This window comes from Xenopus tropicalis, chromosome 1 (assembly GCF_000004195.4).
Source record: "Xenopus tropicalis strain Nigerian chromosome 1, UCB_Xtro_10.0, whole genome shotgun sequence".
Classification (NCBI taxonomy): domain Eukaryota; kingdom Metazoa; phylum Chordata; class Amphibia; order Anura; family Pipidae; genus Xenopus; species Xenopus tropicalis.
Window position 1 is genome coordinate 103964204 of NC_030677.2, and position 288358 is coordinate 104252561.

The following is a 288358-nucleotide window of genomic DNA, read 5'->3' on the forward strand; positions in this document are numbered from 1 at the left end:
CTAGCACTGGCGAATAAGATCATTTCTGTCCACAGATGCAGTGGGGAACAGGTCCAGACTGCGAGTGAAAATAAGCCCTAGCATTTCAAGTACACCCAAGGGGCCCAAGCCCCCTCTCCATCAGCCCCTAAATACTGACTATGGCAATTTACAGCTGCCCCTCTGGCATTTGCCAGAATCCATAGATTGCCAGTTGGGCCTGTGGGGAACCACTTTCGTTAAAGTAACTAAAATATATTTGAATATACTCCCGTGTAGCTTAAATCTGCCCCATATGGCCACCCATGTCTCCCTGCTTCTTCTAGATGGCCCTTACAGAACTACATTTAGCACAAGCCAGCTGCAAGCTGCAACAGCTTGGAGGCCACCTGCTTATATGGAGATTATTTTTCAATATATTCAATGGCATATATCAGACAGTGGCCCTCCAACTGGGGGCAACCAATTTCATGGAGGAACATGTATGTATGTATGTATGTATAACATTATTTATAAAGCACCACAAGGGTACGCAGCGCTGTACAATCTTACAGAATACAAAATTACACACAGGGAGGACAAGGGATATAATAAATACAGTATATATATATATATATATATATATATATATATATATATATTTATATATTAAGTGCCATGAGACACAGTGGGAAGGAGGTCCCTGCCCCGTAGAGCTTACAATCTAACATGGTAATTATCCAGTGGTACATTTGAGAAATTGGACCTCCAGTTGTCTCTGTACTGTCCAACTCAGGGTGAATTTCTTGTTCTGTAATAGTTGAGAAACTGCCTCAGCAGTTAGTGTATCACCTTGAACATCTGACCTGCAGATCTGCACCATTTACTAGGTGCTCCTTGTCAAAAAAACATTTGGCCCCTAGATAAGGATAATGGTTTATGGATGAAATAGATACATTTAGAAAATAGATACATGCCCTTTGTGGGCAGAGCAAAGTGAAATAACTTGTGGCACATAGATCTCTTCCTGAAGACCTATAACATTCTGTGACTTACTCTAACACAACTAGAAACATAGTATATGTAGGCCATTCTATATAATGGTTAACGAGTGACATCTTATGGTCATTTTCTTACTTACAATAATACCCTGCAGTTATAATGCAGTTTTACTCATGGATAACTGCATTGTTCAGTGCTGTTCTACACAGACCATGGCACAGAACCAAGCAAACAAATACAAAATGAGAAAAACAAGTTTATGTAAATAGCTTATTAGATTTCAGGCTTTGCACGTTAAGTTTGTTGGTGTCTCTATGGGAAGCATGGTTGCAAAGATAAGCTGGTAGTATGTATTTATGTGCCATACAGCACTACGCACACCACCCTAGAGCACCAAAACACAAACTAGGGAACATAAATATTATATATATTATATACTACATTTTTCAACAAGCAAAATATAGAACTTATGTTGAAAATACATTCTGTGGTTTCTGCTTATACTTTTCTTGTAAAAAAGGCAAATGTATTAGTTATATTTATTATAAAGAGTAAAGAGTTTTTTTTTTGCTTTTTTTGGAGTTACTGATCTCTGTATAAACAACATCCTTTTTTGTTTTAGCTTACAGGTAGATTCATTATGCAGGGGGAATTATCTGTGTACTAGCAATCTAATATCTACCTTTATACACACACACAAACAAAAAAAAGCCACACATAGAGACAATCGCTTACCCAAATTATTAAGTCTAGTCCTGCCCCATCTCACACATACTTCAATTTACTATGCTTATTACTTTTTTAAGAGGTAATGTATTAATGCCCCTTAGTAAGGGGAGGGAAAAAGTGAGGGGCAGAGTGTGAACTTTGCACCCCTTGCCTTGTACTTCTTTACATAAGGCCTTCAAAAAAATACATGACTATCAAGTTCAACTCTCGTCAAATTACGAGTGTTATTGACCAAAAGGAAGGCAAAAAATCCCACTCTAAAGATGCTGCCAATTTGCCTCTAAAAGACAAAACTAAAACCTTCCCTGGCTGCTGATTTGTGCACATAACTTGCAAAACATGTGCACAGTGGAAAAAAAAAAAAACCTTGATTATGCATTAGACGTCATTTGTCAGAAATGGAGATCTCCACCCCAAAAAATGTAACTTATGTTAAAGGAGAAGCAAAGGCTAAGTCACTTGGGGGTGCCAAAATGTTAGGCACCCCCAAGTGACTTTAATCGCTTACCTTTTACCCCGGACTGGTGCCCATTAGGAGAAAACAGTACCAGCCGAACTGTAACAAGAATGTCAACCTTTTCAACTACTGCGCAAGTGCCGGCCCAGGGATTTTGCCGGCAGAAGAAAGAAGAAGGAGGAAGCGCTCACTACAAGTACCCCGGGCTGTTGCTGTTTTCTCCTAACAGGGGCACCAGCCCAGGGTACAAGGTAAGCGATTTTTGGCACCCCCAAGTGACCCTAGCCTTTCGTTCTCCTTTAACTTACTCAGATAGCTTCAGATATTCATTATTTCATTCTACCATTCAGTGTTAGAAATTTGGGATTAAAAATATCCAGCACTGGATCATAATTACCCTCATGACATGGGGCTGGTTAACATCTCTATTCAAATTGGATTGCCCTTTGTTGTCTATTTATGTGGTTAGATGGTGACTAAACGGTCACTCCACAGAGGAAACTGTGATATGACTCTTGGTCCAAATGAAATAAAAAAATATCTCTGTAGTCCAGCAGACTGTTCACAGCCAGAGTAGCCAGAACTGAACAATGTGTACGACATAGAAGGATCAATTGAAGATAAAGGGCAGTTACTTCCAGATAAAGCTTGACCTTCAGTGAATATAGAGCAGTCTTATTTTGCATTTAGTGCAATGGACCATGGGGCAGTCTGACTGGCAAGTACCACAATTGGAACAACCATGTGACCTGCAACTTTTGTCCAAAAAGGTACCCATGTCTTTTTGGGTTATCAGCCATGCCCCTTTCTCCTTGCAGAAATGATCAAACACTTTGGAAAAATGAACACTGACAAATTTGCATTCCCCATCTAATTACTACAATTACCAATTTTACCCAGGGCTGCTGTCTTGTGCCTCGCACTTGCAAAGCCAGTATGCATGAAGGCCACAAGTGATGCCGGGGAAAATATTTGTGAATGAAAAGGCAAGCCAACGCAGGTTAAAACATCTGCAATGGTAATCTTGATGGGCAATTTTATCAACCACAAAGTAACTATGTATTGTTTTAATACTGGTGAATACCTAAAAAATTAGTAACCCCAGTGATTTTAACTTGCATTGTAAAATTTTGTATCTTGTATACATTTATATAGCTTGTACAGTACCTCCACCACCAAATGTAAATTATTCCATTATTATAATCCAGATTTCTGCTCTTCTAATACATGGTTACATATATGCACCGAAGAGGAGGCACTTTATTTTCCTGTAGGCAGATGCTATCACACACTCACAGGCCTGCGTTATAGTAAATACAAAGAGACTTTTTTTTTTCAAATACTTTTAATTTGTTTAAGTACCATACAAAAAATGTAGATTTAGAGTACCAGTTTTGGAAACAAATACTGGGTTTACATTAGTAAACTGTTTTTCTTTTTAAACAGAATGAGCATAAAACATTCAAAGCAATTCTAATGCAAAAATAAGCAACACAGGACGTTAATGCGTAAAGAAGAGGAAGGTTACAAAACATTGAGCCAAGTACAGTTCTTTCAGGTAAAAGCTTTCTGTGGCAAAGAAAATAGCAAAATAAAGTGTGCATGTAACACAGTGAAACCAGCTTATTTCATAGGACGTTAGGGAATAAAGAACTAGGTTAAAGAGAGCATCTGGGGTCTTTCAGCCAACCCGTGTCCTACTAGCAACTCAGCAGAATCAAGATTTGGACTGACCTATAACAAAGTAAGGCAAATTCTCTGCAAGATAAGTCTTTTCACAGTTAGCTTAAATTCAAAAGACAAAAGGTAAGTATTAAAATACAATTAGGAATAGGCTGAGATATACAATTTATAAATGTAGTTTAGTGTAGTACTAGTGCAGATATTAACTGGGGGCGGTCTCCAGCAGCATAGGGCTAAATTATTTATGAATAGATGTTTTCCAAAATAGTGGCACAAAAAGACACTACGCATCTACATTAGGATTCATGCTAAATGCTTATCATCAGAACTGGGTGCCCTACAGCTTATTGTGTGGGGGAAGAGGAGAGCAAGAAGCATGGTCATATTTTTACTGATAGGCATGGTTAAAAAGACAGAGTGGTGGTCACTGATCAACACTAGGCAAATTTGCCCATGGGCAGTAACCCATGGCAACCAATCAAATTGTTGCACTTATTGTTCTACCTGCAGCTGGCTGAAAAAAACCACTCGCTGGTTGGGTGCTATGGGTTACCACCCACAGCCAAATTTGCCCATTGTTGGTAAATGAGCCCATCTGCCTTTTTACGCACATGTTGAAACGATATGGGTGAATAAAACAAAACTGCTTCTTCTTTTTAGGGCTGTGCTAGTGCAGCATGATGTCTAATATACAATACATCTGTCTCTTTACTTTTCTACACAGTGGTATACCACACTAAGTGGTGAGTGACTCTCTCAAAGGATGAGACTGGCTTGTAGGGATTTAGAGAGAGCTCCTTTCTAAAACATGTAACACACTGTAAACATTGTCCTATTGTGTCTTGCTCTTGGAAATAGCTTTAGTGCAATTATACCTTATGCTGCAGGAGATACCCAGAAATAGTTGCTGCAAAAACACTTTTAAATGCAAAAGAATTAAAATAGCTTATACATAAAGATATGTTAATAAGTACTTTGGAGAAACAAAGGTGAGATACACTTTAAAATAAAAAACAAGTTATTAAAGAGACATGAAATGCAATGGCATCATGAATAGGTAGGTAGGAGGCAGGCTAAGTGATGGTTGCACTGACAGATTACCCAGACAATACCCTAGCACTTGTCAGAAACAACCAGAATGCATAGAATCTACAGAAGGGACATTCATTTTAGAAGGTGAAACAAAGGCAAAAATGTGGTGTCTAGAAGTAACTAGAAAGAATTATCCTAGTAAAAGAATAATCAATCCAGGTCAGCACATAGTAAAATGGCTGCTAGTAATATGGCTGGCTAATTTTCCTAATCTGGAACTATTTTTATTAAAAAAAAAATCCATGCAACAAAAATGCAGCATGTATCTTTACCTAAAAAGGGATTCAGTATTACACCAGGGAGATAATATGAATTAGCTACAGAAGCACCCTAAACTATTAGTCAACTAACTTGTGTGCTCTCCAGAAGCCACCTTAAAATGAAAGAGAGAAGAAAACACTAACCTTGGCAGCCCAAGGACAAGCTGCCACATTAGTCTAGACTTTAGCCCTGTGGCTGTCCTACTCTTCGCCAAGGGACAAGTGCACCTCCATGAGAACTCAGCTGATTGAGTGAACACAAAATGAAACTAAATACTGAAAGTCGTATGTCCAAACAGCAAAATGCTCTTATGATGACTGATGGATGCTGTAAAAATGACCATTCATGTATGCTGAGCTGCAAGCCCCAATGGCCAGCCAAGATTCCATTTTCTGTCACTCTCCTTTCTTACCAACTAATCTCAAAAAAAGGTAACAGTGAATAGCTATAATCCGTGACCATGACCACAGATTCCACAACAAGCTAATAAATTGTCAGCACTGTGCTCACTTGTGTTTTCAGTTCAGAATCTTAGGGGTTATGATCAGAAGTATGCTTCCATTTTGGCAGTCAGTAAAAACAAGGCACTCGAGGAGGCCTAGAATAATGGGACATAATAAAGAAAAAGATGCTTATTTGTTGCCCAAGATGATAGGAAGATCTTGGGTGGTATAAAACAAACACTGCAGGCATACATAAATGGTCCTCAGGAATTGTTTTAACTTTATGTAGCTGTCAGAGAGGGATTTCATTAATGTTATTAGAATTTAAGCGGCAAACAGCATTAAAAAAACATGTAGTGGTCGTTTACCTTAAATTGAACTTTTAGGGGCAGATTATGAATATGTGAGATTATAGATGATAGTTTACCACAGAAAAAAATCACCTGCTTTCTATTCATTTCCATGGGATTTTTATGGGATTCATTTATAAATGAATTAAAGTTAGAGTTCACCATATGCTTTTAAAAATCGCACAGGAATGAATAGAAAGTTTTTTTTGTGGTAAACCCTCTCACATTTTCATACGTTTGCCTCTTAGTATTATGTTGACAGAAGTATTCTAATATATATTGTAGTTAGTCTTTGTTGCAATATTTAATTTTTTTTGTTCTGTAGATGGGGGCTTGGAATTCTTACTTCTGTCTGCTTGCTGGGGCTTAAAGAAGAAAGAAAGGCTAAATCACTGTGTTCCCCTTCCTTCCTGTCTAATTTCTTCAGAATCCCAGGGCCGATGCATGCGTAGTTGAGCAAAAAAGTCAGCTTCTTTTTGTTAAAGTTGCCTTTTCATTCTACTGTGTATGCGCAAAGATTGAAGGAGGAAGAGGACCCGCATACACCTCAGCCGGTGAAGTTTTCACCTAACGGGCACCAGCCAGGGTAGCAGGCATGCGATTAAAGTCACCAGGGGGCTGCATAACATTTTGTCACCCCCCAGCGATGTAGCCATTCCTTCTCCTTTATTTGCCAGTACTTTTCGTGAGTTACAGGCTAGAGATAAGCAAAATAGTAATGTTTGTAATTCAGAAAATATACAAATTCAATAAACAAGACCACTGACAGGTGCTAAGAGCAGTTCCCATTACAGCATACTAAAGTCTAATTTAAGGCTAATGGCACATGAGGTTGTAGAAACACTGTTAGAGAAAAATCTGTTCTGAGTAGATCCAAAGCTATTTGCTACTTGTGTCAGCCTGCATGCACACAGAACAGTTAGCTCTAGTATCTGGCTGATAAGTGAAATTCCAGGTAGCCATATTAAAAAAAAAAAAAAAAAAAAAATTGTGTATGGATATGACCACTAAACAATACGTGTTCCCCTCCCCCACCCAAAACTCTTCTAGGTGGGAAAGGAGCAGTCTGGGCCATACAGGCTGCCATTCCACTAATTTGAGCAAGCTTAAACACTCTGAAGACTAAGGGGTTGCTGTGTGTCAGTGGGTATTGTGCCACCTTCATATATCAACAAGACTCAACCAGTTGGACAGTCAGAGTCTGAGTTCAAATCAGTGGATTTGGTACAAATATCACACCATCAGTGGTATCTTTGCTCAATACAGGTATAGGACCCATTATCCAGAATGCTCGGGACCAAGGGTATTCCGGATAAGGGGTCTTTCCGTAATTTGGATCTTCATATCTTAAGTCTACTAAGAAATCAATAAAACATTAATTTCACCCAATAGGATTATTTTACATCCAGTAAGGATTAATTATATCTTAGTTGGGATCAAGTACAAGGTACTGTTTTATTTTTACAGAGAAAAAGGAAATCATTTTTAAAAATCTGAATTATTTGATTAAAATGGAGTCTATGGGAGACAGGCTTTCTGTAATTCGGAGCTTTCTGGATATCGGGTTTCCGGATAAGGGATCCCATACCTGTACTATAAGCATTTGTTAATAAAGCCATATGTAATACCCTAGTGACAGAATACATAAAGAAAAAAAAATAGGGCTCCTCAGGTAACATCCATGAAAATGCCAGGGAAACAGCTTGCCTCTTAAAAATGTACAGAAAATGTAGAAATATGCCAAAAAGAGCATAACGAATGTAAAATTCATAAATGCAATAATGCATTGTGGTAACCTAACTCTTGTAGTGCAAACACAGTGGTTTGGGAGGGGATTTTAGACCAGCATAAAGCAAGTCTTTCTTTTGGATTACATTTTTTACAGTTTAGAAAGGGCCTGTGCAAATATTCACCAAGGTCACTTTTGTTCATTTTACCAAAATAATATAATGCCTTCCCCTCATTTTCCAAGGCCAAGCAACTTCACCATTAGTTTTGAAGACAAAGTTGATATTCTAGTGGGGGGACTGGAATTAATTTAGATGACAGTAGTGTTAATGGTTTATCCACTTTAACTAATGACATTATACATGATGGGCCCAGCACATGTTATAATCGTAGTTATAAACCACAGATTAAAATGATTATAACTACATTTAGATTAGATTCCAAAACAGGTCCTTAATCATTAGAAGACTGAATCTTACTTTCTTTAATCAAATATATATATATAAAAAAAAGAATGCTTTGACCTCTGTTGGGAAAAACCACCGTCATTAGATTAATGTGCTCTGTCACTTTAAAGATGTGTATTTAGAACCCATATCTGTAAACAAAATGCAGAGGTAAAGATCCAGTTGGCAGGAGGAAATCAGTCTGTGCTTGGAATGAAGGAGAAATTTTGGGTGGACAGAAAGACCAAAATCTAACACTAGTTTGGTTACATAATAAACAGTCATAAAGTGTGATTACTAAATTGCAGAGGCAATAAAACTTTGAACTTTAATCATCTTTCTGTTTTAAAGGGGATGTCCAAAGCTGATAATCTTGTGACTACTTTAACAATAACATTTAAACAATCAATCTCTGCTAACCGTTTTTATTTAGAAAAAAAACATTTTTTTTTTTTTTTTTGCAAAATCCTACCACTTTGGTAGGGCTTTGTAAAAGTTGAACATCCCCTTTAAGTAAGAACAGTAGAAGGAATCATCCTAGAATAACATAGGTACCCAACACGGAGTTAGATGGAAATCTCCACTTCCCTCTTCACATTTGCTGCAGAACTCCTTATTTAACCACTTCGCATCTCCTGCCCTGTGAAGGCACTCTGTGTAAGCAGTCAGCAGGATGCGTAATAATGGGCCAACTGTGCTATCTTCATATTTCACTTTTCCCTCCTCAGAAACATCAGGAAATTATTCTCTTCAGAATGGAATGGCCGTCATCTCACAGTAAGTTCCACACGTCTCATACCATAAGGGAGACATGAGTGCTTTCTATGGTATATGTCTTCAGACTATGAAGGGAATCAGTTTGTCTGGTTTTATCCCTCCCTTGTCATCTCAAGCATATCAGAAATTCAAGCAGTGCCCAGTTCCTTCAAAAGATGCAGTCAGCTGCGCTTGTTTATTCAACTGCAGGAAAATCTATGCTGCTTATCAAACTGCTGCAGTTGCCACATCCATTTTGTAAGCATATGTAACGAGTCAGATGGTCACTAACCATATGGTGAATATTCTTCAAACTACAGAGATGGTATGTCAAAGACAGAGCTCTGGGATTATTTAATAAAGAGGGCAATGTCGAACCAATAAGGGTCACGTGGAGGTGCAAGGTTGTGGAAAGGTCACAGTGCAAAATGTGAGGTATATAACAGGACAGGCACCCACGTGCCTAAAAAGTACAATGTCTATGGACAAGAAGCACAGGGTACACTTTTGCCAGTCACGGTAGATGTAATATATGTGAATTAATGGGTTTTTTTGAGTCAAAGATCTAAAGGTCAAAAAAGGCTTGACACATGGCTGAAGAAAATGACAGAGACTGGCTTTATGGGTGATTACTGATCCCTTTCATGCAGTCTGTTAGCCAACTTTGTGTAGCTCTAATAAAGTTGTTGAGACATTTTTAAGTCTATCATGCTCTATTTCATAGTTATTTATTAACAAAGAGGGCGTTGAAGGCAACCGTGTTACACCTTTTGTTTGGTTGATTTTTATCAAAGAACACCAAAGTAGACAATCTCAGATTACAAGTGGCTAGGCATCCACTAGTAACAAACTACATGCCAGAGGTTCACAGAGGGCTAGCTGCTTATCAGAATCAGTTGGTATCCTTTTGGGCATCCTACCTCCAGCAGTACCAAAGGCCTCCATTCTTGAAAGCCCTTACTCTAGTGGGTGAAGGTGATTGAAAACTAAAAATAAGAGGCTCACCGAGGTGGGGGAGCCAATACTGGGTAGGACAACGTGACATTTAGGGCATCATTGTGTTGTACCAAAGACGTGTGTTGGTAATGCAGAACCAGTTCCTTCAGAGAGGAGTAAAGGTTATAGGGCTCAGCGAAGCCATATCCAGTAGCGGCCTTATAGATCATACAGTGTTTAGTGTCACTGTCCACCCTGCAGAGAATAAGAAAAAGGGAAATTAAGTGGGATCAGGATATAGTTCAATTTCTTAGTTAGGGAAAACAGGTAGCAAACCCCATCTATTGATTATCAAGATAATACAAAACAGCAAGCAAGTTAGGGCAAAAAAAAAGAATGACAAAATGGGAGCTTGGAACAAAAATAGAATTTAACAGAATTAACTGAAGTTAAACAATGTTTAAATAGATATAATTACATTAAACTAAAAACTAATTGGGGTAATCAACAATTTGTTACTAAAAATAAAATATGCGTATCTAAACAGCAAAATTTGCATAAGTAATGCGATAACACTTTAGGACACATTTAGCAAACATCACATTTGTTATTAGAATATTTAGCTTTCACCACCAATCATTTTTTCTATGAAACTTTGCACAACTCTTGACTGAAAATTGTAAAAATTAATTTCCTAACTTATCCCACTAGATTTTTCACTAGAACGTGTTCAACTTTAACTATGTAAATAACAATGCACTGCCGTCTATAACTGCATGATGACAATATGCTGTTTTAAACACATTTATATAGAAATCACATAACATAGCTATAAATAAGTGAAAAGCCACACTTGTTTACGTTGCTCAGGAGCAGTATGTACCTAACAATGTGCTTAGCTATATAGTAGTAGGCATGTCTAGAGGTAGGTATGACCTTTTGTTAAATTACAGAAGTGTACATGTTCTGCTGTTGTGCTGAAAAGCTCAGCCATGGCCAGCAAACTCAAATGAATGTCTTAGTGACAGTAGGTTGTAGACAAAAGGTGGCCAAGCATGGGCAGATTTTAGCTGCCGATTCAGGCCCTTTACACCGATGCCCATGTATGGGCACCTCCAAGGGGCCTACGCTAAAATTGGCCAGATCTTGATTGGGCAGGTTTGATTTTCCGTCGGATCAGGGACCGCATCGGCTTGTTCATGCGGTTCTTGGTCTGACTACACCTATGCCCTGCCATAACTCGATCATTTGGCCCTAGGGTTTGGCAATCAATGGATTCTAACTAATACCAGAGCGGCTGCTGTCAGATGCCATAGACAGTCACTATTTAGTTAGCTGGTGGGGGGCTGTTTGGGCCTCTGTGTACATAAAATGCCAAGGCCTATTTTGAAATCAATCATGGGCCTGGGCAGGCAGTACTGTGATGGCTGCGATAAACTGCAGCACAATTTATTTAAGGTATAAAAAAAAGCATCTTTAAAAGCACTAGATTTAGACATCTTTCTGACATCTAAATAAGTATATATTTGCTGCACACATGTCATTTTCCAGTATAAGCCCAAACTGATCATATAGCAGTGGATCAGGCAGGCAGTACATTAATCTGCTTAGCTAATAACTACACAAATGCAGCAATGTGTCCAGTGGAAATATGCACAATTTCATCTTATTTACACCAAAATCAAAAGTGCATCAGGGAGCTCTAGGCACAGGTACAATATTGTCATATATAGCTTTTGGTGTACACTAGTTGTGATATGGACAAAGGTTGGTCTATCCTTTCAGGTGGCTATGGGTGTCAGATGATCTACTAATGAAATGAGCATAAGACAAAAGGGTAAAGAGGCATGAGATGTGCAATTTCTTTTTCTACACTGTAAGTCCTAATAATACTTACACTACTGAGCAGGCATAGCAACCTTTCTGACGGCTTACTCGGATAAGGAATGTCCCATCTGGCTTACCAGCCAGCATCTCTTCAGCTTGTTCACGTTTCATCTTCCCCATGTACCAGGTGTGTTCCTCATGGTGTGGGAGGTCTTCATCATCCATCATGGAGTAGGGACTGTAGAAAAGAAAAAAAGGAAGCCATCTGTTCATCATCAAGTAAAAAGTAGAACCATGACTGCTTCTTTTCTAACAACTAGATTGACTGAAACAGATTCTATATATATATTCATAATATACAAAAGCATATATAGTGTGTATCTTAAAACCAAATGTTACTAATATATAAAGCATTTATAAAAAAAAGAAAAAAAAAAAACTTTGTGATTTTACACCAGATAGACCACTCCTCTACCTCACTCTGCTTCAAAAAACACAGAGATTTTAGCCTATGTATGGTGGCATTTCCTTATGTCACAGAAATACTGGGAACTCATACATAACATACTTAATACTCAGTTTGTTTAAAACCTGAAAACCATTTGTTATTTTGAATGCTTTATTAGAAAATACCTGTAAAAAACTTGGCTTCCTGTCATTTGAACAAAGGCGATATGGCGATGCCGGGAAAGTATCGGGAGATGCATCAACTATCGGCGATTGATTGATTGAGCCTAGCCTGACTTCTGTATAGGAGTCAGGCTAGGCTCGATCAATCGATCCCCGCATAGTTGATGCATCTCCCGATCGCCTTTGTTCAAATGACAGGAAGCCAAGTTTAACAGGTATTTTCTTCTAAAGCATTCAAAATAACAAATGGTTTTCAGGATAGGGCAATTATTGGGAGAGGGTAGAATAGATTTTTTAGTTAAAAACTTTTAGTGTTACTTTTCCTTTAACAATCCACTAAAAATGCACTGCCAAAGTGAAGAATCTTTTGGAAAATCTCCAAAACATTAAGCCACCATACATGCAATATAGAGAGGGTTATATCTTTTAAATTCTTTTCAAAATATTTAAAAATGTTGTTTCCCTGTGCTTAATCATTCTGTTACACTAATTTTTACAAAGAAAAAAGAAAAGGAAACTGCATCACTTATGCATACATTGATACATGCCTAAGAGAATGAAAAAGGCACCCTCAAGGAAATTATCAACTGAATTTACATTTCAAAGTTCAGTTAATAGTTTGCTCTCAGAAGACTTCTTAAAAAAATTGTATGTGCTCCTGGATATTTTTAAGCTAAGCCGCACCTTCAAGTATTTATTTGTAGCAAATTGTGTCAATATCCATTATACACATATGTATATATTCACACACAACTGAAAGCAAAAATGTGGGCACTCCTGGCTAAATGGCATATTCAGTAAATTTTGTAAGTGAAAAGTAGTAAACAACAACTGGAATAATCATTGTTTATTACTTTGGCTGGGGGTGGCCAAACTTTATTATTATTATTATTATTATTATTAATAATAATAATAGATCTTTTCAATAAGTATAGCAGTAAAATATAAGACAAACAAACGCTGGTGAATATTATATAGTACCTCTGTAGAACAAGTAAGTGGCAGAGTGAGGACCTAATCTTACACAGAGGGAGCAAAACATTTACTTTATTTAATTAAATGACTAACTGGTTTACAAAAGAAAATATATTTTGAGATCATGGAAAGCTTTGAAGCAGGCCCCTGAATTAGTAGAGAAACTTACTCTTCAGGCTCATTCTTCATGTCCAGCCACTCACTAACATCTTTCTGGCGAGCACCCTTTTCCAGCAACCACCTAGAGAATGAGGAATGAGAGATTAGTTTTGTACTATGAACTGTACCACTAGGCGTCACTATGCAAAATCACTGCAAGAAAAACGTATATGTTACAAAGACAAGATGTGGACTGCTTTGTAAAAGATATTTGAAAAATATTACTGATGCAACAAAGTTGCATTGGCAGTTTTAATATTACAAGAGTTCATGGCTAGGAGTGTGAAAATATAAGCATATTTCATTGACCAGTCCCCTGTTCTGTTAAGATGTAAAAAGCCCATTGGAGCCCATCACCTATACTATTTTCTGATGGACAGTGATAAAAATCTGTACACCTTCCACTGTTTAGCCGGTTGGCTTATGTACATAATGCACATTGTTGCACCCCAACTACTTTACTCCTTTACTCTTTCTTGCCTAGCACCTTTACAACTATAATAAAAAAACATACCATATTTTCCAAAGGTGCAGAAAGTAAAACAAAACTGATACATTTAAAAGACTCTGTCAAATGGTATGTCACAAGTTGCATTTACTTCATAATGTAAATTATTCTGGACAAACTGGTTAAATTACTTTGAAATTTGAAGTTATACATACAAGAGGTACTGATCTCTGAGTTTGCGTAGCTGCATCAAGTCAGGCTTCAGACTGTTCATCTTCTTGTCAATCTCACGATTTTCAGAGGCCTGTTTCTTCAAGTCTTGCTCTAATTTCATTTTACTGTCATGTATCTCTGTCACCCTTGACTTCAGTTTCTCAGAATTCATCATGATTCTAAACATGGTAATGCAGACATAAAAGTTTAAATAGAGCGGTCTAACCCCTTTCTGTTACTTTCAGAGTTAACCTGAATTTCCTCAATATCAGACATAATTACCTTGGATGCAAGGCAGGTTATCTGGGCTTTAAGGGCTACTAAACCTCAATTAACAGTTAAATCTAATCGTAATTCTTGCTAGACAAAGAAAGGCTTAATGCTATTATTACCATGTTTATTTAACAAAATGTCCACATGACCAATGCATGACCTATACTAGGTAGCTAGTCATGCTAGTAGCAATAGCAAGTAACTTTAGAAACCCATTCAGTAATGTATAGAACAGAAAGAACTTTTACAGTTTTTGCCATTTCCCATTCTGCTCCTATAAAATTATTTTTGTTTCACGCTCTCTTCTATTGTCAAATTCTCTTTTTTTCACCATTCTGTTCTCTTTTTTTCTAATATTTTCTACTAATGTCACATGTTACTGTTACTTAATAGATGCCTGTTTACCACCATCCTCCTTACAGCAGTTCACACAGTACACCAGCAGGGGATAACAAGCGCCAACACAATAGGTAAAAATAGTTATAAAACATAGACTTCTTCTCACCTCTCAATCTCTTTATTATTACCCTCCCTGCGACATTTCTCCATGTAATCCTTGCTGCACCGTTCCTGTGTGAGACACTGCTCCTCAAAAATTTTAATGGTCTCTTTAAAGGCTTCAATTGCAGTACGTTTCATCTGCAGCTCCTGGTAAAGAGAAAGATAAGGCCAGAAATAAGCTGCTTTACACAAAAAAGTTAAATAAAGTAAATGTACAATATATTCACAGAAATTACCTGTGTTGTTCTTGTGTATTCTTCATATAGTGTATCAAACTCTACTGTCTTATCTCTGAACTGTTTGTTATATACTTTCAGCTGTTCCACAACCGCCTCAACACTGTCCTCCTTGACAATCTGGTCCTAAAATAAAATAAAGTTTTGATGCAGGTTTAAGGCAAGAAAACAGTGAATCTCTAGAAAAAGGCCAGACTGGATTATGGTGGGTCAGAGGCCTTAGGAAGATGCATATAAGAAAAAAGAGCTATGGTTCCTTAACGGAAAGAAGCCTGGGTTCATAATATGTTAATAGGACTGAACACTAAGGGGCTGATTTACTTACCCACGAACGGGTCGAATGGAGTCTGATTGCGTTTTTTTCGTAATGATCGGTATTTTGCGATTTTTTCGTATGTTTTGCGATTTTTTCGGATTCTGTACGAATTTTTCGTTACCAATACGATTTTTGCGTAAAAACGCGAGTTTTTCGTATCCATTACGAAAGTTGCGCATTTTTCGTAGCGTTAAAACTTAATGCTACGAAAAATGCGCAACTTTTCGCGTAAGTTTTAACGCTACGAAAAATGCGCAACTTTCGTAATGGATACGAAAAACTCGCGTTTTTACGCAAAAATCGTATTGGTAACGAAAAATTCGTACAGAATCCGAAAAAATCGCAAAACATACGAAAAAGTCGCAAAATGTTCGTTTTCAAGTCGGAACTTTTCCAATTCGGGTCGGATTCGTGGGTTAGTAAATCAGCCCAAGTCTAGAGCAGCAATTCCCGAACTGCAGTGCTCGCTCCCTGGGTAGGGGGTGTCATTGAAGCAGAGGCAGTGGGACTAAAGGTCAGTTTGAGTTAGAATTCAGGTGTGTGATAATTTGCTTTCCTTGACATACCTGAAATCTAAAAATTCGGGGAGTATATTTATTTGCGGTCTTAAATTTTTTTGGAACTATGGCTGAAATGCTCATATTTTTCTATTTCTTAACGATTTCATGACCTTGGTGGAGCCCTGAGCAAAGGTTGGACCTGCAAGGGGTGTCTGAACTGTTCTCTGATCTCTTCTCTGGTCTAAAGAACTTGGGATAAGAGTAAACAGCGAGAATCACAGATGAAATCTGTAGGCTGTCAGGAGAAACTGGGAGGTAGTTGATGTACAGGAGCTTTAATATACCTTGGAAAAAGGTCTGGGACAACAAATAGACCATGTAATGAAATCAAAGAAAGGTCAGTAAAATGATCATTTGTATATTAGAAGAGAAGTGAATATGAAGTTCTGCTCACCTGCTGATACTTTGACATGGGATACAGTAGTCTCGTATCCAGCTTAGCATTATACTGGGCTAGAGACTCATGCCGGTAGTGATTGATTAGAGCAACTACAGAAGTGAAGGTGAGAGGCTCAGAAAAACCATACATGTCATCACGGTGGAATATCTTGATAAGTCTGTTGTTTCCACCCTTCCTGAAGGGGAAAAAAAAGGGATGAAACTGATCACCCTAAGGTAAAAATCATGTGTGGCAATACAGAAAATTTACTCCTCAGAACACAAAGACACAGTCCACTGACTTACTAAATACACAAAGTGATGCCATTTTTATTACAATACTTTTAAACTCCATCCTATTACAAATGTATTTTTTACGCTGCCCTAAAATTACCCAAACATTTTAGCTAGTATTTTCTTAAAGTACATGCTATAAAAAAAAACAGCACTTCAGAGGCTTGCCATCGTCATATCAGAGATGTGAATTTGCTAAAGCAACCATTGCAGCCTTAACTAAAGTAGGGCATACATGTAAAGGATCTTCTGCCTATTTGGCAACCCGCATGGTAGGCCAGATTAGGGAATCCAGAACATAAACAACCAGAACATCATGAAGGTTTATGCAGACCTTTTGGGAGAAGACTGTATGAAAGAAAAATGCAGTCCTCATCCAACTTTTTTTCTAATCTGCAATATTTGCCCAGATATCGGATGGGCATGCTCATACTCTTATAGAACGGCAGAAAGGCAAGCTGAACAGTTTGTCATATAGACTTTATTGTATAGGCAGAGCATTCATTCAAAAGGTTAAAACGTTAAGGTAATAAATGGTGGTCATTTCATGCCCTATTACTAAAACCAAAATGGTATAGCTTCAAATCCTTCTCCTTAAATGACATGCTGGGCATGTTGGTGCATCTGGCATTACATATTGATTTAACATTTCTATTTCCTGTGTGCCACAATTATTATATTGTATATTGTCATATACAAATAACAATGAAGCATCATTACCGTAATGAAATTTTTTTTTGACCAGTGTTCCACTCAACTTTACATAGACAAAAAAACAAAATACAAATATTAAATATAATAAAAAGTGTGCAATAAAGTATTTACAATAAAAAAATGCAATGAAATATTTGGAATTGTGCAGTGAGGATTTAAAGTGGCTTTGCTTAAAGTGACACTGCGAAGAGTCCAGTAGTTATGGGGAATGTGTGTTGGTGTGTGCAGAATGTCAGCAGTTCAGAAGCCTGATGGCTTGTGGGTAGAAACTGTCTCTGTATCTGCTGGTTCGGGACTGGATGCTCCTGTACCGTCTGCCTGATGGTAGGAGTGTGAAAAGACTGTGGCTGGGGTCCTCCTACAGCGCTGCCTGTACAGGTCCTGCATGGCCAGCAGCTCAGTCCTGGTGATGCGCTGTGCTGATCTCACCACCCTCTGCAGAGGTTTGCGGTCCAAAGCATTACAACTGCCATACCAGGTGGTGATACAGCCGGACAGAATACTCTCAATGGTGCATCGATAGAAGTTTGTGAGTATTCTGGAGTCCATGCCGAACCTCCTCAGGCTCCGCAGAGAGAAGAGCCGCTGTCTTGCAGCTTTTGTGATCACACCCACGTGGTGAGACCAACTCAGATCCTCACTGATATTGATGCCAAGGAATCTGATGCAGCTGACTCTCTCCACCTCTGCTCCCTCAATGTGAATGGGGGTATGGCCTCCTCCCTGCAGTCTCCTGTAATCCACAATGAGCTCCTTAGTTTTGCCGACGTTGAGCAGCAGGTGGTTGTCACGGCACCATGATGTCAGGGCTCTCACCTCTGCTCATCTCCATTAGAAATGCAGCCGATGATGGTGGTGTCGTCTGCAAATTTGATGATAGTATTGGAGCTGTGTGTTGCTGTACAGTCGTGGGTGAACAGGGTGTACAGCAGGGGGCTGAGCACACATCCCTGGGGGGCACCGGTGTCAGTGTGGATGAGGTGATGTTGCCGATCCAAACCACCTGAGGTCTGTTTGTCAGGAATTCCAGGATCCGGATGCACAGGGAGGAACCGATGTTCAGGTCACGGAGTTTCACGACAAGTCTGGATGGTACGATGGTGTTGAAAGCGGAGCTGTAGTCAATGAACAGCATCCGCACATATCTGTTTCTCTGGTCCAGGTGGGAGAGGGCAGTGTGAAGTGCAATTGCCATTGCATCGTCAGTTTTGTCTGGGTGCTCTCCTGATCTTGAACATCTTATGATCAGATGCAGACCTTTTTATCTGCCCAGGGAGTTTACAGCGATATTTTGTACCGCTGTTTATATTCCCCCCACCCCAACACCACACAGGCACCGGATGAACTGTTTGATGCTATCAACCGGCAGGAAACATTACACCGGGAGGATGCTTTTATCATGGCTGGCGATTTTAATAAAGCCAACATGAAGAAAGTTCTGCCAAAGTTTTACCAGCATGTAAACTTTCCAACGCATTGTGAGAACATCTTGGACCATGTTTACACTCTGTACACACATGCCTATAAAGCCCGCTCTCGACCAGCCTTCGGCAAATCAGATCACTCCTCAGTCCTGCTGCTGCCAGCCTATAGGCAGAAGCTGAAACAAGAGCAGCCTATGACACGTTCGGTTCAGCGCTGGACCGACCAGTCAGACAGCCGCTGACAACATCATCAACTACGCCGAGTATGTAATGGACTTCATTCACAAATGCATCAATGAATTAAAGTGCATGCTCTGTAATGATATCCACAATACAAAATGATTGTAAAAGATAGATCAGAGAGAGAGAACTAAAGGAAGCATCTGCTTTTCCATATGGCTTTATTTCTTCCCACAAGTGGCTGACTGACATGAGATTTCCATACCATAAATTGGCAGGAAATGACCTTTTCACAAACAGCAGTTGGAACAGGCCATAATTATCCACAATGCCACTACAATACCAAACCATTTGTTGCACAGTGCATTATTATGTTTTCTCTCTCTGTCTGTATTGGTTTCCCATGGAAACATTATTTCCTCCCTTCCAAACATATAATTGGCTCCTGGTGAAATTGACCCTAGGGAGTGTGTGCAATAGGGAACACAGATTGTAAGCTCTGGGACAGAGCCATGTGAATAAAAAAGGAAAATAATATTACAATTACAGATAAGCCAGATCTAGGAATTAGTTTAAAAGTATGCCAAAACCCAACACTTTTTGCAAGGTTTGGATTCAGTTACTGTATATATACTCGAGTATAAGCCGATCCGAATATAAGCTGAGGTACCTAATTTTACCTAAGAAAACTGGAAAAACTTATTGACTCGAGTATAAGCCTAGGGTGTTTTTTTTTTAACTGTCAGGCAAGTTTGGGAAGGCTAAGGAAGCTGCCATACTAAGTATCAAGTACTTGCCATCCTGCTGTGTGCGCTCCCATGCACTGCCAATCGGTTGTAGGGTGCAGTGGATTATGTTTCACCAACCAAAGTTTGAGCACAAAAACATAAAAAGCTGACTTCTATTTAACCGCCAACCAAATGAAGCAGCAAAATCTGCAGTGGGAAGCAGGCATCACCATGTAGGGGCTATATAACAACATATAACAGGGCTATAACAGTTAACTTATACCTTGTACTTCAGCCTGCTGTAAAGTCCAAAGGAGCTCTTCACATATGAGCTTCCTTAACAAGCCGTGCTGTTACTGTGAGCGCTCCTTACATATGCGGTGCCATAACAAGTTCCCCGTAAAAATGTTTGCCTGCACCCTTCCCCAGAGCTCTTTGCACCTAGTGATAACATTTCAGGACGTGCAACCATCAATTGAGTAACCAGAAAGTTCTCCATGCTCCTCACATACAAGGCGTGTAAACTATATACTACTACTAGTAGTATATACTAGTACTCACATATAGGTGCCACAAGTTCCCCGTGCTCCTCATGTTCCCCAGCGCCAAGCACTTGTATTTCCACCATCATCAGTCTAATTCTGCGGCAGGTAAACCAAGGCTGAATGCAAAACTCTGAAAGCCTGCGTCAGCTGCTCTGAAGACAGCGCCCTCTAGGTTATAGTCTCCTTTCTCTCATGACATGTGGCGTGGCTTCAGTTTCGCATTAGAGTTTGGTCACTCGCAGACTCCGTAGCGTCGGCGGTTGCCAGGCAGCTGCCAAAGGGGGTGGTGTCTGGTGCGCGAGTGCGCCCGCCGCCGGGACCCAGCCGGTCCAGGAGGGGTGGTGCTGCTGCCGTCGTATTTACTCGCCAGTGCGCCGGCCGGCGCAGGACCCGTCCGTCCACGGGGGGTTGTTCCTGCTGCCGTATGTACTCGTCCGTCCACGGGGGGGTGGGGCTGGTGCTGCTGCCGTATTTACTCGCGAGTATATACGGCAGCAGAAGGGGGGGGGGGGCTGCTGCTGCCGTATATACCCGTGAGTGCGCCCACTGGCGGGACCCGTCCGGTCACGGGGGGGGGGGGGCTTTGGTGCTGCCGTATACACTCGAGTATAAGCCGAGGCTGTCTTTTTCAGCACATTTTGGGGGCCGAAAAACTCGGCTTATACTCGAGTATATACGGTAAATCCAAAATATTCAACATTCAAGTTCAAACCTTTCTAAGATAATCCTCTGGAGCAGTGTTGTCCAACGCCTGTGCTACCGAGGGTCGATAATGGAAGCCAGTTTTTACCTACCACCTTTTTTAAACCACACCCATGTTATAACAGGAACTTTTAAGGCCATACCCACAATAATGTGGTAACACAGAAAAAAACCCAAACGGTTGGTGCTCACTGTAGGGTTATCACCCTTTATTCATATGTGAAAGAGTGATATTATGTCATATTAAGACTTTAATTAAGATATTAAATCCATATGGCTCCTCCTCCCCTGTGGATAGCACAGCAATCCCCAGCATATAATTACACACCTTACGGACCATATAATGACTATTTCCAAATGCTAACAAACTACCAGAACAAACCCCTGCCAGGTTCACCTCCCACAGGCAGCATAGGGCAGACAGAATATATCACACACAGGCAGCATAGGGCAGGCAGAGTATATCACACACAGGCAGCATAGGGCAGGCAGAGTATGTCACACACAGGCTATAGGTTAGAAATGGGTAGGGGGATTTATTGTCCCCTTTTAAAACAGTAAAACTTTGAAATTGTAGTTTCTTTGAGTTGTTCAGCTGCATTCTAATAGTGACAATGATACTGTCAGCTACTTGATGCAAGCATAACCATTGAAAATTTATAAAGATTCTCACCTGAGAGTGAGCGTGTACTCTCCACGGATTTTGCTTGAAGCGTCTCGCACCAGAAATGTCCCATCAGGAGTATCCCGTAGCTTGTCATTCACTTCCTCTCTACAACAGCAAATACAATTACATTGACTTCTATTTTTATTATGGAATGAATTGCTATTTTAGCATGCCATCCGTACACCTATAAATTTGATTATTTCAAGCTAAAACGGAGCCCTTGTAAAAAAAAAAAAACAAATAAAAAAAAAAAGAGAAATTGTTTTGTAACATTAACAGCATTGTTAAAAGTAAACATTCACTTTAGGGCAGATTTACTAAATATGAGTTTAGAGCTCATGGTTTTTAAGCCCATGGTTATTCATTCCTTTGGGATTTTTAGAAATGTATTTATCAATGGGTGAAAGTTAGAACTCATCATTTTATAAATACACTTCTAAAAATCCATAGGAATAAATCAAACGTGGGTGAGCTTTTTTTTGTCACATTTTAATAAATCTGCCCCTTACTGTTAATATCCTCAAAAATAAGGAGGGTAAAAAATATAACTAGGAAAAAAAATTCTGCACATAGCGTGCAATTATTGATCCTCAAGGTCTCACAGCAGACATAAATGCTATAAATGCAAAATGTTGCACCCACTGGTGCCACTGAACGCACTGCAAAATTTTGCACCCACTGCCAGTCGCATATGAGGCACCAATGTCAAAGCAAAACTTGAGTCTTTTTCAAGATTGTGTTCAGGTCAGTTCCCTTATAGCCACAGCACCTATTGAGTAGCACTCAAACACATTTAGTGGGTGCTAAGGTAAAGATGTGCTTGGTTATTTTGATAATGACACTAAATACTACAGTAGCATTCTGCAGATGATTTATTTTCATCAATTACAATTTTAATGGCCCTTAATATTTTTATTACAAATTCTGATCTGCTTAAAGCTGAAAATTTACATCAAGTGTAAGCTTGGCACATGGGTTCATTTTCAGTATATATTTAGATATCATGAAAAAAAAAACCAGACACACATCTGATCTGACCCACTAAGTCGACTAATGACATTAAATGCACTTTAATGCCTTCCACAGAAGTCAAAGATCATAAAAAGTTGTCAGAAGTGACTAAACTGAATATTGAAACTGACAGTGGGTATTTAATCTGCATTTAAGAAAAAGAAAATATGTCATTCATGTGGTCAGAAGCTGATTTCAAGAAAACAAACAAAGGCAACAGTGAACTCACCTAGAAATGTCTCCCCAGTACCACTCTGCCTCCTGCAAAGTGCCTCCTCCACCACTGGCTGTGACCATTGGAGGTTTTGGTTTTGTTGGTTTGGGAGGGAGGGCTGTAAAGGAAAGTCAGTGGAAAAGTCAATGTCTTAATATCCACTTTTGGTATTAGGAAGAGACTAAGACAATAAGCTGTAATACAGACCTGGTGGGGGTTGGTCATTCTGTAAACCTCTGTCTTGCAAAAGTAACTCCAGTAAAAGGACAGGAAAGTCAGGGAGAGCCTCAGCCCTGGCATAACAAGAACAATGGAATTCATCTTATATGGCAGTGCTTCTAGTGACTCGGATATGAAATTTCTAGCTTCTAAAAAATACAGTGGGGGGGTTATACTCAAGGTGAACCAAAACCCTGGTTACTGACAATTGCACTTGGAACTTGGATGCCTTTTCACTTCCAATGCAAGAGGAAGATCTTTATGATTTGCATCGATTGACCCCCTAACAGCTAGATCCAGTTCCCTTATGGGTGTGACTCCAAAAAGAATATTTTGATTTCAAAATTTAGCTCCTTCTAAAAGAAAACCAAAAGCAGGTATTGATAAATTAATTGATACTATTTATAAAGGGAGAGCCAATTAATACGTGGTAGCTTGTATAATTAAAAGAATTAATGTATCAAAAATACTGGAGTCATGCATATCACCCAGTGATTTTTATTTCAGGAACATACATTAAATTGTACAAGCATGTTGTATGCTAACAAAGATCTATTTTACTGCACACCTCCACACCAACCACCTTATTAAATGAGCACTTGGTATGGAAATGGTATAAACCACCAAACAACCATAACCCATAATCAAATTAAATAGATATAACGTGTATGATCAAATAGAAAGCTTAATTTCTATATAATGTGATCAGAGAAGACTACGGTGCCATGTATGTTTTTTTTCTTGCTAATATTTTATTGCAATAGCATAAATGACCTTAGACTAACTGTATTATTAGTTGACCAGTAAATAGAGAACAGCCGTCTATCCTTGCAAATGGAGTAAAGTACTCAGAATAAGGTTTTGGTTTGTTCAGGTTCAAAAGCATGAAATGAGCACAAACATACACACAAAACCAAAGTTAAACTACATAATACTTATGCTGGATATATGCTGGTTTGTTGTAAAAAATAGAAAATAAATGCATGAACACACCCTGTTATTACAGGCCTGAGAAGAAGTGGTCCAAATATCTCTGCTGCCATCTTGTGTGTTAGTCCACTGCTCTCACTGCACATATTTACAATATGTCTGAGAATGTGCTGGAATGTGAGGACATGATGCAAAGGGACTACTGGTGGTTGAATAATTAAGGAAATTTGCATTCTTTTCTGTTCTTCATCAGAGGTCTCTGCAAAGAAAAACTAAGGTGTTATTCATCACATGGATAGGCATCAATCACATGCAGACCACATTACTATAACCAAGATACACCCTCCTGCACTTGTTTAAATACATTTGAATATTTTGGACTTGGACAATTAAATGGATATACTTTGAATATATGAAAGCTTTGGGGTTATAATGCAATATTGCTGCATTTCACAAGGGGGCAGTATACATATATAAATAATTTATGTGTTTTGAGCTCATCTATTACTTGAGACAGGGAAGCATTTGGCCCAAAACAGGTTGATTATATGTGTCTACGTCATCGTCCAAAGCATGGCAGCAGCCACTGGTCACCCATTATCTCTTCAGAGCAAACTCCTTATTACCTCCCATAAGGCACTTATTGTCTTTATAATTCCATTGCAAGAGAGAAAGAGAGGGAGGGATATGACATTATTGGGAGTGAGAGCTGTTAATGGAACTATTTATTATAAGCTGTGTGCTTGCACACAAATTTTGAGGGGAAAAAATTCTGGTGTGCACAAAGAGTTTTGTGAAAACACATAATTTTGTATTTATTCTGATTGATGTACAGTCTTTTAAATGTGCATCCGTTTGGTTTAAAAATAAGCACACAGCCATCCTGGACGAATTTATAACTACCAACCATGCTAGAACCAGATATAGATCACTCTTATACTACGCAAGGAAAATTAATGCAATGGCTTGGATGGGACCTGAACCTCCTACAGTTCAAAACTGGATTACCCTGGTAAATCAAGTTTTGCCCCTTATTAAACTCACTTTGCTAGCCAAAGGTTCCAAAAAGAAAATTTGGAGTCCATGGTGGGAGGCAGGCTTAGGTGGACAAGGAACCTTGACATAAAATGCAATATCCCAATTTGCACATACAGATGACCTTAATTTCTTAACTAGACTCTTCATGTAACAGTCACCTTAAAAACGTCCACACTATATTCAAGACCTAGTATAATATGATTGAATGGACCAGCGCTGTACAATTGAGATTTTTGTCATACCTACCAAACCTATTTTATTATATTGCTATTGCCATATCAGAACTGAAACATGTTTAATATGTTACCGCAACGCTGTAACCAGTGATATATAACCTCCCTTCCTATTTTCTTTTTTTTCTTGTTGTTGCTTTGTTTTTGTGTTTATGTATATTATATAAAACAATAAAAGGATAAACTAAAAAAAAAAAAAAAAGCAAGCACACAGCCAAGAAGAAATTTAAAGGAACACTGCTTCATAGTAGTCTGTATGTAGAGATCCAACAAGTCCATAGCACAGACAAACTACCATACAATGCCTGATTCTGCAGGAATAGGGGCCCTTCAAGTTATATTACTACACAAGATAAAACTGCACAAACTTCAGCTGCTTCCTTTTTCCCTGTAACCTGGGAATGTGAAGATATGGGTCTACTTACCTAGAAGAGCCTGGATAATTTCTTGGTGGACCTGAACTGGTATTACAGGACTTGGTAACTCTTGTAGAAAGACCATCACTGCCTCTGCCAAGGAATGTACATCGGTAGCCTCCAGTTCTACTGAAGACAGATCTATATGGGGAAGGCATAAGCATATGTTATTCTTACTACTTTTAGTGCCACCTATAAGCAAGCAGTAAATTAAGGCAACACTGTATGTATACCTTAGTTAACACTACATAGACTATCCTCCCCCCCCACACACAAAAAAGTTCTTTATTACACTCCTATAAACAATTTTTGACCTACCAGAATGCAGCAAGCCCCGTGTAACAGTAAAGGGGGCATGGCTGGTAGATAAAAGGATGGCAAGATTAGAGATGGATAACTGAGCATGTTTTTAACACATTTTCAAATTCACAATTTTTTATTTTGAGAAAAAATTTTTAGTGAGTGTCCCACTGCACTTTACTAATATGTAACCTGTAACTGCAACTCTATTTAAGGGACACTGTGACAGTGGAGGTTCAGGCAATGCTTCCAGAAAGAAGGATTTTAAAAAGATACTGACACCATATGCTTTTACATAATATATCGGATCCCCCATGTTGCTCTATAAAGGGGCTTGCCCTATCTGTGCAGCAATACTCAGTTATAGTTTTAATGCTTAGACAGGTTGAGAAGGGTCAGTCAGGTTGGCAAAACAATCAGGTTAAGGTTCATGAAACAACAAAAACATCAACATGACCTATAGGTAACTTTAAATGGTCATTATTATTTTGAAGAGTAGATTTTTTTTAGAGCCAGTATCACTTTAAAGCAGCTCTCACAGCCAGGGGACGAGCTGCCCCCATCCTGCAGCTTTCAGAGTGCAATTAATTCTTTGAGAAAAGCACATTTTTGAGTGTCCTACAATTAATCTTAAAAAGTTGTGAAATGAAACAAAACCAGACAGCAGAAATTGAGCACAGACCTAAAGTTAAAAAGAAATTTACCAAGGAAAAAGTTGCCTTGATATTGAGGGGGGAAAAAAAAAAAAAAAAAGAGATTTAAGAACTGTTGGTTTAAAGCGAAAATAATTCACCATGAACAGATTTCTCTCCCTCCCCCATGTGCAATAAAGAGCATTCATTTCTTTTCTGTGTGTGCAAGAACTGGTTCTTACCAGTTTGTAGTGTGTGTCTGAACTCCGAGCCAGAGGTCCTGTACAGCATTTCACTGTCCACTCCTTGAGGAGAAAGAGGCACAAGCATACAGTCACATAGCAGCCTACTCCAAAGCCACTCATCACTTTTAAAAAACTCGAGCTTTATCAGCAACACTTATTTGCTATAAGCTTCTGTTCTTATTTATTTGCATTTTTCATGTATAAACACATAAATCAGAATAACATACAAAAGAAATATGAAGAAAACAAAAGCGTAAATGGTCTGTTACAGCCGACGCAGTGGATAAATTAACAGTGTTTGTCTCTGACACTTTTCTGTATTTAGAGCCATTTAACAAATACAATTGTATTTTAGGGTTACATTTAAAGGAAAGTCGAGAGGGAAAGGATAGGAGGATCAGAGCAACTTAGTGGAAATAAAATATTATGTACATGTTTAGTCATCATAATCTATTGAAAATGTTTACGTTACATTAGGGTTCAGGATAGCGTTCCTACTCTGTGATCTTCACATTTGTGGATCTTGGCTGGGACTGGATGGGGTTGCTACTTAAGAGGAGGATGTTATAATGTGGGGTATCTTTATAAAGAGTCCAGGTTGTCCAAACTTATGAACAGGCTAAAAATGAATTCTTAGATTAATATTTCCCTATCTAATAAACAACATTTGGAGGTTTTATTTCACCAGAGAATTTTGTGATAATTCGATTTTCAGATTTCCCACCATATATCCACTGGTTGAACTTGATTGACGTGATGGCCATACATGGGCAAAATGAAACTGCTGATTTGCTCCCCTCAGACCGATTTGGCAGCTTACCTGTCTGTGTATGGGGCCCTCTGATGGGCCTACCCGACAGATATCTGGCAGAAAATCAGGCAGATGTTGATTTGGCAGGTTTACTTTTGCCTGTCAAATCCAGGACTGCATTGGCCGTTTAAATTATATAAAATAATGTATTGCAAATCAATTGCTAGACTGATTCCCAAAAATAATATAGGTCCCAATAGAAAAATGTTAAAGGAACAGTAACACCAAAAAATAAAAGAGCTTTCAAGTAATAAAAATATAATGCACTGTTGCCCTGCACTGGTAAAACTGGTGTGTTTGCTACAGTAAAACTACCAATATAATAAGCTGCTGTGTAGCCACGGGGGCAGCCATTCAAGCTGGAAAAAAGGAGAAAAGGCACAGGTTACATAGCAGATAACAGATAAGTTCTGTAGAATACAATAGTGTTTTATCTGTTATCTGCTATGTGCCTTTTCTCCTTTGAATGGCTGCCCCCATGGCTACATTGCAGCTTATTTATATAAATTATAGTAGACTTTCTGAAGTAAACACACAACTTTTACCAGTGCAGGGCAGCAGCACATTATATTTTAGTTACTTTTATACACTTTCATTTTTTGGTGTTACTGTTCCTTTAAGAAACAAGGCTTTAAAGGGAGGTTTACCTTTCAGTTAAATTTTAGTATGTTAAAGAATGGCCTATTGTTAGCAACTTTTCAACTGGTCTTCATTTTTAATAAGTGCCTTCCTCTTCTGACTCTTTCCAGCTTTTCAATGGGGGGTCACTGACCCCAGCAGCCAAAACTATTGCTCTGTGAGGCTAAACTCTTATTGTTACTTTTTAGTACTTATTTTTCTATTTAGGTCCTCTTCTATTCCTGTTCCTGGATCTCTCTTAATCCACTGGTTGCTAGTTTAGTTTAAATTGGACCCTAAGGGCGAAGACACGCACAGCATTTAGTAGCCGCGACTTTTTAAAAAGTCACGGCAACTAATCCGTGCAGCGAAAACTGCTCGCAATTAGTTGCAGCAACTTCTACAGCACCCTATGGCTGCAATCGCCTTTTTAAAAAAGTTGCAGTGACTAATAGTCTACTACTAGTAGCAGCTACTTCGCACAGCTACGAAATTAGACAATGCTGATCATTTACTGACAATTGTCTCTATGTGTTTAAGCAGAGGCAATTCTCAGTACTGTCTATTGCTGGGTATTTTCTTGCATGTTATAGCCATAACAAGTAGCCCTGTATGTCTTTGCCCTAACAACCAGATAGCTGCTAAAGTTCCAAACTGATGAGCTTCTAAATAAAAAGCTAAAAAAAGCTAAATAATTTAAGAAATAAAAAATGAAGATCAATTGCAGAGTTACATAAAACTAAAAGTTAATTTAAAGGTGAAGTACTCAGCAGAATAATCAAATAAAAGGCAGTTGTGCATCAGGTTTCCTGGGGCTGGGGCTGTCGAGATACATACAGATACAGCAGTATACACGACAGCTAAGGCGAGACAAAAGTATAAAGCATAATGCCACTGCTGGGCCAGCTTAGCTACATCACATGCTACTACGGTGCATATTTAAATGGAAAATACATACAATGGGAGAGTCTGAGGCATATGAAACTTTTTATGATTGTTATAGGGAAAATGGGAATTAGATGTCAATGCATCTTACCTCTCTTTTCAATAGCTTCAAGCAATCTGGCAAGAACTGGAGGCGCAACATCTGGAGGGGAAAACTGATCAACCAGTTCAGGCAGAGGTGTACCTAAAACAAAATGGAATGAGTTTATTTCAGTAACATGGATATAATAAGCTTTCATATATAGAGAGATATTAAAAAGCAAATCTCATGACGTCAGTTTTAAAATACAAAACAAATAATGTTTATGGGCCGAGATGTGAAATCTCTGTATTAATTTTAATTCTTAAAAAAGATGCAAATCCACAACCTACAGCTGTCCATACATGGGTTATTAAAAGCCGCTGACTCTGCACCAACAAACATAGTTGACAGCTTATTGGTCTGGCTATTGGGGCCTTAGAAGGTCCTGTACAACTAATATCCAATCAAAAATCAGCTTGGTATCATTTGGGCAGGTTTGAATATCCCGACTGGTGAGGATTACATCGGTGGCCTGACAGGTCACTGTAGACCTTTGTTATGCTCTGATTCTTGCCCAAGGGGACAAATTGGTTTGGCTTTGTTTGTTGACCCCATGCTGTTAGTTCTCAAAAATGAAAGGAACAATGCAATAACGTACACCAGTGATTGTTGGTCATACGGTAACAAATATAGGAAAACATTGATGTATAAGTCATTCAGCCATAGTTCAAAGATTATCTAGGAAAGCAATTAAGTTTTTACCTAAACTCACACCTTATCTAGGAGAGCAAACACGTTTTCACATGGAATCATTCCTTTAATGACATTCAGGCTGTGCCCCCTCCTCCACTGCACCAAAGCCCACTACACTACACTACAGGCCTACAGGAAAACCCCTTTCTGTGACTTTTTCAGTAATAATGTATCCTATTGTTTCTTTACAGAAGTTCTCTCTGGTTCAGACCACTAACGTTGTGTTCCTGAATTCTAGTTTTCAAGATGTTAGTGAGGTACATAAATCACTAACCGCTCTTATCTTTTTTCACTCTTTTGTATTTTTGATTCACAATCTGTAATACTAGCACTTGTTAAAGCTTGCTGTGGTGCAGCTCCAGCCCTCCCTGGTATCTTACACTCTTAGCTTTTAACCAGCACAATATTGTCTTTCTTGCATTTGTCCAGTTAATACTCTTTGTGAGTATTTTTTTTTTTTTTTACACACAGAACATTCTGTAAACACACATAAATCAGTACATAATCTGACCATCTGAAAAACAGATATGGAGAGAAAGGTACCAGCAGCTCTCCAACTTCTGTGCAGACAGCTTTTTAAAAGTATGTACAAAAGATAATGTGTGTGCACACAGCCTGCTTGGCCAGGATTATAAACTTACATTGTTCATAAAACAAAACTAAAATCATACACATGGATGGTAAGTTGAAGACAGACAAGTGGAAATGGATGTTACTATGGTGACTTTTAAGTCAAATACCTGCCTTTGTTCAGTTCTTCTCAAGCACCAGCCCTCAACCCCCTCCCACCCCCACCCGAAATTTTCCTAGGCTGTCCATACAATGCTGAGTAAACCATGCTTCAGCATTTTGGAGAGCGAGGAAGGAGGGAGGGAAAAAAATCTGAATCAGAGTTGGTCCCCACTGCTCTTCTAACTCCCCCTCCCTCAGTTCTGGATCAGGAGCAGGCTTAATCCCTAGCCAGACTGAACAGCCTTGTCAGCAAATTCCAATCTCTCCAAAATGCTTAACCCTTTTAGGGATCAAGAGTGAAGAATGAGAAATGAAAGGATTTGAATCAGCTATGTGGTCTGAAAAATGTATTTTCTATTTATGAAAAAACTGATTACAGGGCCTTCCTTTATACCCATTTTCTAAACTATAAATACAAACTTTAAAAAAATCTTTTTACTCTAAGAATCCCCAATGATCACGAGGACATCTATCAGCTATGCACACAACGTCACTTCTGCAATCTGGGGGTGCAGTTAGGTCTAAATGGGTACATTTAAAAGGCACAAACAAATTCACTGTAAAAGTCACTTTGCACTCAAAGCAAGTTATATTTTTAATCATACCAAGGCACAAAGGAGCAAAAAGAACAGCAGAGAACAGTAATTCAGAATGCAAAAGCTGTCAATTCTTTTTAACCACCAGTATTAGGTTGAAGTTATATTTTACAAGGATGAGTGAATGCTGATATTCTGGTACAGAAAGCTATATAAAAATTGTGCATGGACTTATTCATCTTTATCCTGTTCTATGGAGATTCCCTAATTTTCACCATAGCTGGGGGAGAAGGGGCTAAATCCAACAAATTTAGCCTAAAGCTACCACTTGCCTAATAATTCCAATTTGTAACTGGACCAGTATACAATTAGAACTTTACTTTCTACAAATGATATTCACATATGGGATACATTAACAGAAACCTGTTATCCAGACAGGAAATTACCCACAACGTTATACTTAATTCTTCTCTGTTTAATCAAACTCTTCTCAGTAAGGCAATATTAAACAGGGCTGAAACTAGGGAAAGGTAGAATAGGTGGCTGCCAAGGGTGCAAGCTGGTGGGGGGGGCTCAAGTGGGAAGAGTGGCACAGGTCCTAGCAGGCCCAGGTGTGCAAGTAACAGGCTAGAGGATGTATGCTGCAGGAGCGGGGAAATGGTAGGAGGTGTTCCAGTGATCAGGGGTGGAGGAGGGAGCAGTGGGTGGGTTTATGAGCGACCAGCAGCAAGGGGCGGGATGGCTGAGTGCTAGGCCTTGGGCACCAAGAAAACCTGGCACAACACCATTAACTATGCCAGCACAAGTCAAAGCAATTCTATTAGACTCAAAAAAAAAATTTTTTTTTGAGGCAATTTTAACCCCCATGGATTGCATGATCTATGGCCTGAGGATAAAGGGACTTTAAGCTAGCCATAAACATACCAAGAATATAATTTCTTACAATTATTAGCACATGGGTGCCAACCTATCCCAGCCAATATCTATGTACTGCATCCGCATCAAATCTGTCCAACTCCTGAACCAACAGAAATACAGAGCACATGGACATCCGTTAAGATCGACAGGCCACCATACATGTACCAATAATGAAGAGGAGCTGCCATAGCGTACGGCCCTTTTACGGCCTCCATCCTTTCGGCCATGGGCTGATCAGACAAAAAGTTTACCGGTTGTGTATGGCCCTCTTTATTGCTATAGATTGTAGCTTGCACAATCTGAAGCAGCAGCCCAGGACTGAAATTTAAAATAGGCCCTGACATTTCAAGTACACAAAGGCCCAAACAGTCAACCACCAGTCCACTAAATAGTTACCATCTATGACATCTTACAGCCTTGGCAGAATCCAAAGATTGAAAGCAGTGTTAAAGAAGCTTTTACAGCCACTGATCTGCTTTGTACAACTGCCCCTAGGCACAGAGCGATGAATGCCTAAGGTGTCTGCTGGTGAAGATGGCACTAGGTGCTCATCATGCACCAAGTGGCAGCCATCTTGCTGTGGCCTTCTATTATCCACTGCCTTCACGCAGATCAGTGACATAAATAACAAATTAGTTGTTTCTTCCCACAAAACTGTGTGCAGTATTTTGAGTTGGGGTCCCCTTCATGCTACAGGGACTGATAAGAAGGCTCCTCCTATTCCATTAGGATGTTTTATGTTAGTATCTAAAGACATGTGGAAGACAAGATGCTGTAAAGTACAAATATGGTTTAACTGGGTAAATGTACTGTTAGGGACATCTTTGATCTTGCAATCTAATTTCTGGTGTTGTGCTTTAAAAATCCAGTATCTTACTGCTATAAGTTTTGGATCTATACAAATCTGAAACATCTACAAAACTATACATATTTAGTATGGGTGTGTTCAGGAGACATGAGACTTTCCAAACCAGCTGTCTTTTTGTGCATATAATACATTTGTTGCGACATATTTTAATATATTCTAGGGATTTAGTGTCCTATCCTGTTACAGAGCAGAATTATGCAAAAAATGTCAAAACTCATATGTGTTGAAAAAGAACAAAGAAAGAAATAATAGACCCCGCCAAGGGAAATGCCCATAAAGAGAAAGAGCATAAAATATTCAAAACCAGCTGGCATTTGATGTAAGTAAAAAACTCTGAAAAGTGGATGTGCCCTTTAGAAACTGTAGCAAAATTTTATTTCAAGCAACCTTGCAATATATGTAAAGGGAATATAAACTAGGACAGGGCTCCTATAGAACCCCTAAAAAGAATTTTGCAGATTAGATTTTTTTTTTTTGTCTTTCTTTTTACCATTTAGGTATTAAATTAATTTCCCCAAAATGCCTTGCTCAATGTTGTGATTTTACTTCCTAACTGTTCATTGCAGAACATGTAAAGCATTGGGGGAACTGGAGTCTTGGTAAAAGCAGTCTGCAAGGTAGAAACTCGGTCCATAAAAACCCTCATTAGTTTTTTTTTTTTTCTTTCTTTTTCCCTTTTTCTTTTTCATTGTTTTATATTTTCAATGACCTCCATGGCAATAGCCTGAAAGCACTCTTGCTAGCATGCAACTGCTGCTTGAAAATTTGGCAGTGTACATTTTCAAGCGATAAGCTTGACACATGTTTTCCCTCACCCAATGTATTATTATCCAGATTCTAAGTGAAGTTTAAAACACTGTTCACTCACATTCATTCTAAACCAAATGTAAACCAGTTCTGCACTTGAGTTTACCGTATGATTATATTCATCCTATAGATACCATTAGGGCAGCATGGTGGCACAGTGGTTGGCGTTGCTGTCTTGCACAGGCCACTAACTGCATGGAATTTGTATGATTTCCCTATTCCTGTGTGGATTTTCTTCATAACTCCTTATTTCCTTCTACCCTCCAAAAACTGAAACTTGCAAAGTGTTTTGTAACCGGCCTGTTGTATACAAAGCCCATAGGATACTAGTTAACGTTCTGGGTCTAGATGTTAAACACACTCCTGCAAAATCCTGGCAACTGCCCAATATCAGTATCTCTTCTTCAAACCCTATCATTCCCTCTTCCTGCTAAAGAATTCCCCTCCAAAAGTTTGAAAGGGGCCTTTTATGCTAAAAAGGAATATAGTATAAATTATATAAACCTGAGTTGCTCCTATAAACTTGAACTTTCCAACACATCAGAACATTTAAAAACATGTATACTGTAAAGTATTACACATGTTAAATAAACACTGTTTTATGTTTCTCTTTATTCAGTATGTGTGTGGGCATATAATAGCTACGATGGTAAGAATATCTACCTATCTCATAAAAAAAATCTGGATTTGTCACTTGCTTTTTTGTAGTTGTATAATGAAAATAGGAAATGCAGAATGTACCTTTCTTACCTTCATGTTATTTTTTAACCAAGAATTCTATGATGACAGACCTGACATGACTTTCAATTCCTGGTACTCAAGTGACTATGTAAAAAGAAAAAAAACCCCAAAGAAAAGCCTCGTCTTGTAAGACCAGACAGAAAATTTGCTTGACAAGACAGTGTAGGCTGAATTACCCATTTCTAAAAGCTTTACATTTACAACACTTTTGCTAGGGAAGGTCACGGTCTAATTTAACTGTGAGAGCATAAGTGATAACAGTTCTAACGTAGGCATTATTCATTTCAAAGGAATAGTGGAAAGGACTAGCATTATTTTTAACACAGGGTAACTTAAAAGTGCCCCCTTGAGCATTGTAATGACCCAGTTTTGAGAAAAGGCTTTAAAAAACCCCTAAAATATGCTGACAGATGTGGTCAACTCACTATGCAGGATGCCTCTTAAAGCCTTTTGTATCGGCTTCCACCATCTACCCAAGGTTGCCTCAGAGCCCCATGTTCCTATCAGGGTTAGTGACCTACTGACCAAGCCAGCTTATCCTCTGCTGTGACTGTTCATTTCTTATTAGCCTTATTCTTTTTTTAGAAGCAATTATTGGGGACATGGTTAAGATAACAAAAACAGTTTTCTGTACAGTTCTGGCACATCACATACGTATTTAAGGTCTCAATTGGCAATATAGGTTAAAATATACTCCTTGTATGTAAAAAGTTTCATGTGACAAGTTTAACTCTCTGCGTGCCATGATTGGCGTTATCTGTTCTGCCCAAAGTCATCAGTTCTAATCAGTGCTTAGTGATATAATTTGCATCACCAGTTGGGTAGTTGGAAAACATGGCTTGGGGGTGAAAATAGTAGACCTCTGAAAAAAAAAAGTACAGTTATGTGACCTGTTATCCAGAATGCTCAGGACCAAAGGTTTTCCGTATAAGGGGTCTCTCTATAATTTATCGTAAAACTGTTGTAAAACATTTTTTATTAGAGAAATTTTTTTAAATTATTAGATTAAAATGGAGTCTATGGAAGATGACCCTTCTGTAATTCAGAGCATTCTGGATAATGGGTTTCAGATAACAGATCCCATACTTGTGTCTGCAAAGCATTCCCCTTACTCCCATTTTCCTCTCTACTATTTACTGCTCCCCCAGAACTCTGTTCTTCCAGATGACACTTTATTCTGCAGATGCCTTTATCGCTACATATAGGATATTTGATTGCAGTAAAGTAATCTCCTGGCAGACTGCTGAGTTCTGGTACCTTCATGTTGCAGATGGCTGTAAGGTCTGCAAATGGATTCCTGGCTAACACTGCATGTTTAGGTATGCAAGGTACTGTACGTCAGTGAACAAAGGGTGGCACAATTTGCCTTTTGCTTATTTTGTGCAACTCTGCCCCAGCAACACTTTTAAAGACAAATATTTTTTCTGCTTAATGTTATGAAATTTGTGTGTTTACCGAGATCCCCTTAGGCTGATGGCATATGGAGAATTTTTTCCACAGGCACATTCCAGTGTCAAAAACATCCTTGGCACCTTTATTTCACATAAAGGGGAAATACCTTACACTGCCAATAGAGGTACTATTTTAGAGTATTTTTAAGATGAAAAAAAGCAATTTTTAGGAGAGCATCCTTATGCAAGAGTTAAATGAATTTGGCTAAAGCAGGACCTGTCTGTGACAAGAAGAGATATCGGAGCTGGCTTGGGGACCGTAGTGGAACAAAAGGGGAATTATGCTTCTGGCAAGCTCTCTGCCCTTTCTTTGACGGCAGCAGCTTGTGATCGAGTCACAGAGTGACCTAGCATATAATGCTGAATCAGCACCTAAATTAACAAGCATACTAACAGAACACTTGGGCAAAGTACTATTATATATGTTTCCATGAGTGCCTTCTGAATAGTTTTAAGAACCCACATCAAGACTCTAAAGACTATAACAAAAAAAAAAATAAAGTATCAACTGAAAAGCTGTTAAAAACAGGACATTCTATCAAACACTGAACTTTAGCTCAACAGGTGAACTACCCCTTAAACAAGATGTCTGGTTGATTCTAATGAAAATCACCCCCATAGCATTATACTAAAGTTAAGGTGTTAAATTTGAGAGCCTTGATTAAAATTTTAGCAAAGAATATTTGAATTTGATTTCATATTTATAATTAATCTTAAATAAGCGGTCAAGGAACTTAATATGGGTTTATAGTGTAGTCAACACAGAATCTTCGTTAAATTAAAAGATGGTAAATATGTCTATGAACTTCTCTGCTGGTGCCTAAACCTCCCATGCCAACTTTTCATTGTCTTTAATGGAAACTGCCTGACACTGTTACAGGCAGTTCTTGGAGCATTTTTTAAGGCTGAGGACCAGCAAGTGCTCATACACATTTTCACTTGCGGAAATATGCCAGTGAAGAAAACACCCTATGTATCATAGTCCTTTATGCTTAATTCTAATTTATTTTACAAATCATAAAAGTCAGTGACCCCAGCAGTGTATCATGGCAGCTTTCAGAGTTATTTTTGGCCGTTAATTATTATGATGAAGTTAAGTTCTGAGGTAAATACGCAATAAAGTTCAGGAGTTAATAAAAATAGAATTTGATAATTTAATATGCTTTTAAAAATAATATCTACTTATACAAGCTCTATGCATGGACTGTCATTGCATATTACATTACCACACTAGTTTTCTTACCTTGTAAATTGGATTGCTCTGTCCTGGGTAGAGTAGGAGTGGCTGGCAAAGGACGTTGCCCACGGGGGCGATGAACTGGTAGTGACATTCGAACTGGCCCAATAAACTCCACATAAGTTCCAGGAAAATCTCCCTTTTGTTTGGTCCTTTCATTGACTCCCAAAATCCAGCCAATTCGATCAGGGTTTTGCTCCTCTCCATCTTTGCACCCAAGGGCTTGCAATGCCGCTCTACTGACTGTCAGGACATCTCCTGGCAAGAGGTCGATGTCCTCCTCGCGCTCTTTTTCATAAGGATAGAGTGCTCGGTACTGAAACCCGTCTGTAGTCATTGGTACTTGCACCTACTAACTCCTGATGGGCATTAAAGTTTGTTTAATCTAATGCTCAAAAAAGTCTTAAGGCATTGCAGACAAAAGGACTTTGCAAGAATTATAATTGTATATAGCTCACTGTAGGTAAAACACACAAGGGAAAAGTTTACCAAAAGTTGTTAACATTATTGTTCAAAAGGAATGGTTTGGATCCCCTTAATGAAATGTTTATTGGGGGGGAAAAAAAATCAAAAAATGGAAATATAGTGTAAAAGGAGGAGCCCTCGGCTCTAAGTGCCTGTTATTCTGAGTTTGAAGCCACGATTCAGCCAGATTATGGAGCACAGAAAGAGTGAGACAAACATAATCCACGACTTTTCAGGGATCATGCGGCAAAATGGAAAAACACAAGAGGAGAAGCTGTAGGTGGATTTACTCAATGGTGGCTCCACGGTCTGGGTACGGCGTGCGGAAATTTACAGTATGTGTCTGAAATTAAATAAGAGATAAAAAAAAAAAAGTTCAATCACAATAATTGAAGACAAATAGTAAGTTATTACTCCGTATTACTGCAGATTCAAAGTAATGTGGTAGAAAAAGTATTTCACTATTTCTCCAATAGTTATTTTTGACAGGACCAAAATAAGCCTTATTAAAGAAAGCTATTTTTAACCCTCTATAAAACATTTATTTATAACTCCCTACATACGGACACGCCACTATGAGCATTGCTATACACATGCCCAGTACGGCCGTGAACAGCGAATTATCCTTCTGCATTGCATTTTAGGTTTCAATTGGAGTTAAATACAGCAGGGGGTTACTGTTTGTAGGTCACATCTGCTGGGGCAGAATTCCTGCTTATGCCCTTGGAGACAGAAAAAGTGAAGAAAACCCTGAAAATTATAGTGTACCAATAAATGAAAAATACTTAAGATTATTTAATCCTTGTAGACAGTTTGTAAAATCAATGTTGAAGCACAATGTCCTGTATTCATAAGAAGATAGAATTAGATTTTAACACACAAAAATTGTGAGGAGCCAGGCACTACCCTACCTGTAAACAAGGAAACCATAAAATAAACTGTAACTAATCTACAGAATAATCATGGTTTTAATAGTCTGTAGAGCCACGTTTTATAACAATATTAACTTTAGAAGAGTTGCAAACTCAAAAATGTTGAAAACAATGTAGCAGAAGCCAGTTCTCCTGCAGCCAAAATTCAGTTTCCTAAATACCTACTGTGATTTTTCAGATATACTATTTATTTGGATTCTGCTCCACTGTTTCAACTGTCCTAATTAGCAGGACACAGAATTGAAAAGGACAGGCAAATATCGACATAAAATAGAAACTACACTGACCAATAACTTTAAAATCACTGAAAATAAATCATTATGCAAAATGTTATCTTTTGGTTTATAACCATTTAAGGCTTTTGGGGGTAATAATGTATCACTTTTACACAGTGTTTTTTGTAGTGAATTTAGATGATTTATTTTTGTGAATTGTTTATATGTACATGTTAACTGTTCTGTCTTTTGTACCCCTCTATTCTGTAAAGCGCTGCGTAAATTGATTATGCTAAATAATAAATAATAATTTATTATTATAATAAATAATAATAATTTATAAGAGCAAAGTTACTTCAATTTGTTTCCCTTAATAGGGGAACAAGCTTCAATTTTTATAGGCAAATGAAACAGGTTCTCTTACAATATTTTGCAATTTTCCATCTTAATTTCATTATTATAAGGTTACACCAAAGCTGACCTAGTTATAGCTATTTCTCTATAAACTATAAGAAAAGCAAGGCATTGTCCATCCTCTTTGCAGCTTGCACATCTTTCTAGCTCTCTGGCATCTGTCCTACAGCTGGAAAATGCCAGACAGATTAGCATCGTGTTTAGCTATTTCCCTGTGTGGGATGAAGACAAAAACAAACAAACAAGCATAGAACAAAATTATAAAGAGCTAGAGCGTTGTATAAGGAAAAAAAAAACAGTTACAAAATATGAACCCACCATACATTGAAACATGATGTCACAGGGCCAGCCAATGAACATTATATTACATAATTAGTCAAATACCAGAGGGGGGAATAAAACAATCACATTTTGCTTGAAACCACAGGATAGTTTTAGACTGAAAAATGTAATATTTATATGAATGTAGCAAATTGCCCCACATGGAAACCATAGTATTCTGTGCTTCATAAGTGCATACAGTGTAAGTAGAGAAATTGCGAATGATGCATGTCATTATTCCTCTCAAAATGACCAGTCACTGCAGAGATAATTAGCAGTTTGCTAGGTCACAGGCATGTTATAGAAATTCAGTCTATTTAACACAGGTATATCTCTCAAAATGACTAGGTTACTAACACATTTACCTACAGACGTTAAAAAACAGATATCAATGCTAAAATATAAGAACCGGGATTCTATTTTAATTTATTTTCAGATAATTTGATATTGATTATCTTGATGGAACTGCTGAAAAAAATCTGGAGAAAGAGAAAAACAAAATAACTAAAAGAAAGACAAAAGCTCAAATTTACTCTTCTCATTCCAGCTGACAAAACATAGAATTGCTATGACACAAAGGAGGTAGATTTTTTAGGAACAAGAAATAAATACCCCTTGGAATATTCAAGACAGGACATGCAAATGATTAGATGGTTTACAGTGCCACTTCTATAATGAGGCAAGATGAATAATGGAAAGCTACGTTAAAACTGAAACTGTATGTTTTAATTGGACAAGTACAGAGGTCCTTGAAATTCTGTTCTTTTCAAAAATACCTTTTCTACAGCTTACATAACTTTATTGTAGTATGCTTACATTTAACAACAATTCTAAGACGAAGTATGGACAAACATTCTGAACACAACTGGTTACAACCTGCACCCAACTAGTTTACACTACCTTTAACAGAACACCTTCATTAATATAAAATATTAGTTTTGCCCTGAAAGCTGTGAGCTGATTAGGGAAAGTAGATAAAGTGTTGGAATAAATTAATAACTTTTAACCAATTTGTTCTTCAGTGGGGGGTGTATTACCTTTAGGCATGTGGGTGAGTTTAGAGTTTTTTCAGAAAGGAAAAGGCGGCAGTCAAATTATTAAAATGTTTAGGCTAGGGCCTGACACCTTTGTACAGGACGTGCCCAGTTGATTTGTCCAGCTGTAGAGAAGGGTAAACTAACATAGAGATCAGTGGTGTTCTGGCTGAAGGCCAGGGTTGGGTCAAGGGGCAAATCCCCAGGAAGTTACATGTGGCATCCCAGCAAGACTTGCTATAATATTTAACACCCAGATTCTTTCAGTGCAGATATTACCCAGCCTTAACATGATTCTCCTGGCCTAAGGCCACCAACAGAAAGTGGCATCTCGGTGATCCTTCTCGGTGAGTCTTCTTACTTTTGTGTAAATTGGATGATTAAATACATGGCACTATTTAACATGTATAACATGAGGTGATCAGGTGTCAAGTTGCAGGGCTATTTAGGCAACAACAATTAATGATATAAAGCAACAACAATAAATGATATTGAAAAGGACTGCTGATCATGCCTAGGTTCCTGCTATAAAGACAGCTGAAAGCAAGTAGGTAGGCACAGGAGTATGAAAACAGATATGAAGCTAAAAAAAAAAGCAAGAATATGAATTCTTCAAAACTGCTATCTTTTTTAAATAACAAAATTCACTGCTCTTAGGTGTATAGGTGTTTGGTTTACAGTTACATTGGAGGAGCACAAAAGGCTCAAAATTGCCCCTCAGTCTGCAGTACAGTATGTTTGCACTTGACAGAATGTGGACCTACAATTTACTTTGAATGCAGGGGGGTAAGGGGGGCAAATTTCAAGTCTATTGTCACTAGGTTTACCACCTGGCTGGCATTTTACTGGCCTGACTGGAAAAAATAATGCCTGACCAACGTTATTAACAGAGTAAAAAAATAAAAATATAAAAAAAAAACTGCAGCAATGGATGGAACCAAAGTGATACAACTGTATCTTGGAACCCCCAGTCTTGTCCCTATCCTGCCTTCTTGCCATGCTTCACTACTTAAGAAGACATCAGAGGACTTCCCCTGATGATTCTATGTATTTCAATGGAGTGGGTAAGTTGGATTTGGGGCGCAAATTACCAACAGTGGTTGAACAGGTGAGGGGACTTAAAAAACCAAACATGGGTGAGTTGACAAGTCTGTTAGTGCAGGTTAATGCATGCAGTCTTGTAGCTAGCCATTGTTTGCAAATATAAGAGATTTTCCAAATCCACTTTTTTTGGATTCGGACAAATCCTGAATCCATCACAAAATATTTTTTGCTGAATCCAGAACCCTAAAATTTCTGAAAACTTTGAAATTTAGCACCATCCATTGCCTTGTAGTCTAAGGTCACAGGACTATGCATCCCATTTATAAGTTTATGAAGTTTAAACCACTAGTCATCACTATGACTGCAGAATTGTCTCAAACATACAGAAAGTGCAGTTTGGCCAAACGGTCTCATTGAAGGTACAATCGAAAACAGAACTTGCTATGGAATCTTTTGAGCCCTACAGATGTCTTACTTCATGTACCATGACAACTCTGCAATAAAGTATATGGTCAGACAGAAGAGAAAAATAAGCATATTTAGGGAGAGAGCAGGGTATTAAATTGAATCTAAATTCATAGAAATAATAGGAAACAGATGTCTCCTCTGTCTAGCGAATAGAACAGCTGCCATTTTGCCAAGTGTATTAACTATTAAACTGCCCAAAAGATTTGTTCACACTAAATATTGCACAACATTAAAGTGCCCGATTCTATTAAAAAAAAAAAAAACAAAAAGAAAAACCACAAGCCTGGTTAACAAGTATTAATAACAATTTTGTGAAATGTTACATGCCAAAACAACATGTTCAAGCAGGATGAAATTTAAAATGCAAAAATTCTCAACTCCCCCTGCAGAAAAGTGGAACAAATGGGAGACTTCAACAAATATTCTCCTATAAATCTTACAAACACAGAGTCATGACAAAAAGTCATGTCTTCCACAGAACAATGGGAGCACATGGAAGGTCTGATCCTTCTCCAACTATCCCCAGCACATTTCCAAGCTTACATCAGGCTGTTTTTCAGCTGTCTTCCTAGCCATGATACTTAAAGCACTTATGCCATTCAACAGTTTTTTCAGCTATCAAGTTACATATATTTTTTTCTGGGGATTAAACTGCCAGCCTGAATTTTTATATTAGTAAACAACTGCAAATTCAACCTAAAATCAAGAGAGATTTTTTTTTTTAATATACTCCTCTCACCTATCCTTTTAAATATAACATTTTTTTTTAAGATTTACCTTTGTGGTATAATTTAGCCTTTGTGAACAATTTACTGTATCAACCAATTCATATGCATTTAGAGTGAGTTCAACAAGCAGAAAAAAGGCATCTCAAAAACAGGAATCTTATGTCACTGTGCATGATCCCTTGCATTTTGCCTGAAAATGAGCCCCCATCATATGTTTGAACCTTACACATATGGTTATAATAAACTTTGCTGAGAACTATATATGTACAATTTGTTGTCTTTTGATCAGCATTCCCATGGATGAGCCCATAGGTAAAAGTGGAGACCATTTTCAAGCATATAACAAGCCAAAGTAAACATTTTCTAAATGGGTGAAAACAATTCTGCAGTTACAACAGTGACTAGTGGTTTAACTGTCTTTATAAACAAAGTCTCATGACTTTAGTCCATGTTAAAATGAAAAGGGATTTGGTATTTGGCTGAAAAAGTAGATTCAGTGCATAGACAGACAAGATAAACAGATTTAGCTAACAAATGAGTGTGTTGACTGGAAACAGTTTGGGCAGATCAGGCAAGTTTGGGCCATAAAAAAAAATTCACCCTGGGTGTGGGTTCTAAGAATGACCCCTTCCTTTGGTGATTTAATAGTGCTGACCCCAACTCCATGGTAACCCACACCCATATATGATTCATGCTAAGTACAGGTCATAAAGTATCATAAAAGATTCAGGGTGATTTGGGTGCAGGTTAAAAAATAGCAAGTTAGGACTGAACATTTTTTGACCTGTTCATCAACAACTACAACAAACTCAAACAGAACCAAAAGATAATAAATGTTTTTTATTTTCATTATGCTTCTTAATACACTGTACTAAAAAGTCCACTGTGTGTTATACTTGCTTGCTTTAAAGCAATACCAAAACCTGCTGTATTTAAAAAAAAAACAAAAAAAAAAAAAAACAGGTCTAACTCATTAGAGAGACTGGTTGCTGCAAGTTATTAACTATGCTAGTGTACAGCATCCAGATTTCTTAAATGCTATATATTTAGAGCTTTTTTCTTGTAGCTATCTTTTTACACAGTTGCTACACAAAATCTTGGTTTCAGAAAATGATATTCTGGGGGAAGTAGTTAAGCCTGTGTAACAATGGATCAAGGGATGGAGTCATGATGGTGTTCATCTTCAGCTACAATGTGGCAAAAGGAATACACCAGGCATTTCAAAATTATGTCTTGAGGAGACACCCAGTCCCTTCTCATACGCTGAATTAAATGTTAACACAATTCCATATTTAGAAAGTAATAACAAGAGTAAAGAATTAATCCCCTTAGATTTTTTCTTATTTGCAGACCTCCATGTATTTTAAGCATGACATGCCTGTCATATAAATTGTGTAAATATGCACTCTGTCTGCAGCTCTTTCAAACGCCATTTACCATAGGTATGAATTCAACTGCTTCTAAGTAATAATGTGGCGAAACAGCCTTAGCATGAGCCTTTAGGGCTGTGACACACGGGGAGACTAGTCGCCCGCAACAAATCTCCCTTGTCGCGGGTGACTAATCTCCCCGAAATGCCATCCCACCGACGAAAATGTAAATCGCCGCAATTTCTCCAAACCGCAGAAGTTCTCTCTCAAGGCATGTTCCATGAAATTGCGGCGCTGCGTATGCCATCCCACCGGCGATATACATTTTTGCCGGTGGTATGGCATTTCGGGGAGATTAGCCGACCGTGACAAGGGAGATTTGTCGCGGCCGACTTATCTCCCCCATGTGCCACAGCCCTTATAGGTTAGGGATACCCATCATTTAGTGACATGGGATCTACTTTTAGTAGAAGGGCTGTGCTGCATTTAACCCTTTAAGTGCCAGCCGAATTCGTCATTTCGGTTCCCCCCAGTGCCAGACGTTTTTTAAGCATTTTGTACTCATTCGCTTTAACAATGTTTTTTGGTAGGAAAACCTCCATGAAACTAGGGAAATTATATATCGTTTTTTTCGTCACTAATTGGGCTTCGACATACATACCAAATTTTATAACTTTTCTGGAGATATGATGTGTATTTTGGGTGAATTATGTAAAAAAAAAAATAAAATTATGAAAAATTTCTGTATATTTTGAGTTTTTTTTCCATAGAAAAGTTAATTTTACACACTTTTTTTTGTTGTTTGTAAAAGCCCTGATACTCCCAAGTCCAACGATACCAAATATGTGGTGGTACCCCACAGTTCCTGTCCAGAAGTAACCCCCAAACGAAAGAAATACTTTGTACAATATCACACCAGAACAAAGCGGAAAAGCGCTTGTAACAGCATAACTTATATGTAAATCTAAAATATCCCCTCATGTTTGGTATCTTTAGAAACTACAGACCTTCAGGTTTCTAGGTGCAATGTAGTTTTCACTCAAAAGCCAAATACCTTTTGTCAGTGCATTGTGAAATTTGGAAGTTTTTTTGACTTTTTTTTTTTTCTAAAACGTAAACTTGGACGCATGATCAAATGTGGAAAATAACCCCCACAAACTATATATTTCTGAAAAGTGCACACCTTCAGCTATTCAGAGACACCACTCTCCTCTTTCTACATGGAAAATTGTGGCCGCAGTCCCTTGCAGAAGTCAGAGCATTGGTCAGAAATCAAGGAAAAAACAGACACAAACCTAGATTTCTCCCCAAAATCTCCATGGCAACTACCAAAAACTTACTAAACATCAATCTGCAAGTTCCCCTGAATAAAACGATACCCCATATGTATGGGTACACATAAAGACGTGGCCACCAAATGCCCCAAAACAGGGGCAATGCATAAGGGCAATTTCAGTTGAAATTTTGGGGGCTGCGCTCTATGTGCACTTCCTGCAGTTTTTCAGTGTTAACCCCCCCTACCTGTAAAATAACCCCCACAAACTATATATTTCCAAAAAGTGCACACCTTCAGCTATTCAGAGACACCACTCTTCTCTTTCTACATGGAAAATTGTGGCCACAGTCCCTTGCAGAAGTCAGCGCATTGGTCAGAAATCAAGGAAAAACCAGATACAAACCTAGATTTCTCCCCAAAATCTCCATGGCAACTACCAAAAACTTACTAAACATCAATCTGCAAGTTCCCCTGAATAAAACGATGCCCCATATGTATGGCTGCACATAAAGACATGGGCACCAAACACTCCAAAGCAGGGGCAATGCACAAGGGCAATTACAGCTAAAAATGTGGGTGCTGTGCTCTATGTGCACTACCTGCAGTTTTTCAGTGTTAACCCCCCCTACTTGTGAAATAACCCCCACAAACTATATATTTCTGAAAAGTGCACACCTTCAGCTATTCAGAGACACCACTCTTCTCTTTCTACATAGAAAATTGTGGCCGCAGTCCCTTGCAGAAGTAAGCGCATCGGTCAGAAATCAAGGAAAAACCAGATACAAACCTAGATTTCTCCCCAAAATCTCCATGGCAACTACCAAAAACTTACTAAACATCAATCTGCAAGTTCCCCTGAATAAAACGATACCCCATATGTATGGGTACACATAAAGACGTGGCCACCAAATGCCCCAAAACAGGGGCAATCCATAATAATGGGGCTGCAATTTATGTGCACATCTCAAAGCTTTTCAGACAAAATTGCCCCTTACCTGTGAAAAAAACCATATAAACTGTAAATTGATTAAAAAAAGACAACTTCAGCTATTCAGAGACACCACTCTTCTCTTTCTACATGGAAAATTGTGGCCGCAGTCCCTTGCAGAAGTCAGTGCTTTGGTCAGAAATTAAGGAAAAACCAGATACAAACCTAGATTTTGGTCAGAAATCAAGGAAAAACCAGATAAAAAACCTAGATTTCTCCCCAAAATCTCCATGGCAACTACCAAAAACTTACTAAACCTCAATTTGCAAGTTCCCCTGAATAAAACGATACCCCATATGTATGGGTGCACATAAAGACGTGTCCACCAAATGCCCCCAAACAGGGGCAATTCATAAGGGGGGGGCTGTGCTCTATGTGCTCTACCTGCAGTTATTTAGTCTAAACACCCCCATACCTGTGAAATAACCCCCACAAACTATATATTTCCAAAAAGTGCACACCTTCAGCTATTCAGAGACACCACTCTTCTCTTTCTACATGGAAAATTGTGGCCACAGTCCCTTGCAGAAGTCAGCGCTTTGGTCAGAAATCAAGGAAAAACCAGATACAAACCTAGATTTCTCCCCAAAATCTCCATGGCAACTACCAAAAACTTACTAACCATTAATCTGCAAGTTCCCCTGAATAAAACGATACCCCATATGTATGGGTGCACATAAAGACGTGGCCACCAAATGCCCCAAAACAGGGGCAATGCATAAGGGCAATTTCAGTTGAAATTTTGGGGGCTGCGCTCTATGTGCACTACCTGCAGTTTTTCAGTGTTAACCCCCCCTACCTGTGAAATAACCCCCACAATCTATATATTTACGAAAAGTGCACACCTTCAGCTATTCAGAGACACCACTCTTCTCTTTCTACATGGAAAATTGTGGCCGCAGTCCCTTGCAGAAGTCAGTGCTTTGGTCAGAAATCAAGGAAAAACCAGATACAAACCTAGATTTTGGTCAGAAATCAAGGAAAAACCAGATAAAAAACCTAGATTTCTCCCCAAAATCTCCATGGCAACTACCAAAAACTTACTAAACCTCAATTTGCAAGTTCCCCTGAATAAAACGATACCCCATATGTATGGGTGCACATAAAGACGTGGCCACCAAATGCCCCCTAACAGGGGCAATGCATAACGGGGGGCTTTGCTCTACCTGCAGTTATTTAGTCTAAACACCCCCATACCTGTGAAATAACCCCCGCAAACTATATATTTCCAAAAAGTGCACACCTTCAGCTATTCAGAGACACCACTCTTCTCTTTCTACATGGAAAATTGTGGCCGCAGTCCCTTGCAGAAGTCAGCGCTTTGGTCAGAAATCAAGGAAAAACCAGATACAAACCTAGATTTTGGTCAGAAATCAAGGAAAAACCAGATAAAAAAACCTAGATTTCTCCCCAAAATCTCCATGGCAACTACCAAAAACTTACTAAACCTCAATTTGCAAGTTCCCCTGAATAAAACGATACCCCATATGTATGGGTGCACATAAAGACGTGGCCACCAAATGCCCCCAAACAGGGGCAATGCATAAGGGGGGTCTGTGCTCTATGTGCTCTACCTGCAGTTATTTAGTCTAAACACCCCCCTACCTGTGAAATAACCCCCGCAAACTATATATTTATGAAAAGTGCACAGCTTCAGCTATTCAAAGACACCACTCTTCTCTTTCTACATGGAAAATTGTGGCCGCAGTCCCTTGCAGAAGTCACGCTTTGGTCAGAAATCAAGGAAAAACCAGATGCAAACCTAGATTTCTCCCCAAAATCTCCATGGCAACTACCAAAAACTTACTAACCATAAATCTGCAAGTTCCCCTGAATAAAACGATACCCCATATGTATGGGTGCACATAAGTACATGGCCGCCAAACCTGAAAATGCATAATATTGGGGCTGCACTCTATGCACCCCTTTTTTTTTTGCCTGCACCCGAATGAATGGAATACGCTCGGGTGCAGGCACATGTAGCCGATATACGCATGAAAACGCGTGAGAATGCAAAGTCTCGCGTTTTCATGCGTATATCGGCTACATGTGCCTGCACCCGAGCGTATTCCATTCATTCGGGTGCAGGCACAAGTAGCAGGCGTAGGGCTGAATTTTCGGCAAGCGTTTTTCCACTTGCTGAAAAAATCAGCCCTACGCCATGTGTGGCATCAGCCTAACCCTTGGCAATAGAAACTACCAGAACAATCTTAGCACCTCTGGACCTTTCTAGAACAACTGAAATCAAATGAAGTTAAAATGGAATAAAACCACTAAAAGCAATCAAAGAACAATAATTGCAATGAAATCGGTGGTCAGAGCCCTGGATCCACCAATGTCACTGCAAAAGCAACCTTTTTGGGGCACTAAATACACAATAAAGAACAATGCAAAGATAAAACACCATAAAATCAGTAAATTCAAATAAAAACCAACAGAAGAACAATTATTGCAATGAAATCGGTGGTCAGAGCCCTGGATCCACCAATGTCACTGCAAATTCAGCACCCAATAGCAATACAAAAGTTATAGTGCAATAGAATAATTCAAAAACAGAAATCAATTATGAAAATGCAAAAAAAACACTAAAATGCAACCAAATAAATCAGATAATTATAGAGCAAGATCAGAAATAAAGTTTTAGTAAAAAAAAAAAGACTGCCAGAGAAAGCAAAGAAAGAAAGAAAAGAAAAGAAAGAAAGAAAGAAAGAAAGAAAGAAAAAAAAAAAAAAAAAAAAAGTGTAAGTGTAAGTGTGTGTGTAAGTGTCTGTGTGTGCTTGGGAAAGTTGTAAATAAGTGTGTATGTGTGTAAAAGTGTAATAATGACAAAGATAGAAGAAGAAATGGAAAAAAAAAAAAAAAAAAATTTTAGACAGTTGAGATAGAAATAAGCAAAATAAACAGTGGTTAGAGAGTTGTAGTTCAGCTTACACAATGCAGGCAGGCGATCAGGGCGACCAATCTGGCAGGAAGGCAGCAGGAAGGCAGCAGGGGGGCTCCAGCAGTCTCACGTGGCAGCAGAGTGAAGAGGCGACGGCGGGGGCGGCGACAATTAAAGGGACAGCAGTGGACACGTCATCAATGCGTGTCCACTGCTGTCATTGGCTGAGGACCCGGATCGGCGGCACTGGGGGACCCGGATCGGGGAGTATGTCCTCTCTTGCTCGTTGCCTAGGGGGTTGTGCAGGCTTTACAAGCGCTGCGCTGCTTTAAAAGCAAGCGCAGCGCTTGTAAACCCATTAGTGCTGTAGGACGTAGATTCTACGTTCTATGGCACTTTGGTCCCTTGGTACCTAGGACGTAGAATCTACGTCCTATGGCACTAAAAAGGTTAATTAAAAAACACCCATGCCGCAAGTACAGGTATGGGACTTCATCTTCCAGAATGGAGTCTATGGGATATGGCATTCCCGAAATTAAGAGTTTTCTAGATTATGGATTTCTAAATATGAGATACCTACCTCAACTAAACATTTTAACTAAAAGTACACTGCACAGTGGAATGAGTTTGACCACAGAAATATACTGACAGTTTATTTGGGATTCTGAGTTTCCATGTGTATGGTGCAGGTGGGGATTATTACTACTATAAATTCATTCATGCCTATCAACACGTAGCAATGTTCAAAACAAAATTACTTTTTTGACGTTAGTGAGCGGTCTGCTGACAAAATACTCAAAACAAACAAGTTTTACGGATATGCAGTCTGTGTAAATATTGCATAAAAAGTTGCAGCGTAATTATGTCCAAACATGCACCAATATTTCATGCAGTACTTTTTTGTTACTGAATTGCATGGACCAAATGCACACATTTAGAAATCAATCTCTGGTGCGATTGCACTTAGATGCTAAAGTCACTTATGAGTTGAACTTTAAAAACAATAATAATCATCCCATCTGAATTTTCTAAAACTATTTGCAGATTCACTTTACATGTAGAAAACATCTCAATTTCAAAATCAGCTTTATCTTTTACTAAAGAAGCAATGGCTACTTGTTGCTCTATTTATGGTGTTAGATATGGGTACACACTAAATTAAAGGAAAAATGCAACTTCTAGACATATTTACATGGAGGCTAATGCTGATTTGCACAAGCATTGCCCAGTGTTCCTGCATGGTTCTACCAAAATGAGTTCAAAACATTGCCTTCAGCAACTTAAAAAATCTAATACTTGTCAGACACTTTTTTTTTAACATTAAAAAATTGCCCCCAACCACAGCAAAGCAGAAGTCTTTGCAGTACCAATACCATTAAGAGGCAGTACTGAATGGCATGAAACTAAAAAGGAGAAGGCATCAGACACTGAAGTAAATAGAGCACTGGGTCACTGCACAGTCCTACTAGTCCAGTATAGTTCCAGAAAACAGCTTCTACACAATCTCCCTTGAGGGCATGAGGGTGAAACTCACTTTTATTATAATATTATATAATACATGTTAATAATGTACCCCCTGCTGTAAAGTAGGATGATATCAGAAGTCACCTCAAAGTTCTATGACGCAACAAAGCAACAAATTTTGAAAAATCATTTGGACAATATTAACCCGTGAATATGGCAAAGCTATGATATACAATGTACTGGTTATTTGTACTTAAATATATCTGTCTTTACAAAGGTAAAAAGCAAAACCAGAAAAACAATCTGCATGCTTCACCGACCTCTGTATCATATAGCAGAAAAGGTGGTTTCCATCTACTGAGGAACAGGATTTGGTTGCTTTAAAAAGGACATTGTAATTTACTTTGTACTTCTTTCTTACTTTTTTTTTTTTATTATTTTTTTTTTTTTTAATGTGCTCTAAAATAAAATTGAATAAGGACAAACTATTTGAAAAATCATGCCTATTATTACTTACTGCCAGATAGTCTGACATTTAATAAAGAATGCTGCATTGCATAAAGGGGAATGAATAGCAAGCTTATATTATCACTATATTTAACTAAGGGCCCAGGTACACTTCGGTGCCATAACGATCCCTTCGGCAGAGGCTTTTTGCAAAGTCCACCTACCACCGATCCACGTGTGTCCAATTGGGAGCTTGCCATTCAGAAGTATTCAGAGAATGTAGTGCTGTACAGCAGAATATTTGCGCACTTTTTAAAACTGCATTTAAGCAGAATAAAGGTGGCCATACATGGGAAGATTTGCTCATTTGGCAAGGTCTCCTCATAAGCCTACCTAAAGGTGGGCAATAGCTGGCTAATGCAATCGCTTGACCCTAGGCCGGCATAGGCATCATCGGACAGAGGACCACATCAACAAACCGATATGGTCCCTGATCCGATGGAGAATCAAACCTGCCCAAATTAATATCTACCCAATTTTAGGCCAGATATCGGTCAGTCAGGGCAGTTGGGGGGTGGGGGGTGTCCATACATGGGCAGATAAGCTGCTGAATTGGTCTGAGGGACCAGAATCAGTACCTGAAATCTGACTGTGTATGGCCACCTTAACTTGGGTGCGCTGGGTCCCCCTGCAAAAAAAAAAATCTTCTGAGAGGGCCTTGTGGGAACAGTCCCTCCACCCCCGACTCCCCCTTTTGGCCTGTTCGCGTCACACATACAGGGCTGCACTGCTATATTACAGGTCAGAGAGGGGGGAACTCCATGTCTGCTGTATAGCTAGTTACCCCACTTCTGTGTTTTACAGCAATGAATGGGTCAAAGCTAATTCTAAATAATCAATTCAGCAGTCCGTGTGTCTGATGGGCAGAACACACACACACATATATATATATATATATAGGGATGCACCAAATCTTCCATGAAGGATTTGGCAAATCCCTAACTTAAACATACGGTAATATTACTAACTGCCATTTGCAATGGTAGAAAGAAATTGGTCATTTCAGTAGTCGTGTGGTCTAAAGCAACACGATTTTAAGGGATCAGATCAGTGACGTTACGACTCAAACCCCTGTCCCCCTTTCCACATCCCCTCTCTCACTGCACAATGACGCATCTGCCCAGATGCATTTGCATTTAAAATTCCTATTCCAGTCCACCCTCCTACCAGAGAGCTGGTGTTGAGCAGAGATTTAAATGCACCACTGGAGGAAGCAGAACCTGCAGTCCGGGCCCCCCTGCCCCGACCGCAACCACGGGGATTGCTTCCTCTATTATTGAACCACTGGATCCCTTGTTTAGCCATGCACTTGGATTTGTTCAATATGAATCCTGTAGAGGACAAATCCCAAAATAAATTAGAGATTGTGTTTATCCCTTATACATATATTGACTATATAGATGGCAATATCTCTTTCCTGTCAAAGCCATGCACTCCACAGAAGGTTTACAGAAAGGAATGAGACACCCATTGCTCATAACCTGCATGCATGATTGCTAAATAGCACTGAACCCTACAGCTGACCTACTTTTAAGGCCATTCACAAGTCACAGAATGGATATAAAAGAAAACCATTCAAATAGAGATATGGGATATCTTACTGTACCATTACTCAGAAAGCTCCAGAATTCCCATGTCCTATTTAAATTACTTTGTTACATATACTTAACTACACTAGCATGTGAGCAAAACACTTAATGATCTTTTAGGGCTATGGCAGGAAGAATGTTTTGTTACCAACACTTAGGGCAGATATATCAAAATGTGAGTTTAGAGCTTAATACATAAAAACAACCACAGATACCTTCCAACCAGGATCACTATAAATGGCTGGTGGTAAAAAATATGCATTGTGTAGTAGGGCTTCAGATAGTTTGTCAGCCAAGCTGGAGAAGGCTAAGCACAGGCAACAAAATCTTCTGTTTGCCAATACCCTAAATTTTAGCAGCCATAACAGATCCCATACTTTTCTGTCACAGAGACCTTGGGTTTGATTCTTGCTAATTAATCTTGTCTCAAACTCTACAGTACAAGGACTTGCTGTATCTTACATTGTGTATCATGGCTCTGTGCACAATTAGTAAAAGGTCCATGTCCCAAACAGCTATAAAACATAAACCAGCTGATCAAGTATATAATGAAACCTACCTAAATCAAAAAATGTTTGAATCTAATTGTGGTTGTGTGTATATTCTTGACAAAAACATTTACATGGTATAGGGAAAAAAATATCTACTGAGAAAGGGACCCCATTCTTTCCCTGCTACCCTCACCCAGATTTTATTATAGGTTTTCTTACCTATAGTATCAGTTCCCCCTCCCCTTTGTACCATGCTTGCTATTACTGGGGCTACCATCTAGCCAATACTTTCCCAGTGCAGACAGTAGAAATGATATATTTCTGGCTGATAATACATTCTCTAATAAGAAAGAAAGATATAGAGATAACAAGGCTGCTATTTCTTCCAGAAGAAAGGTTTCAGCAGGACTGTATGGCTAAAAGGGGCAATAACCATGTGTTCAAAAATTGCTGTAGTTAGAAAAAGTGCAAATTTAAATCACTTGGAGAAAGTGTCACGGCATCTGATTTTTGTAATAAAAAAAGGGAGGATTTGAACCTCCCTATATTAGACAGTTATCAGCTTGAGTTCACACTGCCATCAGGAATAAAAGCAGGGAGCCGATATGGCATCAGGTTGCACATGTAAGTGGGGGAGAGAGAGCTGGGTGCCAGCTGCCAGACAGCCTGAGGTTTAGCAGCTCATGAACCAAGGTCATTTGGAGAATGTTAGAGAGAAAGTATGTTTTTATCTGCATATATTTAACTAATACTTTCACATTTAACAGGTCTTCTGATGCATTACTAGCTAGATAGCCTTATATACACCTATGCAAACATACTCCATAAAGGGGCGTTTTATGGAGCAAACTGTTAAATAAAAAATTGTATAGCAGTTGTCAGCACATGTACAGCAACAGATGTGCCTTTATTCAAATGCAGAACTTGAATTAGACAACTTTTTAAAACACTATTGTCAGATGGTGTGATGGTCTGGCAAATATGAAGCATTCAACAGTTCTGGCCAAGCCTTGAGCAACTGCATTTATCACCTGCTGTACTGCAACAAAATGAATATGACTTGTATACTTAAGGGCGAAGATTAGTCGCAGTGACGTTTCAACCATAATGTCGAATATAATGGGCGCCGTTGCGACTAATCGCATGCGCATTTTCAAAAAGTCACGGCGACTAATTGCCCTGTGTGTCTTCGCCCTTATTAAGTTAGTCATACACCAGCCAATAAAAGCTCCTAACTTGGCCACTCCATACCAAGTCAGCAGTGCACTGTCCCTTTCCGATAGCTTGCCCAGCAGATTTCTACTGCATAGGTTAAAAAACCCTGTTGGACGCAAAGGGCATTGGCATGTAGATATGATCACTTATATAAGCCTGCAGTATGATTAGATGACCCAATCTGGCCCAGTTTATGTGTGGCCAAATTAAAGCACTAATAAAGAAAATTTGTTATACAGGTATGGGATTACCTTATCCGGAAACCTGTTATCCGGAAAGCTTCAAATTACAGGAAGGCCATCTCCCATAAGACTCCATTGTAAGCAAGTAATTCTAATTTAAAAAAAATGATTTCCTTTTTCTCTGTAATAATAAAACAGTAGCTTGTATTTGATGTTTAACAGACTTCAGATATGGTAATCTAAATTATGAAGAGATTCCTTACCGGAAACCACCCAATGTCACAAGCATTCAAGCTAAGACATTCTAAACCTGAATAACATCATACATATAAATAAAGTTATTTTCACCATTCCAAGAATATCTACATCAATACAACTTATTTGGCATAGCAAGTCCTTTGAACACACCGCCAGCATTTTAAAATGGTTTCTAGGCAAATTTGGTCATTAGTTCTTTGCGGTGTGAGAACTGTACTTAAAGCTGTACTAAGAAGATACAAGATCATCTCAGAAATTCATGGACAATTTAAAAAAATGCAAACTGTTGTGCAGCAATTCCAACTAAAGGAATTTTATAGGGTCTCTTACTTTTCAAATGATCTGATCACTTTACATTATACCCACTTTTATATACTGCAAACAACCAATGACAAAGTTTCCATATAACTATTTGCATGTTGTGCCACCACTATAGGATATGACAAGCATTATTTCTGTTTAAGGAAATCCAGGTTATAGGGAACAGACATCCATCATTTCCAATACAAATTTGTTGCAAATTTTCAGCGGTTATAAAATTATTCCTACATATAACTGCTATTGAAAGCAGTAAGCTGTCTGCCCATTTCTATTAATTTGTCCAGCTGGTTTTGAATTTTGAATTATTGAATGCTTGAATTGAAATAGCAAAAAGCAACTGATACACTGTTTCAAAAGGCGTAAAAGCAGCAGTGCAGGTAGGAACAGGGACATAAATGCTGCTTTCATTTGCAATCACGCATACAAATAACCTTTAAACCACTGAAAATGTTTGCTGAATGTATAACAAAAAGTTGCTTAGGACTTACAATTTCTTTCATTAGGCAAAATTGCATTTTTGAGTTCTAATCCCCTTTAGTTTTACAGATAATTGCAATATGATGTTCTCATTTTGAGGTTTGCTGCCTATTTAGTTATGTGTGCTTATGTGCCAGATGCACTTTTCCTTGTGCTGCAGCCTTCAGTAAGTGCGGGTTGCCATGATAGCCTTTACTCCTGCAAGACTTTTGTTTGCAGACGAATTCAAGCCAGGGCCAAGCGCCAAGGGTGTCCGTACCTGCACAAGCACGGCCGTACCGTGGGCAGGGGGTCCAACTCTGCAGGCACAGCATTCCCAACTTGCACGTGTAGCCAGGCCTTGGCTGAGCTGGCAGGCAAAGCCACTAGTTGCCCTCCTTTTCAGTCCTCCCCCCTCTCTAACTTTCTTTGCACAATCCCCCTCCTGTCCCCGCCACATTCCTGCCTACCCGTGCAGCTTCTAAGGGTAAATGGTATCTCACCTGTCTTTGATACCTCTTCATCCCATGTGTCCACAACTATTTCTCCACCTCTCTTCTCCTCTGCTCCAGTCTTTACACGCCGAAACTCCCGGGAACTGCCATGATGCAGCGAGGACAAAAAGCAGAACGGCGCCGGAAACAGCCGAGGCCTCGCTGTCAGGGGGGATCCGAAAGGAGCCGAAGCTTGCCGAAACCCAAGCCTTAGCGTCAAAGGAGACCCGACAGCTGACGGAAATAACCGAACGCCCTGCACCGCGACTACGAAGTGGAAAACCGAACAGCTTCCGAACTAAAAACTTGATGTCATGGAATAAGCCGAGCTTTGGCGACAACTACCGAGTACTCATAGCGACCAATTCCCAGGTTGCTGGCGTCACATAGTACAGTAGTTTTGTATGATTATGTGTTTGAGTGCGTGATTGAATTCCGCCCGAACAATAAAGTTGTATTTCTGAGAAACCGGACTTGTACAGAAGGGTGTTCTGTGAGCTGCTTGTCGTGCTGTATTATAGCGTATATAAAGCCTTTGGCTTTTAAAATGTAATTCTTAAAGGAGCACTGTCTTTAAAAATAATTAATTTTTTATATTATTTTTTATTCACAGTAGTTATATTCTGTAACAATAGAGCAGATCTAGGCCAAATACTACACTGCTGATTCTTGAAACAATGTAGCAGAAACCAGCTGATTAACACTCCTGTGTAGAGCCAGGCAAAGCATTGTGGGAACTGGAGTCTTGGTTTGAGGAGTGCTACATTTTTAGCAGAATCAGGACTAAAACTCACCATACACGGTAAGATCCGCTCGCTTGGCGAGATCGCCAAGCGAGCGGATCTTCCCCCGATATCCCCACCTACGGGTGAGTGATATTGGGGGGCTTGAAGTTAAAAAAAAAAATAATCCGATCGTTTGGCCCTGGGGGGCCCTGCCCTCGTTTCTGCCCCTACACGGGCAGATAAGCTGCCGAGTTGGTCCAAGGGACAGATATCGGCAGCTTCTATCGGCCCGTGTATGGGGACCTTAACAGTACAGGAAGTGACAGATACTGTGCACCACTAAAATTGCAATTATAAATGTCATTAAAAATTGTATTACATTTTTAGCAGGGGTTTGCTTTGAATTACATTTTCTTTACTTAGACATCATTTTATATTTGGATCACTATCTCTTTTCATTAATAGGCAGTGCCAGATTTCCAATATCTATGTCTCTATGTGGGGCTGAGAAGGCCAGCAAACATAAATAATTATTATGTCCACAGTATTCTTTTAGGCTATTTGTAGATTGTAAGCTCTTTTGGGCAGGGCTCTCTCTACCTCTTGTATCAGTTACTGATTGCTTTATATGTTACTCTGTATGTCCAATGAATGAAACCCACTTATTGTACAGCATTTTGAAATATGTTGGCGCTTTTTAAATAAATATTAATAATAATAAATGTGACACGGGCGCTGACCTCAGCCAAGAATCAGCCCCAACATTGACATTAGCTTTCTTCTTTGCCTGCACCCTAAGCCAATGTGTTGGCCTAGGTGCAGGCAGGGCCGGATTTCTTGTCTTGTCGCCCCGAGGCCGCTCCCGCAAGTTGCGCCCCACCTCCCTTCACAAGTGCGCATGCGCGAACAACGGGTCACTGCGCACATGCGCGGAAGGCCACACTTGCATACGGAACAGTGGGGAGAAGTCCCCATTGCTCCGTATGGGAGCAAAATTTAAGATTTTGGTGCGGCGGGGCGGCATGCCGCCCCCAAATTTGTGCCGCCCTAGGCCCGGGCCTTTGTGGCCTCTCCACAAATCCGGGCCTGGGTGCAGGCACACGTGGCAGATACTGGCACTTAAACGCAAGAGTTTGCATTGCAATGTTTCCAGCTGCAGGCAAAGAAGAAAGCTAGTGTGACAGTTAATAGGGTGGTCCCCCAAATACTCAGCGCTTCTTGGTGGAGTTCTTTGAAACCAAATCTTCAATATGGTATAAACTGTGTGATCGTGTGCTGCCTCCTCATAAGAACAACCCTCCCTAATTTAAGTACTGGGGCTAATTTTCATTCCTATTTTTTAATCTTTATCCATTTACTTCACCCACTGTAAAGCACATATGGTATAGTGTATCCTTTATAAACATATATACAGTATAAGGTGCCAACGTATTTCAAAGCACTATACAATAGATGGCTATATACACAAATACTGACTGAAACAGAAGATAAAGAGGGCACTGCTCGTTACAGCTTACAATCTAAAACGGGTCTGATTCATTAAAAAAAATATTTTGTAGTTGCTAAATTTCTTGTGGTTCTCAACCTTCCTAATGCCGTGACCCTTTTATATAGTTCCTCATGTTGTGGTGACCCCCAACCATAAAATGATTCCTAAGAGCATCGGAAATATGCGTTTTCCAATGGTCTTAGGCGACCCCCCAAAGGGGTCGTGACCCACAGGTTGAGAACTGCTGTTCTAGAAGTAAGCCGAATCAACAGTTTGGAACACCAACTGTTCCTTGTCTTTGGATAGGATGATCTTTGACAAAGTTAATTTTTAGGGAGAAGTTGGAATTTCTGGAGCTGGAAAAGCATCTAACAACATTTGTGGTTGCAGTAGGTTTCGAGAGTGCAAAGTTTCATTGTATATTAATGCTGCTGTATTTCCCATGTACCCTAGTTAATTATGCCTCTCTGTACGCCCAAGCGCACATTTTACATATGCCATGCTGTCTTCGAGGTAGGAGAGCGGGCAGGGAGTATGGATTTATATGGGAGTGGGGGGGATGTGTCAAGGTGAAAGGGGATGTGTTAGGGCAGGGGGCCTGGTAAGTTTGCTACTTTGCACCGGGCCCCTTTGAAGATTTTTTTTGCAGGAGGGGCATGGCACGTTACGCCACTGCCCATGCACCAACCATCTAAATGCCAGCCTCTGTAGGAGTGTATGTAACATGAGGATAGACAGGAAAGGGCAATTTAGTGCAGCCAGCCTGTTTAGCTTTACCAGTAGTATGGTCAGCACCAGATTAAACTCAAGCAAAAAAAGCAATTAACATATAAGGATGGTAGTTTATGCTCTAGTCTTACTGTACCAACAATAAAGTTTAACTATATGCCAACTATAAAGTTTGCTATAGGTCTAGCCATGTATATCAACCATCAGAAGGCAGCATTTACTAGTCACTGGTTTAAAAGCAAACACATCTTGCTATGGGATAGTGCACCTTGGAAAAATTTGTGCCTTTTTTTTTAACAAATTGTGGTATACCGCTGAAGTTGTGTTGTGTGGGTTAAAAGTTATACCACAGGGTTACTCACAGGTTATGGAAAGATCAGGTCGAACCAACACTTTGGCTGATCATGGGCGGGTGGTCCACCCACAATGCTAGTACACTCCAATTCTTCCTCATTCTGGTTTGTTGATCTTATTGATCTTATCTTATTGATATGTTCAAGTCTGCCCCGCCTTCTTCAGTGGAAATGGAAGGGGGTGGTGTGGGCTTATAAGTAACAACACTAGCCTGGTGGTTTTGGTTTCAGGTTGGGATAGGGTGAGTTAGAATCAGGTTTAGGCTGATGCCACACGAGGCGTTTTTACACTGCGTATTCTCTAATTTTCTCAGCGGCTGAAAAACGCCCGATATCATCATCCATAGAAATAACTTGAAAAGACTCGAAGCAAACCACACAATGCAGAAATACGCTAGAAAACGCCTTAGCACGGATTTTTCAAGCGTTGGCTGAAATACGCCAGTATTTGCACAGCAAGCTATTTGCTATTTCGCACTATTAGCACAATGGAAACGGGATTTGCTACGTCACCAGTACTAGGCTGAAAAACGCCATAGTCAGGGGCTGTGTGGCTTGTGCGGTGTTTTGAGGCTGAGAAAAAAGCTGGTTTGGCCCACTAGGGATGGGACCCTGGGTTATTTACAATCACAAAAAAAGCAAATGGCACTCAGGGCTACAAACAAGGGAAAACCCTTAAAAAGTTTATTGTGGAGGTGATAAACTTTTTAAGGGTTTTCCCTTGTTTGTAGCCCTGAGTGCCATTTGCTTTTTTTGTGGTTGTACTGGTTTTGGAGGGTGCCGATCCCTCCAGCAGTGTGCACCGGGCATATAATTTTGGAGTGCTAGGGTGTGCGGATAAGGTCTCTGTGGTACAACCCTGGGTTATTTCCCAGTGTCCTGTAGGCCCAGTCCAACCCTGCTGAAAAAACCACAATAAACCACGAATTAAATAAAGATGGTTTTAATTTGCTTAGGACAGCTCCCGTTAACTTCTACATGACCTTTCTGACTGTATTTTCAAATTTTACTTTTATTACCGTTTTGCTGGCCCCAGTAACTAAACTCACCTCATGGCAGCAGCGCCCCTGTCCATCAGCCTTAATGATTCCATTGTTTCTTTGGGAAGCAGTCTCCAGCACCATTTTTTCTGCCAAAATATCTGCCACGTGTGTCTGCACTCACAATGGTTTCAGGTGCAGGCAAAAGAAAGCTAATATCAAAGTTGGGGCTGATTACAACTAACGTACATACTGGGCATGTGCAGGGAGTCTGCATGTTCATCCTGTCTCTGTGTGGGTTTCCTCCTAAACTTCATTAAACAGACTGGTTAAATTGCTTATTGAAAAGGTGCTGTGTAAACATATGCCCACGGGTACACTTCCACTGATGGCCAGCCACCACCACTTACATCTGCTGCCTCGCCGATGATATCTGTCTTCCTCCGCCCTGGTAAGAAAAACTTGCCTGATGCACACACCCACTCCAAACTTTAGGGTTACAGGGCCTAGTGGGTGCATGCCACTAATTTACACATAGGGTAATACCAATGTGCATTGGTAGAAAAAATGCAGGCAGAAGTAAGCAGCCCTGATGCATGATTTTTGTTGGGCTTTACTTTCCCTTTAAATGTCTTTTACAACCATGCTTTTATGTGTGTGTGTGTGTGTGTGTGTGTGTGTGTGTGAATACAAGGAAATTTTATTTTAGCATTTTTCACATACTTTTCAATTTATTGATATACTGCTTGAGGGGCAGAGATCTAGTTTCTTCCAGTTTTCCCCTGTCTGTTACAAATGGACACAGATTAAATCTTAGAAATAACTGAACCTTTTACTTATATAATAGAACTCTGCAGAAGTCTAAACTTTCCTTTAAAGGGGAAATTTTGAGAAGTCATATAAAGCACTAGCACAGTCATTCTCTGATTAGTATATTCATGTTATCAGCTCTTTTCTGTCATCAGCATTAACTGGTTTTATAGAATTGTGTCCAAATCACAAATCTAGAAGTTGTAGAGCAAGAAGCAGCAGCTTCAGAGCACCAGTAGAAGAGAAGGAAAAGACTGTAAATAGTCACAGCTATAGGGGAACCGTAAGCTTCAGTGCCATTTATTATACTGCTCTAGATAATGCATTATAGAATCCCAAGAGCTGGTATTATACTGTCTTAGTTAGTCTTTGAACTATTGCAGTTTGTTACAAAATTCTGCCCCTTGCAGAGTGCCAATATACATTTTGTGGTTATTGCTCTGTGTGTTTTAAGCTGTGGGGAAATACTAATATTTTGCCAAGAAAATGATTAGAAAAAATGGTTGCTGAAGTAGAGTTGTACTGAGCCCTAGAGTTAAACATTTAGAATTGAAGCTTCTATAAGAGAATGAACATATGATTTAAAGGAGATGCCAACCCTAATTTTAATTTCAGTTTTACTGGATAGGGCGCCTTACCGCCACCTCAACCGCATAAGTGCCGCTCCCTCAATGTCCTCCTACAGCCTGCACCACCGCATTCTTTTCTTGTCCGATTCCCATGTCACCCGGCGGCCATTTTGCCAGGTGACGTCATCAAGTGCGCGTATATGTTCCATGCGTGCATAGCCCCTCCTGCCTGACCTCTTGAAGGATTTTAAAAAAAAAAAACAAAAAAACTTTATTAACAAAACACTGTTTAGAGAAGTGCGCATGTGCACCATGGCAGGCAGACAAGCAGAATTCTGAAGGGAGGGGGGAGAGGGAGTTACAGAGCTTTGCAGAGGGAGAAACATCAAGCTGTGAGGCTTTTCACTGCTAAAATTTTTGGTTGGGGGGTTGACATGTCCTTTATTAAGGGCCCTTACACATGGGTGTTTTACCTTGCGTTCCCCTGTGGCAAATTGATGCGTTCTACCTATGAGCTTGCTTGTGCCCAAATTTGTACGGTCCCAAATGGAAGAAATGGCTGTGTTTCTTCCTGCATTCCCTTGTGGTGGAATGCGCAAAGGATCAACCACAGGGTACGCAGAAAGAAATGTCTATGTGTAAGGGCCCTAGCAGTGTTTCTCTAGCTTGCTTTTCACAGTTGAAGGAGAACTATAACTATAGTAGGGCAGAAATGTTGCACATTATGTTTAGGGCTTTTGTACCAGCCCAAGGCAACCACAACCCTTTAGCAGGGAAGATCTGTGCCCCCAAAGATACCCCAGTAGCTCCCCATCTTTTCTGCTGATTCCCTGCACATGCTCGGTGCTGCTGTCAGTTACTGAGCTTAGGGACCGACTCAAAATATACTGTATATATAGAATATAAATGCCACAATATAAGGCTGATTAGTAAATAATACAGTTTATTAGTATGTGGCAGCTCTGAAAGAAGTGCAATTAGCACCAGAATTTAATAATCAGCCCTGTAGCAACAGCTTATATGGCAGACAAACCTCATTTGATTCTTGAATTATAACACTAATTATGTTGGTTTGAAAAACCCAACATACTGTTCTTTGACTTCAGCTTATTCTTCCACTTTTTCTTCTTCTTCTTAGGGCCCCCCATTTTCTAAACACTACTCCTCCTACAGTTTTAGGGGTACAACTCCGCACTTCACCCTATAGTAGAGCAGGTTGCTTGTGCTTTTTTAAGTGATCCTGCCCCCCCCCGTCTTTTTGTGGCGCCGCTCCGAACGCCCCAATTTTCCCATTGACTTTGGAAGATTTTCAAACTGCTGCCACTTTTACAGCTTTGAAGCTACACCCCCCAAACTTGAATAACATAATCATGGGGTCACTCCAAATGAAACACAACATTTGTTGGATGACCCAAAGTGGGTGGGGCCAACAACAGCCAATCAAATGTTACCCATTGACTTTAATGGGGAAATTGAAACTGCTCCCAATCTTACAGCTTTGAGGCTACACTCCCCAAACTTGAATCACATAGTCATGGGGTCAGCCTGAATAAAAAAATATGATATTTGTTGGATGCCCAAAAGTGAGTGGAGCTACGAACAGCTAATCAGATTTTACCTTTAGACTTTCAATGGGGAAATTTAACCTGCTGCCATTCTCACAGTGTTAACACAAGGGTTCCCAAACTCTACACAGTTGGTCACAAGGGGACTGCAGTTTTAGGTTTGAAAAGGAGGGAGGAACCACCAACAGCCAATCAGATTTCACCTATTTAATTTTATTGGTTTAATGCCAGAGTCCCAAAACTATGCACAGTTTGTCATTGGGTGACTACGTACTCGGTCTATCAAACTGAAGGTTGATAAAATGAGCTTTGGGAGAATAGCTGCATGCTCTTCATAGAACTTAACTTCTTTATAGAACTTAAATGTGAGTAAAGGTAAGATAAGGAGTAAACTGAAACCTTATGATAAAGTAAAGGGAGGCCATACCAAATTTTGAAACCAAAGAAAAAGAGAAGAGTCGTATGTTATATACCAATATGCCAACTGTTCAACTTGCCAATATGCTTAGCCATTCATATAAAGTCACCTTTAATTGTTGTTGCTGTAGTAACTACATGTAATGGTAAAACAAAAGGTTGGGCATTGATTTATTGAAATTCTGTAGTAAATAAATATATACTATTTATTTAGATAGATATTTAGTAGATTTTGAGTTATGGATTTATTGTAAAATCTCCTGTGAGGTTGACAGACATATTATAAAGGCTTACTTCTGCTTTATGCATATAAAGCTGCTGCAATATCTCTACTGTTTCACAGAGCTTGGTGCCATGTGAGTTTTGGCTGGTTATTCCCTAAATTACACAAGGCTATGTGCTCATGCTGCCTCCCAGAAGGGGCAAAATATGAGTGCCTCAGAGCAAGACTTTGGTATATGGGACCCCCTTAAGAAAAAAAAACTGGCATCATATATAAGGCACCCAAATATTTCATGACCCACGCAGTATCCAATTGATTGGCCAATAGGCCAAACTTACAGATTCCATACAAGCGGCCATGCATGGTATGAACACCTCTCTATTGCTCTGTTTGTTTGAGCTGACAAATTAATATCAGAAACTGAAGAGGAGCTGTGACTCCTATTTCTTAATCTCCCATCATATCTTACACTGACAGATATGGTACATCAGTAGATTAGGTTTTCACACAGGGATGACCAACAAACAGACCAATAACAATAGCACAGGATATCGGTTGTGATCATTAGCCCTTCATACACGTACTGAAAATTGTACAAAACAATCCCGTGTGTATGGTTCGCTTTAGAACCAAAGGGTCTCTTTTGTGTCCCATTATTTAGCAGTTCCACCAACTGTACCTACCGACAAATGTAAGACTAAGGGGCCCATTTACTAAACAATTTTGAGATAATTTCATATTTTTTCTAACTTATAGCACATTTTGGAATGTATGTGAAAAGTTTGGTAAAATTCCATGAGTGTTCTGTGATTATCGTTAAATTTCCACGAAAAAAAATGTACTTTGCGCAAAGAATACGAACATTTCGAAAATTTGTTAATGCTTTGGTTACACTTTCCTCGGGACTATTTTTTGCCAAGTTTGATCTGTCGAGTACCATTGAGTCCTATGGAAGGCTTCCAAAACCAGACATAGAAGGTATCAAAGCCAGAAAGGTTTTCGTGACATAACAAACTTTTCGGCACAAAAATATTGTTACTTTCAGAATGCAATTGCCATATTTTTGTACAAATGATAAAAGCATTTTCGAGACATTTTAGAACTTAAGAAATTATTGTGGTTACTCCAAATTTATACTATATTGTATAAGCCCAGAAAAAACCAGATTTTAGTAAATGTGCCCCTAAGAGTAAGGCTATGCGGAATAATATGGACATAGTACAGTGGAACATCAGCAGCTCTATAAAAGCCATGATAAGACCTGAAACAGCTTATACTGTATGTAAACAGAGATGGAGAATTTTCTGAACAGTCATTACTTTTTATAAATATGAAGTAATCATTTTGCCCCATTAATTCTCTGAATTTGGTCCACATTTTGCAAGGGTCTGAAGTATTTTAGATCAGTGCTGTCCAACTGGCGCACCCCCCACCTGTCTGGCTGCTTTTATGGCTTACCTTTGTGTAAACTTTAAATGGTATCAGTACTGAGATTAATTGGCCCCCTGCATTGTTCACACCTCAGATTCAGGCTTTAATTCCCCTGTACTGTTCACACCTCAGACTCAGGCTGTAGGAACAGTGCTAGCATTGAGTCACTGTATGTACTGTGTATGACACACACAGGCAGCATAGGGCAGACAGAGCATGGCACACACAGGCAGTATAGGGCAGACAGAGCATGGATCACACAGGCAGCATAGGGCAGGCAGAGTACTACCTGTGTGTGCCATACTCTGCCTGCCCTATGCTGCCTGTGTGATCCATGCTCTGTCTGCCCTATACTGCCTGTGTGTGCCATAATCTACCTGCCCTACCCTGCCCTGCCTGTGTGTGCCATACTCTGCCTGTCCTATGCTGCCTGTAGGAGGTGGTTAGTAGTTGGAAATAGCCATTAAATGGCCCCTAAGGCGTGTAATTATGTGCTGGGGGTTGCCTTGCTATGCACAGGGGAGGAGGAGGCATATGGATTTAAGGGTGTGTCTTAATGACCTAATATAATTCTTTCACATATATATGATGGTTGATGTCCCTGCAGTAAGCACCAACCAGTTGGGTTTTTGCTGCGCTACCACCATTAATGTGGGCATGGTCTTGTGATAACAACTGGCTTCCATTAGTGGCCCTCTACTATATATTCTAGAGAAATGCAGCCCTCAGAACAACAGACGTTGGACAGCACCGTTTTAGATCATCAGAGTGCTTACTGGTATGTATTTGTGGCTAATGAATACAATCTGTGCATGTCTGGTTATGGCACAAATTTGTGTGTATTTGTATGTGTGGAAGTGACAACATTCAGTGAGGATATGAAGAAACAGAAGGTGGCTTTGCCAGTAGACTCCTTCAGCTGGGTACACCTTAAAGCAGGGGTCCCCATCCTTTCTTTTTCATGAGCCACAGTCAAATGTAAAAAGACTTGGAGTGGAAAGCTTAAAGGAGGCTTTATTTGGTAGTAAATCTTTTTTTATTCAACCAAAACTTGCCACCAAGTCAGGAATTCAAAAATAACTGCCTGGTTTGGGGGCACTGAGAGCAACATCCAAGGTGTTGGGGACCACTGGTTGGGGATTACTGGCTTAAAGGAACAGTAACACCGAAAAACAAAAGTGTATAAAAATAATTACAACATAATATATTGTTGCCCTGCACTGGTACAACTGGTGTGTTTGCTACAGAAACCCTACTTTAGTTTATATAATAAGCTGCTGTGTAGCCATGGGGGCAGCCATTAAAGCTGGAAAAAAGGAGAAAAGGCACAGGTTACATAGCAGATAAGCGCTGTAGAATATAATGCGATTTTATCTGTTGTATGACTAGGTAACCTGTGCCTTTTCTTTTTTTTTTCCCAGCTTGAATGGCTGCCCCCATGGCTACACAGTAGCTTTGTTTATATTAACTACAGTAGTCTTTCTGAGGCAAACACACAACTTTTACCAGTGCAGGGCAACAATATATTATATTGTAATTATTTTTATACACTTGTTTTTTTGGTGTTACTGTTCCTTTAATACTTCTTATCCAATCCTTATATATATGGGTGCTTTAAAGCTCTGGCACACGGGGAGATTAGTCGCCCGCGACAAATCTCCCTTGTCACGGGCGACTAATCTCCCCGAACTACCATCCCACCGGCGAACATGTAAGTCGCCGGTGGGATAGTACACGCTGCGCAGGTGATTTCGGCAAATCGCCAAAGTTGCCTCGCAAGGCATTTTTCGGCGATTTGCCGAAATCACGCCGCCGTGTGTGCCATCCCACCGGCGACTTACATGTTCACCGGTGGGATGGCAACTGATGGCTCTCGGATGGCAACTCGGGGAGATTAGTCGCCCGCGAACAGGGAGATTTGTCGTGGGCGACTAATCTCCCCGTGTGCCAGAGCCCTTAAACGTCCCATTTTCACGTAAATATTACACATGCAGAGACAGAACCAAACCAACACAAATGTGTTTTTTAAAATGCTCCATGAACCATAGACCCAAAGATGAGAAAGTTATGGCAGTCCAACACAAGGACTTTTAAAAGGAAAAGGTCACATTACCAGTGAATGAGTTAGTGTGCAATGACTTCTGTATGAAAGATACAGGCTGTACTAAGCCTGCAAAGCAGTTTCAGGAATTCTCATATTGAACCACTTCCATTATCATGTTTTATATTTTAGGCACTATAGTATTCAAGGTATGCATTTAATATAATAGGAAAAACTAACCATGAGAGATTCATGTATGGAATATCCTAATCATGCCACATATATAGTGATTATGTAATTCACACAGCACCCGTCGTAAATGAAACACAAACACTTGCAATATTGGTCACAGTTGCATATTTATAAACAGATTTTTGTACAAGCAGTGAACCCACCTCACTGACACGTTTTGACTGGAAATACAAAACGCAGCACCAGTTAAATAGAAATACAGATTTAAAAACTTCTGCACAGAATTTGGAAAGCTTTTTTGCAGCATACAGCATAAAAAATTTAAAAACAACCCATGCCTTTGTAAACATTTATGATGCAGTAAGACTTGCAAACGTGCAAAAAAAAAAATCCTTCATTTTTAAGCATCATACATGACCATTTTATAAAAAACAAATATACAAACTGTTCCCTGCACACAAACTGCTGTCTTCAAGCTGGGAATACTGTAGTCACAGAAACATGTATTATTATAGCCCTACGTATTACTAGAATCTATTAGGTATAATAGTTTACGAACGGAGAAAGTTTTATTTCAAATTCTTGCTCGCGTATCACGCAGAGCAGTGATACATGTCCCTTTGCTATGTAAGCCATGCTTGGCAAACAATATATTCGTTATACTACAGCCAAAATATTTTTGTAGCTAAAAAAAAATGATTACAGGTTTTATTAAACAGGTTACCTTACGATGTTGCTACACTATTGTGATTTTCTGGTCCCTTTAGAGTAGGAGCTTTCTGCCACACCTTTACATTCCTAAGGCTGGGGTAAGATATGGAATTTTAATTCATGTAATGGTCCCCTTATGGCTGCCGTTCTGCTAAGTATGCCAGCTAAAGCACATGCCAGGGAATGTTACAGGCAGAGCTTCCCAAACAGCACTAATAGGCATTTGTAAAATGGATGATGTCCAGTGCTGGTCCATGGGCTATCTAAAGTATGTTGGATACTTGGAGAGATTCAGGGGCAGATTTATTATGCAGCGTAAAAAGCGGTGATAAAATTCAGCAGACTTCACAGTGGAAAAAAAATGGGGTAATTTTTTAATAAATTTTTTCTTAGTTCCTCTGGAACTTACTTACACAAGGTCTGAAGCAGCATAACTTTGTCGTTCAAACGGCATAACATAAAATACACCTTGATAAAAATTGCCAATTATTTTACAAAGCTTTCTACAAGTTGTTTTGGCAAATTGCGTTTTACACAGCATAATAAATAAGCCCCTTACTGCTCTGTTTTAAATTATGTTCCCTTACCTCCACTGCTTCCTTCACAAAAGAGCCAGCTCAAACAAACAAATGATGTTTATCTGTACTTATAACAATGACTGTTGTTTTGCAAACTGCTGACAATGTTTCCCTAATGATTGCTAAAAGATTTGCAAAGTTGGTTTCAGAATATTGTAGCAGTTATTGCAATATTGTGTTGCATCAGTCACCTTTCTTGAAATTCAGAACTGTACTGACTACAGAAAACCAGACTCTTAATAGTAACACCACCGACCGATGGTTGCACGAAACATCGTCAGATCGCCACGTGTATGGCCAGCTTTAGGGTGAAGACACACAGAGCTACTTAGTAGCAGCTACTTTTCATAGCTACTTCAGACAATACCCTGCCATAGACAATACTGAGAGTTACCGCTGCTAAAACACACATAGAGACAATTATCAGTATTGTCTATTTCTGTAGCCATGTAAATGGCCTTCAGGCTTCTCCCAACTTCATGTTCTGCTTTGTGAACAGCCTTTTTGCATAATGAAAGCAACTTTCAAATATTCATTCATTAAGAATGGCTTTGAAGTTATCTGTAAAGGCAGTTTAAAGCTGTGTTTGTTCATCGCTTTGTGTTCTCTAAGTTTGACTCTTAAAACCAGTCAGGTCTCCAGGTCTTTTAGCTTTAATCAGCTGGCTTGAAACATTGATTCAGGAGTCAGAGTCAGGAGTGCAGAGAATGTAAACAAACAGGCTGCAAATGCAGTCACAAATAACTTTAAAACTAATGAAAATTTGTAACAAATGTATATTGGAAAGCTGCTTAGAATGATATTGTGCAAAGATTAGTTTTGGGGTGGGAACAACTGAAAAGCAATAAGATGCAGGTAGAACTGGAGCATGACCTTTCAAATGAACAGTTGAAGCACTGCCTTTCTAGTTTAACTATACAATTCCTTCAAAGCCTGGCAAATAATATCACTAGCAATCTATATAATGTGGGAATATTTAATGTGCCTTGATAGTAAAGCACAGGAGCATCCAGGCAGCTGCACAGAAAGATCTATTTGAAAGGTTCTTCTATCTTGCCCACCTAATTTGGATACTCTGAAAACAGTCACAGTTTTTAGGGGTCAGAAAACCAGCCATTAAGCCAAATTATAGAAAGACAGCAGTTTGCAAACAGGAGAACAGAAAACCACTTTCTGATTTCTATAACAAGGAATCTGTTATATTTTTGCATATTTAATGTGAATACCTATTGAAAACATTGCTGCTACGAAATGGTTAGTTTTCTTTAAGGAAATGCAAAATTCATCTTAAGACCAATGAAAAAAAAAATAAAAACAAAAAAATCATATTCCTTGGCAATTCTATACAGTTTCAATTTGGGAAACAAGTACACAAGTGGTGCTAGCCTGAAAATAGTGGCAATCCCATTTTGCCCTACTAGTGCAAGGTTGCTGCAAGTTTAGAGAGGCTTTGTGTTACTCAAGAAAACAAAACACTGTATGAAAAGGGATTGGTAGTTAAAAAAGCCTCCTCGACATACAAGCTGATTTAATAATATAATGTTTGCATGAAATATGATACATACTGGTACTAGGGAAAAGCTCTGTCACAAAGAGGTTGACTGTAAATTCTATGGAAAATAAAGCAGTAAACACAACCGTCATTTATTTACACAGAAAATGAGAAAAAATGATAGGAGAACTCTAATACTGTATAGGGAATAGTACACACTCAGACCCAGTTTGTTTTTTTTTTTTACATCTCAACTTCTGGGTTTGTCACCAACCCCCAAAATCCAAAAATGAGTATTACCCTGTTAAAAGTAGCAAAAGATGAAAGCCATTCATTTCATTGCACCTCCATAAAGGATTTTGTCGCAGTCCACATATTAAATCCTTTACAAAATAATGCATAAATATACTAAGAAAAATTAAACCTACCCCCACCAGAATACAAATTGGAGACTAATATGTAAAAATACCCTTTTCTAAATCTCCTTAAGCCCTCAAGAATCTGTAATGCAATTTCTGTACCAGCAAGTTTAACATTTTAACGCACATCGAGTTGTTATTCCTACAGTATTCCACCAGTAAATACAATGAACATTGGAAAACTGATGAAGTCATGAAGTAAAGTAAATTCAATTAAAAAAAAAAAACCACCCACATTGCATTTTTCATGTAAGAAATAATTTACATACATTTCTCAGTATCTTAAAGGGCCAGTAACACCAAACATTGTAAAGGGCTTTATATATATATATATTTACATAAAATATAGACAGTACTAACCTTTTCTTGTAAAAAAATTGTATTTTTGCTTTAGAAGCTCTTTTGCCATTTATATAAATTGTTTTTTTTAAATGTGGAGGATGACATTCAGTGCTGCAAGAACCATTTTTCAAACAGCAGATAAATATTCTTTTACAATACAATGCTTTTGGAATTGAATTGCTGATCAACAGGCATCAAATGTCATCAATGTCTCTCTCATCAATGTCTCTCTACACCAGAGGTCACCAAACTGTAGTAGGATGTTAAAGCAGTAGTTTGGGGATGGTGCTTAGCCCAAGAACAGATAAGGTGATATTTGGGGAAAATTCTCTTACTGGTAAACCCTGCCTGAAGGTCTTTTGCAATTCAGCTTAATTGGGGGAGATGCCTGCTTTCACATTTTCCTTTGATTAGGCCGAATGTAATTTACTTTTGCAATTTCAATGTGAGCGAAGGGCAAGGCATATTCAGGGAGATTTGCCTCCCGCAGTAGCAAATTTTAAACATGGGCGACAAATCTACCCATGTGTTATTGCCCTTAAGGTAAGATATTCTTCGAATTGTGGATGAATGACTGATACATGAATAATTTCCTATATCTGTAACTTTATTATTAGCTGGGGGTGACCTGCCAATGATTATATACAGATATAAACTCTAAAGTTTGTTTCAATTTTTGGTGTTACTGGTGATTTAAGCACAGGCATTACAAACGATGGATACTAGAAAGAGCTGTTGACCCCCCAACATTCTCACCAAACTGTTATACAACTAATAACAAATCTGCAGGTCGCCATTTAAATTTAACTCCCCTCCAAAATTCTACAATCCTTCAAGCCAATATGTCAGAATCTTTCTTTTCACTTATTATTACTTATATTCGGATGCATTACATTTCTTGTTTTATTATTTACTGTAGAGTGTTACTCCAGCTGTTTATATATAAAAGTGGCTTGGGATGGAATTCAAATATGCAGATAAAGATTCTAAAAAACCGTGTGAAAAGTTTCTATGTACAAAAAATATGTAGGTAAGATTTTATATCTAGCCTGATAAAATTGCTTGCAAAGGAAATTATAGTATGCTTGTAACAAATTTAGAAAAAGTGATTTATTCAGCCACAGCAATGGCTGCCTACAAATATTCCAGAGCAAACACATTTTTCCTTGAATAATCTGAAGATGGTGACTGTACTGTAGTGTGCCAGAGAGTTATACTTAAGGTGACTTTGCTGACAGTTTTATGCTTAGAATGTTAAAGATCATTGATTAATTAGTCATACAAGCTGAATAACGGATTCATTTACTGCACACCCATCACTTGCAGAGCACAGGAATGTATGTCACTTATGAACATTAAAAGATTTAAAAAAGGGTGTCTTTCTTCTGTTAAAAGGGTGTACACTTATTGAAGTATGCATGAAAAATACTACAACAAACATGAAGATATAATAAAATTACCAATTATCTTTTTCGCTCGTTACAAAAGAATGAATAAATACGTTAAAAAAGGGTTCTTATATATACAAACATCTCTCTGTCCATCTGTCTTTTTCTTCCTTTTTTTGTGAAGGCAGCTTTGGGTACTTCTTGCCAGAGATTATGAGAGATTTTGGAAGCATCCAAATGTAATTCTTCCAAATGGCAGCATTCCAGGAAACTAAAGTTTAAAACACATCCTTCATTAAATGAATGGGGGGAAAAAGGGGGGGCACAAAGAGAGGGACAAAAAATGAACTCATTTTTCTAAGGACTGGTCTCTTCTTTCCACCATCCACTAATGTTAGCAGCAATAATGATGGGGAATTTGCTGGGTGTTAGTGGTACTAGTGGGGGAAACTATAGCCTGTTGGTCTAAAAAGCCACATGCTCAGTAACAAACACTGAAAAGCCCAGTGGCAAATCATCATAAAATGGGGGGGGGGGGGGGGGTATTTGGTCTCTACATACTCATTAGGGTGTTGATTGGCACAATATTTGCTATTGTGCCAGATTCCCCTCCTTGGACTTGTCTTTCACACACATCGTGCGTTCCTTCATTAGGATTTGTTACAGTTAAGGCTCAGCTAGTTTTTTTCGAGTCACGTTTGGATGATAAAGCAAAGGGAGCCTGGCACTCACTAACTTTTCCAGATTCAGGCAGGTTCCTATCTGAACTGGCAGCCGTGGGTTCTGACAGCCATGTTACAAGGGGGCAGTTGTCCTTGCCTGACAACTGTAAGGGGTAAAATCCTTGGCACTCCCAGACTCCTTGGCTCTTTTCTTGCTCATCACTCTCAGAGGTCTGTACAGCTATTTGTGGCACAAGGCGACATGAAGCCTCTTGCTGTGTTGTCACAGATGTTGATATCCCCGTCCGTGCTTGTATCCAGGAAGTTTGGTGGGGCAATCTTTCCCACAAACTTGAGCAGCTCCCTATTTTCTTGTTGTCAGGTGCCACTTCTCCAGCTCCTGTGTCTGGTTCATCAAAACTAACTTCTTGCACAGCTTCTTGCTTCTTGAAGGAGTCCCGTCTCTCTGAAAGATTAAGCCTTCTCATTACCACCACCTCTGGGTCACGCTCATGTTTCTCTGAGCTCCAATCCCTGGTCCTGGATTCTGACATACCCTCTAACATATCCACTGTGTCCTCCCAGTGCTGGATATCAACTGGGCTTGCCTTACGCCCACTGGACAAAAATGCTGCCATCTTTTCTACAGACTGCACTCTCTTTAGTAAAGGTGACCTGGGTGCATCAGTTGCTCGATTTCGAGCACTTTGTCTTACGATGGTTGGTGGTGATAACGTCTTGCCCTGGAGGCCACAATGTCCACTCCTTGGATGACTAGGTAATAGTGGGGAAGGAGAGCGTTGAGGAGATGAGGGTGCCTGTGGAACCGGTGAAGGTGTGCAAGCCAATGGGGAAGGTGGGATGCTGCTGGTAGATTTCCTGCGCCCAACTTTGTAGCGCTGTCCACTGAGTTTGGGGGTTAGGCACTGAAGGGAGCTTGGTCGGATGTGTCCTGCAGGTGAGCTTGGTGTGCTGGAGCAGGGTGAAGTACTCTGTGGTGAAGCAGCATCTGAGACAAAAACATATATTGGGTATTACCATATCATCCACCACAAGTTATGTATATACATATATGATAAGGTTCCACAAAACTTTTTTAAGATTCTATAGCTTGCTTGTAAGCAAAAGCACATTTCAACACTTACCACCAGCTGCATCAGGGGCAGGGCTACGACTTGGAGTGGTGGGACCTGGAGACAAACTATGAGTGGGAGAAGCTGGAAGGCTCTCACTGGAAGACAGAGATTGGTGAAGCCCAGATGAGAAGCTTCTACTGGTCTGTAGCACTGTGGACTGCTTGGAAATTTTCTTAAACAAAGAGCGCTTCCTGTAAAAAACAAATACACAGTTAGCTACTAGTGTCTGGAATCACATAGCAACACACATATAAAACTCTGGTAGCTACAGTCAGTGATCATTTGAATATTCTGTTCTTGGCCGAACAATCATTATATTTCTCAAGCAGAGCAGTCTGCTGTGGACTGTATTTATAGGCTGATGTGGTCCTCCACCAATGAGCTTGTATGCCCCTACAAGCAATGTCTGAATTAATCTCAATTAAACTTCAGTACGGGAGGAAATATAATTTTTTAGGCTGTTGGCTTGGATAAGAAAAGCACAGCACATTCTGCCATTTAATCAGTACCCTATATTACTATATTAGAAACAATAAGGTTTACTGAATGTTACATCTTCTCCTCTGTAGTCACTTGGTGACACATTCAGGAGGCAAAAATTTAGTAGTTGAATCAGCAGCTTCCCCCCTATGAAGCTTTACCTGTTTAGCAGCAATCTACTCATGAGTTTAGCCACAGTAAAATCTACGGATGCACCGAATCCACTATTTTGGGTTCAGCCGAACCCAATTCAAACCCTAATCTGCATATGCAAATTGGGCTACTGAATGGTTAAAGAGAAGCGCACTTTTACTTTCATGTTCACATGACCAAAAGTCACGTCATTTTAAGGATTCGGTTCGGCCAGGCACTTGAATTTAGTCAGATCCGAATGCTGCCAAAAAAGGCCGAATCCTTGACCAGTCCTGAACTACATCCTGGATTTGGTGCATCCCTAGAAAAATCCCTTAGCAAAATAAACAAATATTAAGCAAAAGGATCTTAAAATAGGACACACGGAAAAAAGTCTACAGTGGAACAATCAGAAGTTGTTAAACAAAAAACAAAAAAAAAAAAATATTTATTATGAGTTATAGTTAAAGTTAAATCTATGTAACAATATAACAGAAGTGGAGAAAAAGCCAGCTATGCAAACCCTCCTATAACAATGGTCTTTAGACTACACGACCTTGCAACTGAAGATGCAATCTAAACCTCATTGGCCCATGAAGCATAGAGCAAACCCACAAAGTCCAGGATATACCCAGGATTTTTTTAAAAAAAAAATTTTGCTCAGTAATTTGTGGACATCCTCCCTACTCAGCTCTACTCCTTTGCACTGTACAGCTTCAGCTGAAGTAAACAAAAGATTAGAAGAACAGAACCATTAGGAACAAATTATTTTAAAGGAGAAGGAAAGGCTAATAAAGAGTTAATCCCAAGCTGCAGGCATACCTTCAGTTGTCTCAATAGTGCCCTTAACTCTCCCCATATTTCACCTGTTCAGATGATCAGAAGCCAAACAGGAAGAAAAAAAATGCTGAGCTGTGTAAAGAAAGTTCCCATAATGCCTCATGCCTGCACCGAGACCAAGGGGTATATTTATCGTGCTGTGTAAAAAGTGGAGTGAAGCATTACTGGTGATGTTGCCCAGGGCAACCAATCAGCAATTAGGTTTCAACAGTTAGAAAAACAAAGCAAAGCATCTGATTGGCTGCTATGAGCAACATCACTGGTAGTGTTTAACTCCACTTTTTACACACAAGTATACATGCTCAGTTTGTAAGACTATGAGTCAACTTTCTGCTGATTGGCTCAGATCCACATTCCTAAGGGGGGGGGACGGGAGTGAGTCCTTAGCATTCTTGAGGGAGGGGGGAGCAGGAGAGGGGAGAAAGCAGAGAGCTGCGTGTTTCTGGCACATGAATTACAGACACAAGAAATCTCTTGACAGAGAAGTCAGTGCAGCATTTCTGTGAGTGCTTATGGCTGTATTTACATAAACCTTTCTGATAAAGCTTACTGAGTTTTTACCTTTCTTTCTCCTTTAAACATACCTGCATCTGAGCTTATAATATCAAGAGCTATGTTTTTAGGAAACAGATGTCCTGTGTCACTCAAGACTGGAGGAGAAAACATAATGGTGAGTAGCACAAAAGCTATTGTGGGACATAACCAAATGTGTCTCCTAATGCATAACTGCTTTGCTAATGCCTGGTTTCTGAATGCTCATATAACCAGGGCTGTGGAGTCGGTAGGTAAATTCTCCGACTCCTAAGTTTCTGATACTTCCGACTCCGACTCCTCTGTTTTTAATATGCTAATGTATTTTATACATTCATACAGTCAATGAAAAGCATGCTTCATGGTCACTCAACGTGTTCGTTTATGCACTGCGTGCATTGGGCTTTATTCATATAGCAGAGAAGTAATTAATTTGTGAATTGGGACATTTAAACTTGCTTTATTTTTTTTTTTATTCCCATTTAAATTTAGTAGGAGTCAGAGTCTGTTCATTTTTTGCAGACTCCGACTCCAGGTACCCAAAATTGACTCCGACTCCACAGCCCTGCATATAACATGCCAATGCTCAACTGTAATGTGATGCTACTTTCTGATGAAGGGATTTTCCCCAAACTATACCCACTGCATGCAAATGTTTTTATTCAGCCATGCGGACATAGTGATGTTATATTCAGACAGCCCAATGGGGTACAAGGAACTACAAGCAGTGCTCACTGTAAAGTAACTGGCAGCCAATGCCAGCATATTTTCTGGTTTCTTTTTTAATCTATCCCCATTCTCCCTCCCATCCCAAAAACCCCTTTGCACCTGTCTTGGCTCTCCCGTTTTCTGCTCTTTTTTGTCCTCCTTGCCATGCGGCCCTTGCAACTGTTTTTCCTAGCTGGCCCAATCTTTATAGAGGTGTTTTCCAGGGGGGTTGTCCTTAAGGAGACTTTGCTGCCACTCTTTCAGAAAGAAGAGAAATACGGGTTAGAAATAGCACCTTGCCTTCTAAGTTTACTACACAGTGAATAACATAAAAATATTTCTAAGAAGAGTTTGCTTAAAGGACATGTAAACCCCACACACAAATCTGGTCAGTGAACAGCCTCTTTGGAATCTTACATTGGTTGACCAGAGGTTAATAGTAAGGCTGCAGCATCTCCTTAATCACTTAGATTTCCTTCTCCTCCTGTAACCCACTCGCCCCCCCCTTGGGAATTTGCTTTGATTCCTGGCTTGCCAGACATGCTCAGTTGTTCTAAGCTCAGATTACTAAACACGCCCCCAGTCTAGCAGCCAGTAAAGAAATGGCATTGCTGGTTCCCATAGAAACTCAGCTCTAGCTCTGCTTCAATTTTTTTCTCCTAACCTCCTCTCCTGAGCTCAGCTCAAACAAAGCAGAACTTTTATCAAAGACAGTTGTGCCTGTGTGAGCCTGTATTCTTGATGAAATGTATGCTGAATAAGTATGTGTGTGCTGTTTGCAGATTTAAATGTAACTGATTATGTATCAGAAGAAAAATGGCCACCAGGTGAAAGCTGCTATTTGCTTTAGGAAAATGTGATGGTGCTAGCAAACAGAGGGGATATATGCAGTACAAATGATGCCATTTGGGTGGGGGAGACATGCCCAACTGATATACAATGCAGGCAAATGTAGGCTTTACATGTCCTTTAAAATAACCAGTATTTGCCCAGAAAGCAATTCAGCCTCACTGCAAGTTCTTGTCCCACTAACAATACAATTATATTGTAAAAATTCAATACAATGAAAGACAATCCCTAATATTATATGCATTGAAGGTTGAACAAGTCAAAATAGTTTAGGCTAATGTCACATCAGAGGCTCCACTAATCTGCTCCTACCTGCCAGGGGAAATGTTTGACTTAATGCACGCAAGTGGAAAGCCTTTCCAGTGCAACAAACCCAACACTTATTATATATATAGTCTTGCAAAGAATCGGCACTCACCAGTATCGGGCACAGGCTGGGTGCTGACAAAAATAATGCATCAAACTCAACAGTAGAAAGCACTCACAGCTACAGCATCAATCAAGTCAGTGATTTATTTCAGCATACCATCTACGCGTTTCGATCACCACAGGATTGTCATCCTGATGACGATCCTGTGGTGATCGAAACGCGTAGATGGTATGCTGAAATAAATCACTGATTTGATTGATGCTGTAGCTGTGAGTGCTTTCTACTGTTGAGTTTGATATATATATATATATATACACATATATACATATACAAATAAATAAATAATACACATACATACATACATACATACAGAGTGGAGCATACCAAAATTCAGAATTACACTATAAATATTGCTTTATCAATTTTTAGTGGCTAAAAATGAAATAACCGATATGCACTCCTAAATATTGTAGCATTATACCTCACTATATTAAAGGGGATCATGCCAACACTATTTTGGGTCCTGACCTTTAGAACCCAATTTTACAACAAAACCATGATTGGAACTGGGTATTATTTATTATCTAAATAGTAGGGCTACAACATCTTTGAAGGAAAAAAAAAGCAGATAAAGTAAAATACAATTGATGTGCATATTAAACTGCAAATACGAGAGATCTAATACGTGATTAGCAATTATTACACACCTTTAACAGCAGCTCAACTACATCCATGTGCACAAGCCCAAGAACAGACTCGCCATTCACATGTGTGATAAGGTCACCAGCTCTAAGGCCTGCCTCATGGGCTGGACTTCCATCTTCTATGCTCTGGAAAAAACAGAAAGCACTTTTTAGTTACCCGCAGGCAAAATATAAAATATTCTTCCTGACTCGAAGATTATATTACTTACCCAAACCATATGGTGTACAGTATAAACATCACTCTCTCCCATGTAGACTCTTATGGCTCGTAGGGTAAAGCCATACTTTTTTCCTGAGCTGTGGATTATGATGGGTGGGCGTAAGCTAGATACTGCAACTGTAGACTCACGGCTGGGTGAGGAGTCCCTTGAGGATGGATTAGATGAGAGAGAACGAGGGGAAATAGGACTTGCAAGTGATCCACTGCCAAAATCATCTGTAGAAAAAAAAAATGAAACCACTGAAACTTTCTAATTTGTTGTGCAGAACTGTGAAACACCTATGCCCTGCTTACTGAAAAGAGGTGCAGTTGCCCCAAAGTTCTTGTGACCCCCAAGTTGCAAAAGAAAACCCTAACACATAAAATTAGGTGTAGGCAGTTGTGTCCTGCATCGTAGTGGTACCGGCTATACCCCACTGTCACTGACATAAAATAATAAACTATGCAAGACCTATACAAACAGGGTATAAAATTAATAATATGTGGCACATTCTTCATTTCCAGTCAATTTCCCTTTGTTACTATACTAGTCTGAACTTAACAAAATAGAACTTGTGTCAATACATGACACTAGAGACTTACCTGCTGTTATTATTAGAGACAGGGCAGAGACAGATGCAGATTTGGGGACCCGGCTCCCTGTGGAAGAACTGTGTTTTTCAGGTGTATCTCTCTGCCCACGCAGCCGGCGGGTAACACCCGCTTCCAGAGGGCGAGGAGTGGAGTTCTTGGCTCCAGTGCTGTTGCTCCGTAGGCGGGTTCTGCTAAGACTGACAATGTCTGCTGAGAAACAAGGAGAGGAATTATTTCATACATTCTAGCCTAGCCCCCAAAAGAATATTTTACTTCATGTGCAGTATGTGTACATTATACTGTAGCTAGTTTTCTATAGGGGCTTAAATGTCTAGCACAGCTGTATTGTTTGGCAACTCTTACTTTATTTTATTAGTAGCTGTTTGTATGGAAAACTGCATTTTATGTTGCTTGTATGATTTGGGGTCACACAACACTCTTCACACACTCTTACACACTTCATTTGTAAGTATTTCCCCAAGAAGAATAAGGGCAGTGGCACACAGGGAGATTAGTCGCCCTGAGGTAATGAAGATTTGTTGCGGGCGACTAATCTCCCTGTGTGCCACTGCCCTAAAAGGGAATTTATTTTAGATACTATTTTAGTAAGAGGTAGACATTACATTTGACAATTTGCAGCTGTTCTTTGAAGTATTCCTGCTTTGCTCTTCTCTATCCTAAAATTTTAAATGTTGTCTGATTGTGTATATTTCAGACTAGAGAGATGCAGAACAAATGTAATAAAACCATAAAGAATAAAAAAAAAAAAAAAAAAAAAGATCAGTAGCATAAAGTACCGTACCACAGAGAGAAGTAGGTTTTGGAGGAGTCCCTTTCATTTCACCTAAAGTAAAAGTTGGTCTTTCAGGTTTGTGATCAGAAGACTCCTCTTCAGAGGAAAAAGCAAACTTGGGCATGGTATCCAGACTGCAGGTGCTGGTCAGAACATTAGGGCTGGCACTTCTTTCACTTAGCCAGGAATGATGGGACGAACCAGATGATGTCCAGGACCTTAACCTGCTCCACAGGAAACATAAGAATGCACTTTGCAATTGTTGTATTTATGAAAATCTCCATTTTATATTAGCAAAGAGCTATAACATGAGCATATAAGCATTGATTTTGCTTAATTATTCAGTGTGATTTGTAGAAAAAAATAAATAAGGTGTTGCATCGCAATGAAAAATTACTTTTGGATTACAAGCCTTCACCAGCTGTACACTGGGCTACTGCACTAGTGCAACTGCTCTTCATGTGTCCCAAAATGCATAAAAACACACTAACCTAACCCAAAATTTATATTTCTTACCTTTTACTGACCCGCTGTCAGTAACAATGACCCAGGACAGGAATTTGGCAAAGCCCACTGCCGCTCTACAGGTTTCTGGTTCACCGAAGAGACATTCATATATGGATTCTTATCTGCAAACTTCACTTAGGTGTGAACTCCCTGACATTATTCAAAACCATACCGGGAGCATCAAGCAACGAAACAGTTTGTTGTCACTAAGAGCTCACTTACTACAGCATCTGTGCCCAACAAGGGCTCCACTTGGTGTGTAAGATAATGGGGAAGTGGACATTTCAGTAAAATCAGAGAATAAAAGCTATGCCATTGCTCTCAACTTTCTTATCTCCTCTCAGACACACCTACTATACTATATATGTAAATATCTTTCATGACTGTGATATTTAATGCCATGTGATTTAAAAACAATGCAAAACATTTCTCTCTAACCTGTTTTCAGGGCCTAGTCGATTCTTTTCTTCCTCAATAGACAGAGTCCTCTCCCACCTGTCACTGTGCTCCTCCTTTTCATCACTGTGACTTCGTTCAGTGGAAGAGAAACTCAGATTGAGCTGTGTTGCTAAATGCTCAGAACTGCTATATACCTAAAAACAAACAAAAAGGGAGATTTATGTACTTACGGTTAAATCCTTTTCTCTCCAGTCCTAAAGGGGGACACAGGAACGGTGGGGTAAAGGGCCCCTCCCACCAGGAGGCAGGACACAGTGGTGACGTAAGAATTGTAGCCACTCCTTCTCCCTTTATCCCCCCTTGCTCAGCGCACAGCCTTCAGTTAATAACAAACTCAAACAGGAACATAACTCCATTGAACTTATGCTACATGTACAGCTGAAATTGAACCCCAAGAGTTCCGGGGGGGAAGTCCTGTGTCCCCCTTTAGGACTGGAGAGAAAAGGATTTAACCGTAAGTACATAAATCTCCCTTTCTCTCACGTCCAAGGGGGACACAGGAACGGTGGGGACATACCAAAGATGCCCCGAATAAGGGAGGGAGGAACTCCTTAAGAAACTACCGCTTGGAGGATTTTTCGGCCTAAGGCCGCCTCCGCGGAAAGGTAAGTATTGAATTGATAAAACCGTGTAAAGGTGTGTAAGGAGGACCAGGTAGCCGCTTTGCAGATCTGGTCAGCTGATGCAAAATTTCTATGAGCCCAAGAGGCTCCTAATGCTCTGGTAGAGTGAGCCCGTAACCGTAAGGGTGGCGTCTTCTTATGTGCCAGGTAAGACCGCCTAACCGCCTCTTTGATCCAACGGGCTATTGTGGTTTTGGTAGCCGAGAGCCCTTTTCTAGAGCCTGAGGGGAGTACAAACAGGGACTCTGTTTTTCTAAATGGTTTGGTACGCGAAGTATAAGTCTTCAAGGCTCTCACCACGTCTAGGCAGTGGAGCTTTGATTCTTTTTCGTTCTGAGGATTATTGCAGAAGGAGGGAAGAATAATCTCCGCATTGATGTGAAATGAGGATACCACCTTGGGAAGGAAACTGGGTACCGTACGTAGTACCGCTCTGTCTTCCTGGAAAATCAGGAAGGGTGGCGAACATGACAATGCACTCAGTTCTGAAACCCGCCGAACGGAGGCTATGGCTACCAGGAATACGGTCTTCCACGTGAGGAAATGGAGATCTACCGATTCCAGTGGTTCGAAGGGAGGCTCGAGGAGAGCCCTAAGTACCAGATTAAGGTCCCATGGGGGAATTGGGTGTCGGAATGGCGGGACCACTCGCGAAACCCCTTGGAGGAAAGTACGTACGTCTTCCTGTAGGGCCAAGCGTTGCTGGAACAGAATGGAAAGAGCCGACACTTGTGCCTTCAGGGAACCGAGGCGAAGTCCCTTGGTCAGCCCGGCTTGCAAGAATTCAAGAATTGTTGGGATACTGAGTTCCATGAAATCAAGGTCTTTTTGGTCGCACCAAGAGTGGTAGCAATCCCATGTCCTGTGGTAAGCCTTGGATGTTGATGGCTTACGTGCCTTTAGCATGGTCAAGATTACTTCTTCTGACAGGCCCTTTTTTCTTAAGATTGAGGCTTCAAGAGCCATCCCATTAACGCGAAGAGATGAGGGTTCTGATGGCGGATGGGACCCTGGGAAAGGAGATCGTCCCTTGGAGGGAGCGGTACCGGAGCCTCCAGGGATAGGCTTAGGAGGTCTGAATACCAGGACCTCCGGGGCCAGCGTGGGGCGACTACTATGACCCTGGCCTCTTCTTTGCGAATCTTTTTGAGTACTCGGGGGAGCATCGGTAGGGGCGGGAAGATGTAAGCTAGGCGAAAGTGCCATGGCATAGTCATGGCGTCTATCCCTTCTGCTAGAGGGTCTCGATATCGTGCAAAGAACCTGGGAACTTTGCGGTTGTGCCTGGTGGCCATTAGATCGATTTGGGGTTCTCCCCATCTGCGAACCAACAGCTGGAAGGCTTCTTGGTGCAATTCCCACTCCCCGGGATCCACCCGGTGCCTGCTGAGGTAATCCGCCTCCCAGTTGTCTACACCGGGAATGTGAATGGCGGAGAGCTGAAGGACGTTGTTCTCTGCCCAGTGCAGAATGGGAGCTACTTCCTTGTTTGCTGCCCTGCTCCGTGTGCCTCCCTGGCGGTTGATGTAGGCTACGGCGGTGGCGTTGTCTGTTTGGATGCGTACTGGTTTGTGTTGTAGCAGAGACTGCCACGACTGTAGCGCTAGGCGAATTGCTCTTATCTCTAAGAGATTGATCGGGAGAAGAGCTTCCTCTGGGGACCACCAGCCCTGGACTGACCTCCCTTGGAAGGTTGCTCCCCAACCCAGGAGACTGGCGTCCGTCGTGACAATCTGCCAGGAAGGCTCCGTGAACATTCGACCCTGCGATAGGCGGTTGGGGTTCAGCCACCAATTTAATGACCTCTTGATTCCCGTTGAGAGGAATATTCTCTGGTGTAGGGAGGTTCTGTGCCAACGTGTGAGAATTGTTGCCTGAAGTGGGCGGAGGTGAAATTGGGCAAACGGAACTGCCTCTATGGCTGAGACCATCAGACCGAGGACTCTCATGCACGTCTGAACCGTGGGATACTGTGAAGTCTTGAGGCGCATTATGGAGGAACGCAGCTTCTGTTGTTTGTCCTCCGGGAGAAACACTTTCTGTTGACAAGTGTCGAATTTCAATCCCAGGAAGACCATGTTCTGGCTGGGAAGAAGGGAGGACTTCTGGAAGTTGATCGTCCAGCCGAATTCTTGGAGGCACTGAGTTGTTAAGTGCAGGTGCTGTTCCGCCAGATCCTTGGAACGAGCCTTGATGAGGAGGTCGTCCAAATATGGTGTTATAGACACACCACGGACACGGAGAAATGCTGCCATAATGGCCATAATTTTTGTGAACACCCGTGGTGCGGACGTAAGGCCGAAGGGCAGAGCAACAAATTGGAAGTGCTGATTCTGGTAAGCGAATCTGAGGAACTGGTGGTGTTGAGGGAACACCGGAACGTGGAGGTAGGCATCCTTGATATCCAAGGATGCCAGATATTCCCCCGGTTCCATGGCTCGGATCACCGAACGAAGTGATTCCATTTTGAAGCGCTGATAGGAAATCTGTTTGTTCAGTCTCTTGAGATCTAACACGGGGCGGTAAGACCCGTCCTTCTTGGGGACTATAAAGAGATTTGAATAAAACCCGTGAAAACGTTGGGCCGGAGGAACCGGGACGATGACCCCCGTGTTTAGAAGGGAGTGGACGATTGCCAAGAAGGCCTCCCTCTTGGTAGTTTGTGAGGGAAGTTTGGACATGAAGAAATGCCGAGGAGGCGGGGCATGTCGGAACTCGAGACGATAGCCGAAAGATATTGTGTTTAAGATCCAGGGATCTGAAGTGTGTGTTGCCCAAGTTTTTGCAAAAAAACGAAGCCTGCCCCCTAGGGTCCAGGGTTCCAAGGTTTTTACCTTGTAGTCAGGAAGTAGAATTCTTGTCGCTAGCGGGCTTGTGCTGGGGCTTCTTAGCCTGCCAGGTGGGTTTACCCTTGTTGGGAAACCGCTGTTTGAATGAGGAGGAGGCACGCGGGGGGGAGCTACTCTTGAAGTTGCGAAAGGTTTGGTTACGAAAGGAACCACCTCTCCTAGCACCAAAACTAGGTTTTGGTTTGTTTTGTGGGAGAAGTGTGCTTTTCCCTCCCGTTGCTTGAGAAATGATTTTTTCTAGCTCTTCCCCAAAAAGCCTAGATCCCTTGAAGGGTATGGCAATAAGGGATTTTTTGGAACTGAGGTCAGCCGACCAAAGTTTGAGCCATAGAGACCTACGAGAGGCTACAGAGAGAGCTGAGGAGCGAGCCACTAACTTTGCTGCATCTAGAACAGCCTCGCCTATGAAGGAGTTGGCTTCAATGATGTAAGATACCAGTTGAGGAATTTGGGCTGGGTACCCTTCCTCTTGTGATAACTGAAGCAAGGTGTTGGCCCAGGCTTCAATGGCTCTGCTAACCCAGGCAGAGGCCAGGATAGGGAGTAATGCTGACCCTGAAGCAGAAAAGGAAGCCTTAAGGAACCCTTCCAGCTTTTTGTCTGTGGGGTCTTTAAAGGCTGATGCGTCTGGTACTGGTAGGGTTGTGGCTTTTGATAACCTAGAGACAGGAGCATCTACCATTGGAGGAGAGCTCCATTTGTCAACAAATTCCTTCGGAAAGGGATATTGCTTAGTAAAACGCTTAGTTGCCTGAAATCTTTTCTCAGGATTCTGCCATTCGTCCTGAATAACTGCCTGAAGTTGCTCATGGGCCGGGAAGGCCACTGAGGCCTTGCTATGTTTCTTAAAGAGGCCTTTTGCTTTCCCTGCGGCAGAATCCGGTTCCTCAATCTGCAATACCTCTAGAACTGCTTTTATGAGATGGTCTATATTAGAAGAAGAGTCCGTAGATGTACTACCCTCTTCAGAATCTGAATGTTCAGAGGAAAAAACCTCTCCTTCACTGGCCTCACCCTCAGATGGAGAGGGGCTGGAAGAAAGAAGTTTTAGAGTGGCTTCTTTTCTACCAAAATCACGCTTGCGCTTATTTGTGGTAGCTGGGGCTTCCGCCATTTTGCCAAGCATTTTGTCAATAGAGGAGGCAAGCTGTGGTATAGCTTGTAGGGATTGAGAAAGGCAGATGGCCCAAGCTGGCGCATCAGAGGATGCCTGTGGGGCTGATGCAGTAGACTGCAATGAGCCGGTCTGAGATTGTTCAGAAATACACGCTGACTGAGATTCAGGGGGGTCTGCAGATGTAACCCGAGTGCTGCAAGATGAGCAAATGGGGTTAGGCTGGGCCTCCTTAAACTTGTTAAGGCACTTAGTGCAGGCAAAATATGAAACTACCGTAGGGAGTTGTCTACCTCCCCTGATAAATAAATCCCCCCTACCTTCAGCCATAATGTAGTAAGTAATGTACTTTTTTACCGTGCTGGAGCAAGGATAGAGCGGAGAAGGAGAGAGCTATTAAGCTGCGTGTGCAGTGTAAGGCAAATGGGCGCGAATGGCGATGGCGCGCAGTTCAGCCTGATATAGGGCTTGTATTGCGAGCCGCGTCATCGATAAGTGGACACGCCAGCGTGCGTCGATGACGTCATCGCGCAGGCGCGCGCCGATGACGTCATCGCGCACTCGCGCCCTGGTTAACGAAGCAAGGCTGAGGTATGGGGTTATCAGAGGGGGTACCTCGGTAGCTTACCAATGTAAGAGCTAGTGCGATGCACTTGTCTTGCATGCTCCCCACCGGGAGACTTTCTGCTCCGTGTATATACCTCTAGGGTATCGGAGGGTATCCATCGTAGGGGGCTGACACTTGGAGCACAGGCCGAAGCCTGGCTCAGGTCTCACCCCGGGTGTCGGTGCTAATCACCGACCGATGATGTCCTTTAGTAGGGCCCTGTAGGGCCAGTCCATACCTCCTGTGACGAGGACACAGAAAAAACTGAAGGCTGTGCGCTGAGCAAGGGGGGATAAAGGGAGAAGGAGTGGCTACAATTCTTACGTCACCACTGTGTCCTGCCTCCTGGTGGGAGGGGCCCTTTACCCCACCGTTCCTGTGTCCCCCTTGGACGTGAGAGAAATAATGGTTGATATGCAACACAAAAAACACATTTATATACTGTAACAAGATTTAGATGTCATTTGTTTTCTCACAATTAACCATTTTGTTCTATTGTATCCCTTTATTTTCCAGCATTACCTTATTTTAACAAATCCAGCTAAGATTTATAGTAATGAGCCAAGGAATCTTTAAAGCCAAGAAGTGTTTTTTATATACTGTGTGCTGTTCTGGGCTATTACAGGCAATCTATGGGCAACTAATCTCTCATCTGCCACTGCCCTAAGGGTGAAGACACGCAGAGCTACTAGTAGCAGCTACTTGTTTTGGCTACAAAAATAGACAATGCTGATCATTTACGGATAACTGACTATGTGTGTGACAAGTAGCTGCTACTTAGTAGCTCTGTGTCTCTTCACCCTTATACAGAGGATTGATTCCATAAAGATAAATCCCAATAAAATATACAGTATATCTTACTACCCTAGGCTAGTAACTCTGACTCGTATGCTTATTGCATTACCCAGGTCTCCTAATACAAAATTAGTAAAAAGGCAATAAAAATTGCCCAATTTATATTCTTCAATATATGTCAAAGTTTTGTTAACAATTACTTTTTTTTACTACTACTGCAATTTTTGCATCATACGAAGTATCTTAAAAATCAATACAGAGTATTTGTTATATTAGTGCAGTGCTTACTCCTCACCTTGCTGAAACGATGGGAGCAAGAAGAAAACTGACGGATTTCCACCGAGGACTCATCGTCATTTGTTTCCTCATCTTCCTCAGAAGCTAAATGATGATACCGTTCTGATCGAGCTGAAAAATATGGGGTCTTAGTATGAAGTTTGCATGACAATGAATTACACAGTTAAGGGATACTCTCACATAATAAGCAAATGCTGTAATGAAATATGAATTAAGATTTAACATAGCGGTAGTGTTAACATACTTTAGCAGGTAAGATCTGTGCCAATACATACGTATATACTCGAGTATAAGCCTAATTTTTCAGCTAAAAAAGTGCTGAAAAAGTCACACTCGGCTTATATTCAAGTCAGTTGCCATGGGTCTCTCCAGACTAGCACCTTCTGTCATTTGCGTGCAAATTAGGCCAACCGCAACCAGACTCTCCAGTGCCCTGGCCCGCTCCCAAATTCATCTTCATCTACCATCCTCACCTGTCCCATTCTGCACTATACATTGCACTTTATATTCTATATAAACCATAGTTTTGAAGGATTTTAACTCTTTGTGTTTTAGCTTGGTTGCTGATTGAGCTAAGGGGGGTAGTACTCTTAAGGCATCATTGTTGATACCATATTGATTTGTTGACCTTCTTCTCCACTTACAGAGCTAGTTTACTGTTTTTCTTTGTAAAAAATATTTAGAAACATATGCCCCACTGATGCCTCATTTAATGTAATTGTATTGGTATTTATTTTGATTATTGAAATTTAGCAGTAGCTGCTGCATTTCCCACTCTAGGCTTATACTCGAGTCAATAAGTTTTTCCATAGTTTTTCCAAGTTTTTCAATAGAGGTATGCCTCTATTAGCTACCCATCTCTTTTGCTTATTCACTGCACATGCTCTGTGTTGCTTTTTAGGCCCAAATCTGTGGGAATGCCACAAACGCCGGGGCCTAGGGCAGCGAGATTTTAGAGCAGCGAGATTTTAGGGCAGCATGCCGCCCAGCTGCAATCGTTTTTTCCTAGAACACTGAGGAAGTAAACGAGCAGAAGATTTGTTTAAGTCTCCTACTTGTCAATTCCTCAGTGCTCCGGGACCAGAGAGGGGGCATGAGCAATGAGGGGCAGCGGTGGGGAGGAGATAATGAGAGGAGGCTACTGTGAATGTTCGGGGGACGGGGTCAGGGCACAACGAAAGGTTGCCTGGGGGCGTAAAAACGATGAATCCGGGGCTGCTGCTTTCAGTTACTGAGCTTAGGGACTAACTCACAATATACTGTATATATAGAATATAAATGTTACAAAAGAAGGCTAATTAGTAAATAATACAGTTTATTAGTACATGAAAGCTCAGTGCAATTTGCATCAAAATGTAATAATCAGCTTCTATGACAGACAAGTCTCATTTTCTGCTTGATAATTTTCAACTCCCCCTAAGCTTAGCTTCCCAACAGCTGTTCAGAGCAGACTGAGCACGTGCATGTAACTAACACGCCTAACAAAATGCAAGATGATGAGCTCCTGTAACAATTTTGAAAGCCTTGATCATTACTACTACAAAGATGCAGAATCTTAAGGCCATGGGCACACAGAGCACTGTAAAGTATTTACCATTCACCAGCTGGTTCCTAGTCATCTTATAGGTTGCTTTATGTGTTACTGCACCTGGGCAAACTTAGTGCATATTACATACGGGGGCTAGTTTATATCGAAAAGAAAAGAATCCTTGCCGTAAAAAGCAAGACAGGGCTACTGTTTTTTTCCAATAAAAATCACATGAGAAGCAGGAAATGATTGCCACAAGACACATTTATCATCAGTGTCATCTGCAGATAGAACAATGAAAAATTTGACTGGTTGCCAGGGGGGTACCGCCCAGGTTCAGATCTGCCCAATGTTAATCATTAAAACCCTAGTTCTTAGAACACCTTCTTTTATTTCCCTACTATTAATACATAAAAGATTGCACCGAGCAATAAAAAGAACCTTTATAGGCACATACTGTCAAAATAACTGGTGTCGTCCTCTGCTTCCAACTGGGGAACAAACTCTGCTTTCTGCCTTAGAAGCCCATTCCAGTCCAACGGAAGGAAGAACGTATGCTGCTTTACTTCTTGGGCCCCACCTAAACAGATATAGACAAGAAGGACTTAAAACGCCTGCAATTAATCACTACACAACTATGAACAGATTTAATTGCTTATCAGCAGTAAATCATAGACCATAAAATTTATCATAGACTATCAATGTCACTGTGGGGGCAACGTATATAAGTTGTAAATGGGAAAATCACTGGCATTTCACAAAGTAATATTCTTCATCATACAGTTTTACACTGATTTTTAACTGCATAAATCTAATTTTTAAGGTCTGCTCAAAGGCGGAGAATTTTTCTGACACAAATATATGATTCTTCAGTACAATGTTTTGATTCAATATGCTGTACATTTGTACAGTCTATTAAACTCTCTCTCCTACTAGCGGATGGGTGGCTTAATACTTAAAAAGTTAGAAATATCAATGTTAAAGGACATGTCAACCCAAAATATTATTTAATTTTTAAGAAATTTGTATATATAACTGCTATTAAAGTGGACCTATCACCCAGACATGAAAATCTGTATAATAAAAGTCCTGTTCAAATTAAACATGAAACCCAAATTCATTTTTATATTAACATATCCAAACCCATTATAAAGGCATTTAAAAATCACAGCTGTCAATCATATATTGCTTGCCAGTAACTTTAGCTTTCCATTCAGCACTACCTAGATGTCACTGTACATCTCACTTTCCCCCTCCCTCCTCCTTATCTAACTGTGTAGCCAGTGCATGGGCCTGGGCATCTGGCACATAAACAAGATTTTGGCATGATACAAAGCTTGCCTTCATAACAGTGTCCACAAAATGGTGCCTGCCTGCTTGCTTTGATTGAGTAATTCCAAGACGGAAGGAAACAAGATTTATATTATTTATATAGAGTAAGTAAAGTTTATTTTGCTCAACTAACAATATAGAAAATAATTTGGACTTATTTCTTAGGGTGACAGGTCCGCTTTAAAAGCAGTGTTTGTCATTTACTATTCTCTGTTTTGGTGGCTCTGGCAGAAAAGTTTGTTTTGCTGGAGGAGACTGACATTTGAAACATTGTTTAAAAAGTCAAAACCAGGAGTTCAGAAAATGCTGCTTTCCAGTAGCAATTACATTTAATAACTTTTAAAGCACTCAAATTTTTTAAAGGGGACCTCCAACTTTCAAACCAAAATTGTTAAAGAACCCAACACAGAAAACCCTAAAACACCAATCACTCTAATCTGTTCCTTCAAAAACTATGAATAAATACCATTTTTATATGCTGAAATGAAATCCAGCTGCAAAACTGTTCTTCTCTTTTTGCATCATTTGAAATCCTGGAAGGGTCTAAAACATTGTAGTAACAAACTGTAACAACTTCTCCACAGCTTACAGACAGTGTGCAGGAACTACATAACCTAAATGCATTGCACTGATGTTACTTTTCTTATTGACATAATGTGTGCAGAGAATTGTGGGAACTGGAGGATGCAGGCTGAAAGCAGGCTGAGGACAGTCAACTACTGTCAGCCAGATCAGCAGGAGAACAGGGGGCCAGACCTGGCTGCCATCAGAAACTTTGTTGCCCCCACATGTTACTGATATGGGGGCCCCCCATGAACACAAGTGCGCAGTACCAAAATTTTGGTCACGCCCCTTGTGTGTGCAATATACAGCTGATGTTACTCTATAATAAGCAGTTCATATAAAGAGTTCCATTGATTTATGTGCTAATAAGTCATTCAGTTTATAGGGGGTCAGTAGATTTTAACCACTTCTCACTCTGCACTATCATTGCTTGATATGGAAGTAATGCAAGTTTTCGCATAAGCAACTTAAACTATTTTAGTTTAGGGGGGCCAATGATCTTGCTGTGGGATCCAATAATTAGTCAGTAGTAGTTCATAAAACAGTAAAAATAATTAATGTGCTAATATGTCAGTTTTTTAATTGGTGGTCAGTGGAGTTTATACGTAAGATACATAAGTTTCTTTGAAAGTAACGTAAGTTTTTGCAAAAGTTATGTAAATTGCGTAAGCATAGGTGTCAAATAACTAGTCATTCCCCTGCTGCAAAGTTCATGTACAAGACTATTATATAATTCAATAAATAGATAACAATATAAACAGCTGACGTTACTACTAATAAGCAGTTCATATAAATAGATCAAAAGAATAATTAATGTGCTAATAAGTCAGTCACTTTATTGGGGGCAGTGGAATTTATCCTAAGTTGTAAATTCATTGGTGGTCACTGGAGTTTGTCCCTGCAAAGCTTCTCTGCATTGTGTTTTGCTTAATACGAAAGTTACTTAACTTTCTAGGCAAGTTAGATTATTTTCTAGACAGTTTTAGTGGAAGTTACACAAACTGCGTAAATTCTGGTGTAACTTTTTTATGTTTTACGCAATTTGCGTAATTTTCGCTACACGACCGATGTGTGGTCAACTTAATGGGGGCCTGATTTATTGTCCCGATAATTTTCGTACCATGGCAATCAGTTATATAGTTCATTGGACAGGTTAGAAAATTTCGCTCGCATAACGATAATGCTTAAATTGTGTTTGGGTGGAGTACCCCTTAGGTGGAAAGTTGCATAGAATTATGTTTTCTTACATTAGGCAAAAAATATTGTTTTGGGTTAACATGTCCTTTAAATTAAAACAGGTTGCAAAGAGGAATAATTTTTCACAATGTACATAGTTTTCCATTAAAGGGAAACGAAAGTCAAAGTCACTTGGGGGTGCCAAAATGTTAGGCACCCCCAAGTGACTTTAACCGCTTACCTCGTACCCCGGGCTGGTGCCCCTGTTAGGAAGGAACAGCACCAGCCCGGGGTAGCTGCCGGCGCTTCCTTTTCCTGATTCGCTGCGCGCGCATGCGCAGTAGAGTGAAAAGCCGAACTTTAAATGTTAAAGTCGGCTTTTCACTCTACTGCGCATGCGCCCACCGCTGGCACTCAGGAAAAGGAAGCGAGGAAGACGGAAGCGCTGCGCTCCAGGTGCCCCGGGCTGGTGCTGTTTTCTCCTCACAGGGGCACCAGCCCGGGGTAAAAGGTAGGCGGTCAAAGTCACTTGGGGGTGCCTAACATTTTGGCACCCCCAAGTGACTTTGACTTTATTTTTCCTTTAACAACTTTTATTACAATCACCTTTAATTGTACTTATATCTTCACGAGAATGGTGCTGCTTTGTAGCTATCTACAGAATCGCACATTACGACAGCTTCTGGTCATACAGTAACCTATGCTTTCCAAACAATATCATTGTATAGTTAAACCCATGAGGTTCTTACCACTAGAACATACACGCTAGGGTGAGGAGCCAAATTACTTGCCTTTATATTACTGGACTATAGGAGGAAACCATAATAATAGAAGAGGCCAGACACAGGAAGAATATAAAAACTACATGTATGGAGTGCCGTAGGCATAGCTGTAATATTTTCAGTCACTTTACGTGCTGAGATATTATTTGTTCATACATTTAATTGTTTTGAATTTTTTTTTTTTAATCTTGACCACTTTTTATTTTGGAGACTTTATCCCTTTAAGTGCAGGATTCCTGCACTTAAAGTGCATAGTATTAATTTAGGTTGCAGGTTACGCCTCTACAAAGAAATGAGCAGGTTTGCATTAATTCTGCAAAAAGTGCAACCTTATAAATAATTGAACCATTGAATAAATGACCCATTAGTGTCCCGCTGGTAAAGTTTCTTTCAAAAATATCTATTTTACCCAACCAATGAACTCTGGAAGCGATCATGGAAAATCTACAACTTTTGGGCAGGGTCCTCTTTACCTCTTGTATCAGTTGCTCTATATGTTATGTCTATCTGTATGTCCATTGTATGAAACTCACTAACTGTACAACGCTATGGAATATGTTTGCGTTTTTTAAATAAATGTTAATATTAATAATAAAGCAGGGCAATTACCTGTCCCTAAACGTTCCAGGGGGTTTTGGCGCAGCAGCCGGGTAATTAGATCCTGAGCATCAGTAGGAAGTGCTTCCTCTCCTCCTGGCCATATAATTTCATCTAAAAAAAAACAGTGCAAAACCCACAATTATATCTTCTTTAATGCATATAATAGATAAATGCCTAGTGATGTGAAAATTTTGCCTGGGCTGTACACATACCACTGATCACTTGTCCAAATAGTTCTTCTGGTGTGTCTCCAAAGAATGGTACACAGCCAACAAGAAACTCATAAAGAATAATGCCCATCGCCCACCAGTCCACAGGCTTCCCATATCCCTGCCGTAGGATCACCTCAGGTGCAATGTATTCAGGGGTCCCACACACCTGAAAGAATACATATGTTTGTTATTTTTGAAGCCAGGTTTATTGCCACAAAGAAAAAAAAACTGCAGTGATGGGAACATATTTAAGCCCACTAATGACCCCTTCAGTGGGTAATAATATTGATGGGTGCTGTAAAATTATTCCGCATGTGTTAAGGATACAATTGTAAATCTTGACACCATTTGAAAAGCATGGACCAGATTTACTTTAAGTAATGATAAATAAAAAGTAACACTACATTTTTTTAAGTAAAAAAGCAGCATTTTTAACCTGTAGTGTTGTTTGTTTCCATTAATTATAAATGATGTAAATGCCATATTGTCCACTTTTTTTTAACAGACTCAATTTACAATAATCTCTGTAATTATTCTGTTATAAGGGTATGGGACCACTTATCTAGAAATCCATTAATCAGAAAGCACTCTCCCAGAGAGTCTATTTTAAGCAAATATTTCTAATTTTTAGAAGTAATTTCTTTTTTTCTGTAATAATAAATCATTACCTTGTACTTAATAACTAAGCTGCATCAATTCACATTGGTGCCAAAACAAACCTACTGTTTTTCAATTAATGTCTAAATTATTTTTAGCAAACTTAAGGTACGCTGATCTAAATGATGGTAAGACCCCAGACCCCTTGATGCTATTTCTGAATCTATATGTAAATGGATTTGACATAAGTGACTAAAAACTACATATTTATTTGGATCTTGTTAGGGCTCTGGCACACGGGGGAGATTTGTCGCCCGCGATTAACTCCCTGTTCGCGGGCGACTAATCTCCCCGAGTTGACTACCCCTGCCATCCCACCGGCGAACATGTAAGTCGCCGGCGGGATGGCAGACGCGGCGGGGCAATTTCAGGGAATCGCCGAAAAAGACTCGCGAGTCTTTTTCGGCGATTTGCGCGAAATCGCGCCGCCGCGTCTGCCATCCCGCCGGCGACTTACATGTTCGCCGGTGGGATGGCAGGGGTAGGCAACTCGGGGAGATTAGTCGCCCGCGAACAGGGAGTTAATCGCGGGCGACTAATCTCCCCCGTGTGCCAGAGCCCTTAAGGACAGGGCTACTAATGCAAATTATAGAACAATGTAGTTAAGCTATTTAATCAAAAGATTTTTTCTAGTATCCAACTGGGTGGTCTTGAAAAAAATAATTGACAGAGATGTGCTCACTTGTTTGTCCAGAAACTCCCTTGTGTCCTTCTCGATATGCCCTTCATACAAGTTTGTAGTCATGTTCATAAGGCCAATTTTGGAAAGTCCAAAATCTGTCAGCTTGATGTGTCCCAGTGATGTAATCAGCAAACTATGTTAAAACCAATCACAATAATAAATACAGTGATATGTTAATGATTTAACATAGCACCAAGTTACAATCTCATCCTCATTCAGTCTCGTATTAATAAAGATGTGCGAACTTTAGGAACCATTTGAAAGAAAGTAATAATAATTTGTCGCGAGAGTTACAATTTAACAAACCTTAATATGGGAGATAATTTAGTTGAATAACAATAAATTATTTTTTGTGGATTACTCATCAGCAGTGGGGGTATGTCAGTTACTGCTGTAGCTTGCTACGGCAGATTAAAACACCTGACCAGGAGGTTTGGGTTACAAGAAAACTTAACTCCCCTGGCCTGCACACTAACAGCACATGTAATCATAAACCGTATCTAATACACAAACATATCCACCATGTGGGTCTCTAGAGTGAGGTTTGAAGGAGAAAACATACTTGTCAGGTTTAAGGTCTCTGTGAACTATCCCATAGTTGTGCAGATATTCTAGTGCTAGCACAGTTTCAGCAAAATACATGCGGCTCATATCAACTGGCAACGGTCCCATGTTCTTTAGAAGCGTAGCACAGTCTCCCCCTGAGGAATAGAAACATGTTAATACAAGTACTGAGCCACAGCTAGTTTATCCAAGTCATCACCTCTAACATGTACTTTTGGATTACATGGGAGCCTACCTAGTTACCTGTGGACCACATACATGGCTAATGGGACTCCTGTCTGGCCTGTTTTTCTGTCTTGTCTAACTGATATACTGCACTACACTTTACAGCATGGAAACCTAAAACTCTACCTTATATAGTGCTGAGTGACAAAACTAAAAAGAAATGCAATTCTGAAAAATGAAGATTTTCCTACCTTCCACATACTCCATCACCATACAGAGATGTCGACGTGTCTCAAACGAGCAGAACATGCTGACTACAAAAGGATTCTCTGCAAAGGTTAGGATGTCTCTCTCCACAAATACTTGCTGAATTTGGTTGCGCAGTATCAGATTCTGCTTGTTTATCTTCTTCATGGCAAAACGCTGTCGCATTTCCTTGTGCCGGACTAGATATACAGCACTAGAGGGTAAAATTAAAGGGTACAGTGTTGAGTCAAAACTTTATGGGAATGGTAACTTCAACCCAAATGATTATAGAACTGCAGCTTAGGGTATAATAATAGGAGTTACTAACATAAAGACAAGCCATGGCTGATCCCTTTTATATGGATAAAAGCAAATTTAGAGAAAAACTGCTTCTTGTATGGACTATTCTGTGCTAAAACCTCTAATCAAACATGCAGAGAAAAGTTAAAAAAAAAAAGTTACAAAACTTGTTATAATACATTCCAATATATAAAAGGGTAACCAGCCTAGTAATATCACTCTGTGTTTATTAACCAAGTGAAACCGCAACTTTACATACCCCGATTTTAAGTTTTCCTGCATTTTGCACTGTTTTTTGTGGTTGTACCAAAATATAATGTATTTCCTTGATTTAAAATTTTCCATGGTCCCCTAAAAGATGTAAAATAGGGGTTCTACTGTATACTAAACACTAAAACTAGTACAGGTATGGGATCCGTTATCCAGAAACCCGTTATCCAGAAAGTTCCGAATTACGGAAATCCTGTCTCCCATAGACTCATTTTTATCAAATAATTACAATTTTTAAAATTGATTTACTTTTTCTCTGTAGTAATAAAACATTGATCCCAACTAAGATATAATGATATAATTAATCCTTATTGGATGCAAAAAAATCCTATTGGGTTTAATGAATGTTTTATGGATTTTTTTTAGTAGACTTAAAATATGGAGATCCAAACTGCGGAAAGACTCCTTATCCGGAATATCCTTGGTCCAGAGCATTCTGGATTACGGGTCCTATACCTGTATTCTAAGTAATAAACATAATGAAGCCATAAGAGAATGATGAAAACATTTAAAATGAACATGTACTCTAATCCAACTTACCCATAAGCTCCATTGCTAATCAATTTGATGGTTTCAAAGTCACTCTCGCAAGGTTTTTTTCGTGACGGAGTACTTGAAATACATGGCTGAAATTTTAAAAAAAATTGTAATAACAATTACATTCATTTCCTTGTTAACATCCGCTATTATTGTTCTTTCTTAGTTAGTAAAATATAATTCCTCTGTTGCCTTTCCAACAGTATTTAAAAGAGAATGGGGCTGAACAGTGTATGCCCTTGCCAGTGTCCCTGTGCAGTTTAGTTTCTTTTCAAAAATAGTGGTGATCACAAAAAAAAAGCAGTCCTTTTAATCTGCCCTAATGAGGCAGTAAGAATAGCAACACATTTGCCCCATCAGTCACCGTGGCTGTATAGTAGCCTTATTATGTACCTGGCTTTTGTGCTTGATTGGTGGGTTGTGTGTTTATTATGGTATTCAAATGCTCTAGTTTTCTCACATACAAAATACATTTATCTATACTTGGTTTACCATGCAACATCAATTTACCACAACGCCTATCCCCTAAATATAAGAATGTCCCCAATATAAAGTAAGGTACATAAAGAAAATTCCAGGCTTGTGCAAGCCACTGGATTAATATTCTCAGCAGAACTTGAATTTGCCCCAAATTATTCCTCAACCTTAATGTCACAGTAAGACAAACTGGCTAGCAGCATGCACTGGAAACTTAAAGAACAATATATTATTCAGTGAGCAACCAATTACTTTTCTTGTGATGGTGTTATCAGTTATGATCTCCCCATTGCGATTGCCTGTGTCAATTTCTGCCTCTTAATTTCAACCTAATAAATGCTCATATTGACCAATGTATAATTTAAATATGTTTTTTCAAACAGGTCATCCAAAAAATAGGGTGAAGGAGCAGGGCACAAAAATAATTCATTTGAGGGCTAAGTATAGTGTAGTCACGTCACTGACTGGAAATGTGCACCAGCAGTCAAAACACAATGTGTGTCTTGGCTCCAAATATCTACAGGGAAAGAACAGGGTTACTCACATCTTGATAATCTTCTTGGTCTAATAGCAGGGAGGATTCTGTATCATAGTGATCCAGTTGAACAATCTCTGTGGAATAAATATGAAGGAAAACGGTTGTGACATGCATCGCTTGAAAAATAATGGCCATGGAAGTCCTCATTCGCAAACCTGGAAAATTATTTTTCCCCTCATTTTTTTTTGACTTTCTGCACAGGGGATGTGAAACCATTTGTAATTTGTCATAAATATGTGCTGGAAAAATTGTGATTGAGATTATTTTTTGGCATGATGGTGCTATTTTTCATTAATATGCCCCCAAGGCTGTCCATATACAGGGCTGTATCTTTGGTCTGTTCCCCCCTAGGCACCGGACCCAGAAGGCCCCCCACAATCACAGCATGTACAGTAAAGCTTCAGTACTGCCGATTGCCTTAAAGCAAGGTACCCTGGCTTCACTGCCAGATTGGACCACAATCTCAGTGGCAGATAGTAGTTTATTTTAGCAACCAATTTTTTTTTAAATATATATAAGGTCACCCCCCAAAAGCTGCTGCCCTAGAAACTGGTCCTCAGGTGCCTATACATAAATATGGCCCTGTCTGTATAAAACCCAAACACTTCATCTGTTTTATTTCCAAAGTGTATTTCTGCATCTATCTGACTGTCTAACAGGGTAATTAACTAATGCCCTTCTGCATTTAAGTTTGATTTAGGCCTGTCTATGCCTTACCTTCTAGTGGGTCCTTTGTGAGACCTAGTTGGTTGATTATATAACGAGGGATGTCCGTCTTTATCCCCTGGCCAACCTTGGCCTGACCTTCTGCAGCTTCCAGCAGATGATAAAACTGCTCTGGATCAAACTCCTAACCACAGAGAGATTACATGTGAATTAGTGCTTATAGCAGGACAGAGAGCAAAACAATAGCAATAATTCATGACGAATCATTAGTGAAAAGAAATTAACTTCCTGATGTAAGTATTTTTAACTTGATATTGACACAGCAAATTATGGCATTTATAATATTTTTTGATAAATCAGAGGGTTAATTTGCAGAAGATAAAGTGTAAAAATGAGAATATATATAACATGTCTCAGAATGTACAGAAATCCGCAATTCGACAGCGCACTCCAGGTAGTATAAAAGCTGCAACAGTTAAAGTTAAAAAACATTCAGTCTTTATTAGCACATCTATATAGTACATTGAGGTCTAACACATTTCGTCAGCGCACTTCCTCAGAGACCTCCTTCCCTTAGTCAGTAAAGGAAATATATACCCATAAGCCGTCCCATAAAAAAACTTCCAGCCTTTCATATCTTCCACAAGCCTTCTGGAAAATATGTTAATTAATTGATTAATCAATTTATTAATGGTTGTATTCATTGAAACCAATTTTATGGGAGAGTTTATAGGTATATATTTCCATTGCTGATTAAGAGAAGGAGGTCTCTGAGGAAGTGTGCTGACACAAAACGCATTAGACCTCAAGCTGTACTATATACAATAGATGTGCTAATAAAGACTGAACATTTTTAAGCTTTGTTGAGGCGTTTATACTACCTGGAGTACGCTGCCAAATTGTGGATATCTGATTGTGTCTTCCCCTGACTACTGACTTGGGGCAGGAGCACCGGGGTAAACAGGACTGTTTAGTAAGCAGACTAGTTGTTCTATGTGAGATCCGAACCAGTGAGGGATCAAAAACTCAGATGCAGGGTCCAGGACAAGTAGTACCCGGACCATAGAATTTAACCGATGAGCAGTTCATGGGGGGGGGGGGGGGAATCCATAACTGCAGATACTGAATTGATACCTGGAGTATACAGTACATAAACTCCTGTGAATTAATTGATTTATTGAAAATGCAAATAGTCACATAAGAATCTAGGAAAATACAGAGCTGTAACAATAGAGTGAGTTTTAAATACACTTTTCAGTGGTTTTGGCAACATTTTTCTCTCTTAACCAACAATCGTTCTTTTAACCCATCAACAGTATAGGACATTAACTGCTCGATTAATGTACACAGACTTGTGCCCTTACCAAACATTCCAGTAGTCTTGCTGGGCGGGCAATGACCATCAGCAGTTTCCTTGCCAAATGGTTTGTGAACATAACTTCCTCACTCTCTGAACGATTGTGTGCCTATAATACAAAAAGAAAGAGTAAAGATGTTCAGTAATGATGCATTATTATTATTATTATTATACACTGTTTAAAGTGATGCTAACACTAGCAGAAATATATGATTCTAACTTATGCACATAAATGCTTGTATAATATCTTACATCTTGCAGCATTTTCTCTAGCTTTTCTTGCAGCTCCAGAAAGTAACGGGAGGTTATCAGTGCCCCCTTAGATTTGTCCAGGCAATCCCGAGCCAGCTCGATAATCTGATGGTGAATGAAGCCCAAAACACCATCGGCCAGCGGAAGTGTTTGGCTGGGGCAGAAATGAGTGATGATGTCCTGCAACCGTTCTTCCATCTGCGCTGTAGCCTATAATGGTTAAAGCAGAAAGCATAAGTCCAGATGTCATTTTACCCAATATGCTATTTACCAAGATAAAAATTTGGATTTAAGGCCTATGGCACATGGGTGTGTTCTCTGCAGGTGGAGAAGCTTCTGTTCATCCAATCGTTTACTTGTGACCAGCTTGTCTGCTGGCTTAAAAAAAAAAAAAAAAAGCAGGTGGAGAATATGCCCCCTTTGTCAAAAGCATTATAGGTAAATTTGAGCTTACCTTTGGGAATCTCTCTTTGTAAACATGGTTCATCATAATTATTTCATTGTCAAAGTTTGATGATGCACGACCTGGGCTGAAAGATAAAACATAAGCACTACTGTTAATAAAATGATGGAATAAAGTAAAGCAGAATAAACCGAGACACTTCTTTTGGAACCCTTTGACTTTTGTTTCACATGTGGCTATAGCCTTTATCCTTCCAAAACCAAACTAGGAAAGTTACTGACTTATACTTCCCATTTCTGCCATCTGGTCATGGTTCATATACATATTTGCAACTGCATCAGGTCTTCAGAACAGCTGCATCTGCTTAAGCTATATTTAGCTACCAATTTATAAAGAAAGGCATTTTTTTGCACTTACCCTTTGCTAGCAGATGTATGAAAAAAAACTATTTGCAATGGATGTAAAATTTCCACACATCTGTAGGCACTAGCTTTTGTTTGCCATGACCCACAGTCAGAACCAATTGAATTAATATCCAAAATGTACTTTTTCTGGCAACTTGCAGAAACCAACTTAAAATAGTACCAGGCCCAGGGTCCGCATCACTATAGCTAATGAACCTGTGACTTGACATTCCAATCAACAATCCTATGGAACACTAGCAGCTTGTTGCACTTTTCTGATGCTATACTGGACAGATGGGTTGGGTCATCAAATGCATGTACTGTCCTCCCACAAATATTTAAAGAAAAACTATACCCCTATAAAAATATATTGCATAAACAAGCTCAAATGTAAAACCCTGCTTCATCTAAATAAACCATTTTCAAAAAAAATATACTTTTTTTTAGTAGTGTATATATATATAATAGATAGATAGATAATTGCCATTTTAAGAATTAAGGGTCGCCTCCTGGGATGATAGGAACAAGCCAAGGGCACACATACATGAAAGGCTTAGAGTTATATTATTTCTGGTCAAGTGATCTCTGAGGGAGCACGCAGCCCATCACTAAATGGTCGATCAAGGGAAAGGATGTAAAAGGGCAATATTAACTAATATATATATTCCAGTTTGGAGAGACTCTTAATAGGTCACTTAACATAATATAAACGATCTGTTGGTTAAGTTTTCATTCTGGGGGTATAGTTTTCCTTTAATGTATCATTTAAGGTACTTTCTATGGCCATCAGAACCAATTCTGGAACAGATGTGCCTAATCCATCTCAGTTTGCCTATGTTTACAAAATCACACAATTTTGTAGCAAGCCCTTTGTGCTTAAGGATAAGCCTCAGTAATATGATCAAATGAACTTTCTATGGAGCCTAATAGTACATTTCCATTGACTCAACAGATCAATGGAAGCACATTAAGTAAAGACCTGGTCCTCTGACTAACCCCTGTCTCTAACAATTTAAGAAAAAATCAGAACATATTAGGGGAAACAATCTGCAAAGCACATTTGGTTAGATAAGTGTTTTACCTGAGGCTACGAGAGCGGGGGCGCATGCAAGGAGAACGCCGTCCATCCTCATCTGTAATGCTCTCTGTACTTCGGAAATGTTTGGAAAGGAAATGCAGTTCATCTGCAGTGGGCTGAAATGGAAGCTGGTGCAGCCTTTCCTGGGAAGAAGAGGAAGACTGCAAAGACACAAAAAATCTTTGTATTTAATCAGAGGTTCTGAGATTCTTGAAAAAAAATTTTGTAAAGGGACACAGACATGACCTGGCTTTCTGTATAAAATATATAAACATACTGCCATGAAAGAAAGATGAAAACAAATACATTCATATATTAAGAGTGGAATAGGGTCTATTTATCATTAATTGTGGTGGGAGTTGACAAATCACTTGTCTTGTGAAGTAATTCTTCTCCACACACATAAGAACATTGGATTTTACTCTGGGGTGCAAGACTATTACGCTTTTCTTGTGGCGAGTATAATCATCCTTTACAATAACACTGCAATCAGAGCATGAACATTTGAATTCAGAAGTAAACAAAAACATATATGAAGTAACATACATACATTTAAACTATCTGACCAATAATAATTGCTATGCAGTAGCAGACTATTGAGAACGACTCACCAGAGATAAATAGGATTTGTTTCAGGGAAACTATTTAGTGCATGAAATAAAATATAGCTCATATTTTACAATATATTAAGGAGTATACAAATAGAAGACAGTCCACAATTTTCACATGTGGGCTTCGACCAATAAATACTGAATACTAAAGAGAACTTTTGAAATGAAATAATCGATGACAGGGCAACAAGTTACCGAAAGAGTGGAGCTCGGAGTGTTCGTGCCATATCCAGAAGATGGAAGAGATGCAAGAGACCATCTGCGACCATCAGCTCTAAAGAGAAAGAGGTTAAACAAATGTATGCTACTGGCTCAAACAGCATTGCTAGATTTGTTAACATCCTGTTCAGAGGATTCAAACTAAGATCTTAGCCTGCAAAAAAAACGCAGGCTGAGAGCAGCAGAGCCAACGGTCCCTGTACCCATGGCCTGAAGTATTGGCACCATTCCCCTAATAAATTAGCCTTTTAGGGCTCTGGCACACGGGGAGATTAGTCACCCGCGACAAATCTCCCTGTTCGCGGGCGACTAATCTCCACGAAATGCCATCCCACCTGTGAAAATGTAAATTGCCGGTGGGATGGCATACGCGGTGGCGCGATTTCAGTGAAATCGCGGAAGTTGCCTCTCAAGGCAAAGTAATTACAAAGGATTACAAAGTAAGAATAGGATTAGGACTATTTGCAAGAGTTTACAATCTAAAGGACATTTAAATCTGTTTAAGTTATATGGCTCAACAAAAGGGTGCATGTCAACATTTAAGCATTACTATGTAGTTGCTAAGGCATTTGATGCTAATTGTGGTAGATCATAAATCCTAGAGGAGTTCCAGAATTCCTTTCATTCTTCTCTCTGCTTACCTGTCTGCACGAGGGCCATGACTGCAGGTAGTTTCAGAAGCAGAAGAAAAGGATGAGAAGGTGAAAGTCAGATGGAATAAGACATTGAAAAGAGTGTATGACAGAAGAGACAAAAATATAATTATACAGTATTCCCCAATAATTCGCCAAAGAACTGCACTTGGAGCCATGGAGGAGAATTGCTGCTGCTGCAAATGTGAAGCACAGAGAAAGACTTGCTGTGCTGTATATTTTCATGCCCCTGTTTATGTCACTTCTTATGAAATTTAAAAACACGGCAAGACACAGGAAGGTGTTGGAGATTTAATGCACGATAGTAAATGAGGAAACTGTTAAATAATACCAAACAGTAGAGACGTACACTAAAGGAGGATGTGGCAACCGCTGCAACCTTCAACCATGCTTTCCATCCCCATAATTAAATCATTGTCCTCCCTTAAACTTGTATTAATAACCAATACTTTCACGAATGATAGGGTTGCCTGCCTAGAATTTCATGATACTCAGCTTCAGCTACAGTGTACTAAGCCCCTCTCTTAACCTTTGTATCTGCCAGAGGAAGAACATTTAGGAAATAATGTCTGCCACACTTCATGCCAAGATATCACATTAAAGGGCTACGTGTGCTATAGTCCTAGGAGGGGGGTGTACTGTACTAAAAAGTACAATGCAGCTGTGGCCTCACTGTAAATTCCCCTACTTCAAAGATGCTGATGACGTATCCCCAGATTTATAGAACACATATTTGTCTTTACAGAAAACACACCATTTGAAAATCTTCTGTAACACTGGAGGCTATACTTTTAGCTGCTTTTTAAATATAAAATTAATATAAATGCTAGAATAAAAAGAGAAAGAAATACAATACAGAGAAGGGAATGAACTGACAACAAGATAGGTAGAAAAAAACCCCCACATAACTAGCCAAAATAATATATCTGTGATTTGACATAGATTAAAACAGTGTGAAATTACCTGCGGGCAAATGGGAAGTTAACAGATGCACTTGTGGAAAAATTCCTTGGGCTATCCAAAGGACTGCTTCCTGCTACAGAAAGACAAGGCAAAAACATTAGTATCCTTACATTAAATTTTAGTACGTTGAAAATAGACAAAATCTAAAGCTGACCATAATGTATATACTGAGATCAGGTTTGGCAAATTTCGATCATGCCACCCAACAATCAGAATCAAAGTTATTTATGGAGTCAGCCATATTGACAGACCATATTGTTGAGATTGCAGAATTAATGTAGAATTGCAACTGTAATTTTTTTCAGTGTGATCTGTGTTCTACAACAACAAAATCTAGCACGTTTTCTTTATATCATGTTAAGAAAATATGCTTACAGTTATTAAAGCATGAAAAATGCTTACAGAGTTGCTTATTGCTGTACATTACCTGTAGGCACAGAAAGTGGAGAGAGAGGGCGTGACAGTGTAGGCGATGGGGAACCCACCACCAGACTCTTCCTGTTGCTGCTCCGGCAACTGTGAAAGATAATACACATATTTCAGAAATGAAAGCATCCTGCAAATGATGTACAGGGGGGCTCCCCAGACCCTAATCTGCAATGCAAACAAACTAAATAAAACCAACAATACCAGCACATCTGAAAGGTAGAGGAATTTCAAGTGTGAGAAAGAATATATAAATTAAGATTTTCAACACCCATTGGTATCTTTCTAAGCTCTCAGTGACCAAAAAAACTGAAGTCAATAATATGTAGTCTATAGTTAAATGTAGTATGTCATCATATTATTCCCCTAATTTATAAACTTGCTTAATTTTTAGTCATGTTTTTCTAACTATAGATCAGCAGCAATTACCATTATTCAGCAAGTATTCATTTTAAGTACAAATCTGACAACTTTCGTAATGGATACGAAAAACTCGCGTTTTTACGCAAAAATCGTATTGGTAACGAAAAATTCGTAAAGAATCCGAAAAAATCGCAAAACATACGAAAAAGACGCAAAATGTTCGTTTTCAAGTCGGAACTTTTCCAATTCGGGTCGGATTCGTGGGTTAGTAAATCAGCCCCTTAGTGTTAACAAACAACACATATTACTATCTATTCACAGGTACTACTGCTACAGAAAAGAAGGAAGTTTATGCCTGAGGCATATTAAAACATGAACTCTTATATTTTGTAACATGAATGAGAAAGGCCAATCTGACCCGAAAGGTTAAAAAGAAATCTCAATCAGGGAAGGTTTCAGCAAAAATGTAATCTTTTTCTATTTTAATCCAAAGCTAATACAGTATAACACTCTTCATGAAAAGTAATTTGATGAATCCTTTTGTTCATCCGGAAAATGTATTGACTTTTCAGGCAGTGTTGCCTAACTTGCACAACAACAACATATGTTTGCCTGCTGAAATGGGAGTGGAGTTACCAGAAGGCAACCTCTAGGGCATCACATTGACAAAGATATTCAATAAATGTGTGATGTAATGGGCAATTCAACCAGTCAGTAACTTCAAACTGGTATTTAAGTAGCATCTGGTATAAAAGGGGGGAAACTGAAGGGAAAGTTTTGAGATTTTAAAGACATACATAATTTAGTATCCAATTTGGAAAAGCAAATACATATACAGGTATATGGCTGCATGGATCATGCGTTTTCCCAAGCCTAAAGCTAAACTGAGTAGACGAACACATAGCCTGTCAGAGACACAATAACGCATATTGAGGGACAGGGACAAACTCTTCATAAATATTAAACATACTGACAAATAAAAGACACTAACAAGCAAAACCAAAACAAAACATTTTTAAATGTTGCATGGCAAATGTGATGAAAAACATCTATTTAATGGAGAAAACTTTTGTTACTCAAGAAAAGAAAAAAAAAAAAAAAAGTTCCAGGAATAGATATTGATTATTTTTCTTTTATGAGGCCCATTTGTTTAAAAGGTCTTGCAATTCTGTCACGATACAGCACTTTATATCATATATCAATGTCATATGTATTTTCTGTAAACCCATCTGTAAAAAATGACTCAAAGAAACAATGTGCAGAAAAAGAATGTTCTTTTTAGTAATTATGTCTTGGAATGTAAAGGAGTGCAGAAGGGCTACGTCATGTGGTCTTTTGACAGTAGGCATAGCCAGGATGGTCAAAACTCCCTTCCTTGCCTACCAGAGCCACCGCCCCCAGCATATTAGTAGTATTACTATCTGCTATTTATATAGCACTGACACATTTACGCAGTGCTTTACAGGGATTATACATTATTCACACCAGCCCCTGCCCCAGTGGAGCTTACAATCTAAAGTCTCTATTATATGCACAAATGGTAGGATACATTTTAGGAGCTGAATAATTACTTCCTTTGGAAATGACAATAAAGAGAAACTGATATGATTGCATAATATGCTGCGTAATTGAGTCAGGATCGTTTACACAAATGGTTTATGTGTTGCACTTACATAAATTGGTGTATTTATGAACTATTTTAAAACTATATTTAGGAATGTAAATAATTGTTGTTTTAACAATTTGCTTACTGATACATAGTTTTGAATGAAACAAGCTATTGTGGGATAAGTTCATGGAGCATAACAATATAATAATTTTTTGGCATTAAATATTGAGCTTAAAGGACAATGAATGGTTAATATAAATTAAAAGTAAGTCTAAAGGCATTCTTTTTAAGTACTTACTGCATATCTAAATTCCCAGATCCCTGCTTGCTTTTCTGAGCTATGGTGCTGGCAGCCTACAGCAGTGTGAAGACTACAGGGACATCACTGAAATCTCTCTTCCCTTCCTGTAGGCTGCCAGCGGCAGCCTTCCTATTCTCTGAGCATGTGTGTAACTTGATCCTGTCTCCTGTTCTGAGCTACACATGCCCACCAGCCAATCAGAAGCGGATCTGGCAGAGGGAAGAGGAGGAGGGAATGAAACACATGTGCAGTATGAAGTATGAAGGAGGGAAAGGAAGGGAGAAAACCCTTTTTAGAGATGGCAGCCTGTTCTAGAAAATGTGAAGTAAGTGTGACTGAGTAAATATTTGATTAGGTGAGCCAAAAGTGTGGCGTTTTTACTAAACAATAGGAGGACAATTGAGCAGTATGCTTTTTAAATTTTGACTTGCATTCTCCTTTAAGTTATTTCTAGGTTCCTTGCATTTGTTTATAAGCTCCATTTACATATTTCTAGTAGTAGTTTGTGTTTGAGAAAAAAAAAAAATCAAAAGTTATTTTCAACATTTGTCTTGTCAGGAGACTCCAGACAATCCTCAACAAACATATCACTGCTTTAATGCCAAAATCTAATCTAATTTTCTTAATACTTTATAATGAACCAGAATAACCTGTACTTGTTATAATTCTGAACCAGTTTATGTTTGGTAATATTGTAGATCACAAGGGATCCTTCGTTGGGTGCAACTTGTATCTGATGCAGAACCCCTAATGATCCAAAATATGTTGCTGAAATATCCCTAAATAAACTGTTGAGGTCTCCAGTGGACTGTTCTCTAGTGAGAATTCAATACACAGATGGGAGGTGGGGACTCCTATAATGAAAGCTGGCCTCTAATACACTGGATATCAAAAGCAGTAACCACAAAGAATTTGTTGATTGTATATTTCATAACTGCAATTGTCTGTGGCAGGGTATTTTCTAGTCTTTTGTAGCCACGAAAAGTAGCTAGCTACAAGTTGCACCATGTGTTACAGCCCTTCAAGGTTTCAAAAAACAAATTAATTCCCCCTCATGCTTCCTACAAAGGAAATCTTACAGAAAATAGCATGTTCCCCTAATTTCAGGTCCTTGATGTGTAGTTTATTAAAGTGACAGTTACAAATATTTATTTGTGCAGTTCTTTAAAAAGCTGACTATACAGTGTGCTAAAATCCAACATATTTATGTGTAAAAATGTATTTGAAACAGAAAGAATAGCATTATTATTATCATGAATGATAAATAAATGGTTCAGAAATAATTGTAAGCTCTTATGAGCAGGGCCCTATTTACTTCCAGTACCTGTCAGTATTTGTATGTTTCATCAATTTTACAGTGCTGCGGAATAGTTATATAATTAAGGAGGATTGAAAAAAGACAAAAGTCTATCAAGTTCAACCCCAACAAATAAACCCTAGTGCAAACACACACACACACACTCACATGTATAACTATATACACCAATATCTAAACTATCTAACTGTAGATCTTAACATCACAAAAGCCTTGGATATTATGCTTGTTCAAGTACTGTGTCAGCACTTAATAAATGCTTGTCAATAATATTTTTGTTTTTAATTCCTCCTTCTTCTCCATTCCATGGATAAGGCTTACTTTGTTTATTGAAATCTGGCCCTCTTTCAACACTCTTTGTTGGTGCTTCCATTACACAAAGAGTCACGTAAAGCTGGACATTCATGGTAAGATTTGCTTGTTTGGCAAACTTGCCCTCAGGCCAAATGATTGCATTAGTATGATGGGAATGAAAGCTGTTGGAACGAGGCCAGATATTGGTAGGATAGGCCCATCGGGGGTCCTCATTTATGGGCAGGTAAGCTGCCAAATCAGTTTAAAAGACTTGAATTGGCAGCTTAAATTTGCCCGTGTATGGCTTAAATTCCTGCAGAAGTCACAATGGACTTATGCCATATTTTCTCATAGCATTTTTAAGCGTCTGCTTACTTTTTCGACAAATTTTTACATGGTCATTGAAAGACAATACACGACTTGAATTGTGGTATATTTGGTCACCTTTCTGGTACACAGAATGATAAATATGCCCCTGTTTTTTTTTAATTAATCTTGTGGTGGAAAGACCGTACCTTTCCACCACAACTGTGGCACATCCCAAATCTTAAACCTGTTTTATTGCAACTGCTAAGCTACAACCCCCAACAAACTTTGGGTTAGTAAAAGAGCACTAAATGGGAGAATTGTAAACTCACTGGGAGCCTGTAATTGTATCCACATAGTAAGAAAAACAGGTTTTTGTTTTTTTTTCTTGCTAGGAAAACAATGCACATACACAATGCTTTATATAACATATACTTTAAAAATCAGTAACTTTTAGCAGCTTATCACCTTGTGTCACCATTTAACAGACAATAGATAATGCCCTTAATTTGGGGTACAAAGTAAGCAACACCACCACCATTTTATAAGTGGTAATTTGACAGCACAGTAGTGGGGGGACCTTTTTATTTGATGTACTAAAAAAGCTTGTGGCATCTCTTCATGCAGCTAACAAAGCAGCAGAGATTGTTGATCCATTTTCCACTCAAAGTGCAATGAAGCTTTTTCCCTCTGTTTGGAATGGCTATGTGTGGTAAAAAAAAAAAGGAATGTTCCGGGATTTCTGTGCATTGGTTTCAAATAGTCAACTGGTAGCAGATACAAAGCCACAAATATTTGTACCAATGAGGCAACAAAAAGTATTAAAATGTGGTGTGTCAACTGCATATATGCATGTTTTCTTTCCAAAATTCCTGGAAGTATAAAATGCTGGGCACTCTTTTTACACAATTTTATCTTCTATACAAGTGCAGTTGGACTGCCTGCATGCATGAAAAACTAAATCTGACAGCTCATCCTTGCACCTAAAAACCACACCCAGTTTCTTTAGCCTAAGCTGAATGTAATTTGCTACTGCTTGACTGTAATGCAGTCACATCTGGCTTTTACAGAAATGGACACGTTTTAGATTTACTCCCATGTAATTAAAGGCACGACTTTTGCCCAGGTGGCATAAGCCATGGCAACCAAGAAGATGTTTGCTTTGAAACAGCTGAACAGTTAATGCTACCTGCTGATCAGTTGCTATAGGTTACTGCTGTTGGGCAAACCTGGCGTCTTTTATTACATAACACCATGAATTTTATTTTTCAGATGTGCATGAAGCCTAAAAGAAAAATATTTTCTTTACACAATAAGAGTGTTTAGTGATAAATCTTTTTCTTCAAATATAACTAAACCAAGACATTACAGATAGATGGAAATGAGTGCTTCCCCACTGTTACACAAATAAGGAGACATTGTACAATGTAAATACAGTATCAACATTCCTCTGCACAATGACCTCCTCTGACAAATATGCACCAACAGATGCTGGCATAGCCGTTGGCTCTGTCTTGTTCGATGACTCACTTGCTGTCAGAGAGAACACAATTTCATATTGTTCTGCGGGCACATAATATCCTCTTAGAAAGTAAGATATCTAGGCAATCGATACAGAAAACAACCTATGTACAAGCTGCTAAAACTGCATTTTAGAGCCCATTTTATTATTAATCATTTGATATGAATATAGCCTGGGCAAAATATAACTTTATTTTAATGCAAGACAGCTACAGGAAGTGCTTTTGCCCTTTGTTCCTGTTTTGTAAGTGTGTTTTCTGTATGTTTCTTAAAAAAACCTAGCAACATGTTCCTAGATTTGGTGTGTTAACTAAGGTTTGAGTGTATTTGATCTTCCTTTTCATTACCCTAGAGATGGTCAAATTGATTAAAAGCAGAAGATAAAAATGTGCCTCCCACTTTTAGACACTAGTGGCAAAATGGTATGCTTACAGAAATTCCCAAAGAGCCTCTAAAGTTGAAAAGAACCTAATTCTAGGCAGTGACCAGAAAAGACTTGTGTGGTCACGTCAGTCTGCCAAGACCTCAAAAGACAGGATGAGCATGGCTACGTAATTGCCCCTACCAATTAAAATGAACTAACTACATATTACAGTGAATCTCATACTTCCAACTCATTTAGTTTGAGATCACTTTTAGCAGTCATATTAGAGCAGGCTTTAACTGCCTGCCAACTACTGCAAATGAATGGCTCCAACAGCAAGTCTGGATAGGTATCACTGGGACTGAATACTGAACACCTTGAAAGAATATAACACCTAAAGAATCTCAAACTAGATGTTGAGTGGTAACCCAACAAAGATACAGATAGAAATGCCTACATTGGCATATAAATGTGGCACCATCAGTGTCTAGAATACAATTTCAAAGGTAATTTGGAACAATATGTAACCTCTTTTTAATCCAGGGGAACAAATGGACAATATGTAAATGTATAAAGACAATATTTCTTTTCTTTCTATTTCTACTTTTTTAGAGACCTGGGTGCAAAATATGGGCTTGGACAAATAATAATCACAGTACAGTAGCTCTTATTTCCTTTTTTACGGCAAATGCACCAACTGGACCTGAACATGTTGTACCAATGACTGCAGATATGCTAGTATGTTCTACTGCATCCCCAGGTTATATAATAACCAATGGCTGGCTTACATGCAAGTACATCATCCTAGGCTGTACATCCCTGCCTTTCTGCTAAATTGCATGATCTCCTATCTTTCCAGGAACAACCTCTTCTTCTGACACAAATGACAGAAATATGCTATTATCTCATGAGTACAATTATCCGAATCAAATGAGATAATTGGCATGTAACAGAAGCCATTACTATGAATAAAGTGCGCAATGTTTTGGACCACCAACAGTACATTTTCATGCTTCTACACAAAAGCCCAGCAGGATACATTAGAATTACTCATCCACCTGTGCTACTGAAAAATATCCTTGAAGAGACTGCTGTGGGGAATGTGTTTTATCAGGAAGGAAAAATCCAAATTTTCTCAGGTCGGGGCAGTTCCTAAATTCTATATAGTAAGTAAAATGCACAGATTATCGTTTGAAATGCTTCAAAACAAATATCAGTTGTACTTAAAAATTTAGGCATTTGTACATTTCACATTTAAAAATATGCTATACCATTTATGTGTTGATGCTTTAAACTGCATTTGAAAATTGCAATAACTGAAAAAGTGGTGTTTGCCCAAAGTTTAGGCTTGAATGTCTGTGCCATTAGCACCCCCCACATGCATAAGGGCTCAACAGACCATTTTATTACAAAATTCCCAAATATTATATCATACTGGATAATTAGTTGACTACATGGAAACAGACAGACCACATTATATAGATGATGACTACTTATAAGTAATATTAAAGGAATCTGAATACTACTAACAATGGAGGGCACCAAATAAGAATATATAAAATATACCAGTAGACTAAGTTACCTTTTTGAACGTTGCAGTAAGGCCCCCTTTGCTAGGCGTCCCTTGCAACCCTGGAACGCTGTCCAATAACTTGGGTCCGACATCCTGAATCCTGTTTCAGTATCCCTAAAAGAAAGTCTGTCCAGTAAGAGCCCAAAGAAAATTGGGCATTAGGAGCATGCCTACTGTATCAAATGGCCATTAAGAAATGTATGTATAACAAAGTCCCATATCGGAGATGAGAGTTTTGTTACAGCAAAAAGCTTGCCATGGCCCATAACTGCCAGATGGTCATCCTTCTGTGTATTGTTTTAACACAGAGTATCTTACAACCTGTTTCCATCTATACATTCGTCAGCAACTTTTTCTTTCTTAATCTTTTATAGCTTCTCTTTCAAATTGCACCATGATCCAGAGGCACTGGTCAGATCATGAAGCTGATTAGATGTACACAAATTCAAAGCCTATAGTCCTGTGGCTGCTCCAGATTCTACAACATTCCCATAATGCTGCTGGCTCCGTCACTAAAGTGGGAAAGGGGCTGGAATGCCAAGCCAAGCAGATGCTGCTGATCCAAGAAACCCAAAGCCAGACAGATGAGGAAGATCCAATTGGGTTACTGCTGAATTGCTCAACTCTGTTCCAGGTTTGGGTCCTCCTGACTTGCCCCAGTTCCTATGGGGCCACTGCACTTGCAATAGGTTTGTTTCTCCACTGGATCCAGTTCTTGTATTTGGCACAGAATTTGTATTGGACCTACACCTCAAAAGAAACATGGTTCATCCACAACATTCTATAAGTTCATTCAATGCCCCCAGCCCTTTAAACTCCTTGCAAAAGCATTACAGCAGCAGGGTCATTGTCTTCCTCTGCTCCAGTACATGCACCTCCCTCCCGGTACTTTCACATGCTTCCATCAACTAAATATGTACGTACATTCCGTCTGCCCCTATGGCCGCTCGCCGGCTCCTGTAGCGGATCCCCACTATTATCTGAATGCTCTGGTCCCGCCGGCCAGCAAACAACGAGGGGCTCAAACGACAGGAAGCTGGAGCCGTGACATCAGCAGGGGGCGGCGCAACAGCTGGTAACTCTCTTGGTGCTGGAGGAAAGTGTAGAGTGTATGGAGGGTTGTGTGTGGGTTTCGCTTTCGCGGTATCTTGGCGGGGAAAGAAGGGGCAAAGATAGAGTGGTCTACATTCCAATTGCCCTTCAGTGTAAGAACAGTCTCTAACACAAACAGATTAAAATTATATGTGGTGTTGCTATGCAGTTTTGTTATCCTTCCATACCAGTCTATTGTATTATAAATATATTTGGTATGTGACTCTGCTTCGGGGTAAATCCAGCACTACAGAAATTGTTGGTGCTTTAAAAGAAAAAAAGAAAAAGCTGGAATTACTAAAGAAACGTTAAAACTGGGGGTATGTGGAACAGGGCCGCCATCACAAATCAGGGCCCATCACAAGAAAATTTTCTGGGCCCCCCTCCACCCACGTCCTGCCCCCCAATGGCCCCTTCCATCAGTAAAAAGGACACACAGACATTGGTAGCCAGGGCCCCCTAAAACAGTGGTAGCCTGGGGCCCCCTAAAATATTAGTTGCCAGCATCTCCCCAGCATCCTCCAGTTAACCCCCTCCCTTGTCCTCCAGCTTCTCCCCCTCAGCATCCTCCAGCTCCCCCCCAGCATGCTTCCCACTATCCTCCAGCTTCCACCCCCCCAAGCATCCTTCGCCTCCCCCCGCTCCCACCAGCATCCTCCAGCTCCCCCCCAGTGACTTCCTGCGGTTTCCCCCCTCTTGATATGTCCCCCAGCTCCCCCCCAACATCTGCACAGTTCCCCCAGCATCCTCCAGCTCCAGCCCCCCCACCAGCAACTTCCTTCAGCTCCCTCCCCACCAGCGACTTCCTCCAGCCCCCCCCAGCAACTTCCTCGAGCTCCCCCCCAACAGCGACTTCCTCCAGCCCCCCCCCCACATCCAGCGACTCCCTCCAGCTCCCTCTCAGCGGCTTCCTCCAGCTCCCCCCAGCGACTTCCTCCAGCCCCCCCCCCACACCCAACAACTCCCTCCAGCTCCCCCCAGCAACTTCCTCGAGCTCCCCCCCCCAACAGCGACTTCCTCCAGCCTCCCCCACATCCAGCTCCCTCTCAGCGGCTTCCTCCAGCTCCCCCCCAGCGACTTCTTCCAGCCCCCCCCACACCCAGCGACTCCCTCCAGCAACTTCCTCGAGCTCCCCCCCAACAGCGACTTCCTCCAGCCCCCCACATCCAGCTCCCTCCCAGCAGCTTCCTCCAGCTCCCTCCCAGCGGCTTCCTCCAGCCGCCCCCCCCACACCCAGCGACTCCCTCCAGCTCCCATGCGGCTTCCTCCAGCTCACCCATCAGCGACTTCCTCTTCCGCGTCCTAGCGATCTGTGCCGGCTCCCTGCTTTACTGCACCTTATGGTTGCGCCAATCAAATTAACAGCTGGCCACCAATGACAGGGTTCTTTAAAGGGGGCCCGAGCTAAAAAAAAACTGTATCACAGCCGGGCCCCTTTAAAGCGAAGATTTCGTCCGGGCCCGGGACAACAGTCCCCCCTGTGCCCTCCTGATGGCGGCCCTGATGTGGAACTCCCATCTGGTTTGGACTGAGAGTCAACTAGACCCTTGCAATTCAAGGACACAGCAAACAGCCCCCCACAAGCACAATAAAAAGTTACTGTCTATGGCATCTCATAGCAGCCTCTCTGGCATTTACCAGAATCCACAGATTACCAGTTCAAACATGTTTGGGTCACTTGCAAATCATTTAGCACCATTGAGAAACTGATATTGCAGTGGAGTTTTGTATGCAGGTAAATGAATAATGTTGACCTCCTAAAGCACTGTTTAGTTGGGAGGCCTCCTGTTCTTGTGTAGGCTCCATTTCAGACTAGTGCATTTTAAGCTGATAAGCCAAAACAGCCAGGCCGGCAGGCCACAAAGGCCCAGACCTAGGGAGACAAAGATCTGGGGGCAGCATGCCACCCGCTTGCCACATCTGCAGCGGGGACTGGACAGGAGATTTTGACAGCTGTTTGAATCTCCTACTCAGTTCCAAGTTCAGCAAATCAGGGAGGTGGTTTTTTAGCAACCAGGAGGTGCGAATGAGGGGAAAGTGAGCGCTCAAGGGGGTCAATACTGGGGATGTGTGCAAGGGTGCGCTCAACTTTCAAATCCGGCCCTGAAAACAGCATGCCAAATTGGCCAATAATCCCCTGTAGAATGTACGGGGAGTCATAAGCTGAGTCAAAACAGACCTAAGTCACACACAAACATAATGATTATTATTTTTATTAATTTATATAGCTCCAATATAATCCACTGCACTTTACAGATGTAACAAATCAATCACATTAGCCACTGCCCCAGTGGAGTTTACAGTCTAAATTACATTCACACGCATTATGGTCAATTTTATCAAGAACCAATTAACCTGCCTGAATATTTAGTGTGGTAGAAAACCCCAATACCCAGAGGAAACTCAACAATTACAGGGAGAACATACAAACTCCTTGCAGGTAGTGCCCTTGGCTAAATAAATCAGATTCTGCAAAGTAGCTGTGCTTTCCAATGCACTACCATTTTGTCCCCAGTTCATTTACATATGGTCTTATCTTACTGTCCAACCATATCTGTCTAGAAAAAATGCACAATATCAGGTGAATAGATAGGTCCCAGTGTACACGGTTTACACAGTGTAATTGCGCATCTTTACTTCTGGGCCCCACAGCAGCTGTGTAGTGTGACATGTCTATTGCTCATGTAAATAAACTGTTTTGTATTCACAGTGCAACTCCACAGCTGCTAATCCTCATTTTGCACAAGTCTTGTATTTTCTTCTTGCCCTTTTGGGCAGTAAAGTATTGTTAACACAAAGAAGTGATTAGGAATGTATGGGATTCCTTATCCGGAAATCCATTATCTGCAAAGCTTCGAATTACAGGAAGACGATCTGCCACAGAGTCCATTTTAAGTAAATAATTCTATATTTTTTAATTTTATGGAAGGATCACTGATTCTAAAAACTCCAGGTCCCATGCATGCTGGATAATAGATCCTATACCTGTATATCAGGGAGGTTTGTGATCTGAATACCATGTCAGCTTTTGTGACCACTCAAATCTCAATCTCAATCTGTGTCTCCATATGGCTGTGGGGCAGGAATGCACAGTGTCTGACTAGTTCAGTGTACTGATCTATGTATAGTCAGTAAGGCTATATAAGCATAAAGCTGCCTTTTATATTTTATCCGGCACCAATATTACTAAACCCTGGTCAACAACACTTCTGTGTGCAAATAATTTGATTAGAATCTGTGACACATTAGGATCTGTATTCTCTGACTGCCCCACAGCAGGGTTAAGTACATGTCACTCAGTGGGTCTTTGTGCTTGCTCTTTGCAATCTGTGTCTGGTGCTGTCTGCTTGACCACGTTCACCCCCACTGACGCCTACTAATCAGTTGACTATTTAAAAGAGGGAACTCATCACAGTCCCAGAACCTACTATTTTACTGATTGCACTGGTTCTTGCAAAGTGTAGTGTTGTCAGAGTTATTATTATGTAATATATGTCATATATTCATTTTTTTTAACTGATGGGAAAATTTTACCTCATAAAAGCAAATGTAGTTGTGTTTGGCAACAGAGATGTTCAGTCCCCAAGTGGTGCATTGTTTTCAGGCTGCCAGTGGTGACTGTTACTATGAAAGCTGCAAGCACCTAGCAGTGCCCTGAGGGAGCAGACTTGAAATGACAGGTTGGTGCAGCCATAATAACAGTTAATGGCTTCTGTGCATCCATTTGCACATAACTGCCCCCATTCTAAACAATCAATTCACTTTAAAAAAAATGACAACATTCCATATGAATTCAACCAATGGACAGTTAGAAATTAAATGTTTTCCAGCTGTAAATCTTTTTCTGTCGCAATCAGTTCTGTTTAGTTGTAAATATTTCTTTTTCATTTGAAAAACTGATCCCCACAGTTATTTAAAGGGGAATTTCAACCAAATACTAAAAGAAAAATTGGCATAATGTAATTGTACAGAATTTTAACGTTATTGGTAAATGTAATTGCTGTCATTCTTTTGCTGCTCTCTGCACTGCTAGATCTGAGTATGCACAATTGAAACAGTGTAGCAAGAGTAAGCTCTCTGCCACCTAAAGGTGGCCATACATGGGATTTCAGCTGCCGATTTGGCAGCTTATCTGCCCTTTATGGGCACCCGCGGCGAGCCTACCTGACTGACATTTGGCCTAAATTTGGGCAGTTGATTTTACATCGACGACAGAATCAGCTCCTTGATACGGTCCTCGCCCCGATGGTGCCTATGCCCGCTGTTGTAATTCGATCGTTTGGCCCTTGAGCCAAACGATCAAATTAGGCCAATATCGCCCACCTTAGGTGGGCATATCGGGAGAAGATCCCCTCCTTTGGGCGAATGAACGAATCTTGCCGTGTATGGCCACCGGTAGACTCCAATTCCAATGTCTTGCAAGTTTTGTGATTAACAGAACTGTGAAAAAGGAACGTCACAAAATGTGCAAGGAATTTTGGGAAACTGAGTCTTGACTGGACAAGAGGTGACTTGCTGCATTATAGTAATGGAACATATAGTCAGAATGCACACTTCAGGCAGTAACAATGGGCAGACAAAAATTGCTTTTAATAGTAATTTTATTTTCAAATAACTTTAACTTCATTCTAAATTACTAGAGTTCCCCTGATGATTTGGTTTGTATTGTATTCCCTGTGTGCCTTTCTCTGCTGTTGAATAGAATTTGTTGTGCAACTAGAGCTAGGAACTAGAAAGGCCACATCTTGCATTTTACATGTTTGTTTCTTAAAGGAACAGTAACACCAAAAAATGAAGTGTATAAAAGTAACTAAAACTGCTGCCCTGCACTGGTAAAAGTTGTGTGTTTACTTCAGAAAGTCTACTATAATTTATATAAATAAGCTGCTGTGTAGTATGGGGGCAGCCAAAGGAGAAAAGGCACAGGCACATAGCAGATAACAGATAAAACACTATTGTATTCTACAGAACTTGTCTGTTATCTGCTATGTAACCTGTGCCATTTCTCCTTTTCCCCCGTGGCTGCACAGCAGCTTATTATATAAATTATAGTAGTGTTACTGTAGCAAACACACCTGTTTTACCAGTGCAGGGCAACAGTGCATTATATTTTTATTACTTTAAAGCTCTTTTATTTTTTGGTGTTACTGTTCCTTTAAAATAAATGACCTGGGCGTTCTATTTATGTCTGAAGCTGGCCAAACATGGGCCAAGGCAGCAACAACTCTAGGATTGCTTCTGCCCCCTTCACCCCCCCACCCCCACGCTTACCTTGATTATAGCCAAGGGGCGCGGTTTCACTCTCTGCACTGAAAAAGTTTAATTTCTAGCTTGAAACAAAAATTTTGCTTTTAACATTAGCTGAAGCAGATTTTTGATAAAGCAGGAAAGGCACAGCCATAAGGGGTAATTAAACAGGTATGGAATCTATTATGCAGAAACCTATTTTCTAGATAAGCTTTAAATTATGCAAAAGATATCTCCTACAGACATTTAAATCAAATTATTAAAATTTTTTAAAAATTATTATTTTTTCTCTGTAATAATAAAACAGTACCTTGTACTTGATCCTGACTAAGATATGATTAATCCTTATTGGAGGCAAAGCAATCCTATTGGGTTTATTTAATTACAGAAAGATTGCTTATCTGAGCATCGTGGATAACAGGTCCCATATGATTACCTTTTAATTATCTTTTAGTATGTATAGATCACCTATTCTAAGCAATGTTTTAAGTGGTCCTTATTTTTAAGCTTTTTAAGATTTTAATTATTAGCCTTTTTATTATTTCTATTTTACACTGCAATGTAAAAAACTATATTGAAAATGCTGTATCATGGTCGTTAACCCCAGCAACCAAAACATAGTTTGACTTTTTATTATTGCAGAGATGTCCACTGATCCCTTGTCATTAATTAATAATGATCCAGCCCAATAACAGAGTAAGGCGGATGCCACACTGAGGGGGAGATTTATTAAGACCCGAACGGGTCCGAACGCGCCGAGCGGATCTGTGCCCGATTTTTTCGAGCGCCCGCGGCGTTTTCACGCGGGCGCACGAAAAAGTCGTGCGAAAAGTCGTGCGCCCGCGCGAAAAATTCGGAAAGACTGCCACTGTTTGCAATGGTTTGGTACGAAAATTACGTGACTTTCGGATCGCCAATACGATTTTTTCGTGACTAATACAATTTTTTCGTGACTAATACTATTTTTTTGTAAGCATTTTCGGGATATTTGCGATCTTCAGAAATTTTCGTTTCCAATCCGAATTTTTCCCATTCGGGATTCGAACTCGGGTTTTGATAAATCTGCCCCTGAGTGTATGGCGTATATTTTCAGCAAGCGAAAATATCGCCATACGCTCCTACCTGTGCCTGTAGCCAAATGAATGAAATGCACTCGGGTGCAGGCACATGTAGCTGATATCCGCCGAAGATACGAAGTCTTGCGTTTTTTTGGCAGGTATCAGCTACATGTGCCGGCACCCGAGCGTATTTCATTCATTTGGGTGCAGGCACAAGGTAGGGAAAATCTAGCATAGCGGGCCATATTCTCAGTAATCATTTTTCGGCTTGCCAAGAATATGCCCGAGTGGCATCAACCTAAAGGGGAATTGGGTTTTTAAAAAATTTACTACTGGATAATTATCACCCTAATAAAATGAGGATAGATGACATCCAGGCCCGCCCAGCCTGCAATTTTGCCTGCATATGGAGCAATGGGGACCGGACACGCAGAAACTTTAGCGCATCCTCTCCCCACTGCTCCGTATGGCATGGGGGGCGGGGGTGGTATTGTCGGTCAAGGTGGGTGGCACCCTATTCAGAAATCGGTCCCTGATGACATCTATTTATTGCTTTTCTTTCTGTTTAGTCCCTCTCCTAGCCATCTTGCGAATTACCTAATATCTGCTTTTCGTGGCTGGGTTAAGACCCAATGGCACACCAGGTGTTTGCTCTGCTGATGGGAAAATGGTTGTCAACACTCATGCTGCCTGCTATAGACTTAAGTAGCAACCTAGGTGAAGGCAGATTTGGCTCCACTGGCAACAGGTGGTTGCTGTTCACTTCAATGACAAGCATATCAAGTGGCGACAGATGTTTTTTTTTTTTACCAGTGGAACACACAGTATGTCTGATGTGCCATGGCCCTAAGCCCTAGCAACCTAGGTGCTGATTACACCATGCCAAAATGTTATTTTGGACTAAACTTGTCCTTTAAATGGCTATAAAACAGTTTATCACATGAGCCCATGAACACTGTGTACAGCCATATGTACCAGCCTACAAACCTCATACACTGAGACAGATTCATCAGGTCATTAATTAAGCTATATCGAGGAGTCTTGTTTTTTTGTTACATAAGAATGTTCTATATAATGTGTCAGATGATAAATACAGATTCTGTGCTCTAGAAAAAAAGGGTTATAAACTGGGTGACATTAAAAGACATTCAGCTTTGAGAATTTCTAATGCAGACAGGGCAGCTTTAATAAATGTGCCACTAGGTATATTTTTTTCTATAGTAATTATTCTTGAATATCTATGGTTAGTATGCCCGCTATCCATTTTAGTTTTTGATTACATTTGGCGTGCTTAGAGTTATTATTCTCATTATACATTTTCTGTATCAATTATACTGGCACATCTGGGATCTGTTTTGGTAAAATGGGTGTGGTATTTAGTGGTGTAACCTAAAAGTGGATGTGGTCAAAAATTAGGCGGCCCACCAACTGGATCTTTGCCCTGGGCCCACCAAGGCCTTAAAATGGCCTTGAATGAAGAGATTTGCAAACTGTACATCTGGCCACCCATTAATTCCCAGATCGGTAAGCCTCAATGGCATGTAGGACACCACTGTAAATATAAACCAACAATGTATCCCACTATAGCTATTGCACAACCATGTTTTTTCTGAGCAAATTTTGGAGACTTATGGATGGCCCGAATTGAAAAAACAACCGAGAACTTCTGATTTGATGCTTTAAAGGGAATGTAAACCACCAAATAAATATTTTGCTAAATGAAAATGTAAGTGTAAGAAAGTCTCCACTATACAATTTTTACTAAATTCAGAACTACTTTTGAAAGCAGCATGTGTCTATGCCTTGGTATTCTCTGCCATCACTGCTGGTTCTAGCTATTGAAACATAATAGCAGCAGCCAGATCTCTACCAGCCAAGGGTTTAACCCACACTCCATTAAATGTTTCTGCACAGGTCTGTTATTCATCTGGTGCCTGTAAAAATCATAACCAGCAGTGTAGAGAAAGAAAAATGCTGCTTTAATGAGCAAATACATTTACATATAAAATTATTGAAAACTTGTAATGAATGTATATTGTAAAGTTGCTTTGAATAACATTTTCTTTTCTAAGGCAAAATGTTATTTATGTCAATGTCAGTATTCATTATACATTGCTCACTAAAATGTATGGTAGTATTTTTTATACCCTTCAGCTCTAACACAAAGTTTGGAGGTTATGTAGGAACATGGGCAAAGTTAACTCTGGTCCATAAATCAATAGCATTTACTAATGGGGTTAGAATGATGAAGTCAAACATCGACTGGTTGCTGTCACTGTACTAGGAAAAGCTTTGTATGTAGTGCCTCTTTTAGTGCCTCTTTAACCTCTAAAGGTATCAATAGAAAATTGGGCATCACAAGACACAGCATTGCTGAATGCTTTCCATTCCTTTTTTCAATACTTTTAAATACAAAAGTATACTTATTTACTGGACAGACATTTTGTTCCTCACCTGGGACTGTTTCCAAGATCTTGGAAACACTGTAGACACTGGAGATCAATCCAGTGGCAGGGTTGGGGGGGTACTTCATTCTCTGGTGATTGGCGCATGCAAAGTATGGAAACTCTACTCTACTGTACATGCACCAAAGCCCAGCCTGAAGTTCATATAGGATGAGATTAGGGAATAACTTTTTTGTAAATTCTTGGAACTATGTCTGAAAAAAACAGTGTTTTCTTATATTTGAAACCTTATAGTGAGATAAGGGGGCCTGAGCAATGGCTGGATGATTGGATGTTCAGGAGAGGCTTGAATTCATTTTTTTCTAATTTTTTTCAATTCTGTTAATTGTACTGATGGGGAAATTCATTTCTGAAATTATTATCCTTCCCATTTTTATCTTTTAATGGAAAATGCTTTCTGAATGATCATTGACCCCTGATCCCTGCAATGAAAAAAAAGGCACTTTTTTTCTTTTCTTTTTCCTAAGTTCAATGAAAATTCTTAAACCCAGAAACACAAGCTAAATTAAATAGCTTCTTCACGCTGTTATTGCAAAGCATGAGACCACCATGGGTTAGCACAGCTTCTAGCCTTATCCAGAGTCAGGATTCAGTAATCACCAAAAACATTTACTGAGAAAACAGTAGTGAGAATGCCAAGGGGCATAGTAAATGAAAATCCATGCGGTGACAAATGAACTCTGAAAATATTAATAATATCAAACCTGAGCAGTTACATTTACTGTTAGCAGCTGGTGCACTGGTTTAAACCTAGGAGTTCTGCTCTATTAGCAAAAAGAACGCTAAAACTCTGGCGGCATCCTGTGGGGACCCAGCGCAGGGAAAGCAAGGTTCAGAAAGTGTGGGGCATTCTGAGAATTTAGCTACAGGCAACAGACTGCCCTGGGTCCTGTGAGAGAAGAAAAGTTATGTATGGCAAAAATCCTATTCATCGAAAACTTTCTCTCCACAATGCACAAGAGAAGCTGAAGTAGGAAAAATGGCAAAGATTTAGAAAAGGAAGTAAAAATTATTAAAAACCATGATAGAGATGCTGCCTTGGGTAATGAAGCAAATTGGGTTAGTGACATGGGCTAAGTGACTACAAAATACTGGAGCAGCATCCAGGGATGACATTAAAATGTCATTAAAGCTTGGAAAGTATGAAATACAAGTGTTTTATTTGTCAGAGCGGGAGAGCATCTTAATGTGTTATGAAGCTACTGTGCTGTTAGGTTTTTTCAAAGATGATGACTTCCAGACTTTACATTTCAATTTCCATGATGCTGTGCCATGGGTATATCATGTTGTGAAGGCATTTTTACCAGAGGGCCAGGAGGATTTATGCACTGTATAACACTGTAACAGTAAGCAAGCAGATAACTTATGATAAACTGCTGTCCTCCTTTGTTGCCTGTTATTTATTGGGTAAGGCTGGTGCCAGTGGCCTTTGTGGGGCTCTATTATTAAACTGTCCTGCAGTTCTCCAGCTGATGTGGATCTACATCTCCCTGCACGCCATGACATTTAGGCTAATGGTAGTCAACAAGCCATAGATAGATAAAGCCAGCTCTTACAGTATAGGAAAAAAAAAAAATCACAATATAGTGCAGTATTTTTTTATATAGGGATGGTCTACCCGTCTGTGTTACTATGGATACAGAAAAAAGTGTATCCTCACACTATTAACTTTTGCCCATTTTTTTTACATGTATAGTTTAAAATCACCACACTCACATTTTAAAAGCCATCATGGTGCTTTAAAACAGTCTCTCCTAAGGTGTCCGCATCTATCCCACTGGTTGAGATATTTCAGGCCGGCGTTCTAAACCATGTGGGCACAAGGAACCTGGATGATGTTGTAAGCCTGGCGCGTTTCGTCTTGCGACTTCCTCACAGGGGATTTATATAAGGCATGAATGTTTTATACAGTTTGTGAGTACTCACCTTCACTATACAGCGTACACCAAATGTGAGGATCAATAGCACCACTCCCTATCTGCATGGGCAAATGTTAATGGTGTGAGAATACACTTTTTCCTGTATCCATAGTAACACAGAAGGGTGGAACATCCCTGTATAAAAATACTGCACTATATTGTGATTTTTTTTATTTTTTCCTATACTGTAAGCACTGGCTTTAATCTTAAACTGGCTTGTTGACTACTATATCCGGAGGAGAAACAGAGAAGAGCCAGCAAGGATATGCCCTGGGACATTTAAACAGAGACTTGGGACATTTAAACAAAAAAAAATCCTTTTTTTTCTTCTTTGTGATTTAGGCTTATGGTAAACAGGTTGTTTTCTCTGCTGGAATATATAAACCAATCCCCTACCTTTCACCTCCTGCGCATATTCACTGACAGACACAGGAATGGTTGATCAGAGCACCCACATGCTCACATGACCCATGTGACATTTGCCTTAAATGCTGGAGGATGCTTAATGTTATAGATTAGCTGGTGGTTGCATGCCCTTTATACAGCCTTCCCATAATTGGAAGCTTTCTGAATACAAGGTTTCCAGGTAAGGGATGCTATAACTGTACTGTATAAAGGGATATTGACATAACATTGTCCATGTACTGATTATTTCACAGCTGCTACCCCTTACACTGTGGGCTGCAAATATATATATATTTAAATGTACACCTGCACATATATATCTGCTTTACTTCGCATGTGAGCTTAATCTTGACAGCTATAGCATACTAAAACCAGAAGGTCATTTCTGGTAATCATTAGCAAGTATTTTTTCTCTGCACGGAAGGATTACAAGTAGATTAATGGAGCACTAAAAGCTGAAAGTTTTGACATCATTTGGCCGGTTTAAGTATTACTTTGATAGCTTGTTCAAGAAAAGTCTGCCTCAAACCCAAACTATGGAAAGTATGGTGACCTAGGTCAAACAATAGAAATCAACTGCATATGTGCCATTTAAACACTTTTCACATAACAACATGTGGTTTGGTTACCCAAACAGTGTTTCTACAAAATACTAAACAAGAGTTTTGCATTTCAAAGGCTGTGTTGTGCACTGATGCTGATGATTAAAGGTGGCCATACACCTCACTGATGTGTCTTAGAAATGTCACTTTGCACTCACTTCAAAACTTGTGCCATTGTATGCATTTAATTGAAGTTTTCATTATTTAATATAACTGCGGAATTCCATAGGTGATAAACATGTTTGAAGAATACAATCCTACAACCAAAAGTTATAAACTTCAATCAGAACCATGGAAAATCACTGAAGTGTCTACATCGAAGTATTATAGATAAGAGTGGAAGGAAAAGACTTTAAGCTAAAAGACTTGCAATTAATCTCTCCAAAATGCCTTTCCACTGGCAACAAAGGGAATCACTGGTGGAAAGGCCTATGAATCACTTCTGAAGTCACTTGAATTTGTGTACAGGAGGAAATTTGGTGCCGGTGGAAAGGCATCAGTTGGTGAAAAGGAGATTAGCTGCCCACAGTAGCAGAGATTTATCACAGAACAATAGAATAAAATGAAATGGCATGATTGTTTTATGTGGTTTCTTAATATAGTCTCCAAATATAGGGAGTAGGGAGCTGATAGACCTGCATTAAAGAAGCTCCTAGCTGTTTTAGTTAACATGCCAGACCAAGAAGCAAAAATAAAGAATGCAAAACAGTGGCAAAAACATTTAGGTTTAGCCCAGTTTTACTTGAGGAACTCTGTAGCAAACTATAATAAATACAGGGTTAAAGTGCAAAATTGTCAGTCCTGCTTTAATTTAGTCTACTAGTGAACAACCAATGCTATTTTTGACTAATAAAGGGTGACATATTTTACCAGGCAATTTCTTCGGAGAAAACCAGGGGGCCTGGTGTGGAGATGGTGGGTTGGGAGCAGTACATCTGTAGTTGAAGAGGAGAAGAGGAGCCACAGCTACTGTTTATACCTCCTGCAGTTGCATTTATTCAGGCTATTGGCCCGAGCTACTGGACAATGAATGTGGCCATGCAAGTGTGTACAGTTGGTACAGTATTCGGCTGTTTAGCCTGGAGGCTGATGAGTGGGTTAACATGGAGGATTGATCTATGTTTGGCCATCTTAACTCCTGGCACCCTACATTATTATGATAGGAATTAGCACATCTAGTTAAGCATTCAGTCATCATTGTTACATGACAATAATTTAAAGCCTTAGTTTGCTTTTTCTTTATTATATAGGGTTTCAGAGTATATTAAAAATATTTAAAGTGGTTTATATAATCTGTTATTTACACCCAGGACCTGGTGTTTTCTGGATAAGGGATCATTTTGATAAAAAATGATTTCATCTTTTTTAATTATATGCTAGTGAGTGACAGAAGGAAGACTGCCTGGACCAGAACTTTTTTGGAAATGAGAGTAAGGATGAATATATAGGGAAGAGACACAATCCTCTCAGCTCTGCTTTACATCCGTCTTCACTGAATTAATATAGTCCTTTGCATATATTACTATTTTCTTTGGGGTTTGGCATGAATTTTAAATGGTCATTCTTTATGTAAAATGTTATTAATGGTTTAACTAACAAGTAAAAGCATTATAGAATAGCTGAATTGCAACCAGGAGTCTTTCCTGCCAAGTGTCCTAAATTTCTAAAAAATATTAATCAATTAACAGATGTAGCCAGAGGGCAGTAGTGTAATTAAGGCCCCCGCAGACAATGCAACAGGGGGGCCTCGAGTCCTGAAGGGTCCCTGCTGCTGCTGGGATCTGAGGAGACCTCTACAAACGCCTGCTGTCGCTTCTGGTTCACTGCCACGTCCCCCCGTAAGTGCCATCACACGTTGCACAATGTCACTGCAGTGGGACTTTCTTTGTCCTACCTTCTTCCACCCTTGGCAATGCCAGGGAGGGAGGGAGGACAAAGGGAATAGGGACGCACACAGGGTGGAGGCAGAGGCGGAGCCCGCAGAGGGGACTGGAAGGGAAAGGATGGCAAAGGGAAGTGTTAACCGGGGACATTGAAAGTTCCTCTGCAGGGGGCCCCCACAAACTCTAGTTATGCCACTGCCAGAGGGTGCCCTGAAAAAAACTATGAGCATCTGGGTGGTACATGGATAACCACATAGGACTCTATACATGCCTTGAGGCAAGCTGTCTTTCTTGTATGAACTTTATGGAATAGCGATTTTTGTTTTCTGACCTTATTTTTTTGCTTTTTTTTTTGCTTTATTTCCACTTATCTGTTCACTTTTGTTTAATTGTAGTATTAATGTTACAGTGCAGTGGCAGATGCAATGTTTGATTCAAGTCTACTTACCCAAAGAAACCAGTAACATTCTTAAGGTGGCCAAACATGGGCTGATAAAAGCTGTAGTTTAAGCTTATTGGCCTGTGTATGGGGCCCTCCAACAGGCCCGCCTGACTGATATCTGGCCAAAAATTGGACAGATAATAAACAAGCAGGTTTAAAACTCCCATCTGGGTGAGGACTGCAATGGCTCGTTGATGCCGCCCTCTCCCCTTTGGGTAGCATTAACCGTCAGTATTGTCCACCTCAAGGCCCCCCACCAAACAAGCAGATCTTTTAATGTATGGCCAGCTTTAATTTCAGAAGGCAAGCCAATTACTACAGTATTTTAATTTGTTACTAGACCTAGACCAAACTTTGCACCATTTATTATATTGCCTCATTATGCATTGAACAGTGGAAACGTTTGCAAATGGCTTTTACCTGTCTTTACTTTATACTGAAAACAAATAGCTGGACATAAGAAACTATAAAAATATTTGAAAGCCTCTGTTCATTTTTGTTTGTGTTGCCTGGTTTTTTTCACCTTATTTAGTTAAACCAGATAACTGGGGCATCCTATTGCAATGTACATGCAGTCTTATTTCCCTGTAATAAGCTCTACTGTAGCTGATGTACTTCCTGAGCTATCTTTATTAAATGCTGTGTACAATGTCGTAACAGGTATATAAATAAAAAATATTAATAACAGCATAGTATGAACATGAACAGTATGGTTTTTAAAGTGCTGGATCTAATACAGTTAACATTTATGCACTTGTTAAAGACAAGCAACACCTAACCCTACAAATGCTTTGAAATAACGTGTAATCGCACATCGTCTAGATGCTCTCAGAGCTATAAATAAAAAAAGACGTGAGGTGAGTAACACAGGAAAAGGATGGTTGATCTTCTGAAGTGCGATGTTTCACAAGACCCCACATCCCACGGATACTGGGTTAATGAATGTAGCATGGAATTTCCTGTGAGCAAAGGGTTCTGGGGACAAAGATGTAAATGTTCTTCCCAAGCAAATATAAATGACAAGGACGATTATTATCAGTTTTAGAAAGCACAACCAAAATTACAAAGGGGTTCATTACTGTAAATGTCACTGATTTTAAAGACCAAGGATAGAAAACCAATCAATACACTATATAGATCCAGCAACCAGCTATGCATGGTTGACCTATCACAATACACCATAAGCTCTTTGCTATCAAACAGGTGACCAGTAAATGTTATCTGCTGATTGGTTGCTATAGGTGACTAGATCTATAGTAAACCTTGTACCTTTACACTACCTCCATGTATGTGCACAAGACACAAGACTATCCTTGAGGACAACCAGTCTTCACTGGGGCATTCCCTATGTCTTTTTAGATATCTGAATGATGTTGAAAGGTTGGATTCCTATACTGAGGCAAATCCTTTATCCTTGTTAATGCCTTGTCAATTTTTTCATGGAATGTGAATAGGCTGTTGGCACATGAGATGCTTTGTCCTCCAGACTAAAGTGGATAAAAGCCATCTTGATTGTTAGCAGCACATAGTTCAAAAGGCAGCATCTGTAAAGGTATAGGGGTTTCGTGCGCATGGCATGTGTAACTTGCACAACTGGGAAGGCACCATTAATGCTGAACAATATATACAGGTTTTGGAGCAACATATACTGCCATACACGTTATGTTTTTCAGGGAAGTTGCTTATTTCAGCAAGACAATGCCAAACAGCAGTCTGCATATATTACAATAGCATGGCTCTGTAGTAAAAGAGTCCAGGTGCTAAACTGGCATGCTTGAAGTCCAGACCTGGTAGCCACTGAAAATATTTGGTGCATTATGTAATGAATAATACGACAAAGGAGACCCTGAACTGTTGACCTACTGAAATCCTTTATCAGACAAGAATGGGACAACATTTTATTTTCAGAACTTCAGCAATTGGTCTTCTTTGGTTCTTAAACAGTTAGAGTGTTGTTATACGAACAAGAGATGCAACACAGTGGGAAACATGCCACTGTCCCCACTTTTTTTCAAACCTGTACCGGCATCAAATTCAAACTGAGCATATATTTTTCAGAAAACATAATTTCTAATTTTCAATAGTTGATATGTTGTCTTTGTACTATTTGCATTTAAAAGTACGGTTTAAATATTTTGCAAATCATTCTATTATCTAGTGTCCCAACTTTTTTGGAAACTTGACAATTATATACAAAAACAAAAATCTAAATAAAATGATGCTTCAAAGAAAATATTTATACAGTTTCAAAAGTAGGAACCATTGAGCTAGAAATAAATTATCTCGTTTGTCAGTTTTCTTTTTTTGGGAGTTACTTGCAGTCATACTGTGAAAATACTAGGGCAGCTCTTATGTGAATCTGTTTGGCTCAGCAGGAGTGATGGAAATGCTGACCGTACTCGTTCCTCTGCAAGTTACTAATTTAGAAGACTGTCACCAAGGATCCAAGTAGCCAGAGGCAAAGCAAGGCAGTAAATAATCAAATATCACTTAAACATTGTCTTTTTTGAACTAATAAAATAAAGTTCAGTTGAGTCATGTTTACTGCAAATATATAACATATAATACTATTTTATGCTACTATCCCAATGGTTCCTACTTTTGAAACTGTATGTAACTGTTAGTGGTAATTGTGCATCAATTTTTTGCATTATTTCAGCATTAAATATCTATTTGTAAAACCTCATTATCACTTGCAAAGTGACAGGCTAGCTTTCTTTGGTTACTGCAGTCAATGAAACTCAGAAGACTCCTTTCTACCTCCTTTACTCCTACATCATCTCCTTCCCCTACAATTATTCTTTTGCATGGGATTCAGTTTCATACAGTTTATTACATTGATTTATATAATCACCAATTAATGTACTAAAGTTGATTAACTTCTATGAGTATAATGTAACCACTCACACTTCATTTCAAATTGCATTAGTATCCATATAAATAGAAATCAGGCTTTGTGTGTCCAGCAAAACAATCAAGCAGGCCTATGCTACTCTAAAAGAGTGCATTTCAGTTTTGTTAAGGTCATGAAGTTATTATTTAGCAAAACACTATAAAAACATTATTACTTTATACACAGAAGTGGTGTACTCCTTGCTTCCTATACATGGAAGTAGCTGCTGCAACTTCAGCTTACAAGCTTAAATATGCATTCCAATAGATGTGAATTTGGTTGAGTCAATGTAATAATTTACTTTATACCTGATACCTGTTACTGTAATTGTCATTTTACAAATGTCTGTGAGTTGATTAGGATAAGCATATGAGACCATGCTAAAAAAGGTTTAAGAACAGTTTATCTGTGTATAGATGGGTCACAATATATAGTTACAGAGAATAGGACTCTTGTCAGTTTCCTAGACAAGCAGGGCCAGGATTCTAAAGGAAACACTACTTGCATCTTGTAACTGCTCTAATTCTTCACTGAAGCCTCATACTGCAAATTCTATAATAATTACAATATGTCGTGTCTGGCTATAAATATCCAAAATTCCTAAATATATTCTAGCTCCTCCTGTAACTAGAAGTGCCCATGTGACAATTTCCAGGGAAAAGCCAGCCTGTGGTGACTTTTGGTAACATTAACCATTATGTTTTACCTCCAATTACATACAGTACACACTTCAATACTTTTACTGTCATGACTTTTACTATGAGTAACAATATTTTTTTGTACAGTGAACTGTTTGAGGAGAGTACGTAATAGAGGCCCACCTTTAGATTAACTGTTATGTTATAGATTGTTTTTGAATTATTAGCATTTATACCCTTTCTTTTTCCAGCCTAAAACTGAACCTGGTACCAGGTTGTCTGACCCAAGAAACTGAAAAACCACAGTGATGGGGGCATTTAAAAACACTTAATTTTTTTTTCATGATTTGTATTTTTTGGTGCCAAAATAACCACAACAAATCCAAAAAGAAAAATACACCATCTGAAACCTGTTGAGATCATAAGGAACTCAATGGCAGATGTCCCTTTTACAACTGGAAGATTTTTCTTTGGTTTATGGTTTTAGAGGGTTTTTTTTTACACTGTCATTTGTGCAACAATATTAAAAAGTTGCAGTTCTCCGCATCTTTTTTCATTCGTGCTTTTTCAGGTTCGGATCTTTTGATAAATGGCTGACATTTGTGAAAATGAGTTTAGTCGTGGTTTAAGGGCTCTGGTACACGGGGAGATTAGTCGCCCGCGACAAATCTCCCTTGTTGCGTGTGACTAATCTCCCCAATATGACATCCCACCGGCAAAAATGTAAATCGCGGTGGGATGGCATACGCGGTGACGCGATCCGCAAATCGCACCGCGTATGCCATCCCACTGCCGATTTACATTTCCCGGTGGGATGTCATAACGGGGAGTTCAGTCACCCGCAACAAGGGAGATTTGTTGCGGGCGACTAAACTCCCTTGTGTGCCAGAGCCCTAAACCATGAAATCGGGAATGCTGAAAAATGGGCCTCCCTGTGTCACCTTTGATTTTGTTGTTCTTTTTGCTATATCTCTTTTTAGTCCTTCTCCTTTTGATATTCCAATTAGACTTCCTTACTGCTGCCTGATTTTGTTAGGGTAATTAATCCTTTAAACCAAACAGTATTTAAAATTATAAGCCTGAGGCTTTCAGACAATAAATATAAATGATTAAAAAACTTGTAAGATTATCTTTCAATACTACTTAGAATACTCTAGATCAGTGATCTCCAACCAGTAGCTTATGGGTAACATGTTGCCCACCAACTCCTTAGATGTTGCTCTCAGTGCCCCCAAACCAGGTAGTTATTTTTGAATTCCTGAGTTGGTGGCAAGTTTTGGTTGAATAAAAACAAAATTTACTACCAAATAAAGCCTCCTGTAAGCTGATAGTGTGCATAGAGGCTTCCTAATAGCCAATCTTAGCCCTTATTTGGCACCTCCATGAACTTTTATGATGCTTGTGTTGCTCTCCAAGTCTTTTTACATTTGACTGTGGCTTACGAGTAAGAAAGTTTGGTGACCCTTGCTCTAGATCATAATAAATGCTCATTTTAAGGTTAACTACCCATTTAACACCACAGAGAATTTACATGTCTTACAGGAGACAAAAAATGTTTGATGTGATAGGGAAAAAGTGGTAACAAGGACTGGACTGGTGGTTGGGAAGAAGACAAGAGGCAACAGAGAGGTTGAGGAAAGGATTGCAAAGGTTGGAAAGTTCCAGAAGAATATATAAAAAGAGAATTAAATTACAAACCCCCAAAAAATTACCAACATGAATAACACTCCAAATACTTTGCTCAAAGGGTTCATTGTGACACAGGCCTTGAAAATGAAAGTATCCAGGAAATTTCCTGTTACTAACAATATCATTACATATAATTCCTAATAAACGTTTGGTCATGACTAAGAGGGCAAGCCCAAGTGTGCGTGTTCAGCATCATGCCTAGCCTATCGTGCACCTAGCTTGTTTACAGAAATAGCAGACACTTGCCTGGAGCAACCCAGGCCTCTGCTTATAGCAATACCATGCCCTATACTAAGGGGCTGATTTACTTACCCACGAACGGGTCGAATGGAGTCCGATTGCGTTTTTTTCGTAATGATCGGTACTTTGCGATTTTTTCGTATGTTTTGCGATTTTTTCGGATTCTTTACGAATTTTTCGGATCCAATACGATTTTTGCGTAAAAACGCGAGTTTTCCTATCCATTACGAAAGTTGCGTAAAAAGTTGCGCATTTTGCGTAGCGTTAAAACTTACGCGAAAAATGCGCAACTTTTCGCGTAAGTTTTAACGCTACGCAAAATGCGCAACTTTTTACGCAACTTTCGTAATGGATACGAAAAACTCGCGTTTTTACGCAAAAATCGTATTGGTAACGAAAAATTCGTACAGAATCCGAAAAAATCGCAAAACAAACGAAAAAGTCGCAAAATGTTCGTTTTCAAGTCGGAACTTTTCCAATTCGGGTCGGATTCGTGGGTTAGTAAATCAGCCCCTAAGTGTGCACATTCAGGGTGAAAGCTGTTAACAGTAACTAAACACAAGAAATGGCTACTTTTGTTATGGCTTTTTTTCCTGAAGAAGTCCAGCTACATAATTTTTTCACTTCTGGTTCTGGGAACATAAAGAATAAAGCTCTTCACAGGTCATTTCCCTTTTAAACTTGCTCAGAAAATCTAAGTTCTGTATTTACAAATTCCTTTAATCATTGCTGAGATCCAGACTAGACATTGCTTTATAACATTCTTTACTTCTGGTATTTTCATGTTCCAGGGAGACAAAAGACAAGATTTTCTTGCAGGAAAATTTGGAGTCACAAGGAATCTCTCTCCTTTTGTGGTCATCCAGTGCAGTGAATATTCAGTACTTTATCACCTCTACTCTTGTCTGCACAAAAAATGTTGATAAAACCATGTGACTTTTTTACAGTGTCTCCTGGGCCCCATCTTTGTGCAATTGCATTATTTCTAGCTCTTCAACTTTCTTGCTGTCTCTTCTTTTTGATTGCTTAGTTTGTCTTTGAAGAGGTGTTTCTGTCTCCATGGTATTCTTTCTGAAACCAGCATTGAAGGCATTGGGAATAGAAAATGGCATCAAGTATATCTAATAAGATGAGGAAGCTTGGGAACTAAACTTGATGTGGTCTGATTCTTTTTTTATTTGTGGTTAACATTGTATTCAAACACAATAGTTTTCATCACAAACCTGTATAAATATCACATCCACTGCTCTGGTTGTGCAAGCCTTCCGTAGGACTGGCAGGTCCCTGTCCCCAGCAAATAATATTGTAACGGAGCCACAGACACACAACGATATATGCAGTTGGGGAGCTTACCCCATTACTTCATCATCCCACAACTCATGGTCCTGCCCCTTCCTATTTTGAACTGGATGAAATGTTTTATTGTAAAAGGGATGCTGTGAAATTGTTAGTCACAGGTTGGATTCAGTCTGTGGAATCAGGCATGTCTACCACCTCCCAATATAATACATTTATATTTGTAAATTCCGATTGTGTTTAAAGGACAATGAAAGGTTAATATAAATTAAAAGTAAGTCTAAAGGCATTCTTTTTAAGTACTTACTGCATATCTAAATTCCCAGATCCCTGCTTGCTTCTCTGAGATATGGTGCTGGCAGCCTACAGCAGTGTGAAGACTACAGTGACATCACTGAAATCTCTCTGTCCTTCCTATTCTCTGAGCATGTGTGTAACTTGATTCTGTCTCCTGTTCTGAGCTACACATACCCACCAGCCAATCAGAAGCGGATCTGCCAGAGGGGGGGGGGAGGGAATGAAACACATGTGCATTATGAAGCAAGGAGGGAAAGGAAGGGAGAATACCTTTTTAGGGCTCTGGCACACGGGGAGATTAGTCGCCCGCGACAAATCTCCCTGTTCGCGGGCGACTAATCTCCCCGAGTTGCCATCAGTTGCCATCCCACCGGCGAAAATGTAAGTCGCCGGTGGGATGGCACACGCGGCGGCGTGATTTCGGCAAATCGCCGAAAATGCCTCGCGAGCCAACTTTGCCGATTTGCCGAAATCGCCTGCGCATCGTGTGCCATCCCACTGGCGACTTACATGTTCGCCGGTGGGATGGTAGTTCGGGGAGATTAGTCGCCCGTGACAAGGGAGATTTGCCAGTCTCCAACTGAATCCACTGCCTGGCTACTAGAGTAAACTGGACCCTAACAACAAAATAGCTTCCGAAATTGGAAACTGGAGAGTTGGTGAACAAAAAGCTACATAATTAAAAACAATAAATAAGGAATAAAAACCAAATGCAAATATTCTCCGAATGTCACCTTAAAATGAAAAATAGTTGTTTTGTGGCACCTACAGCAAATATCTATACATTTTTCTTTTGTTCACAGTAGACAAGGAAGCAAAGCTAATCATCAAGGTGATTTTATGTAAAAGATCATATTTCTGCACGTACAATATACAGTTTACGTGTCATGGTTCCTTTATACTGCGAGTGGATCCAGTTTGCCAAATAAGAACTTCTCATTTGTGCTTCTCACTTCCTGTGCAACAGAACAACTTCCTTATTTGTACTTTCTAATAGTAAACAACTGTATTTTGTGTAACGCTTTCATATATCGTTATATTGCACTTTGGGAATTGTATGCTGTCATGCTGGGAACATAGGCTTAAACTTGTAAGAGACAGAAGGCAATTTCTGTTTAAGTCAGCAGTGAAAAGGAAAGTTACTCCCACACATTCATTTTAAAGCATGCCATTGTATTTTTATAATCACACATATATCACATAGCAGTAGGTATTTTATCTACCCTTTAATACAAATTTACTAATTTATATTATTAGTTTCTACAGGTACATTTCTCTTCACTAACTTATAACTATTCTTTCTTCCATGTCCTTAACCACCCTTTTCCCCAAATCCTAATGGAATCCTGAGGGATTGGGGGAAAATAAATAAGCAGTGTAACTTATACCTTTTTTTCTTCTTTTGCTTGGATAATGGATATGTATTCATAGCTATGAATCAAAGTCCCTGGTTGGGTGGTGATATAGAAAATAAAAGATCGGTTGCTGAGGTCATCTACTTTCAGTAGGTACAAAAACGTAGAAACTGAGAAGGATTCCGAGTACTCCTCCCCTATCTGTGTGTGAAAGGGAGTCAATTCTAATCCATTACCTTGTGTATAAATAATGTACCTATAGAACTGCCAAAGCCCTTATTTTGTTCACATAGAAAAAATTCAAAAGCAATAAAAAGCACAATTGAGGTCTCCTTCCAGTGCTCCCTTGGTGCTACTAAAAGCACAGGGCAAGTTTCCAGTTAGGTCAGTGCTTGAAGGATAATTTAAGAAGTGCAATGTGCTCCATCTGCAGTATCAAGAGGGTGTTAAGTGCGGGGCATTGTACAAGAGATGCCAACCTGGATCCAGTTTAAGGTTGTTATACCCTGGCCTTCTCCCTGCCCTCCTGCCGTGCTCCCTGGTCTACTGCTCCAAACAATATCAGCCACACCAGGCCAAGCTGGCCAGGCACCTTAGGCAACCCAGCTGGCCACCTAACCCTCCACCCCTGGGCATGTGCATGTTGACTGGGGTGGGGATTACCAACAAGGTGATGGAATAAGGGCCAGACTAAGGGTAGGTGACAGAAGAGGTAAGTGTCATTGCACCCTCTGTCTGCCCTTAGTTTTGGCCTTTGATATCAGAGGACAAGAGGTGACAAATCTATGCAGTTTGAAGGGGTGTGTATGTTAGGTTTCAGGTGCAAATTATGGACAGTGGGAGAAGGACCTGTATCTGGGGGAGAGGGGCTGAAGTCAGGGACAGGGGCGGGCCAAGCCGACCGGGCGCCCTAGGCAACCCGGCCAGCCACCTCCCCCCTGATGGTGCGATCCGATCGGTCATTGGCTCCACTGCTAATGACAAGCGGAGGGGGCAATGACAAAGTAGCAGGACTAGGGGTAGGCAGGAGAGGCTCTTCCTTGGTGCCCCCCAATCATTGCGCCCTAGGCAGCTGCCTCTTCTGCCTACCCCTAGTTCCGGCCCTGGTCAGGGAGTCTCCCAACAAATACAGGGGAGTTAACATGTCTGGGGTAAAAAATAGTTTGTGAGCCCTCAAAATGAACAAAATGTACCATTAATTAGTTGGTGTAATTAACCAGCATTTTACAGCAAGTACCTTTGTGAATATGCATGCAACTGCATGTTTTTTTGCAGTTTGCACTTGCATATCTATATGAGTCCTATGGTCACATCCCCATTGCCAGTAATCTTAGTTTTTCAGTAGTGTTGGCCATTGAGGTATTTTCTTCTTTCTCTTTTGTGTTTAAAAAAAGATTGAGGTATTAATCCAATGTACCCAAGTAAAGAGCAGGTTGCTTTAGCAGTTCTGGAGATTTTAAAATTAAAATGAGGTGACACAAAGGTGTCTTAAAGGTGTCTCAATCTAAGGTCTAATGTTGTTGCACTGTAGTCTCTATTCATGCCACTGGGTGTCACCATACGCCACTGTGCTTTGTATAGGAAATAACATGCAATTTACCAAAGTTAAAACACACGCACTGGATTGGTAACACTTCATCAATGCTCCATCCTACAGATTATGATCTTGCAAAAATAATGTTCTGCATCATTTTTATCATATATTGGAGTAAATCTGTTTACATGTTTTTGCTTGGTAAAGATATATAGTATTCTTTGTTTCTGCTACCAGGCCAGCAGTTTATTTTTCACTCACCTGAATAACATACAGTATGGCAACCCTCCCCCCACTTATTAATTCAGATAAAAAATGTTTCAAAGCAAAATAATACACTGACCTGTGTTTTGATATCCCATAAGTACAAAGTAATATCTGGTTATAATTGTTATAGTTTCCCTTTAATACACCTCTCTAGAATTGATTAAAGATTACAACTGTTGTGTGGATGTTGTATGTCTCCAAGAAACACATATGCACAGTATAAGTGTGCATAGGCTACATATACCCCCATTCTAACTATATGCCAATAAATGCAAGCGATAAGGTCTCCACCCTTTCTGATACAGTATGATCATTTTATCTCTGCCAGTTACACATTAATGATTACCTGGTTTGTTCTGAAGCTCACACTAAAAGCAACTGCTGCCTATATTAGGTATTAAGTAAAGGCTAACGCTAGAAACACTAGCAGATTTCATATGGTATGTAAGGTAGAATAGACAACTGACTAATACTAGCTCAAGATTACATAATTGAGATATTCTTTTTCATCTTCTACCTCTATGTTCCTTCTCAGTGGGAATAAACCAGCGTGAAGTGTGTAGATTGCAGTCAAACTGACTTCACTCATTAATGTAGAAACAGTAAAATATCATACAGTATCCTTCGGTGAGTGTTTGCATTTTGTCTTTTTAAATGCAATCTTCATGCAGACAATACATTAAATACGTTAAAAGGCTATATGGAAATTCCCTATTACTGTTATCCTGCAGAGACTGGTTCCCTTATTTCCATGTTAGCTGGGAGCCATATGGTGTTTCCCTGGAAACGCCATGGATTCCTTCCCATCCTCATTACAGCTGCAGCTACTGCACTGTGGGATCGAGGGACATCCCCTCCTCCCGTGGATGACATTTCCTCTCTTAATATTTTCTCTCTGCTGGCATACTGCCATTTGCCACAGGATTAGAGTGTGTGCTAAGCAGCCTGGGGGTCAGTGGGAAATACACAGGAAGATAGTCTACAGATGGAGACCACCCAGCATTTTTCTATATACTGAATGATTACATTCTATTAGAATTAGACATACATTTATCTTTAGGTTTGTTTGTCAGATGTGTGCGTCAATTTGCAACCCTTTCTTCAGGTTAAACTGTACATTAACCCTGTCACGAAGGGGGAACCAGCCAATGTACAACAGGGTTTTAGAAACTTGTGGTATACAGAGCTCTGGTGCTGCACAGTGCATTTGGTGAACCTCTAGGGGGTGATGGAGGATAAAACTGAAAATAATCATTCCATCATGTAGTGTACCAATGTATTTGAATTACAGTCCTCCTAGTATTGGGCTTTCCCTGTTATAGTCTTACAAAAGGGCTTGTTGTAGTGATTTAAACTGCAGGCACTGCAAGAAGGCTAGGAACAATCTAGGACAAAGAAAATTATGTAATGCAGAGACGTTGTGCCTTTGACCCATCAACTGTTAAAGCTGCAATTACCAGCATCAAACCGACAGCCTTTTGGAAACTTACAGGTTTTAAGGGGTTATGCAATAAAAGAAACTAAGTTTGCCCAGGAACAGTAACCCATAGAAACCAAACAACAGGACCCTTAAACTGCCCCTGACTAATTATTGAAATAGGGGATGTATATCCCCATATACATTATTAAAAACATAAAATGGTTTATTTGTAAATGTCACTGCTATTGAAATCAGTATTTGTTTATCCCTCTGGGTCTGACACTTGCTACAATGATAGCAGAAGTCAAGTCTCCTACAGGTCTTTTTTTCAGCTGCTTCTGCTACATTGTTTCAGGTATCAGAGCCAGTAATACACTATGTAACCAGTTTAACATCAAGATGTACATTGTACACAAATTACCACTAAAATAAGTTGTAAAGTGTGAGAATTAAATTTTCATTAATTAAGCCAAAACTGCAAGTCTAATGGGCATTCTCTCCAAATAGAGATGATAAAATATATACATTACAGCCCCTCACAAGTTATGTGCAATAATGATAAATAATCATCTGTATTTACTGCAATAAATCATCCGTTGCTTTCGCTATTGCTCTAGTCCAGGGATCCCCAACCTTTTATACCCGTGATCCACATTCAAATGGAAAAAGTGTTGGGGAGCAACACAAGCATGGAAAAAATTCCTGGGGGTGCAAATAAGAGCTATAATTGGCTATTTGGTAGCCCCTATGTGGACTGGCAGCCTATAGAAGGCTCTGTTTGGCTTTACACTGGGTTTTATGCAATCAACACTTTCCTCCAAGCCAGAAATTCTAAAATAAGCACCTGCTTTTAGGCTACCGAGAGCAACATCCAAAGGGTTGGTGAGCAACATGTTGATATGTCAAAGTTTGGAGAAGGACAAACCCCTCTTAAGATCACTACATTTGAAGCAAGGCAACTTATTGGGTTAAGCTTATAGATTTATGTAACATTCCATTCTGATCCATGTGTCTGGGATTATGCTTCAAGCTTATAAATATTTACTGTTCAATTTTATGAGATTGATACTTAAAGTATCTGATACCATAGCTAAGCATGTCAGAGCAGTTATCTCTGCAGGCCTTAACGTGATTTTGAGAAGTTATGAAACTGGTAGGAAGGTTTCCAGTAGCTCAGGCAACTTAGAGGTAATACGGACACATTCCAGGTTTTTACAGGAACGCGCAAGTATAACAGTCTAAGCATTAAGCATATGCAATAAATACAGTAACAAACAAATTTGCATCTGAGATGGTATATAAAGCCAGTATATGCCTAATCCACAAAGTGTCAAATGACATAATATATAAAAACTTTCAATAAGAAAAAGGGCTAGTGGATTTGCTATGTAATAGACTTCTTACCTCCACGGGTGTAATGTTTGCAGGGGGCTGTTTGGGCTGCAAGGACTACAAGGGCTGAGCAGAGTCGGGCTTTGGTTGTTCGGAGATAAACTGCAAAGGAAGAGCGAATTCAGCTAGCAGGCCAATTTTGTAACATATTTTATATATATATATATATATACACACACCTGCACACAATACATAATATACAGGAACACTAATATCACCTCATGCACAAGCAAGGCTCCTAAGCAGATGTATATAGTGGAATACTTAAACATAATTCTATACAGTAGACTCAACAACAACCAGTCTCAGATCTGTGCATAGGAAACATACAGTTACATGTAGGAATATATCCCTTTACACAAATCAGTCCAGGGGTTCATGCACTACACCTCTGTCATGCATTATATTTCTACATTCTGTTTATTGTGATAAGAATCAGTCCAAACACTGAGCAAAAAGTAAATTTAAAGACTTATGGGTGGGTCCAGTGTAATGAATCATGTAAAGTTTCTAATGGAGAGGCATAGAAACAAAAATGCAAATCGAGAGTCAGTAGGTATAATATCTGATGCTTAAAGACACCTAGAATAAGGTTACATGTGCATGAATCAATTTCCATGTGCACATAGGATTAAATGGAAAATGGAAATGTAATTCTGTTATCCTTCAACTACAAGAGATTAATGGAACAAGGGATTAATCACAATATATTATCATGCCGGGTGGTATTTATTGGAAAGTATCCCCTCTGGCTGGCATACAGTAGGTTAGTAAAGGGACTGTTCTGATAGCATGCTAATGACATCAGAGAAACATAACTTCTTTTTTATGTGCTTCTTGGCATAGGAATAAGGAACACTAAGAAAGGGATTTCTGTCTCTTGAGATAGCTGTAGTGAATATTTAAACATTTGTGTGTGATTTCACTGCATCATGAAAGATGCTTTAGATTGTAAGCTCTTGTGAGTAGGGCCATCTGATCCTATTTCTTTACTCTGTAACTGTTTTTTGTTCAATTATTGTTTGTTAGAAATTAAAGAGCTGGGTAACTTGCTGGCACTATAGAAATAAATTATGATGATGATGCCGTCATAATTTGTTACTATTACTGCTTTGCGGTCATCACTTTAAAAACATGGCTACCACGGCTGCCATAAGCTGCCATAAATTACATGTGCACCATTGGCATAAATTGATAATTTCTAGATTATTGGTACATAAAGTTTTCATTATAAAGGTGTATATATATCAAAGTACCATAACATTGTGGCCACTAGCCGGTACTATATCACGTGAAGGAAAGTGGCCGCTCTGAGACTAGCCATACGGAGATTGAGCCTTTACTTGCTAAGTAGGTATGTAAAATAAAAGAGACATCCTATTCAAATATTTTAAAAATCAGGTTCTTCTTTGTGACTTTCAACTAAATCATGGTAGCATGATGGCTCAGAGGGTAGCACTTCTGCTTTGCTGTGTTGGGGTCCTAAGAGAGGGGTCCTATCTGCAAGGGCTTGTATATTCTAACTGTGTCTATGTGGGTTTCCTAAAGTTAATCTGGTTTCCTCCAACACTCCAAAAACATACAGGAAGATTAAATGGCTGCTGATAAATTGGCCCTACTGTTGTGAATGTAATAGGGACCTAAGATTGTAAGCTTCACTGGAGAAGAGAATTGTTTATAATCTTTGTAAAGTGCTGTGGAAATGTAATGGTGTTATACCATGAAATGATAATAAACCTTATTCCAGTGGAAGAATGTTTTGTGGGACTACAGTAAGTGGATAAGGGAATTTCTCTAACCAGAGACACTGTGCAACATAATATGGTATATTTAATATTCCTGAGCCATGAATGTCCTATAATATATACCCTTTTATAAATGTATATACAGAATAGTGATGTAATTTCTGTCACATGACAATTGTGTATTATAATAATGTACCCCCAAATGTAAAATATGAGGCTATTAGTTCCATGATCTGTCATGGAACTCCTCTGTGACTTATAATATCATTATATTTTACAACAGGGAATACATTATTCACTATATAACGATTTTAGTAATTTCATTTATAACTGGTGGTTAGTGATGTAATTTGTGTCATGTGACTCACAGAAAGTTGTGTATTATAAAAAAATAATGTACCCCCTGTCAGGTCTGGACTGCTGTTCAAAATAGGCCCTAACATTTCCAGTACTAAGTACAAGGTTTAAACAGCACCCCCCCCCCCCACAGGTCCAATAAATACTAACTGTTTAAGACATCTTACAGCAACCCCTCTGTCATACCAGGATCCATAGATTGGTAGTCCATGCCTACCCCCTGTTGTAAATTATTAAGGTATGTCATGAGTTCCATGACCTTAAACATTTTGGTTTTATATGGTCATGTAACTTCTAAGTGACTTCTGATATCCTTATATTTTACACAGGTAGGGGGTATTTATTCTCCATACACATGATGATTCAAACTAAATGAGAGAAAAGACTCCTTCACAGACACAAATCAATGTAGACTTTGATGTCTTTAAAATCAAAAGGCAATAAATAATTTCAAGACTTTATAGAAATAACTTCAAGTACTGTGCAGGCTTTTTTTTTACTCAAGACATGGGTGTCTTTTGTTTAAAAATTTAGCTTAGAGTTTCTGGGGAAAAAACATTCTTTTAAAATGAGCAGAATTCTTCCGGGGAAAATCATTGTGGTAAATATCTGAGCATTGCTTTCACTTTTATCTCTTTTGTTACACATTAATAAAACTCCATTTTTATTTTGCTACACTCTGCACGTGGGAGCAGATATAGTGACTCACTTGTCTAACTAAGTAGACAAATCACTGGGCTGTAAATCTGGACTCTGTCTCAGGAAAGTGTGGATTTGATTTCTTTGTCACTGCCTTGTGACCTTAGACAAACCACCTAAAGTAATAAAAAAAAAAAAAGTAAAAAAAAATGCCTTCTTGTATTTTATAGGAAACAGATCACTGTGGTCTGGAACTTGCTCACAATATTTATTTATTTAATTAAAATATTACCACATCATACGCCTTCTTTGACTGTTGGTACAGGGCCCATTTGGCCCAATGAGGCACCTGGGGCAGGACCAATCCTTAAAGCTGTAGTATTTAAAAAAGAACCTCTCTAGATAATCATTGCCTTGCAAGTCCCCATCCAAGAAAAGGATGTATGCACAAGGCATTATTTGTACATAATTAAGAAGAGCAAACCCTGCACAAAACTTCAGTGTTACATATTTTACTATCTTGAGGAAAGGATCCCTCTACTTTATAAAGAAATGCATTCATTCCAATTGAATAACATTGAAAATGTAAACATTAAGTGCGACTCATTGGAAACCCAGTATAAAATAAACCTGCAGTCAATTTAGCTGGTTACATGATAAGGGCTTTGGATAGGGGGATATCCCACTAGTCTACTACCCACTAGTCAGCAAACCAATAGTCAACTGATGAACTGATGACCGCACTTAGGTGTACTCTGCTTATAATTAAACATGGACTGCCCCTTTGCCACATTATGAATTGTTAGCTGTGGAATCCACCATCAACAGAGAAGGTACCTTTCTATGCTCAGTGCACCATATATTTTAAGATATTTTCCCCAGAGAGTCTAGGGATTAAGGTGAAGTACTCCACCCTCCACCTATGTGTTTCACCTCCATCTATTATCACATGCAGTCAGACAGTATTTTCTTCAACATGTAACAAAAGTATACTGGTGTAATCTTCCCCACCCATGTCAATTTAAAGGTAGGAAGAGCCTGATGGGGGTAACAGCGTTGATCTGGACATCCTGCTTGACAAAGACTGGAGTCCAACATTATAAAGTTCCTGCTCAGCCACTGAAAGTTATACTAATGCATACTCCCCCACAGGTACTGCTACTTTGCATCTGGTATATAACTGCACATTCCAGCACAAACCTTTATGTGAAGAAAGACTTGGAGCAAGTGATAGAAAACACTATCGCACTGTAATAATTCAAAATCAAAGCGCCCTGTTGCAATATCCCCCAGTTGTCAGCACTTTGTCCAGTATGGTAAACAGGACTTATAGCTTTCTTTAAAAATGTAAACATTTATAGGACTGTAATGAAATCAAGGGCACTTTCCACTATTTTTATAAAACTATTCAGAAATCATCAAAAATGTGCTAATTCAGTAAGCACAGGCTTGTCTATTAAAGGAAACAGAGAGGTTAAAATGGTGCTGCTATAGCAATGTATTTCACCATCTCTGGATCATGTTAATTATTACACACAGGAAGCCCCTAATGAGCTGCTTCCCTGTTCTGTATAGTCACTTATTTAAACACCACATGCTTAAGGGTTAGAAATCCCAGTTTCTTTCTCTTCTCGAAGAATACCTTAAACATACCTTAGTTTGATTTCCATTGGTCATGCATGTAGCATTAGGCATGTAGGCTATAAATGCAGCCTATGCTAATCTCTGTGTCTGCTTCACTTCAGTATTTATTTCTATCCAGTAGTTCTATTAAAACAGCATACAACTTTTGGCTAAAACAGATTTATTAATGATAAATTCTTTAACTTGTATTTGACATGTATTTTAGCCTTAGGCTTCCTATATATACATCATATATTATTCTTCACATGCACATGGCCCTAAGACCCCTACACATATTATGTTTCCTAGCAATTATCTAGAATTTTACGAAAATAAATCTAATTGTATTAAATATATACATTCTGATTTGTTGCCATTGCTAAAAAATCTTTAAAAAGTCTTTAAAAGTGTAATCGGATTCTTAAAAATGGATATCAGCTCATGTTTGCATACAAAGTACTAAGTGAATATTGCTAGGTATTGCTACTTATGCAGTAAAAAAATGGGATATATAATATATACAAAAACAAAATACTTTTAAAGTTATAAAAAAGTGACAATACTTCAAGACATTGATGGATTAATAGCAGAAAGTTTCAATACAAATTAATTTTATTAGAAGGCTTTTCTTTATAAAAACCAGCTAGATAATTATAAAAGTTTGATATCTGGTATCTAAGCAATCAGGCTAAAATAAATCTAATCACCTGGGAGCTCAAATGCCATGTGATGGAACCCCAGGTTTTTTAGAGATAAAGTGTGACACTATCATGGAGGGGGAGAACAGAGCTTTGTACCAGGCTGAGTTATAAATGGAGGGGAGTTTTCCATGCCAGAGAATTCTGTCTCCATGGTAACCCCATCAGTACCACTGCAATAAGAACCAGTTTCACTGAGATTTACTGAGGGGAGTAAGGCCAGGCAGAAACACATTTTAAGTTCACTAGCAGAGCAGCTAGTGACAACTGAGGTGTACAGAAACACACATATACATATTTACAGAACAAGTACACTAATATTAATTTATCATGCTAATTCAGGTCTCATGATGTAACTAGGATAGGACATTATTGTGAAATTGTGTGCTAACCTAAAGTTTGACAATTATAGCGTTACCTGAATTAATCTTTCTATGCTCATGGTTCAAATGACGATACTAACATCAATTTAAAGAGAAAAAGCAACATTTTTTTGCCAAACTCCCAAATTAAATCAGACAACTTGGGCCCTAGTCAGACATGTTTGGGAGCTGATCATATTACAATCTTGTGTCTAATGCCCCCTTTTCAATTTTAATTTTAAAGGACATGTAAAGTCTGATTTACTGGGGGTTGCCAAAATGTTAGAAACCCCCAGTGAAATAGATTGCTAAGTATTTTCCCCAGACACCAGCCTGTGGAAAAAATAGTTTGAGCACTGTGCCGGCATCTCCTTGCCTTGGCGCTTGGCATTCTGCACATGTGCAGTAGAGTAAATCTCAATGGGCATGCTCTTCTGCGCATGCGCAAACATGGAGTTGCACAGGGGATGCCTTTGACACTGGTAGAAAAGTAAGTAAATTGGCGGTGCAGCTTTTAAACTGTTTTTTCAACAGGCTGGTGTAGTTCTCTCCTAACAGGAGCAACAGCCTGTGGGGGTGATTTACATTTTGGCATCCCCCAGTGAAACAAACTTTACATGTCCTTAAAGTCCAAAAGATCAGGGCCCTCTTTAGCTGTTGATTTCATCATATTTTTATGTAATGTGTATGTTTGATGAGTACACTTTTCTATTTAAAAAGTGCATTTTACTTTTTTACTTTGCAAAAACCACAATTTACTAAAGCATAGCATGCAAAGGACATACCCTTCAGCAATGGTTTATTCTAGTTTATAATGGAGTACCTGTGTTATAGTTTACAAAAATCTCTATGTTTCAGGGGCATACACAGGTGACTGTTACACTGCCCAGTGATACAGCTGCAGCTTGAGGATGGTTAATGCAATGCAAATGTCAATAAAGGACTGCACAATAGAAGATCTATGTTGGTGAAAGTATTGATGGAATGTTTAAAGCTGAGTAGAGACTATGTTTGCAATACTGGTCCCTAAGGAGGAGACCTTAAAAAAATAAACTAACCAGAGCTCAATTTTGCCTAGTAATTAATTCCATTAATTTTAGATTACTAAGGACATATTTACATACATTGAAGCAGTCTTTCCAAACTGAAAACAGGATTCCTGAGATGCCATCTTACCAATGGAAGGCTTACTCTTCAGGTGACAGTTTGCCTTAGTTATCTTGCCTACTATAGTAAGCTGTGCAGCACTAGAAAAAGTCACTTGAGGACTGTCTCACCCATGCCACGGTGTATTTAGAAGGACAACTTATTATTCCCTAGAAATGGTATTCATTGGGTTCTGACTTGAACCGTTAGTGACTTAACAGAAAGTCATCTCATCATCATATTGTCTAACATATATTTTGCCATGTCCAGTTAGGGTAATTCTGCAAATAACAGATTAGTGAACGGCTGGCTGGTTTCACTCACCAAAAGGCAGGGCTACTTAATGGAAAATAACATCTATCACTGGAGGATTAACTCATTACAAATATGGAAACCTTTCTTAGAAGTACCTGCCTCACTCGTTTAAATGATTCCCTCATTCACCAAAAAGGGAGTGTCTCTAATATGATCACATTTTTACTTAGAAAATCTCAGCAAGTCGCGTCTCGTGCCAAGAAAATGTTATACTCTATATAAATGATAGACTCTTCGTTGGTGAAATGAATAGACCTCAACAGCTGTTTCAACCATTTCTATAGATCCTAAATCCTCCCTTTGTTATACCTCCGGTACCAAGCTTCAGGAAGCTTCACAACAGGGATTTTCCATGCACATACTCACTCTAATGTTAAAGATGGGATTTTAAGCTTGTCTCTTCTGGATTTCATGGCTGTTTAGAGATGATTTCTGCTTGTAGCCTCTCTGTCTTGTTCTCTCCGTCTGCTATTTCCCTTATGTTATCAGCACAGGCAGAGATAATAAGTGTACTAGGCACAGCTGGCCATTGGGAGGGAGAGCGGAGAGGGAGGGAGCATATGTGTGCATGTGTGTGTATACAGACACACAGAGTAATGTGAATCTACAGAACACTATTTGTAAATGTGTAATTCCTTCAATATTATCTACATGGTTCACAATTTGCTTCTATGCAGGCATTTAACATGACAGAAAAATAAAGAGGGCAGATAAGCACTATTTTTGATGTTGCTAATCATATCTTATTATACAGAGAAACCATAACTGCTGAATATTACCTTTAACCCCTTTGGTGCACCCTTTGGTCTTGCAACAGACAAACAAAACACACTTGTAGTTTTAGCAAATAAGGATCATTGCTATTACTGTTGGTTGATATGGGTCACTGCCAAGGTGCAAATGTGCCCACTGTGTGTAAATGAGTCTGACTTCATTCACAGAAAAGGTAAGGGGAACTTTTGTGCATAGTGTCATTTTAATCCTAAAGATTGATGTAAGAGGGATCATTTATAAAATGGAAGGAAGGTACAAGGTAAAAAATAAAAAATTGCCACAATCTGACATTTTAAGAACTTTGCCACTCTAGTTGACTTGCCACAGGTCTCTGTGCTCCGTTTCAGAGCAGAAAGACCTGTGGCCTCTTCCACGAAAACAATACTGCCTGCGTTCAGACATTCAAATGAGACAGCAGTTGTAGGCTGCATTGGGGCCGTTTACTTACCATCTGCCCTATGCCAGGTCATAAGGACAGGGCTGGCTAGTGTCACTTTGTATGTCACGCTGGATTTTTTATCTGCAGGGATATCTGGTGCAGAGACCACAGTAACATAACATAAATGCTCTCTGCATGAATATGTAGGGGATCAGAGAACCCTGTCCCCTGTTTCTCAGTCTGTGATCTCATCCAGCCTAGCTACAGCCTGGGGAGGGATCTGGTTGGCTGGCTGCCCCAGTGCACGTCTGGGAGAGGTGTGCCTAAGCTTTGGAGCCAAAAATCTAGGGACGGGCCCAGCAGCTTATAAAGGGAGCCCCTGCTGTTGTTTGCCAGTTCAGAGGAAGACCCAGAGTGAGCAGTTAGCACAAACAGTGTGTGTTCAGACTGGAAAGGATAAAAGTCTGCTGGACTGCCAGGGAATATAAAGTCCTCTGTGGTACTCTGTGTGTGTGTCCCCTGGAGGAACAGGTATTGCAATTACCTGCTACGTGGGAGCAGCCACCCTTTTCAACAGGGAAGGTACTCTGGGGCAGGTAGCGCTACCTGGGGGGACTAAAGAGCTCTTGGGGAAGGGACTGAACTGATTTAAGGGTTGGGGGTCTATCCGGATCTAAAGTGAGCTGGGCAAGTACTGAGACTGGGCCAGTGTGGATAGCCCTCCCAAGTTTCCTCAGGAAAGGATTATCAGTCACCCAAAAGCTGTTCTACTGTTTATGTCCAAAAGTTATATAAAGTTTAATATTGCTGCAAACCATGTGTGATTATTCCTAGTGGAAATCCCCTAGAGGTGTGTTCCTCAGTGTCCACTAGGTGGAGGCACTGCGCTGTTCCCAGTTCCCAGTATCACTATTCTTTGAAAACACACATCTCCTGTGAAAATTCAGCCCATATTAAGTGAATGTGCCAAGAAAGGGTTACAAATAGTAAGGGGCTAACCTGTCCAAGGTCTCCATAAATGTCCTCTAAGTCCAATGCTGCACAGGGTGGATTCTCGGCCTGCAAGAATTGGCTGCTATACTCAAAAGAGCTTATTGATGTGCCTGCACTCGGAACCATTACATCAGCCCAGGTACAAGCACACTGAGTGAAAGTTGGCGTAAAACTGCATACAGGAGCAGTTTCTTACCAAATCCCACTTAGTTTGTCTGCACCAAGGCAGAGGCAATGGCTCCAGCTGCAGGCACATCAGTTAGTATTTTTGAGCATAGCGGGTGGATTCTTAGCTGCAATAAATGCTGCGTGTGACAGGAGCCCAATATCTTTCTGGCAACACTAGAGGAGAACTAAACCCATTTATAAAGTTTAAACACCCTAACACACCACACATATCCCCTCGTTTTTCAAAGGAATATTTATAAGAGGGTGAATTCTGAATAAATAATTCTGAATAAATAAATAATTCAAAATTCTAAAGAGATGAATAGAGAGTGGCTGAATTTCACTGTGATGTGTCTAGTTTCACTATTTGATAAATGTACTCCATAGTCTGGAAGGGGATCATTAAAATTATGTATCAAAATTATATAAAAAAAACTTCTAATAACTTTTCTATAACTTTCATTAAACTATAGTATAAACTGTACTATACATAAACTATAATCAAAAATGTTTCTTTATCAATTATTTTTTTGCTATGTTCAACAATATTCAATTTCTATGTATTCCTACTGTATTTATGTGCAAAAAAACTATTTGTGCTTTAAATCGAAAAATAAAATTTTGCCTGTTTTTAATATTTATTCTTTAAGGGGTTGTTCACCTTTAAATTAACTTACAGTATGATGTAGACAGTGATATTCTGAGACAATTTGCAGTTGGTTTTTCAGTTCTTTAGGTCCAGCGCTCTCCAGTTTGGAGTTTCAGCAGCTTTTTTTGCTGCTAGGGTCCTTAGAAACCAGGCAGTGGTTTGAATGAAAAACTGGAATTTGAATAGAACGGGGCCTGAATAGAAATATAAGTAATAAAAAGTAACAACAATAATACAATTGTAAGATCACAGATTAACAGTGTTTTAGCTGCTTGGGACAGTGAAGGCTGGAAAGTTGTAGAAGAGGAAGGCAAAAAATCCAAAAACTATAAGTAATAAATAATGACCACTAATTGTTCCTGTTTACAGGGGGAAAGGGCTTTCAGGGATAAAATGATATCATTATAGGAACATGTCATCAGAAAACATGTTTTTTTTAAAAAAAAAATAATAGCACTGCTCCAGAAGAATTTCTCACTAAGGTCCATTTTTAAAAAGAGCAAACAGATTTTTTTATATTTAATTTTGAATTTTGACATGGGATAGTCATTTTTCTTACTTGCCATGTGACTCTGATGCTCTGCTAATCATCAATCACACTTTACTGCTGCACTACAAGTTGAAGTGATATCACACCCCTCCCTTTCCCCCAGCAGCTGATCAGCAAAACAATGGGCAAGTAACCAGATAGCAGCTTCCTGACACATCTGCTGAAGAATTCAGCTGCCTGAACTCATGCCTCCATGGGCTAATAGCACTGCTCATACTGTCCTTTAGCTAGTAGGTGAACAGGCAAAACTGCCTATACTGCCTCACCTAGTGGTGGACATGAGAATAGCGCCAAGAAGGAGACACCTGTTTTTCTTTTATGTGACATAGTTCATATAGAAAGTACATTGAGTAGAAAAAACAATTGGTTATCTGATAGCAGTTCCATTGTGTAGTGCTGGCTCCTTCTGAAAGCTCAGAATCAGCCACAAAGCACTGAGATGGCTGCCTACACACCAATATTACAAATAAAAAAATTGATTTTTTGTTTCAAGAATACAAATTTAAATAGTATATCAGTGAAGGACCTATAGCTTTGCTAACTAGATATAAGAGAGGCATAAGAAGGGCAATCTTTTAACTGGAGCAACTGACAGTGTGAATCTGTTTGGCAACCAAAACTTGCCACCAGGCCAGGAATTAAAAAAATAAGCACCTGTTTTGAGACCACTGGGAGCAACATCCAAGGGGTTGGTGAGCAACATGTTGCTCATGAGCCACTGGTTGGGGACAACTGCCCTAAGGGCTCTTACACATTAACCTTTAATTGTGCATTTTCCTATAGTGCTTTTTTATGAATTTCACTGCACAGATGCATGAGTTACCAAAATCTATTTTTTGCCTATAGCATCTGTACCTAAAATCCCATTTATTCAGATTAAAGTGGTCCTGGATAAGGGTTTAAGAAGTAAGCTCTTAAAATGTAAACACTGTCTCAAGGTAATGAGTAAATAATGGCTAAGTGGTTTAAAATGTAATTTATTTAAAATTAGATCTTTATTTATTATATTTAGCGAAATGAGGAAAAAACCCAAATTTATTTATAAAAAATGTATCTTGGTTGAGACAAAAAACATGTTGATTACTATAAGAGTGTCCAGCACACACAAGTACTAATGTTGAACCTTGAAATGTTACCGACAGCCCATTTGCAAATGTATTGTATATTTAAATGATATTTATAAGCGTGTCCTCCCACTCTGCATATGTGCTCATTGTCCATCTGTTGCTCCGTTCCCAGCCAAAATGAGCAGTTTGATGATGTGGGCTCTGACACCACATTGTCATGTACAACATACCGTAAATCAAAAATTGTGTTATAGAATGTATCTTCTTTCTGGTTTGTGTTTATTTGTATAACATCTTCATTACTAAAATCTACTTATTTTTACAGCTTATCTTTCTAGTTAGGCCCTTCACTAGTCATCTTTCTAAACGGACACTGTATCTGGTTATTAGGGTAAATAAGGTCCAAAAACTATTCCCCCCAGAAAGAAGACTTAACCAACAGATAGTTTATATTATATTAAGTGGCCGATAAACGAATCTCGCCAAACTTGAATATATATATCAGAGATCACCTGACAAGAAATAATGCAGCACTAACTGTAACAGGAAGAAGTGCGGGAGTAAAAGACAAAACTTTTTAAAACCTATTAATTGGCAGATGTGACCTAACATGTATGTGTGGTCTTGGTGTTTTTGTCTGTACTTTGAATTGAATCATCCCAGTGCTTTTTACATTTAGTACCTAAAATGGCAGTTTTCTATTTAGGATTATCCAATGACACATGAAAATGGTTTATTTAGATGAATCATCATTTCACATGTGAGCTGTTTTATGCTATATATTTTTCTAGAGACCTACATTGTTCAGGGTACATATACCAGTCCACATATAAAGCGTCTGTATGATGAGCTCCTTCTTATCTGAAAGCCTGAGACAAACTAAAACAACTCCAATAATTGCCCATAAATGTTTTTGTTTTTATTATTATTATGCTTATTTGTATTAACAAAAAAGCATAGCATGATGCATTGTTCCAAGAAGATACAATGTGACTTGATCTTTAGCATACAGTGGGCTTGATATACATCAGGCCAGGGGCACTGCTGCAAAAAGCTGCTCCTGGTAACTTAAAGAGCCGAAATTCAGATGTTTAAATTGGAATTTCAGCTCTTCTATTGCAGAGAGCGTTATTGCATCATCAACTTGCCCACCTAAGGAGGCCAGACCCCTGAGGCGGCACTGCATAAGGCAAACAGATTCAGTGGTGAACAAACACAACACAAGTCCCTTAAGAGAAAGGCTATACAGCCTCTCTATAACAGTAGTGATCCAGGCCTTTACAATTGTCACAGGAGCTCCCCATCTCTGATTCTGTTAGCAGTGTAAAACTCACATGCCCAGAGTACGCTGAACAGTGTTGAAAAGCTAAGCTTAGGGGTTGTTGCAAATTATCAAGCAGAAAATAAGGTTGGCCTATCATAAAAGCTGATGCTACAGGGCTGATTATTAAATTCTCATGCTAATTGCTCTGGTTTCACAGTTACCATGCACTAATAATCTGTAGTAATTAATAAAGGTGGCCATACATGAGCTGATTTCAGCTGTTGATAATGGTCCATTGGACTAATTTGGCAGCTTATCTGCCCATGTATGGGCACCACTGATGGGCCTCCCAGACCACAATCTTGAGTTTTCCATCGTTTTCCATCGAACCAACAGCGTCTATGCCTGCTGTTTTAATTCAATCGTTTGGCATTGTGTGTCAGGGATTGATCAATGTTTTCACCACCGCTTCTGCCGAACTGCAACTTCAGACCTGGTGGAGTGGTAGTTCTGTAAGAATATCCACACAGCGTACACCCAATCAATATGCTTAGATAAGGAAAATAACATATATAATATATGGGTATGTACAAAGTGGTAAACATAGATTCAAACTATTTTCTCTGTCTTCATGACAATGGAAGACTTTAGGGTACATTTACTTATAGTCATGAGCAAATCTGTCCTGCACTGAAGCCAATGGGTAACTTTTTCTGTGCTGCACAAATTTTTAGTACTGTGTGACATTTTATTGCAGCCATTGCAGTCTATGGGCATTTTTTTGCGCTCGTCCCTATTAACTTACCAAGATGCAGTGTGCAAAGTGCAATTTTCCCACAATGCTCCTCTTCCCCCAGTATTCTAGCATCATTGTGGATGCAAATGAGCAGCTCTCTTGACAAAATGGATGCAGTTGCGCATTTGCTTTGTCACAAACTGGGTGGCGTTGCAGCGAATATTTTGTAAAGTCTGTCTGGCGTCATTTCCAGTGTCTGTGCCTGACTTATTAGGCACAAATGTGCTGTGCCTGGAGATGCCACTTGGTCAAAAGGTGACAGTAGCTCCAGGGTTAACTTGCGTCAAAAGGAGCAGCAACGCCCAATTTGAATGGAGAAAAACTAATGATTTTCGGTGCAACTGACTGTGGGGAAAAGTGCAAGCTGCCCACTGTGCTTGCTGAAGTAAATGAGCCCTTTCATGTAGCCTTTTGTTACTAAAGCTATATGAGGGAAGTACAGATGATGGTGTTAAATGTGGAACTTCTGCTAGTTTTACAAAATAATTGCCAGGTCCACCATCTGTTTTGGTGTGAACAATATATAACTGCTAAATGTAAAACAGCAGAGTTTTCTCTCTGTAAAATCTGCTTTGCTAAATAGGATGAGTCAGAGACTGCAAGCCTTCTCCCTAACACGATTACTACGCAGGATCCTTCTCCTCTGCATGAATCATTTGCCCCATAGCCTTCTGGGAGACCCCTCCTCCCCACCTCACACACTGTAATATCAGAGTCACCTCACAGTCCAAGAGATCAAAGTCTCAACAATTCAATTTAGTTGCGCAATTTAGAGACTCTGATGCAATGTGTATGCTAAAAAAAAATCTATTTTTTAATGAGGAAAAACGGAGATCAGTAGCAGTTCCATTAGCTTAATACAAACTACTATAGTCACTATACTGTTAGTAAATCTGGACTTTAACTATCAATAAAAATTGCATAGTAATAACAAAAAAGAAATGTTTCTCCTACCATTACACTTACCTATTGATTTCAGGATTGAAGTAACAGACAACACCACACACTAACCCAGCATGTGCTTCCCATCTAAAAATGTATAACGAGGTACAGGCATGGATCAGGTGGAGGTCAAGGCAGGCAGCAAGTATTGTAGTCAAATATACCGGCTAAGGGTTAATATACCAATCATTATTATACAATGAAAGGTTTGAGCAGGATCTGTATAAGCAGAAGCCAGCTTGGACAATGTAGGAATAACAACAAGGTATTTTAAAGGGAGTTTGGCACTAAACCAGAGGGGAAATGTCACCCAACCAGAAATAACAAAACCCAGGATTAAGGATAGCAAAACTGGCTTCAGACACCAATCAGGTGTCAATTTAGAGTTCTGTAACCTGTATAGAAGCAGTAAACCTATATTTTAGCGTCAGGTGTGTGTGTGTGTGTGTGGGGGGGGTGTCATGCACCAGTGTCCAGTGTTAGATTGGCCCACTGAGGTACCTGGAAAATACTCAGTAGGCCCCTTCAGTCCAAAATCACCCAGGCTTCCAGCAACAATCTCTTACATGTCTGTACAAGCCCTGAGTTAGGGCTAGGGTTGCGGTGTGCATGCGTGTTGCACATGCATGCACAAGTTGGTGGGTTGGGTTGGTCAGCCATCAGTGGCAGTCTTGGTGAGCTGTAGGTACCAAGTCCAATGCTGTTGATGTTACCTTAGAGTAATGTGGTAATGTGACCTGTATAACAGCACTAATCCTGCAATCATATGGTCAAGAAATGCTTTATGATTATTTTATATAAAAATGACATGTATCCTTTAAAATACATGCTTATAAAGAGTGCTTAATGATGATAACCGGTGTTACCGATGTCATTTTTATTATTAAAACTTGTGTGTGTAAAAAAAATAATGTTGCCTTGTAAAATATAAGGATATTAAAAGTCAACTGAAAGTTCCATGACCTGTTTAAGAGCACTCGGCCTTGCTTTTTTTTGATAGCCCTTTGTAAAAAAAAAAATTAAGTATAATGGCACCAATGCATTATCCGCTTAGCATCTCTTATATATTGCAAGTTACAATATTGGGTGTGAGTCACAACTAACCACATTGCCACCAACAATCAGCTGATTATTTGCTCCTTCACTCTCTGTCGTTCTGCTCATCACACTAGACTCACCCTTTTGAATATTTTATACATTTTCCATTCAACAGCACTACACATGCCCTACTGTATACTGTATATTGCTGTGTGCTACAAATTATTGGAAGACTTAAACACAACACAGTGACTTTCTATTACAATACTATCAAGTGGTTTGAGTATTACATTCCTAAATAACCACCTAAGCTACTGGATACAATTATCTTTTTGTTTTAAATGGATGTTGCAACTACAAGTATTTTCCACAGGTATTACATATGACATAAACTCACACAAATAATATAACACATATGGAGGATAGTTTTGTGGCAAATTATTGGATGCAATGTAGGATATTACTATGTGGCCTAATATTCCTTCACAAGGCATGTTGGGGTATTTGGGGTTATAGGATATTTCCTTTCAGGAACAATTCATTACTCTGAGGAACAACAAGATTATGAAGCTATATTATTAGTTCATTGCACATTAGAATACCTAGGTTGAGAAATGTTCTGTCCAGCTGAGAGGTCCAGGCCTTTGGCTATAACTTTGGCATGGTGTTTTTCTACTTGCCCTAAATATACTGTTAACAATAAAAAAGGATTGGTAACTATTTTCTCTGTAATGGAGTGTACTAACTATTTTAGTGACACTGATGTTGATCCAACATGTCATCTGTCTGTCAAGATATATTTTAAAGGTCCCCATACACTATAAGATCCGCTCGCTTGGCAATGTCGCCAAGCGAGCGGATATTCACCCGATATCCCCACCTACGGGTGGGCGATATCGGGTAGCAAGTAGCTAAAAAAAAAAATAATCCGATTGTTTGGCCCTGGGGCCAAACGATCGAATTACATTTGCTGGCCATGGGGCAGTCAGTTCGGGGACCGCATCAACGAGCCGATGCGGTCCCCGATCCGACTGGATTTTCTAACCTGGCCGATCGAGATCTGGCCAATTTCAAGCCAGATATCGGTCGGCCAGGCTGCTCGGTTCTGACCATACACGGGCCGATAGTAGCTGCCGATATCGGCCCCTTGGACCGATTCGTGTATGGGGACCTTCAGTTTAACCACTGTGGTCCTTATGTAGCCCTAAATTGTTTTGTGCAACATCAGTTGTATTATCATACCAGTGCAAATGGTACCAGTGCTATCATGACCATAGAAATAAACACAGTTCATCATTTATTCATCATCTATTCAATTAAATAAATAAAAATCCCTGGGCTCCTTGGGGACTTGAATCCAATAGACATAAATGTTCGGGTAATTTTCAGGGACCCCGCACACACGCACAAAACCACTAAAGGGTGCAAAAGCTTGCATTTGTACCCCCCCCCCCGCCTACCCCTCATGAATCCAGTGCATCCAAGATTATACAGAGAGGCCTGTGGCAATTTGTTAAAGGGGATGGCGAAAGTGCAGAATACATGGCAGATTGTGTTTGTTTTTTGAGCTTTGTCCTATGACTGATATTGTGTGGCACAGACCATAAAGGAGATCTGTACCCATAATCATATTTAAAGAATACATAGACATCAATATGTGGTTGTGCTTGCCCCTATGTGATGTCATGGACATCATTTGCAGATCCCTAAAAAAGAGTTGGGTTGGCCAATAGTGAATAGGCATAAGTGACATGTCTGGAAGTGACAGAGGACAGCAATAGTTATGTGATTGATTTGCTTAACATGCACTGATCACAAGCTAAGCTTTCCGTATTCATAGGGGCCGATTCACTGAGATAACACTTATCTCATGCTTTTTTGCGTTAAAAATCATGCGATAATTAAGTTCTGATTCATCAAAGTCATTTCGCATGCGTTAAGACGCATATTGCATGTGCAAAAAAACGCAATGCGTTATTTACCTCGCATTGCGTTAATTTTCGCATAAAAATAATACTAAGGCATTATTCACAAACACATATGAAGCGTTAAACGTGCTAAATATCGCATTAGTCTGTGCGAAGATTAACACCTACTTGGGGTAGGCGGTACCTAAAGAAAATTGTGGTTCATGAGCTTTTGGCAACACAACATGGACTTTGCAGTGAGATTTTTTCAAGTATGTGTTGGCCCTAGAGTGATGCATCCTCCAGTTTTCAGGGAAATGGTAATTTTCAGAACATTAGTTTTCCGAAAGTAATTGTTACGTGCGTAAAATCATGCGCTAATATAGCAAGCGGCGAAATATATTGTGTGCAGCGAGAAATAACGCATGTGGCAGGAATTAACGCAAGATAAACGCTCATCGCGAGTTAAATATCGCAAACAACATTGCGTTTCATTATGATGCCTGCACTTTTAGTCACAAAAAATAAGAAGCGATAACATTTTTAACGTATGCTATAAATAGCGCTCGTTTTATCAACCTTTAGTGAATGAACCCCATAGTGTTCTATTATAATGCTTTTTGAATAAAAGACGGTTCTCTTATATGAACTTGTCTGTTTGATTACAGTTCACCAGTTTTCTCGTGAGTTTATTCTATCTTATCTAGAGGGTACATATTCATTTCTGTTATATAAATTCCCTGTAAAATTATAGATACTCCTTTTATGACTACACTAACTATAACAACAATTCTTATATTAAGTTAGCAGCTGTGGATTTTCCAGCTCTTACAACCGACCAGAACAAGTATAAAGAATGTCCTTGATAAAAACAGTTAACAAATTAGTGAGTCAGATAATTTATGTCATGTCAATGTGCCCTAAGAAGTTGATAAACACAGAATTTAAGAATATTTCAATATACTCTTAAATTAATTAAATACATTAGTTGTAGGTTGAGGGGCCACAGTTTCCCAGAATTAAATTTCACCACTCACTACTAATTTGTAGGGATTTTAGGAGCACATTTGAATTCTCACTTTTATCCATTGATAGCTATGCCTGGAAAAATCTCAGACAAGTGAATAAAGTATTAAAGAAAGAATGAATTCTTTCCTTGTCTAAAGTTTGCCTCAATTTGTTAGGTGAATTTTTACTCTACATGTAATTTTTATTTAAAATAGTAAGTACGCTGTTGTGAGAGAAATGTAGCAAATTTTCTCCTGCTGTAAATTCTCCAAACATTCACACAATTGTAGTGTACTGTACTGTGTAGTGTATAATGAGGTGCAAATGTGGCTTCTTTATCTTTATAATGTAGTTCAACAGCCTGAACCTAAAGAAATATTTCTTGGCAAAAAACTATTTTGGGGCTCTTGGTAAATTTTGCGGATGTACACAGTTCCACACTGGAGAAGTTTCAGCTGGTGAAAAAATGTGAATGAGAATTTTCTTACTCTGCTTTTAGTAAATGGCGAATTTTCAGTTCTGATGAAAATACTTTAGATTTTAAACTTAGAGTGATAAAAAGGTTTGTTTCTGAATGCAAATCAAGTTGACCGTTAATTATATAATATGGATCCCATTATTTAATAGCATGTTTCATGAGCTTATTGAATATCCGTTGTTATAAAAATCTTCTTACATTGTAAAGGTCACAATTCTCATATAACTGGGCACCATTTTCAATAAAACAAAGAGCCAAACAAATGGACATTTATAGCTCAGGGTTATTGCAATAATGTCATTCTGAAAATACAGAAAAAGATGAACTCTTCCATGTACCAGCAATAGGATACCTAGCTAATATGGAAAATGATGTACAATAACTGTGTCCAACTGTACAAACTTTTGAGATGTCTGCAATCACTTGTTAAATTTAAGAACCCCTTGCTCACCCTTTAACCAACATGGCACATAATATTTTACATATTAGCTGTAACAAGTGAGCGATAATGGCAGTTGTTAATTTTTTGGACAGAAATAAAGATTGTTATTGGAGATGATAATGTCTTACATGTATTTCAACTTCTTGACCAAGCCACTGCTTGATGTGGATGCAATATTGTGCGAAAAGAGAAAGGCCAGTGGGTAGTGAGCCAGGAACTGGGGAATGACAGGTCCATGACAGGACTAGGAAGAAGAGAACCTAAGGAACTTAAGTTGGATATTGTGGGTATTGTAGTTTAGTAGGGTTGCCTGCCTCCCCAGAGCAAGGAGGTACAGAGCGGGGGTGGGGGGGGGGGTATTAGTGTTGAGTTGCAGTGGGAGGGGCTTCCCTGGGGGGGAGCCATTTATAGGGGTATGAAGTATAGGGTGTAACAGAGGTTAGGCCTGGGGCCAAAGTGATGGAAGGAGCCAGATGGAAGGGGTGTGAGTTGCAGAGGAAAGCCGTGCCTAGGAATGACAGGCAGGCCCTTACTCTTGTTTGCAGCCTTCAGCAGCTATCTGACATTACAAGAAAGTTAATTGTTAAATATTGTATAAATGCAGTGGTCTTACACTTAACTGTTTATGACAGACATAAGGAGCCATGTTTTATTGCACTCTGTCCTGCATCCACATGTGCAGATCCTTGTGGCCCAGATAAGAGCACAATGACCTATGCTTTTGGCATGTATACAGCTCTGGCTGGTTGCAGGTATCACTTGCTTACACCCTAAGAATATGGGACACATTTATTACCACTGGGCAATTTGACACCTGGGAAATAACCCATAGCAATCAATAAGTGATAAACTTTTTTCAGCTAGCTGCAGGAAGAACAGTGAAAGTGAACATTCAACGGTTGCCATGGGTTGATGCAGAATAAAATATAAGCCCCAGCATTGCTTCTCCATAGTTGATGCCCAGAGAATCATTCAAAACATTTTGAGTACCATATGGCAAAAAATTAGCTTGCAGTATACATACTTCACATTTAAATGCATAAGACATTAAATAAACAGACCATTTAAAGACAGCTAATTTAAATCCTGTAATTCTGAAGAAGAATAAAGCAATAAGGGTCATTTAATAATGCTAGGTGCAAAGATAGGTGCAAAATTCCACCTATTAAAACACAACACATATTCTGTGTCTCAAGAATGCAGGGGTTCTGCTGGAATCCCTTAAAACAAGCTACTTGCAGTGTGAATACATTATTTATATACCATTTATACAATTTATCCTGTGCTTCTGCACTGCATTTAACATTTCAACCTTCATAATATTTGCAGCAGGAACCAGCTGGCCCAGATCCTAGGGCTTATATACAATTGGTAATTGCAGCTCAAGGCACAGACTTGAGCCCATAAAAATGTCATATACAAGGCACTTCCACTTTTATGTTTTCATCTATTCTACCACCATGTGCCCGTTTGCCAGTTGCGCTTCCCTTTGTACTTTAGGTACAAGACTCACAGTGCAGTACTCATTGTCCATTTGTTTGTTGCCCCAATTGCACCAGTTGTGATTAACAGGCATGTAACTGTATGTCCCACCCTTTCCTTGCAGGTGTAACTTGCACCCATTGTGTGCAATTCACTAACCTGCTCTAATATTTGTCCCTCTGGTTTCTGGTGCAAAATCTTTCAGCCAGTTGCACTAGAAAGTAGTTGTACACTCTGTGTAAAAAATATGGTGAGTTACACTAATCGTTACACTTAGAACACTAGTAAATTAATATGATTGAGCAGGCAGGCAGAACAGGCAATTGATCAGCACCGTCTCAGGGTTCCTTGCTGCCCTGAGGCAGCAAAGACAATGCTGCCCTCCTGCCCCTGTACATTTTGTTTTTTCACATTGGAGAGGGTTGAAGGGGTGGTGTATCCATAGGGCAGAGAGTGCACTATAAAAGCCAAAATATGATATGGAAAAATTTCATTTTGGCGCTTAACGTAACCAGGAGTGGCTTTTGATGCCCCTGGTAACTTGCTGGGTGCTGTTGCCTGAGGTGAGTTTCTCAACATGTCTCATGGCAGAAGCTCCCCAGTAGTTGGTCAAATCACATTGTGTAACATAGTTTCTTTGGTTAGAAAGGGTTGCAAGGTGTTGCTTTGCTAGTATGTGAAAATTAAAGGTAACAATCACTGAATGAGTGCTGTTTGCCAGAGCAAAAATAAGCAAAAATAAACAAATAAAATCATAAAGGCTAATCTATAGTCTTTGGTATTTGTGACTATTTTGCACCAAACTCTGCATTTACTCCTTTTACTCCTCTTTACTTATTTTCTTTCTTATTGTTTAGTTATTTTTATCGAGGTTTTGACATAAACATTCAGAAACATGAAAGATAACTGGAAATCATAACCAAAGATATACACATATAAAACATTATAATCATCTCCAGTGTCAAGAAATGTCCAATACAGAAAATGAAAACAGCAAAACAAAACAGTATTTGTTAACTATATAACTAACTCTCTCTTTATTTATTTTCATTGATGGTAATGGGTTGTCATCTAAGAGTGCCTGAGTATAACAGATTCTGACATTAGTTCAGTACAGATAATAATGGTGTGTCTGTGTTAGTGGCTGAAATGACACTTCTTGTTAGAAGATTAAATTGTTTCTTGGCTTTTCAATAGTGACATCTTGTGGTCTTCTAGTAGATTTCCTCCCACTATCAGTATATTATATATTAATATTTAATTAACAAGGCATAACAGTGGCGTAACTATAGAGGATGACCCTGCCGTCGCAGGGTGGGGGCCCAGATCACGGGGTCTGCTTCCTCTATAAATGTTAGAATTCTTACCTTCCCAGCCACTCTCTTACCTACCCCAGCACAAGTGGCTGTGGAGCGGGGGACACAAACAGACAGACAGGCGGAGGAAGGTTCAGGTAGGGGATGCTTTGCAAGCCTGGCCCTGCCAAAGATTTTTTTGTGGGGCTGCCTGGGATATACAACATAGCAAGCTATACATTTTCCTGAACAACACTTATACATATTCCTAGTTAGTGTTTCTAGAAAATATATTGCAGCAATGGCTATAAACCATCCCTGAGCCATACAAATACATGTTCTCATCTTATGAAGGGAAAATAAATGATAGTAGTAGTACTTACATGCTCCCACGGCGTGGCAGACTTAACTCTTTCTGTAAGAAAATAGAACATTTCTATCAATATGAATGAGTTTTGTAAACTTATAGCTAAAGAGATGCTTGTGACTTAGGGCAGTGGCACACGGGGAGATTAGTCGCCCACAATATATCTTCGCTACCACGGGCAACTAGTCTCCCCGAAATGCCATTCCACCAACTAGAATGTAAATCACCAGTGGGATGGCATACGCATCACTTTCCTTGAGAGGCAAGTTCAGGAGACTTTGGGAAACCGAAGTGACGCGTATACCATCCCACCACCGATTTACATTCTTGCCGATGTGATGGCATTTCATTTAGATTAGTCGCCTGTAGTAGCGAAGATTTATCACGGGCAACTAATCTCCCCGTGTGCCACTGCCCTAAAGGGCAAAGACACACTGAGCTACTTAGTAGCAGCTGCTTGTCATGGCTACTAAACAACAGAAAATACCCTGCCATAGACAATACTGAGAATTACCTTTAAAACACATGGAGACAATTGCCAGTAAATGATCACCATTGTCCATTTTAGTAGCCACGACAAGTAGCTGCTACTATTAGCTACTTGTGTCTTCACCCATAATGATATATGTCAAGCTTTACGGTGACATATAGCTACTAGTAGCAGCTATATCTCATGGCTACAAAAATAGACAATGCTGATCATTATAATTGTCTCTATGTGTGTTTTAACAGAGGCAATTCTCGGTATTGTCTATGGCAGGGTATTTTCTGGTTTAGTATCCGTTTCAAGTATCTGCTATTAAGTAACTCTGCGTATATTCGCTCCTTAAATTAAAGGTTGCAATTTAATATTGATCTATATTTAATTTCTTGTTTCCATTTAACTCAACTAGGCCCAACCATGTGCAAAGGTTTTTAAAAGAGTGCTATATTTACCTCATGTCATCTCTACAGGTCAATATATTTTTGTCTTTTGAACTAGATTAAAACCTGAGGTAAAATCTTCATCCCCCATTAAATCCAACCCCAAGCCCAAAATGAATATTTCTGTGAGTATATCACAATTCAGGGCAAATTCATAGAAGGTATCTGTTAGCTTTAGCAATTTGTCAGTACTGAGCAGCAAAAAAGTTGTCAAAAATATTCGTTATATGACATAGTAACATAGTAACATAGTAAGTTGGGTTGAAAAAAGACATACGTCCATCAAGTTCAACCATAATGCCTATACCTAACCTGCCTAACTACAAGTTGATCCAGAGGAAGGCAAAAAACCCCATCTGAAACCTCTCTAATTTGCCTCAGAGGGGAAAAAATTCCTTCCTGACTCCAAGATGGCAATCGGACCAGTCCCTGGATCAACTTGTACTAAGAGCTATCTCCCATAACCGTGTATTCCCTCACTTGCTAAGAATCCATCCAGCCCCTTCTTAAAGCTATATAATGTATCAGCCAGTACGACTGATTCGGGGAGGGAATTCCACAACTTCACAGCTCTCACTGTAAAAAATCCTTTCCGAATATTTAAATGGAACCTCCCTTCTTCTAAACGGAGTGGGTGCCCTCGTGTCCGTTGGAAGGACCTACTGGTAAATAAAACATTAGAGAGGTTATTATATGATCCCCTTATATATTTATACATAGCTATCATGTCACCTCTTAAGCGCCTCTTCTCCAGTGTAAACAGACCCAACTTGGCCAGTATATGACAATTTCATTATAGCATATACATTTTGGCATCAAAATGTCACGGGCATAACAAATTCTCAAAAATGTCGTACCTATGAGAAAAAGCCATGCCTCCTTCCTGTTCATTTGTTTAGGATGCAGAAGATGCTATGGAGAGGGACCCCACAGTAGACCCTGTGGTTGTGGGGTTAGCTGTATGGTAGTTACACAACTGAAAATGCTAGACATTGCACACATGTGTCCATGTTAAACCCACAGATGGGAATATGATTGTCAATTATCAAAGTCATCAAGGCCACCATCACAAGCATCATCCTTCCCGCTGACAAGCAGCATCTTCCAAACCCAAACTTGACGAGCAGTCTCCTATAAGACATTAATGTGGGGACTGGCCAGGCCACTAGCCAATAGTATTAGGCTACCACATCATTCAATAAGATATCCTGACTGGGCCCCTCAAGCATAAAGGTGGCCATACACGTGGCGATCTGACGATGTTTCGTACGACCATCGGTCGCACGAAACATCGTAAGATCCGCCACACACCATTCAGGGCTGAATCGGCAGGTAAGGAGGTAGAAACAATAGGATTTCTACCTCCTTCTGCCGATTCAGCTCTGAAGGGAGAATTTTGGTCAGGCGCCTTCTATGGCGCTCGATCAAAATTTTCAAACTTGTCCGATCGGCGAGTCGTCCGATATCGGCAGCTTCCTGCGATATCGGTCGACTCGCCGACATGCCATACACGCACCGATTATCGTACGAAACGAGGTTTCGTACGATAATATCGGTGCGTGTATGGCCACCTTAAATTTCACTTGGCTCCTGACAACTATACCCCCTTTAATCTCCTGATGGCAGCCCTGAAAATCACATCCAAAGCATGTACTAGATCATTATCCCCTTAACAGAAAACATGATTTGAAGGCTATGAGTAAAAAGTGTCTGGTTAGGACGAACTTGTACATATTGGTCCTAAGGCAATGTTAATGAGTCAAAATAAACACAAAAAACAAAGTAATTGGGTCTCAGGTGTGTTTTATATCAGTAGACACAGGCTATATAGTGGGTACATAAAAGTTTGGTGAAACATTGGCCTATTATTGTCACTGAGGAATAATTATTCTCTCCTAGTGGCAGAAAACCCTGCACAGTATTTTCTATCTTAGTGCCATGGGGTATATACATGTGCAGGATGCACAATGTGTATTAATCCTAAAGTCGCCATGCATGGGCCAATTCGGACCCTCCAGACTAAATCGATAGTGTATTGGCTCACTGACGAGCCTGCCAACTAATATCAGGCTGAAAATTGGGCACATATCAATTGAGCAAGTTTGAAAGTCCCTTTGTGTAATTAAACAAAGTTTGTGTAGCCTCCTGTATTTGAGTAAGTAAGAAAAGAGTAACTATACATGGGGCTAGCCAGCACATGAAAAAGCAAAAAAAAAGTATGAACTCTCGACTGCCTTATCTATTTTTTACATCACTGTAAAACCCCTCCAGTGGGTTTCCCTTATCGCTCTCCCTATCTCGTGACGAGTGTCCCCAAAACCACACCCATTGCTGACATCAGCAGTGAGGCATTAATATATATGAAAATCAAAGGCGACTGTCAGATTGGGACAGGGCAGGATAAGGTCAGAATCTCTACTTATTGCTGCTTTGTTATTAGTCTTTGTAAAAGTACGTACACTTGTGGTGATGTAATTGTGGTGTTTTTTTATATAAAGAAATTGGGTATTTAATATAATGTATTATGGTAGGCTGCAATTGTTTTGGTAATATTTGCAATAAAGGTCCACAGGGGGCACTAGTAACCTGGGGTGAACAATGCTATTGAATAATATCTATTTAATGAGGACACAAAAATATAAATATCCAAGTGGTTATTAATTTAATGTTGCAATTAACAATTGCTGTTGCCTTTTTTTTTATTAAGACACTGCTGTGTATTGTGCATAGAGTTTGAACACATCCCTTGAATAGCTATACCTTTTAATTTTTCTAAGGACTAGGCATATGACTCACTTAGAACTGTTACAAGAAAAATACACTCTTATGATGTCAATGCAATTACATTTTGCCTGGGGAAAAAACCTTTCTACAAAGCAGATATTGATAACACTATCATCCCCCTCACATATTTTCACTTTGCATTTCCCTCATCAGAAATCAACACTGTTATTTTTAACATGAATCTGCCTGAGGATATTTTGTTTTATATAACAATGTTTTATATTATTAGCCTTCTGGAAATGATTTACCCTCAAGCATTCTGCACATTGCTAAGCCAAAACACAATGGGGTCCATTTTACACTGGGCAAATTTGCACACAGGTAATTATCACATTCACATGAACTAGGTTCAGTTTTATCAGAAACCAATTATCTGCCTGTATATTTTTGATATGTGGAAGGAAAGTCATGCAAACAGCATATAAACTCCTTGCACCTAGTGCCAAGTCTAGACTCAAATGCAGAGGTACTAACCACTGAGCCCCTCTGTTATCCAAGATAACACAAAAAAAAACATATTACAAGAATCAAATAAAAAGTTAGCTATTCTGCTGACAAATTTACGGAAAATGTACTGAAACCTTGTTCTTACACGTTCTTGAGTTTAAAGACAAAACATTATAAATAAGAATGCCATGGGTTGTCTGCATAGTTCAATATCTTAAACTGCATAGGATAACCCAGAACACATAGAACATAGAGACTTCAGGATTCCTATGGCACCCAGCATCATTAGACACAGCACCCTTGCGCCAACATGCGAGTGACATGCCACTCGCGGGCAGAACACTGGAAATTATGCCAGGTAAAAAATTAATAAATACATTTTGTGCATCTGTTTCTAGTTTGCAACAAAGCACATGCACAGTTGCAACCATTTTGGTAAATCGGGCACAACTGCAGTACTGCAGCTGTGTCAAGAGAGTCTGAAATGTGGTAGAAAATATGGCTATTGCGCTCAAAATTGTACTTTACTTATTTTGTCAAAGTAAGTGATTACACTCACTTATTAACATCTGGGTATTAATTACATAGAGCCAACAAAGAAAAAGGGTCCTATAAGCAGTTCAATTTTTCAATTTGTTTGTATTCAATTATTACTGGTATGTCAAAGTTTCTAGGGGTGAGCTTAATGCTTACTTATCAAGCACTTTCACCCTGGGGAATGTGACCTGTCTCTCCTTAAGTTGTAAGTTTAAACTACACACAAGTTGAGGGGGTGGCGGGACACCTACATTTCACCCCTCTCCTGCTGCTCACCAATACAACTTTGTATTCTTGGGGGAAGTGGTGAAACAACAGAATGCAGTGTGCAAAGTGCAAAGAAATGGCCACTTTTTTCATTTTGCACACTGGGTTCTGTAAATGATCCCTAATGTATTTTACCAATGTTCATTCTAAGCTACCCAGGAGGCTCAAAGTCTGAAACCCACCACTTTAAGCTATGAGCTAATGCCCACCCACACATATAATGTCACCAGCACACACAACAATTTGTGGAGAGCACAGAAAATTTTGTATGCACCCACATAGTTCCATTTTGGCTCAGCTCTCCCCCTTCCACTTGTCACTGTGCTGCACACACAGTCTTTTTTTTTAAAGTTTGTACATAGTCAATTAAAAATTAAAGGGAACACTTTCATCATTTATTACATATATATAAAGACTTAGTTCTAAATCCACAATATTAATAACATGTTAAAACAGTTTTCACTTGTGATACATTCAAAACTTACATTAATGCTGTTGAACTTTATATATTTGACCTCCTTCCATGGTCCATTATCTGTTTAATAATCAGTCCCAACAAAAGGATCACAATATACACTCTTTTGTTGTGCCTTTTCATCGTACTCTTTTTTGTTCTTAGTTGTTTGTACTATAATGAACAACAGCCGGCATAGGTCAGCCAGACAAATTTAAATATTTAAGCCTTGTAAGTCCAAGTGGAAAATAGCTATATACATTGGCTGATCCTAGAATCTAAACATAATTTTGCAAAACAAGTAGCTGAGACAAGTTTTGCACACATCTTGGTTTCATTTCAGCACTAAATGGTGGACAGCATGCAGTGAATCAGATGATACATTTACCTGCAACCCTCGCCTCCTTAGGATGCTGGGCTCATCCATCTCTTCTTTCTTTTCTTTCCCCTCTCAGCCTTCAGCTTTATGTCTTTCCCTTCCTCTGCTCTGGCTACTTCTCTCTTCCCCGTCACAGATTTCCTTTGCTGCCTGGTTAAATTCTTCACAGATTTGCTTTGGCAGCAGTGAGCAACAGTAGAAGTAATTCAAGTGCTTCAGCCTCCCAGTTGGATAGCCATTGTCAGCTGATCCTGAGTAGGCTTAACTCTTCCAGTGCCAGTAAATTCCAGCTTGCTAAAGCAGTGATATTCATACTGTGACTTGCCACAATAAGCAGTGTGTGCTTCTTCTGGTTAAAAAAGAAATAATGCAAAACATACATTTATGTTGCTGTATATACAGTTACCGAGTAGCTAGTTCCACCAACTATCTCTGTGTAAGTTTCCTTTTTTACATTTTTCAACCATATTGCTAATGACTGTAATTCATTCTATTACAGCCTTTAAGTGCTTCCTCGTTTGCTCAATATAATTTAACGGTGTCTTCACATGCTACATGCCTTGGTTGCCAATGAAATGCAAATTATAGTTCAGTAATTGTTTCAGGGATTTACCAGCACCTCAGACAAAAGTGGAGAATGAAGAAAACATTGGCACTTGACATGAACTGCATTCTGCTTGAACCTGAATCACACTTGCATTGTTACTGAATATAAGGAAAATTGTGTAGGTGCTTCATGATTACTTTAAAAGTGAAATTGGACTGTCCAGCTAAGTTTGATGCAGTTTGGGCTACATGGCTAAATGCACAAATCTAAAAATATAATACTCAGTAACTTATGCTGTTTGTATCTCTACCCCTGGATTGCTCCTTTCTATTTCACTTCTTACCCCCAAATGTAATAAAGGGTACTATATTTGCCTAGGTGCAGTATCCAATACTAACCAATACGATGTTTGCATTTAAACAGGTGACCAGTAAATGTTACCTGTTGAATGGTTGCTCTAGGTATCTATCACATAACCCCATTATGTTTTCTAGTTGCTATGTCTTAAAAACTTAAAATAAAAAAAAGTTGCTAAGAATAAGCAATTCTAAAAAATAATGCAAGTTAATCTGGTAAAGTTTATATATGGAAATCAATCATTACATTTCTGCCTTATTTGTTTCATCCTGTCCTTGATGTGAATGTGGCCATGCTGGTGACAGGTCTATATATATAGCATTTATCTTATCTTTATTAGCAGATATATGTATGTTATAAGCTATTTGGTGGTTCTTTAAATAGTTGTGTCTATTTATCTATCTATTGGTATAGGATCCATTGGCTGGAAACCTGTTATCCAGAAAGCTCCAAATTACGGGAAGGCCATCTCCCATAAACACCATTTTAATCTAATAACTCAGTTTTTTAAAAAATGATTTCCATTTTCTTTGTCATAACAAAACAGTAGCTTGTACTTGATCTAATTGATCTGACATGATATAATTAATCCTTACTGGAAGCAAAACAATTCTATTTAAATAATTTAAATGATTTTTAGTTAAGATATTGATGAATGCTGTATTGTGGATAAAAAGGCTTGGCAATTTGCATCCAAATTAGGCTTTTTAGTAAAGTTTGTGTTCCTAATGGAATTATATAAAAGGGCTCCACTGTATATATTTATTTCTTATTCGGTCTATGGATCAATATTTTAGTACTTTCTAGACAGATAGCTATTTCTATCACAAGTGCCTAGGGTTTTTACTACGTTCCTCTCAAAATTCAAAAGCCCCATAGACATAATTACCCACTGGCACATATTTAGGTACCACTTGCAGGCTGCTTCTCAGGGTTTTCATTGCAGTTTCTTGTAGACATATAATTGCCTATTTAATAAGATTTAGAATTGTTTGCCATCTAAATGGGTCTCTGTAATGTTTCAGCATTAAAATGTGTTTGCCTCATTTACTAATCCCCTTAATACTTTTTATTAAAAACATTTTTTTTAGTCTGAAAATAGTACAACTAATTTCTATTAAATATAAAAACTATGTTGTGAAAAACATCTTTATAACTTTTCAAATAAATATTTTAACAGAATGCTGTAAAAATGGCAAGAATATAATTCAGTAAAGCAGTTTATATGCTTTTAGGGCAGGTAAATATTGAAGGCAAAAATTTATTATCTGAAATGCTTGGAACCTGAGGTTTTCCGGATAAGGGCCTTTCTGTAATTTGAATCTCTATATTTTATGTCTACTAAAAAATAATTTAAGCATTAATTAAACCCGATATGACTGTTTCGCCTCTGGATTAATTATATCTTAGTTGGGATAAAGTATAATGTACGGTTTTATTATTACAGAGAGAAAGGAAATCATTTAAAAAACTGAATTATTTGGTGAAAATGGAGTCTATGGGAGATGGCCTTCCCGAAATTTGGAGCTTTGTAGGTAAGGGGTTTCAGATGATGGATCTTATACCTGTATAAAGTTCTGTTTTATTATGGGAAAAGAAAATAAATGTTTACTTTAAAAGTGTTCTGTGGGAGATGGCCTTCTGTATTTTGGAGTATTTTAGTTAAATGAGTTACTAGATATAGATCCTATAACTGTACTGGAAAAAAAAGGAACATTCCCCTAAATATATAAAGAAAACAAAATGTACAAAAACACATTCTAAACAAATATTAGTAGGCCCCATATTGAGATACTGTCACAAATGTACATATATAGATATATCTATATATATCTATATATATGGTGTTTAACATATTTAGAGCATGCATCTATATGCGAAATATGTGATGGTAGCTTTATTTCTACACAAGGTGCAGAGTACAGCTATAGGCAGGTGTCAGAACGGGCTCTCCCTGATTTGCATGTCTGAATGACTCTCAATTTAATGGTTGGGTATGGAGTAGGATGGGGACACCTAAGGACCTCCCCCTGCCCACCCCTCATGAACACAGACAGTGCTGTTTGTCTGAAAGAAGCCTTTCAATTTGTAAATGATCTCCTGATTATGAAGAGTCTTTCTCCCATAATATTGGGAGAAATAGCTAATAGTTTGGGACCTATGGTCTGTAATGTAAAGCTCAATGCTGTAAGTCTTCTTTAAAAAAATGAAGCATTAAAAAAACAGTAAATTTTTTTGCCACCAAAGTAGATTTATGGAAATTAGTTACCATCAAATTTATAGGAAAACTATACTCCCAAAATGAATACTTAACCAACAGATATAGTTTATATTATGTTAAGTGACCTATTAAAGAATCTCACCAAATTGGAGTATATTTATCAGTAAATATTGCCCTTTTACATCTTTTCCCTTGAGCCACCATTTAGTGATGGGCTGTGTGCTCCCTTAGAGATCACATGACAAGAAATAATGCAGCTCTACCTGTAACAGGATGACGTGTGGAAGCAAAAGACTGAACCATTAATTGGCTGATGTGGCCTAGCATGTATGTGTGCCTTGGCTTGTTTGTGTGTACCTTGAATTGTAAGATCCCAGGAGGCGGCCCTTAATTTTTAAAACAGTAATTTTCTATTTAGGAGTACCCAATGGCACATACTGCTAAAAAGTATATTTTTATGAAAATGGTTTATTTAGATGAAGCAGGGTTTTAGTTATGAGTACATATGGACTTTCTAGATAACATGTTTCTGGGTAAGGGATACCTGTACAGCAAGAGAATCATAAAAATGTATCTAAAAAGTCTAAAAATTAATTTCCCCCCTTACAAGCTGATCATGCCAGTTATGTGGCATTGGGCCATACAAGGAGTAATGGGGAGAAATTACACATGTGTTCCTGCTGAATACAGAGAAAAAGATTGCATACAGATTAGCTGAGTGTCCCAAAACTGTGTAAGTAGTGCGCCTTCGAGTAGTGATGGATCTGCTTAATTAGACACAGGAAGTGCTGAAGGACACAACAAGAATAATCTGCGTATAATTTATCCTCGAGTAGGAACAGCTTTGTGCTCTCTTCAGTAAGCTCAAAGTGCCAGGGGCAGCTTTTATGGCATAATATTTATAATTAAAACTCATAAAAGCCTCAAAGCTGAATTTGTTTAAACAAGTTAAAAGATTTAAGATCTGAACCAGAAAAATTATAATTTTTCATGAAAATCACCAGCCATGTGTGCCACTGATTATAAAGAGAAATTCTATGCAGTATAACATATGAATGCCTGCAGACAATCCCTGTCTACTTCTATTCTCCAAGCTACCATTCCACTGCTTATGTAACACAACACACACTCATAAAGAGCCAGGCCATGTTTGCTAAGGGCTAAACTGACCTGCAGTGAGCATGCATAGAAACATGAGATGAGGCTAAAAAAAGACATCTGTCCATCATGTTCAGTGTAACCTGCCTAAATGGTAGCTGATTCAGAAAAATTTCTGAAACATATCCAAGTTACTTCATATGGGAAACAAATTCCTTTGTGACCCCAAGAGGGCAATCTTACCAGTCCCTGGGTGAAGTTTATTTTTAGTCATTTTGTATTTTCTTACTTTAAAAAGGCATCCAATCCTCTCTTGAAACTATTTCATGAATTGTCCAATACAACTAATTCTGGGAGAGAATCCCATGACTTTACAGCTCTCACTGTAAAAATGATTTTCCGATTATAAGATAAAATCTCCTTTATTCTTATCTCATTGGATTCCCTCATCCTCATTAGGATCCACAAATCAGAAAGTTTACTGTATGGTCTCCTTGTAAATTTTTATATCTTCATTTAAGTCCTTCATCTCTAGTCTAAACAATTCAAACATGGCCATCTGAGACCCTTTATACCAATTATCAGCTTAGTCACTGTTGTTTTTTCTACTTCATTAATATCTCTTTTAAGCATTGGAGAACAAAACTGTACTGCAATTTTTAGATGGTGGCTAATGAGTGCTTTATAAAGCGGCCAAATGATTTCTTTAATGAATCTATACACAGGTCAATACCTTGCTGGTCCATCCTGCTGCTGACTTGATTTGCTTGCTACAGCTAAGTTGATTACCCACATCTACCCCAGGTCCTTCTTCATTAAGGAGTTGCCAAACTTTGATTTGCCAAAAGGGTATACCTGGCTTTGCATATTTTTACACCACTGATGCATAACCTTACACTTATCATGGAATCTCACCTGCCACTTAGCGACCCAGATTGCCAGTTTGTCCAAATGCCTTTGCAATTTGGAGAGTAGTAGTCAGCACCAAGCCTTGTGATTAGTTAGAAGTAGTGCAGGTTCCCCAATGGCCACTTTCCATCGGCATATCCTGGTACAGAAGAACAGGAACAGCACCTCTTGTCTTTGTAGATTAAAATGCCTTTATTGCAACATTTTTTTTATTGTTGTTTGCCCCAAAAAAATGTTGCAATAAAGGCATTTTAATCTACAAAGACAAGAGGTGCTGTTCCTGTTCTTCTGTACCAACAAATGCCTTTGCAAGGCAAGGCCAAGTATCTACTTCATTTTATAAAGCAGTTAAATTAGTTTGGCATGATCTGCTCTACAAAAATTCATACTGATTTCTACTTTTAAAGCCATTCTCCAGAACATTCTTTTGAATGTGATCCCTTAACAAACCTGGAAATAACTTGCCTTCAGAAGATGTCAGATTTACAGGCCTATAATTGCCAAACTGAGATTGTAATCCTTTTTACATACTGGAATTACATTTGCTTTCCTCCAATCCATTGGTACAATAACAGATGAAAGGGAGTCTGAGATAATCAGATGGCTAAACCTGAACTAAGCTCTCTAAGCACTCAGGGGTGTATTACACCAGTATCCAGGCAATGTTTAAATTAACTTTGCTTAAACATTTGAATACTCTCAACCTGCCTTTTCTTTACCAATTTTCAGATTACAATTTTTGCAAGTCACAATACTCTTTCAGTCATGCAGTGTGAGAGTAAACTATACTTTCCCCTACAACCCTATTTACGTGGAGGATACCCTTAGGGGCAGATTTACTAAAACTAGAATTTTTCGGGCCTTGAAACTCATATAAACTTAATTTTTTTCGAAATGAAACATTAACATTCTTGAATGTATTAAATGTCATGATAATGTTGGTAGGGTTGAACAAAAATTGAGTTTATTGTCAGAAAATCACTATTTTTTTGAGCCGAAAATCAATTCATGAGATTTCCATTAATCCTCTGTATTTTTCCCAAGCAGAAAGTGCTGTGTTTAAGTTTCACTTGAAACTAGGTGAAATAGAAAACAATGGTGTGATTAACTTCCCCTTGAAAATGTGTGAAATAGAAAACAATGATGTGATTAACTTCCCCTTGAAAATGTGTGAAATAGAAAACAATGATGTGATTAACTTCCCCTTGAAAATGTGTGAGATAGAAAACAATGATGTGATTAACTTCCCCTTGAAAATGTGTGAAATAGAAAACAATGATGTGATTAACTTCCCCTTGAAAATGTGTGAGATAGAAAACAATGATGTGATTAACTTTCCCTTGAAAATGTGTGAAATAGAAAACAATGATGGGATTAGTTTTCTCTTGAACATGTGTCAAGCACAGGTTGTCATTGACTATTAAATTCCTAGCCTCCATAGGACTCAATGGTTCTTGCAGGCTTAAACCTGATGTACCTTTTGTTAGTCGAAAAAAATCACATTAAGTTTTAGAAACCTGAACATTTGTTTGTTTCTCAAATTTTTTGAGAAAAAAAATACATCCGTAAATCTAAAAAAACCCCCAAAATAAACAAAAAATTCGGAATTTTTCTCAGAACACCATAATAAATGGGGCATCGGCCCTTGTCATTCTATATAAGTGAAGAATAAACGTAAAAGTAAATGGGCATTTGGAAGGCAGACAATGAAATGTAATCATTTGGTTAACATCAATGATACTATATTGGGGACACCATAATAAGGACTCATGACATGAAGGGGGTTGAAAAGCATCTCTAAAATTAAAGTAATATGCATAAAATTCCCCCCGCTGAACACATTTGCTATTTATTCTCATTTTAAACGAATATATTAAATTACATTTTACAAAGGTTTTTCACAAATGTAGTATTGTATGTAACAAAATTATTTGCAAGCATATTTTGTTACATTTTTAAAGAGGTTCTTCACTCCGTTTAAAATATACATTAGATCTAGGTTAAACCAACATCCACTACTGTGTGTTTGTTGGCAATACAGTAAAAAAAAGAAATTTGCTTTTTTTACAATTATATTTGCTTTATATTGTAATCTTTATTTCTACAGATTACATTATCTCTTGAAATTAAGTCTTATTTTCTGTTTTTCAGAAAAAAAATAATCCAAGTTTGGAGATTTTAAAGCTCCTCTTTCTCTCTGCATCTTTGCTGTTATAAATACTTAAATGAGGAGGTTGGTAATGGTCATATGCAACTCTCATTAGCTCTGCTACCAGCCTCTCAATGGCACAGAGAGTTTCTTGCATGTAATTTGTATAAATTAAGAGAACAGAGACAATGAAACTTTATACAGGCTGCGTGTTACTTTGTTTGAGACCTCCATAGACCCACTGTTACTGTCTAAGGAAGAGGAAGCAGGAAAACCATTTGTTTTCACTTACAGTGGTTTAGTGTGTAGTAAGTTTCATAAGCAGATATTACAGCTAAAGTAAAATCTATTTATTCAGATATAATGATAATATAATGTCTGGCAGAAGGTCATATTCAACCTAGAAAAATACTCTAACAATTTTAGTGACTTCATAGGACAATTTGTTGTATTTTGCAACCAGACTTTGGCTGAAATTGAAATCCTTAAATGCTGTCCTTTTAGATTAGTAGCACTAGACAAATACTTTGCAATTTTTATTCATGCATCTCAGCATTATTAATATAAATTATATAGAATTCTTGGCAATTTTATGTTTGTTTATATTTAATATGTAATACCTTAACAGCTGTATTTTCTCTACATACTGTATACACATAATGTTTAAAAATGTCTGCCCTGCTTCCTGTCTAAACCTCAGACACTCACAATTGTCATTTCCTTGACTTTTGAAGCACAATTAGGGGTGACTGTCCTATCGTGCAGAGCTATATGAATATGAGCTGCTAACCTACTTAATGCATTAAAACATTTCACACATAAGACCCTCATGCTGCTTTGCTACTCACTAATTCATTTTTAAACATACTGCATCAAACCCTGTGCAACCATGTAGTATGCATTATCAATGATCACTAATTTAACTTGTAGCATCTGCTGACATCTGTGTTTATACAAATAGTAATGTAAAAGTGACATATGCTTAAAGGGATTCTGTCATGATTTTTATGGTGTACTTTCTATTTCTTAATTCCCATTTATAGGCCCGTGCCTGGAAGCCCCGTCGCTTTTGTGACATCATTGCGAGTTTATATAAATAGAGGAAGGAAGCAAGGTCGGGCAGGGTTAGGGTTGGGAGCAGGTGGGTTAGGGTAAGAAGCAGGTCAAGAAAATCTCGACCCGCACATCACTAGTGAACCAGACTTTGAATGCTGTTATCATATCTACCATTAGGTTGGGCATGGGAGCATTTTTAGCAATGCAGGTGTCAGGGAGCTGCTATTTTGCTGCCTTCCCATTGTTCTGCTTATCGGCTGCTGGGAGGGGGGGTGATATCACTCCAACTTGCAGCACAGCAGTAAACTGTGACTGAAGTTTATCAGAAGTTTATCAGAGCACAAGTCACATGGTTGTGGGCATCTGAAAAACTAGCAACATGTCTAGCCCCATGTCAAATTTCAAAATTAAATATAAAAAAATCAGTTTGCTCTTTTAAAATGGATTTCAGTCTTCCCATGACAGTATAACTTTTTAAGTCAAATTTTATTTGTCTTACTCATGTGCTTGACTTTTCAAATATGCTGTGCAGATGTTTCCAATGCCTCACTTGGAATAGGATTATTTTTCAAGGTAGGTACTTATAGTCCACAAGCAATGTTCCCTCTAAGCTGTGTGCTTGCTCAGGCACATAGATAAGCATGTGTTTTCGTAATGGTGAGAACAACATGAGTTGGTAAGGTACCAAAAATTCTCCCAGAGAATAAGAGATATTTGTTTATTAGGCCAAGGTTGCAATATTTCTTCTTTGGGGTCAGTTGGGAATGGGAGTACCTACACTCAATAACCAAATCTAAAGGAAAAGTTCTGGGGAACAACATTGATGTCACAGCTATGTGCAATGTGACATGAAATAGAATTTCTTATGAAATTCTCCTTGTTGTTCAAATGTTCACTATACACATTATAGTAAGAAAAGTTCCATGCAGAATTGATATCTGGTATCTGGTGAGGGATTGGTGGACACCGTCTTGTGCTATTTCCAGTCCTCTTCTCTGCAATCCCAAGAATTTGCATGTGAAGCCAGGTTTAGATTAATTTCACACGAAAAAATTATATATCCACAGCACACAGTTTAATGCCTAATTCAAACATGGAAATTAGTTTAAAAATAAAATTCAGATGCCCATCTGGAAAAAGCAATACAGTTTCCCCCACACAAAAACTGCTCACCGCTCAACTCCTCTCGTCCATGTGCAACCAGCCCTGGACCCTGCACTCAAGTGAAAAAACTCACGGCCAGGGAGAACCCACTTCCAAACAAGAAAGCATTATGCTTACCAAAGTTCCTGTTGACCCGAGTGCCCCTGCCCCGAGTCCGTAGCCAGGGGACAACACTTCACACATTGGCAGTGCACACCAGGTCAGCATAAAAAGCCGTAGCAGTTAGAGGCACATTTATCAAAGTATGATTTTTTATTATAAAGTTTTTATTTTTTCTAAGTTTTCGTACTGTGCGTATTTTATGCTTTTTTTTAGTTAATTTGTGCGCCTTTTTCGTACTTTACGACAAATTTTATGCGACAAAATTGTATTTGTCACAACGAGTACAAAAGTTTCGGATTCATTAAAGCTTCTTTGGCCAGGTTGGAGCTGCAGAGTGCCATTGAGTCAGAAAGGTATTCCTGCCATTTACAATCGTTCGGATACGAAAATTTTGTGACTTTCGGATCGCCAATACGATATTATAGTTTTCAGGATATTTCTGATCATCAGAAATTATCGTATCTAATCCGAATTTTACCCATTTTGGGATTTGAACTCGTACTTTGATTAATCTGCCCCATAGTATTAAAATCAATCAACCTTTATTTGCACACCATAACCTACGGGGTTATGGGTATATATTTCCTATGTATATGAAATGGAGAGAGGTCTCGGAGGAAGTGCACTGTCACGAAATGCGTAAGACCTCAAGCTGTGTTTTTTAAATGTGCAAATAAAGGTTGATTGATTTTAGTACTAACTGTTGCAAATTTTTATGCTAACCTGTAGTGCGCTGCCAATGTGTGAAGTTTTGTTACTAGATCAATTTCAGCTGCGTATACTTCTGTCAGGAAATTGCAGAAAAGCTAAAGCGTCCTGAGATGGTTCCCACCAGCCTCACTGTAGTACTCTGCTTTTTTAATCCGGTACACAGGGTGTTAATGGTGGTCCTCTATTGTGTGGTTCAGGAGCTGTGAGACAAAACTCTTAAGTGGGGCAAGGTATAATACCAGGCTTTCATTCTTTAAGAGACCCTTTAGGGATTTTTTTTCCAGCTTGACCAGTTTATAAAAATGTATAACAATTCATCCATGACACTGACATGCATTAACCCTTTCCCTGCCAGCGACGTAGCTCCTACGTGCTGGCATAAAAAGATGTTAAACGCCGAGCACGTAGGAGCCCCATAAAAAAAGTCAGGCACGTAGATTCCATGCGCCCGACTTTTTCTGCTCTCTTCCTCCCTTCCTGCACTCCCCCTCTCCGCTCCCCTGCTTCCTGTGCCGGCTACTCAACACTGCAGCTGCTGTTCTGCATCTCCTGTCTCCCTCCTGCGATCTCCAGCTCCTTTGACCCCAGGTAAGTGCTACATACACACACAATCACACATACACACACATATTATACTCTTATACTCACACTTACACACACACACATACATTTTGGGGGGGTTAGGGGGTTTCACACATTCACAGCACTTACAGCACTCACACTTACTTGCACACTCACACACATGCACTCAAAACACATTTTGCCTAGTGTAAAACTAATTTGCCCAAGCCAGAATACTCAAACTGTGATTCTGACTGCAGATATCACTAGGAAAACCCCCCCACTGATTTTAGGTTTTTTTGGGGGGATTTTATTGCATTTCATTGTTCTTTGTTACTTGTCTTGCACATGGACATTTTGTCTGCTGTATTTCAATTTGGCTTCCTCTGTACCCCACATAGTTTGGTAAATCTATGCATATTGGGCATCAAACTGTTCAGTAGACCCCTGGCGTTCATATTGTATGGTTTTCTAGGGTCTTCGTACTGTTATGGGGTCTTATGGCACATAATACATATACCGGGTGCAAAAACTGCACGAGCCGGAGCGTCATTCGTGAAAATTTATATTATTAGTTTTATCTTGGTACCTAATGCTATGTGGGAGATAAGATGCTGCAAACTGGAAGCTTTGAGAGGATTTTTGGAAATATTATCAAAATTGCTAACTTTAGGAAAGCTTTGCGACTTGGTGCTTTGGAGTAGAAAGACATGGGTACCGATTTTAGATTCGGGGGAATGTGTACTTTCCAATAATGTATGGCTTTCTGGGGTGAGCGTACTTTTTTTGTAGCTTTGTCCCACACAAAATGATGTAAATGTGTTGATTTTGCAGAAGCTGAAATGGCAGATCATATGGGGGTATGTTCACATTGGGGTCCCTACATGCCACATACTTAAGTAAACCTTTACATATTGGGCATCAAACTGTTCAGGGGACCCCTGGCGTTCATATTGAGGGTGTTTTATCTGGTTACTTTATGACCTGTAGGAGATAAGATACTATAGACAGGAAGCTAATTGGGCATCAAACTGTTCAGTGGACCGCTGGCTTCAAATTCAGGGTGTTTTATCTTGGTACCTAATGCAATGTGGGAGATAAAATGCTGCAAAGTGGAAGCTTTGAGGGGATTTTTGGAATTGCCATCAAAATTGCTAACTTTAGAAATGCTTTGCGGCTTGGTACTTTGGAGTAGACACAGGTACCCATTTTAGATTTGGGGGAATGTGTACTTTCCAAAAATATATGGCTTTCTGGGGTGAGCGTACTTTTTTGTAGCATTATCCCACACAAAATGATGTAAATGTGTTGATTTTGCAGAAGCTGAAATGACAGAAATGACGGATCATATGGGGGTATGTTCACATTGGGGCCCCTACATGCCACATACTTAGGTAAACTTATACATATTGGGCATCAAACTGTTCAGTGGACCCCTGGCTTCAAATTCAGGGTGTTTTATCTTGGTACCTAATGATACATGGGAGATAAGATGCTGCAAACTGGAAGCTTTGAGAGGATTTTTGGAAATATTATCAAAATTGCCACCTTTAGGAAAGCTTTGCGACTTGGTACTTTGGAGTAGAAAGACATGGGTACCCAGGCCCGGATGTGTGGCGAGGCCACAAAGGCCCGGGCCTAGGGAGGCATGCCGCCCTGCCGCAACAAAATTGTGACAGACACAGGTACCCATTTTAGATTCGGGGGAATGTGTACTTTCCAAAAATATATGGCTTTCTGGGGTGAGTGTACTTTTTACTAGCTTTATCCCACATATAATGATGTAAATGTGTTGATTTTGCAGAAGCTGAAATGACAGAAATGACGGATCATATGGGGGTATGTTCCCATTGGGGCCCCTACATGCCACATACTTAGGTAAACCTATACATATTGGGCATCAGGGGACCCCTGGCGTTCATATTGAGGGTGTTTTATCTGGTTACTTTATGACCTGTAGGAGATAAGATACTATAGACAGGAAGCTTTGAAGTGATTTTTAAGAAATTTCACAAATTTTGATAAAAACCAATAACTTTAGGAAAGCATTGCAACTTGGTAGTTTGAAGTAGACAGACAGTTGTGCCTATTCTGGATTCCACAGAATCTGTTCTTTCTAAAAATGTATAATTTTCTGGGATAAACCTTCTGTTAGTGGAATTTTTGTCCTTGAAATCTAAAGTATGCAGCTTTCTGGAGCAGTGCTTTGGAAATTTGGTAGTGTACTGCTGGGAGTTTTTGACCTATACAAGTGAGAAATCTACATAAAACTATATATATTTGGTATTGGCACGTTCAGGAGACATGGGACTTTCCAAATCAGTTGTATTTTTGTGCATAAAATAATTTTTGTTCCTGGTGCATGTTTATATTATGGAAAATATTATTTTTTTCATTTTTTAGACACTTAGAAGCCTATATCTTGTTACAGAATTGGAATTACACAAAAATTCACCATATTTTGAAAGCTTAGCTTGTCCTGAAAAAAACAATATATAGTTTTCCTGGGTAAACTAAAAGTCCCCCCGAGGGGAAAAGCCCCTAAAGTGAAACAGTGCAAAATGTTCAACAACTGTCTGGCAGTAGAAGTTCCACTTTGTTCAGTGAAACAGTGAAAGGGTTAAAGGGGGTTGCACCCAATTAATGATATATTCAAATAATACCTTTCCAATATACATTTATTAAACATTTTCAATTATCTTAATTATTTTTTTTATAATTGAAAGCAGCAAGTTTAACTATAGAAATAATGTAGCAGAGATCCGGTGTCCTTCAGTCAAGACTCCACTTCCCACAATGCCTTGCATGCTTTGGTTAATTGCCTTCTTTTCAATATACTGAGCTGGAAGGATAAATGATTAAAATGGTAACAAAGGAGAGAAATAGGACAGATAAATAATAGCCAGCAAATCTTCAGCACAGAAACAAGTACGCCTGCATACAAAGCAAAGGGGGTCTGCATCAAAATATTGGATTAAGCTTGGTGTATTCTGCATAAATATGCATGAGTTCTATTAGCATTAGGCAGGCGTATACCATAGAACGAACCAGGCAAATAAATTGCATATGCATGAACGTTATATTCATAATTACTTCTTTCATCTTCCTCTTTCCATGTATTCCTAAAATAACAGAAGTCCAATAACCCACTTTTAGCTGGCTTCTTCCAGTTGTTAATTTTAGCTCAGAGATCAGACATCAAGACTTATATTAAAACAGGCAAGATAAGATCTGGGAAGTTTTTAGCAAAAATGAACATTTTGAGCAAAGTAGCACTCAGTTCTGTGTAGACAAAAACGCATGTCCAAAAATCAAAATAGAGATGAATGAAGGTTTGCAAAGATTTCCTAATGAAAGAAACAATTCTGGCACTGGATTGTAGCTTAGAAGAATAAAAAATTGCCTCCCCTGTTAAATGGATCATTCTCATGGGCCCTTCCATTTTATTCAGATACAGGCCACTGTGCTTGTAACTAGGAAACCTGCAGCCCGTGAGATCTTGGCATTACAAAACATAGGCCTAAAGAATTGCTCTAATTCCATCTGATGTTTCTGCATGGCAGGGCTCCAGAATCTTGAGCTGCTTCAAACTGCACAACATGTCTGTTTTGTTAAAATATATGCAATTCATTATTTTGCTGAAGATGATAAATATAAAAATGTGTGTATCTATATTCTCTTGGACGTGCAATTTAATTCCATGCTTGCACCATGTCAACATATACACAAACATAATCATTCATATTAATAAGGGACGTGATTGTTTGAACGTGTGCAGTCTATTATGAGCAAGACTAGTTTAAGAAGAGGGTGCTTTAGTTATAAATCCAACTCTGAATTTTTGTTCTCTGTGATACAGGTATAGGACCTGTTATCCAGAATGCTCTTGACCTGGAGTTTTCCAGATAAGGGACCTTTCCATAATTTGAGTCTCCATACTTTAAGTCTAATAACAATAATGTAAATATTATTTAAACCCTGTAGGATTATTTTGCCACCAATAAGGATTCATTATATCTTAAAGGAGAAGGAAAGGCTAGTAAAAAGTTAATCTTAAGTCTCCCCATATTTCACCTGTTCAGATGATCAGAAGCCAAACAGGAAGAAAAAACACTGAGCTGTGTAAAGAAAGTTCCCATAATGCCTCACTCCTGCACAGAAATGCAGACCAAGTGAACATGCTCAGTCAGTAAGACTATGGGGGAGATCCACGAACGGTCCGAAGGCGTCCGAAAGCGTTTTTTTCGTAATGATCTGTATTTTTGCGACTTTTTCGTCGCCGTCACAGCTTTTTCGTATGTTCCGTGACTTTTTCGTTGCCGTCACGACTTTTCCGTATATTTCCCGTGATTTTTTCGCCGCCGGCGCAAAAAAACGGATTGGTTTTTCCGCCGTTTACAATCGCTCAATACGAAAAAATCGCAATGGCGACGAAATAGTTGCGCAAAATACGATAAAGTCGCGACGCCGACGAAATAGTCCCAAAAATTTTGTTTCCAATACGATTTTTTCCCTTTCGGGATTTGGATTCGTGGATTAGTAAATCTGCCCCTATGAGTCGGCTTCCTGCTGATTGGCTCAGATCCACATTTCTAAGGTGGGGGGTGTGAGTTCTTAGCATTCTTGAGGGATGGGGGAGCAGGAAAGAGCAGAGAACAGAAAGCTGCATGTCTCTGGCACAGGAATTACAGACACAACTAATCTTTTTTCAGAGAAGTCAGTTTCTGTGAGTGCTTATGGCTGTATTTACATAGACCTTTCTGATAAAGCTTACTTAGTTTTTACCTTTCTTTTTTCTTTAATTGGAATCAAGTACAAGGTACTGTTTCCGGATAATGAAACAGGTTTTGAGTGCACTCAAAATTAGATTTTTTTAAAGAGTGCCTTTTATATTTGAAAAAAAATTCTCAAGACAAACAACAAACTAAACTAGAAAGGGAAGTTTGAGAACAAACTTCATGTTGGGTTGAAAAACATGAAGTCACTGAATGGGCTCCGCCCACTTTCTCTAACCTTGGACCCCAGTTATACAGTAAAAACCACTGTGCCAAGTTTGGGGACCCTGGTTTTAATAGTGTCTGAATGGCAGCAACTTAAATTTCCCCACTGAAAGTCAACGACATCTGATTGGCGGTTGGTGGCTCCACCCCCTTTTTCTAACCTGGAACTGCAGTTACCCAGTGACTAACTCTGCACAGTTTAGGGGCCCTAGGATTAATAGTTATAGAACGGCAGCAATTAAAATTTAAACCAATAAAAGTAAATAGGTGAATTGTGATTGGTGGTTCCGCCCACTTTTTCTAACCTTGAGTCGAAGTCACCCAGTGACAAACAGTGGGCACCCTGGCATAAATAGTGTGAGAATTACAGCATTTTAAATTTAAACCAATAAAATTTAATGGATGAAATCTGATTGGCTTTTAGTGGCCCAACCTACTTTTCCTATTTTTGAACTGCAGTCCCCCAGTGACCAACTTTGCAAATTTTGGGGACTCAGGCATAAACATTGTGAGGCTGACAGCATTTTACACTTCCCCATTGAAAGTAAATAGGTGAAATGTTATTGGCTGTTGGTGGCTCCACCCACTTTTTTTTCCTAAATTTGAATGCCAAATACCCAGTGACTAACTCTGGAAACTTTAACAACCCTGGAATTAATATTTAAATAATGGCATCAGTTTAAATATAAACCAATGAAATCTAATGGGTGGAAATGGATTGGCTGTTGGTGGCTCCTCCCACTTGTTTGGGAACCCTGACATAAATAGTGTGAGCAAAGCAACATTTTAAATATAAACAAAAAAAATTCAATAGGTGAAGTCTGATTGGCTGTTGGTGGCTCCACCCACTTTTTAAAACCTAAAAATGCAGTTCCCTAGTGACCCTGGTGTAAATACTGTGAGAATGGCAGCAGGTTGAATTTCTCATTGAAAATCAATAGGTAAAATCTGATTGGCTGTTGTTGGCTCCACCCACTTTTTCTAACTCTGAACTGCAGTTACCAGGTGACTAGCTCTGCAAAGTTTGGAGACCTTAGTATTAATATTTAAAGAATGGCCGCAGTTTAAATTTTAGACATATCTAGACCTATAGTCTATAGGTGATATCTAATTGGTTGTTGTTGGCCCCACCCACTTTTCTAAACTTGGAACATAGTCACCTAGTGACAAACTGTGCAAAGTTTGGGGACCCTGACATTAAACATGTGAGAATGGCAGCAGTTAAAATTTTCCCACTGAAAACAATGAAAGAAATGTGATTGGCTTTTGGTGGCCCCACCCACTTTTTCTAACCTTGAGTACAAAGTCACGCAGTGACTGACTGTGCAAAGTTTGCGAACTCTGGCATCAAACCAATAAAATTCAATAGGTGAAATCTGATTGGCTGTTGGTGGCCCCGCCCACTTTTTCAAAACTAAAACTGTAGTCCTCTAGTGACCAACTGTGAAAAGATTGGGGACCCTGGTGTTAATACTGTGAGAATGGCAGCAGGTTGAATTGCCCCATTTAGAGTCAATAGGTAAAATCTGATTGGCTGTTGGTGGCTCCACCCACTTACAAAAATACAAAAAACCTTAAATGCGTAGTCACCCAGTGTCTGACTATGCAAAGTTTGGGAAGCCTGGCAACAAACCAATAAAAATCAATAGGTGAAAATTGGTTGGTTGTTGGTGGCTCCGCCCACTTTTCAAAACTAAAATTGCAGTCCCCTAGTGACCAACTGTGAAAAGTTTGGGGACCCTGGTGTTAATTCTGTGAGAATGGCAGCAGGTTGAATTTCCCCATTGAAAGTCAATAGGTAAACTCTGGTTGGCTGTTGGTGGCTCCGCCCACTTTTCAAAACTAAAATTGCAGTCCCCTAGTGACCAACTGTGAAAAGTTTGGGGACCCTGGTGTTAGTGCTGTGAGAATGGCAGCAGGTTGGATTTCCCCATTGAAAGTCAATAGGTAAACTCTGATTGGCTGTTGGTGGCTCCGCCCACTTTTTCTTACCTTGAACCACAGTTACCTGGTGCCTCTGCAAAGTTTGGGGACCCCGGCGTTATTACTGTGAGACTGGCAGCAGGTTGGATTTCTGCCAAGTCAATAGGTAAAATCTGATTGGCTGTTCACATCTCCGCCCACTTTTGGGCATCCAATAATCATCATATTTTCATTCAGGCTGAGCCCATGACTGTGTGATTCAAGTTTGGGGAGTGTAGCCTCAAAGCTGTAAGTTTGGCAGCAGTTTCAATTTCCCCATTAAAGTCAATGGGTACAATATGATTGGCTGCTGTTGGCCCCTCCCACTTTGCAGATTTTTTTTTTAAAAAAAAACCTGAATGCGTAGTCACCCAGTGACTGTGCAAAGTTTGGAAAATCTGGCATCAAACCAATAAAAATCAATAGGTGAAATTTGATTGGCTGTTGGTGGCTCCGCCCACTTTTCAAAACTTAAACTGCAGTCCCCTAGTGACCAAGGGTAAAAAGTTTGGGGACCCCGGTGTTATTACTGTGAGAATGGCAGCAGGTTGGATTTCCCGCCAAATCAATAGGTAAAATCTGATTGGCTGTTCACAGCTCCGCCCACTTTTGGGCATCCAGCAATCATCATATTTTCATTCAGGCTGAGCCCATGACTGTGTGATTCAAGTTTGGGGAGTGTAGCCTCAAAGCTGTAAGATTGGCAGCAGTTTCAATTTCCCCATTAAAGTCAATGATTAAAATTTGATTGGCTGTTGTTGGCCCCTCCCACTTTGGGGTCATCCAACAAATGTTGCTGCTTCATTCGGGGTGACCCCATGATTATGTTATTCAAGTTTGGGGGGTGTAGCTTCAAAGCTGTAAGTGTGGCAGCAGTTTGAAAATCTTCCCTGTCAAAGCCAATGGGAAAATTGGGGGGTTCGGAGGGGCGCCACAGAAAGATGGGGGGCCGGATCGCTTAGAAAAGCACAAGCAACCTGCTCCGCTATAGGGCGAAGATGTGTGGGGAGTTTGGGTATTGTAACCCTAAAACTGTAGGAGGAGTAGCGTTTAGAAAATGGGGGGCGCTAAGAATAAGAAGAAGAAGCGGAAGAATAAGCTAAAGTCGAAGAACAGTATGTTGGGGTTTTCAACCCAACATAAATATACTGTTTGCATAAGTATTTATTCACTACATTTGTCTGAACAAACTGCATTAAGGTGTGTGCACACATGAATCTACCCTACTACATACAGAAATGCGCACAGATGCACACTTGTGCATAACTATGTGCTGATGGGAATGGCTATTCACCAATCAATGCTTGGTCTAGTGAGTACCTGAGATTTATATATTAATTCAATGATGGCTGCATTACCTATTTACAGAGTTTATTTTTCAAATCTGGAGTCAATCAAAAACATGCATAGAATGATAATATGGTGTTTTGAATACTATTGCTGAATCTTAGCCGTTATTTCCTCTATCTTATTATGTGATATTAATATTAAGCGATACTGTACTGACTGATTTTTATGGTATACTTTTTATTTCTAAATTATACTGTTTACATAGAAAAGAATTCACTCTACCATTTAAAATGTTATTCTTGAACCAACAAATGTATTTTTTTTAGCTGTGTCTGAGCTTTCAGAAAGAGCCAGCGCTACATATTAGAACTGCTTTCAGGTAACCTATTGTTTCTCCTACTCCCATGTAACTGGAGGAGTCCCAAGCCGGACTTTTTTACTATTGCGTGCTATTCTGAAATCTACTGGGAGCTGCTATCTTGCTACTTTCCCATTGTTCTGCTGATCGGCTGCTGGGGGGGGGGGGGGTTTATATCACTACAACTTGCAGCTCAGCAGTAAAGTGTGACTGATCACAGGTCACATGACTGTAGCACCCTGGGAAATGAAGAATATGTGCATTTTTGAAAAATGGATTTGAATGCAGGAGCTCTATTAACTGATGCGTTTTGAAAAAATAAACATGTTTTCTCATGACAGTATTCCTTAAAGTATTCAGGCTTTACCTTATGCAGTCAAATCAGAGACTACATTCCAGTGATTTACAACTCAAGTATTTATGTCCACTGGAACCTTTCCACCTTTCAAAAAAATTTATTTTTGTGTTGTTTGAAAAGTTGCTTTTTTGTATGGCTCCTTTATATATTCATATAACTTTTCCATCATTGCCCAATTTATCTTCACACCAGAGACGTTCAAGCTGACATTAGTTTAGTTATTAGTTTAGTTATTGACTCCCTTATTTGTATACTATATTTTTGTGAACTTCAGATACTTGATATATCCCCAAGTTGTTTTTACAGTTATTGTGTAAGGGGGTGAAAGGGTTCATAAAAGTTATTTTGGCGATTTCAAAAGAGACCAAGGAAGTGTTGGGATCCATTGGAGTGCCTGGCAAGTCTGGTGTCGTGGGCTCATCCCTGTAGAAGGAAACATAATGACAGGTTCCCTGGAGTGACACTGGAGGTTGGTGGCAAGTGTGGGAGAGAGAACTTTAAAGGGTTGCGAGTAAACAACCAATATTTGTTTTGTACTCTGATTTTTGCTTGTTACAACTCCCAGCACTCTCATTAGGGTTGCCACCTCTGCAGGCTTTCTTAGTCGGGCAGGGGGTGGGGTGACATCATGGGGGGAGGGGGGAAAAGACAGGACTGTGAGCTTGCAGGGCGTGGAGGAGGCCTGACCAAGCTGTCACAGGGCCGGGGCTATGACACGGTGATCGGCGATGGGCTGATCCCCATGTTAAAGTTACTGAGTCCTGCCTGGTATTCCTATTTTGGTAAAATCCGGGCAGGAGGTTTTGACCCAGACAGCCCTTTCGAAAACTGGGCTGTCCGGGTCAAAACCGGACAGGTGTCAACCCTTACCCTAATGTTTTAGTGTGGATAATTGTAATCAGGAGGGGATTACTTCCTACAATTGTATAGTAATAATTGGCACAGTTTAAAAATAATTTTCAGAATCTTAACAGCCCTTACTGAGACACCAAACTAAGTTCAAGAAACCCCACATAGATTGTCTTGATAATGTCTGTGTATACAAGAGAGCATTCTGTCCCAATTTATCTGTAAATTGTTGCTATATTATGTCTTATACTGCCTTTTATCCAGATAGATGGATGAACTGTGGTCAGCATTTCTACTTGACAAAACTTTTATATTTCCTTGATGAAAATGAGTACAGTTTTCCCACTACATTTATATTTTTTATGATTTAGTGATCAAAACTGCACTGCATACTAAGTTTTTCCTTAACTAAGATTTATAGAGAGGTGAATAATAATTTAGCCCTGTAGAAGAATGTACAAGACACATTTAATAAACTGTTTAACATGCTAGGTATTGTATGAAAACACTGAGTTGATTCTCATCATCATCATTTATTTATAAAGCGGCATACAAGTTATGTAGTGCTTTTTATATTCATTTATAACAAAAAAGGTTTACAGAATGAAAGTGGGGTCAGATTCCAAAATCTATGTCTGTTAATAAAGCTATCTGAAGGCTGGTACAGTTGTGTGGGACATCATGTAATGAATGCAAACTTAAATAATAACATGTGAAGCAGTTAGTCTGTCTCCTCTTGTTGGCTTCAACATATCTGCCAGGAAAGCAAAGAGCCCTAAGGCCACTAACATACCATTTTCAAAGGACAGCTTCTGACAACTGAAGAAGGGTGTAATGAACATTGAAAAAATGCTTTTTTCATTATTATATGTTCAGTAGCAGCGGCAGCAGCAGCAACAACAGCATTAAATACTGCAGATCTAACAGAATTCTGACAGTTTATACTTTTATCTAAAATATATATTTTGATACTTGCAGAACTAGGCCAAGTAGTATTTGTGCCTTATGCAATACTACTTGGCCCACCCTCTGGCCACTCTCTGACACCCCCCTAAATTAGATTTACATTTATACAAAATAAGAACAGAAACCACAGAAATGATTGCTCAGCCATTATGCTAACTGTGTGTTCCGATATGTGGCCAGTGATATCTTTATTGAAGGTATGTTTAAGAATTGTTGAAAAGTAAAAAAAACTATGTTTTGGAGATTAGTGATTTTATGGTGTTTCTGATTTACCATGAAGAAAATGATGTGGTCTAGTGCAGGGGCTATCCAACGTTTTGTCACTGCTGCTGCTATAAGATGCTAAAGACTTTATATTGCAGTTGTTGGGGGCTGTTTGGGCCATTGTGTATTAGAAATGCCAGGGCCTCTTTTAAATCTCAGACCTATCACATGCCCACTAATAAGGAAAACTTTATACATGGTTTCTAGAGCCTGCAGTTACATGTTCCAAATATTACTAGGCATGACGTGTAGAGTTGTGTATTTACTACAAACAGTGGTGCTAGTTTGTCAAGGCATTTTGAATCTATCCTTAATGGCAACAGTCAGACATTCACTCTACCCAGCTCATCAGGAAGCACAGCTCTTAATACTAGTACTAAATAGTGATCATTCTCAGTTGTTATTTTGCTTTTGGGTTTAAAATGGGTTCTGCTGCTTTATTTTTTAATAATAAGAGTACACAATTGTTTCCATATACATGTCTGTGATGCCACTTGGGGTACCATTATATGTTTAATTCCCAATGTGCCCACAGGTTTTTTCTAATCCAGCTGCAGATAGCTGCTGCACTAACCTTGCAATTATTTAGAACATTTAAGTTTGACACTCCATAAAAGCTAGTGAAGATGCTATTATTTTGAAATGTAATACTTCAAATGCTTTACTTTAAAGATTACCACAGGTACACCATTGTATACCACTGGTGCATATCAAGATTAATTAGAATTTGTAGATGCTTTATACGTTTGAATATGTCTCATCTATCTTAAACATATTTCCTTTTTCCAAAACCAACTTATTACTTCCTATTTCAGAAATAGCTTTGGAAAGCTAATGGTTTTTTTTTTTTGCATACCTTCCTCTTAAAGGAGTAGTCACCTTAAAATAATACCATACAAATGACTAACAATCCGGCTGTATGCAAATGCCCATTGGCCCAGTGTCTATTCAAACTAGGTTTAAAAGTCAGTACTTAGCTCTGTCCGCAAAAAGCTCCAACTAAGCCAGCAAGCACTTTGTTCTTTTAAACCATCTAAGTGGTGCAAATTTCCCACAAACTTGCAAAGCAGATACAATTTCACCTGCACTTTAGTGAGAATGGCACTGAAAATCTTTGGTATCAGGATATCATCACTCCACTACTCTGCATCAAAATGACACTTGCACCCAATTTTTTTAGTCACAAGTGCCTTGTCTTTATTCATGAAGGCCACTGCGGGAATCCTAAAACTACCACCACCTGCATCAGTAAGTGCACCGTGCGAGATTTATGCAAACAGATTGAATTAATGCTTTGCCCAAAATGCGCAGGTGCAAGGAGCAGCTTTAGACACAAGTACCTTTAATGTCACCAATTCATGCAACAACCACGTCAAATGTTGTGCAACAGCAACTTTGGTTGGCTTAGTAAATTAGCCCTATAGTTTATTATTTGATAGGATAGATGAGGTGGAGGAGTGAAACTTGAACCAGCCTTACCAGCTACCACAAAGTTTACGTTACAAAATTGTGTTGGGCATATTTTTCCAGCTAATGATTTTTTATTACATTTCTCTATAGAAATTGCCTTAGAAAAGTTTATTTGGGTGGGCTAGTCTATTCTGAGAAGCCTGTGCTTGTAATTCTTACAAGAACCACCTTACAGCAGCATTTGAGAAAGTGCTGCTGTCCTCCAGTTTAAAAGAAGGCACTAAATAATCGCATCTTCTATGTCCTGCTTATATTCCACCGCTATCTGGCTGCTATCCTCTTCCACAGCTATTACAACGTTGGACTGCATCCAACCCAATATTCCTTCTAAATTATTGTAGGCAAAATTTAATTCAGAAAATGCTCCTTATGCCAAGGAAATTCCAAAGCAAAAAAACATGGTGCTTTGTACTTTGGGAATTAGCTTGTGTATGGGCAATTTTATTTTGATATGTGCAGAGAAATCTGAACATGTGTGTGCATAGAATACATGTCTTGCCTCAAAGCAGAAGAGGAAACAAACCTTGCTCTGTCATTATGGGGGTCTTTTACTGCAACCTATACCATTTTCTAGTGTATTTTTGCTTCAGCACCAGTGTGCCCTGCCTCAAAGTCCCTTTATTCACACTTCTTTCCTGCAATTTCGTAAAATATGATTATGTGTCCCTGCCCTGTCATCGAGTGCAGAAATGTATAATCACAAACTGATATCCATACTGCTATATGTTGCTGCCTGCTTCCTTCCTGACTACCCCCAGTGATAAACTCCTACACTGGACAGGAAACACATGGTGAATAAACATAAGGTGCAGCCCAAAGGCTGAGAATTTTTTTCCTTTCAGCAATAATAGAAGTAATTGTTAAAACCGTTGACAAAATCAGCATAGCACATCTATCAACCCTGCATGATGGGTTATCTGACAGTGGTAGAAGATTTACATTTTGCTTTTCTTGAAAAAGATGAATAACTTGTGCTAGTCTTAGATCAGGGGTCCCCAACCTTTCTTACTTGTGAGCTACAGTCAAATGTAAAAAGTCTTGGAGAGCAACACAAGCATAAAAGTTCAAGGGCTACGATTCACTATTAGGCCTCTTTGCACACTATCAGCTTACAGGAGGCTTTATTTGGTAGTAAATCTTGTTTTTATTCAACCAAAACTTGCCACCAAGTCAGGAATTCAAAAATAACTCCCTGGTTTGGGGGCACTGAGAGCAACATCCAAGGGGCTGGGGAGCAACATGATGATCATGAGCCACTGGTTGGGGATCACTGTCTTAGATATTTAACAACATTTCTGGACTTATTAAAACACAAGTTTTGAGTGGCAAGTACTGCACAAATTTTAAAATGCTATATATATACTGGAACATTGACATGCCTGTTGGAACTACTTAGCAACATATGCTCCATCTAAAGTGGTGCATAAAGGATGTGGATTTGTGGTTGAGCTCAGTATTACCACAGTTTTACATCTTATTGACACACTTAAAAGTAGAGGTGATATTGAAATGTAAGCAATTTCAAGTATACATGCAAACTGTCTGCTCTTTCACACTGGGGTTGCTGGTCAGTTTGGTAATTTAAAGGAAGCAATAATCACCACCTAGCTAAAAAAAGCCTTTTGACACCTGAACATGGGGAAGCAGGTACATGGCTGTTTGAGCCATGGTCTTTAGAAAAGTTCAGGAGTATTTCATTTATTTTCTGTAGGGGATGGAAGTGAAGTGAAATATGTTGACAGGCATCATCTTGTTTATGGTGTTACAGAGGGAAAAAATAATGAATAACATAATTTGGATAGATAATTATTTATGCTTCCTTTCACACCTTAAACAGTTAACAGTAACACCAAAATATGAAAAAGTATCAAAGTAAGGAATATATATTGTACTGTTGCTCTGCACTGGTAAAAGTTGTGTGTTTGCTTCAGAATAGCTGCTGTGTAGCCATGTGTGGCAGCCATTCAAGCTGAAATATGGCTAAATGGCACAGGTCACATAGCAGTTAACAAATAAGCTATGTAAAATACCACTATTTTCTACAGAGCATATCTGTTATCTGCTATGTGACCTGTATCTTTTCTGCTTTTTTCCAGCTTGAATAGCTGCCCCCATGGTGTTGATAATTTGAATTTACTAGAACCTTATTATAGAACAAGACCCAGAGACAAGGTTCTCAGCATAAGTCAAAGACAGAGTCTTGTGGAAGCTTTCAGCAACACAGAACAATACCTGAAATTTGTCACAAACAGCTTCCAATGAGACCCTGAAAGTCATAGGGGCCGATTCACTAAAGGCCGAAAAAATGAGTGTTATTTTTAGCATGCATTAAAAATCTTATCACTTCTTATATTTGGAGAATTAACAATCGATTCACAAAAAAGATACTTGTCTGAAATAAGAAGCGATTTTATTGTTGTTATTTATCTTGAGATGACATATTTTTAAGCAATATTTTAAGCCATGCAATATATTTATGCATTATTTCATAGTGCGCGATATTAGCGCATGCTATTACGCACGTAACCATTACTTTCTGAAAACTACTGCTCTGAAAATTACCATTGCCCTGAAAACTGGAGCATGCATCACTCTAGGGCGATCACATACTTGATTCTCTTCTTCAGATTCCCGAAAAAATCCGACTGCAAACTCCATCTTGTCACCACAGACAATCATCAGCTGCAATTGTAAACAATGCGTTAACACCCTTTAGTGAATTGGCCCCTTAGCCTTTTATAGATCATAGTATACCTTATCTCAAAAGTATATAACACCCCTGTGTACTCTGTGGTTATAGCTGTGCAAATAAAACAAAGTGCATGTAGGGGCTTAGCTAGTCAGCACTATCATGTCAGGCCCTTGTGATTTTATAAGATAGCATATTAGACTTTATTTTATACTTCACATATATTGAATATTTGTATATTCTCCTATCTCACCTGCCTTGGGTTGTCTTTATAGGGGACACTGGGGAATGTTATGTGTCCCTTTGTACAGAACTTACCCAACACAAGTGAGCATCTCAACAATGGCTAAACAGCAGCTTACTTATATAAATGTAGGGATCCATAGGATTAATATGCCCCTATGACTTTAAACCCTATCATTTCCTATTTCTTTTTGTTAGTGGGCAAAGACCTATGTATCTAGTTTTATATTAGCATTTTGTGCTTTATTGGTTAAAAGGTAGACCACTCCCTTTGCACTCTAATATAGTGCTTAGCAAAGGGGTGGATCTTCCTCTTTGGCTGCATCTGTTGACTCAGGTAGAGGTTCCACTGAGCCTGGGATCAACAGGGCCCCAGTAAAGTGCAGGATAACATCTGTCATAGCACTTTATAGAAAAGTGAGATAGTCAGTTTGGTTAGAAAGAGCAGTTTCTGACTCCAACCAGGAGAGATTAGCTAGAAATATTCTCCTTTACAGGCTCTGTCTTCCCTTAGTGTAGGGCCGCAGTTAAGACCACCGTCTGCTGTCTGGGATCTGTGACCACTAAGGTATACATCCTAAGGATACTAAGGATACCAGATACTTGTCCAGGCTACTCTCCACAGTGGTGCCATGCTGTTTGACTGTCTTTACTCTGCCCACACTCGGCTGAGGTGGGATAAAACGGTGGACACCATACCTTTCTATCATCTGTGCCTTTACCTGCTTAATCTATCTTCTGAGTATTGCATAACCCTGTGGATCATTTGTCTTGGACAAATAAACAAGTTCAGTTCTGTTTTACTGCAAAAGAACCTTCTAGCATCCATTCTTTTATTTACTTTGCACACAGCTTATGTGAGTTGTAGTTGCCCTACATCCCCTTGATTTTTCCACGTAGCGAAAGCCCATCTTGTGTGTAGGAGTCCTATGTACCCCATGCTCTAAAGCCTATCTAGCTGGCATTGCCTGTTTTCACAGCCAAATAGGTGGGTTACATAAACATTATAAGTGTTTCTAAAGCAAACACACAACTTTTACCAGGGCAGGACAACACTATGTTATATTTGAATTACTTTAATACATTTTTTGTGTTACTGTTCCTTTAACTTAATTGTATTATTAATCTGATACAAGTAATATACATTTCAAAATGAAGAAATTCTATCTAAATAGAGTAGAATGGACACTCTAGATTAAATCCAATCCAATTTCAAATAAGAAAACAAGGAAATACACATTTATAACCCTGTCTATTTGTTTAAGACTATACTGGTTTTCAGAGGAAACCACACATTAATAAAAAAGGGATCTACTAGACACTATAAAATAACTTTTATTGTTGCTATAGTGAGATTGAGTGACCCTACCTTTTTGACATTTAAAGGGGTGGTTCACCTTTAAGTTAACGTTTTAGTTATAGGATGGCCAGTTCTATGCAACTTTTCAATTGGTCTTCTTAATTTACCTGTTATAGTTTTGGAATTATTTGCCTTCTTCTTTAAACTTTTTGCAGTTTTAAATTCATATGCCAGTCTCTCATCCAAACCACTCCCTGGTTGCTAAGGTAACTTGGAGCCTAGCAAACAAATAGCTGCTGAAACTCCAAACTGGAGAGCTTGTGAACTTAAAATGAAATAAGTAAAAAACTACAAATAATAAAAAATGAAGACCAATTTTAAATTGTCTCAGAATATCATTCTCTACATCAGTGCTGTCCAACTTCTGTGGTACCGAGGGCTGGAATTTTCTGGCCTACATAGTGGAGGGCCGATAATGGAAGCCAGTTTTGACCACTCCCCTTTTTTAAACCACACCCACTTCAAACTACACCCATGTTATCACAAGAGCTTTTAAGACCATACCAACATTAATGGTGGCAACACAGCAAAATACCAATGGTTGGTGCTCACTGAAGGGATATCAACCATCATTCATATGTGAAAGAATTATATTATGTCATATTAAGACATAAACTTAAATCCATATGCCTCCTCCTCTTCTGTGGATAGCACAGCAACCACCAGCATATAATTACACACCTTAGGGACCATGTAATGAATATTTCCAACTGCTAACAAACTCCCAGAACAAACCCCTGCATAGGGCAGGGAGAGTAAGGCACACAAAGGCAACATAAGAAAAGGCAGAGTATGGCACACACGGGCAGCATAGGGCAGGCAGAGTATGGCACACACAGGCAGCATAGGGCTGGCAGAGTATGGCACAAACAGGCAGCATAGGAAAGGCAGAGTATGGCACACACAGGCAGCGTAGGGGAGCCATAGAGCAGGCAGAGTACTGCTTGCCCTACCCTGCCTCTGTGTGCCATACTCTGCCTGCCCGCCCCTGCCTATGTGTGCCATACTATTCCTGTCCTCCCCTGCCTATGTGTGCCACACTATGCCTGCCCTATGGCACACACAGGCAGCATACAGAGACACAATGCTGGATGTGTCAGAGGGAATGTCTGAGGTGTGAACAGTAGAACAATATGGGTGATTACAGCCTGAGGTGTGAACACTGCAGGGGGTGAACAATGAAGGCATTAAAAGGTGTGAACAGTTCAGGGCATTACATGATTAAACAATACAGGGGAATTACAGCCTGAATCTGAGGTGTGAGCAATGCAGGGGGCCAGTTAATCTCAGTACTGATACCATTTAAAGCTTACACAAAGGTAAACCATCAAAACAGCCAGACAGGTGGGGGGCCACACAGAGGGGGTCCCGCGGGCCGCCAGTTGGACAGCCTTGCTCTACATCATACTAAAAGTTAAATTAAAGGTTAACAATCCCTTTAATTCTGACAGAATTCTTTTTTCCTTTTGCAAAATGTAAACATTGTGGTCTTATATTTTACAGCAGAGATAATATTCTGGCATAACTTATATACCACAAGCCACACACCTGTACTGCCTCTTATACAAACTCCTAACTGCCAAAACAGAAATTCTTAATTCCTCCCACATCCATATTTTTGACTTTCTAAAAAAAAATTCCCACAGCTTCACTATTCAATTTTTTTTGCGTGACACAACATCTACCTTTTTAACATGTGACTGTGTTGTGGTGACACAATGTCAGAGCTGCTCTAAATACACCTACTCAATCTGCAAGAGTATTTCGCAACATACCACATCTAAGTACTGCATTTAGGCTAGTGTTACCGTGTCACCTAGTTCCTCTCGAAACTCTGCTCAGCTTCTCGTAGGCACCATTTATAAGAAATACCACTACCTAGTAGCATCTTCTGCCTAAACAACGTGGCACTAATGTTCAGCCTGTAACAGGGAGAAAACCAACTACAAAGTGCCTAAGTGGATATCCCGGAGAGGTTACAGAAGTTTGGACTTTTATGCTAGAAACAGATTCTGGTCTGTAGAGCATGCTGAGAATACTGGTGTTGCTCCTTTGCACTCACTTCTCCAGAGGTAAGACTTTTTGAGCTATTTCTTTTAATTATTTCACAATCTACACAAGATGGAAAACAATTCTATAAAATGCTTGGTTTGGTAGAGGTTGAAGTGACCCACTTAAAAAGTGTCCCAAAAGATATAGATATATATATGTAGATTTTATGCTTAATGATAATGAAAGTCTTTATTTTAAAGGGGAAGTTTACCCAATAACTAACATTTTAATATAAAGCAGATAATGCTTAGTTCATTAAAACCACTGCCAAGATACTAGGGTCTGCAGCACTTGCAACTAAATTAGAATTATAAACCCCAAACCAAAAGTATACTAAACCAGGGACTTTTTGGGAGTTGTTCTACAGTTACACTTTGTACATGTATTGTAAGCTGCATATAACCTTTAAAGATGAACAAGACATTTTCATAAACTGTATTACTGTTATGGGTTCTAGGAATTACTATTTTCCTTTAAAATAAGAGGGCTAATTTACAAATGGAGGGCAAGTGGCAAAGTGCAAAAATACATTTTTTTGCCCATTATATAGCAACCTCCCTCCTTTTTGACCAGTGTGGTCAGGTTTATGAAATGCTGTGCTGAAGGAATTTTGTGGCTGTCCATTTGGATGTCCATTGCTTGCTACATATTTACAAGGCACTTCTTATGATACAAGTACACCTATTGTGTACCCTGTAGCTACTTACACCCTTGGCGGTGGCAGTAGCTCCATGGCTCCCTTGTTTTAATAGGCACACTGAGGGGGGCAGGATGGATTGGGCAGAACTATGTGCAAGTGCAAGGAGGACCTTTAACACAGGTACCTTTAATGAATGTGATTTTCTTGCACAACCACTGCAGGCAAATTTGCATGACTGCAACTGTCTTTTTCCTTGTAATTTAGCCCTGTTGTTCCTTTTCACGTACATTGCCTTTATCCTGAATTGATAGTCATCACTTCCTTAAGCAGTACAAACTCATTAAAATGGGGGTTATTACCTGCTTGTTGTGTAGAAGCCATAGGTAGGGTTGTCACCTGACAGGTATTTCACTGGCCCAGCAGACAAATCACCAACTAGGGCCATGGCCGGTATTACAAATTTATCAGCAATGTACATTGCCAGTAAATATGTAATTCCCTGTTCATTCTTTCCCAACCTGACCTACTCTGCTACTTGATCCAATCTTTTAAGCACTCAGTACGTGCTTACAGTCCCAGTTTTGACTTCCTTCTCTACTCTTGTTGGCTTTTTCTAAGGCACAGATATCATGTCACTGAAGCAAGTTGGCAGAAAGATGGGGTATGAGTTAATCAATGTCGGCCATGAGCTAATCAGTGTTGGGGAATGGCACATCATGCTGTCAGAAATTGCTCATAGCACATGTCCCTATCACAAATCCTCCTTTTCCCACAGCAAAAGTTGTGCACTGCACATACTCACACTAAACACTAGGGTGACTTTGTAAAAAAAAATAAAGGGAAAGGGCTCCAAAACTGGTCAACTCAAATGACCATCAATAATATGGCATTAACCTTATGTAATGTGACTGCTGACAGAAATACACCAGGCCCAGTGAGCTGGGCGTCCCTGATAATAACTGTACAGGTATGGGACCTGTTATCCAGAATGCTCGGGACCAGGGGTTTTCCGGTTAAGGGATCTTTCCGGTATTTGGATCTCCGTAACTTAAGTCTGCTAAAAATCATTTTAATATTGAATAAACCCAGTAGGCTTGTTTTACCTCCAATAAGGATTTATTATATCTTAGTTGGGATCAAGTACAAGGTACTGTTTTATTATTACAGAGAAAAAGGAAATAATTTTTTAAAATTTGAATTATTTGCTTATAATGGAGTCTATGGGAGATGAACTTTTTGTAATTTGGAACTTTCTGTATAATGGGTTTCCGGATAAGGGATCCCATACCTGTATTGTAGGTTAAATAAACCCCAGGATGAAAGTCATACTTAGAGCACAAGAAACAAAATGTCAAATTTTGTTTGAAATAATAACATATATAAACAATAGAAAGACATTTTTATACAAGTAGCGCTATGCAAACAAAAACATGTACTGTATACATATAAAAAGGCTTACATTATCCCCTTGCCTTATAATCTTGCTGAGCTATACCTGCAGTTCCCTATTATTTCTAGTTACATATTCAAAAGCACATTGAGAAGCTGACTTGCATCATTATAAGATATGATGAATATCCCATAATACACTTAGGGCCTGATTCACTAAAGTGCGAATTAACGTGCGCTAAAAATGTTACCGCTTCTTAATTTTGGCGACTTTTCGCACGATTCACTATTAGTACACTTGCGCTATTTTACACACGGTATTTCATGCGATATTCTTGTCGTGATAAATAGCGTGCGCGGTATTTTCCGCATGCACGCTATTTATCGCATGCGCTAATTGTTGCGACATTACGCACGCGACAATCGGCATTTTTTCCCCTCTGAGGCAAATTAGAGAGGCTTCAGATGGGGTTTTTGCCTTCCTCTGGTTAAACTAGTAGTTAGGCAGGTTATATATAGGCATTATGGTTGAATGTGATGGACGTATGTCTTTTTTCAACCCAACTTACTATGTTACTATGTAATAATTTGCCTGGGTGCAGTATAAAGTAAGCAAGGACTTGATCCAAATAAAAATGTTTTGTTTTTTTTGGCATCTAAGACCTGAGTGTGCAGCATATTCTTTCTAGTTTTGTACACATATATTATATATATATATATATATATATATATAGAATATACATTTCTTCAATTTTTAAAAGTTCAATAATTACCTTCCGCTATATCAGCTATTAATTCTGGACTCCTGCGCTTCATATCCGACCATATCCGCTGGAGAGTCCTGAGGTCCATTTGGAGGGCATAGCGGTGTTGTAACCTCCGCATCAGCCTGCGGAGGATTGCCCTGTTTCTCTCGTGGACCCCTACCATCCCCAGCGGCTGCCTATCATAGGATGAGTGCAGGAGATAGCGGCAGATGTAGCGCCTCTCCACCAGTCGTAGCTCCGATACCCCAGGCATGTTCACTCTCTCAATCACAGCAGGCTCTGAAACAAAATGGCCGCAAGTCGCGTCTATCACGAGATTACAAATGGCGAATAGTCGCCAAAATATAACGTGTAGTGTATTTGTCGCGACAAAACGTGCATAATATAGCGATTAAATATTTACTGCTATAGTACAGTATAATATCGCGACTAAATACTTACCGCTATTGTACTGTATATTTTGGCGACTAAATATTTACCACTATTGTACTGTATATTAGTAGCGAAATTCCATACATGCCAAGACTTTAGTGAAATTGAGTAAAAAGACACATACTTGAATAAATAACACTGTAAGTCCATATTTTATTGCCAAAAACTCATTTACTGTACTTTTCTATAATTTCTCACCTGCCTGTAGTAGGAGTTAATTTTCGCATAGCCGAATGCGATATTTAGCGCGCAAAAGTTTATTCAGCGCGGAAATTAACGCATGCGGTAAAACTAGCACAAGAAATACCGCATGCGAAAATGGCGACTTATCGCACGCGATAATACTATGGTGAATCGCGCGCTAATGTTCGCATCTTTTTTACTGCAAAAAACCGTGCGATAATTTGTATCGCACTTTAGTGAATCAGGCCCTTATTACCTTATAACAAGACCTGCCCAGTATTTCTATATGCACAGTACAAACACAAAACAAACAATACAGGGGTAATTTACAATGCAGGGTGCAGTGTACAAAGTGCAAAAAAATGCTGCTTTTTGTACTGTGAATCCTGATGTAGACAAAAGTTCTTCTTAGGTGAACATTAAGGTTTGCATTGGCTCCCCTTAGTGCACTTGTCTTGTGCTCTCAGGTTCAGTAAATAGCACAAAAGAGCAATTTACAGTAATGCAGCATAAATAGAAGACACATGACATTCCACTTATCAGAAGATCATAAAACCATCCTTTGGCCCAGCAACAGTGTATATTTCTTTGCTACCCACACAAAAACACACTTTATTACACAAAACAGGCAATTAATTTTAAACAATCTTTAAGGCAATTGCATGTAAATAATCTAGGCAACACTGCAATAATGATTTGTTTTTGTGAGTTCTTAGCCTTCATCTCTTAAAATGAGTCCAGTAATGAATGAAAACAAAGAAAAAAAAGACAAAATATGATCATAAAAAGGTGTGAGTAGACAGTATTATTCCTTATGTATCTATGATCAGTTGGGGGGATACTGAGAAAGGATTTCATACCCCGACCTTCTGTAAGACTCCCTATTCTCTTGATTCACAGTTGTAAATACTAATACACTGATAATGAAATGGTTACAAAGAAATAAACTAAGCTGTAACACCTACACTACTACAATACATTGTCTTATTTAAATATTGAGATATCACACTTACCAGGCAGCAAAAAGATGTAATGTGCTAAATGCTGGGGTAAACCACAAGAAATAGTAGCCATCAGTCTAGCAAAGGTGTCAAATCAGGGTTAGGACTGAGAAGTTATAATCTGCTCTGATTATTGCTGACTGCACAAATCACAGTTGGTGTTGCTTGTAAAGGGGATATTACCCAAATGGACAATGTGAGAAGGTCAGAGACATTCATGTTTGAATCATATACAAATTAAGGTCACCTATGTGCCTCCGTTAGCCCACCCCTCAAGAATACATTGCTATAACCTGTGTCTGTGTATACACACGACAGGGACAAAGTGCAAACCTCATTATGGCTTGCCTCTGCTTTGTGTCCTTTGCGCCCTACCCTGTAAGATATAAATGAGCCGCTATAAAATGCTGGATTTGGTACCCCTACCTTTACAAAGCAGTCTTAATTACTTTCTAAATGAATGATAGACCATACCAAGTCTATTTGCATAGGTATGAGGCGGTCTCCTCAACCCTTTTGACTTGTAAATGAATGATATTATGACCCCCCTCCTCTGTGCAATGATATCAATCTTCCGGTAGAAGTGAGTATTTTTTTTCATTTGTGCTCTGTTTTACTAAATGTTACACATTATTTTCACCTTTTTTGTTGTACAGGATACCTTGTGAAGTTAGAGGGATATATAATAGCCTTTGTGTAGCTGTGGCAGCTGACAACATTCCATTCCATTGGAGGTGGATGGGGGAGGTCTGATGGGGAAGTTTTAAGCCAGAGGAAAATGAACTACATAGGGTGAATTCATTTTTTGAGTTGTTTTTGTCTTTGAGTTTTAGGCTGATGTCAGACCGCGTTTTTATGTGTATTTCGGCTACATGTGCCTGCACCTGAGCGTATCTCATTAATTTGAGTGCAGGCACAGGTAGGATGCATTTACAGTAGCGGGGTGTATTCTCGGCAAGCGTTTTTCGGCTTGCCGAGAATACGCCACGTCTTACATCAGCCTAAGATTAATAATAAGCACGTCCTAAAGCTCTTTGATTCAATTTGAGAGAAGGAAAAGTGAGACACCAAGGGGCTGATTTACTAACCCACGAATCCGACCCGAATTGGAAAAGTTCCGACTTGAAAACGAACATTTTGCGACTTTTTCGTATGTTTTGCGATTTTTTCGGATTCTGTACGAATTTTTCGTTACCAATACGATTTTTGCATAAAAACGCGAGTTTTTCGTATCCATTACGAAAGTTGCGTAAAAAGTTGCGCATTTTGCGTAGCGTTAAAACTTACGCGAAAAGTTGCGCATTTTTCGTAGCGTTAAAACTTAACGCTACGAAAAATGCGCAACTTTTCGCGTAAGTTTTAACGCTACGCAAAATGCGCAACTTTTTACGCAACTTTCGTAATGGATAGGAAAACTCGCGTTTTTACGCAAAAATCGTATTGGATCCGAAAAATCGCAAAACATACGAAAAAATCGCAAAGTACCGATCATTACGAAAAAAACGCAATCGGACTCCATTCGACCCGTTCGTGGGTAAGTAAATCAGCCCCCAAATGTTGATGCTGTTCTCTGAGATACAGGGTCAGAACAGTTACATTTTTTTCCACATGGCTAAATTGTATCTATATGGGTGATTTGTAATGCTTTTCAATGGCAGAAGTAGATACTTCCTGCTAATCTGTGACTGGTATAAGGGAAAGTGAGGCACTGAATGTCTCTCCTATGAGTAGTCCGGCAGGGACAGCATATCATGTCTATTGATTTTCCTCTCTTTACATCTATGCTCTTTATCCTCTGTGTTTAAAGGAAAGCACAGTGCTAAGTATCTGATATAGACGGATAGAATAATTTTCAGATTTGTTTGTGACTCCCAGATGGAGTAATAAAAACATTTTTCACCCAAGCTAATTTTATTTATTTACATCTACAAATGGGGAGCGGTTCATTCTGAAGTGAAAAAAAAGTTTTGTAATTGTTGGGGAAATATTACTTAAAGAATTCTTTTAAAGGCAAAATCATGATCAGGTGGATTACAAAACAGCCTTGAAAAATGAGGCTTATTCCCCAAAATCTTAGTATCATTATGTGTACTTTATTTATGATCACAGGTGAAATTATGTTACACCCTGTTGCCAAGAAAATAAGAAATCTGTAAGTACAAACCCTGAACATTGGAACACACATGCACATAGGGAAGTGTAACTTATTTGGGCACAACCAGTCTTCATAATATGCTTTTGCAAACAAGGACTGCCTATTATCTATAATATAATCATACAATTAAGGTGCCCTGTAATGTGATAATTTGTCATATGTTGCTGCCTTCAATGAACTTAAAATAGAACTTAAAATAGAAATGAGAGTAGGATCTTGTCTTGAGCCTTAACTGCACTATTTTTCCTTCACAGCTAATCCAAATAAACTGCCATGTAATTCTCTTGCAAGGCAAAAGGGGTTTGGTGAAAATGATATGGAATACTCTAGCTACTAATTACTCAACATTAAATAGCATATTCAGGTTTATATATTTGTATTCATATAATGCTCTAGTATACACAGAAATGCAACATATATGTATGCACGAAGTCATATTTTGTTAACTGATTTACGGGTAAAGAAACAACTTAATTTGTTATATGAAATACATTTGGAGATTTAGGCTAATGGCTAGGCCCGTACTGGGATTCAAAAAAGGCCCTGGCATTTCAAGTACACAGAAGTCCAAACAACCCCCCCCCCAAGTAAGTAGTCACTGCCTATGACATCTTACAGCAGACAGAATCCACAGATTGCCAGTTGCCTGCTAATGGCACTATGTGCTGAAACTTTGGGCAGTTTCATAAAACAAAGGACTGCATTTGCTTTCCCACTGGTGATTTACTTTGTTGCCAGAGGGGAAGCATTTTGGGGAGATTTGTAGCCCATATAGACCAGATTTAACTGCAGACTACAAATCTTCCTATGTGCCATTAGCCTTAAAAAAATCTGGCACTAAACACAAGCTGACACTTAAATAACGCATCCCAGGGAAAGTTTTTATCTTACTTTAAAAAAAATGAATCTGTAATATATGCACCCGTGGACCACCCCCTAAAGCTGCCACCCTAGGCACAGACCCTCAGATTCCTATATATAAATATGGCTCTGGTGCAGAACCAGGTACAAAGTGCAAGAAATGTCATATGTTTGTACACCTGTGCCCTGCCCTACCCTTTGCTGAATGGCTGACTGAACCTAACAAAAACTGAACTAGTGATCTTTCTGCCTAAGCCTGGTCCTACCCCCCCCCCCCCTTTTCTATCTCTATTAAAGGCACCCTCATCAACCCGGTCGATTCGGCACGTTGTTTGGAGGTGATCTTTGACTTCAGTCTCTCCTTCTCTGACCATATTAACACCACTGTCAAAACCTGTCACTTTTTCTTGCGCAGTATCGCCAAAATCTGTCCCTTTGTTTCTACTTCAACAGCTAGGCTGCTCATGTATGCTCTCATCCTATCCCGACTTGACTACTGTAACCTGCTACTAACCGGCCTCCCTAACTCCCATCTTTCCCCCCTACAGTCTATATTAAATACTGCTGCCAGAATTCTCCTCCTCTCATCCAGGAGAGTTCAGGCCCTTCCCCTGCTAAAGTCCTTATCGTGGCTTCCTATTAAACAAAGAATATCTTACAAACTCCTTCTCTTAACCTTCAAAGCCCTCAATTCCTCTGCTCCTCACTACATCTCTTCCCTTGTGTCTCCGTATGTTCCTGGCCCACTCCTTCGTTCCTTGCAGAGCAATCGCTTGGTTGCGCCCCCCACTACTAATGCCGTTTCCCGCCTTAAACCTTTCTGCCTTGCTGCCGCTTACATTTGGAATGCCCTCCCTGATTTCCTCTGGAGAGAATCCTCCCTCAGTCTTTTTAAAACTCAACTTAAAGACTATCTTTTGGAGCACTCACCCAGCACCTGATCTGGGAACTAGCACTTATATTGTAGTGTCACCCACTGTGACCTACAGCACTTATATTTGCCTATTTGTGTCTGTAAGTTACCCTCCCATATAAATTATAAGCTCTACGGGGCAGGGACCTACATCCTCTTTTGTCTTTGACTCTTAACTTATTGCAACTATATCTTTTATTTATTTGTGTTTATTGTAATACTTTGTATTTATCTATTATCTTAATAACCCCCTGTTCATATTAATGTATTCTACTGTACAGTGGCGCTTTATAAATAAAGATATACATACATGCATACATGAATGAGGTCTCTGTACTCTGAAATGGAGTGAAAAGGCACAAACCACCTCATGAATACCCCATTTTCTGCATTCATCAGTGCTATATTTATGAGTGGCAGGCAGGGGAGCCACATAGCCTACCCCCCACTCACCCTTACGTGTCCCCTAACCCACTGAGATGTGCAAGATAGGGAATGTTGGAGATGTGACCTTGCCACCAGCCCTCATTTAAGAGGAGGGATCCTTTTGAGTTAAATCATTTATTGTTGCCTTAAAAGATCTCTTTTACAGATGCAAAGAGGGGATACAAATATAATGTTAATAGAAAAAGCCATAGCATCTATTTTTAGGAGATTTTGCTACATAATTGACTTTATATGTTTTACTAAATTCTGGGGGTAAAGGATTCTGTACCCTGCTTTCTTGACATAGGAGCATCATATTGGAGGCAAAAACATTTCAGAGGGATAGCTTAGTTTTCGGAGACAGGCAAATGATCACAGTTTATTTATGGTGGAATAACTAATAATAAATGTACAGAACCAGGCAATCCAGTTCTTAGTAATGGCGTTTGTTTGGCCTTTAAAGGCTTAACAAACGCAGTTGTCTGCATCTTGCACTTAACAGTTTCTAAACTGCAAACAGTACAGCGCTAAGACAAACAAATAAACGGAAGTATTTATACAAAAGCCTGGATTCTGGTAATCCTGGAAAGAATGTTTACTTGGCTAAATGTGCACCCAAGTAAAATTAAAAAGGTGTTAGTGAATTTTGTTTGGGTTGGTAATATATAAAGCTGTCAAAATACTAGTCAATATTGTAGAAAATAAGGTCTATTGCATGGTAGAATTTCTAATCTTATTCTTTCCATTAATCGCAAGTGGGGGTGAGATTTCATTTTTTATTGTTGAAATCTGTGCAGTGGTACTTGAGAGGCACCCGACTGGTAGTAGAAAAAAAAAAGGTTCAGTGACATCTGCCACATAAGAGCAAGTAAATTGACTTTTTTTTGCCTAAAATACACCTGTATTTGTATCTGTCACTGGTAGGTTCAGATCTTTTCAGTCATTTGTAGAGACCGAAGATTTGCAACTGGCACCTTTCTGAATAATGCCAATATGTTCTCAGTTTTGCATCCAATTTAGCACTTTGCATGTGTGCTTGCATCTGGAAATGAACCCTTATAACTCCAAGAACATGTCAGTCTAATGAAAGAATTTACACTGTTAAAAAGAGTAATTTTAAGTTTGTTTTGTCTTTTTTTTGTTTTGTTTTCAAGGTTTTAGTAAGAAATTTCCAACAGATCTTGTTTGCTACCAGTATTATTCTTCACAGACCAACCATTGTTATTGCAGCTGGAAAGCTGGGGAGGAATCACAAAATGCCACTTATGTACTAAATTACTGGTAAGTTATCTGGAGCATCATGTGCTAAATGTGGCCAATACGAACAGATTTCAGCTGCCATTTCAGGTCCTTAAGACTGACTCAACAGCTTATCTGTCCATGTATAGGGTCCTACAACAGGCCTGATTTGGACAGGCTTGATTTTTCGTTTGATCAGGGACTGCATGGACTCATTGATGCGGTCCTTGCTCTGACTTTTCCTATCCCCTTCATTGCAATGAATCAGTAGCACAATATTGCAAGAATTGGCAAAAAGAATTGTCGCTTGTCAAAAGAATTGCCTCACACCAAAAAGAATTGTCTCTCATCAATTGACAATTGACAATTGCGTGTGACAATTTTTTTTTTTGGACGCAGGATTCTGCTGGAGAAGCTCTATTAACTGATGTATTTTGAAAAAAAACATGTTTTCCCATGACAATATTCCTTCAAGTATTTATTCTGGGGGTATTGGTTTCCTTTAAGGAGTAAAGTCTTTACATTTCCGCTCAATGTTCTCTCTTTAATGACACTCGGGTGATCTAACCAAGCCTTGTTTGAGTGGAGGTCCATTTGCCACCGCTCTGTGTGTTTCAGGCATGGTGCTTGACACTAAATAACATTAGAAGGAATGAAACTGCAACTTTTTCCATGGTGTAAGCAGACATATGTTTGGCTTAGTGCAGAAGGTTGCAAAAAGCTTTGTAAGCTGCAGTATAGGTCACAGTAAAATATACGGTATGTGGGATTCATTTGCTCAGTGACTCTCCTGGTATTCTCTTTCAATTAGCATTGACCGAAATCAAGAACATGAGTGTTTTCGTCATCCTGCGGGGACCTCGACTTATATCCAGACAAATGTGCATATACGGACTCGTGTAACCATGTGGGTTACTGCTAAAGATAAAGAGGAAACGTACAACTCTGGAAACATAACAGAGCTGCTTGTTGAGAGAGGTGTATATTACTTCAATATTTAATTTTGAAATTTCCTGTGGGTCGATATTTGCCATTCCTGTTAAAGAAGACATATTGGATAAATGGAAAAAAAAAACTGTAGGCAATTATGAAGAATATATGGTGCTGGTTTCACTTTGGGCTAAAAATTAATGGCCCCTTTATAGGAGCTCCCTATAGATTTTATCAGTTCTCTGTCCATGTTTTAAATGAAGGGTGGGCGTGTCCTAAAAATCCCTGCCAGAAGCACAGTGGGGGGAGGAGGGGGATAGCCAATCACAGCCTTGCACTCACACAAGCAAAGATAGGCTTCAGTTCCCTATCAGGTCAGCCTAGCTGCTCATTGGTTCCTATCCTACAGTGCCGCGTACTGAGAGCCGCCGGCTCTCCTGCACATCCAGAGAATTCAGCCAGCAGGAAGTGAAATGGATGGGCGGGACTAGTGGGGTTTTGGTGGAATTTTGGTGGAATTTCTCAATCAGTCGAAAACACAACTTTTTTTTAAGCACAATCCTTCTATATTTAGAGGAGTATAATTCACCAGTACATTCTTAGTTTTGATATGATATGTCTCCTTTAAAATGCTGCCTAAGAAAAGGTTCTCACCTTCCTTCATGACAGAAGCTCCCTTTGGTACAAGTCCCTGTTATTCAGAAAGCTCCAAATTTCTCTGTAATTATAAAACAAAACCCTGTACTTGATATATTTAAATTATTTCTTAGTAGACTAAATGTATGGAGATCCAAATTATGGGGAAAAAAAACCCTTCTCCGGAAATCCCAAATGATTACTACAATGCAAATGCATATTATGATTTTGTGTATAAAACACAATAATAGACAGTACGCACTATATAGACAGTACGCACAATTTGCTTATTTCATTTTGATGGCTGAGGCTTCTGATTTTGTTGTTAGTGGAATGGCATCATGCTTAAATGTATAACCCTTTCAGAGATCAAGTATTCACTTGTTCCCAATATCTGCTTTCATGAATAAATATAGTTTTAGAATCCATTATCCATAAAGCTCAGAATTACAGGAAGGCCATCTCCCAAAAACATTTTAGAGGGCTTAAGCAAGGATGCAGTGGTCAGGCGCTACAGGCTCAATAGGGCGGCAAAATCCAGCTTGTATGAGCTGCTTGAGCCTTCCCTGCAGCCACTGACTTGCAGAACCCGTGCCATACCTGGAATGGTGAAACTCCTGTGCTCCCTGCACTTTTTGGCCACTGGTAGTTTCCAGAGGCTTGGGGGGGTTTACGGGGGGTGTCACAGCCTACCTTTTCACGGTGCCTTGGGCAGGTCCTGGACGCCATCCACTCGGTGTCCAGGAATTTCATCTTGTTCCCCAAAAATCAGAACGAGTGGAACGCCATGAAAAGGCAGTTTTATGGGGTAAGTGACATCCCCAATGTGTTGGGTGCATTTCATATAATCAACAATATTGTGTGTTGCTACAGTAAAACTGGATCAACCTGACAAAAACAGTATCATGCTAATAAAAAATGGCAAGAATCTGACAGTTCAGTGGAGGAGAACCCATTACCCCTATTCTTCCAATCCATTCTTGAAAGAAGTGAGAAGCACAAAGGAAGGAGAATCACAATGGAGCACGGTAAGTCATGTTGACTGTAAGCATTGTGTGATTGTTGGCCTACTTCATTCACACATTTGCCCTTAGATACTAGCTTTGTGGACCCTCACATGTGAAGAGCTGTGATGTGCAGCAGGATATATGAGCCCCGTTTTAAAGTTGTACATTTAATTTAGTACAAAAGAAGATATTTGAACCTGGAATAGCAAAGCTTACAAAAACAATTAGTGGTAGTATATTAATTATATTAATGTTCTCTCAAACGGAAAAGATCTATGTTAAAAAGGTACTGAATAATGCATTTTTTATCAGAAAATCCTTAGCCCCTTTTTTCTACTAGGACCCTTTCTTAGGTTTAGATATTCAAAAATTTCTTGATCAACTGTTTAAAATAAAAAAATCATGTTCTTTCAAATACATGTTTTCCCTAGAAAATGTGTGATTCATATGAGGAAAATGATTCACCCGCATGTGATATTGATGACGAAGGCTGGAAAAGCTGCCTGGGTAAGGTTTGTCTTCCAACTCACAATCATAGTTATGTTTCCTGGCAAATACATTTTTATCTGTATATTCTTACTTGTTTTAATCATAAGATTCTGTTGCCTGTGTTCTGAGATGAATCTGTATCATTAAAGGAAAAGCATTATTACATTGTCAAAAAACTATTCATATTGGCTTTGCAGTTGTCAAGGGGAAGTTAACCATGTTTCCTGCTTTTGTATAACACCAGAAGTACAGAAAAAAATACCTAATTGCTTGTATAGAAAAGCTCAAGTTCAGCTTAGGTTTCAACTTATTTTTTAAGCCCTATCAATGTTGTTGTATATTTTGGACTAGAAAGTATTCCTTAAAGCGGACCTGTCACCTTAAGAAATAATTTCAAATTGTTTTCTATTGTGTTTGGCAAGCAAAATAAATATTACTTACACTATATAAATTATTTTAATCTTATTTTCTTCAGTCTTGGAATTCTCAATTGCAGCAAGCAGGCAGGGGCCATTTTGTGGACACTGTTATCAAAGCAGGCATTGCATCCTGCCATAATCTTGTTTCTGTGCCAGTATGGGGGGACCTAATGCCCATGTCCATGCACTGTTTACACAATTAGATTGTGAGGAGGGAGGGGGAATGTGAGGAGGGCAGCGACATCTAAGAAGTTCTGAATTGAAAGTGAAAGTAACTGTCTGCCCCACCTCTATGCCTAAGGCATAGAGGCGGGGCAGGCATTATATGATTGACAGCTGGGATTTTAAAATGCTTTTATAATGGATTTGGATGTGGTAATAAAAAAATTATTTTGGGTTTCTTGTTTTATTTGAAAAGGACTTTTATTATACAGCTTTTTATGTCTGGGTGACAGGTCCACTTTAAAAATGGAAATATACACTCCAAAAACGATAGAATTATAGAAAGTCAAAAAGTGGTTACCCGTACCTGCCTAGTATTTAGTAGTTATTAAAGACCCTCATATTAAATGGCTTTAATAGTCCATGATCCTTTCCACCTGTTGGAAACATTGGTGTTTTTTAGCATCACCCCTAAAAATTGAAGTTTGATAGATGTTATCTATCTATGTTATCTAGAAATAGAATTTTAACAATTATTTGCTGACAAATGCCCAATGCTTTAACATGACATTTAGGGTTTGGATTTGCTTAGGCTTTGCAGCAAAGATTTAGCAGAGTTTCGATCCTGTAAAAAGTGCTGTGAGTCTTCTGAACCCTGGATTTGGTGCATCCCTAATTAGCACACTATTCTGTATTTTATTTCTACCATATTAAATACAAATTATAATTTAGGTAGAGCAAAATACCACCCATGAAAAAAATGACCAATATTCACATAAATGCCATTTCCTGCCTCAACTGTTAACATTAAATACAGCCTTCAAGTATTTTTCTTTCATGCAGAAGTGTGCACTCTATCTCTGGATCGGAACTATGTTCACTACATCCAGATCCATCACAAATACAACGGAGGAATATGGAGTGAATGGAGTGATTCTGTTTTTGTCCCAACGGGTAAATAAAATCAAATAACACTGTTTATTTTTTATATTACGTCACAATATCCAGTGGGTGATATTGTATCTGTACCATCCATCCATACTGTACACAATGGCTACACTAGCAGAAAATATGTGCACCTCACTGAACATATAACATTGCTTTCACATATTAACCAAATATTTCCTTGATCAGGAACCAATAATAAGAATGACTGCATCCAGTTTGGAAGGATGGTATGGATGGATGGTATGGATGGATGGTAAGGATGGCATGGACATGGAAGGCATCAAAGTCAGAAAGTTTTTTGTGGCATTACAAACTTTTTTTTGAGCATCTGTGACCTGGGATTCTTCTTGTCTGGTGCAGGTGCACAACCCTGTCTGTATAAGGTCATTGCTTCTTAATTTGAATGTTTTAAAGTAGATATTTTTTCATACAGATCTTACTAAACTGGAAGTTACCTACACAGTGGGAAAACTCCTAGATGGAAGGCGAAGCCTTACTCTACGATGGAAGGTAGATGTAAATTTTGACTATTAACAACAGCTCTAAATTGGTTTAAAATCTATTTACATATGTCATTCCAGTCATGTAGAAGACATTTTGACATACAATTCTGGGGAGTCATATACAAATATGACAGTATGCCTTTAGCCTGACTGTTTCATGGATGCTGAACCACTATTATATAATACTGGCAACCTTCCTTTTAGAAAAGGGCACACTTCTTAAATAAAAACAACAGTGCATGATGTACCAAAGCCTGTGATAGGAATTATCAAGTGTATTTCATTAGTCTTCTTTTTTACAACATAAATATGTCCTTTTTATTGCCTAAAGGGGAATGTTAGGTTTAGAAGGCTGTTGCTTCAGTGGTACTAAACTTACTATCAGATCAGATACTTGTGTGTATATATATATATATCTCAATATAGGTATGGGACCTGTTTTCCAGAATGCTCAGGACTTGAGGTATTCCAAATAAGGGATCTTTCCATAATTTGGGTTTCTATGTTTGAATTTGAATCTTTTTTAATGATTCAAGTTTTCTTGACATTTATTAACCCTTTGGCTGCCACGCACGTAGTTCCTACGTGCTGCTATAAAAAGGCGTTGAATGCCCAGCACGTAGGAGCTACGTTTTATTTACCTTTCGCTTGTTCTCTGCGCTCGCTGCTTAGTCCGAGCACAGAGAACAAGCAAAAGGTTAGGAACCCCCTAGACAACACGCAGAGGGGGGTTACTAGTGGCCCCTGGGGCGCGATCGCCCAGGGGCCCCATAGAAAAAGTCGGGCACGTATATTCTACGTGCCAGACTTTTTCTCCTCTCTTCCTTCCTTCCTGCGCGCCCCCTCCGCCCCCCTGCTTCCTGTTACTCACCGTTCCTGCTGCTGTGGCTGCATCTTCTGCCTGCGTCTGATCTCCAGCGATTCCAGCGATCTGCAGCTCCATGGACCCCAGGTATGTGCTACTTACACACACAAACACACATACACACACATATTACACTAATACACACTTATACTCACACTTACACACACACACATACATTTTAACACATTCATAGCACTTATTACACTCACAGTTACTTGCACACACACACACATGCACACAAAACACATTTTGCCATGTGTACACGCTCACTTACTCACTCACTCACTTTTGTAAAAAAATTTTTATCGCATCGTTTTTATTCTTGCCTAAAAAAAAGTTTTATTGCCATTGCGGATAGCGTATTCGCTAACCGCACTGCGCAATACCTTTTGTGTATTATTTTGGGGATTTTATTACATTTTCTGTGATTTTGGTGCAATTTTATTGCATTTTCAGTTATGCATAGTTGTTGTTTGCTTTACTTTGTCTGTAAACCTAATTTGCCCAAGCCAGAATACTCAAACTGTGATTCTATTGCAGATATCACTAGGAAAAAAAAAAAACATTGATTTTAGTTTTTTGGGGGGGGATTTTAGCGATTTTACTGCATTTCATATTGTTCTTTGTTACTTGTCTAGCACATGGACATTTTGTCTGCTGTATTTCAATTTGGCTTCCTCTGTGCCCCACATAGTTTAGTAAATCTATGCATATTGGGCATCAAACTGTTCAGTAGACCCCTGGCATTCATATTTAGGGTGTTTTAGGTTGGTACGTTATGAAATGTGGGGTACATAATGGGGCAAAATGCAAGCTTTGTGACGATTTTCAGAAATGTTATAAAAACCGTTCTGTTTAGCATAGCTTTGTAGTTTGGTAGTTTGCAGTAGAAAGATGTATTTACCCATTTTTGTTTTGGCAGAATGTGTACTTTCAGAAAATGTATGGTTTTCTAGGGTTTCTGTACTGTTAGGGGTTCTTATGGCACATAATACACATACCGGGTGCAAAAAATGCACGAGCCGGAGCGTCATTCGTGAAAACTCATATGCACTATTTTCATTTGGGTGCCCCTGTACTCCGCATAGTTTAGTATATCTATGCATATAGGGCATCAAACTGTTCAGTAGACCCCTGGCATTCATATTTAGAGTGTTTTATGTTTATTCGTTACAAATTGTGGGGGTACATAATGAGGTAAAATGCAAGCTTTGTGACGATTTTCAGAAATGTCATAAAAACCGTTCTGTTTAGCATAGCTTTGTAGTTTGGTAGTTTGCAGTAGAAAGATGTATTTACCCATTTTTGTTTTGTCAGAATGTGTACTTTCAGAAAATGTATGGTTTTCTAGGGTTTCTGTACTGTTAGGGGTTCTTATGGCACATAATACACATACCGGGTGCAAAAACTGCACGAGCCGGAGCGTCATTCGTGAAAACTCATATGCACTATTTTCATTTGGGTGCCCCTGTACTCCGCATAGTTTAGTAAATCTATGCATATAGGGCATCAAACTGTTCAGTAGACCCCTGGCGTTCATATTTAGAGTGTTTTATGTTTATACGTTACAAATTGTGGGGGTACATAATGAGGTAAAATGCAAGCTTTGTGACGATTTTCAGAAATGTCATAAAAACCGTTCTGTTTAGCATAGCTTTGTAGTTAGGTAGTTTGCAGTAGAAAGATGTATTTACCCATTTTTGTTTTGTCAGAATGTGTACTTTCAGAAAATGTATGGTTTTCTAGGGTTTCTGTACTGTTAGGGGTTCATATGGCACATAATACACATACCGGGTGCAAAAACTGCACGAGCCGGAGCGTCATTCGTGAAAATGAATATGCACTATTTTAATTTGGGGGCCCCTGTACTCCGCATAGTTTAGTAAATCTATGCATTTAGGGCATCAAACTGTTCAGTAGACCTTAGATGTTCCTAGTTGGGGTGATTTTCCTTTTGTAGGCAAAAAATTGTGTGAGATAAATGCGGCAAATTGCAAATTGCATTGCATTTTTAGGCGATTTTCTGAAATGTCATAGAAACCACTAGCTTTAGGAAAGCTTTGCAGATTGGTACTTTTGTGTAGAAAGGACTCTTTACCCATGTTGGATTTGTCTGAACGTGTACTTTCCAAAAATTTATTGTTTTCAGGGGTTACCCTACATTTCTGCAGTTTCTATCCCACATAAAACTGCCATGTGTTTATGAATTAGGTAAAGGTAAGCCATGAAATTAGTGTGCACAAGGTATATTTTGGGGTCTCTAAGTGCCATGTGCTTTGATAGACCTATGTACAATGGGCATCAAACTGTTCAGTAGACCTCTGGGGTTCATATTTAGGGTGATTTACAGTGGAGGAAATAATTATTTGACCCCTCACTGATTTTGTAAGTTTGTCCAATGACAAAGAAATGAAAAGTCTCAGAACAGTATCATTTCAATGGTAGGTTTATTTTAACAGTGGCAGATAGCACATCAAAAGGAAAATTCGAAAAAATAACTTTAAATAAGCCTATATGCCTGCTAACAAATCATGTAAACATTAAATAAACCAAATAGGATTGTATAGGATTGTATAGGATGAATTATATCTTAGTTGGGATTAAGTAGAAGGCACTCTTTTGTTACAGCAAAAAAGAAATGTATGTTGTCAAATTTTGAACTATTTGATTAAAATGGAGTCCATGGGAGATGACCTTCCTGTAATATGGAGATTTCTGGATAATGGGTTTCCGGAAAATGAATCCCTTACCTGTATTATAGGAAGTACTTTATTTTAAGATACGTGACATGTGTACTCAACACAGTGCTGCTCTTTCTATGAGGCAAGGCTAAATGATCCAAAAAAAGGTTCTATGTTGGCAGAACAGTATTAGTGTTTTGTGTTAACACATTAAATGCTTTAAATTTGTTATCTAGATGTGCTGACCCTACGGAGGTTATTTATAAAAAATCAAGTTTGTGTTTTTATTGATTTGAGAAAAAACCTTAAATGTGCAAGAATTTTCTGAAACCTAAAGTAGAGGGGAATATTAAAGGGAATAAATAAGGCAAGATGTCAAGTAAAAGCTGATGAGGTTCTAAAGAAGCCAATGGTATCAAGCAATTGTATTTATGTATTTCCCAGTTCATTAAAACATTCAAAATGTTCAGCCTTGTTGAGAATTAATGGAACATTGATTCTTACTATCATCTGACTCTTTTTCTGTGAAAACATGCAAACTATAATAAGTTGGCATTCATGAAAAAAATGCTTGCATTTTTTCTCAAACTCAAATTTTGATAAATCACCCTCTCTGTGTGCTGTAGAGTGAAACCTTTCCATTGGCTTCAAGTATTCTGATCAGAATCACAGCACTAAACTGCTGATCCTCTACAAAGGCAGAATTGATCTGAAACCTAGTAGCTATGCACTGACCTACAGTGGATTTGTTACAGAGGAAAATGCAAAATGTAACTTCTTTCATAGAGTTGCTTGTGTGTTCTGCTTCACTTTAAAACTGTGTGCTCTTTGTGGCATATTCCCAGAATACTACTACCTTCTACTACTGTATAATGAACACATTTGAGTTTCTTAGTATGATATATTATTTCTGAATCCACGCCCACAGGATGCCCTAAAGGAGCAAGGGAATTTAACATACACAATCAGGCTAACTGTCCTTGCATGCCCAGCTCCCGCTTTTGAGATCAATACATCAATCAGTGGGTTCAAAATGAACATATCTGGAGCCGCCTATAACCTCACACTTGAAGCTTTTAATTCAGCTGAAAAGACCCCTCCTTGGTCATCTGTCATTGAAGAAGATATTAAAGGTATAATTAATTTTTGCTATCTTAAATCACATTTAGGGGCACATTTACTAATCCACGAATCCGAATGGGAAAAATTCGCATTAGAAACGAACATTTTGCGACTTTTTCATATTTTTTGCAATATTTTCGTCGCCGTTACGACTTTTTCGTAAATTGTCGCGACTTTTTCGTAGCCGTTACGATTTGCTCGTATATTGTCGCAACTTTTTCGTATTGAGTGCTCGTAAACGGCGGGCAAACCTTTCAGACTTTGCATGATTTTGGAAGCCTCCCATAGGACTCAATGGCACTCTGCAGCTCCAACCTGGCCCAAGGAAAGTCACGATACTGAAGCTTGAATGAATCCGAAACTTTCGTACTCGGCGCGACGGCTACGAAAAAGTTGCGACAATTCGCGTAAGTCGTAACGCTACGAAAAAGTCGCGACAATTTACGAAAAAGTCGTAATGGCTACGAAAAAGTCGCGACAATTTACGAAAAAAAACCCGCAAAATATCGATCATTGCGAAAAAAACGCTTTTGGACGCTTTTCGGACGTTCGTGGATTAGTAAATGTGCCCCTTAGTGTATGTTGCAGGTTTTCCACACCTTTTTGGTGTTAACCTCAAAGGTATGCTTTAGGAACTGCTACAACAAGTTGAATTTATGCACTGTAACTCATAAATTCATAGTTTGGGATTAATGCTAAATTTCTCTGTTCGTTTGGATGTTGTAACACATAGCATGCATAACGACAGCAGCTCGGTGGCTGTTCCATGCATGAATCTTGAGCACTACCCAGTGGTTTACACATAGGGGAGCTCATTTACAATGAGATGTTCTAAATTTCTCCAGTGCAACAGCAACCAATTAGATCTTTGTTTTCAGTTGACTGCTAACTGCCAATTGGTTGTTATGGTGCTATTCAGCACAAAGAATGATCCCCAGGATCTATGTGCTATATTAGTGTTTGATCCTCTTCTCCAGTATCTGCTGGATACTTACAATGTCACTTTCCCAGTATCTGCTGGATATACCAAATACTGTAGGTGTCACAGGGTGTGTCCTTTCTAGGGTTGCCACCTTTATGTTTTCAGGCGATGTCGGGGGCTGAGCAGTGATGTATTGTTTGTGGGATCATGACATCAGGGGCCAGGTCTATGACAGCCTTTCATTCAAAGGGAGGCCTGTTTGGATTTCCTTATCTGGAGACCAGCAGGCAGTTTTGACCTGGACAGCCCTTATGGAAACTGGGCTGTCTACGTCAAAACTGGACAGGTGGCATCCCATACTCATCAATGCTGACATTTAATTTATGCTATAAACTCTAGATAGCAAAGCCTCTTCCAATGTATTACACAGTGTGCAAATATGTTTTCCTCAGTTTTAACTTTCTGTACATCCAGTAAAAAAATTTAGCTGAAAGACAGAAGGCCAGATGTGGCTCTTGAAGAGTTGTTCTTGCAATAGGTAAAAATTCATATAAATAATAGGAACCCATGGAAAGTCTTGCTTGTTAAGGAATATCTTTTTGTATGCTTTTGTATGTGAATATACCAATGCCTATAACAGTAAATACATGAAATGTGAAAATTGTCATAAAAACGGAAAAGTTTATTTATTTTTTTTCTGGTGACAAAAATGCTTTATTTATGGCATTTTAAATAATTCAGACATGTGCTTCTTATTTACTAATGATATTTACTCTCTTTAGAAATGCCATTTAAGAATGTCAGTTTGGATAATAAGTTCCTGACAGTACAGTGGAAAGTAGAGACCAAAAGAAAAGGCAATTACTGTATTGAGTGGAAGCCTACTGGTGTGACAAGTCGCTCATCTAACAGCTCTACAGGAGTCTATAAAAAAGCAAAGAAAAGGATACGTCGAGGTATAAGTGGTGGTGTAGACCAAGAAGAACATGTAACTGTACAAAATGGTAACATGTAACACAAAGCAAACAGCTTTAATACAGTAATACTGCAAACAGCTCATCCATGCTGTTTGTCAACAGTTCATTGTAAGTTGCCCTCTCATGCTGGTATCAGACAGTTAGAGCAGGTGTCAGTGACTCACAGCACAGTGTTTTGGCTGCAGTTAGAGAAAGCTTGAGGAATGATAGTTAAATATATAAAGAACCTTAAAGGGGTTGTTCACCATTGAGTTAACTTTTAGTGTCATGTTGAGAGTAATTTTGGTCTTTATTTTTTATTTGTGGATTTGTAATTATTTCACTTTTTGTTTACTCTCCAGTTTGGAATTTCAGCAGTTATCTGGTTGCTAGGGTTCACTTTAGCGCCCAGGCATTGGTTTGAATGAGAAACTGATATATTTATAGGAGAGGACCAAAACAGAAAGAAAAGTATGCTGCTGGGGTCAAATAATATATAAATAATAAATAATGAGGACCAATTGAAAAGTTGGCCATTCTATGACATGCTGAAAGTTAAGTAAAAGGTGAACCACCTCTTTAAAGGAGAAGTAAAGTTACAATCAACGAGGAGTGCCAAAATGATTGTAATCACTCACTTGATACCCCGGGCTAGTGCTCCTATTAGCAGAAAAGTGCACTGACCAGGGTATCTGTGACCGAGTGTTCCTCTTCCATCTTCTGTATTCGTGCCACTTGCACATGTGCAGTAGAGTGAAAACCTGAACTTTAACAAGAAATTTGGCATTTTCACGCTACTGCGCATGTGCTGGTCCCAGGATTCTGAAGAACCAAGATGGACAGAAGAGGATCTCTCAGTCACAGATACCCCAGGCCAGTGCAGTTTTCCTCAGGAGCACCAGCCAGGGGTATCAGGTAAGTGATTATAAATGTTAGTGATTGTAACTTTCCTTCTCCTTTAACTTTGATTTTATAACAGTCCCCCTGTAAATTAATAATGTTTTTCCTTTATCCAAAATATGCATTTATAGGGCTGACCAACTGACCTGATATGTAAATAACGGTAGCATTATTACTAACATTAAAAATTAACCATAGTTTATTATCTATTTCACAGTGATATTTCAACCAATGCAGTGCTACAGGATTGTGGCTCATAAATTTACCAAAGGCCATTTTACTTTTGGAACAACATACTATTTCAGACGTAAGTTTGCATTCTGGAGCATTCTGCTGCCCCAGGAATTTGTAGCCAGGATCTCTCCATTAACATTTGAATTAAGTTGTCTGAAAGTTAATGGAAAAGTTTTATGCAGGTGATTATTGATTAAAACCACTGAATACCCAACATAATGACGCCAGGTTCTTTCAGTTCAAATTGTGCCATTACACCAGTGCTCTTTTTTAAAGATATACTGACACAAAAAAACAACTTTTTAAAATATGAATCTACATAAAAAGTTGCCTATAGGTCATGTTGATCTTTTTTGGCTGATAGGGCTGCTTTTGTAAATAATTGTTACTTGAAATCCCAAAACCTGACTGTTTTGCCAACCTGACTGTCCCTTCTCAGCCTGTCAGTTATAGCTTCTAATGCTAACAGCCTACTACTGCACAAATATGTCGGCCCCCTCATAGAGGAACATGGGGGATCAGATAGGGAATGTAAAAGCTTGGCCAAATACTTTTATGGCAAAATTATAAATAGCATGCAAAGACAATGTTATGACAGATGTAAAAATGGTTTCATTTCTGGTGTCAGTATCTCTTTAAGTCAATATGCCCTTGTGACTTCTTACATCTTATTCAGCAGACCCAATCTCACATGGTATCCTTGATCACCAGTCTGACTTGTCATTGTTTTTGGAACACCCACTCTAATGACTGGCTAGCTGAGTGTTCAGCAAAAGATGGAGAGCCTTAATATGGAAATTTCTTGTCTTAACTGCTAGCGAGCACACTATCTTTACAAACTGTGATTGGTAAACTCCACAACAGACACTTTTTTCCCTTTAATAAACACATGGGTGACCATTTCAGCATGAAAAACACAAATCATAAAAAATAAATCCTGCCCTTTTGGCACTACCTTCACACATTTGATGAGTTCCCTCAATAAACCTGGCCCCTTGTGGACTACCAGTGAGAAAACACAAATGATTGGGGTCACCCAACAGACAATATTTTTTTGGAGAATTTCTCAGCCTCCTGGCTATCCTCTCAGTTTCTCAGACACTCAGTCTGTTAGTCACTTTGTCAAGGGCTCCCTCTGCTCCTTGCAGTGGCAGGCAGCACCCCCAGCCCCATGGGAATTCCAAGTCAGGTTGCCTTCCTGCTCTGTGCCCTGCTCAGAGAGACCTTACACATATTCTCCATACAATTAAATACCTTTCCACAGGACAGCCTTCCTGTGGAAAGTAAGCTCCAATATGTGAGCTGGACTAGTGGAATGAATCACCTGAACGTTCCTTCCTGAACACTGTAGGTTTCCAGACCAGAATAAATTCTCTGTTAAGAAACATCTCCCTTCAAGCTTACATCTCCCACTATGGAGAACTTAAAGAGAAAACTCACCTTTTTGACACATTTCTTTGGTACCTCTACCACAGCTGATTTATTGTTTTAATCCATAGAACGGCATTGTGTTTTCTTTAAAATGATGTGTTCAACACCTATAAACCTAGCATATGAATTTGTCTTTATTTTAAACTCCAGCATTTTTTTTCCAAACTGACATTGTGTCACTTTTTTTCTCAGCTTCATTAAGTATAGGACCAGGAAACTTCACATTGATGTATATTACTGAGGACTCAGTTCTGCTGAAATGGGACAAACTTGATCTCCATCAGTGTCAAGGACTTCTAAGGAATTGGGTTCTAAACATAACAAAACATGAAAATATACCTGTAAAAGGTTTGGCATTAATGTGAAATTGTTTTTTGTCTTTTAACACGGATAGCCCTGCTGTACTGTATGTATGTTATTTGCCTTCATTTCTGGTTCTCAAGAACTTCCAAGTGTCTACATTAAGGGGCAGAATTATCAAAGCACGAGGACCACTAAAATTTCGTATTTTTTGTAAACTTTAGAACTGTTCAGACTGTTAACGATATTTTCGTTAAAAAAGTATGACTTTTTTGTGGTATGTTTGTTATTCCACGAAAAAGTCGTACTTTTCGTACTTTGCGCAACGACTATGAAAGTTTCAGAATTCACTCAAGCTTCGGTATCATGACTCTTTTGACCAGTTTGGAGCTGCAGAGTGCCATTGAGTCCTATGGGAGGTTTCCAAAATCATGCATTGAAGTTTCAAAGTCAGAAAGTTTCCACGCCGTTTACGATAGTTCGGATACGAAAATTTTGTAACTTTCCGATCGCAACCACCAAATTTTCATACGATCACGCTACAAATTATTTTTATCAAAGTCTGATTTTGGATTATTAATCTGCCCCTAAATGTGCTAACAAGCAAAATCCAATGTTACTTGTGTCTGACATAAGGCAATAACCCAGTAAATATATTGTGCCTCCCACAGTGTATTTTATAAATGCTTCAGCGACTCAATATGCTGTAGAGAAGCTTGCTGTGGGATCCAATTATACCTTTGAAATTAAAGGATTTACCATTTTTGGAGAGTACACTGGAAGCCGGTGGACTGCTATCGATTTAAGGGAAGGTAACTATAAAAAGCATCATGTAAAGCATTGCAAGAGCAAGAATGCAGTTTTACAGTGATAATATAAAAATGTATTTCATATTCATTTATGCTATCACTTGCACAAATGAATAAGGATAAAATACATATCTGCGTTTATTTGTGTTTTTTTGTCACAAGTATGCGACTGTAAAACAGAGGCTTGCAAATTACCAACAACTATCCAGGATGTAGTAAAGATAATAAAGAAGCAACTAAACTAGAATTAAAATGAATCTTATTTTTAGTGCTTCTGTGGATGGTGCAGCAAAATTATTTCGGTACATAAGGGTACAATGTCACCAAATATTTTGTGAAAAAGAATAATTATATTCTAAGGCTCAGTACAGGTATGGGGTCCCTTATCTGGAAACCCGTTAGCCTTTCTGTAATTCGGAACTTTCTGGATATCTCCCATAGACTCCATTATAAGCAAATAATTCAAATTTTTAAAAATGATTTCCTTTTTCTCTGTATTAATAAAACTGTACCTTGTACTTGATCCCAACTAAGATATAATTAATCCTTATTGGGGTCAAACAAGCCTGTTGGGTTTATTCAATATTTAAATGATTTTTAGCAGACCTAACTTATGGAGATCCAAATTACAGAAAGATCCCTAATCGGTATCAGAAAATCCCAGGTTCCAGCTTTCTGGATAACCGGTCCCATACCTGAACTAAGATTAATTGAAAATATGCTCCATGTAATCCATTAGTAACAAGGGCCAGAATGCACACACAATGCATAAAACACCACCTAAACTTGTCTTCAGTTTTCTTGAGAAAGGGAAGGAAAATATATTCCTAACTCCATAAAAGCAATTCATTGAGTCCCTGGATCACTATTAGCATCAGTATTAACATGGGTAAATAAATTGGTACAGCAGTCCTATGTTGGTTTTGGACAGGTTAGGGGTTAGTTTGTGGGTTAGTTTGTTTTAATCTGGAGTGTCACTACCACAAGTAACGTCACTTTAAAAATGCAACTGTGTATTTAATATATACAGTTAAAGATAAAATCATTAAAACACTCATTTTTTATATCTGTTACAATTGTTATTAATCAGTGTTTATCTCTTTGTAGTTTTCCATGAAAATGCCCTCTGGATTCCAAAATTAATTGGAGGAATTTTTGCCTGTCTGGTTATTGTTGGTCTTTGTTACTTTGTCATTGTGAGGTAAGGGAAGCAAATGGTCGGAAGATATTACATATGGAGGACTCCATACACAAACAGTGACCCCTGATTCCACAAATAAACCATTCATGCTATACTCTTCACTGAAGATCTTTACCTACCTTAATGTCATTCAAAAAAGTTATGTGTGGTAAGACAGCCCCTCATTTCCACCAAAATCTTTCACAAGCTCCAGATTTCACATACTATATCAGTGCTCGTTTTACGGCTACAACTCCAATTGTTTCATACAGAGCACCATTATATGTATTACCAATATTATTAATGGCGTTTTACAGTTTATATTGCACTGTAAAATATTTGTTGACTGGAGTTAGGTCAGCATACCTCATAGGCTGGATGTGGGTTCTTAACTATAACAGAACTGGGTACTTGGGCACACTCTTCAGCCCACATCAAAATAAACAAGGAGTTACCCACAGCTATTGTGAAACACAATATAATTTAGAATGTTTTAGGGTTGGGCCAGAACAATATTTGTACTATTTCTTTCAATTTCCTTGGGTGGACTCTGGCACACCATAATGGATGATGTATCTGGCAAATGCCAGTTATTGTCAGTCCCTAAGCTAACTGACAGCAGCACAGAGCATGTGCAGAGAATCAGCAGAAAAGAAGATGGGGAACTACTGGGGTATCTTTAGCAGGGATGATCTGTGCCTCCAAAGAGCTATGGGTGCCTTGGGCTGGTACAGAAGCATAATGTACAACATTTGTAGCCTACTTCTTTAGTTAGGTTTTAGTTCTTCTTTAACAAAGAGATGTGAAAAATTTAACGGGGGGGGGAGGGAGAAAAAATCTTAAAATCTTATCAAATTCCTGTAGAAAGAAGATATATATATATATATACTGTATATAGTCAATGGTAGCAGGCACTCACGTTTAATTCCTCCTTCTGATGGCCTGGGTGCAGTCCGGAAAATAAGGTATTCAGAGTGTAATGGAGATCCGCACATCACAGTGCTTAGAGATGATAAAGAACACTTTATTTGGAGGCTGACGTTTCGGCCTATACAAAAAAGGCCTTTGTGTAGGCCTCAAAATAAAGTGTTCTTTATCACCTCTATGCCCTGTGATGTGTGGATCTCTATTACACTATATAGTCACTTCTTAAAGGAGTTGTTCAGCTTTGAGTTAACTTTTATTAAGATGTAGAGAGTTATATTGTGAGACAGTTTGCAATTGGTATCCATTTTTTTATTATTTGCAGTTTTTTTATTTAGATCCGTTTTTTTCAGCAGCTCTCCAGTTTGTAGTTTCAGCAGCTATCTGGTTACTAGGGTTCAAATTACCTTAGAAACCCTAGAGTTGTTTAAATAAGCAATCTTGGCAATCTTTCACCTTCTTTTTGTGTGCAAAAAATGACTTTTTATCGTTTCTAGCAGCTGGTCAACTCCAGAATGTGGGTTAGACTGAGCGTTGGCACAAGGGTGCTTCTAGCAGAAGTTAATGCTACAGCGTGGGTTAGACCGTATGCTGGCAATTTCTTTCTGTGTTTCGTGGCTTGAATGAGAGACTGGTATATGGATAGGAGAGGACATGAAAACAAAGATAAATAATAAAAAGTAACAATAACAACACTGTAGCCTGACAGAGCAAAAGTTTTTTGGCTGCTGGGTCAGTGACACACATTTGAAAGCTGCAAACTGTTAACCTGGCCATACACATTAAGATTTTTCAAAGATCTTTTCGTTATCTTGGGTCCAAGCTTATCCTGAAATGATTGTTTAAAAGTACGATTTGCTCATCAACAAAAATTACCATTGTCTAGTTAAAGCTAGGAAAACTACCTGCTTGGCCCTGCAAACAATTGGACAATGGGAAAAATTTTCAAAATTGCCCAATTTTCTGACGGATCTCAGATGACAAATTGGTAGATGTACGATCGTTTGGTCCACACTAACCTTACGATAATTTGACGGATTGGTCGTTAGGGAGAGAAAAATCTTAATGTATATGGCCACCTTTAGGAGAAGAAGGCAAATCATTCAAAAACTATAACAAATAAATAATAGAGACCATTTGAAAAGTTGCTTAGAATTGTCCATTCTATAACATTCTAAAGTTAACTTAAAGGTGAACCACACCTTTGATGGAACTCTTTTTAATGGAATTTAAGTGCTCTCCCCTTCTCTTATGCACTGAATTCAATCCTAGCATGAATTTGGCATCAACTTTCTGTGTGGAGGTAGAAAAAGATTTGGCAGAAAACTGTATTGTAATGTCAGACATGATGTGTCAGATGCATGGGCTGATTCTAGCTGTCCATATCGGTCCCTTAGACTGTTTCGGCAGCTAATCGGCGACATCGCCAAGGGAGCGGATCTGAAGGTGTATGGCCACCTTAAGGGCTTGGGAAAAACAAGCTGGAAAACCACTAGCTATCATGTTATCTTGAAGTAAATATTTTCTTGTTTTCAGATGCAAAACGACCCTGTTTCCCAGTCTTCCAAACCTTAACGATAGCAGTGCGCTAAAGATTGAGCCCTATGATATAAACTTTGTAAGTATAATCATACATTTTAGACACAGTAGCACATGTATGGATACCTAGCAATGAGTTACTTATACACAGCTGCTTATACAGTCAATAAATGATAAAGTTATTACATAGCAGTTTCATGCCTTGTATACAAAATAAACAAAGTATCCAAAATATCCTTCCCGCTAGCAAATCATCTTCACTGGGAATTACAGAAGTATAATTCCCTGTCTAATGCAATATTTATATATATATACATACTATAATAAAATGCTATGCAAGTTTGCTAAACTGCCCATTGAGGAAAAAACACAGGCCAGGGTTGGACTGGGGGGTGCAGGGCCCTTCGGGGCAGCTCCTGTGTGGCCTGGCAGCCTACAGAAGGCTCTGTTTGGCAGTACACCTGTTTTTTTGCAACTAAAGCTTGCCTTTAAGTCAGGAATTCCAAAGAAAGCTTTGAGGCCACAGGGAGCAACATTGAAGGGGTTGGTGAGCAACATGTTGCTGCTGAGCCAGTGGTTGGGGATCACTAACTTAACTTATAACAAATAGGGTAAGGATTCACAGATATTCAGGATCAAATTAACAGGTACCTGCCATCCTAACATATTATTCAAAGATCTAATGTAAGTGCCAGAATTGAGGACCTGATGCACATGCCCAGGCTACACAGTTATAGGCAAAAAGGAGGTAGGGGCATGTGAGAAGGTCAGTGACATATAAAAGTGAAGAAATAAAAGTGAAAGTAACTGTAATGCCTTCAGCATAGAGGCAGGGAAAGCAAAATATGAGTGATAGCTGAGATTTTTAAACGGGTTTGTAACAGATATGGCTCGTTTTGGTAAAAAAAGAATTTGAGTTTCATGTTTGCTTTTAAAAGAGCTTTTATTATACAGCTTTGTTATGGCTCAGTGACATTTTCCTTTTAACAAAGAAAACTTCAGATATGCCCTTAGGAAAACCTAAGATATAGCCTAGACATTTTATTCATGCTCTGCTGATATCAGGAATGAATTACTCAGCAAGGTTTGTTTGTTTTTTTTAGATTGAACTCAACAAATTATTTGTGGATGCAGAGGGTGATCAAGGGCCTGCTGAGCCTCTGACAATAGAGTCAGTTGAGGAAAATGCTTTCAGTGATTGGGTGACAAAGACGGAACAATTAGATAATCCAGTCTTTTCTGAAAACGATGCAGATCTTCCATTTGAATACCGGCGGCAAATGCATCAGACATCACCAGTAAATGACAAAGACATTACATGTGAGGAACTTTTCAAAAGCAGTGTGCAGTGTGCAGTTCACCAACCAAACATCTCAAACAAAATAGCACTTTTTAGCTATTCAGAGGACACCACATCTGTTGAAGAGTTATAATGCTGGAAATACAGTTCTAATAATTAACTAACAACTTTTTTTTTATGAAATATGGTATCTGGACAGCCTTCTAAAACTGCATGTTCTCAGTTGGAACATTTACGTCCAAAATGTCTCTGAAGCTTGAGATGAAATGCCATGTCCTTGTGTGAGCAAGCCAAACAAAAGCCTAACAACTCCCTGAGCAAGGCATCCACTGGCAAAATTGATGTAGAGGGCACAACCACCAGCTTTGAATGTGTAATGCTTAGCAGCAGAGAAAAAATGGTCTGGAGCCTTTATTAATGGTTTGGGCTCAGTGACCCTGCACATGCTCAGTGTGCTAAGAATATACACCCCACACCAGGAACCTTGTGCAATGGTTCAAATAAATAAATAAAAAAATAAATACTAAACTCTAGGGTGCCCTCTTCTGTTTTAGACTTGCCATAATAGGTTTTATGACAAAAAGTTTAATACAGCAAAATTAATTACACTATAGCACCATCTATTGTGCCTTAAACATTAACATTACATAGTGATCACCAAAATATGCCTTTGTTATTCAACAGTGAAATCACATTCAAATTAAGTGTTATAAATGTATACTTGCAGACCAAACGTGATCATAAGGCTTTCAACAAGATCTCTTTGGAAAAACTACAACTCTCCACTTAATCATTTCTTACTTATTACTACTGCAGGAGAGATATACAATGGACATGTGTAAATCTTTACATTTATTCTAAAAAATTATTTAAAAGATACACGTACAAATATAAAAGCGTGTGTCCATCAAGAGTTCTTTTTTGCAACATCAGATCATAACTTGCTAATCTGTCCTTACAATGGTCTGCAGTCCTTGATTTGTTGGGCTTGCAAAGTCTCAGGGGCAGATTTACTAATCCACGAATTCGAATCCCGAATGGGAAAAATTCGGATTGGAAACAAAAATTTCTGAAGATCGCAAATATCCCGAAAATGCTTACGAAAAAATCGTATTAGTCACGATAATATCGTATTGGCGATCCGAAAGTCACAAAATTTTCGTACCTAACCATTGTAAATAACGGTAAAACCTTTCCGATTTTTTCACGCAAGCGTACGAAAAAGTCATGCGGACACCCGAAAAATTTGGCGTTCATGCTTTCTTAAATGTGTGTGCGAAGGGCAGTGCTGAGACGCTAAACCTAGGGGTCATTGCAAATTATCAAGCAGAAAATGAGGTTTGCCTGTCATAAAAGCTGATGCTACAGGGCAGATTATTACATTCTGGTACTAACTGTACCGGTTTTTGAATAGTCATGTTATTAGAACCTGAATTATTTTTTACTCAGACTTGTATCAGAACACACATTATGCAATTGTTGCAACGTTACTACAGAAGGCCAAACAACACAGGAAAGCCTTCTTGGGAACATTACAGAACCCAAAAATTGGGTGCTAGGTTTAATAGTGTTCAGGGCCATCCTGATTTGACATACTCTAATTTAATTAAATGAGTAATGTGGACTCCACAACAAATACAAATAAATATTTTAAAGGCAGTAATGGTCAATTGATTATGGTATGGAGGAATTAAGAAGTGTGTTTCTGTTTTCTATGTCCCCTGCTGTATAGTCTCTTGGAACAGCAAGGGGGCATTTCGATGACCTTCTTTTGGGAGACATAGAGATGCTTGGCCAGGTTACATATACTAATTCCCAAAAGCTTTCCCTAACTGCCTTTAAATTACAGCTCTCATTTTCTCCAAGTTTACTTTCCCAAATGGTTTAAATATTTGACTTGAACACCATCTCCCATAGTGTGTCTGGAAATGTGTTAAAGTAACTGGAAGTAAATTATTTGCTTTATGAACTTACTGTGTATCTGTCAGGATCCCCAGTAGGATGTCTTTAATACTGGACCCCACATGGCTGTTGGGTCTACTGTCTTTATTGTTATGTACCTGCAAAGTACCTTACTTTATTATTGCTGTGGAATAGCAGCATCTCCTTTGCTGTGGCTGACAGGATGGATATCACTTTAGGGGTTTAAGTAGGGATCTGAATCCCATCTCATATTGTTTTTAAAAATAAGGTGCCATCTCTTCAGGATCCCAGTGTAACCTGGTTGTGGGTGAATGCTTACTAAATAATATCCATGGAGGGATTATGCCATGCCCACAGTTTTGTGTTCTTCATCCTTTCAATCCAAATTGCAAAAACTGTACTGAACCCCCTACAACTCCACAGATATTCTTATATTGGGCTCCAAAAATTAGATCTCAGATCCTCATAAGACATTTCTCACTTGTGTTACTTCCTGTTTAATGCAGGTTATTGGGAGGTAATGCATGTATGGCACTGAAAAAAAAATCCCACTAGATGTCACTCTTATAAAGTGATATGTCAGAGCTACCAAGAGGAAAACAGAGCAAACAATAAAATAGTGATTAATGTGTATGGGGACATAGACACAATTCAAGTGTTATCATCACCTAAGTGCAGCAGTTGTGTGTGCATGGACAGTGAGGTAAAGGAACTGTGGTAAGGTTGTATGGGTAGATGGGAGGCTCTTTTGTGCTATTTTCTAAATGATCAGTCTGTAAGCAAATGGCAATGCATGCCTGCTATTGGTGCTATTTTATCTGGACATTCTTGGAATCAGCAATAAACATAAGGGATGTCACCACTGGGGCATGGGAAAAAGCCTTACAGATAAAGGAATAACTTGATAGAAGAAAGCTTTCAAAGTGATGATAGGGTTCACTGTATGGGCAACTAAAGCTCCGCGAGGGGCTTTAGAGGGTAGCCATCTGGGTGAGTTACAGTTAAACCTGGATGCCAAACAAGAGGGAAATTTATGGCAGGTATTGGAACTTAGGGGCATGGTAGGCTCCCAGGTAAGGGTGAAGTCTGAAGTCAGAACTTATCATTACACCCTTACCTGGGGGCCTACCAGATCCACTAAGTATGGGTACTGTGCCAGTTATATAAGCAGTACATCAACCTGACAGACCTTGAAAAGCATCTCTGTAATGCAAGTGTGTTTAAACTGTCAGTCACAGAGAAGAATTGTATTTACCCCACCACATAGAGAGTAGTGGAGACCCCAGTGCATGCGTTCCCCCCTAGCCCAGGTTTGTTGGTGTATTTAGATTATTGTGATCTTGACTTTTTATTCTGTATGGTTTATGCAGGATAAATAACACAGGTGATATACACCTTTTTGGAAAGGCACAAATTTTATTGCACTGAATATTCACACCTTTTCCCCAACCATAATTATGCCATTATGAAACTTAAATATATGGCAGTTTCAAGGAACACTCAATATAATTTCAACGGGTTCAGGCAGGCAAGCTACCCATATAAAGATAAAGCAGACACTTTACCATCTCATTATCTCCATCTTTCATGATAATTTCTCAGATTAGTTATTGCTTTATGGCATTAATTCACCAGCTGGCACAATTATAAGTATTTACATTTTGCTTGCAATGACACAACTGTGATTTTAAATGGAATCTATTGGGTCCACAGCAATACTATTTTCTGAAAAAATGCCCCCCCCCCAAAAGTACTATTTTTCTCACACAGGCCTGCACTTTCAGTGGAAACAAATTGGCTCCAATAGGTGCCCTTTAATATGGGATGTGGTTGTAAAACTTAACCTAACTTTAGAAGAGTTCAATAAAGGAAAAATTCACACCTTAGTAATAATTAATTAAAAGCTAGTAATGTTTTGGATTTCAGGGGGACATCATTATTCAGGTACTTGTGAATGATTTAGTGCACATTACAGTTTATAGAAGATGCTTCTGTGTGAAATAATGATTTTATCAGCACAAACAGAAAATAATGATATCACTAACCTATGGTTAAGATAGAAGTAGTGCTTGAGTTTAAATGTAATAACAGAAGAGATAACGGCAAAGAGATAATGATGACTTGTGGACTGTGTAATCAGATTACAATTTCAAATGTCAAGTTCATATACAACTCCATCTCCTCAGCGACAGCAATTGATGGAGTTTGAAAAGGAAATATTTTCTTAGTTTAGCACATATAGGGGCTGATTTACTAAAACACGAATTCGAATCCGAATTGGAAAAATTCCGATTGGAAAACGAACATTTTGCGACTTTTTCGTATTTTTTGCTTTTTTTCGGTGCCTTTACGACTTTTCGGAAATTATCGCAACTTTTTCGTTACCAATACGATTTGCGCGAAAAAACGCGACTTTTTCGTAGCCATTACAAAACCTGGCAATTTTTTCGTAGCGTTAAAACTTGCGCGAAAAGTCGCGCCTTTTTCGTAGCGTTAAAACTTAAAAGGCGCGACGTTTCGCGCAAGTTTTAAAGCTAGTAAATGTGCCCCATAGTTGACAGACATTGCTAAAAAGGGAGATTTAACCTTTGAGATGCCAGACTAGGGTGTAGCACAGGCTGCACTTGGGATTCAGGCAATGAAGACAGGGCTATTAAGCGTAAGAGGATCTCAAAAAATATTGTTCTGCATAGGAGCTGACAATTTTATATAGTGCCTTTTGTTGGCGTAGCAACTGTATTGTGGGAGTGGAAGAGACCTGATGTAATTCTAATGTAGGAAGGCAGCGTGCAAAGTGCAAAAAATGGCAGATTGTGCAAACTTTTTTTAGTTTAAGCCTCACTTGAAGGTTCAGCCTTTGGCAAAGATGGCTTTTAAAAGTCTCGCTTTAGATCAGGTCCACCCTTTGCTCATGAGATGATTACAGATTATACTACACTGAGAACAAATACTTGATCAACAAGTATTGAAATATATACAGTGGGTAAATAAACCCAACAGGATTCCTTTGCCTCCGATAAAGATTAATTGTACCTTAGGATCAAATACAAGGTACTGCTTTATTGTTAAAGAGAAAAATAAAGTCATTTTTGAAAATTTGAATTATTTCATTTAAATGGAGTTTATGGGAGATGGGGTTCTTGTCATTTAGAGCATTCTGTGCAACATGTTTCTGGATAATGGATCCCATACCTGTGCTACTAGAAAAGTATATTTTTTGATCTCAAAATCAACTTTCATGTTCACCATTGTTAAAAAAAATGTGGTGGTTAAGTTATAAATTTAGCTGTAAGCTCTTTGTCTACAACTGCTTTACATCTAAAGACCTGTGTCCACTAAAACTCTTAAATTAAGTCTATTTTCCGACAAAATGAAGCATATTGAGGGAAGTTTTGCCTCACCTTTAAATAATTGTGTTCCAAAAAAATTGATTCCAAAATACAGTACACAAACATCATCTTCTGATTTGCCATCTCCTAAATATACTTCAAGACAAAATGGAGCAATTTGTTGGCAGATCTAAATTATCAGAGAAGATACAGTGACAAACTATAATTGTTTCATTTGCATCTGTATTATTAAAAGTATTAGCAAATGTACAGTTAGAACAGGAATCAAGGGTTAAGGATTCTTAGCAGACTGTGCATGTCTGTCACTCATTGTTTTGTTGAGGAAAACTGAAAGGATTACTTCTCTTGCAGCCTCTTCCTCTTTTAACATTGGTTTTTTTTGGTCTGGATTTTACCGGCAGGGAGGGAGGCAGCTCTGTGTTGCTCATAACCTGTTCTGCCGGCTTGTAAAGAAGGGGGACCAACAGCACAGGTGCGGCAGAGAACTGGCAGCTCAGAAAAAGTTGTTGTCTTGTCCCGAATCCACTCGGATCTGGCAGCATCCCCTGAACATCTCTCTGAGCTCAGCTTATTTCATTCCTATATTGGGATCGACAGCAAATGGCCCAGGATGTGAAAAGAAGGCACTGATAATGACTAGGATGGTTTCTGCAGACCTGACAGTTTATAAGCAGCTCAGCAGAGTTTATATAGCATTTTACAGTAGGGCAGCCTGATACCAGAAGACAATAATTTTGTACGTGATAATTTTCTGTATTTTTATAAGGGATAACGTCACTGGATATTTTTTCTGTGTGTGTCCTTTCATCATATCTCTCAGATCCTCAAAATGAGAGAATCATTTGGAAATTAAGGAAAGGGTCTTTTTGCATTCAAATATATCTTTTATTTTTGTGCTATTGGATTTTTTTCCACTGTGCTCAGGAAAACACAAAGCCAAGGCATGAGGGTAGCCTTAAGGTGAGAGTGGGCATCTTGTACCTGGTACTAGAAGATGCCTTGGTGGTGTTGTTGCTGTTTCTTCCCTCCCTGTCTGTCTGAGGAGGAGACTACTGCTCTGACTGTGAACAGGGAGATTGAAAGAATCCTTAAACTACAGAAAGAGAGAAGCCGTGGGGAGATAAAAGTCCTGCTTTTGGGTAAGTGTGGGCACTTGTAAAATAGTTGTAATATAATGTGTGAAGTGATAGTAAAGTATCAAGTAAGCTTTAGGAATGTGAGACAATGTGAGTAGACTGAGTGAGGAGAGAGAGTGACAAAGCTAGGCTGTTGAGAGTCTACATGCACGAATTTCATTTTGGGCCCCTACCCCACGTCACTGAATTGAAAAACACAATAATCTCAGCTTAACAGATGAGTTTTAAATGAAGTGTGACTGATGGGATGTAACTTCCCAGCAACAGACAATTATAAATAAGATGGGGGTGCCAGATGATAAGAATGCTGATGGGTATGATGACCTAGATTTGTGCAGGGTCTGAAAGACTTAGGGTGTGATATAAGCATGGATGGATTTAAGTATACATGTCAGGAGGGTGAGGCAAATAAGAGACAGTTCAGGTACATTTTTTAAATACAGAATGGAAAAATAAAATAAACACAGAGCACTAACAACCAGTTGGGTAACCCCCCAGGGGTATAGAAAGTGCATAAAGAATGTACATACATATACATATAAGTGGGGTTAATTTGCTTCTATTTACAGTGCAGTAAACCATAGCAGTAAACCACAGCAATCAATTACAGTTTTTTAGTATTCTACTTATAGCAGACTTATCACATCTAATTGCTGATCAGGTAAATGCACTTGGGAGAATTCTAAATGATGGGCATTTATGTGTGCCTAAAAACCTCTTGTGACATGTAGTAAAATACAGACAAACAACACCAAACTTATGAAGTTGTTCTTACTTACACAGAAAAGTTTGATTTTTAGAGGTATTCCACCTTATTTTCTTCTTTTAAACAAGACATGATTACATTTATATTTTTAAAATAAAAAACAGGGAGACAAAACGCAAATGTATATTAACTAAAGGCATTTAGTCAAATACAAACCCTTTAGTCTTGCACAGACTTTATTCAAAAAGATTGTTTGTGGCATCATTATTAATTACCATTACTATTAACACTCAAAGGTATAGGTGAGATGTTAAGCATCATCCTAAAGAGTAATGTTAATATTCATATTCATTATTATCTATTCTCAACGTGTAAAATAGGTTACTATATCAGAATTGGATTAGTATTATTAGTTCAGATGTTCCAGGTCCCTATACCAACATGACCACATTCACATGAGTGAAATCATTTTGCCTTAATCTGCCTTTGTGGATGGATTGTCAGTACATCTCTCTGCCAACTTTAAATGGGTGCTCCATCACCTGAATCTTTTAACATAAACCTAAATCAAAAAGGTTTTTAAAGAAAATTAGGAATGACAATATGAGTTTAATGATGAAACTGCGAGGAGGAGACGGTCTAGATATAATAATTGGGTGTGCCAGGAAGTAGGGTGTGAATGTTTGATAATGACGAATTGTTGGAAGAATATGCTATCTTTTAAAAAAAGTGGGTGGAGCTGATGTTGGGGTTGGTTGGGGTTGCTAAAAATTAGCATTTGTGAGAAAGTAATAATGTATATATAGAATTAAAGGAGAAAGAAAGGTGAAAACTAAGTAAGCTTTATCAGAAAGGTCTATGTAAATACAGCATAAGCACTCACAGAAACTCTGCACTGACTTCTCTGAAAAAAAGATTTCTTGTGTCTGTAATTACAGACTCCCCTCTCCTCTCTCCTGCTTCCCCCTCCCTCAAGAATGCTAAGAACTCACTTTCCCCCTTAGGAATGTGGATCTGAGCCAATCAGCAGGAAGCTGACTCATAGTCTAACTAACTGAGCATGTTCACTTGGTCGGGGTGTCTGTGCAGGAGTGAGGCATTATGGGAACTTTCTTTACACAGCTCAGCGTTTTTTCTTCCTGTTTGGCTTCTGATCTGAACAGGAGAAATATGGGGAGACTTAAGGGCACTACTGAAACAACTGAAGGTATGCCTGCAGCTTGAGGTTAACTCTTTCCTTCTCCTTTAAGTGCAAGCAAGCAAAAGAAAATTGCTACAGCTGTTTTTACTAAATGTGTCTGAACACTTCTACTACAATACTATCCATGTTTGCATGAAGGCCACTTGCATCTACTCTGGTTCAAATCCTGGCAAAAGCCAATGTATTTTTACTAGGCATCAATTATTCACAAATTACTGTTTTACTCCATTAAAGGAAAACTGTAGCCTAAAAAATAATTTCTTCATGCTATATTTTACAGTGTATAATGCAAATACTGTATAGAGGTTCAGCTCTGTAACATTAATGATAACTGCTTTCAACATTGTCCAAAGCAGCCCCATATCTTTGGTCTTATTAGGCCAGCTTTTGAGTATCAGTGGCATTGAACATGCTCAGTATTGGCTGCTGTTGAGATGCTAAGCTTAGTGGCTGATGGAAATCATCAGTAGGTTAGCAGAAAGTGAGATTACATCTGTTAAATAATGACATAGGGCTGATAAGTAGTTCTTATACAGAATGCATTGGTTTCCATGCTGCCAAGTAAAGTAAATTTGAAAAGATTGCTAATCCATACCAGTCAACTCCCCTGGATTTCTCAGAGTTACACGGTCTTGGACCTGCTTCTCTAAGGCTTTCCTCCATTAAGTTATAGAACTACAGTTCCCACCATACCAGAGCTAAACTTGTAGATCACCAGCATCTAAGAAACCACAGAATTAAAGCCATCTTAGCGCTAAGATATGTGTTGATGATTATGAAGATTTGCAGTCTTGCTCTGGGCCAGATTCTAATAATCCCATATGGTTTCATTATGTGTCTTTTCTTCAAACATCTTTTTTTTTATAAACCTGCAGATAAACCTGTTTTGCATGTGCAGTTTCTTCCCTGTCTGATTAATCAAGCGGTTATCTTTCTGTCTCAGGGCTAAATGACATTGGCTGAATATAGGCATTACAGACTTTATTAAAGTTCCCTCCTTTTTTCTTGTTTTGTTTGCTATAAAAACGCCTCTCTGTGAAGCAAAATTCTTCCTCTGTGTGATGGGTACACATGTATAGGTGTGGTGATAAAAAAACTGGGGGCGTGGAAACACACCCAGGTAATAGTTAAAACAAGAAAAATCAGAACAGGTAATGATGTCTGAAGTAAAACTAGGTCAAGGAGGTGTATATCTGAAATTACATTGAACTTGATATACCTGATATAAAACTGTACTACAGTTCATAAAAATATTGCAGTGCATTAAAACTTACCTTGGCAGTTGACTGTCTTTTGAGTGTCTAGTATGGGGACGTTTGCCCAGGCAGGTCATTCATGATTTGTGAGTAGCATGTCGGTATGGAAATGTAATGGTACAGTAGGTGACATTTGCAGTTTAAATAGTTGAATATATCATATTTATCACAGGCATTTGCCAGTAGTCTATCATTACCTACTGATTACCATATATGTATCAAGTAGTTGCAGTTACAGTTACAGCTGAGATATAACCAAAAACCAGTGACATAATTACTGTTCCCTCATCATTTAATTTTATCTGTACAGTGCTGTTAGTGTCTTTCATATTAAATCAGTGTTTCTTTCCTCTTCCTTCAGTGACCCAGATAAAGTGTGAGGGTCACATTTCCAACCCAACTATTGGTTTAGAATGGTTATCAGTTCCAGAGTAAAGTTATATTATGTTTTGTAGGGGATTTGATTTTATTAAATATTGAAGAAATAAGAGAAAAGAAAATGAATTATGGTTAATATGGTACGTCAGAATAAGTTTATCCCTGCACAGAGGGAGTAGGATAGAATGATTTAGAATGAATATTCTCTTCCACTAGTGAGAGGGAATATTGCTATAGTAAATACATTAAACTGCAAACATCAGCAAAAGATGTGAAAACTGCTGACAAATGTGCATAAATATACATTTCTAGATCTATGATAGGAACAGATTTCTTTTTCTAATCATGCATCAATTATAAACTAATCATGTCCTGAGATTATGTGAGCAGGCCCAGACTTGCAATCTGTGGATTCTGGCAAATGCCAGAGGAGCTGCTGTAAGATGCCATAGGCAGTCACTATTCATTGGGCCCGTTTGGGACTGTTTGGGCCCTTTAGCCCTTAGAATGACAGGGCTCCCAGTCTAGACAGGCATGTGAGAACATGTCTTGGCCATAAATCCATGATCTCAAGCATTATATTCTGATTTTACAGCATGGCAGTTTAAATGCTGGAGGGATAGTCAGTATTTTAAAGCATTAATGTACAGAACAATCACTAATATTTGACAGAATCAGCAAAGATAATTAGCAACTCTAGGGAGGCTAGGAAAACCCTGCATTAAATACATTGTAAGTCATACACTCATCTCTTTACACCAGAAATGCAACTCTTAAACCAAACAGGACAAAAACAAGAGTCGAATAAAAAAGGTAGATTTACTAAGCCACGAACGGGTCGAAATGAGTCCGATTGCGTTTTTTTCGTAAAGATCGGTATTTTGTGATTTTTTCGTATGTTTTGCGATTTTTTCGGCGTCTTTACGAATTTTTCGTTACCAATACGATTTTTGCGTAAAAACGCGAGTTTTTCGTAGCCATTACGAAAGTTGCGTAAAATCTTGCGATTTTTTAACGCTACGGAAAAATCGCAAGATTTTACGCAACTTTCGTAAAGGCTACAAAAAACTCGCGTTTTTACGCAAAAATCGTATTGGTAATGAAAAATTCGTAAAGACGCCGAAAAAATCGCAAAACATACGAAAAAGTCGCAAAATGTTCGTTTTCAAGTCGGAACTTTTCCAATTCGGGTCGGATTTGTGGGTTAGTAAATCAGCCCCTTAGTGTCTTTCTGCTTCGTCTCACCACATGCAAGTGCAATAGATCAAAATGAGTTTTATTTGCTGTGCCTATTAATACTAGGATGTCACAGAAATTAGTAGTCAGATCTGCTACTGAAGGCATTGCATCATCTTTTCATATAAAAATACTTCTGCTGGATTATGTGGGGATTTTTGTAAGACGCTCCTTTCAAATTATGTTGCAATATAAAAGCAATACCTTCTGAAAAAACTAAAAACAACAAAAGCTGTGCAAACTTTCTAAAGCAAAATATTTTGTTAATTTGATTTGTTATAGGTTCAGTCTTGGACCACGGTCCAGCTGGAGAAATAATTTGTGCACAGCTTTTATCACCAAAATGTTAATTTAGATATTAGGGGTGCACATGTTAAAACCTCTGACAACTTGTTATGCATGTATGTTTAGTTTTTACATCTGATCATAGACCATTTCTTTCATCCTGAAAAATAAACAAATATTTTACTGGATCAGAAAGCCATTATATATTATTCAGAATGCAAGGATTTAGCTTAATTTAATTATGTTATGGTAAAAGACACTTATTTTTTATGCTACTGTACTACAATGCAGCCTAGCCAAAGAATGATTTAAAGTGCTAGGTATATACAGGTATATGTACCTTTTTATGCAAAACCAGTTTTGCTTCTTTTTGCAGCTATGTCTTGGCACTCAGCCATATTGTTTAGTCTATTACTAAAGAAATAAGCCATAAAAGCACACTTAGCAAACAAATAGCAGTCCCACAATATACAATACCTTAAAAACCATTAGAAATGGTACACTAAATTCGTCAGTGTAGTTCCCTTGTTCGTATAATGCCAGAGCTTTTTAAAGATGTTTGAAAGACAGTTTCTAAGCCTTGCTAAATATATTACTGTCAAAGGCACAAGGCCTTGTTTATTCAGGAAAGACATAGAGTAGTTGGAATATTAGGGGACCTAGAGTACTTTTGTACATGGGATATATGGACTGATCCTACCCAATGCAGTAATCTGCATAAAATCTGAAAAAGAATCTGCTTCTATGTGAAAATTTGTGCTAGTATAAATGATTTGGGCCATCTAGTGGAAACCTTGTTCCTTTAACAGCAGACCAGTCCCAGCTTGACCCCGCCACCGACTGCTTAAGTATTGAAACATAGAATAAACCCCTATTTAGTTTACATAATGCCAGTAACACAGTATATTCATATAAAGCAATGTTTAATATATATAACCCAGGTCCATAAAGAGTAATTTAATGTGTCCCACAACCACAGGCTGCTAATACTGCATTGGAAGGCTTTAAAGCTATACATGCTATTGCTGAACTACAGGAGTACCAGAAGTCTAAAGGTGGCTGACCCTACACAATATCTAACAGTTCAAATCAGTTCACAGGATGAATAAACAAATATGACTAGACAGAGCAACCACAACACACCAGGTGTATTAAACCCAACAACCAAATAAACATACCTGCCCAGAGTGTTGACAGTACAGTAGAAATTGGCTGAACTGCTCAACCAAAGGTGGGCATATATATCTAGCTTTAGCTTACACGAAACCTTGAGGTACTTTTGTACTTAATTTAGAAATGTACCTTTTCCAATGTTTACCCTCATTTTATATAGAACAGCTATGCAAAAGCTAAAGTTTATGCACACTTGCAAAGCAGTGCGTTGGTTCCAGCACGTTCATTATTATCTATCACAAGCAAAATTTATGAAGTGCACTTTTTTGGGTAAACTGGCATCATAGCTTGTTCATATTTGCAGTGAATATTGCTTTCAGCGTTATACAACTGCAATGTTCCTTTGGGACACCATCTTAAACCATTGTTCTGTATGAAAAGTTATCCATTGTAAACAGGATCAGATGAAGAGATTACCGGTAATTCACCCAGGATCTACATGAGGGAGTAAGAGATGAACCTAGGGGAAATATGGAGACAGAAAAAAAAGCATAAAAAAGTGACCTGACTTAACCAGACATAACTACTTTTATGCACTTAGGTAAATGTCACTACGGTTCTTTATTTACCATAGCCATATCAAATAATTTTTGCTTCCCATTAGCATTAGCCAGGTATTATTTTCAGGTATATTTGAGTTTCGGTTATAGTATGTACGTCCTATCAAAGGTTATTCCCTTGTGTAAGCAGAAGAAAATCATTTATCATATCAGCTTTCTCTCTGTCTTTTTGTATTCCCTTTCTTAGATTTCCATACTTAGATTTTATTTTTATTAGAACTTGTTTACTCAGGAAATGATCTGAGGCTCACACAGTTATTTACCTTTATACCTGCATATATTTAGACTGCAAACACATCATTTAATTGATTTACCTTGCACCAAATTGGAGGACATGATAATTAATCTAAGAATTGTGCTGAGTAATAATGAGAAGGGTCAATTCTAGTTGATAACCTATGATTCAATCTGTGCTAATTAGGAGAAAATTATATGACAAATCAGAAGGACTCGCAACAAAATAGCAGGGGTCTCTAAACTTTAAAAAAACATGGGGAGCAATGCAAGCATAAAAAATAGTGAATAGTGATTGGGTTATTTAGTAGCCCAATGTGAACCAGCAGACTGCAGAAGGCTCTGATTGGCAGTACACTTGGCATCATATTTGAAAGTAAAGGTCACTTAACCATGGCATAAACTGATGAATAAAACAGTAACCTTTACCCAGTGTATTCTATGTGTAAAATGAACATTAAAAATAACAGGCACTCATATAATGGGTGTATAGTGTGATCAAATGGACGTAGGCTTTTAGTATAGACTGATTACAAGGCTGATGGAACTGTTCAACAATAATTCTGAGATGCTAAAATTTGATGATGCCACCTTCTAAGCTGAATCAATCAGAATTGTCTTTTTATCTCCTACATCTTAAAGTGGACATACACAGGAAGATTTACGCTGCAAATTCGCCCCCTTCAGACCGATTTGTTAGTTTATCAGCCTGTGGATGGGGCCCTCCAAAGGGGCCTACCCTACACATGTCTGGACACAAATCAGGCAGATGTTGATTGGACAGGTTTCATTTTTCCCTCAGATCAAGGACCATATTGGCTCATTGATGTTGTCCTTAAAGGACATGGAAAGGCAAAGTCACTTGGGGGTGCCAAAATGTTAGGCACCCCCAAGTGACTTAAATCGCCTACCTTTTACCCCGGGCTGGTGCCCCTGTTCGGAGAGAACCGCACCAGCCCGAGGTAGCTGCAGCGCTTCCTCCTTCCTGCTTTACTTGCGCAGTAGAGTGAAAGAGCCGAACTTTATCAGAGAAGTCGGCTTTTCACTCTATTGCGCATGCGCCTATCGTATAGTTGCAGCTAAACGAAGCAGGAAGGAGGTGCTGTTTTCTCCTAACAGCAACTTAACTTTGTTACCAGAACAGAGTTCAGTAAGTGAGGTCTGCACTAGTTTACAGCAGTCATTTAGTAAAAAAACACCCTTGCTATGGGCCCATTGTTTTTTCCCGCTAATTAAAATAAGCAGCCTGCCTTTTGCAGATATATATTTGTAAACAATAATTGCTGTTGAACTTATTGCTCATGAGACACTGTCCCGTTTTGTTCATTTATTCATTAGTAGGCTTATCAATGAATTTATTTATATATTGCTTCTCAGATTCAACATCACTGTGCATATGAGTGGAATTTTGTCGCCCTAATAATGAGGGTTATTGGTTGCCCTTTAAAAGGATCTCTGTTTCTTCCTATTGGTTTTTCCACAAGTTCTCAGATGAGTCAAATGATCGGACAATGTGACAAGGAAATAGTGCAAAATATTCAGATCAGTTTGTATGTATCTTATCAGACTGCAGTTAGACCATAAGACTGGAAGATAACTTCTTTTTCACAGAACATATTAAAGCTGAAACATTTACCAGCTATGCTTGGATTTATACACAGTATTACTGATGCCAAAGAAATGTGTGACTTAATATAGGGGCAATATAAAAAACACATATTTTCCTCCAGGTCTATCAACTTAAAGCAACCAATGTTTATAAACACTGGGCAAATTTGCACCTTGGGCAGTAACCCATAGTAATCAATCAGTCATTAGCTTTTTTGAGCAGTTGCAAGTAGAACAATGAACTCAAGCATCTCATTGGCATCCATGGCTAACAGCCCAGGTTCAAATTTGCCCAATGTTTATAAATGACCCCAGTTGTCTTAAGCAGGCCATACATTGAGGTGGGTGATATTGCATCACAACAATGAGGATACAGGCGATGGGGCGAAGAACACTGATATGTTGATTAATCAGACAAAATTTTTAAACCTGATATTGGTTGGGTAGGCTCGTTGGAGTGCCCCACAAATAGGCAGAGAAGCTGCCGACTCGGACTAAAGGAGCCGAATCAGCAGATAAAATCTGTCCTGTATGGCCACCTTTAGTGTGGTGAAAACTTTTTTCCCACATTGGGGAGGAAGTGGTGTAATGTGACAATCACTTTCAGTTGGCAAATGATGACATTTCTGTTTGGTATTTGATGTTACGCCATGGAGCTGTGGTGGTGGTTGGTTAATTATGTCTTAAGTGTGTTTTACCCTGATGAAGATCCCTGCATGGATTAAAATGTTGGCATTATTGTGATATTGTTTGCTATATAATTTATTGCTGCTATAATTATTACTATCTTTAAATGCACTGATATATTTTAGATGATAAATTCCATAAAAATGCTTTTAGTTTGTGGAAAATGTGTTTTGGTGGTGGATATACTATTCCAGAACTTCAGTAAATGTAAAATGATTTCCTTGTATATGATCAGACTTTGCAAGGACAGAATATGTCACATACCTTTCTGTTTACTTATGTTGCCTTTGGCCTTTAGTGAAGTTTAAGCACATCACGTACGTCTCATCCCCCAGGCAGTCCATTGAGTATGTGCTGCAGGGGGGGAGCATATATGAAGTGCTGATACTTAGGGCTCTGGCGCAAATCGCCGAAAAAGACTCTCGAGTCTTTTTCGGCGATTCCCTGAAATTGCCCCGCCGCGTCTGCCATCCCGCCGGCGACTTACATGTTCGCCGGTGGGATGGCAGAGGTAGGCAACTCGGGGAGATTAGTCGCCCGCGAACAGGGAGTTTTATCGCGGGCGACTAATCTCCCCCGTGTGCCAGAGCCCTAAGTATCAGCACTTCATATATGCTCCCCCCCTGCAGCACATACTCAATGGACTGCCTGGGGGATGAGACGTACGTGATGTGCTTCCAAAATCATGCTACGTCTGAAAGTTTCGCCCGCCGCTTACGAGCGCTCAATACGAAAAAATCGCGACAAGATACGAGCGCATCGTAATGGCTACGAAAAACTCACGTTTTTTCGCACAAATCGTACTGGTAACGAAAAAGTCGCGACAATTTCCGAAAAGTCGTAAAGGCGCCGAAAATTCGCAAAAAATACGAAAAAGTCGCAAAATGTTCGTTTTCCAATCGAAATTTTTCCAATTCGGATTCGAATTCGTGTCTTAGTAAATGTGCCCCTGAGAGTTATTGACTGTGCAACCAGACTTCAAACGTTTTAAGTGCATCTATCTATCTATCTATAATCTATCTATAATCTATCTATCTATATATATATATATGTGGCATAGATCAAAGAACTGGATTAAAACATTGAATCTCTGGATCTTTCACTGTGGGCAGCAGAGATTCTACTTTCTGTGGGATTAAGCAAGTTGTTGGTATTAATATAGTCAACATGTCTGTAATATCTTCCACCATCAATGCAAAAGCGTGAAATGCCGTTATTGGGTTGCGTTCCCATTTGTTTCCAACATGTTTGTGTGAATTTGTTGTGTTTTGTGGAATTAGGGCCACAGACCTAATCAATCTTAATATAACTGCTCTCCTGTACTTAATGCTCTTAACTGGCATATGAGTGCTAGCAGTACATGCACTTGCATTTCTATCCTGTGTTTCCTTTACTTTTATGAGACAGTTGCAGAATCAAATCTGTGTGGCTACTAAAATCTATTTTTATATCTATCTAGTGTCACATAGATTGTGTGTCCTAGGAAAGAAATAGATTAATTTATTATTCAGTAGAATTCAGTAGTTTAGCTAAGTAAACAACCATAAAGCTTTGTTCCTTTAGGGCTCTGGCACATGGGGACATTAGTCGCCCGTGTATGCCATCCCACCGGCGATTTACATTTTCGCTGGTGGGATGGCATTTCGGGGAGATTAGTCGCCCGCGACAAGGGAGATTTGTCGCAGGCGACTTATCTCCCCGTGTGCCACAGCCCTTAGCCAGTACCTGGATAATCAAATTACAGAAGAGAGTAATCTGGGTGTATAAAAGATACATTCATATTAGAGTTAAGTATTACTATGGCCATTTATATTTTAAAATGGCAACCAGAAAGACTCAATATTATCTAGATCAAGGGTTGGCAAACTATGGGCCACGGTCCACGTCCAAGTCTCATCACACAAGGTCCGTCAGTCAAATTTTAATAGTCAATGTGACCCCTGAACCAAAATGTTTGCCCACCCCTGATCTAGATTGTTTAACCTAAAAAAAAAAAATCGAACATGCTATTTTTAATTATTTATCTGCTTTATTCCACTCATATTCATGTCTTATTACTATGTTATTGCTATGTTAAAATGGACCAAAGCAAACAGATGATGATTATGAAAGATATAGAAATCAGTGATAGGACAGAAGCATATAGATTGAATGGTTGGTGTGAGCTATAAGAAGCATATTATATACAGACTAATACCAGTTATGAGCCATAATACTAAAACAATGCTCAACCTAACTACTTTAAATACTTCTTTTTCTCACTTTCATTCTTTTAAGGTATGCATTGGTGGGGAGTCATTCCATTATATGAAAGGGATCCAATAAAAATATATATGATGTTAGACCAATATTTTGAAAGTTTATTGAATACAGAATGCATCAAATACTATAGGCTGCACTCACTAGAGACCTACATTTAAAATAAGACTATGATATTATACATTATAAATGAAAATTGCGGTGTATTAAGTACTTAGGACTACCCGGTGAAGGAGAAATCATACAGTCTATCCACAAATCAAATGAAATCCTATGTCGAAAGGTGCTTTCCTTTTTAGAACAATGTGAAAATATTTTGGCAGTTACAAAAAAGTGTGGCAATCAAATGTGCTTATCTGACAATTGAATACAATGGTAGCTAAAACTTTGTATCAGTGTTACAAAATATCACCTATTGGCAACTTTCACTCTCAAAATTATAAAACCATTTATTTACCTTGTTTTAATCACTGTTTTGAGATTGATGCAACACAAAACTGGACTCTTTCAAAATGAGAACCCCAAAAATAAAATATAAATTGCAAGTTTACAATATCATACTAAAAGTTAATTGTTGGTAGTATAATTGCAGTAAGGAGCCTGATAGATGTGTGAATCAATACATGTTTTTATTAACTGGATTACTTAGAATGGCTCCCTTATTTAATGTGGTTGTTGGCAGAAGGCATAAGTGAATAGCTTCCTCTTACTGAGCAAAATAGAGGTTTTGATTCCTTTAGAAAGTGGCAACCACAAATAGAGAAATAGTTGAATGGGTAAAGAGCTGAGTAATTAAATACGTCTGCCATTTCCCTTACAGGAACAGGAGAGAGCGGGAAGAGTACATTCATCAAGCAGATGAGGATCATTCATGGAGCAGGATTCTCAGAGCAAGAGCGAAAGTTTTATGCTCGGCTGGTACATCAAAACATTGTCACCTGTGCACAGTCCCTAGTTGGGGCTATGGAAACTCTGCAAGTGCCTTACTCCATAGAAAACAATCAGGTACTATGTTGTGGTGGGAGGACTAGAAGTTTTATTCTATAGCACTGTTTTATAATAGACAAACTTGACTCTGTATAGTTTATCTCAGTCGTATGTCAGGCTGTGATTTCATCACAATATGTATTTGTAACAATGTAAAGAGTAGTGATAAGCGAATCGTGTCAAATTTGTAAAACGTCAAAAAATTAATGAAGCGTGGCTACCACAAGACTTTTTTGACATACGCATCCTTTTTTTACGTGTTCTCAACTTTTTTGGCACAACCAAGATGTGTTTGATGTGACTGCGACTTTTTTGACGCGACTGCAACTTCTTTTTGACACAACCACAACTTTTTCCTCACTCTGCAAATTTCCTTTCATGAAAAAATTCGCCAATGGCGAAATGCAGAATTTTGCTGCGAATCCATACTTCATGGATCATTAGTATATCATTATATCATTAGTAAAGAGCTATTCTCTTTCTCTGCATTGTACAGACTCCCCATATCAGTAAGGTTTCTTAACCTAAGGGTTGCTATATTGTTTAGCATTATATTGTTGTGATTTACCTCACAAGGCAAAATTGATTGATACAATTTGCTATTGAACCCTAAGATTGGTGTCTCAATTAACATCCTCAGTCTGAAAGCAACTTTACTGTCCGTTAACATCTAGCACCTTAATAAAGCTGCCACTGGTTTGTGCTATTGTTTTTGTTGGTTTGTCTTTTTTTATTTTATAAAACAGGGTCTTACCTCAAACAATTAGCAAAAGGAATCCCTTCCTTCCTTCTGGGGATTCTGGGAAATGTAGTATGTCTTTGATCTAATATGCACCTTGATTTGGGCTATGTAGGAGGGCTAATATAATAGATCAAAAAAAGTTTTTTTTTAATTTTGTGCTGACACCTTTTAAAATATACATTTTAAAGCTCTTTAGAGCTTTCAACTCCCCCAACCACTCCAACCTACTGACCAGTGGAAGTGGAAGAAGAAAAAAGAATTCAGATGTCCTTATTTCAGTTCTCTTTTGGATATAATACTCAACAATAAAATTTGCACCAAACTAAAAGTTAAACTACCACCACTTTTCTATCTGCGAAATGTAAAGGTTGTGTAAACAACTTTCTATTGTTTAAGAAATACCACAAAGGGTGTAATATTTTAGAGTTCTACACTATATCAATATTATTTGACATTTATATGTTGCAAGCACTGACTTTGTTTGAATCTTTTGGCTTGTTCGGTTAAAGCCAGTCAAGTTTGCTTAATGTATTACTGTATATATTTCAAAACACTAGTGATGAGCTAAACTGTGAAAAAGTTTGTGAAACAGCAAAAAATCCACAAAACGCAATACTTTTTTGATGCACGTAACTATTTTTCTTTGACGCACACAGCTTTTTTTTACACATGTGACTTTTTTTGACGTGCGCTTTTAACCAAAAGGAAGAACTGGAAAGATTAGGGTAAGGACAGTTAAACTCTCTGGTTTTCCCTTTTACTCTTTAAGTATGGGGCTTGTGAATACCTTCTGTTTTGCTGGCAGCAAATTCTAGCCTTTCCCATTCTAGCCTTACTGGTAACAGTACACTTTATAATGCTGTTGTTTCTAATGCTGGCCCAAAGTCTTCAAGGGGGGGGGGGGGGCAAAGGTGAACTCTTAAAAGAAAAACATTCATATCAATCTTTCAACGTGTTAGAAACAATAACAAAAAAAATTACTTAAACTAATGACATTATTGCTCTCACAGCTTTATAATCCCAAACAATGTGCATGACAGACTACACTGCTACAGAATTCCTAATACATAAGCTCTTACTTCCTTTGATAGCAGCCTAACTAAGACCAGTAAAAGGAGGATTTCAAGTGCTGAGGTTTCTGGTAAGGACCTACTTTACAGAAGCCAGAAACAAAAGACATAGCAAAATATATAGGCAACTTTTAAAGAGAGTATTTGTGATGCTGCTTTTTTAGTGCCATCTTGGCAGAAACCACATCAAAGAATTCTTTCCTGTCTGAGTCACCTAAATAACAAGCATTAGGTTGGGGCTGGAATCAAAGCATTCAGTTTGCTATTCTACCATCATGTACAGCTATTCAATTCTGATGGGATGATTAAATAATATTGAAAGATTATACCTGGTCTAGTAACCCAGAGCAACCAGAGACCTGCATTAAACTGATTGTCTGCAATGAGTATAAACATAGGAACTTTTATTACATTACCCCAAATACCTTGTCTATGATCTCTGATAACTTTTTCTATGTATTTTATATGTTTCACGTGCTCTTTCCTACAGATAAATGGAAGAAAGATCAGTGAATTAGATGCATTTAGAATCCAGGCAATTGAGGAGCCATATGTCAAAGCCATTAAGAATTTATGGAGTGATACTGGAATCCAAAGATGCTATGAGAGGAGGAGGGAATTTCAGCTACTAGACTCAACAAACTAGTGAGTGCATCAAAAAGGCTACCAGCAATTGGAAAATGTTCATAAAACATATAAATAATGTGTAGCCTATTTATTTAGTTAGAATTCTACCCAAGGTCCACATGTTCAATATTAATTAAGTGCAAAAAATACAAAAAAATTGAATGTAAAGCTTTGACATCTAAAAACTTGCAAGTTCTTGTAGAACTCAGTGGGAGTTGTTCTAGGCAGATTGTATGTGGTTTTTCAACAAGTTTTTTATGTTTTTTTGGAGAGGGGGTAGTATGAGTTTAATAAATTAATTTTTTTAATGGAGTTTATTCTCTAAAAATCACAAATTCATAAAAAAAAATGTATAAATTAGCCTTCCTGAATACATACTGTACAAGTGGGGAGTTTATGAGCATTAGTACCATGCTTTTGATATGTTTCTTTGACCACACCTTGAACACTGGACACTGAACTGGGGTGCCTATATTTATATAAATATTATATATTATTTAATATATATATAAATTATATATATAGGGACTGAAAGGTCAGGTGCATATTAGACGCAGGCAGATGGACTGCAGAATGCAATGTTCATATGCATTTAACACAGTTGTATTTTGTCTGCATTTTAAAATGTGTGATGCAAGAGCTGAACACATGTACCTAAATGCCCATGTGTGTAGCCTATGGGATGTCTTAACATCACTTTTCAGGTCGCATTCATTAGTTAGATTCCTTGGTTAACTTCATGGTCAGGAATAAGCAGTTGGCAAAAGTCAATGAGATAAGTCATTAGAGAGCAAATCTCCTGGTACTGGGACGATAATTAGCCAGGGCATCTTGTTACAGACACTTCACAGTGCTCATCTGGTTAAAGTAAACCCTTTTAATTTAAATACAGGTATAAGACCTGTTATCCAGAATGCTCGGGACCAAGGGTTTTCCGGATAAGGGGTCTTTCCATAATTTGGATACCATACCTTAAGTCTACTAAAAAATCAATAAAATATTAATTAAACCCAACAGGATTGTTTTGCATCCAATAAGGATTATTTATATCTTAGTTGGGATCAATTACAAGGTACTGTTTTATTACTACTGAGAAAAAGGAAATCAGTTTTTAAAATCTGAATTATTTGATTAAAATGGAGTCTTTCTGGAAAACAGGTTTCCGGATAAGGAATCCCCTACCTGTATTTTTTCTTTTTAAATACACTGTTGACTTAAAAACAGAACTAAAACACTTTTATGCAATTAACTATTTTAAACTTGGACAATGTTAGAATGAGAAGCCAAAACTAAGATCATCATATACCTTTATCTGCTACAACATTAAGCAATAAGGAGCTGATAGGTAAAACTTCTGTTTCTCTCTGGTGCAGCAGAAAAGACATTTTCTTTTGAAATTCCAGAGATATTAAGTAAAAGATTCTAAAGTTTCCCTCATCTACTTCTTGCATTTGTTCCTTATTGTTCTCACTTCCTTCTTCCTTAATTACACTAGTGCTTTTCAGATTCCTCTCATCTGCCCTGTTATGCAATTTTATTCCCAAACCCACGCCATAAGTTCTTAGTCCACAGAACCTTTCTATCCTTTTTTTCCTTATGCCTCCAATGTCACACACCCAAAACCTCCGTCTCAGCTATTTTCCAATGTGTATAATAAAAAAAGCAATATTAATATACTATGGGCCTGATTCACTAAAGGGCGATAAAAATTATCGCACGCTTTTTCGCGTTAAAAAACGCAAAATAATTTGCGATAGTATTATCGCGTGCGAAAAATCGCCATTTTCGCATGGGTTATTTCTCGCACTAGTTTTACCGTTTTGCGTTAATTTCCGCGCTGAAAAGAATACGATCGCATGATTCACTATAACTTTTGCGCGCTAAATATCGCATTCAGCTATGCGAAAATTAACACCTACTACAGGCAGGCGAAAAATTATACAAAAGTACAGTAAATGATTTTTTGCAATAAAATATGGACTTACAGTGTTATTTATTCAAGTCTGTGTTTCCCCTAGAGAGACGCAGCCGCCAGTTTGCAGCGAAATGTTCATTTTTAATACAGTAATTTTCTGCAAGTATTGGCGTGTATGGCTAACATGGCGTGCGTTCATTTGCGCGACTATTTCTATTTGGCTTCAAGTGATGAAATGTTTCGCCAGGCATGGATTCGCAGCGAATTTTTGGACGTGCGTTGAATTTTTTTTGCGGCGGATTTTTTCATGCGTTTCTCAAAACATTCCGCCAATGGCAAAATGCATGAAAAAATTTGCCACGCAAAAATTCACCGCACATCCAAAAATTTATACAAGCGTCAAAAAATAATAGTCACAGCAACAATTTTTTTGCCCGCACAACATTTTTGCCGTTTCGTGGATCTTTCGAAAGATTTGCTAATTTTTCACTAAAGATAACCAGAACACATTTGCTCATCACTAGTGGCTACTATTTATATGTGGCTACTATTTATATGATACCATTTATATGCTACCATTTATATGTGGCTAATATTTATATACATCATTTATATGCGGCAACAATTTTTATACACTATTTCTATGCTACCATTCATATGCAGCGATTATTCGCGTAATTTAGCGCATGTACCGGCAAATACCGAATTGAAATAGTCTTTTCGCGAGTTAAATAACGCATGCAATATCGCGCGTAAAAAAGCGCAAGTATGCTTATAGTGAATCGTGCGAAAAATCGCCAAAATTAAGACGCGGTAAAAATTTTAGCGCACAATAAAAATAGCGCACGTTTTATCGCCCTTTAGTGAATCAGGCCCTATATTGGTTATTCTATCAATTACATATACAACATTTTCTCTGTCCATGTTTTTGTTTAATATCTACTCTGCTGCCTGCAGACTTTTTTGTCTGCCCTTTAACTAATTAAGTTAGCGCTTGTCCACAAATAACACACAGTTATATTTAAAAATTACCTTTAAATGTTTATTGAGCATTGCAGTTCACCAGCAAGGTTTACCAATTCAAAATTGTTCTATCTTATGTTATATCTTAAACTGAGTTTACAAAATAGATTTTCTTCCACAAACATTAAACCTATTAAGTATTTCAAGTATTTTCTTCCAGATCTGGAGTGCTTTTAGGTAAAGTATATCATTTTTATAAAATTTGGTGTCTATCAGCAAGTACATGAAACACCAAGAGAAATTTAAGCTGGCCATACACGCACCGATACTTTCATACGAAACCTCGTTTCGTACGATATTCGGTGCGTGTATGGCATGTCTGCGAGTCGACCGATATCGCAGGAAGCTGCTGATATCGGCCGACTCGCCGATCGGCCAGGTTAGAAAATTTTGATCGGGCGCCATAGAAGGCGTCTGACCAAAATCTGCCATCAGGGCTGAATCGGCAGAAGGAGGTAGAAATCCTATTGTTTCTACCTCCTTATCTGCTGTTTCAGCCCTGACGGTGTGTGGCGGATCTGACGATGTTTCGTGCGACCGATGGTCGCACGCAACATCGTCAGATCACCACATGTATGGCCAGCTTTATTTTCATATATAGAGTTGGGTGGTTTTATTTAAATAAAGTAAAAAAAGTATACTGTAAAAGATAGACGCCAAGCATTTTTTGCGGGAGATTGAAATAAAGCAGGGATCCCCAACTAGTGGCTCATGTCAGACATACCAGTTTCATTTGTAAACCCTATTAGTGTACTAAAACCCTCAATAAACATTAAAAGGTGAATTTTATATACATATAGAAGTATGTACAGTGGCTTGCAAAAGTATTCGGCCCCCTTGAACTTTTCCACATTTTGTCACATTACAGCCACAAACATGAATCAATTTTATTGGAAATCCACGTGAAAGACCAATACAAAGTGGTGTACGCGTGAGAAGTGGAAGGAAAATAATACATGATTCCAAACATTTTTTACAAATAAATAACTGCAAAGTGGGGTGTGTGTAATTATTCAGCCCCCTTTGGTCTGAGTGCAGTCAGTTGCCCATAGACATTGCCTGATGAGTGCTAATGACTAAATAGAGTGCCCCTGTGTGTAATCTAATGTCAGTACAAATACAGCTGCTCTGTGACGGCCTCAGAGGTTGTCTAAGAGAATATTGGGAGCAACTACACCATGAAGTCCAAAGAACACACCAGACAGGTCAGGGATAAAGTTATTGAGAAATTTAAAGCAGGCTTAGGCTACAAAAAGATTTCCAAAGCCTTGAACATCCCACGGAGCACTGTTCAAGCGATCATTCAGAAATGGAAGGAGTATGGCACAACTGTAAACCTACCAAGACAAGGCTGTCCACCTAAACTCACAGGCCGAACAAGGAGAGCGCTGATCAGAAATGCAGCCAAGAGGCCCATGGTGACTCTGGGGGAGCTGCAGAGATCTACAGCTCAGGTGGGGGAATCTGTCCATAGGACAACTATTAGTCATGCACTGCACAAAGTTGGCCTTTATGGAAGAGTGGCAAGAAGAAAGCCATTGTTAACAGAAAACCATAAGAAGTCCCGTTTGCAGTTTGCCACAAGCCATGTGGGGGACACAGCAAACATGTGGAAGAAGGTGCTCTGGTCAGATGAGACCAAAATGGAACTTTTTGGCCAAAATGCAAAACACTATGTGTGGAGGAAAACTAACACTGCACATCACTCTGAACACACCATCCCCACTGTCACATATGGTGGTGGCAGCATCATGCTTTGAGGGTGCTTCTCTTCAGCAGGGACAGGGAAGCTGGTCAGAGTTGATGGGAAGATGGATGGAGCCAAATACAGGGCAATCTTGGAAGAAAACCTCTTGGAGTCTGCAAAAGACTTGAGACTGGGGCGGAGGTTCACCTTCCAGCAGGACAACGACCCTAAACATAAAGCCAGGGCAACAATGGAATGGTTTAAAACAAAACATATCCATGTGTTAGAATGGCCCAGTCACAGTCCAGATCTAAATCCAATCGAGAATCTGTGGCAAGATCTGAAAACTGCTGTTCACAAACGCTGTCCATCTAATCTGACTGAGCTGGAGCTGTTTTGCAAAGAAGAATGGGCAAGGATTTCAGTCTGTAGATGTGCAAAGCCGGTAGAGACATACCCTAAAAGACTGGCAGCTGGAATTGCAGCAAAAGGTGGTTCTACAAAGTATTGACTCAGGGGGCTGAATAATTACGCACACCCCACTTTGCACTTATTTATTTGTAAAAAATGTTTGGAATCATGTGTGATTTTCGTTCCACTTCTCACGTGTACACCACTTTGTATTGGTCTTTCACGTGGAATTCCAATAAAATTGATTCATGTTTGTGGCTGTAATGTGACAAAATGTGGAAAAGTTCAAGGGGGCCGAATACTTTTGCAAGCCACTGTATTTAAAGGAACAGTAACACTAAAAAATTAAAGAGCTTTAAAGTAATAAAAATATAATGCACTGTTGCCCTGCACTGGTAAAACTGGTGCGTTTGCTACAGTAACGCTACTATAATTTATATAATAAGCTGCTGTGTAGCCATGGGGGCAGCCATTCAAGCTGGAAAAAAGGAGAAAAGGCACAGGTTACATAGCAGATAACAGATAAGTTCTGGAGAATACAATAGTGTTTTATCTGTTATCTGCTATGTGCCTGTGCCTTTTCTCCTTTGAATGGCTGCCTCCATGGCTACATAGCAGCTTATTTATATAAATTATAGTAGACTTTCTGAAGTAAACACACAACTTTTACCAGTGCAGGGCAGCAGCACATTATATTTTAGTTACTTTTATACGCTTTTATTTTTTGGTGTTACTGTTCCTTTAAGGACAAATACTAACCTAATTAGTTAAGGTCATTTTCTCAAAACTATAGTTTTTGTTAGGTTTGGGGAAAGCTGCTACACACAGAAAACTTGCACAGTCGAAGTAGTTAATTGGTTAGTCTGGATTTGGGTTTTTAGTTAATCTTTGCTCTGCCCATCAAATGTACAGAAAGATAGGCAGGGAAGTTCCCCATCATTTCTCTACCTACCTATTACACATGCTTTATGTGCATTACATATGTTATGGTTGAGCCATCACAGCAGGGGGTTAACCTGCAGAGCTGTACACCTAGTCACTGGCTAGTACAGATTCAAGTCGCCCATGACATGGACAGTTTTAAGGTACCCTGAATTCCAGAGTGCATCCTGAGCGGTGGGTCTTATAATGTTCTTGTGTACTGATTTACCGTCATACAGCCCAGCTGCAAGAACACAGTCATGTAAGAGGATATAAAAACCCTCCCAATCCTTTTGTGCTTTATTCTGACTATCTTATGTTCAGAATCCACCTGCTATGTCAGTAAACTCCAATTCTACCTCTAGAGATCTCTTGTCTTTTAAACTTCGACACCACATATAAAAAACCTTAACACAGGGCACAGGGCTGTTTCTGGGGCTGCTGACCCATGAAGCAGCAGCGCTGATGCCCCCTCATCCATGCGCTTACCTCACTTATCCTCGGAGCATGGGAAGAGGGAGCATCATGATTAGTGCACTAAAAAATTTCTGGTTAGAAATTCATCCCCACCTTAAGGCAGATTTAAAAACCTGCTTTTAACCTTCCCTACCTTGCATACACAAATGCAGAGTCACTTCATTTCGACATCTCTAATGGAACTAAGTGGAGCTCTTCCGGTATCTCTAATTCAGGAAGATACCCTTTCTACATTGTATCGAGTTCCTCCTCCATACTGTGTACAACTAGTCTAGTCATGTCTATTCAGCTTCCTCCTTCTGGATGTTTATGAAAAGAATAATTATTAGAATTAAATTAGGGAATATTTTCCTATAAAAAAAAAGCTGTTAAAACACTGCCCATCCTGAAATTACATATTGCTAGAAATGGTAGGAATTTAATAAATATATTTGTAGGTGTACTGTAAACTGACCACACGAAAAAAATTCTATAGCCACAGCACACAGTTTAAAGGCTAGTTCATACATGGAAATTAGTTTAAAATACAGATGCCAATCTGGAAAAAGCAATACAGGTTCCCCCACACAAAAACTGCTCACCGCTCAAATCCTCTGGTCCAGTTGCAACCAGCCCTGGACCCTGCACTCAGGTGAAAAAACTCACGAGCAGGGAGAACCCACTTCCAAACAAGAAAGCATTATGCTTACCAAACAGTCCTGTTGACCCGCGTGCTCTTGCCCCTAGTCCGTAGCCAGGGGACAAATATTGTCATAAAACTTCACACATTGGCAGTGCACTCAACCTTTATTTGCACATCTTAAAAACACAGCTTGAGGTCTTACGTGTTTTACAAAACGCGTAAGACCTCAAATAAAGGTTGATCAATTTTAATACTAACTGTTGCGGCTTTTTATGCTGACCTGGAGTGCGCTGCCAATGTGTGAAGTTTTGTGATGAGTATTGTAAACTGAGCAAAGATCATTGAGAACTTCAGGGATATAGTTCATGCCAAGTTACACAACAATTTATTGTTACTTCTTTGTTTTCTTTAGCACAGAATTGCTGCCAAACTGGCAGACCTTTATTAATTTAAATACAATAGTTTGCAGTGGGTGAAAAGAAATATTTGTGTTCAGTGCCAATTTCCTCTTTAGTATAAGCTTTGAAGTTGCTATCATATGAAGCCATTAGCCCTCTGGCTACTGAAATCAATCAGTTGCATCTGCTGGGCTCCAGCCAAGTTTTAGGGCTCTGTGATGGTATGGGCAGAAGGGCCGCATATATATTAGTTGTGTATTATGCGCCTAAATACACTGTAAACTTTAATATAACATAGTTGGCTTATTTATGAAGCTTCTTTGTAGTTTTTTATGAGTGATTAATGGCATGTATTTGGTTAACAGAAATAATCCATCTATCCAATATATAACTACATGGTATTTTTTTGCAAAATGTACCTGGCATTAAAGGAACAGTAACACCAAAAAATGAAAGTGTATAAAAGAAACTAAAATATAATGTGCTGCTGCCCTGCACTGGTAAAAGTTGTGTGTTTACTTTAGAAAGTCTACTATAATTTATATAAATAAGCTGCCGTGTAGCCATGGGGGCAGCCATTCAAAGGAGAAAAGGCACAGGCACATAACAGATAACGGATAAAACACTATTGTATTCTCCAGAACTTATCTGTTATCTGCTATATAACCTGTGCCTTTTCTCCTTTTTTCCAGCTTGAATGGCTGCCCCCATGGCTACACAGCAGCTTATTATATTAATTATAGTAGTGTTACTGTAGCAAACACACCAGTTTTACCAGTGCAGGGCAACAGTGCATTATATTTTTATTACTTGAAAGCTCTTTAATTTTTTGGTGTTACTGTTCCTTTAAAATGTTTCTGTGTATTCCACTGCCATTTTTTATGCTATGCTGTCTGTCCAGAAATGTGAAATATCTGACAGCTTTACTTCTTACGGAATAGTTGAAATGTTCTGCATACAGAAACCATTGTACTATATCAGAGGGATAAAGAAATATAACTCTGACATTGTATCTATTATTGAAACATTAAATGACTATATATGTGTATGTGTGTGCGAAAAAGATCATATTTATGACTTAGAGACTTTTTCTGTAAGATGTGGTACCTTTAAGTTATGCTTTTGTCTTCTTACTTCTGCACAGCACTCCAGTACAACCACAATTCCTTTGTAAGGCTATATGGATATGCCTTACTAGCAGCCATAATCCAGTAGGGTCTACTTCAGAGGTTTTTACCATAAGTAGACAATAGCAAAATCCTTAAAGATTTGTATAGTGGATCTGTTGTGGCAGTGGAAGGATTCAAAGAGCACTGTTAATGGCATGTTGCTGTGGTGCTCATAAACCTGTGCCCAGGGGCGGGCCAAGCTGGCTGTGCACCCTAGGCAACCCGGCCGGTTACCTAGGCCCCTGTACATGTGTGTGAGCGAACAAACGCAAGCATACACAGTTTTACTGCAGGGGAAGAAGCACAGAGCAGATCGGCAGTGGCGGGGGAAATATGGCTGGCACTAGGGGTAGGCAGGAGAGGTACTGGCCTGGCACCCCCCACCATTACTCCCAAGGCAGGTGCCTCTTCTGCCTACCACTAGTTCCGGCCCTGCCTGTACCTTTCTCAGACAGGGAGGCCCATTTATAAACATTCTCATTTTTGTGGTTTTAGAAACCATGAAAAAACGTGTTTTCTTTAAAACCACAAATGTCAAGTGATTTATAAAAGCTTTTAAAAAAAAGCACAAACAAAAAAGAAACTCTTAAAGGAGAATGTAAGTCAAAATTTAAAAAGCATACTGCCCAATAGTCCTCCTATTGTTTAGTAAAAACGCCACACTTTTGGCTCACCTAATCAAATATTTACTCAGTCACACTTACTTCACATTTTCTAGAACAGGCAGCCATCTCTAAAAAGGTATTCTCCCTTCCTTTCCCTCCTTGCTTCATACTGCACATGTGTTTCATTCCCTCCCCCCCTCCCTTCTGGCAGATCCGCTTCTGATTGGCTGGTGGGCATGTGTAGCTCAGAACAGGAGACAGGATCAAGTTACACACATGCTCAGAGAATAGGAAGGCTGCCGCTGGCAGCCTACAGGAAGGGAAGAGAGATTTCAGTGATGTCACTGTAGTCTTCACACTGCTGTAGGCTGCCAGCACCATATCTCAGAGAAGCAAGCAGGGATCTGGGAATTTAGATATGCAGTAAGTACTTAAAAAGAATGCCTTTAGACTTACTTTTAGTTTATATTAACCTTTCATTGTCCTTTAAACTGTGAAAATCCAAATTTTGCTTTTTCAGCACAAATGAAAGCGTCACAAACCCCGAAAACCTCTAAAACCACCAAGCAAAGATAGATTAGCCAACTGGAAAAGGACAGCTGCCATTGACTTCTTCATGACCTCATGACCAGCTTTCAGATGGTGTATTTGTACTTACAGATTTGTCCCAGTTTTGACACATAATAAATGGAGATAAAAATCATTTTTTTTTCCACAAAAAAAGTGTTTTAGTGCAAAACAGATGAATCATGAAAAGAAATACAATACCAACATTAGTAAATACCCCCCTTAGATTCTGTAAATAGAGTACAAAGGTGTAGCAATAGTGCTGATATTTTGCATGCTGCTTCCCTTTAATATATAAGTGCCAAACTCACCACTCCAACCGTATGACAATGTAACATATTCATCACTGCTTGCCACCTGAATATTTTGAGGTGCATGTAGGTGTATGGAGGATGAAGAGATACACATCTGAAAGCCAGATATTCATGCTGCACAGGTCCTCCTGTAAATTTTGTTCAATTGGGTGAATAAAATTAGGCAGTTCTGCTTTCAAAACTTTAACAGGCTTTATAAAATGTTTTCTATATGCTAATGGCTTTTGTTCTTGCCCTTTTTTAAAGCTATTTGTCTAATCTGGAGCGACTTACACAGGATATGTACCAACCTACAGATGAAGACATTCTTAGGATCAGAATGCCAACCACAGGAATCAATGAGTATTCCTTCCCTGTGGAAAACATGAACCTTAGGTAACAGATAAAAAATGGCCTTCAATACACAATGCCTCATATTTGCTTACCCTGTCTGACTTCCATCACCATGTCCCTATTCTGCAATTTGTTTTATAGAATGGTGGATGTTGGGGGACAGAAATCCGAGCGGAGAAAGTGGATCCACTCTTTCGAGAATGTATCTGCTCTTATTTATTTGGCATCTCTGAGTGAATATGACCAACGCCTGGAGGAGAACTGCCATGATGTGAGGAGTCCACAATTTTTTCAGTAATATTTAGTAACTCTGAATTTTTCACAACCTATTTCCCTTCCCAGGGAACAGGAAAATGTTTTAATACTGGCAGTCTTCTCTAGAATTTCAATGTATGCCGAGTGCTTTTTATGTTTAACATTAGTATTTTATTCCTTGTAGTTATTATATAGCTGTAAGAAGCTGGGCTGGGAGTTTTCATATTCATATCACATTTGGCTTGATGTTTTTATGGAAAAACAATTAGAAGTTTTGAATCTTGAAGTATGAAATCTAATAGGAAAGCAGGCTTGATGACTGAATTACTTTTTTTACAGAATCGAATGAAGGAAAGCTTGGCCCTCTTTAGAAATATTCTGGAGCTACCATGGTTTCAGGAAACACCTATTATTCTGTTTCTTAATAAGACTGACCTACTAGAAGAGAAGATTGCCTTCTCAGATCTTGCCAACTACTTCCACAGATTTAAAGGTTGGTGGTTTAGCTTTCTAGCAAACAAGATAATTAAATGCTATTTTTTTCCCCTTAGCTGGTCTTAGCCTTCTCATTCCTTTATTGATAAAGCTACACATATTACCCTGTGCTGTAGAACTGGAAGTCTTGCACACTGGACAACAAAGTTTAAATCATTTAATTTGGTTGGCATATGCTCTTCCAGCCAAAGTAAAAATGAATAGATTTTGATTACATTCTTTGTGAAAGAAACATGTCAGGTGGTTTTAATTTTTGATGAAATAAATAGCTTTAACCTTCCTTCAGTGTGCAAGCCTTCTACATATTCAAGACTGTGACTTCTTCCTTAGCTATGGGTTAGGGGCATTGGCACTCGGACCACTGCAAGATTCGGGAGAGTTACTGCATAATTGATGCTGTTCCTGTCCACGGTTAATTAAAGATTGGAAATGTTAGTGTTTTCCTCTATTGACATAGGGCTCAGGACCTTGGCATTTCAGTCATAAGCCATACGGGGCGAGTTGGATCTTCAATTTTAAACTGTATTCCCCTCCTTAAATGCTTGACCCAGAGTATGGACATGTACAGTAGGTCATGGGATTTCTGGAGTAAGTGTAGAAACAACTATTTGGCTGATGTGAACTATCCCCAAATGAGCTGTACTTTAATTATTGTTATAATATTCCAAATTTACCTACACTTAGACAGTATGGAGCCCTGCCTGCTGAAGCTTCAGGTTTATAACAAAGACCATGCCTCCTTCCATAGTTATCCTCAATCAATATATCAATTTAACAGTGATATATAAATGATGTGTACAACTGCCAGCGGTGTAACTTGGTCGTGCCAGGCCACCCTGCAAACAAACCTTCTAAGTGTGCCTGGTGCGAACAGTCCCTCCTCTCCCCCCCCCCCCCCCCCATCCTGGCCTGCTCGCATTGCACCTACTGGACCACAATGCGCCATGCTGGTATTTTTAAAAAACATAAGAGAGGGGCAGGGGAGGAGGGACTGCAATATAGCAGACCCCACGGTCCGGCCCCTCTGTCGCTCGGGCCCCCCTGCTAATTTTGCCACTGACAACTGGTAACTCAGGGCTCTGTCTGGGCATATTCAATCCTTCAGAACTTAGGTTAAATTGTCAGGGTGAGGTCTCACACATCGCACTGTAGACATGTTTGGGATATGGGGCTTTCATATAGCTAAACAGGTACTAAAAACAAGATCATATGAATGAGTAATAATATAAATCATTTTTTAATTTCTGACTTGGAGGCAAGTTTTGAAGGCATAAAGACCATGGGGCACATTTACTAACCCACGAACGGGCTGAATGCGTCCGATTGCGTTTTTTTCGTAATGATCGGTATTTTGCGATTTTTTCCGAAAATTTACGCGACTTTTACGTTACCAATACGATTTGCGCGACAAAAGTTTTTCGTAGCCATTCCGAAAGTTGCGCAAAATCTGGCGATTTTTTCGTAGCGTTAAAACTTGCGCGAAAAGTTGGGATTTTTTCATAGCGTTAAAACTTGCGCGAAACATCGCGCCTTTTAAGTTTTAACGCTACGGAAAAGGCACGACTTTTCGCGCAAGTTTTAACGCTACAAAAAAATCGCCAGATTTTGCGCAACTTTCGGAATGACTACGAAAAACTTGCATTTTTTTGCGCAAATCGTATTGGTAACGAAAAAGTCGCGATAATTTCCGAAAATTCGTAAAGTCGCCGAAAAAATCGCAAAAAATACGAAAAAGTCGCAAAATGTTCGTTTTCCAATCGGAATTTTTCCAATTCGGTTGGAATTCGTGTCTTAGTAAATCAGCCCCCATGTGTGCTGCTAAACAGAACCTCTAATAGTGCTTGTATTGCTCCCCAGCTTTTTCATTTTTATTTCATTGAAATGTTGGTACCGGGTAAAAAAGATTGGGGATCTCTGATCAAGAGGAAGTTAATTAAAGTTAATTTAATCCAGAGGGAGAAAAAATTCCTTCCTGATTCCAAGACGGCAATTGGACTAGTCCCTAGATCAAATTGTACTAAGAGCTATTTAGAGATTTGCTAAAAAGTCATCCAACCACTTCATGATGCTATCTAATGTATCAGCCAGTACAGCTCTCACTGTAAAAAACCCTTTAGATGGAACCTCCTTTCGTCTAATGGAACGGTTGCACTTGTGTCTGCTGGAAGGACCTACTGATAAATAAAGCATTAGAGAGATTATTATATGATCATCTTATATATTTATACATAGTTCTCATATCCCACCTTTACCATATCTTCACCCCCAATTAGCCAGTCTTTCCTTGCCCTTTACCCATTATGGATTTGCCTAGTGCATTTGTGTCATCTGCAAACATTACTTACAATACCCTCCCCTATGTCATTATGGATTAAGTTAAAAAAAAAAGTGGACCAATTACAGAACCATCTGGGACCCCAATAAGAACCCAAGTCCAAGTAGATAATGTACCATTGAAAACCACCCCAGTACACAATCCTGCTATGAGTTTCCTATCCATGCAGAAACAACATCACATCACAGTCTGTAGTAGAAAGCAGTCATTTGTGGGGCACTGTATCACACAAAACTACTGTATTAGTGTATTTTACTGTATTTTACTAATGAATTATACTGCTGTCTTATATATATGCAGCACTTTACAGAGATTGTTCATCATATACATTAGTCCATGCTTCAGAGGGACTGGAGTACTGATAGATATACTGTAAATGCTTAGCATAAATGGACAATGTCCTAACTGCCAGTGTTTACACTTGACTGCTTTAATGCAGTGCTGTCTTTACATTTTTTCCATGTTTGAGACATTACTGACTCTTAGAGCTTTTCCTCTAACAATTTCAGTTCTTTATTAACCCCACCTCTGCTGTAGCAAAATCAAGTTAAAGGTAAAAGCCCACAGGTCAGTTGTGTTCTAGGATTCCTGATGTTTGCTTTCTTCTGTTTTAGTTAGTGGACATATACATACATTGTCATACTATAATGTAAAAAGACTGTGTGAATTTGTCAATCTTATTGATGCGCTATGGTAGATACTGAGCCCATATGTAATTCAACTGACTAAATGTGTGTTTAAAGAAGCAGATAAAAGAATTGCAACACCTTTCTGTCCCATGGAGTGTTGCTGTAACGGTTGTGACATTCTTTAAATATCACTGAAATTCTCACCTAGTTACAGAAAAACTTGTTTCCCCAGTTTGCTAAAAAAGGACAGGATATACTGACAAATTTCCTTAAGAAAAGCAGTGTGCAAGGTGCATAAATGAGTGCAATGCTCAGTGCTGCAACTAGGGGTAGGCAGAAAAGGCACATTCCTAGGGTGCAATAGTGGGGGGGGGGTGCTCACCTCATCTGCCTATCCCTAGCACAAATCCTTGTCCCCAACTGCTAACATGTCATTTACCTTAAAACCTTATGACAGTACTGTCCTGCACATTCTGGAACTGCACTGTAAACCTCACAATGAATTTTTTATCAAACATGGTGTGCACAGTGCAGCCATTCCACAGTCAGAATTGAAGCAAACACATCCGCATACCTTTGCTCCAGTTTTTAAAAACCTGTGCTTTTTTTTATAACATTACCCCTTTTGCCATTTCTGTGACAGGATTTGTTAAACATTTCTGCCATTTAGTTGTCACACATTCCCACAGGTTATGAGAATATATCCCCTAAAAGGGTAGTGCTTTCCCCTAATGGGATGCAGAGCAGTGGTTGGTGGGGTAGTATAAAGGCCATTTAGGGCAAGATTAGGGCAGAATGGCCTATTTGCTGTCCTAGATAGCCCTGAAAGTCCCGTCTGAAGATTTGGGATGGAGATATATACAACGTATAATGCAGTAGATACTCTTAAAATCCTATTGATCAACATTCTCATTTTCAGGGTTTTAGAGGATTTTGAAACCACCACGACTAAACTCATTTTCATGAATGTCACTCATTTATTAAAAAGCACAGGGGTAAAAAGATGCAGAGATAATGTGAAAAACGTGACATTGTCGCACAAGTGCCAGCGTAAAAAAACCCCAAAATTGCTATCTATTCATTTGAAAGAATAACAGTACCTATACCACAGTCATTCCACTAGGATGTCAATGGTTTTCCTCAGCAGACTACATGGATCAAACATGAATGCCATATGCCTTAGGTTCCTCTTTATCACATATTTATTTTATTTTATCATTAATATGAGCTTGGAATGCAATACTGAATGACATTTCTACAACTGATTTCAGGTCCTTGCCGTGATGCTGAGGCCGCTAAGCAATTTATCCTGGACAATTACAAGGAGATCTTCAACAAAATCAGAAAGCAAGATGCTTCTGGCAAGGATGACCTGAAACACAAAGTCTACCATCACTTCACTTGTGCCACAGACACAGACAATATCCGCAAGGTTTTCAACAATGTAAAAGAGGCTGTGTTAGTTAAGTACTTGATGGATTTCGGTATATTGTGACACCTGCAGCTCTGAAAAGGTGACAATACATTGGCGTTATGACACGTAACACTGTATGTCAGAAAGGCTTTGAGATGAAAAGTACAACATCATTGAACTTGTTTAGTTCTGTAAAGCTTCCTCTAGCTAAAAACACCAACAATTATTGAAACTTTTACACCACAGACCTCAATAGAATATTTCATTTAGATAGTACGGAGGAATAATTTGTTGCATGCGTATGCTGTTCTAAAGGCCTTACTTGGTGAGTTTTACAGCTCTTTACTTGGAGACTTTCTGTACAATTCTTCCCTTTTATGCACCATCTTTGCATGGTGTTGCCCAGTGCTGTACAAGTAAAATGTCATACTGTTTTCCTCTTTATTTATTAGCTCAGTGTTTTGAATTTCGTGGATTGCACAATTCGGTGATTGACAATTGACTTTACTAGGGACAGAAAGATGAGTATTAGCTGATGCTGCCCCATTCCCACGTTAGTTCTATCTATCATGTTAATTCTAGCCAGGGTTGGACTGGGCCGCAGAGACACCGGTGGGCCCCGGCGGCCCAGACCCGACCCGAGCCGGCTCTCCCCCAGACAACCATTCCTCCATTATAGTGCACACCACAGCCTGTATATGTGCATCATCAGACGTACCCCCTGTCTCTTTTAAAGAGACTTAGGGGCACATTTACAAAGGCACGAATGCTCTAGCGTTCATGCGAACGCTCCGAGCGTATTTTCGCCGATTTTTTCGGGCATCCAGGCGACTTTTTCGTACGCCGCACGCCTTTTTCGTACGCCGCACGACTTTTTCGGACGTTTGCACGAAAAATTCGGAAAGGTTTTACCACTGTTTACAATTGTTCGGTACGAAAATTTCGTGCCTTTCGGATCGCTAATACGATATTTTCGTGACTAATACGTTTTTTTCGTAAGCATTTTCGTGATATTTGCGATCTTCAGAAATTTTCGTTTCCAATCCGATTTTTTCCCATTCGTGATTCGGATTCGTGGATTAGTAAATGTGCCCCATAGATTACATTAGGAAGAATAGGCATATTACAATACAGGATGGATCGAAAAAGATGGAGACCTGGATCTGGCTTAGGGAAAGACCCTTAAGACATGAACATCACAAAAATCTAATTTTTAAGATTTCATTATAAATGTTCTAGATATAATTTAGCATAGTATTTTGCAAGTCATGTTTCAACATTCAAGTCTGTGACTGCTCAAGTTTCAAGTTTGCCAAAACAGCCCAGGGAGAAGCAGTCCTATTGCCAGGGTTATTTTTAAAATCAGCAGTATGGATGCCTTTCAGTAAAGCATGCAACTTGTAAATGAGAACTTCCTAACATATGTTATGCTCACAAGTTAGGAAAGGAGTACAAAAATACCTTGTTAGGAACTCATTTAATAATTTGTACTGAAGGAATTATAGATGGTACTGAAACTACAGAATATAATGCTATGGGGCTGATTTATCAAAGTCTGAATTTCGGACTTTTAAATGTATGTTTGGGAAAAAATTGTTGCAAAAAAGTACGAAAAAGTCACGTAAATTAACAAAAAAAATCACAGAAAATATGCTCAGTTCTAAAAATTTGAAAAAATACCATTTTTTTCCATTTGTACTTATTCAGGTTCATTTGGACTTTAATGAATGGGCCCCTATGTGTATTTTAGTCTCTCCCATATGTGGCTGTGTAATATATTTATTTATACAACTGTTTAAAATGCTTTGTATTTTCTGTAAGGCAATAAATAAAAACTGCAATAAATACAAGTAAAGGAGGTAAAGGTAAAGCAAATTTAAAAAAATTATGACTTGTGACCTAGGTAACAGGAAGTAAGATTTAACAGGGTCACATAAATGCTTTATGTCTAGTTCATTATATAAATTGGTAGTGCCCTACTTTTCTCTAGTATACTATTTATATGGCTCCCTGGCTACTTACAACTAGTGTAGCTAAAGTGCAAATGCCAAGGCTATAAAAACCCAAAATTGTAAAGAGAATGTTTAAGCAATTATTTTTAAAATAAATTCTATTTTTGATATCTGCCGCAAATGACTCCCTCATTCAATAAATGTCAGAATGTATCCAGGATATTAATATTAAGTGTAAAAAAAATGAAAGGTGTTTACTAAGTTCAAGTTTATTGAAAATAATATATCCACATGAAAATTCACCAATATCATTTGCAATGAGAGGGCAGCATGACTGTAGAGCTTGGTAATCTTGTTACTTTTTTGCCTTATTAATTAACTTCGGTTTGGTAGTTGCTCCATTTTCATCACAATACACCAGCCTAGCAGTATAAGTTATTCCATTTACAAATGGTGCCATCTGCCATACAAGATTCGGGGCAGTTAGGATTTCAGTGACAACAAACTGATTTTCTGACAAGCCAGTTATTTGGATTACGCCTGAGCAGTCACTAATAAACACTTACAAGAAACACATCTGCTACACAAGGGGTGCATTTTTATGCCTATAGCAGTGCTGGAGATCAGATGCTTAAAGCAGCTGAGGGGGGACCAAAGGAGTAAAATTAGTTAAAGAGAGGAGCAGAAAGGGAGATGAAACCTTCCCAAATGCCCAAACTGAAGGATAGGGACCCAAGACCAAAACAAAAGAGGAGAAGGAGTTGAGACACTGGGCCCACTACAGAGTACTTCTGTACCTTCTTTAGACCCTTAGAGCCCTTATAAATATTTAACCCTATCCTGAATGTCTGATGTCCTTTTATCCCTATTAGTCTTTTGTGGAGCATCCACATATTCATATATGTCCCTGACCAAGGTAACAGCCTGCAATGATAAAATAGAGTCAGTTACCCTTGTCAGGAGAATATGGGGGCAAAGTCCCATTTCGCCTATTTATTAAGGTGGCGTTGGTTAGCAGTAGTAGAATTGATAGTATGCCATGTGCTATGTGTACCCAGGTATTTTTCCTGCTATGCCACTGACTGTAGTTCAGACTGATTTCAATTCAAACAAGCATGTGCTTGGCTGGCACAGTATATGTATATAGCAGAGTCAATAAACCAGTTCAACTAGAAAATTGTGCATATATTATATAGATTTGCTTATCCAATAGCAAAGCAACACACACATGAATACTTTTTCATTACTTGTTTTTTTTAACTTGGCTCGTTTAATTTGGAGCAAACTTGTACATTCTGGCCCATAGGATAGAATGTACATTTTTCTTGCTTAACATTGGTGAACACCAGTGAAAAAAAGAGACAGAGGAAAATACTTTAATGTTTGGAAATATGCCCAAAAAATGTTTTATTCCTCAAAAGAAAAAAATAGTAAGCATTTGCTGGTTAACCCTATACTGGCAGCTGTGGTGGCTGAAGGATCTATGTCTCTATCTGGGACTTTCAGCAGGGTGTGGCACCTGCAAGCAATACAGTCAGCGCATCATGGGAATAAATACCTTTTGACATTTAAATCATAACCTGTTTAGTCCTTAGGAAAACATAACACATTAAGAGCTATTATGTCATGCTTATATTACTTACATTGCTTTCACACTACCTCGCCCCACATACTTTTTCTTCCAGCAAACTGAAAATTATCTGAATAATTGTGGTGTATGTTTTTAAAATGGTGCTATAAGATGCCATAGACAGTCACTATTTATTGGGCCTGTGGGGGGCTGTTTGGGCCTCTGTGTACTTGAAATGTCAAGGCCTATTTTGAATCCCAGTCTGATTCTGGGTAGCAAGAAAAAAGCATAAGCACAGACATTTGTAATCCTTGTATCCATGGCACACATAACCATGTTTTTATGATGTACAATATTATTCACATATTATAGGGTGGAATGCATATAATGCTGGTGTACAAGTTATTCTCCTGTTATGAAGACCAAATAAACCATCTTCATTTAGGAACAAATACTTACAGTGGCTTGCAAAAGTATTCGGCCCCCTTGAACTTTTCCACATTTTGTCCCATTACAGCCACAAACATGAATCAATTTTATTGGAATTCCACGTGAAAGACCAATACAAAGTGGTGTACACATGAGAAGTGGCATGAAAATCATCCATGATTCCAAACATTTTTTACAAATAAATAACTGCAAAGTGGGGTGTGCATAATTATTCAGCCCCCTGAGTCAATACTTTGTAGAACCACCTTTTGCTGCAATTACAGCTGCCAGGCTTTTAGGGTATGTCTCTACCAGCTTTGCACATCTAGGGGCCCATTTACTTACTCACGAACGGGCCGAATGCGTCCGATTGCGTTTTTTTTGTAATGATCGGTATTTTGGGATTTTTTCGGAAAATTATCGCGACTTTTTCGTTACCAATACGATTTTTCCGAAAAAACGCGAGTTTTTCGTAGCCATTCCGAAAGTTGCGATTTTTTCGTAGCATTAAAACTTGCGCAAAAAGTTGCGATTTTTTCGTAGTGTTAAAACTTGCACAAAACGTCGCGCCTTTTAAGTTTTAACGCTACGAAAAAAGCGCAACTTTTCGCGCAAGTTTTAACGCTACGAAAAAATCGCAACTTTCGGAATGGCTACGAAAATCTCGCGTTTTTTGCGCAAATCGTATTGGTAACGAAAAAGTCACGATAATTTCCGAAAAGTCGTAAAGGCGCCGAAAAAAACGCAAAAAATACGAAAAAGTCGCAAAATGTTCGTTTTCCAATCGGAATTTTTCCAATTTGGTCAGAATTCGTGTCTTAGTAAATCAGCCCCCTAGAGACTGAAATCCTTGGCCATTCTTCTTTGCAAAACAGCTCCAGCTCAGTCAGATTAGATGGACAGCGTTTGTGAACAGCAGTTTTCAGATCTTGCCACAGATTCTCCATTGGATTTAGATCTGGACTTTGATTGGGCCATTCTAACACATGGATATGTTTTGTTTTAAACCATTCCATTGTTCCCTGGCTTTATGTTTAGGGTCGTTGTCCTGCTGGAAGGTGAACCTCCGCCCCAGTCTCAAGTCTTTCGCAGACTCCAAGAGGTTTTCTTTCAAGATTGCCGTGTATTTGGCTCCATCCATCTTCCCATCAACTCTGACCAGCTTCCCTGTTCCTGCTGAAGAGAAGCACCCCCAGAGCATGATGCTGCCACCACATTTGACAGTGGGGATGGTGTGTTCAGAGTGATGTGCAGTGTTAGTTTTCCGCCACACATAGAGTTTTGCATTTTGGCCAAAAAGTTCCATTTTGGTCTCATCTGACCAGAGCACCTTCCACATGTTTGCTGTGTCCCCCACATGGCTTGTGGCAAACTGCAAATGGGACTTCTTATGGTTTTCTGTTAACAATGGCTTTCTTCTTGCCACTCTTCCATAAAGGCAGTGCACGACTAATAGTTGTCCTATGGACAGATTCCCCCACCTGAGCTGTAGATCTCTGCAGCTCCCCCAGAGTCACCATGGGCCTCTTGGCTGCATTTCTGATCAGCGCTCTCCTTGTTCAGCCTGTGAGTTTAGGTGGACGGCCTTGTCTTGGTAGGTTTACAGTTGTGCCATACCCCTTCCATTTCTGAATGATCGGTGGAACAGTGCTCCGTGGGATGTTCAAGGCTTTGGAAATCTTTTTGTAGCCTAAGCCTGCTTTAAATTTCTCAATAACTTTAGCCCTGACCTGTCTGGTGTGTTCTTTGGACTTCATGGTGTTGTTGCTCCCAATATTCTCTTATACAACCTCTGAGGCCGTCACAGAGCAGCTGTATTTGTACTGACATTAGATTACACACAGGTGCACTCTATTTAGTCATTAGCACTCATCAGGCAATGTCTATGGGCAACTGACTGCACTCAGACCAAAGGGGGCTGAATAATTACGCACACCCCACTTTGCAGTTATTTATTTGTAAAAAATGTTTGGAATCATGGATGATTTTCGTTCCACTTCTCACGTGTACACCACTTTGTATTGGTCTTTCACGTGGAATTCCAATAAAATTGATTCATGTTTGTGGCTGTAATGTGACAAAATGTGGAAAAGTTCAAGGGGGCCGAATACTTTTGCAAGCCACTGTACCTCCATGTAATAAAAGGCACTAAGTTTGCCCAGGAGTAGTAACCCATAGCCATTTATTACATAACCCCCGTTGTATGGTAACTGACTCTGGACGGAATCTGTCGGAGGATCTGCAATGTTTAACAATTTTAAAGAAAGCATTTTAAAAAATCCTGAATTATATAGTACAATGTATAACTGAAAATTTAAATTAATTTGGTAGGAAGGAAAACTAGGGACAGAAAGATGAGTATTAGCTGATGCTGCCCCATTCCCCATTCCCAAGTTCTATCCATCATGTTAATTCTAGCCAGGGTTGGACTGGGCTGCAGGGACACCGGTGGGCCCCGGCGGCCCAGACCCGACCCATGCCGGCTCTCCCCCAGACAACCTTTCCTCCCCTGACACACTAAATTTACGGACGCTTAGGGGAGGACGTTGGGTGGGGGACCCTGGGGGGGGGTTAGGAGGTGCATGGCAACTCCCAGTCCGACCTTGCTTCTAAAGCCTGCAATGTATATCTCTTACCAACCAGACCAACCAGATCAGACAAGAATTATCTTAAGCATACAAAAGGAAGCCAAGCAAGCAGTGCCAATCTAGATACAACAACATACTATTGCAACATATTAGTATACTATTGATATGTTGTACCAGTAATTAGGCAATTTTCCTCGTACTTAAAAAAGCATTTATTAACTCTTAAACTATCCTTGGGCTGTCAATACTGTCATGAATTCATAGAAAAAGATGTATTTGTATCCATAATCTAAATGTGACTTTTAGGGGTTTATTTATCATGCTGTGTAAAAAGTGGAGTGAAGTATTACTGGTGATGTTGCCCAGGGCAACCAATCAGCATTTAGATTTCAACAGTTAGAAAGCCAAAGTAAAACATCTGATTGGCTGCTATGTTTTTAATGTTTTACTCTACTTTTTACACAGCATGATAAATATACCCTTAAGTATTGGGTACTTGTTACATTCATATAACACAAATAACAGTTTCCAGTAATAGCCTTCATTTGCAAACTATGTAACAAAGTATCTCAGTCCCATAGACTTTGTTTGCGGTTAGGAGATATAGAAGAAAGACAACAAGGTGAGTATATAAAGGAAAGGGAGTTTGCATGTGCAGGGAAGTAACTATCTTATACATACAAAATGTATGTAAGGTTAGTGAAAATACTAAGAAGAGAAGGGATCCTAGTGTACAGTACTACTCTAATGCATTAAGTGAGGTTGCACCATCTGCTGCTGCTTTGAGGTAATAGCACTGTCAGTATTCATAGCCTAATTGTGATTTTTAAGGGAACATTCTGCATTGTCAGGCTGCCTTTGTTACATACCAGCATGTTTATTAATAAAATGTTTGCTCATGAAACTTGGCATGCAGAAGGGGTGTTACACTAATGTATCACAGTAGCAGATATCACTACATTATGCATCTTCCTACTAATTAAATGACTGAAGACCATTAGTGCAATGAAATAATATAAATGACATTTGTTGGCTTCATAATTTAGGGACACTAGCAGAGAATGTTTTTACATGTTTTAAGCATTACTAAAACAGAGGAGATGACAGATGCTTCCCTGTTGTTTTGCTGGATGCTAGAGCTTAATAAGAGTTATTTAGTTATACAAGCAAATATTGTCTGGTTTCAGTGGTGATTCTCTATGCAGCCCCCTCTTTCCCACTCCGCACTTACAACTTTAGCATTGGAGTGGGCCATGTCGTTTGTGCAGAGAGTAGAGAGTTCATTTCAAGAAATTTAAATTTGCCTCATTGTGGCTTTTTGCTGCCCCCTGGTAACTGGCCATTCACTGCCGCCTTAGGCAAGGTTCTCACCTCACATCATGGCAGGAGTGGCCCTGCCTGGTTCAGTAATAGTGCTTTATTCGTTCATTATTTTAATGCATTAGACCGGTAAAGACTTACCCCCTGTGTAATAAAAGGCACAACATTTGCTTTTAAACAGGTGACCAGTTAATACTGATTGGCTGCAATTGGTGACAAAACAAACTTTGCACCTCTTGTTACTTGAGCCTTGAACTGTTATCATATCTCATCTTTAATTAATTATAACTGGTTGCTATGAGATACTAGAGCCAACTAACTTCATTCATAGTAGCAGAGTGTTGTATCCTGTCAACCATAGAACAAAACCTGAAAAATATACAGTAGATAATACCTTTTATTGGCTAACTAAGTGGATTAAAAAATGAAGCCTTTATGAACTATTTTTGTGCTTTTGGTACTACTATGGGACCTAAGCTTGCATTTTTTATTCTACTGTGTTAGCCAATAAAAGTTATTACCTACTCTATATTTTCTAATTTTCTTCATGTTTAACATTTCTACATACCTCATATCTGATGGGGGAATGTTATATTCAAATATGAAATTCAATGTTCTGCATTTCACATCAGTATTTCACATTTCAGCAGCTTTGTGTGGCTAATTACACATTTTTGCAAAAAAATGCAGGTATTTAAAAATGCAAAAATGTGTTAAGAGATGAAAAGGGACAGGATTTTGTGCACAGTTACAATATGTGTGTTTTTATCTGTAGATACTGTATTTGAAGGTACCATAAAATTGCCAGAACCTGTGAAAAATCCAGCACAATTCCAATTAAATGCAAAATTTTGTACATTACATTAATAAGAAGCAGAGTGCCTTTTGTCTAAATTCTTTAATAGAAGATATTCAGCATTATTTAATCTGCCAACAGAGGACTTGATGAGAAGACAAAAGCAGAGGCCTTAGATATTCTTGTCTCCATGTTCTGATATGGTCTTCTTAATCCAATCGAGGTATCTGCCAACCCTTGCATAGACTCCAGGTGGGTGGTTAAATCCAAATGACACAATGCCTGCCAATGCCTCTTTGCACACCAAGGGCCCACCAGAGTCTCCCTACAATGAGATAAATAAATAAATAACTACTTTCTGTGTGTGTGTGCATCTTGATTCATATTCACATTGCTGATATCAGGGAATAAAAAATGACCTTGGAAGATGACATTTTTTTATGACTATGACGATTTTCATTCATCCAGGTCATGGTATATCTAGTATAAGTAAATCTAAAGCAACTGGACATGCTAAGTAATCATTGAAGATGTTTCACTACTCATCCGAGCAGCTTCTTCAGTTCAACTGACTGGTATGGGAAGTCCTCAGCATATGTACTCTTCAACTTATCCAATCACAATGGCACTTTGTAACTCAGCTGAACTGAAGAAGCTGCTCGGATGAGTAGTGAAACGTCTTCAATGATTTCTTAGCAAGTCCAGTTGCTTTAGATTTACTTATACTAGATATGACATGTTTTTCAACAACTGCCAGTTAAAGGGGAACTCCACCAAACACAACTTAAGCTTTTTGAAAAGTAAACATCATTTAAAAAAATATGCAGCCTTTTGTGATTTTTAATGCAAAATGATTTGGAACAGATACTTAAGCCTGGCCCCCTGTCCTGCTGATCTGGCTGACTACTTTGAGACTCAAAAAAAATGTCACAGTAATCAACTGTCCTCAACCTGCCTTCAGCCTGCACCCCCCAAATCCCAAAATTCCCAGCAAACCTGTTGTCAATAAATGAATCAACATTGAAGTGCAATGCATTGTGGGTTATGTAGTTCCTGCATGTTGTCTAAATGCTGTGAAATTGTTATGATTTATTACATCAAAGTTGTAGTCCCTCCACCCCTGCCAGGATTTCAAATGGTGCAGAAAGGGAACTGTTTTGCAGCTGGATTTCAGCATATAAAAATGTTATTTATTCATACTTTTTGAAGGAACAGATTGATAGGTATATTAGGGATCTGTGCTGTGTGGGCATCTTTAGCAAATTTTAGTTTGGAAACTGGAGTTCTCCTTTAACTGAAAAGGGGAGTATACTAAACATATCTTATCTGAAATTAATCAGTGGCACTTATGGTAATAACACTGGAAGACAAGATGCAAACATATTAAAGCATGCTGAAATTATGGTGACAGCTCTCCAGCTATATTAGTATGGGTGTACTTCATTACTGCTCACTGTACCTGGCTGGAGTCCTTAATCTGATTGTTGCTCCCTGCACAGATCATTCCATCACTCAGTCTTGGGAAGTAACGGTGACACAAGCGGCGGCTCACAATGGTGACATTGGTCTCAAAAAGTTTATCAGTGACTTCATCCCTGTCAATCAAACCCCATCCAGATACACTGCAGGGGGTGCCAGTAGGAAGATCGCTGCTGCTGGTTGGCAGAGGGATGGTCTGCACATAGCGGTTGATGGTGGCCTTAGATGTAAGCTTGAAGGGTGAAAGACACAAAGATTATTAAAAGTCTACTTCTTTAACACTCTCATACTAACCTGCAGTATTAGGTCACTTTGTTTACATTTTCTATTGCATTGCATTTAGTCTGTCAGGGCAGAATATCCTAATTGCCATTGTCTCCCATCAGTGTGGGAATGTATTGGCCAAACCAGAGATGGCAGGTACCTGCAGAGCCCTCTTGTATTTTTAATTTCTGACCTAAAGATATGGTGTGGGTTGCAAAAAAACACTTTTGCCTATAATATACTTCAATCACTTGCTCACCTTCAATAACATGACATCATTAAATGGCAGAGACTCCTCATCATCATATTCCGGGTGCAAGTGTTTACTCTGAACCCCGATGACCTGCTGTGAGCTCTCTGGCTCCTTTACATTGTGTGCTCCCAAGATAACTGTAATATCTCTGCAGAAACAAGCTCATAATCAAAGAAGAAACAAATACATGCACAACAAAAGCATAAATATTATTTAAGGCGGTAGGAATTTGCAACAAACATATTAACCAGCTTTTAAATATGTTATTAGACAAATTCTACTGCCTGTGCAAGTACAAATGCATTGCTGGATGCCCAAATGTATTTTGAAAGTGCCCCTGATTTTTTTTTATCTAGACTAGAAGATAGAAGGTAGGCATGACTCTAGGGGTTATTCTGACACTTGCCAATGAAGTGTTGTTATTTATGAACAATTAAGTCCCACTGCTTACATAATGAGTGACAGATTGACTTTAAGACATTATTAAGTAAGGCGTAAGGAATATTAACCAGCTTTTAAATATGTTATTAGCAGGATTGTACTGCCTTTCTTAGTTCACATGCATTGGTGGAGGCCTAATTGTATTTTGAAAGTGACCATAAGAGAGAAGCTAGGCATGGCTCTAGGGGTTATACTGACACATGGCAGTGGATTGTTGTTATTAGCTTAACTGACATCTATGAAATATTAAGACCCATTGCTTACATAATAAATGGCATATTAACTTGATAGAGTCTTTGGCTTCTTGGTGGTTTTAGTCAATTTTTAGCAAAGAAGAAAATATTAAAATAAATTATATTTATATTTATAATTTATTTATAATTAGGCATTTATAATTTATTTAAAAATAAATTATATTTATATAATAAATAATTCCTAGGACAATGTTGATACAGGGAATGCTCCAGTTGCCATCTTAAAATCAGGACGGATTTTTTTCCTCTTGTCGGGCAAATTGAAGAGGCTTCAGATGGGGTATTTGCCTTCCTCTGGTTCAACTTGCCATTAGGCAGGATTTTTTTTAACTAAAAAACTAATTGTAATGGGCATGTGTTTACTATTTGATGTTACTATGCATATATATGTATTTCAAGTTATAAAGTGGACACTTGAGTGCACCACATTTAGTGAAGAAGCACCCCACTTCAGAGACCTCCAGTCTGGTATCCACATTGATTAGGACAATTTTCACACACAGCCAGTGACAGCTGTTGTTTGGTGCTGAGGCATATAATTTTCTAATAACATTTAGTGACATGTTGACATTTGCATCACTGACCCTCCCTGCCTCTTAACTATTGCACTTGCATATCTCATACTCACGTACCCAGCACAGTGGGCAGCAGAAATCACCCAATCAGGAGCAATCAGGGATCCACCACAAAAACCCATACCAATTTTCAGATAGGCCATATAGGGCCTGGAATGTGGTTTGGCTTCCTGGCCTCCAATAATCCCATTACGTATCTTTCCTGAAATACAAGACAATGTTTTAGTGAAAGGGACTAGAAAACATGCCAATGTTAATTAAAAACAAAAAGCCTTTAGTTTCCATTTACTTACCCTGAAACAGAGCAACATTATATTATTATGCGTTGTTCAGAGAACTACCCCCAATTGTAAAATCTAAAGATATTATAAGTCACCCAGGAGTTCCACAACGTTTTTAAAAGCATGAGACTGAAGGCTGATTTTTACAGATAATGAAACTCCAAAGTGACTTCTGATATGCTCATATTTTTCAACAGGAGGTACATTATTTATTATAACACACAAGTTACAGGGAGTCATGTGAAACAAATAACATCACTAAACACTGTTTGTAAGGATATAATTTACAGGCTATTCCAGGCTCTTGTTTATTAGAAAGAAAAGAGTTGCAAAATGTTTGCTATATTCCCCAACAAACAAAATAAGGTACATTCATGCAAAAGTATAAAGTTGCTATATTTGAGAGGTTCTCTGGAACCTTCCTTGCTAAATGATATACTGAACCTATATCATATATTGCACCTAAACAGCAAACAAGAAATTGCAGCTCAAATCTGATATCATAGGAATGTTATTGTACAGACGCCACATTGTACAGATGCCACAGAATGAATGTGCGCCACATTGCTCTCAAGAAAGCTACTTGCTTACTCAAACATTCAGTATGTAGGAAATATCCTTTCTACTACCTTCCAGTTACAGAACAAAGTTACAGGAGCATGCATAGATATGGAATCACACAAAAGATTATACCACAAGTTAGAAAATAAAAGTTAAAAAAACATAACTGGTTGCTATTGGCAAACTTTGGCAAGTATATAAAATAATTTTAAAGGAACAGTAACACCAAAAAATGAAAGTGTATAAAAGTAATGACAATATAATGTACTGTTGCCCTGCATTGCTACAACTGGTGTGTTTGCCTCAGAAAGACTACTATAGTTTATATAAGTAAGCTGCTGTGTAGCCATGGGGGCAGCCATTCAAAGGAGAAAAGGCACAGATTATATAGCAGCTAACAGATAAACCTTGTAGAATACAATGGTGTCTTATCTGTTATCTGCTATGTAACCTGTGCCTTTTCTCCTTTTTTCCAGCTTGAATGGCTGCCCCCATGGCTACACAGCAGCTTACTTATATAAACCATAGTAGTGTTTCTGAGGCAAACACACCAGTTGTAGCAATGCAGGGCAACAGTACATTATATTGTCATTACTTTTATACACTTTCATTTTTTGGTGTTACTGTTCCTTTAAGGTAATTGCAAAAACATCACATCTGTGACTGATATGAAACCTACTAACCTCTACATAGTACTCTGCTTGTTTGCCTCCCTCTCTCCAATAATATTGTAAGTAAACACAACATATACTGACCAGCAAATGAATATGGTAAGAAGGAAACCAGGGACAGGAACAGTAGGAAAATACAATGCTGCCCCATTCTCATACAGGTTTTGTCTTCACGTTCCTTCCAGCTGACTTTAGGAACTTTCCATAAAACAAACCCCTCAGTTCTAAACTTATAACTCTCTCCTTAATCAGACAAGGTTTATCTTACGCATAGAAAAGGAAGTCTAGTAGTGCCAATCTTGATAACAGGGTAAGATGGAACAAGATTATTATAAGACTGCAAGAGTTTGACTGTAACAAACTATAATAACAGATACAGTATATGCTCACAGAAAACACAAGTTAAAGGTCCCACAGTTTCAGAAAACGGTTAGACCTTAATATAAACATTTATGGTTTTAAATACACAGTGGTTTCTTACCTGTTAGCCTCAGAGCAGAGTACTGCATGCTTTCTCCCCAACAATATAAACTACATTGCCTAAAGGTTAGCCTTTTTTTGGCACTTGATTCATTTTTCCGCAGCGAATTTTCACGGACGTTTCGCAAAACAATTCGAAATGCGGAAATTTGCTGCGCATCCATGCCATTATCACTATTAGTCAGTTAACCTGTCACATAACTTCATGTTAACCAGACAGCCTCTGTTACAGTTCATCAAAGCCACCAGAATTCATACCTCCTTTTAAAATACAAGTTACAACACATTTTTGGTGTCCAAATTACCTTAGGAACCAGTGAGTGGTTTGAATGAGAGACTGATATATTAATAGGAGAGAGATCAATAAAGCAAATGATTCAAAAATTATAAGAAATAAATAAAGATCAATTAAAAAGTTGCTTAGAACTGTTCATTCTATACATGTGAATCATCCCTTTAAATTGTTCCACTGGGGCAAAGACCAATTCTCTATAAAAAAAAAAAACTGCATAGCATGTCAGCAATATATATCAGATAATAAATAATAAAAAAATAGCACCTACCTTGTAAGGACCAAATATAAAATAGTTTCAGTCTCCGTTTGCCCTGTTTAGCTCAAGAAATAACAAAAAGATAGATCTTTGTGAGGAAATAAATAGGCAAAAAGGGAGATCAGCACAAGCCCAATTCATTATACTGAACAGGAGGGTATTCTGCCCCTTTAATTATGCATTCTATACCACTGGACCTTGCTATATGCTCTTCTAATATGTCTGGGGCTTAATTTATGTAATCAAGATAATAAGTTTTTAGAATGCAAAAAAAAAAAAAACCAGAGAATATAGTTCTTTCCTTTGAAACTTTTAAGTTAGGGGGGGTTAGGGGGAAATGTAATAAAAGATTTAACGGAAAAATATTCACAATGTGAAAATGTATGCCTCTGTTTGAATAAATTTGCCTTTGCGCAGATTTAATATAGCTTTAGCCAGGATCGAACTGGCTGACCAGTTAGGAAACTCCCCGTGGGCCTCTGGACTTTTAAGGAGGACCAGAACATCTAATCTGGAGCCTGCTTAGAACTGAGCACTTCTCTGAACATGCACCGCACTTCCAACTCCTGAGTTGTGAGAAGACTAAATAAAACATAGATTGGAGGCAACACTGTCAGTGCAGGCAGAGCAGAAATGAGCATCCTCTGCTCGGGAGAGTAGAATAGGTTGCTATGGATAACTTGCTCTGCACTATTTTATTGTCAGTAGCTGCCAAATGGAAATGTTACCAGGGAGGAGAGGTAGGGGGGGAGCAAGCTGCACCTTCAAAGTAAGTAAGCATTCATATTCTATGCCCAAATAAATTCATGAGATTGTCGGATAATGTTTAGAAGGGGTCGGGTGGGAGCTGCTCTTTTTACTGGTTAGTTCTAAGTATCTGTCTCTGCATAAAATATATGTACATTGACTAAAGGCTTTGGGTTTGGATGGGAGCTGCTGACTCTGTACCTAATTAATAGTTAACAGTTCTACTTAGTTTTATGCTCAAAATGATGAACTGCCATCAGTGCTGTTTTTATCCTGTAGCCTTACAAATTTAATAAGGACCCCTGCAAGTTTATCAATGCTTGCTGGCATGTTTAAGGTTAATTTGCTCAATCCATTCCTCCTTTGACCTTACTGGATTAACTGGAGTAAATGGATGGCTCATTGACAATTTTCTGTAGCCATCTTTCTGATATATGTGGATAGTTATGGCTAAATTGAGTTGTCCCTTTCAGCGTTGTAACAAAAGTTGTGCAGATCAAGGCAGATGTGCATGTGTGTTTGTTGTGCCCCTGGGTTGAGGCTCTCTGGTGGCCCCAGATATTCCCGTCTGACACTGGCTTTAGCAAATGCAGAAACTGTTAAGCGACCACTTCAGACTTCCATCTAAACAAACAGAGGGAGCTATTAGGGCTCTTTATTGTGGCGAATGTATTGGCTTTTTTATAGTTGCTCTGTATTAACATGGCAAACTTACCTTGGTTTTATCTGGTAAGACTGGTTGTTATTAGGCCAGAATAATTCTGGTGACAAAAAGTTTAGGAAAAGTGATGTTGCATTCTAAAGGTAAATGTAGAATTGAATTAGGAGATCCACTGTGTTTACTTTTATCTGGCATTTTTCATCAGCATGGTAGTTTCTAATCCAATTGACATTACAGTAAATTTGTGTTAATCTAAAATGACAGTGTTCTGATCACTAATGGCAATGGATCTATTTGACAGGTAAGCCCATTCTAGCCCAGTCTAGGGGGCAGATTTACTAATCCACGAATCCGTATCCCGAATGGGAAAAAATCAGATTGGAATCTAAAATTTTGCGACTTTTTCGTATTTTTTGCGTTTTTTTCGTCGCCGTCACAAATTTTTCGCAAATTGTCGCGACTTTTTTGTAGCCGTTCCGACTTTTGCGAATTGTCGCAACTTTTTTGTAGCCAGTACGACTTTTGCAAATTGTCACAGCTTTGTCGTATTGAGCGACGCGTTGGCGACGAAAAATTCACACCAATTCGCGGAAAAGTCGTGACGGCGACGAAAAAAACGCAAAATACCGATCATTACGAAAAAAAGGCTTTCGGTCCGTTCGTGGATTAGTAAATCTGCCCCTAGGTGTATGCAATCTTCTAATAAATGTCCAAGAACCTACAAGGGCACTCAATAATCTGGTACTTTCAATGCCAATTTAGTTAGGTAACAATAACTGATTCCTGTTACTTTAATAACACAAGAAGCAGAGTGCCTTTTGACTGTATGCTTTAATAGCAGATATTCAGCATTATTTTATCTGCCAACAGACTTGATGAGAACACAAAGGCAGAGGTCTTAGATATTCTTGTCTCCATGTTCTGATATGGTCTTCTTAATCCAACTGAGGTATCTGCCAACCCAAATCCAAATGACACAATGCCTGCCAATGCCCCTTGGCACACCAAGGGCCCACCAGTGTCTCCCTATAATGAGAGAGGCATTAATAACAAGCAGGAATTTAAACCAAATAACTACTGTTTGTGTGTGTGCATCTTGATTCATATTCACAGTGCTGATATTATGAAAACTTATCTTAGAAGATTAAATTTTTTCATAGAACTGCCAGTTAACTGAAAAGGGGAGTATAATAAACATATCTTATCTTAAACAGATCAGTGGCAGTTATGGTAATAACAATAGAGGGGAGAAGATAGCAAAGAGCTCTACAGCTATATTAGTATGGGTGTACTTTCTTACTGTTCACTGTACCCGGCTGGAGTCCTTAATCTGATTGTTGCTCCCTGCACAGATAATTCCATCATTAAGTCTTGGGAAGTAACGGTAGCAAAGAAAATCCAGTAGCACACTGAAATTATAAACTGTGCAAAAATGTGTTTATTTGCCCAAGTACATACAAAAAAGCAATGTTTCGGGCCCCTCTGGCCCTTTCTCAAGCTTGGGGGCCCGAAATGTTGCTTTTTTGTACTGTATGTACATGGGCAAATAAACACATTTTTGCACTGTTTATAATTTCAGTGTGCTACTGCATGTTTTCTGATTGCAAAACCAGGACCATCCATTTGTAAAATATAAGAATATTATAAGTTCCAAAAGGTTTTCCATGACCATATAAAAACACAAGGCTGAACGCTAAGTGACTTCTAATATGCTCATATTTTACAACAGAAGGTAAATTACTTGTTATAATACACACGTTTTAGTGAGTCAAGTGACACAAATAACATCTCTAAGCACCGTTTTTCAGGATTATCATTCACAGGCTATTCCTAGCTCTAGTGTATTATAACAGAATACAGAATTTATAGTCAATCTGTATTTGCAGCCATAAAATTACAATCAAACATATTGTGAGAATGAAAGTAGGCATACTGGGATAAAAGATTATTTCCTATTAGAATGTCAAACATATAGCATTAGTCAGGTAAAAGGAATATCTTGGTTTGGTGCCGTAGCAGAATTTTCATGAGATTTTTTATAACTGGGTATAAAAAGAAATTGCGGCCTAGCTCGGCAGGCCACGTCAGATCTTTGGGCTAACTGTTCATGAAAAGGTTCAGAAGTAAAACCTCACGTTGAAAAAAAGATTAGCTGTAGAGTTAAAAAATTCATTGGATTTATACATGCTAAATTTCATCTGAAACTTCTTGCCTTCTTAACTGGTAGTAACTATTGAGGTTTGCAAATTAAGCAGTTAACATTTACTTCTACAAGCTAAGCTTTAAAAGTGAGTGCAGCAAGAACAATGCAGCAAAATAATTTAAAAAAAAAAGTAATTTTAAACTTATATCTGATAATCCTATCTAACTAGAAGACTACCATATAACCATATAAATTACATTACAATGTTAGCTTTTCTCCTCACATACCTGCTTTGTGGCAGTGTTTCTTCTATTCCCAGATTCCATGGCAGAGCAGAAGCATGAGACCACTGGCAGGACCACAGCTTTGCTTTCAGTGCCCCAGTTTAATGATTTGTAAAAAAGACAGCTCTTCTGTTGGATATTGCAGTGATATGAGGATTTTGTCAAGGGGAGCCATCTTCTGGTAAGCACAGGGTATTACAGCTAGAATTCTTACAAACAGATACCCTTCTTTCAATTACAATCCTTTACAAACTGTTTCTTTGTAGTGAGCTATTTATCCAATGTCACACTTACAGGCTAAATTACAATAAAATGAAGTTAAAGGGCCCTTGAGCAGGCGGAGGGACATCATTTTCACATCTGTTCTATGGGTTAAGGACTGAACTGCTTGAAAGACACATTTTTAGAGGCTGTACTAAGCATAGTATTAAACTAGCATTCGGACAAATATCACTACAGATTGGTGGTACCAAGGCCCTTGGTACAATGGTCACCGAAAGGTGTGATGATGTTTGTAAGTAAATAAAAACATTGTATAGTAATGTACGAAAAAGATAGTTTATTTACACATTAAAATAAACGCTGAACAGAACTTGTAAAGTGAAAGTAAGCACTACATTCTTCTGGGTCAGGAGGTGGGAGGGGTGGAGAGAGGGAAAGAGAAGCACTTCTATACAACTAGAAAGAGGACATAATGTCCACTTAAATAAAAACAACAAGACTTATTTTGTCCAGCTGACTTTAGGAATGTCATAATGTTCAGTTAGTGTGTCCAAATGCCGATTAAAGTCCTAAAATGATAAAGAAAAAAATATCTGTAAGCATGGTATCAAAGACAATACTTAGTGGGTCAGAAGAAAACACATCAAAGACTAATATAGCAGATACAACTATAAATTGCATATTATGGATTTAAATGTGGATGAACATTAATCAATTTACTGTCATCCAGCTTTTCCCATAAAATGAGGGAAATATCACGCACATATAATCTCAAATGGAGGCAAGAAGTCCTTGAAAACTTTACTGCTTAACCCCGTCAGCAAAAAATAGGCAAATACACCTTGCTGGACCCGGTACAGTCCTGAACACTTATTATGCAGCTATTGTAACTGAAAACTATTATATTAACTAGGGTTGTCTGAAGGTGAACACCTCCTTTAAAAATAAGGCATTTTGCATTCAAGTTTCTGTGTCAGGGAATGGTCCTTTGATTAGTGCCGTGTGGTGTTGTGTAAATAAAAATATAATCGATGGTGCCGGGACTAAAGTCTATTTATGCAGGCCCTGTGGATTCTAGATTGTATCAGACTAAAAGGGCTAAAGTGCTTCGTTGTGAAGCCTTAGCTATTAAAATATTAATTTAATTTTCTTTTTCAAGTTTTTGCCTTACTTTATTTTAGATTTTCTGTTGCAAATGGTTGGCCATACATTGGCCAAAGTTGTCTCTCAGCTTACCATGCTTACAACAACCTTATTGGCCCATGTAAAGGGTCAAAGTGATTTTCTCCACAACATATCTAATTGGGGCTGGTTAGTTACCAGTCAGTAAGCTTGGAAAATCTGGTCTGGTTCACAGTGGGTCACAGTCAAAGGCTAAACAATCTCACCACCCGATCCTACCCATCCTTTTGGGGACCAAATCAGACACAAATTGCAAAAATAGCAAGAAATATTGGTCTACTGTCACCAACGTAATGGTCTAGAAAACCTGGAATTGTAAACATAGAAAGCAAAAGCAAAGTGGTTTACAGCCCTACCATGTTTATGGTACCCTACCAGAAATTGTATGTATATTCACAGTACATGATCAAGCTTGGGCTGTGATCCATATTGCACTAGCTCACCAACAGTCAAGAACTCTTTTTTTCAGTGTTGGAGTTTTATAGCAAAGGACAAGAAAATCAGACTCAGAAAATGTGAGATTTGAATGATTTGGAGTTAAGATATGGGATGGTTTATTTAAAAGACTTGGAAAAAACACCCCAAACCAAGTCAACAGAAACTCAGAGGGATAAAACGCATAAAAAGTCCTTTATAGGAAAAAAGAAGGAACACTATAAAATAAAGTTAATTACAGTTGGGGCACACTTAGCCCTGCCTTACCTCCACTCTCTGCTTGTGTGTTTTGGAAGCCTTTTTGAGTATTCTTTCCATTTGCTATGGTGAGAAAAAAGAAAAACATTTTAAACATGTCAAACGTGACTAGAGAAATCACTGGTAAATGCTAAAGGAATTGTTAACAATCATTTCAAGATCATGCAACACTCCCAGCTGAATAATTTCTGATCCTTTAAAAAACAAAAAACAAACAAACAGGTATCTGGCCAGAAACAAGTTACCCAGAAAGCTCTGAATTAGGAGAAGGTCATCTTCCCATAGACTCCATTTAAATTACATGATTAAACCTTTTACAATTAATTTCCTTTTTCTGTAATGATATAATATGATACCTTGTACTTGATCTCAACTAGATTATAAATAATCCCTATTGGCGGCAAAACAATCCTCTTGGGTTTAATAAATGTTTTAATTATTTTTTAGTATTCAAAGTATGGTGATCCAAATTATGGAAAGACCCCTCTTGATTAAAAAATAATAATGCTTTACAAGTCAGTTCACACAGTGGGCTGCTTGAATAAAAAGGTGCAATTGTCACTGTGAGCCTAAAGGACAAGATTAGCTAAAATACATCATTGCACAAGTGCCCTTTACCACTACTAATATTACACTACATTTGAATCCTTAGGCTCTAGTGTAGGAGTCACAATCAGAACCCTACAATGCAATGTGTGGATCTTTGCTCAAGACTGCAGATAATGGTGCAGTGATATTACAGAACCAAATGTCTCATCATAGTGTGCAGAAAGGCAGTAATTTAAAGGAACCAAAAAAATGAAAATGTAATTAACATATTATGTACTATTACACTGGTAAAAGTTGTGCATTTGCATCAGAAACACTACTATAGCTTATTATATAAACAAAGCTGCTGTGTAGCCACGGGGGCAGTCATTCAAACTGGAAAAAAAGGAGAAAAGGCACGGCTTACATAGCAGATAACAGATAAGCTGTGTAGATTCCCATCGAATTCTACAGAGCTTATTTATTTATTATCTGCTCTTTAACTTGTGCCTTTTCTCCTTGTTCCATCTTGATTGGCTGCCCCCTGGCTACACAGCAGTATTTGGGGAGTTGTAGGCCTAGTTATCATGGGTATTAGTGAGGAGGTCATGCTGACTAAACAAT

The 288358-nt window shown here is 38.9% G+C and overlaps 6 protein-coding genes across 17 annotated transcripts in view; 2 read left to right on the top strand and 4 right to left on the bottom strand.

Annotated features, from left to right (window-relative positions):
• Positions 1-3483: 3483 nt before the first annotated feature.
• On the bottom strand, positions 3484-56896 carry pik3r2 (phosphoinositide-3-kinase regulatory subunit 2). Of its 3 annotated transcripts, none has more exons than XM_004910981.4 (16): positions 56411-56896; positions 37295-38096; positions 29315-29407; positions 26847-26909; positions 25682-25813; positions 24049-24244; positions 23044-23129; positions 22852-22954; positions 21618-21716; positions 16374-16554; positions 15104-15229; positions 14872-15014; positions 14096-14272; positions 13443-13514; positions 11739-11906; positions 3484-10096 (listed from the first exon to the last, which is right to left on the bottom strand). In XM_004910981.4, exons 2-16 carry the CDS (start codon positions 37623-37625, stop codon positions 9907-9909), a joined length of 2160 nt encoding a protein of 719 aa, XP_004911038.1. In that variant the 5' UTR covers positions 37626-38096; positions 56411-56896; the 3' UTR covers positions 3484-9906. The 3 variants fall into 3 exon arrangements, with proteins under 3 accessions (XP_004911038.1, XP_002934855.2, XP_031761056.1); XM_002934809.5 differs by lacking the exon at positions 56411-56896 and adding an exon at positions 56188-56301; XM_031905196.1 differs by lacking the exon at positions 56411-56896 and adding an exon at positions 55940-55961.
• Positions 56897-68073: 11177 nt separating this feature from the next.
• On the bottom strand, positions 68074-169885 carry mast3 (microtubule associated serine/threonine kinase 3). 9 transcript variants are annotated; one of them, XM_031905206.1, is made up of 29 exons: positions 169832-169885; positions 164047-164078; positions 141559-141648; positions 105768-105856; positions 105341-105410; positions 104366-104386; positions 103701-103779; positions 102898-103055; positions 101464-101539; positions 101010-101219; positions 100765-100866; positions 99452-99584; positions 98741-98808; positions 97723-97808; positions 96618-96826; positions 96200-96338; positions 95638-95770; positions 94299-94464; positions 94096-94197; positions 90090-90212; positions 88103-88215; positions 81799-81953; positions 80863-81077; positions 80070-80270; positions 79477-79703; positions 79271-79393; positions 77465-77601; positions 74663-74844; positions 68074-74526 (listed from the first exon to the last, which is right to left on the bottom strand). In XM_031905206.1, the coding sequence occupies exons 1-29, from the start codon at positions 169868-169870 to the stop codon at positions 73529-73531; spliced, it is 4476 nt and encodes a 1491-aa protein (XP_031761066.1). In that variant the 5' UTR covers positions 169871-169885; the 3' UTR covers positions 68074-73528. The 9 variants fall into 9 exon arrangements, with proteins under 9 accessions (XP_031761066.1, XP_031761064.1, XP_031761059.1 ...); XM_031905204.1 differs by having other exon boundaries at positions 80070-80267; positions 105341-105413; XM_031905199.1 differs by having other exon boundaries at positions 105341-105413.
• A 29449-nt stretch (positions 169886-199334) lies between these two features.
• il12rb1 (interleukin 12 receptor subunit beta 1) lies at positions 199335-230230 on the top strand. The gene is made up of 15 exons (XM_018097018.2): positions 199335-199578; positions 209480-209606; positions 210376-210542; positions 212004-212158; positions 212569-212644; positions 214051-214161; positions 214589-214665; positions 219133-219337; positions 221031-221204; positions 222322-222411; positions 223962-224117; positions 224741-224881; positions 225986-226079; positions 228519-228600; positions 229625-230230. The coding sequence occupies exons 1-15, from the start codon at positions 199533-199535 to the stop codon at positions 229952-229954; spliced, it is 2031 nt and encodes a 676-aa protein (XP_017952507.2). The 5' UTR covers positions 199335-199532; the 3' UTR covers positions 229955-230230.
• A 5308-nt stretch (positions 230231-235538) lies between these two features.
• Positions 235539-267549, top strand: gna15 (guanine nucleotide binding protein (G protein), alpha 15 (Gq class)). The gene is made up of 7 exons (XM_002934806.4): positions 235539-236233; positions 248634-248818; positions 251103-251257; positions 261595-261723; positions 261823-261952; positions 262276-262429; positions 266667-267549. Exons 1-7 carry the CDS (start codon positions 236089-236091, stop codon positions 266888-266890), a joined length of 1122 nt encoding a protein of 373 aa, XP_002934852.2. The 5' UTR covers positions 235539-236088; the 3' UTR covers positions 266891-267549.
• Positions 267550-275547: 7998 nt separating this feature from the next.
• Positions 275548-281559, bottom strand: gzmh (granzyme H). Of its 2 annotated transcripts, none has more exons than XM_012961163.3 (5): positions 281287-281559; positions 278788-278932; positions 277467-277608; positions 276924-277175; positions 275548-275789 (listed from the first exon to the last, which is right to left on the bottom strand). In XM_012961163.3, the coding sequence occupies exons 2-5, from the start codon at positions 278871-278873 to the stop codon at positions 275637-275639; spliced, it is 633 nt and encodes a 210-aa protein (XP_012816617.1). In that variant the 5' UTR covers positions 278874-278932; positions 281287-281559; the 3' UTR covers positions 275548-275636.
• A 4097-nt stretch (positions 281560-285656) lies between these two features.
• The window catches only part of fam32a (family with sequence similarity 32 member A), a 5677-nt gene continuing 2975 nt past the window's right edge, over positions 285657-288358 (bottom strand). The window contains 2 exon segments of the mRNA NM_001126664.1: positions 285657-285900; positions 287216-287269. Coding sequence (NP_001120136.1) covers positions 285832-285900; positions 287216-287269 — 123 coding nt within the window. The 3' untranslated portion in view covers positions 285657-285831.

Coding starts and splice junctions, on each gene's coding strand:
- gna15 (XM_002934806.4), top strand. CDS start 236,089: ATGCCTTGGTGGTGTTGTTGCTGTTTCTTCCCTCCCTGTCTGTCTGAG. Junction 261,724..261,822: donor GTGGAAAACATGAACCTTAG/GTAACAGATAAA, acceptor TTTGTTTTATAG/AATGGTGGATGTTGGGGGAC. Junction 261,953..262,275: donor TGGAGGAGAACTGCCATGAT/GTGAGGAGTCCA, acceptor CTTTTTTTACAG/AATCGAATGAAGGAAAGCTT.
- pik3r2 (XM_004910981.4), bottom strand. CDS start 37,625: ATGACTACAGACGGGTTTCAGTACCGAGCACTCTATCCTTATGAAAAA. Junction 29,408..37,294: donor AGAGCAATCCAATTTACAAG/GTAAGAAAACTA, acceptor ATTTTGTTTTAG/GTACACCTCTGCCTGAACTG. Junction 26,910..29,314: donor TGAAGCTATTGAAAAGAGAG/GTAAGATGCATT, acceptor TTTCTCCTCAAG/GAGTGGACAGTGAAATGCTG.
- il12rb1 (XM_018097018.2), top strand. CDS start 199,533: ATGCTGAGAATACTGGTGTTGCTCCTTTGCACTCACTTCTCCAGAG. Junction 222,412..223,961: donor AACAACATACTATTTCAGAC/GTAAGTTTGCAT, acceptor TTTTTTTCTCAG/CTTCATTAAGTATAGGACCA. Junction 226,080..228,518: donor TGTTACTTTGTCATTGTGAG/GTAAGGGAAGCA, acceptor TCTTGTTTTCAG/ATGCAAAACGACCCTGTTTC.
- gzmh (XM_012961163.3), bottom strand. CDS start 278,873: ATGGCCTATCTGAAAATTGGTATGGGTTTTTGTGGTGGATCCCTGATT. Junction 277,609..278,787: donor TCTGCTGCCCACTGTGCTGG/GTACGTGAGTAT, acceptor TTGTTTCTGCAG/AGATATTACAGTTATCTTGG. Junction 275,790..276,923: donor AGATTAAGGACTCCAGCCAG/GTACAGTGAGCA, acceptor ATCTCATTGTAG/GGAGACTCTGGTGGGCCCTT.
- mast3 (XM_031905199.1), bottom strand. CDS start 169,870: ATGGATGAGCCCAGCATCCTAAGGAGGCGAGGGTTGCAG. Junction 141,649..164,046: donor CTGCCACGCCGTGGGAGCAT/GTAAGTACTACT, acceptor CTTCCTTTGCAG/TTTATCTCCGAACAACCAAA. Junction 100,867..101,009: donor TAGAGAAAATGCTGCAAGAT/GTAAGATATTAT, acceptor TTTGTATTATAG/GCACACAATCGTTCAGAGAG.